Raw genomic sequence first — 288358 nt, 5'->3', positions numbered from 1 at the left:
CTGGGATTAAAGGCGTGTGCCACCATGGCCCAGCTCAGGCATTTTTTAAGAAAACAGTTTTTCACTCTGTAGACCAGGTTGGCCTAGAATGCACAGAGTTCTTCCTGCCTCTCTCTGCCCTGTTTCTGAGATCAAAGATGTGTGCCATCACACCTGACTCTACTCCTTTATTCCCAACCTCTTTAGTGCCATTTGTGGGCAAGTTGATTCCAGAGACACAAGTGTCATGGAATATTATTTTAAGATGTGTTACATTGGTTTATTGCTGCGGGAGCTCCTTCCGCTCCTTCAGCCAATAGCCGCTGAGATACCGTGGTTGTTTAAAAAAAAAAAAAAAAAAAAAAGAGGGAGAGACCACGCCCCAATGGTCTGGTATCTCAGCAGCTATTGGCTGGAGGAGGGAAAGGAGCTCCTGCAGCAGTTTATGCTGTGGAATACTTGTTTTAACGATGCAAAGATGTGTTACATTCTTTTAAGTTGCATTGGTTTAACTCTTGAAGCTATGTAGCTTTGCCCGATGGTTTAATAAAGAGCTGCACAGCCAATTGGAGCGCAAGAGAAATAGAGGAGGGGCTGGCAGGCAGAGAGGATAAACAGAAGGAGAAAAAGAGGAATAAGGAAGAAAGAGAGATCAAGGAGCAAGAAAAGAAGGGACCAACCACCCAGCTACACAACCAGCAATGAAGGAAGAAAGAAAAGATATACAGAAATAGAGAAAGGTAAAAGCTTAGAAGCAAAAGATAAATGGGATAATTTAAATTAAGAAAAGTTGGCTAGAAACAAGCCAGGCTAAGGCTGGGCATGTTTTAAGTAAGAACAAGTCTCTCGTATGATCTGTGTGTGATTTATTTGGAAGCTGAATGGTGGCCCCGTCAAAAGAGAAAAAAAGAAAAAGAAAGCAAAGCAAGAAAAGAAAGACAGCCACCACCAACACACAAGTGGACCTCCGTTACAAGCTGAATAACAGAATTCTAGTATCCCCTGATTTCCTGCACTAGTAGCACGAGACGTGCTATTACTTAGCTTGAGAAATGAAAAATTCCATATGCCTGATTCAGACAATCAGTTTGAGAGATGGGCACTAAATCTGGAGCCTCCACCATGAAAATGAACGCCCCCAGTCATTCCCAAGACAGATACAGTCAACAGCCCCTCCCACAGCCCTTTGCAGCCCAGCATGTGAACCCACAACAACAGAGAGGAGCACAATTTTTCAGCTTTTCCACAAAATTATGTTCTGCTTCCAAATGTATCTTGGTGGCATAACTGCTAAGTCGCGCTGCAAGGAAAAACGCACGAGTGGTATTGAGGTTTGGTTTTCATCCATTCTGGAAATGTAGGAAGGAGGGGCATAGATGGGACTCGGTGGAATCGCTTTTATATGACTGGCAAGAGCTGATGCTGAAGCAAAGCCAGAGTCTGTGGCACTTTTAAGAGCAGGGCATTGTCCCCGTCAACACACCCTGCTGCCACATAGGTGGAAAATTAAATGCTTGGGATAAATATCCATCATCATCATCACCATCATCATCCTCATGGCCTAGTGATAATTGCCTTAATAATGAGACTGTATATGGGATTTCATAGCTCAGTACGCACTTCTCACAACTAGCAATCTTTGCACCTGTTAGATTCAGTTATTAGGACACAGTAGTCTGAGCCTAGGGGTGGTGTGCAGCATGGTTCTAAGCCAGGGTTCCAGGGCCCCTGCTCCTCTTGTGGATCCTGGCTTAAAGACCTCCCTTTCTGGGTGGGCGTAATACAACACACCTGCTTCCTGTGTGCTGACTTCCTAAACCATGATCCTCCTCTCTTTTGTCTATCCCAGGGGCTGCAGTCTGAGGGCAATGGGTTGGCATACGTGTGCTTGTGAATGCATGTCTGTACGAGCATGTGTTCCCACGTGTTTATTTGTGTGATGTATGTGTGTGTGTGTGTGTGTGTGTGTGTGTGCCTGTGTAAAATGAAGCCCAGGAGTGGGCTCTGATGTTATTTCCTTTCTTTTAATTTTTAATTGATATATGATATTTGTACTTATTTAAGGAGTAAAGTATTATAATTCAATACATGTATTCAGTGTGTGCTCATCCAGTCTGGGCAATCAGCCCTTTTGGATCTTTCAACTTTCTGCCGTCGTTATATGGAAATATGGAAATTGCTGTTTTAGACTGCAGTTGCCCTACTGTACTTTTTAGCCTTACAATAACATTCCCTCTCCCGCTATATTTTGGTGCCTGGTATCCTCGTCCTTGCTCTCCCTTCTCCTACTCTTCGTTAGCCCTAATGACCTCCATCCTAACATCAATTTCAGGATGGTCAAACCCTCAGAAGGTGCTGCTCAGGCTGCCCCAGGTAGTGCTTAGAGGGTTCAAAATATACAACATTCAAGATTCACTCAATAGAAACAAAAGGAAGCTTGCACAGTTTACCATCTTTTCCACACGAATTTGACTATTACAGTCCATGAGGTGCCAGCCAAGCAACAAGGCTGCACTCCTCTGAGGCAACTCAGACAGAAACCTTACATGAAGCACCTGTGACTTCGTGGAGCCGCTATAAGTTGACGCTGTAATCACAAAGTCTGTGACTCCAGCGGGAACCAGCCCATGGGGTCTGAACGCAGCCTCTCCTCCACTGCAGTTGCTTAAAGAACTTGTGAAGAACTTGTGGTTACTCCCCACACACACACAGGTTTGTAGTATACACACTGGGTCAAGGAGAAGCTAGCATAGAGTCCCAGTGACCTCGACCTTGGGAAGCCAGAAGACTCAGCTCCTGGGCACTCTGACCATTTCTTTCCAAAATGCAACTCAGATTCCCAAGTGTTACAGATACCTGCCATAGGTTCCGTGAGATTCTCTAACCAGACACTTTTCTTCCAGCTGTGCCCTTGACCTCACTCTTTCCCGTAGATTGGCAGGCTAGACTTCTGGGGAATGTGAAAGTTAAATTGCAGGTTCCTCTCACCCTGGACAGAAGTGAGGGTGTACAGCGTTATGATTCACAGTCCAAAGGCAGAGTTTCCCAAGTGCCCACGGGAAACTCTGAGTCTGGATGACAGCCACCATGTGGCCAAATTCAGCTGGACATTAGCGGGAGTCACACAGAGACAGCGCACAGTGGGAATATTTGGAAAGGCAGCATCTGAACCAATCACACACTGACCCTTTCTCTGGTCACTGTTTTCTAAATGCAGAGTAATAACGGTTTCCATAGCATTTCTATATATAGTGTTAAGTGTTAGACTTTATCTAGGAATGGTTAAAGGCATATAGATATAAACACACAGTTCACACATAAAGATTTCTTCATTTACAATGTAGGCCTGAGAGCATCCTAAGCTTGTTGTTCCCAAGTTCCTGGACCACTTGAAGATACTGAGAAATAGCTATAGCCCTGTAGTGTGGAATATTATTCCTTCTTAGGGAAGGAAGGACATGGCAGGGCCCTTCTGTACCCTCCACATTCAGCAGGCTGAGACAGGAGCATCCTAAGTTCAAGACCACCCTTATCTACACAGTGAGATAGACCATATCTAAAAAGACAAACTCTGATGGTTATTCTTGGTTGTCAACTAATGTTAACTAAAACCCAGTGGCTGGGTGGGCCTGTGAGGGATTTTTTTCTTCATTAAATCATTTGAAATAAGAAGGCCAATGTTAACTCTGGATCTTTTGAGATGGAAAGATAAACCTTCAATATGAGTCACATCTTCTGCTGGAAGCCTGTATACAGGACATGGAAATAGGAAGTTTGTTCTTTTTACCTGATTGTTCTTGCTGTCTCTGGCAGGTGCATCCTGTCACTGGGATTAGAGCCGACTTCTTTGAGAGTCTGAGGTTTACTGGAGACCAGTTAAGGCAGCCTCATGGACAGAACAACTACTGAGTTCTCGTACTTTCTGTCGGTAGACAGTCATTTTTGGATCAGCTGGACCACACCCTGCCAACTATTCTGTTCCTCTAGCCTAGCTGAAACAGAAACAAACAAACACAAAATACTGAACAAAAAGTTATACCCTTGTGAGGTGAGGTATAGCATGGTAGCAAGACTCAACTTCCCGGTTCTGAAGGCTTAATCAGACCTGGCCTGAATACTTGTGGAGTCCCCACTTGAGAAGGAATTCCCTGCACAGCCCAGACCAGCCCCATCCTGTGTTGACCAAGCTGGCCTGCAGACAGTGCCATACTGCAGGCCTCTCCACCTCGAGGCCTGTGGAGCTAGTCGTTTCTCTCCTGCTCCATCACTGTTTTCTCAATGTCCGGATATCATCTTAACTGTTGTCAAACGGATGGCGGTGAAAAGGGAGTGAATTGAACATACGGTGAACCCCAAATCTCAGGGCCTTCGTCCTCTGCACGGGGGAGGCACCAAGGTCTAATTCTGTTTAGAGCTGTCTCTGGATGTTATCACACTGCTCCCAGAGGAGCGTCTCTCAGCCCCAGTAGCTCTGTGCAGTAGCGGCTCTGATACCCTAATCTTCTGAAGGAAACCCTCACCTCTCCTAGTGAGTGCACCCACCAAGTGGTGCATGGTTCAAACACCCTCCAAGCAGTACACGGTTCAAACAGGAAGCCAGGCCCCTATTGTCTACTTTGTCTCAAAGTAACCGAGGAGAGAGCAGCTCTTGGGGAGCCTCATCCTGGGAACTGAGAGGGAAGATGGCACTGGGAGACCTTGATAGCACCGGATATACAGATCCACGGCAGCGCGGCTCCTCCAGGCCCCGCCCTCACCCTTCATGACCACGCCCACGCTGGAGCTCATTCTTTTTTTTTCCAGTTTATTTATTTTTTATTAAAAATTGCCATCTCCTCCCCTCCTCCTCCCCCTTCCCTCCCCTCCCCTCCACCCACACCCCCACTCCCTCCCTCTTGAGGCCAAACAGCCATCAGGGTTCTCTACACTATGTTGAGTCCAAGGTCCTCCCAACTCCCCCCAGGTCCAGGAAGGTGACCAACCAAACTGACAAGGCTCACACAGAGCCCGTCCATGTCGTAGAGACCAAGCCCATCGCCATTGTCCTTGGCTCCTCGGTCAGCCTCCACCATCAGCCACCCTCAGAGAGTCCGATTTGGTCGCATGTTCCATCAGTCCCATTCCAAGTGGACTTGGTGGTCTCCCATTAGTTCTGTCCTGCCGTCTCAGTGGGTGAACGCATCCCTCATGGTTCTGACTTTCTTTCTCATGATCTCTCTCCATCTGCTCCTCATCAGAACTTTGGGAGCTCAGTCCGGTGCTCCAATGTGGGGCTCTGTCTCTATCTCCATCCATCGCCAGGTGAAGGTTAAGGCTCACAGTGAGCCCGTCCATGCTGTAGAGTTCACATTCATTGCCGTTGTCCTTGGTTTCTCAGTCCTCCTCCACCGTCAGCCACATTTAGAGAGCCCGGTTTGGTCCCCTGTTCCATCAGTTCCATTCCAACTGGACTTGGTGGTCTCCCGTTAGATCTGTCCCACCATCTCAATGGGTAAACGCACTCCTCACGGTCCTGACTTCCTTGCTCATGATCTCCCTCCTTTTGCTCCTCATCGGGACCTTGGGAGCTCAGTCTGGTGCTCCTATGTGGGGCTCTGTCATTTTCTCCATCCAATGCCAGGTGAAGGTTCTATGATGATATGCAAGATATTCATGAGTATGGCAATAGGATCTGGACATTTCTGGCACCCTCTCCTCAGCTGCCCAAGGACCTAGCTGGGGGCGTCTTCCAGGACACCTGGGAACCCCTCTAGAGTCAAGCCTCTGCCAACCCTAGAATGGCTCCCTTAAGTAAGATATATAATTCCTTGTTCCCATATCATTCTTATAGGATATTAGTAGTCTTCTAGTCCCAAGGTCTCCCAGAGACAGCTGAGAAGTGTGCGCTGCTTCCTTAGTGCACTGACAGGAAGGTCGCACAGGGGAGCCCAGAAATGAAATAGGCTGTGTTCATAATAATTCCTATGATAGCGGCTCTGGTTACATGTAAAATTTTAATGATGTCTCTGACTTTCAACATGAAAATATTTGGGAGTAAATACAACAAAAATAAGGAGGCTTGGGATTTTGAAGAAGAGTAGTGCAATACACACACACACACACACACACACACATAAACACACAAATATTGCCCATAACACTCTGCCCTTACCCAAAGAGGGAAAAAGCCTGAATATCAAAACAGCCTGCCACAGAAGGAAAGCGTCAAGTGTGGAATGCGAGATGACTTCTGGGCAGGAAACAGGGTCCCAGCCCTCAGGTGCCCACTTCCTTCTAAGATGAGGCCCTTGAGGCTCCAGAGAAGGGGCAAGGAGAGTTCTCCCCCCCCCTCTCTCCCCCTCTCTCTCTCCCCCCCTCCCCCAGTAGTTACTTTAGAGGCTTGTGGAAGCCTTGCGTACCCTCCCCAGTGCTCTGTGGATGCGCATGCGCACAGACACAGACGCGCACAAGCTTCTAGCAAAAACCACCGCTATTCAGGGGCTGTGACGTTCTGCAGTTGTGTCTGAAAAAACAAAACAAAACAAACGACAACCCAGCAGAGCTCTGGTCTTCCTACTGCCCGGCTCTCAGGCCCTTCCAGGTGAGGACATTGCTGCCGTCATTCAAGCGCAAACCGTTCCCTTACAGAGCCAGTTAGCTCAAACCCCTCTAGGACAACCCTTCTCAACGCTCCCCAATGACAACCGTGGAAACCACGAGTGACCCAAGGACATCCGTGAATCCAGCTGTGTATCTGGATCCTAAAGATGCAGTGGTCTTTCCGATGCTACTGATGGCAACGTAGGGTTTTTTTGGGGGGGGGGGGGGCTGCTATTGTTTCACTCAAATTAAACAGGTGTACCCTAGTACCACAAATATTCTTGTATTTCCCATCTACAGGGATCAGATGTCGTGAATATAACAACTCACTTGTGATAGAGCCACTAGCAAAAAGTGGCTTGGGCTTAGGATGTGCAGAGGGAAAAACAACAGAGACTGTTTGACAAGGGTCATTCTTGCTAGGACAGGGGTTTAAAGCAAGAAGCTAGAACATCAGGCAAGTGTTTCAGGTTTTACAGCAAGTATGTATCCTGTGTGTATAAACGCGTGCCTGTGTGCGCACCTGTGCCTGTGTGTGAGTGGGCATTCCCAGGCATGTGTCTGACTGTGCCTGTGAGTATGCATGTGCACTGTGTGAGTGTGTAGAGCTTTGTATGTGTGAAAGTGTGCCTAGGTGTGAATATGCATGTGGGGGGGTATTCATGGATATGTGAATGTATGTGTGTGCGTACATGTATGTGTGTGAGCATACATGTGTGTGAGAGGATGCACACAGGTGGACATAATGTGTGAGTACATGCATGTTCGTGGGTACTCTCAAGAGGTGGAAAGCAGGACCCCCCCCACACACACACTTTGGGAAGCAATCTATCCAGTAGAGACCACCTAGGTTGATCTTGCAATATCTTTAATTTTAAAACACAAATAAAAAAGAAAGGAAACACTATTAACCTAATGATGTTTTGTGGTATTTTACATCTTATTAATCTGGAGATTTGCAGACATCTAGGGAATCGTCAGTGAGAAAGAAGGGCATCTAGGAACGAGAACACTGCTGTGCTGACTGGAAGGTCCTCTCGAACTGGGCAGTTGAGACCCCTGCTGAATGCTGCTGACCGTGAGGACCGGGCTACTGCAGACCTTAGAACCCATTATTCTGGCTTTTCTATAGCCAAGTCATTTCAAACAGAAATTTATGACCGCAAATCAAAATGAAGGATGACAGACCAAGACCCCTTGGGAAATTAAAACTCTTTAGAAAGACAAAGGCTGAACACTTTATTGTTGAATTCTAAGTGTTCTTAACCTCCAGGTAAACTTGTCATAATATCCTCAATCTCCATAAAACTCAGTGTTTGCCACTGAAATACATTGCCAGTAAACTCATCTGAGTAAATACATCTATCCTGATTCTGCCATTATTATAAAAACCACAAGGGTGGTGTGGGAGGTCATTCTGTCTATGTCTTGCTTTTATTGGTTAATGAATAAAGGAGCTGCTTTGGGCCTGTTGATAGGGCAGAACTTAGCTAGGCTGGGAAGACTAAGCTGATTGCTGGGAGAAAGAAGGGCAGAGTCAGAGAGACACCATGGAGCTGCCGCCAGAGACAGAGGCTGGAATTTTAGCCAGTAAGTCACAGTCATGTGGCTATACACAACTTAATAGAAATGGATTCAATTAATATGTAAGAGTTAGCCAAAAAGAAGCTAGAGCTAATGGGCCAAGCAGTAATTTAAATAATACCGTTTCTGTGCAATCATTTTGGGTATAAGCTAGCCAGGCAACCAGGAACCAACAAGCGACTCCCTTCTCCAACATAAGGGGGGATCAGAAGATGGTGGGCTTTGTTTTGTTTTGTTTGTTTGTGCATTATTGATTGAAGTCCAACCCTGTCTAACGATATATTGTATTTTTAAATTTCTATATGCTGGTTCCACCATCTCAATATCGGTTTCACACACACACACACACACACACACACACACACACACACACACACTCCACACGCACTTCAAATGTGTGCCAAAGCATGCTGTCTTAGACCCGAGAGTGAAGCAAAGGTCTCCAGCATGGCTTCTCACTGTCTCACCGGACACTGAACAATTTTTCCTGGAGATTGTCAAGTTGTTTATTTTTATGATAACAAAACTGTTCATGGGAAAGGCACAGGTATCAAGGGAAACATTGCCACGAGGCAAATGAATTACACATTTAGGATGCCAGTGGCCTTCTGCAGGAGCTGTGACAACTGACTGGCCTCCTACAGGTGCCCGGAGCTAGGGTATATCTCTCCTATCTCTTCTAGATGCAGCGACTCAGAGAACACTCTTTTGGCAGAGAGTGTGTTGTTGTAAGAACTATACGATTCCAACAGAAGGTAGGGATGCCCAGCTATAGTCTCAGCAGTCAAGAGGATCATGAGTTCAGAGCTATCCTAAACTATATAATAACCAGAGTCTGTAGCAAAATGAAAATAAAGGAATTCATTAAAATAATCTGTGTCTACTCTACCAGCTCTTCTATGTGACATTTAATTCATTTCTACATTCACATAAGAACTCTTTCAGAACAAAAGACTGGAGTTCAGGGATCAGGAAATTCTCACAGGCTGAGTGCCCCGGAAGTATTCAGACCACTCCCATGAGGTCCTCTGTCCTCTCTCTAGATGATTCTGAGGCTGCGGTGCCAACGTGTTGTCTCCCATACCCACAATGCCCTGAGAGTCTGCGAAAGCCGGCTGAACTCCAGTCTGCCCCCACCTCTTCCTTCTAAAACGGCTCAAGTTTTTGATGGCAGACCATTCTATTTAGACAGCCCTTGTTCGTGGCTTTTCCTTCCTTGCTACAAATACAAAATTAGAAGCCAGGTATGGCAAGACATGCCTGTGATCACAACACTCAGGAAACAGACACAGTGGGATTTCGAAGCCAAGCCAGCCTAGGCTACGAAACAAATCCCAAGTCAACTGAGCTATGCAGCCTGATGGAGATGCTGGAGGTATTCACTGTGAGAATCCTCCCAACACAGTCAGGACAAGTGTCTTGGGCCTGCTGCAATCTTGGTGGTAGCTACTAAGGGCTGGTTTCAGCTTAGAGAGACATGCTTTCCTCTTTGACTATGATGCATCTCAGGCAACGTGGTAAAATGGAGCTAAACAGTTTTTTTCGTTAAAGAAAATCACACTTCTATTTAAGGCTTAGAAAGGAAATCTGGATAAAAAGGAAGACAGTGTCCAATTGAGCCACTTTTAATTGTAGTTATACAATGAAATACAATTGTATTTACGACAACCCCCACCCCAAGAGATGGCATCAGAAAGCTTTCTGGCATCAGTGCTGTGGACTCTGATCACCACTAGATGGAGCCATTGCCTACAGTATGCATCCAACCTCTGCACGTTTTGCCTTGGGGAGGGGCAAAGAAAAAAATCTGTTTGCTTTAACAGATAAAGTCCTGTGCTCAACATTAATAAGGTCACGAATGCGTCTGAGCTATGTCCTTCTCCTGGGATCCATAGATGCTTTAGGCTGTCTGGAGGTGTGCCCTCCTTAGGCAGTGGTAACAGCTCCATGGGGAACCCCGTAAGTGACAGACACTTTGCCATCTTTAAACAAGGCGGCAAGTTGAGGCATCTTCTGCCCCAAGTAACAACACTGGCTGCATTTCCTGCAGGGAGCTTTATCTGGAGTAAAATTAGGACCTGGGGAGCCACTGAACAAGACTTGTCAGGAAGGGATGAGGGCTGAGGGACAGAGAGAACATCACCTAGGACACGTCACAGCAAGAGCAACCAAGATGCAAGTCGGTGTAGGTGTCTGGCTACCCTGTTCTCAAAGGTGCCTATCGCTATACAAGGACTCAGGGAAATACTGGTTTTACAGCTTTACTTGTGGGTACAGCAGATTGAGCCCATGGCCTTGTATATGCCAAGCCTATATACTCCACCGCTCTACCACTGGACTGTCACCCCCAGTCCCAGCAGCTGCGGTTTTAAAGAGAATCTCAGAACGCTTGAAGTATCGACCTGATTACCAAGCCACATGGGTTAGCTCTTCCCTAGCCATGTGCGAGGGTGAGAACAGAGGTGAAGAAGGCTACCTTCTCTGAGTTCTAGAACACTGCAGTTCTAGGACTGATAAATCAACAGAGACAGCCCCAGGCAGGACCGGGGAGCCCTGGGATAGGTGTAGCATGGGTCCACATCTGTTTTCAAGCACTAGGATTTGCCACCACTGGACAACGAGAAGTCTGGTACTTCATATATAGGAAAACCCTGCTGTATGCAGGGACAACTCCCCCTTTCAGACCAAAAAACAAGAGGGTTCTGTATATAACAGACCTTGAACACGCTCCTCTCAGGGGAGCAAGGCATGCTTCAGTTTGGCAGCCCTTGTGGGAAAAGCACAGTCGTTCCCTTCAGGAGAGCACAGACGGAGAGGCAGCTGAGGGGCCTCCTTCTCCTCCTCCGCAGCGTCCAGGCACCACTGTGATCGAATGGGCAAGGCGAGTGTTATTTTAAGGACTAAAATTTCCCAGAACCCTGAAACACTCCAAGAACGTTCAAAGAAAGATATTTTTGTCCTTAGATGGTTAGGCTAATATTTAACCCTTCTTCTCAAACCGCCTGATTGATTCCAAAGATAAGCTCTTCTCCAGGTACCCAAGGGAACCAAGCTTCATTCAGGGGGCAAAGCTTTTGCCTTCTAGTGAGAAGCAACGGCAGTGCCAAGGTGAGTGGAGCCCCGAGGGACGGCGAGGACCACGTGTTTGCAGAGGTCCCAAGTCACCACCAGTGTGAGATGAGAACCCTCCTTCATTCACTTTTCTCTTTGTCCCTAGATTCCCAGGCCACTAAGGAAGTTTAGCCTGAGTTCCAGAGAGCAAGACATCACCTTCCTGTAGGTCAAATCCAAACTATGATTTAAAAAGGCAAAAGAGAATTCAATCACTTTTCTTTTAAAAATAACTGTACACTTTTTCTATTGCCTAATGCAAATTTGCTTAATTATAGAAGATTTTTAATATTTTAAAGTATTTATAAATGCAGAGCAACATTTTGTCTTCCATTCTAGACTGGGGTTGCCCTAACTGGAGACTGCCCGTCCTTCTGGAGTGACCTGCGTTGTCTCCCACCCGGTTCTCCTGTGTGAATGGTCATCGTGCACACACAACATGGTAGAGAGAGGCGGGTGCCCACGTGTAGATCTTAGGACTCACAGAAGCTGAAGGAAAAGGGCTGGAAAAAGAGATTCTCAGCACGGGATATCTGGGACACAACAGGGTGGCCATATATACACAAGACAGACACAAAGTCAAAACTCTCACAGTAGACAAGAGTTTACCTCATAAAAGTCATTCCACCAAAGTAACTAACTATACCCATGCCTGGTGTCAAAGAAAGTAAACATACAAGGTGACCGTGGAGAGAAGAAAGTGATATAGCCTAACACCAATAGTAAGAGGCTTCAGTGCCCAATTCTCAATAATGGACAGAGTGTCCAGACAGAAAGTCAATAACTGGAGACCTGCTTCATGTTATAAACAAAACGGATCTAACAGACCTGGCTAGAATATCCAATCCAACAGCAGGATGCCCATCCCTCCCGAGTGCAGACAGCCCTGTCACCAAGCAGATCAAACGCCAGGCTGAAGAAACTAGTCATCAAATCCAACAAACAAAAATAAAGTCATATCAAATTCTTCCTCTAGTTAAAATAAACAACTCTAGAAAGTAACACTGAAAGAAAATGGAACAATGAACAAACAAACAGGACACGAGCAGCCCACCTTTGAAAACCCACCAGGTCAAAGAAGAAATCAAGACAGAAATTAGAAAGCCTCTTGAAATAAATAAAAATAAAATGTAGCATATTCTACAGGTTCAGCAAAAGCAGCCTTGGGGGGGGGGGGAGTTTGAGGTAAGAAATATCTGAGTTCAAAACAATCTAAGGCCAAAAACTGCTGTACCGCCCGTGCAGCCTGGATGCCTAGACTGGCAGGGGTGGGTGGCAGGGTTGGGGAGTGGTGCCAGGATTGAGACACTGAGACTTCTTTTCAGATGGAAGAATAGCAACCTTTATTTTTTCCTGAGCTAAAGCCTTTTATACCTCTACTGCTTCTGTGGAAAACCACTGGCCAGAAAGAACACAAACATCCTTGTCAATTACAGATCACAAGGAAGTTCCGCTGTCAATCAGGGGAAGTGAGGGCAGCTAGATCACAACAAAAAACCTAACTTCATACCTCAGAGAAATGAAGAAAAAGGAGGAGGAGCAAAAGGAAGAGGAGGAAGGGAAAGGAGGAGGGAGAGGAAAGGGAAAGAGAAGGGGGAGGGGAAGAAAGAGGAAAATGCCTAGCTCAGTAGACAGAAGGGAGGAAATAGAAGAACAAAAATAAATGTAATAAAGAACAAAAAAAATTTACTTCAGGATTAGCAAAGTGTACCAACTTTTATTTTTAACTTAAAATTAATCAGCATACAAATTTTTAGATTATTTTAGGTTATATAACAGCATCTGTGAACAGTGTGTTTTAGTGCACCCCCTTCTCCTTCCTCCTTCTTAGCCAGCTGTAACCCTGGTTGCCCCCGGAGTCTCCCCAAACCTCCTTTTCTTTTGTTCCCCTACAGCCACACATTTCACCAGAAGGCTTCAGAGGAGGAAACTCTAAAGGTGTGCGTAGTTACCAATATGGCTGCCATGATTTAAAAATTCCTGGCGATTCAAGGCTTTCCTCCAAAAGTTAGGTCCTGTTACCACAGCCCAGGATGGACACAGAGGACTGCCAGACAGGATTTCTGCATGCTCTTATCAGCCACGGAGAAAAGGTCAACGAAGCTGCAGAAAACAAAGAGCACAGGAGACTTTACCAGGACAGGGTTCCTTTATGGCAGATTTGGTGATGCCACCAGGTCTCTGGCTTCTATCTTTTATGCTTCTGTCCATGTTTTTCTCCAAGCCATCAGTTCAGATGGCAAAGGCAGCGGATGCCTTTGGCAACAGCCTCAGTCCTCATTCCATGTGCATCACACCACACTTCAGTCACTCCGGATGGGTTTCTGACCTCTCTGGACACCCACCCTGGTTAGGTTGCAGCAAAATGTAAAGTGTGCGAGGAGGGCTGGGGGTGACCTTCTGAGTCAGTTTTGCTGGATTTGGGGATCACACCTTCAGTTTGTTTAGCAAAACCAAACTCTTAACATTTGACCCACTTCCAACATGTCGTGAAAAGCCCCAAAGAAACATAGGCTGTAGCTGTGCTCAGAAGGAACCTAACAGCAAGCTGACCATAGCTACGTACCAAAGAATCTGGAAAGAACTGCGTGTATAGGACGTGATGCTCCTGTCTCTAAAACAGACAAGCTCCAGGTGGCATGGCACAGACTGGCACTCTTGATACAGCCCGTGCCCCGAAACCGGGAAACACAGAGGAGTAACAAAGAGGTGAAGAGGCAGGCCAGGCTAGTCAGGACACCTTCTGGCATACTTTATGACAATCAGGGAGCCAGACATAACAGAAGAGTCAGTCAGGAAGAGGGCAAGATGGGGAAAGATGTGGGAACACATGACTATCAGGAAGCAGGGGCCACTAGCAGAGTTTGAGTATTGAGAGTTCGTTTTCCCAGTGAGCATGCCCATTTCTGCTGCTGATGTTCAACAGGCATCAAAAGTCAGGTGTTGGTAGTTCAGCCCCTGCAGCCTCCAAAGAAAGAGCTCACTAGAGTGCTTAACACACACAGTTGTAAACAAAGCTACTTATCCTGTTATACTTTTGAATTAAAAATACGTTGTCACTTTTTTTTTTAATAGAAAATAAAGCGAAAGAACACGAAAAGACTGTAAGTGAAGGAACCAAGTGGGCATTTCTCCAAAGAAGACGTCTAAACGGCTACTAGGTTTATGAAAAGGTATTCGGGCATCCCTGGAAACTGGGGAAATGTGGATCAAAACCAGGAGAAGATAAGATGGCCGATACCAGAACAAAGAGGAAGAAACAAGAGTCGGTGCAGATATGGAGAAGATGAGGCCGACACCGTTTGCAGGGATGCACACTAGTCCCTAGGAGAAATGTCAAAGCTCCTCAATGAAATTGAAAACCTCACAACTTATGTGGTCCAGCTGCCTTCTGGCAGGTATACAGAAGCGAAACCAGCCTGTTAATTGCAACACTGTTCACAATAGTGCACAATAGTGAAGACATGTTACAATCCCTGGATCAGTAAAGAAACAGTAAGTGTATGAAAGATTGCTCTAATTGAGGGAAGGGGCTTCTTCCATTTGTGAGAACACTGTGAATGGCAAAAGCTTTGTGCTAAATAAAATAAGCCCAGCACCAAAAAGAAATGTTCCACCGTGCCACGCTTGTGGCAGGCAGGTGTTTATTTCTGTGCAGATTCTGGGTTCCAGCTGCTTTTGGACGAGCGTGTCTTTCGGAAAATCTAGCCCATGCAGCGTTCAGCACAGGCAGGATCTCAGCGCAGTCCCTGTAGCCATGCCAACCACAGCAATGAGACAGATGCTCTCTCTGTCACTGGGTGTGAGGCAGGGCACTCTGTAAATTGTGTTTGTCACATCTTGTAAAGGGCATCAGTAAGTCCGTGTACACAGCAGACATCCAAGGCTCTCAGAGCAGGCATCCTCTTGCCTGGGGAAAGAAGATGGAAGCGAGCCACACCGTGTGCGGGCATGGCCCTTGTGCATTGTAAATGTCAGTAAATTTCAGGAGGAAATAATTGAAGAGAACCTGATGGCCAGCTTCACTACCGTGGGAGAGTTCTCAGAAAAAACAATTGCCGCCAGTAGATAACACTGGGCATTCAGCGTCAGGACAGACGACCCTGAGAGTCCATGCAGTCCACGAGTGGAACACCCCTGCCTCCGAAGGCAGACGTTCCGAAGGAACAGTGGCCAGGAAAGGTCATCAGCTTAACCATCAGCAGCATTGCATCCCGTTTCTCTTGATCGGATGAACGGAGTAAGCCGCTGCTTCCCTGAACCAGGCAGCAGACTCTTCATCCAATCAGAGAGAAACAGCTTCCCTCCTGGGAACGTTTAGATAGCCACTTTAACGCCTGGCATACTAGCTCCTAACGTTTTTCTACAAACACCACAGACTCCCAAACCCAAACCTAATCACAAAAGAACAGTACAAACTTCTCATCAACACACAAACTCCAGAGTGTTAGGGCATGGAGAGAAGGCACCAGGAACGCGGAACTGTGGCAGCCTCAGGTTCCCAACACCACACTGGTGGGTAAGAACGGCCGCTCTCACAACACGACGTCATGGTTCATTTTTCTCCCACTTTTAGAAAATATTAAGGATGGAAAGTAATTTTAAAAATATCCGAACATTAATGGAGATGCTGCAATTAATCCTGTGCCCAGCTAGGAAGCAGCGCCATCGTGAGGCTCCTCAAAATTGTATTCTTCTATGTCTGTAGCATTCAGTTGGCATGTCAAAGGTAAACCAAGAACAAAGGCCAAAGGAGAATCCAGGGGTTGGAGTTGGTTTGTTTCTTCTTTCTTGTTGTTAGCATCTCAGGGAGTGAAGCAAACAGGAATATAATCTCCAGCCCAGGTATTGACCTTGATAGATATAACAGCTTTCTTTTCATGAGTACTTTCATGAGTAAAAGGTCCTGACAGCACTCACCATCGAGAAAAAAAAATCACTTTTCTCTACGCAAAAAAAGCTTAGACATAGAATCTGACCTTAAAGGGTTAGCGTCTGTATGACTGCTGAAGCTTTTTGCCAAAGTGCTCTCCCAAAATGTGATCCTTTCATGCTGGGCAGCCCCATAGGAAGAATACAAAACCATCACGTCATCTTTCAAACAGTCTCTGCCAATCCCGTTGTGTCTTTTCTCCCTCTCTTCCTCATTCACATTTCTTTTATTGAGGAAGTAAGCGTTGTTTGTATTTATTAGATCTATTTTGGGCCAGGGAGGTGGTTCAGCAGGTCAAGTGACCCTACTGACAACCCAAGTTCGATTCCCAGGACTCGCCTGATAGAAGGAGAAAACAACTCCAACTCCTCGTGGCCCCTGCTGTGCTTTGGTGTGTGCAGACCACACACTAAATGAGCAAATATAAGAACACTGAAGAGATTATGTCTCACCTTTTCTGTATTTTCTTCATTTTATCATCATTATTATAAGCATTCGGCATTATCTCGGTGCTTTTTATGACGTTTTAAATGACATGCTGCATTCCCCCACCCTACTCCTAACTTCCCCACCAAGTGAGGAACCCACTTAGAAGATGGTTGAGGTCCTGGCGTCATATTTGATGACTAAGTAGGCGGGGACCTCTACTGCCAGATCCCAGAGAGCAGAAGGACAGAACTTCGGGGCTCAGTGCTGACTGAGGAGGCAAGCTCGTCATAAGTAGGTCACTGTTGTAAAGGCAAATCAAAGGAAACAAGGTGGGGTGATCTTCCCTGAAATGAGGAGGCTTCTCAAAGGTCAGTGTGGCCCAGAACCACCAGACACTTCTTAAAACAGCACCCAGATCTCATCTCTGAGTTTCAAAGCAGGTGGAGGAGAGCTGACCGCTGGTTTGGTAGTTCCCACCCAAGACATCGGAGTTTCTCATTCGTACTTCTCGGGCGCCTTCCAATGAGCTCTGTGGGGGCAGCTATATGGTGCCTGCTCTGTAGCAGTTTCTTGCTTATCCTAGGCACGCACTGTATCACTAAGCTATACCTGAGGCTAAGATGGCTTTGAGTCTACGAATGTTCTAGATTCCTTGTGTTCCTGCCAAAGGCTCCAGAGAGACAACCATAGCAATGTCTTTTCAAATGCAGTCCTTCAAGGGAAGACTGAACATGGAGAAGCTGCCTTACTGTGCTGATATTGTTGGCCCTCTCTCTAAGAGCCAGCTGGGGTCATGGTAATGGGTGTATTGGTGCCTTTTACCAAGACCCACCCTACAAGCAAACTATCAAGAGACCAATGAGCCAAAGTCTTGGATTGCAAGGAGTTTCTTTCCTTTCTTCCTCTGAATTCATCAGTAGAGGTGTTATTAGGCAGAAAGCTTTCTCCAGTCTGCAGGGGTGTGAGAGTTGGTGAGGCAGATTCTTCATGGTACACCTACTCTGATGTGAACATCTGAGGTGTTTCCTTTCAGCTCTGACATATCACTTACCAAAAAACCAGGCCATGGAGTGATAGCCATGAAATCTTTATTCCAACCTCATGTTCATCACTTGTGTATGGTTTGATACACTTTATTTATTTATTGTTAATACAGAGCAAAAATTGAGCTGGGATTGTAGTGCATGGCAGAGTTCTTACCTAGCAGCATGAGACACAGAAGAGAACAACAATAAGAGTAAAAGAAAGAATAAAGTAAAATATTGCCTCGAGTATAAGACAAATGAAGCTTTGGTCATATTACCCTTTTAAATTGTATTCTTTTTCTAAAAATAAAGTTCTTGGGTGGATGGATGACTCAGAGGGTAAAGGCAGCTTCGTCCAAGACTGATTCCCTGGGTTTCAGCCCCGAGACTCATATGGTAGATGCAGAAAACCTAATTCTGCAAGTTTCCCGCTGACCTCCCCAAGAGCACTATGTGCCTGTGTCCAGATACATGCACACACACAAACCAATAAATAAAATTCAATGGAAACACGTACTGAATTATTCCTTAAGCCACACCCTGGAGTTCAAGGTGTGCTTGTCTGCCACATAGAAACAGTGTAGCATATCTTTCCCTAGACTTCCTTCCTATCCAAGGACATGAGCACGGATGCAAACAGAAGCAGTTTATCAGGGTAAATAACGTGGTATTGAACGTTATCCTGCCAAAATGGCTGATAGAATGATGTCTCATTAACATTATTTTAATTTTTAACTGTTGTAGGGAGTCTTTGTTGATGCTATTATTTTTTTTAAAGATTCTCAGCCAGGTATGATGCTATGTGCCTGTAATCTCAGGATTCAGGGGGTTGAGGCAGGAGAATTGCCATGAGTTTGAAGGAAGGCTGGCCTACATCACTAGACCTTGTCTAAATCAAACAAGCGAAACGTTCTATGGTTCTGTAATTTCAAAACTTTTCAAAATGTGTGTCAATAAAAATTGTGTCTACTCTTTCTCCAACAGGAAAAAACTGAGATGCTGGAGACAGTTTGACTTTTAGGTCAATGTGGCAGACATTTTCCATAGATTGAGTTGTCTAACTCTGTAACATCAAAGCCTTTGCCAGCAGACTGTAAGCTGTGATAATGTGTGTTATCAATGAAAAGTCTCACAGTAGCATAAACTTGCAGCTGCTTCAAGAGCTGAATTGGGAGTACTTAAACCCAGGGAGAAGTACTTAAACCCAGGGAGGCGTACTTAAACCCAGAGAGACCGACCTGGACCTCATAGTGAGGACCCTATCTCAAAAAATAAATGTGGGTGAGGATTAATCCCAACCCAGTATAAAAGGTAGTTTATAATCACACACTAATAAAAGGTTTTTTTTCCGTTTATTTAGAAACAGTGTCTCATTACATAGCTCAGGTCCCTTGAAACTTATAGTCCAGCCTCAACCTCCCCAGTCCTGGGATTTTATGGGTTCACGACCACACCCAGTTCTTAGAAAAGCTACTTTTGATATCAATGATTCGGTTTTTGTCAATTCTTGTATAGCCTGAGGTAGAAAAAGAAACAGGAATAGTAACTAGGGGAAAGCCTGCCTCTGTGCAAGAGTTTTCTGCTCGGTGGAGACACAAAAACACCCTGGTAGATTCACAGGAGCACCCTGGTAGATGCTCAGTGGAGACCCAAGAGAAGCATGGAAGGCACTCCTTTCTATCTCGCTCTTGATCTGGGTCACAAGTCGGGAAGCTGTAGAAGACTGACAGGAAAAGCATCCTGTCAGTGGCCTTGGGCTCCCTAGTTTGCTGGAGGGACTCTGCTGACTTCCTCCTGGTGGCCAAAAAGGCTGGACAGGCTCCATTTCCTTGTTTCTATGGATTTTTCTGATGCACCCAGGCATTTGTCCTCAGACTCTCCTGTGTCTGGTGGCAGTAGTTTATCGGTTCTTCCACTGATGAGCTAAGCGACAGAGTTAGCATATGCTCACTTTGCAACCGTATGAGAATCGTGACTTTGCCTTTTTCCTTAAATTTTGTTTTCAATATTATTCACGGTGAAATTTCTTTCTCTCATTCCTCTCGGAAATTAAAAAAGTAAATGACTGGGGCTAGAGAGATGGCTCAGAGGTTAAGAGCATTGCCTGCTCTTCCAAAGGTCCTGAGTTCAATTCCCAGTAACCACATGGTGGCTCACAACCATCTGTAATGGGGTGCCCTCTTTTGGCCTGCAGGCATACACACAGACAGAATATTATATACATAATAAATAAATACTTTTTTAAAAAAGTAAATGACTTAAGTGACAAACTCCATGGTGGTCCAATTTTTTCTTCTAAGTAAATTGAATCAAGCCAGAGAGGAGACAGTTTGTCAGGATCGATGCTTCATGATTTGGGTTACAAACACTCAAACACCCAAAGGCCTGAATACGGCTATGCTGGCTAGAATAACCCATTCCCCTTAAGCTGTTGAGCTCTCACTTTGAGAACAGCCCATTGACACAGTAAGTGCTGAACTGTCAATACTTTTCTAACAATGGTTCCAAAGTGAAACAATTGTTATGCATTTTGTGGCAGAAGTCTATGATGACTGGTAATCAATAAAGTACATAAGCAGATACCTATTATATTAGGGGAAAGTGTGTGGGACAGGGAAATAGAGTTAAACACATGAGGGGAAAAAAGTCTTCCGATTTACACCTGTGTAAATTTTTGTGTAGCTTTTTCTCTTTTGTTTCGTATGGCTGTTCTTGAGAGTGCTGGCGCATTTTCAATGGCTGCTTTATTACTGTTAGAGCATGAAAGGGCTTGCAAGACAGCAAAGAGGACTAATGGCTAAGGGGTTTGTTTTGGCTTCATTGTTTGATTAAAAGTGACACATTGCTTTTACTCCCAGCACCAGGGAGGCAGAGGCAGGCCTGGGTCTCTGTGAGTACAAGGCCAGCTTGGTCTACAAGAGCTGGTTCCAGGGCAAGCTCCAACACTACAGAGAAGCCCTGTCTCTAAAAACAAAAGAAAATAAAAACAGAAAGGTGACATGAAGCCCTCAGTTCCATCTCTAGTGTCAATAAATAAAAATGAGATGAAAATGATCAAAATGTTTGTGTGTGTGTGTATTGTATATGTTTAATGTCAATACTAATAATGCGACAAAAACATGGCCTTATCAAACGCAAAAACAAGACACAGCAGACAGATGGAAGACATCCTTGCAACCTGCAAACAGATGAGTGGTCCCCAGAGAACCCTGAAAAGTGTGTGTGAAACAGGTCAAAGGCTGCACCCCTCCCCGGACCACCGGTCTGTAATTTGTGTGCAGATGTTGTGTCGAAAAGGGGAATGTTTCTGCATAACTCCATTTCATTACCTTGCTTCTCTGTGCAATTACTTTTCCTTTCTTGGTGTTTAGTTCATCCTTCCTTATGCAGTGATGTTGCATGCAGTGCGTAAGCTCCCTGACAACTTATTTCAAGTATCAGTACCCTGAAGTCTCCCACTCCTCTGTTTCCTAGAAATACCAGCACATGCTGTTACCACCCGCGAACAGCACTCTTAACCAGGATGCAAACCTTTCCACTCCCACTCTCTGTATTAATCAGATTCTTGAGTCTGTGACAGCAAACCTGGGGCAATTCACTTCTGAAGAGTAAAGGCTTACGGACATCACGGTCTGGGAGCTCCACTCTGATACAGGTAGACCCCATTGTTTCCAACGTTGAGCTGCGGCACGGAAGCACCAGGCAGGAAGCAGAGGGTCTCATAATCCCTCCAAAGACACACCCACAAGGTCCTAAGAACCACTCATTATGCTTCTCCCTTTAATAATGACATTGCAATATACTACCAAGAGACCAAACCTTAAAGGGGGATATTTGCCATGCAAACTGCGGCACCTCTTGCAAATATTTTAAAGTCCACGTTTAACACGTCTATCACACACTGAATTAGCTGCAATAGACTTTCCTGCATATGTTTTTGTATGCACTATTAAGTTTGGGGGTTTAATTTTGGCGAGTATTTTTTCTTTCCTTTCTTCAAATAAGATGTCACTCTAAACTCTTGAACCTCCTGCTTCAGCTCCCCCCAAGGGTTCAAATTACTGGCCTGAATCATCATATCTGGCTTTAATTTAGTTCTGTTGTAGAAAACCTGATAGTGTGTGGTGGCATGTGTCTATATTCCCAGAATTTCAGAGGTTAAGGCAGGAAGTCAAAATCAAAAAGAATCAAGAAGGAAGGAAGAAAAGAAGGAAGGAAGGAAGGATAGAAGGAAAGAAGAAAAGAAAGAAGGAAGGAACAAAGGAAGGAAAGCAAATGAACAAAATATATAAAAACCTAATTTTTAAAAATAAATTTATTTAGTTATTTATGTATTTTACCTCCCAGCCATGGTTTTCCCTCCCTCCTCTCCTCTAAGTCCCTCCTCACCTCTGTTCCCACTGCTGCTCCACACTTCCTCTGTTTCTGTTTAGAAAGAAATAGGTCTCCCATGTGAAACTAAACATCTCCCCATGTGGGAAGGCTGAGCAAGGTGACCCAGTGTGAGGAGTAGGGTACCAGAAGACAATAAAAGAGTTGGAGACAGTCCCTGTTCCCACTAGTAGGAGTCACACAAACGGACCAAGCTCCCTAGTTGTAAATATACATGCACAGAGCCGAGTGCCTAGGTCAGTCCCATGAAGGGCCTGGTTGTTGATTTAGTCTCTTTGAGTCCCTTTGAACCCAGGTTAGTTCATTCTGTGAGTTTTGTTGTGATGTCCTTGACCCTTCTGGCTCCTACAATCCTTCTTTCCCCTTCTTCTACAGGAGTCCCCGAACTTTGCCTAACGTTTGGCTGTGGGTCTGCATCTGTTTCCATCAGCGGCTGGGTGAAGCCTCTCTGATGACAATTGAGCTAGGCACAAAAATGATCAAAGGAGATGTGTGTCTCCGCCATTGCTAGGCTAGGAGCCTTAGCTGTTGGGTTCCTTGTAGATTCCTGGGAGATTACCTTGTGCCAGGTTTTCAACTGACCCCAAAATATGACTCTTTTCTAGTAGTCTCTTACAGTACTCTTCTGCTCCATCCCCCAAGCCCAACCCGATTGCTCATGTTCCCGTCCCCACCTGACCTCAGTTCACTCAAATAATCTCTTCTATTCCCCCATCCCAGAGAGATCACCCCGTGAACCCTCCTTGTTACCTAGTCTTTCTGAATTTGTAGAGTGTAGCATAGTTAGCATTTATTTTGAAGCTAGCATACACCTAATCATGTTTGTCTTTCTTGGTCTGGCTTACCTCACTCAGGATGATTTTTCCTAGTTCCATCCATTTGCCTTCTGGTGTCCTTGTTTTTAACAGATGAGTAATATTCCATTGTGTAAAACGGACCACATTTTCTTAATTCATTCTTCATTTGAGGGACACCTAGGTTGTTTCTGGGCTCTGTCTATTACAATAAAGCTGCTTTGATCATAGCTGAGCATTGTCTTTCTTTGTGGTATGACTGAGCATCCTTTGGGTATTTGTCCAAGAGTGGTGTATTTGGGTGTTGTGGTAGATTGATTCCCAGTTGTCTGAGAAACTGCCACACTGACTTCCAAGGTGGCTGTACGAGCTAGCGCTCTCGTCAGCAATGGAGGAGCGTTCCCCTTTCTCCATAGCTATTCTGAAAGGTTTAAGATGAAATCTCAGAGTCCTTTTGATTTATATTTCCCTGATGACTAAGGATGTTGGGAAATTCTTAAGAAACTGTTCAATTACATTGAATATATAGACAGGTTTTGGAAAAAAAATATTATGTTAATCCATGTACATGGGAAATCTTTCCCTCTTCTGATATCTTCAATTTCTTTCTTTAAAGACTTAAAATTCTTGTCATACAGGTCTTTCATGTGCTTAGTTTGGGTTACACCAAGATATTTTATATTATTTAATACTATTGTATAGAGTGTTGGCTCCCTGATTTCTTTCTAAGTCCATTTATCATTTGTATGTATGAGGGCTACTGACTTTTTTTTAAGTTAATCTTGTGTCCAACTGCTTGACTAAAGAAGTAGAAGTTCCCTGGTAGAGGGTTTGGTGTGGCTTATATATACTATCTTATCATCTGAGAATAATGATACTTTGACTTCTTCTTTTCCAATTTGTATCCCTATGATTTCCTATTGTTGTGGTAATGCTCTTGCTAGAGCTTCAAGTACTATATTGAATAGGCATAGATTTAGAGAGAGTGGACAGCCTTCTCTTGTTCCTGATTTTAGTGGAATCCCTTTGAGTTTCTCTCCATTTAATTTGATGTTGACTATGGGCTTGTTGTAAATTGCCTTTACTACGGTTAGCTATGTTTCTTGTATCCCTGATCTCTCCAAGATTTTTAGCGTGAAGGGGTGCTGGATTTTGTCAAAGGCTTCTTCAGTATCTAATGAGATGATCATGTGGGTTTTTTTCTTTCAGTTTGAAACCTAAATTTTCAATCCTCTTATACATGTCTCTAAATCTTAAATGATTTTGCCCCAATACTAGTAACACTCCATTTATTAAAACGATATAATGCAGTGTAGCTTTTGACAAACAATTTAAAATCCTACAGAAATGCAGATTTTAGAAATATGTCCTCACATACACTGAATGCCACTGAGGCTTTTTCTGCATTATGTATCCAGAGAAGAACAATCTGTCTCGGTAGCATGGAACAGAGCTCGAGTTTTTGTTTGTTTTTACGTGTTAGGATGGATAAAAAGTTTACATAAATAAACAGGGTGTGTGGGATTCATTGCAAGTATTATTCTTCTGGCCATGTGCTGGCCTGCCCTGGAGCCACACTGCAAGGATGAAGAGCTATCTCGAATGATGTGATCTTGCCTTCCATACTGACCCCCAGTATATAGGGAACTAAGCCACAGAACACATGCCTGCACCCACAGCCAGGCTCTCAGTTACCAGCTTTCTCAACATTTTACTCTTACTATGAGCTTTCTTTTGCCTCCTGAGGCACGGAAGCCTTTTGCTCTGAACAGATGCACCCTTGCTTTGGTTAAGGAAAGTGTTCTGGGGGTGGGGGAGGGTGAGGATGGGAGGGGAATGACTGAGTCTCACCAGAGCCTACCTTGGTCTAAGGCAAGGAGGACCTAGAACAGAGTTCCCTTAAAACTGCCTGGGGCCAGCTACTACAGATGGCTTCCCAGCTGAAATCCAGAACACCCTATGAGGTGTCCACCTTCTGAGGCCTCAGCGTCAGGAACCCTGAGAGGTTTCTGGATTTATTTGTTGGCCTCAAAGCCCAATACTGAGAAATGTGGTACAGGGATCTGGAGATTGTGTCAATCTTGTGGGGTCCCAGAGAAGGGATGCAGAATCTGTTCCATGGTGCCAGAACTGCACAGACCAGTGCATGCCTCATGCCTGTCTTGGTAAGAAGCCCTCCTACTGTCAAGAATGGCTCTATCAAGAAAAGATAATGCCATTAGGGGAAGCCACTTTGTCCACGTTCTGGCAGGCCAGGGTCCAGTTCTTTAATTAGAGCCACAGCCTACAGCCCAGAGGTCCCAAGGACAGCTGAGCAGAACAAAGAGTGTGTCATGCTTCACAGAGCTCCTGCCCATGGAACGGTGCCAGCACTGAGTGCAAGTTAGAGGAGGGTGGTATTCTCTGCGGATGCAAAGACAGCCAGGCTGGAAGTAAGACCTCGCTTGGTATGTCACTTCCTTTGTGCCACCTTTCTCCATCGAAGCTGGCACCCTGGCCTCTGTGCTGACAATGCCTATGTGACATAGAACTCACGGGATATGCAGGTGGAATCAGCTGCCCTGGTCCAGCCCTTGGGACCAGTCTCCATGCAGGTCTCTCTGAACCTTATCCTGAAGAGAGTCATTTTGTCCAAGACTGTAGCAGAGGCTTGTGTGTAGCACAGGGGTGAACCGCTTGCTGAACATGCCTGAGACTTTTGATCCAATCTCCAATTCCAAAGGGCAAAAAGGAGAAACGAATGAAGGCAGGAGGGAAAGAAGAGAAGGAGGGAGGGAGGGAGAGAAGGAGGGAGGGAGGGAGAGAAGGAGGGAGGGAGGGAGGGAGGAAGCAAGGAAGGAAGGAAGGAAGGAAGGAAGGAAGGAAGGGCCAGCCTTCAACAATGTTAAAGTGGTCACAGCTTCTACTAGCTCATCCTCATTTCTATCTATTTTTGCTCTGCAGTCCAGGCTAGTGCTGAAGCTGCTGTTCTCTAGCCAAGCACTGGAATTCTAAGCATGTCCACCACCACCACAATCAACTTTCCTGATCCTCCTTAAGATGGCTGCTTGAGGCACATTCAGGTTACCCAATGAGTTGTGTGTCCAGCTCTAACATGAGGATGGGGCCCTGTCTCCCCACCTTTGGGGGAAGGCAGAAGCCTAGCTTCAGAAAGCTCCAGTTAGCAAAGGCAACTGTCCATGGGCCACTGGTCACTTCCCTGGCTTTGCTGAGCCTCTGCTCGCCTCTTTTCTTCTTCCCATTCTCCCTGATAACAATTATTACTTCTTCCTGTATCAGTTCAGGCCAGGCTCCTTTTCCATTGCAGTAGTTACTATTGACTAAATTCTGCCCTGGACACTTGGCATTCTTTTATCAGTGGTGTTCTGGATTCTAGAGACACCTGCTTATCTCCTTCAGTAAGATTATCAGTGGCTGCAGTCTGGTCTGCTGTCTGAGACAAGCAAACAGCCAATTTTCTCTGTTTGGAGTGTTCTCCTGTGTGTGGTCTCCTCTGACAGCCCCTGACCTATTACAGAGAGCAGAGGGGCTCACATCCCAGGTGTGCCCAAGTCTCTGAATAAGCCATAGATCAGTCTTCTCCCCCTGGTTCAGTCTCCTCTCCATGTGACTTTAGACATATTCTCCATAAATATTCGATTTTTACCTGTTTTCTCTGAACATGTAGACATAGTTTTACATGGTCACGCCATTCCTTTTACCCTTTTCTTCATGTCTAGGGTTTTTACTAAGATTGTATACTTTTCTTCTAACAATACCTGTGAGTACCTGTTGACCCTGCCCTCAACCTTGATTTTGCTTCTCACACAAGATAGCCACAGTTCACTCTGCTCAGAGCCCAAGCTCTGTGAGACCAGCTAGGAATATCTGGAGAGTGTACCCAATATGCTCAGGGAGACTTTTGAAACAGAGAAATCAACACCATTGTATAGACCATATGGCTCTTCAATACGATTATGGCTGCCCTCTTCCCAAGTGAGCAAGATGTCTGGTGATACACGGTGTCTCTTAAAGACATGCCTGATTCAGTCTGGTCACATGGGATAGTCTCCCTTGTGATGGATTAGAAGTAAATGGGTTAGGAATCTACTGTATTTGCAAAGCTCTGGTATGCCACCACATAAAACCTAGGCAGGGTGACATCCCAAGCCCTCACATGTTTGGCCTACACTCAAAAGAAAGAAACTATTTAGAACATGAATGCTAAGAATGGGGACGTTGGAACTGTTGGAGACTGTGGACCCACAGATTCAAAACAGCAGGTTATTCATGACATAGGACAACAACAGGATATCTAAGAGATGCCCTAGTGAGGGCCTATTGTAGGTGCCATAGCAGAAACCAAAGGCTTCGACCTTGGGCCAGACCAAGGCCTCATGGTAATGAATACTTACAAGCAAAGATGAAATCTAAAGGGTAAACTGTGTGTGTGTCTCCAGAGGCCACACTACAGCTTCCACAGGTGGCTTCGTAGGGAGGAGGAGGAGGAGGCGGAGGAGGAGGAGGAGGAGGAGGAGGAGGAGGCGGAGGAGGAGGAGGCGGGAGGAGGAGGAGAGCGTAAGATAAAGACGCCGACTAACGAAGCGAAGCCATAAGAAGAAGCCTCATTCTAATATCAGCTCCTCCTCCTCCTTTCTCTTTCTCTTTCTTTCTTTCTTTCTTCTTTCTTTCTTTCTTTGGTTTGGTTTTTGGTTTGATTTTTCTTTTAAACTTGGTTTTGCTTTGGTGGGGAGGATGCAAGGGCAGAGGGTGGAGGCAGAGAGACAGAGAGCTAAGTGGGAATGGACTTCCTGCTGTAAAAATCCACACAGATCAATAAAAGTAAAAAAGAAAAAAATGGGGACTTTGAACAGTAACTTAGAATTCTCTCCACCACGATTCCCATGATTTTGTTTCACCTGAGCCAAATCTGATACAAGAAGGTCATGTTCTATATCAGACCTACGGAAGAATGAGCTTGGCTCTCACTTCTAAGCAAGGACAACCAACAATGTGTTCAGCACTATGGGATAACAGGGCTGTGCTGCCAACATGACTAATTAGGGACAGAGAGAAGCAAGTCAGACTCTTCCCCTACCCAGTGTAATCTCACTGTCAGACTAACCTCTGGCCCACTGGAAGCTTTATGTTGTCTGGGTATACATGGCTTGCTAGTGAGGTCTTGAGCTTGTCCAGACAGATGAGCAGTTTGCTCAATACCTCACCACCAACCATGTCACATGGATGCTCCCACACGTTCAGCTCTGCAGTGGCTAAATGCTAGGCTCCCAGCAACTGGGGTAAAAGGAAGAGCTTGCGAAACAAAGGAGACAATGAGTTACCGCTGTCATCCTGGATCACAGAGAATAGAAGAGAAAACTGAACAAGGGTTAGGGGCTAGTATGAGGCCCAGTGGTAAGCCACTTCCTTAGCATGCACAAGGCCAAAACTCAGCACCACACAGTCTTGAGTCCTAACTTTCACTATTAATAAGAACCTGTAAGTGTAATTCTATGAGTGGCTGAATAGTCTTACTTGATGCATCCCTGCTAACATCAGCATGGCATGCAACTTTATTCTGCTTTTATTAGTAAGGTGATATACGCATACCACTCCTAAGGGCCTACAATAGAAAATCAAACTTCTTTACTACCAGTTGTGAAAGTCATTGGCTGACTACAGATTCTGGTATTCTGTAGTTTCCATTTTATAGAGTAAGGGTATCGATGCTGTTGTTTGCTTTTTAAATAAAATATTTTCATACGATATATTTGCATCATATTTTCCACTTCCCCAATTCCTCCCAGATCCCCCATCTCCAAACCCACATAACTTTGCTGTTTTCTCCCTTTGAAAACAACAAACAAAAAAAAAACCAAATGAAACAATACAATACAATAAACACACTCACAAAGCACCAAAGTAAAAATCAAAATAAACAAGCAAGAGACCAATTGCATTGAATCCGCAGATTGCTTCTGGTAGGATGGCCATTTTTACTATATTACTCCTACTGATCCATGAGCGTGGAAATCTGATTTCTGGCATCTTCTCCAATTTCTTCTTTCAATGTCTTAAATATTTTATTATTAAAGTCTTTCAGTTGTGTGGGCAGAGTTATCCTAAGCTACTCTTTGTGGGGTGAAACTATCGTGGAAGGTATTGGTCGCCTGATTTCTTTCTCAGCCCATTTGCCAGTTTTATGTAGCTAGGCTATTGAATTTTTTCCGGTTAACTTTGTATTCAGCTACAAAAGTGTTTATCATCTGTGGAAGTTTCCTGATGGGTTTTTGGTGTGGGAAGTTTTTCTGTATATGTGTGACTTTTATTGGTTAACAAATAAAGAAACTCCTTGGCCTGTATTAGGGCAGAACAGAGCTAGGGAGGGAAAACTAAACTGAATGCTGTGAGAAAGAAGGCAGAGTCAGCAAAAAGTCATGTAGCCACCACCAGAGACAAACACCTTGTAGCCACTAGCGGGGAAAGACACAAGCTGTCAGCCAGAATCTTACTGGTAGGCCAGGAGCCTTGTGGTAAAATATAAAATAATGGAAATGGGTTAATTCTGGATGTAAGATCTTGCTAGGAATACACTATAGTAATTGGCCTAGCAGTGATTTAATTAATACAGTTTTGGAGTGGTTATTTTGGGAGGCTGAGCAGCCAGGAACAAACAAGCAGCCTCCTACTACAGGTTGTTAGACCTTTTATGTATAAAGCCACATAATCTGCAAATAATGATACTTTGACTTCTTCCTTGCCTATTAGTATCCCTTTGATTTCCTTCAGTTGTCTTATTGTACTAGCAAAGGCTTTTTGTGAACAACATTGTCAGATTCCTGATTCTGGTGGAAAAACTTTGAGTTTTTCCTCCCCATAAGCTGACATTAGATATAGGTTTGGAGTAAATTGATTTTATTATGCTGAATGTGTCCCTAATCTCTCCAGACTTTTATCTTGATGTGGTGTTGTTGTCTTTTTTTTTCATCTAATGAAAACGTCATGTGGTCTGTGTCATTTAGTGTACTTTTATGTAGAACCATCTCAGCATCTCTCAGATGAAGCATCGTTGGTCATGGTACATGATATTTTCTGTGTTCTATTTTGTTTGCAAGTAATTTTTTTCAAATGTTTGCGTGTCTGTTCAAAATGGATATTAGTCTATAATTTTTTGATGGGTCTTTGTGTGCCTCTGGTATCAGGGTAATTGTGGTCTTGTAAAAGAAACTAGCAAATGTTCCTTCAGTTTCTATTTTGTGGGATAATTTGAGAAATATTGACATTAATTCTTCTTCGAAGGTCTGGTCGAATTCTGCACTGAATCCATCTGTCCCTGGGAGAGAGAGTTATAATTACAACTTCTTTCACTAGGGGCTATAGGTCTATGTAAATTGCTTATTTGATCTTGATTTAACTTTGGTAGATTGTATGTATCAATGCATTTATTTCTTTCAGCCTTTATCGTTTAGTGGAGTGCAGATTTCTTTGAGACAGGGTTTCTCTGTAGCCTTGGTTTCTTTGTAGCTTTGGATGTGCTGTGTATTCATTGTACCCCACAAGTTTGGGTGAGCTGTGTTTTCATTGTATCCACAGGTTTGGGTGAGCTCTGTTTTCTTTGTACCCACAGGTTTGGGTGAGCTCTGTTTTCATTGTATACACAAGTTTGGGTGAGCTCTGTTTTAATTGTATCCACAGGTTTGGGTGAGCTGTGTTTCCATAGTATGCACAGGTTTGGGTATGCTGTGTTTTCATTGGACCCACAGGTTTGGGTGTGCTGTGTTTTCATTGGACCCACAGGTTTGGGTGGGCTGGGTTTTCATTGGACCCACAGGTTTGGGTGGGCTGGGTTTTCATTGGACCCACAGGTTTGGGTGGGCTGGGTTTTCATTGGACCCACAGGTTTGGGTGTGCTGGGTTTTCATTGGACCCACAGGTTTGGGTGTGCTGGGTTTTCATTGGACCCACAGGTTTGGGTGTGCTGGGTTTTCATTGGACCCACAGGTTTGGGTGTGCTGGGTTTTCATTGGACCCACAGGTTTGGGTGTGCTGGGTTTTCATTGGACCCACAGGTTTGGGTGGGCTGGGTTTTCATTGGACCCACAGGTTTGGGTGGGCTGGGTTTTCATTGGACCCACAGGTTTGGGTGGGCTGGGTTTTCATTGGACCCACAGGTTTGGGTGGGCTGGGTTTTCATTGGACCCACAGGTTTGGGTGGGCTGGGTTTTCATTTTCACTCATCTCTGAAAAGCTTTGAATTTCCTTCTCAATTTCTGTCTTGACCTATTCTTTCATTCAGAAGTGATTCGTTCAATTTTCATCAGTCTGTGTGCTTCCTGTTGTTGATACCTAGCTGTAATAGGTGGCTGACAGAGATGTCATCCCTGAGGGTCGCTGGTAGAAATTGTTTCTGGAGATTGGCAGCAGAAAAGGGATGGCTAAAATGTTGAAGGACGTTGGGAAAAAGTCAAGCTGGGTTCTCCTGTGCTGCCGGGTCTGAACTGTCAACTTGAAACAACCTGGAGCTGCCTGGGAGTCAGTCTCCTTGAATGATTGCCTGCATCAGATTGGCTGTTAGCAGGCCTGTGAGAGGCTTCTCTTAATTGGGCTCCCTGAGGTGAGAAGACCTAGTCGGAATTTGGGTGGCACTGTCTCCCAAGCAGGGCCTGACTGGTGCGAATGCGGGAGAAGTGTAAATAAATATGTGAAATAACCAGCCACCCTGCATCTCTGCCTTCACGACTCCCCTGCTCCAGTGGATGAACTGTTACCCGGGATTGTGAGCTGACTATGACCTTTCTCCCACAAGTTTCTTTTTGCTAGCGTACTTCACCACAGCAACAGAAATGAAATCCAAACACCACCAGTTTCATCTTCCAGATTTGTAGCTTGATACTCAGCTACTTCCGACTTCTTATCTTGCCTTCACTTCAGCAAATATTCCATTGGCCCTGTTTCTTCAAAACACATTCAAGTCCTCTGAGGCTTCTGTCACCTCTGTCCCTTTGTCATTTTTAGAGCTTGTGTGTATAATAAACACACTCAATAGCCATACCCAATTAAGTTTGCTAGGACTGTCTTCTTGATTCTTCTTCCTGGGCCAGTGTGTGCATCTTGACCTTTCCAAGATGTCTGTAGTTTTGTCCACTTGCTGGGCTTTGCTCTGCAGGGAGGAATACAGGGGTCAAGGACAAGCAAGAGTTGAATAAGTTGTTGCTCCCTGGCAAGGCACCACACACGGCAGTAATAGAGCACACCAAAGAGGGAGGTGCGCTGTTGGTGCCTTGTTCCCAATAGTGAACTTTGCCCTCACTGAGAGCTCCTGCAAAATGGGTATTAAAGTTTCAGCAGAGAACCTGATGGAAGTTTTTTCTGTAGGCAAAGAACAGACAAGTACTCAACACATTCAGTGTGCTCATCTGAGTTGTCACCAGATCTCCCGCTGTGACTGCTCTCTGCACATCTTCAGCTTGTTTCCTGTGTCTTCCAAGGGAGAATTCTTCCTACCTTTTGAAAGTCAGATACCACACCCATCCACCTGCATTGTGTCTCTCAAGATTTCCTCTCTTCCCTGGTCCACTCATGGTGCCATGCCCATGTCCCAGTCTTGAAGGCTGACATATTTTCTGTCATTTGAAAGCAAAGAAGAACAAGTCTTATTGCGGCAGCTGCCACCACCACTACTTTGCATACCCCATCTATACCCACTGAGATTGGAGTTTGGGTGTTGAGACTTTAATAGTGGGATGCTGTGCCACCCTAGAAACGTGGGCCACAGCCCGCTGTTTCTCAGAATGGCCATGACGTATGCTAAGACGCACATCTAGATACCGGGATTCAGGATGCTTAGAATGAAGCCTGGGACTTTAACCACAGCGTGTGGATATAGATCACATGACCCCAGTATTCAATGGCTGGGCCGCTTGCTCTGGAGCCAATTGCTTAGGACAGACTGACCCTCTTCCTTCACCTCTTGGCTGTGTGGCACCAAGAAATTCTCCCTGTTGTCAAGCAGTAGAAAGAGAATGAGATGGTTTCTCTCACTTTGGTCTGAAGCGATCATTGTGGGTAAAATGTGGAAAAGAGTATGCCATGGTGGAAGAAGGAAACAGGTGCCAGCTATTGAATTGCCTCTCACGTGACTGCCAGTGCACTAGGTTCTCTCTGCTTGTATGGTTTTTCTGAGATGGTTAAAAGGGAGCCACTCAGGTCACACAGTACATGTGGTGCCCTCTCCATGATACCTTTTTTATTAATACTATTTATTTTTCAATTGTTTTTTATTAAGCTATATATTTTTCTCCACTATCCTCTCTTTCCCCCCTCTTCTTATTTATTTGTTTGTTTGTTTGTTTGTTTGTTTATTGTTTTTATTGAGCTATATATTTTTCTCCACTCTCCTCTCTCCCTCTCCCCTCCCCTTCTACCCTCTCCCATGGTCTCCATGCTTTCAATTTAATCAGGAGATCTTGTCTTTTTCTACTTCTCATGTAGATTAGATACACGTATGTTTCTCTTAGGGTCCTCTCTGCTGTCTAGGTCCTTTGGGATTGTGAACTGTAGGCTGGTTTTTCTTTGCTTTATGTCTAAAAGCCACTTATGAGTGAGTACATTTTATATTTGTCTTTCTGGGTCTGGGTTACCTCACTCAATATGATGTTTTCTAGATCCATCAATTTGCCTACAAATGTCAAGATGTCATTATTTTTTCTGCTTGTAGTACTCCATTGTGTAAATGTACCACATTTTCCTTATCCATTCTTCAGCTGAGGGACATTTAGGTTGTTTCCAGCTTCTGGCCATGACAAACAATGCTGCCATGAACATAGTTGAGCACATGTCCTTGTGGTATGATTGAGCATTCCTTGGGTATATACCCAAATGTGGTATTGCTAGGTCTTGAGGTAGATTGTTTCCTAATTTTCTGGGAAATTGCCACTCTGACATCCAAAGGGGCTGTGCCAGCTTGCACTCCCACAAGCAATGCAAGAGTGTTCCCTTTTCCCCATATCTTCTCCAGCATAAGTTGTCATCAGTGTTTTTGATCTTGGCCATTTTGACAGGTGTAAGATGGAATCTCAGAGTTGTTTTGATTTGCATTTCTCTGATGACTAAGGATGTTGAACATTTCCTTAAGTGTCTTTCAGCCATTTTAGATTCCTCTGTTGAGAGTTCTCTATTTAGGTCTGGACCCCATTTTTTATTGGATTATTTGTTCTTTAGATGGCCAATTTCTTTGTATATTTTGAAAATCAGTCCTCTGATGTGGGGTGGGTGAAGAACTTTTCCCATTTTGTAGGCTGCCGTTTTGTGAGATAGTGGAGTCAGGAGAACATTCTTTATTCATAATTGGGCTGGCTCTTTGCCACTTGAATTCGCCTGGGGACTTTGTGGGTGTTTTGACTCCTGAACTACAATGCTTGCTGCAGGCGGAGTCTCTACCACTTACTCTCATGAACAGGTTGTGAAGTCTAAACCATTACTAGGAAAGCCAAATATCAAATTTAGAATTGTGTTCCCCCCAACCCCAAAAAGAATTAGAGAAAGGTGACGATTAAGTTGTGTGCCTTGCTGGTGGCCATGACAGAGGAGCAGCAGATGACAACTGACTTCAGAGGACCCGCCAACCAGGAGGAAACCCTGATGCTATAATCTTGTGTGGGTAGGCCCTGAGAGCCTGGATCTCAGGATGTTTCCTGCTACTGCTGTGTCTTTGTGTGTTTGCTGCGGCTATTTTTCTGCAGTATCTGGAATGGTGTGAAGAGATCCCCACCGCCCTTATGGTCATCCCTCGGAAATACTGCATACTACTGGGAATTTTTTTTTCTGTGGCTTCTTATGAAGATGATTTCCTCCTAAGCTGTACTGTTTAACTGAAGCAATGATTGTATACATAGTGTTAGTTTAAATAGGATTGTGATGATTGAGGGTATTTAATAAATATTGCAAGAAATTATGATAGGTTACTTTGGTGGGAAAATTACCATAGGTAAAGGTAGGATAAAATATTAAAAAATAAAATAAAAACATGAGGTGTCACACAGCTAGACCACAGGAGTTTCTATTGAGGAGCCAAATAGACTGTGGCTTAGGTTAATGATTAAGAAGTACAATTGAGTCCCAGTAGCCCAGCTAGCTTAAATTCCTTTAATCTTAATGTTCGGAGATGTGTTCACCGGTTTCAGAGTGCGTCATAGGTGAAGCAAAGCTTTGAAAATAACAAGGTTAGACTAAGATGCTTTTGTCAAATAGTTTTGCGGTGAGAAAACCCAAGAAGACAATCTAAAGTTTTAGAACAAAGCACAGCTGAGTGAAGGACTCGTTAAGGTCAGGGATCAAAACCAAAGCAGCCCGATTGTTATTAGCTGACATGACTTTTCTCACTAGCATGCGATGAAGATTAGTTCCTTGTACCCATTTCTGCTCTCGGCTTTCAGATACAAAAAACTGTTGATGAGCGGCTATGCCCCCTGGGGATTTAAAATAGAGCTGACTGGTTCTTTTTTATATGTGAAAGTTTAGACTTGTGATTCTCCTAAGATTTCTTGTAAGAATACCTTTTGAGATAAATAATGAGATAATTGGTCTTTTCTTTGTAATCATAAAATGCAGGCTGCCAGCGAAAGAACTGAGAAAAATACCTCTCTTGCCTACACTCTGTTAATCTCTAACAAGTTGTTTAGATATGAACGTATGTGGGCTCTTGGGACAGCTTGTTTTTCACCAGTAAAATATAAAATGTTTGATCATGTAAGGAATATGAAAAATGCTGTCTTTTTACTTGTATTAATTGTAATCACTCACTTGAAAAATAGAATGCAACAGCAATGTAATTTTTATACTGCCTGAAAGATATTTAAGCTGTAAGGGGAAAAAAAAAACCAAAGTTACTTAGAAGAAAAATATCAAGAATGACAGAAGGAAACAGCCAGGAAAGATGTAGAGGAAAATAAAAAAACAGAAGATGATCGGGAGCGTGTGTGTCTTTTCCCTTACCCCCTCAGATAAAAGCCTTAGTTCAGGGCTCCAGGGATCTGTTGGAAACTGGTCCTCACAATGGTGGTAATGTCTCAACGACTGCCTGCTTGTACTCAATGGCGGTGTGGTTGGAGTTCCTTAACCCACTCACATCTCTGTGTGTTCTCTTTTCAGTGATCCCCCTCACGCTGACGAGCTAGAGAAACCTCGCGACAGTTCAGTATGGCATAATTCTTGTTAAATATTTGTTGGTAGGGAGCGGTAGTAGGTACTTTCTATTTTCTATGAGAAAAAAATTATAAAAGCCACAGTTTCTACAATTACACCTGGAGATTATGCCTTCCCACAGGCAGAGGTAGAAAACAATTCCAGAAGGTTCAAAGGAACCTCTGATTTATGCAACAACTACACCCATGAGAACAGAGATGACAGCACAGAGCAGAAGCGTTAGCCAAAATGAGCAACATATTGTTACCCTCTTTGAAAAGACAGGCACTCTCGGTGAGGGGCAAAGCAGGTGATTAGGAAGAAGTCGCACGTGACTCAGACCCAACACGCGTGTGGATGGCTCCAGAAGAAAACTGATTTGAAATACTCGGAGGGGGTGGGGCAGAGGTCATCTTGATAAGTTTCAAAGGAAAAGAACGACCTTGCTTGAAATAGTTGGTGCTCGGCACTTCAAAAGAAACAGGGGGTGGGGCGTTAAAATGTGCCCTTTGTTTTTTGATCCTGCCATAGATCTGGAAGATGAAAACCTCACCATAACAAAGTGGACGTCCACTCTGGGTAACCCGATCCCATCAAAGAAAGAAGAGGGCAGGAAAGGATTGGTGCTGACCAAGAACAACCTGATTCTGAGAACCCAGGAACGCATTTCCTCCCGGCACGACCATGAAAGGCATAACGATAAAAATAATAATTACATGAGACGATGTGTTCCCAGTCCATGTTTGCTGTTATCTCGGTCCACATTTTAATGTAATTCCAATAAAAAATTTAGTTTCCCATTTCTCTTTTTAGTGCCTCAAGACCTCCTCCTACCCGTGTGTTCGCACAGAGTATACAAGGCCTCTCTGGCTGTCCATATTGAGGGCAGAGCCAGGGCTGGTCAGAGTTCAGTGACATTTGTCGTGAGCAGTGCCGTCTGGGCTGGGCTTTTGTTTTCCGTTTACAGGCTAAGGTGGTTGAACTTGTGTAGCCCACAGGATACTCTGCTCCTCCTGTGCACGGGTCAGATTGCAGCTCTCACCTGGCGGTGAGGTCAGCAAAACTTCGCATCTGAAAAGGTCGCGTGGCATCGGCATTTTTCTAAAAGAATTTCTCCCCCGCAGAGTTCTCTTCCTCTGTCCACATCATCAGCTATTGATTTGAAACGGACTTCCTCCTGCTTCTGGGCCGTTCACTTTCCCACATGCTGGCCTCAGCCTAAAGTGGCTACTCACCCACACGCCCTTGGCATTGCTCCCAAGAACTTGCCTGTCGTGTTTATCAGATGGAATAACACTCCTTTGAACTAGATATCTCAACACTACAACCAAGAAGGATTCGTTTAATGTTTTTAATAATTGAAATTCAATAGAATCCATCATATCAACAAATTAAGAAAAAAAAATACCTGATGATAACAATAGTGCCAGAAGAGGCAAAATCCTGTAGCCTTTCCCGATGAAAGCTCCCAATGCCCTCAGAGAGGGGGAATCACCGCAGCCATTGGAGAATGTCTGCTGACTGTGTGCAGCTCTTGCCATGCTCAGTAAGAGGCCCTTTCCTCAGAGATCAGGACAGAGGCAGGTACGGTCTAATCAGTCCTTCACATCTCAGGCCGGAAGTCCTAGCCAACACAATGAGACAATAAATGGAATGAGAAGATGTATCCATTGGTAAGGGAACAAAGTATCCATTGGTAAGGGAACAAAGCTTTGCATATGACGTGACTGGCTGCAGTAAAATCTGAGAGAACTGGCAGGCATCCTCAGAGAGGGCAGCAGAGATGGCAGCCCCTGATCACTGAAGGGATCGAGGTTTTAGAAAACAAGTAACCAAGAACTCCCTTTTGTGATCACCCTCATTGCTTTGTAGTACTTGGATTAACAAGCCTCTTCTCTTTGCTCTCTAATATTGTAGGTTCATCTTCCTGTTTCCCTCAGCAGCTCGTTAGCCAGGCTGCAGAAGCCAGGGCAAGCCTGAGAGTCGGAAGGTGAAGGAGCAGATGGCTCTGTTCCCCCAGCAGTGCATCAGCCAGCAGAGACCCCAGGCAGCACTCGTGGGACAGCGCTAACCTGGGCAGCAGTTACTGCTAAAGCAATGATTGACTGTGAAATTCAGTAAAAAAAAAAATATGTACAGGTATTTCTCAACTAACGCTAGGACTTTGGCCTGATAAAACTATTATAAATTGAAAATACTTGAAGTCAAAAATGTACATAAGGGGACAGGGATATAACTGTTGAAGAACTCTTGTCTACCACTTGTGAGGAGCTGAGTTGATCCCCAGCAACACACACTCAGGCACACGTGAACACACTCAGGCACGTGCAAGCACGTGCGAATGCGCACGCGCACACACACACACACACACACACACACACACACACACACCTAGCACGCAACACACTCAGCCTGCCAAACATCCTGGCTCAGATAAGTAAGCGCTACACAGTGGTAGCTGTTCCTAGGGTTGCCTGGTGACCACAGACACCCAGCATCTCGAGAAAGGATCAGCTCTCGCATCATATGCCTGTGAAGCCATCAAAATTCAAGGCTTGAGGCATGGTTTCTATGGAATGCCTTGCCATGAAACCAAAATATCACCAGTTGAACCATCATCCATCAAAACATGTACTTTTATGATCGATAAGTAGAAAAATCTGAAGATTGAGTCCAATAAAATCTCATAGCTTGGAGCATTGTATTTTCTTCTAGGAGGATGAAGAAATAAGGACAATTTTTTTCTTTAGCTGTGCAGAGGTGAAAACTGGATCCTGTAGGCAGGCTACTTTGAGAGATTTCAAGTATAAAGGATGCTGTTATCCTAAAAGAACCTTTTACAACAAAATTTCTTTTCTTTCCTGCCGCTATTTTTGGAAAGTACTTTTTGATACAGGGTCTTTCTATATAACCCTGGCTGACCTCAAACTTGAGACAATCCTCCTGCCTCCAATCCTTGAGTGTTGGGCGGAGAAATCAAGCATCTCACAAATCCTGGAAAAATCTCCGTTTTGGCTCGCTGTGGTAAAGCATCAATTCCGATTCGCTGACTCAGCATCTTTGTAAAGACATCTGGGTCCATCAAGGTACTCCACTCACAGATGTGCCAAGTCTTCCTCCAGGGACTAGCATGGTGAATACTTCATACAACTTGATATTAATTTTTCCACAACCTGTCAGATCTAGTCCGGGTGCCATAGTCATAGTCCTGGCTTCATGTGGCTACTTGTTCCAGAGCAGAAGCCTACCTCTGGTCTCCACAGGGTTCCATATCCCTGGTGGACCTAGTTCTGACACCTCCTCTGGGACCACAGCCAACCCCTAGGATTCCGACAGGACATACTCTACCTTCAACTGCCCACAGGCCTCATCCCTGCACTAGATACCCGGAATTCCCACACCTTTCTCCAGGTTCTGGCCTGCATCCATCCTGTACTACATCCTAATTGGACTGACACTGACTGCACTACAGCCAAGCTCTGGCACTCCACCGGGACCTGCCCTACCCGCAACTACTCAGAGGTCTCTTCTGGGTCACCCCGACTCAATATCTTTGTAAAGAAATTCAGCTGGGGTGACCTCCCCACGTCCTCCTCCGTGCCTTTCTACAACGTACCTGGTTTAAGCTGGGTCCCAGAGCCAGTGGCCTAGCCTAGACTGGTCTTCTCGCCAGGGAGCTCTAAGCTTGGGCCAGGATCCCTTGGACCTATCCCCCAGATAGCAGGACTTTCACATATCATCCCCCACCTTTCCTCTCAGACCTACACTCCCGACACAGAACAGGAAGAACATCCTGTACACCAGCCCAGTCCCCTCTATCCACCTGACTTCATCCCACCCAAGCTATTTCCAAGCTCTATACCCGGCCTTCCCCCACATATTCTCTTCTTCCCTGACCTGCTGCATCTACATACTTAGCACGAACAAAGGCAGTCCACAAGCACAAGTCTCATTCTAGAAATAACAGGAATATGAAATATCAAAGCAGTCTCTTCTCTCCAAATCTACCAGTACTATGGAGATGCTCACCAATGAGAATTAGATGGACTCCAGGACAGAGAATTAAAAGAAAATTAGAACCGTCGTCGAAGAATTTAAAGAAGACACAAGGAAACAGCTAAGTAAATTCTAGGAGGAAGAGGTGAGGAAGAATAAATCTGAGAGGTGCTCAAGAAAACACAAAGACAAAACTGTTGGAAATGATACAGATGACCCAAGACTTGAGAATGGAATTGAATGAGTAGATAGATAGAATGTTAAAGTGAACTTGAGATGAAAAGAAGATTGGATTGAAAGACCCAATATCCTAACAAGAAAACTCAAAGGAAAGTCATACAAGTAGAATGAATAAAGCAAAAACTGGAGCATCAGTTCTCAAAGATAAAATAGAGGATCTAGATCAAATAAGAAAGGAGTATGGAAAAAACAGGAAAGAAATACATAGGAAATGTGGGAAACCATAAAGAAACAAATCTTTCAAATTGCAGAAAAAGATGGCAGAGAAGAACTCTAAGTCAGTCTGGCATAGACTAGATCTTCAACAAGATCCCCTAACTAGGAAAGACATACCTTCAGGGACACAAGAAACACAGAACACCAAATAAACAAGACTAGAAAAGAAAATCCCCGAGGCATATAGTAGCTAAAGCACCAAGTATACATAACAAAGAAAGTGTATTGAAAGCTGCAAGAGAAAAAAACATAAGCCACATATAAAAAAACATAATAAATAACATAAATAACAGCTGAATTCTCAGGGGAGTCTTGAAAAGCCAGAAAAGTCTGGAGCAATTCATTCTAAGTCCAGAAGACTATGACAGCCCACCCAAAGTAATATATCCAGTAAACTATCTGCCACAAACAAAGGCAAAAAAAGTTTTCCATGATATAAACGCTTTAAAAATAATATACAACACATCAAACTTAAGGACAACATAGGAAGCATTATTCTAAGCTGAAGAGAAGAATGAGCTTAGCAAAGAGACTTGAGAAAGAACTACGAAGACATAAATACCACTGAGAACACAACAACACAATGACCCAAACTAACACATGCATTTCAAATAATAATTTTATAATACCTCAATTCTTTAATAAAAAAGACACAGACTAACTGAATGAATCATAAGAAACAAAATCCATCTATCTATTGTCTACAAGAAAGTCATCTTAGTTTTAAAGGTAGGCAGCACCTTATAGTAAAAGGATGAATGAAAATACTCCAATCACAAGGGACCAGGAGGCAAGGAAGCAAACAGTCATCATTATCTTAACATTTGATAAAATAGACTTTAAACTAACACTAATCAGAAAAGATAAAGAGGGATACTTCATTCTAACCAAGGAAACAGTTAGCCAAGATGACACTAATATCTTAAACATATATGTACTGAACACAGAATAACATCAACCCATTAATAATTGTAGGTGATTTTAATACCCTACTTATTATAATAGACAAGTCATCTGGACAAAAATAAGCAGAATTTATATCAATACCAGAACTAATTGACATCATAAATCAAATGGACTTAATAGATGTGTACCACAGAATGCACATTCTACTCAGGCCACATGGAAGCTCTTCTGAAATGAACCACACCTTGGGACACAAAGCAAATCATTGCAAATTCAAAAGGATTGCAATCACTCTTTGTATCTTATCTGACTATAATGCAATGAAAGTGAAAACTGACACCAAAAAAACCCTTATAAACATGCGTTTGCATGGATACCAAACAACTCATTACAAAATGATGAATGTATCAAAGTAGAGATCAAAAAAGAAGTAGAAATCTTCCTGGAATTAAATGAAAATGAAAACCCAACACAGCAAAAGCTGTGGGACACATTGCAAGCAGTCCTATGAGGGAAAATTGTAGTTCTAGGTGCCTGCATTAAAAAAAAAATCAAAAACAGTACAAATACATGGCTTAATAATGCTACTCAAAAAGTTGGAAAACAAGGACAATCCAAATACAAACCCAGTTAATGTCAAGAAATAATAAAAATCAGACTAACATCAATGAAGTAGAAACAAAGAAAGCCAGACAAAGAATCAAGAAATCTAAGTGCTGATTCTTCAAGAAAATAAACAAAATTGACAGATCCTCAAACCAAAAATAGGATGGTTTCTCATCGACAGTAGATAGATAGATTTTGTTTTTTTGATCCATTCAGTCTGTCTGTGTCATTTTATTAGAGAATTGAGGCCATTCTCAAATAATTATTTGACTTATTACTGAAATGTGTGTTATTTTGGGCCATAGTGTTGTTGATATTTAGTGTTGTTGTTTTGTATCCTCAGTGGTGTTTATGCCTTCAGGATTCTTTCTGCAGTCTCTTTGAGACATGTCCTCAACTAAGCAAAAGAAAGAGAGAACCCCAATGAACGTAAGCAGAAATCAACAGGGAAACATCACAACAGGCTTCAAGTAAATTCAGAATACTATCTGGGAATTTTCTAAAATCTGGACTTCATTAAGCTAGAAAAACTAAAAGAACTGGATGATTTTGTAGGTTCAGTGAAAACATCAAAATTTTGCTAAGAAGAAATCAACAACCTAAACAGAATCAAAACAAATGATGTTATTGAAACAGTACTAAAAAGCCTTCCAGTTAAAAAGACAAAGGTACTAAGTTCAGAAGCAGGTGTAGTCACAGCAGAATTTCATCATGTGTATTCAAAGATCTACAGCCAGTCCATGCTATACTACTCAAAGCAATAGAAACAGAAGAAATACGCCCAAACTCCTGGTCTGAGTCAATATCATTTTAATACTGAAACCAGATAAAGACAGCAACAACCAAGGGAAAAGAACAGATCAATAACCCTCATGAATATATACTCAAAATGAATATAGAATACAGACAGACATAAAAAAGATTATACACTATGACCAAGTTTGCTTTATCACTAAAATGCAGGGATGGTGCATCATATGTGAGTCAATACATGTAATAAACAATATAGATGGACTTAAAAGACAAAAACCACACAGTCATCTCAACAGATGCAGGAAACACTTATGAAAAAATCCAACATGACTTCATGATAAAAGTCCAGAGAATGTAAGGCTAGAGGGAACATACCTCAACACAATATTAGGCAAGAAAACCACAGCCAGCATCATCCTAAATGGAGAAAAGCTTGAAGCAATCCCACTAAACTCAGGAACGAGACAAGGATGTCCACTATCCCCACTCCTTCTCAACACTGTCCTTGAAGTGCTAACCAGCAAGAGATGAAAATCAAAGGGATACAAGTAGGAAAGAAGTCAAGTTATTCGTTCCCATTCGTAGATGTCAAGACAGTGTTCATTAAAGAGCTCTAAAATTCTACCAGAAAGCTTTATAAGTGATGAAAAATTCAACAGTGTGTCAGCATGCAGAATCAACTTGCGTAAATCATTATTTTTTTCTATACACCACTAACTTTCAGAGAAGGAGACCGTAAAATGTCCCCATTCACCATAGACTAGAAGAAAATGTCATTTATTTATTTTTGGTTCTTTTGAGGCTGAGTTTCTCTGTGTAGCTTGGGAGCCTGGCCTGGAACTTGCTCTGTAGACCAGGTTGACCTCAAACTCATGGAGATCCACCTGCCTTTGCCTCCCGAGTGCTGGGATTAAAGGCATGTACTACCACCGCCTGGCTCAAAGAAAATTTTGAATTCTAGTAATAAACCTAAAGAAGGAAGTGAAGGACTACTGCAATATAAGGCAAACTTCTGAAGAAAGTGATAAAGTAAGCCACTAAAAGGATCGTCTAACTAATGGTGTGAGGTGACCATTCTGCAGAGCGCTGTATGCAGGTGTCATGCAGTCTTGATCAAAATCACCAGCTCATTCTCTGTAGAAATAGAAAAACTTATCCTACATTTTATGGGACCACAAAATACTCTGGATAACCAAACCATACCGAGCCAAAAGAACAGTGCTGGAGGGTTGCTATGCCAGATTTTGGGATTTGAAGATGTATTACAGGCCTGTCTTTTGGTAGCTCATGGTTTCTCCCCTGTGCCATGAGCTTCTATAACAGTGCTCTTCTGCTTGGCTTTCTGCTGGGCTCTTACCACTAGCAAAGGAGCCAGTGAAGCATCAAGTTAGACCGACATCTGCTTTCTGTACCTATGGAATCTGGAGACCTGATTCCATACATAGAGAACGAGACCTGCGTACCCAAACTGGTCATACTATTCAGTGAGAAAGACTCTGGAGAAGATAACCAGTGGACCAGAGCGAAGTCTCAGCCGTTACGAGCGCAGAGCCCTTCCAGTAGGACCACAGTGTGGTTCCAAGCAATCACATGATGGTTAACAACCTCTGTGGCTTCCATTCTAGGGTATTCTATGCCTTCTTTCTGACCTCCATACATAGTGTACAGACATACATGCAAGCAACATACCCATAAAACATAAATAAATCTCAAAAAAATCAAAGAAGAAAAGTACGCTGGAATACTCATTCCTAGACATCAACATTTTTATGAGGGCCTCAAGAGATAGCTTAGTGGTTCAGAGTGCTTGCTGTTCAACCACAGGTGCCAGAGTTAGGATCCTAACACCAAATGATGGGGGGGGGGGGTTTACAGCTCACTCTAGTGTCAGCTCCGAGGCAGGCAGACACAGGATCACCACAACTCTTCTGTCTGGCTTTCATAAGCAGCATGATTAAATTCAAAGAGAGCCCTTGCCTCAAATGAATAGGCTTGAGGGTTAGAGAAGGACACATGACACCTTCCTATGAGCCCCAGGAGAATGTACATGTGCACATATGCAAACGTACACATGCACACACACATACCCCCCCACACAGAGGCAGACACGCACACACAAAAACAAATCTTTTAAAATATATTAAAAAAACAAACTGTTTTTTCTTAATCAAAACAATATGGCATTTGAGCTAGGTGTGGTAGGCACCTCCAAAATCCTAGTACGTGAGAGGTTAATGGAAAAAAAATAAAGTTTTAGATTTGTCTATGCTATAGCAGAAATTCTACCTCAATAAAACAATAATGGAAAATGGGATGCTAACAACAAAAAGGCCTGCGGACCAGTGACACATAAGATCATACTCTGAAATATAACTAAGTACATGTGTGTGATGGAGATGTATCCTTAAATCAGGGAGTAAAAGAAAAGCTTCTTGAGTAGATATTGGCATAGGCAGGAATTTATAAGAAAACTGAATGTATACCTCAGCTATATGGAGAAAATGTTTTCCCCATAGCTGTTGGGGTTGCTCAGAACATGCTGCAGATGGCTAAAATAGTAATGGACCCCTGCTATGCAAACAGCACACGTGCACAGAGCCAAGCCCACCCATTCATATGTGTGAAATTATCTCTAGATACTTTATGATATCCACCATGGTATGAATCTCGTGAGAGTGGTTCTTGCACCTCGTCAGTTAGGAAATGTCAGGGAAAGTCCACACATACTCGGCGCTGAGGAAATGGCTCACACGTATTTTCAACCTGTGATTGATTGGATCTACAGAGATAAAAATTGGCTGATAACCGAGAACTGTGTGCTATGACTATTATGAAATTTTAAACACAAAAGATTGAAAGAAAATAGCTCACTTCTAAGGGAAAATAATTAAATTTCCTTATCTTCCAACATAAGAAAAAATCCTTAAATTTGAATGGAATTCACCCTATCTAAGTATGACTCAAAATTAGAAATTAGAAGCACTAAAAGAAAATACTAACAATAGAAAAATGATTTATGTATGTATATATATATGTATATATACATATATATATACATACACATATACATATATATATATATATATATATATATATATATATATATATATATATATATCCACAGGGGAAAATACAGACATAGTTTTTAATTCTACGAAAAGATTGATCCATCTCACATATATGGAAGAAACATGAATCAATACAATACTGAGACAGCATTACACATCTGCCCAATGACAAAAGTAAAAATTATTGATGAGAAGCCCCACTAAGCCAAGCAGACACTCTCAGGACTGGCACAAACAACCATGTGACAATACCGAGCAAAACCACACTGTTTACTCATGATCCTAAAATCGCACTTCCAAGAATCTAGCATAAAGATATACTTGCAAAAAAATGAAAATATGTAGGTGGGGTGTTTATTCAGTGCAGCAAAAGACTAAAAATAACTCACATGTAAACCTGCAGGAAACGGGTGAAACGAACCGTGTGCACCCTGAACCGGTGAGAGCCAAGCCCAAGGGGATCTGGAAGTAGTTGCTATCCTCCTGAATATTTATTTAAAAAGTCTTGTAATAAAATGCTAAGTACTACATGTACTTCCTCCCCAGGGAGATCAACCCTAGGGAAAGTTAGGTTCTTCCTCATTAGCAGGAAGATTTGACAGTTGCCTGAGCCCCTCGCCAGCTTGGGACAGCCTTCTGTTTAGAAACTGTTTCTAAGTCTGAAAGTCATTGCGGTAAGACTTCTGCCTGGCCACTTTACAGAGAAATATTTTGTTGCCATCACAATGTTTTCCCGATTTTCAAATGCCTGGTTCTGGCCGCCCGCCCTTTAGACTTAGGTTGGCTGCATCTGCCAGAGCTGGTGTGGTCCCTGGCTGCCCGTAGCTACTGCAGAGAAATGCCTGTGCTCTAATTTAAGTTATCATCTCTCTTCTCGGGATTGCAAAACCGCAAGGTCGTTTGTTTGTTTGTATTTCCCCTGCTGCCCTGGACTCCTAGCTAGCACTGCTTGGGGGGAAGTTAAGGCTTTCCAAAAGCTGTTAGGTTTCTTTCTTTCGCTCCAACATAACTCCATTCCCCAGCACTGGAGAGAAATCATAAAAATAAATGAATGAAAGCGTGTATTCACGGTGTTATTCATGTGTGTGTATACGTTGACTGTGGTGCATTCATAAAACGGAATGTCATTCATTTCTAAAAGCAGCGAGATGTGAGATCATGAAAAAACATGGGAGAGACCCAAATGTATGTCAAGGAACAGAATAAGTCAGTGTACCGCACATAATTTCAACAACATGGCATTCTAGAAAAGCTAAAGCTGTGGGGACCAGAAAAAAAAACAGGGGACGGGATGTGGCTTAGTCACAGAGCACTTGTCCTCCATCATATGAGGTCCTGGTCTCTATTCCCAAGACCAGAAAAAAAAAAATAGAAAAAATCAGAGAGGAGAGAAAGAAAGAAGGAAGTTGGAAAGGGAGGGAGGGAAAAATCTCGGTGGCTGCCATGGGTGGATGGAAAGGGGGTGGATTGGAGGATCAGATGGTCTAGGTAGAGAAAGGCGCTGTTTGCTCCTCTAAGGACAGGTCCTCCCCATCGTGGGCTGCACATCAAGAGTAAAACCTAAGCACACAGACGGGGAGTGACAAGAGAATGTGACAACAGAGGCTCATTAGCGCTGACAATTAACCCTGATGGGGCGGGTGAGGCACACGGAGGTTACACAGGTTAGCCCTGTTTGGGCTGGTGAGACACACCGAGGTTATATAGGTTACATAGGTTACACATGTTAACCCTGATGGGGCAGGTGAGGCACACAGAGGTTACACAGGTTAGCCCTGATGGGGCAGGTGAGGCACACGGAGGTTACACAGGTTAGCCCTGATGGGGCAGGTGAGGCACACAGAGGTTACACAGGTTAGCCCTGATGGGGCAGGTGAGGCACACGGAGGTTACATAGGTTAACCCTGAAGGGCTAGGGGTGAAGCACACAGAAGGTACATAGGTTACATAGGTTACACATGACAACCCTAACGGGGTGGGTGCGGCACACAGAGGTTACATAGGTTACATAGGTTACACAGGTTAGCCCTGATGGGGCGGGTGAGGCACACGGAGGTTACATAGGTTAACCCTGAAGGGCTAGGTGTGAAGCACACAGAAGGTACATAGGTTACATAGGTTACACATGACAACCCTAATGGGGTGGGGGCGGCACACAGAGGTTACATAGGTTACATAGGTTACACGCTGATGGGGTGGTTGCAGCACACAGAGGTTGAACAGGGACACTGCTCCCTCCTTTCAATTCTGCTGCAAACAAAAACTTGCCCTAAAAAAATTGCTTTTGAAAAAGATTGTACTGATAAATAATACTAGGGAAATTGAAAGGGAGGTTGAGTTACATAAAAATTGTATTTTATTTTATCAGCTCACAATCTCTAGTTTCTAAGACTTCCTTGGCTTGTAGCGTAGTACACCATAATTAATAATAAACGTTTTGTTCTAGACCAGCACCTCCCCATTGTGCTTCTCTGTGCCTCCTCAACCCTGGTCCAAGGGATCAAACCCAGAGCCTTTCATAGGTAGCCAAGTATTGTACCAGGCACCGTGTCTCCAGGCTTCACTTTACACTGTTTCCTTCTCAAACTCAAGAGAAGCAAAATGTGGCAGAACTTCCAAAGTTTCGGGAATTTCCCTTTTTCAGAAGTAAAATTGGATAAAGTCTACACTTATCCACACTAAAGATATAAAATCGGCCTCTCACAACATCATAAAACCTGCCTTCTTCCTACCCCACTCTTGGTTCTATAGGACTGGGGCAGCAGGCTTCCTCGTTGACCCCTTTTCTGCCTTTTCCATTTATCCGAGTTTCCCAGAGGGTGTCTGACTCCAGGGATCAAGCTTCAGGTGAAGCTCGTGCACCATCCTCTATAGAGCACAAATCTCCACGAGCTTGGAAAATCTAGAAGAAATAAAAGAATTTTGCTACGTGAATATAACATGAGGTAATTGGACGAAGATTAAGTAAATAATTTAAACATATTTATAATCAGCAACAAGATTAAAACAGTAATTAAAAAGTCTCCCACAATAAAAGCCCAGGACCAGGTGGATTCACTGCAGATTTTACTAGCACTTCAGAGAAGCACTAACACCAGTATTCAAATCATTCCACAAAATAGATAAGGAAGAGAGAAAGGCTTCTAGCTGGGTGCTTGTAACCCCGCTTGGAGGGTCAGCTATTCAGGGTCCTCTGAAGGGGCGCTAACCTGAAAGAACATGGGCTGGAGAGAGAAATGGAGACCAAGCAAGATTCTATTGTCAAGGTCTCATTTATTAGGGTGATGGTTACAGCTTATATAACCCTTGAATGAGGAACTCGGATTGGGGTGGGGGATAGGGGGTAGCAAAGGTCACCAGCGAGCAAACCTGGTGTTCCATGTGCAAGCAGAAACATTCTTTTTGTGGTTCCCTTAACAAACAGTTCTCAAGATAGTTAGGATGTGAGGCAGGTTCCATTAACAAACAGTTCTCAAGATAGGATGTGGGGCTCTCTGCAAACATCCTTAGAACAATGGTCCCTGCTATCATCTTTAGGACAATGGTTCCTGCTATCATCTTTTAGGACTATGGTCCCTAACAGGTGCTGGTGGCACACACCTTTAATCCCAGCACTCCAGAGGAAGAGGCAGGAGGATCTCTGTGAGTTAAAGGCCTGCGTGGTCTACAGAGTGCATTTCAAGATAGGTTCCAAAGCTCAGTGGAGAAACTCTGTCTCGAAAAACCAGATAGACAGAGAAGTGGGGGGGGGGGGAGTTCTAAACTACTTTTATAAAATCAGTATTACTCTGACAGCAAAACCAGATAAAAATCACAAATAAAGTGAATTACAAACTTATCTGCTAGATGAACACAGACGCAAAAAGTTTCAATAAAATGCAAACCTAGCTCAAGATTATATCAAAGATATCGTTCATCATAACCAAGTTAGTTTCATTCAAAAATGTGGAAATGATGCAACATATGTAATTCAACACATAAATGGACTCAAAGACAGAAATTACATCATTATCTAAATATACACAGAGAAAGCCTTTGACAAAAGTTCCTCATCCCTTCATAGAGACACCAGGGACAGAGGAAGCGTACCTCAACATAATGAAGGCTATATAAGACAAAGCTACACCCAGTGTCGTGGTAGAAGAAAAGCTCAAAACATCCCTCCCCCCAAAAAGGAACAAGATGAAGATATCCACTGTCTCTACTCATAGTCAAAAAGTATCTGAAGTCCTAGCCTGAGGAAAAAGACAAAAGAAGAAAATAAAAGGCATACTAACAGGAAAAGCAGTTGAAGAGTCCCTCTGGGTACATTATATCTAGCCTATCTATAAAAGACATTAAGGATTCCAACAGAAAATTGTTCAAGTTCATAAATTCTTTTAGCAAAATGGCAAAGAACAAAATGAGCACAGAAAACTCAGTAGGTTTTCGATGCACCTATTACAACCAGACTGAAAAATGAGAGAAACAGTTCAATCCAGAATAGCAAACAAGGGAATAAAGTATTTGGGAATAGGAGCTGGAGAGCTGGCTCAGAGGCTGCTCTTCCAGAGGCCGTGAGTTCAATTCCCAGCAACCACATGGTGACTCAGAACCATCTGTAGTGGGATCAGATGCCCTCTTCTGGCATAAAGGTGGACTTGCAGATAGAGCACTCATAAAACAAATAAATCTCAAAAATAAATCTGGGGATAAACTTGCCCAAAGAAATGAATGATTTTTTTCCAACAGAAACTTTATGGCATTGGAGAAAGAAACAAAGGAAGACTCTAGAGGATAGAGAGGCCACCCATATGCAGGGATCAGGAGAATTAATCTAAATTCTCAAGGCAGACCCTGACAAAATTTCAAGACCATTATTCACTGGCATAGAAACAGACAATCTCAAATGTGTATGGACACACAAAGGCCCAAAGATAGCCCAATCAATGCTTAACAAAAATAATACTGTGTGAGGTGTCACTGTATCTGATTTCAAAATGTATGGCAGAAATAGTAATAAAAGTAGCATGATAGTGGCACACACACACACACACACACACACACACAAACACACAAGATACATAGATCAATGGAATCTAATTTAGGGGACCTAGATGTAAGTCCACACTCCTACAGCCACCTGATATTTGGCAAAGATGTTGAAAATATACATTAAAAATGATTTTGGAAAGGAAACCTGGGTTTCAACACACAGAAAAAATAAAAGAATATCTTTATCTCTCAACCAACACAAAACTCAGCTGTAGATGAATCAAGTATTTAAGATATTACCCTATACCATGAATCTTCTAGAGAAAAAGAAGGAGTGTTCTTCACTGTCTAAGCACCTTCTGAAGAAGGCTATGGGAGTGCAGGAAATAAGGCCAACAACCTTATTTGTTTCATGATAAGCAGGGTTTCATGAAACTAAAACACTTCCTGCACAACAGAGGAGAACATCAGTCAAGAGAGGAAGATGGGAGAAATCGTTACCAGTTATCCACGTCACAGAGGATTGGTGTTCAGAGAATACAGAGAACTAAAATCATGAAATGTTAAGGAAACAAACATCCACTCTTCAAAGGTACTGTAGATATAGCTTTGACATGATAAATATGGTGACCATAAGCAACTTGGGGAGGAGGAAAGGGTTAACTTCAGCTTAGAGGTTTGAATCTGCCATCAAGGGAAGGAATTCAAGGCAGGTCCTTGAAGTAGGAACTGAAATAGAGACCACAGAGAAACAGAGAATTTTTGTTTACTGGTGTGTCCCTCATGGCTTGTTCTTTTATACAACACAAGACGACCTGTCCAGAGGGAGCATCACCCACAGTGTGCCGGGTATTCTGATTTCTATCATTAATCAAGCAAATATGTCCACACAGTCATACTCATAGACAGCCCGATAGAAGCAATCCCTCCTTTGGAATTCCTTCTTTCCAAATGACTCTGGCTTGTGTCAGGTTGACAAAAACAAACAACAACAAAAACTTAACCAACACAAGACTTGAACAGACAATTCTCAAAAGAAGAAATACAAACACAAAAGAAAAAAGAGAGGTGTTCAACATCCGCAGGATTCCAAGGAAACACAGACTGAAACTCCTTTAAGTTTCCATCTCACCCTAGCCAGAGTGACCATGACCAGGGACACAAGTGACAACAAATTGGTATATAAATGTGGAGAATGGAGAACCAGGAACCAATATACCGTACTGTTGGTGGAAGTGTAAGCAAGTGAAGCCACTTTAGATATCAGTCTGGAGATTTTGTAAAGCAGTAGAACAAGCACACCTAGGAACAGAATTATCATTTGACCCAGCTCCAGCACTCCCTGGGTACATGCCCGGTAGATTCTGAATCCTACTGAAGAGATCCTTATGACCCAGCTCTAGAGCTCCCTGGGCACATGCCTGGCAGATTCTGTATCCTACTGAAGAGATCCTTACGACCCTACTGAAGAGATCCTTATGACCCAGCTCTAGCACTCCCTGGGCACATGCCTGGCAGATTCTGAATCCTACTGCAGAGATGCTTACACAGCCACAGTTACTGCTGCTACTGCTGTTCTGTTCATAAATGCTAAGAAATGGAATCAACCTAGATGGCCATTAGCTGATAAAGAGGTAAGAAAATGTGTTACAACACACCTTAGAAGTTTTTTTGGCTGGAACATAATGTGATGAATAAAGAAACTGCCTTGGACTGTTGATAGGGCAGAACTTAGGTAGGTGGGGAGGACTGGACTGAATGCTGAGAGGAAGAAGGGCAGAGTAGAGAGATGCCATGGATCTGCCACTAGAGACAGACATGCTGAAACTTTGCTGGTAGGCCACAACCTTGTGGTAATACACAGACTAATGGAGATGGGTTAAATTAAGATTTAGATCCCATCAAAATTCTTCACAGATCTTGAGAGGACAATAATCAACTTTATATGGAAGAACAAGAAACCCAGGATAGCCAAAACAATCTTATACAATAAAGGAACTTCTGGAGGCATTACCATCCCTGACTTCAAACTCTATTACAGAGCTACAGTATTGAAAACAGCTTGGTATTGGCATAAAAATAGAGAAGTCGAATAGAAGACCCAGATCTTAACCCACAAACCTATGAAGACCTGATTTTTGATAAAGGAGCTAAAAGCACACAATGGAAGAAAGAAAGCATCTTCAACAAATGGTGCTGGCATAACTGGATGTCAACCTGTAGAAGAATGAAAGTAGATCCGTGTCTATCACCATGCACAAAACTCAAGTCCAAATAGATTAAAGACCTCAATATCAATCTGAACACACTGAACCTGTTAGAGGAGAAAGTGGGAAGTACTCTACAACATTTGGGCACAGGAGACCACTTCCTACGTATAGCCCCAGCAGCACAGACATTAAGGGCAAAATTGAATAAATGGGACCTCCTGAAGCTGAGCAGCTTCTGTAAAGCAAAGGACACTGTCACTAAGACAAAAAGGCAGCCTACTGACTGGGAAAAGATCTTCACCAACCCCGCAACAGACAAAGGTCTGATCTCCAAAATATATAAGGAACTCAAGAGACTAGACTTTAAAATGCTAATGAACCCAATTAAAAAATGGGGCACTGAACTGAACAGAGAATTCTCAACAGAAGAATTTCGAATGGCCAAAAGACACTTAAGGGCATGCTCAACCTCCTTAGCAATCAGGGAAATGCAAATCAAAACAACGTTGAGATACCATCTTACACCTGTCAGAATGGCTAAAATCAAAAACACCAATGATAGCCTTTGCTGGAGAGGATGTGGAGTAAGGGGTACACTCATCCATTGCTGGTGGGAATGCAAACTTGTGCAACCGCTTTGGAAAGCAGTGTGGAGGTTTCTCAGGAAATTTGGGATCAACCTACCCCAGGACCCAGCAATCCCACTCTTGGGAATTTACCCAAGAGATGCCCAATCATATTACAAAAGCATTTGTTCAACTATGTTTATAGCAGCATTATTTGTAATAGCCAGAACCTGGAAACAACCTAGATGCCCTTCAGTGGAAGAATGGATGAAGAAAGTGTGGAATATATACATATTAGAGTACTACTCGGCGGTAAAAAACAATGACATCTTGAATTTTGCATGCAAATGGATGGAAATAGAAAACACCATCCTGAGTGAGGTAACCCAGGCCCAAAAAGATGAACATGGGATGTACTCACTCATAATTGGTTTCTAGCCATAAATAAAGGACATTGAGCCTATAATTCGTAAAAAAAAAAAAAAAAATCCTAGAGAAGCTAAATAAGAAGGTGAACCCAAAGAAAAACATATAGTTATCCTCCTGGATACTGGAAGTAGACAAGATTGCCGGACAAAAAAATGGGAACATGGGGGTGGGGTGGGATGGGGGGAGGGGGGAATGGGGAGAGAAAAGTGTGAAGTGGAGGATGGGAAGAGCTTGGGGGAATAGGATGGTTGGGGTATAGGAAGGTGGATATGGGAATAAGGAATTATATATCTTAGTTAAGGGAGCCATTCTAGGGTTGGCAGAGACTTGACTCTAGAGGGGTTTCCAGGTGTCCAGGAAGACGCCCCCAGCTAGGTCCTTGGGCAGCTGAGGAGAGGGTGCCAGAAATGTCCAGATCCTATTGCCATACTCATGAATATCTTGCATATCACTATAGAACCTTCACCTGGCATTGGATGGAGAAAATGACGGAGCCCCACGTTGGAGCGCTGGGCTGAGCTCTCAGGGTCCTGATGGGGAGCAAAAGGAGGGAGATCGTGAGCAAGGAAGTCGGGACCGTGAGGAGTGCGTTTACCCATTGAGACGGTGGGACAGAGCTGACGGGAGACCACCAGGTCCAGTTGGAATGGGACCATATACTCGGTAACAAAACAAACCTCAACAAATACAAAAAAAAAAAAATGGAATAACCCAATGTACCTTATTAGACTACCATAGTTTAAAACTAGATGTAAACAGCAATACTAATTCCAGAAAACTCACAAACACATAGAAATTAAACAATGCTCACATGAATCATCAATGGGTCAAGGAAGAAATAAAGGGAGAAATTAAAGACTTCCTAAAATTCAATGAAAATGACCACACAACATCCCCAAATCTATAAGACACAATGAAAGTTGTGTTAAGAGGAAAGTTTATAGCACTAAATGCCTACATAAAGAAGCTGGAAAAATCCCACACTAGTGAATTAATGGAACACTTGAAAACTTTAGAACAAAAAGAAGCAAACTCACCTAAGAGAACTAGATGGCAGGAAACAATCAAATTGAGAGCTGAAATCAACAAAATAGAAACAAAGAAAACAATACAAAGAATCAATGAGACAAAGAGTTGTTTCTTTGAGAATCAACAAAAGAGACAAACCTTTATCCAAACTAATCAAAAGGCAGAGAGAGAATATTCAAATTAACAAAATCATAAATAGAAAGGAGGACAGAACAACAGACATGGAGGAAATACAGAGAATCATCAGGTCATATTTTGAAAATTGGAAAACTTAAAGGAAACGGACAACTTTCTGGATAAATATCACTTACCAAAATTAAATCAAGACCAGATAAGCAAATTAAACAGACCTATAACTGCTGAAAAAATAGAAACAGTCATCAAAAGTCTCCCATCCAAAAGAAGCCCAGGACCAGATGGTTTCAGCTCAGAATTCTATAAGACTTTCAAAGAAGAACTAATACCAATACTCCCCAAATTATTCCACACAATAAAAACAGAAGGAACAATGCCAAGCTCTCTTAATGAGGCTACAATTACCCTGATACCCAAACTACAGAAAGACATTATTAAGAAACAGAACTACTGACCAGTCTCACTCATGAACATTGATGCATATGTATGAGGGAAGAGTAGAACAGATGTGATATAAATGAAAAAGAGCAGAAATCTTGGTGTCAAAGGTCTAAGCAGAGATGGGATGAAAGGTGGGGATAAAGACAGAATAGGCAAAGATTTGACTAAAACTAAAGGTGGACGAAAAAGCCAATGCAGATCCACAAGGTAGACACTTATTACAAAATCATCTCTCTCTTGGAAAAGTAGTTAAAATGAGGGTACCTTGCGTGGGTTGACAGTGGACAGTGATGAAAATCTCAGTGCCAGACTTGCTGTCACAGATGCTACAAAGATCTCTGAAACAATATAAGGTATTGATTGGCATTGCTTCTGATTGCATCCCTTAACTAAAGTTAGATGGGTGGATAGTAAACACGTTGTTTGACTATGCAAAGAGCAGCTTACTCCATGCCCTGATACAGACACGCCTCAAGCACTATATGGGCACACTCTAAGCACTGATACAGATACACAGTAGTACATTTTGAATGTACGTTACTTAACTATTTCCTTTGAAAGACTGAGAAAACAATTCCATGAATTTTCCTGTGTATTCCCATCACCCTGCGCACCAATGTGTATGTATGCTTGTGGTTGCACTGTTTAATAAAAAAAATTATCTATCTTTTTATTGTGTTTATTGAGTTATATATTTTTCTCCACACCCTTTCCTTCCTCTCCCCTCCCCTTCTACTCTGTCATGATCTCCATGTTCCCAGTTTAAATCTTGTCTTTTTCTACTTTCCATGTAGATTAGAAGCATGCATGTCTCTCTTTGGGTCTTCTTTGTTGTCTAGGTTCTACAGTTGTGAACTGTAGGCTGGTTTTCTTTGCTTTATGTCTAAAAGCCACTTACGAGTGAGTACATAATGTAGAAAGATAATTTAAATTATTCGTTGCTTTATATGGAAATTGTCATAATAGTCTGGGGAGCTAAATTTATTGATATCCATGACTGATCTCGCTGCTCAGGAGGCTGAGGCAAGGTGATTGGTATTTCATAGGCAGTCTACACATTTTAATGATACTGCACAAAATAAAATATAAAATTCTGGCATTATTGCTCAGTGTTGAGAACTAACCTCCCTAGCATGCACATAGCCCTGGATTCAAGCCTCAACACCATAAAAAAGTAAAAGTTATACACTGAGGAATGAAGGAGGAAAAGGAAGAAGGGAGGAAGGAAAGAAATGTTATTTATAAGGCAAACAAAAACAGTGTAATGGTCTAAAATTTAAAATTATCAGGGAGAAGTAATACCAAATGGTAATTAACTGGGAAACTGGACTCATCTACATTAGGAAGCTACAAGTATAGACTAGAAGAAAATCAGGATGAAAACCTAGTTAATGGCAATTTTAAACTGTCCGTAACTTGCGGAGGTAGCATGACCCTGCCATCTTCATTCCTCATGAGGGTCACTTCAGTCCAGAAACTAGAGGCCTGCCTGGGCAACAAACTGAGACTCTGCCTCAAAATGAAAAACAAAAAGCATCTATAAATCTCTCACGGAGCATGTAGAAAGACGTATACTAGAGTGTTTACTCAACGGCAGAGCTGATGCGGGAGAACAACAGGCAACCTGTCACTCAGAACAGCCTGGCTTCCATCTCCAGCCTCCCTCTGAGAGGTGGAGAAAGTACAGCCATCCGAGAAAATATCCACAGTAATAAAAACGACAAGCTAAGCTCACAAGGTACAATATTACCACTAAGAAATTAGCAGATACCTCGTGATAAACATCGCTGCTTCAGGAGGCTTCCCGGAATATCCCAGTGGCCTTTTCTCTACATCACAGATACTTCTACAAACCAGATCTGGTACACAATCTTGATATTAGGCAAGACTGTGTAGGAAGGAAAAGGCCTGGCCCAGAGGAGGGAGCATGGGGAACTGGGCTAGTAATACTGACCTTTCTCCTTAAGGGCTTGGTATTTCTCCTTAGTACAGATCTTATGTCTGCCCCTCTGGACTTTCTGCATCCCTCTGTGCCCTTCTGTGCTCACTCCATGCCCTCCACATCTCCCCCCATGACCTCTGTATTTACTCCTTCTTGTCCTCTGTGTCCCTCCATATTATTTCTCTATGTCTCTTCTAACCCTCAGAATGTTTGTCCTTGCAGCCAGTGATGTACCGAAACTGTTTGTTCAAGTCAATGGAGCCAGTAACTATCACATACAGCCTTTCCAACCCTTCTCCCCTTTCCACCCCCAGCAAGCACTGACTTACCAGCTCAGGAGAACGGAAACAGAGCTGGGGGCTTTGCACCTCAAAAGGCCTTTCTTTTTCTCCTGCTAACTATAACTGGAACCCAGGGTTTGATGCATGAGATGTACTAGTTTTATTACCATTAGGTTTTAAAACTAACTGTTGACACTTCATGGCAGAGAAAGGCAGATGAGCAAGACTGCTGGGAAATTCATTAAGAAAAACCATTCCTCCCACTCCACCCAAGGCTGGACAAACATGCCAAATGACAGGAATATAGGAAAGAGGAGGAGGGAAAACGGCAGTGCTAGACACGGAGAGGCGCGCTGAGAGGCCTGCCAAGGAGGGAAAGGGGAAAGCAACTCCCATAAGCCCTCCTTATCACACAATGTCTGCTCTACTTCCTCCTACATAAATTCCAGCCCCCTCATTTTATTCTGTTCTAGAGACTGAAATGTCTCAAGCCTGGTGTGACGGTGTGTATGTGTCATTCCCACACTTGGGAGGTAGCAGCAGGAGGATCAAGAATTCAAGGCCAGCCTTAGGTACATAGAAAATTTGTGGTCAGCTTGGATTAACCAAAAATTAACCAAATTCATCAAAGAAAATCAGAGAAAAAGTATATATACATATATATGTGTGTGTGTATGTATATGTAGATATTGTGTGTGTGTGTGTGTGTGTGTGTGTGTGTGTGTGTGTGTGTAGAGGGTGAGGAGACAGAGGTTTGGAGTATCTCTCTGTGTTGCCCAGATTGGCCCAATAATCTGGACTCAGGCAATCCTTCTGTTTCTGCCTCTGCCATCTGAGTCATAGGATAGACCAAGACTCCCACTGCATCTCCTTTTGATTCAGTTTTCTGTTGCATCTGTTTAATCCAGTATTTTTCACGACTGCAACCTGTTTTCCTAAGTCCTCCATATTTTTGTTTTCTAAGTCTGTACATACACATTCTAACACGCCCGCCCCGCCCCAGTTCACTGCCCCAGTTCCAGTGTCACGCCTGCCTCCCATGCTCACGCGCAGACACTCTGGGACTTAGAAAGCACGGCACCTGGCCTGCTCAAAAGGATTTTAGATCCAAACGGGCTGCAGGAGCTGTCAAGACCCCACGTCCAAAAATCGCTGTGGACAACCATGCCTTTGAAGATGAACAGCTCTTGCAGAGTACCCAAAGGGAAGGCGCAGAGGAAGACTGCTTTGTTCAGGAGCGGGAGGAGAGCCCCAACAATATGAGGAGTAGGTGCCAGGAGGCAGTGGGCTCCTTGCACGAGAAAGAGACAGGGCGTGGGGTCAGGGAGATGTCGGCTTGGGCAGTGGGTTTAGTTTATAGACCCCAGGAAAGGTTACCGAGAGTTCAGGAGGACTTTGAACAGTGGAGGAACTCTGTCAAAATCACATATTCCGAAGGTTCACCCTCTGGGCTGAGAACACAGTTCATTGGCAGAGCATTAGCCTAGCAGGTCTGAATTCTGCCACTGTAGTAAATTAAAATCAAATGTCACGAGTAATAAATAAGTCACCCTTGCTCCTGTGGAGAAAACAGGACATGGTGAGAACGTATAAGGGGGGGCACGGAAAGCAGAAACAGGAGAACTGTTTTAAAGTCTCAGGAAAACCCAGGCGTGGTGGCCCACCTCGACCATCTTTTTTTTTTTTTAGGTTTATTTATTTATTATGTATACAACATTCTGCCTTGATGTATGCCCCGCACGCCAGAGGAGAGCACCAGATCTCAGTACAGATGGTTGTGAGCCACCATGTGGTTTCTGGGAATTGAACTCAGGACCTCTGGAAGAGAAGCCAGTGCTCTTAACCTCTGAGCCATCTCTCCAGCCCCCACCTCAACCATCTTAACACTCAGGAGGCTGAGACAGGAGGATAGTCAGGAGTTCAAGGCAAGCCTGAACCACATAGTGAGTTCCAGGTCAGCCTGAGGGTTATGAGACCTTGTCAAAACGCAAACACACGCTGCAGAAGGAAGGCTGTGGCTGTGTGGGCTGGGGTGAAAGCAGTGTTTTAGGAGCCTGCCCTCCTGGTTAGGCTGAAAGAGGAGGTGAGCAGCCGGTCTTCGGCTTCTCTGAACTTGTCTCTGTTTCATTTCCTCTCGTTTTTCTTTTCTTCTGCCTTTTCCTTTTGTTGTTGTTGTTAGCTTAATAGATTACAGTGAGGATTTGAACTAATTTTTATGTATTTAGTTCAACTTATTATCCAAGAGGGTTTATGTCTTCTTCATATAAAAGGGCCTCTTCTAAATGTAACGTATTTAGAATTTGCAAGAAGGTGAGCTGGCTGACGCTCATGGGAGAGGAGTCTTTTCCCGCATCTCAGGGCTCACTGCAGCAGGCAAGCATTTAAGAGGTCTTACAGCTGCATCTCTAAGAGATATGCAGGAGCGGATCGTGTACAGGCGTGGCATACACCTTGCCACCTGAAAGGCTAGATCCAGATCCTGTAACAAAATGAATGAACTTTCTCAAAAGGTCTAGATGGCAATTTGGAGAGACACCCACTGGCATGTCTGAACAACTAGAGAGCAGGTGTGAATTACCACAGGCTATGTGACAGAGAATAGGTGGCGTCAGGGAGAACACTGGGCACAGTCAAAATTTTAAAACTAGCTACCAGTAAAAGTTGAGGATGCAGTCTAGTCTTTTGCAGACCCAGGACTGAAGAGAAATAAAACACCACTTACAAAAGGAAATATATATTTTTTAAAGTCCACAAAAAGTTGATTTAGTTCAGAACTGACTCTGGGATCAGTTCCTGAGAAGACTCACAGGCCCCAGAGTGGTAATGTTTCCAGACCTGCAGACAAAAGGATCAGCCAGTGCGTGAACCATTGCAACAGCAACGAAGTACAGAGAAGCCATGTGTCATGGCCAGTGTCTCCCAGCGAGGGGTTCATAGAGAGGCCTGCTGCCCTTTCTCCTCCTGGTATGGCTGTGTCAAATGCAATGCCTTTTAGAGCTGGACCAGGCGGCTAGAGAGGCAGGTAGAGCTTACCTGCTGAGCCAACTTATATGAGGTGCAGTGGGTGGCAGAGAAAGGGCAGGGGGTGGAGCAAGAGGGAGCAAGTGGACTTTTTTAGCGGCATTTGGTTTCTCTGGGTGTTCATTTAATGAACCTAGAATGAGCCAGCCATTTCCATGTAGTCTGTAATTAAAAGAAACAATAACATGTCATCTCAGAGAGACCTGTGTAAGTTTACTTCATTAAGTCAATTAGACCAGCTCCTCCCTGAGAAGGCCCCATGAAGAGACTTCCGTGGATGTGAGAGATGTGAAATCTGCTAAGGAAATATTAAGTAGACTGATGAAAAGAGAGTCTTCAAAGTAGACTTTCTTATTCCCCCTCCATCCCTGCTGGCTTTGAGCTCCCCCCTCACTCACCCCGTCACAAAAGCCTCCGTGGTAGAAAGGAAAGCAAAGGACAAGAGGATGGGCCAAGAGAGCACCTGCGATTCCATCTTAGTAGACAAAACTTGCCCGTGACAATTAGAATGCATGAATGTTCACCACGCCCATAGTCAGTGTCTTGGTCCTCATATTAGGTCTCTGCTCCTCGCCATCGTCTCTCAGAATGACATCATCCAACTTATTCCTGATGTGTGAGGCATTTAGAAATTTTCAGGACAGTAATCACGTAAAGAATGGGCCGTTCAGGATTACCCTACCTAAACACCTGCAAGCAACAGAGCATGACCACACCCAGGAACACCCTCCGTCCGCTCACACCTCCTTCCAGCGGTTATCGTGCCACACAGAGAAAAAACTATAGCACCGACTCTGTTCAGCGAGAGTGTTTCCTGATCTCACAAATCAGCACCGTGTCCACGCCACAGGCAGCCACTGCTCTTTTCCTGACCTTGAACTGCAACAAAGCAGAATCAAACGTCCTGAATGTTTCCCCCTGGGTTGCACTCCACAAAACCTTCTGAGATGTGCCCATGTTTATGAGCATATATTTTAAAACCGCGAAATAGTCTACACATAGAGATAAGCATACACACACACACACACACACACACACACACACACACACACACACGGTGTTGGTTGAAGTGTGAGACCAGAGAAAAACACGGACTTCCCTTGATACATTTGTTTTCCCCACTCAGTGGCTGAGAAAATGCTCTGGTTTCTGGCTTCCAGGCACAATGTTAAAAGCTGCCATGAAGCCAGGTGGTGGCGGCGCACACCTTAGTACCAGCACTTGGGAGGCAGAGGCAGGTGGATCTCTGTGAGTTCTAGGCCAGCCTGATCTACAGAGCGAGTTTCAAGATAGTAGGGCTACTCAGGGAAACCCTGTCTCCAGAACAAATAAAAAATCAAACAACAAAAACCAGCCGCAATAAACAAGTCTTTGCTTGTTTGTTTTACTTTGTGAGATAGAGTCTTCCTCTGTAGCCCAGGGTTGCCCGGAATTCCCTGTGCAGCATGGGTTAGCCTCAAGCTCATGACTATCATCCTCTCTCAGTGTCCACAGTGCTGGGATTATAGACATATAGCCCAGTGCTTTACAACAAGCCCCCCCGCCTTTTTTTTTGATTTTTCGAGACAGGGTTTCTCTGTGGCTTTGGAGCCTGTCCTGGAACTAGCTCTTGTAGACCAGGGTGGCCTCGAACTCACAGAGATCCACCTGCCTCTGCCTCCCGAGTGCTGGGATTAAAGGCGTGCGCCACCAAGGCCCAGCTACAACAAGCCCTTTTGTATATATGTGTTTTGCACTTCTCTGTGCTTAATATCTAAGGCTAGACATGGGAACCATCTACAGAATTCAACCGAAACACTGCAAACTACTATTTCCATTTTCATGCTCTCCACACCATCCCCGCTCCACACCCTCCAGCACTTGGCATCCTTTCTTCTTCCAGCCCTTTTTGTACCTGCACATTTGTATCTAAACCTAGAGAACCTTGATTTTTATTTTTAATTTAGGATCTTTACTTGAGAGGTTGAGATTGGAGTGTGACTTGAGTTCAAAGCCTGCCCGAGCACTGTAGGGGCGCCCTGTCCCAGTTGAGAAGCACAATTAGTGTCTTTTATTGATGAAGCTACTTGCACCTCTTGGTGCACTTGGGATGTAGTGTTTCTCACTGTAAATTCCAGGCAAGACTGGGCTAGAATAAGACACTCTCTCTCAAAAAGCAAAGCAAACGAGCCCGTTTGGTAAGCCGCTTTGTGTGCAGCTGCTCCATCTGTCTACTTTGCCACACACAGCTCATATATGCCGTTGGTACTATTTACAAACCTGGTGGTTACGGTAACAACTGTAATTCCACTTAACCTCTGCTCTTTGTTCTTTCTCTTATATTCCGAGCTATGTAGTAAATTGGCATACAGTTGCTTAAGCCTACCATTTCATTTCGGTAACAGCACAAAATAAAATGTTGGACTCTCCAATGGTTTTTACCCATGGTATTTGGTGGGCTTCACCGTCCTTCGATCTGGGGTTCCATCTCCACTCATTTCCCTTGCTGTGGAGAATGTCAGCTTCTTTACGAGCTCAGGTAGCTGCTGGTGACTGTCCTCTTCATCTTCAGACCTCTGTGACGCACGGTTTCTGCAAATGTCTCAGGCTGCTCTTAAACACTTGGAACCTGTTGCCTCTGCTTCCCAAGTCCTGAGATTTTAGGCTTGTGCCCCCAAGTCTGACTGCCTTTCATGTATCTTACAACATCTCTGCTTCATCATTTACATTGGTTTTTATTTATGTATGATATTATTCTTGTTCTTACCACGACAATGACGACGATGATGATAATAATGATGACGATGATAAGACAAGGAATTCAGGCTGGCATTGCACGACACAGCTGAGGATGACCTTGAACTCTTGATCTTTCTGCTTCCAACTCCCAAGAGACGGGATTAAAAGTGAGTGCTACTGCTAGCTTGTCTTCATTTTTGAGAGGTATTTTTTTAATGGCTATAGATTTATTTATTGATTTTTTTTTTAAAAAATGACCTTTCAAGATGTTGGGTGCACGGGGGAGGGGAGATCACGAAAAGATGGGGACAGACCACCAAAGTCTAATAAACCAGAAGTAAACTTTATTTCAGGGGGGAAAATAATAAAATGAACTAAGTCTCCCCGGGGCACAAAAAGCTTATCAGCTAGCTGAGACCACAGCCAGAGATGGATTTGTAGGGCAGTGGCAAAGGCCAGCTTTTGAACCCTCCCTTTTTATAGTAAGAAGCAACAAGCATTCAGCAATAAAAAAGGAATTTTTACAATTTTGAGGTGAAACTTAGACACAAATTGCCCTTCTTTGTAATTTCCATTAACAGTGTTTTTCAGTTAAACTAGTGTTTGTATTTAGCCCATTGTTTTCCCATTGATGGTGTTTACCAAGGCTCTGCACCTCCCCTGACACTGCCAGTTTCACGTCCATCCCATCATTTAAAAGTTACCTCAGCTCACATCAATTTCTGGTCATGAGGGGGCGAGGGGGTGTGATCCCTAAAAGTGAATCCTCAGTTTGCAGAGGGATGCTTCAACCTTGTAAACAGAGTAGCCCCTTGTAAAGTGGAGTAACCCACTGTTAATAGCTAATCATTAAGCTGCTCCCATTCTCCTAGGCTTATAGCTTTATATATTTTTTTTTATTTCTACATTCTTATTTCTGGAAACTACATTTTATGTTCTTATTCTTGGACTGTTTGGATAGGATTTCTCTGTGCAGTCCTGGCTGTCCTGTAATTCACTCCTGTAGAGCAGGCTAGCCCCAAACTCAGTGATCTGCCTGGCTCTGTCTCCCAAGTGCTGGGGTTAAAGGTGCCACCACCACCACCCAGTAATGGACATTATTTGGTGGATATTTCTATCATCACTTGAAATATATCACTCTTTTGTCTTCTAGAATCCTCCCCCGCTTTTTCTCTAGCCTTTGCCTCTATTCAGTGGGTTTGTTTTCCTGCCTGCTTTCTAGGTTTTGTTTGCTTCCTCACTTTTGACTTTCAGCAGTTAGACTTCAATGAGTCTATTTGTGTTTTCCTTTATCCTTCCTGCCCAGAATTTTCTGAGCTTCTCGAGAGTTTAGGGAAGCTTATCTTTCTACCATGTGTTCCTCCTTCTGCTCTAAGACATGTGCTTGCGTGCCCCAGCTCACTCTCCCCGCCACACACACACACACACACACACACACACACACACACACACACACACACACGAGTACGTGCAATGCTGTCTTGCAAATGCTCTTCTCTCCGCTATTCAGATAGAATAATTTATGTACATACACATGTGCGTATGCAATGCATACATTGTTTTGACTTGCTTGTTTTCTGTTTTTCTGATGGGACCAGAACCGAGGACTTCCACACCTGCAAGAAAGTGTTTTCCCACTCACTTATCTACCCAGTCCAGATAATCTGTATCCATCTCTTTGCTGATACTTTGTCAACATTTTTGATCCACTGGTCAACCCACCCAAGTAACATCTTCACTTGCTGCATGGTTATTTGCAGCTTTAAATTCTCCATTTGGATTTTCTCATCATTCTTGTTTTCTTACAGATACACTTTCTTTAAAAATTTATTAACACCCCAATTATTTTACATTTTAATATACGTATAGTAGTTGCTGTCCTTTCATTAAAAACTTGGCTCATATCTGTTGACGATTTTCCCCTTCTCTTTTCTTCTTCTTTCTCCTTCTCCCCCTCCTACTGTTGCTGTTTCTTCATGTCTTTCTTCTCCTCCTCCTCCCTGCTCTTTCTCTCCCCATTCTACTACCATACATTGCTACAGAGGTTGGGTTCTATTGTTTTTGTCTTGTTTGGTTATGTCTTAACAACTGCTTACCAGGCTTCACGGTGTCCTCTCACACTTTCCTTGACATTTATATGCAGGAACATCGTTTCCCCTTCTTTGAGACCTGTGTTTTAATCTGCAGACAGTTAACAAACTGAGACTGGGATTGACTTGCTTCAGACTAAGTGGACTACAGTATTGTGGGTCTAAAGTAGCCCCTCCTCTAACTGAGCTAGCTATGCTCTTTGTCCATCACTTTCCTGGGATCTTTTTAGATGATTCAGGATGCTCCTCTTGAAATTAAAAACTGAAATGGGGTGGGCAGAAGGTACCACACCTGTAGCACTCAGAACAGTCCAAAGTCCCTAGAGTTTGTATTTTACATAGCAGCTTCATAGCGCCAGGTCTTGCACAATGTCCACCTACATGTACCTGCTGCCTTTGTCACCAAAGACTTAGGTAGATGCTATGCAGAAGCCTGGAGTGCCTTTCCTGTGGTTCCAGCTGCTTAAATAACCCGGAACTTCCAGCAGAGTTTCCCTTAGAAGCAAGCATGCTCCTCCAGCTATACTAGAAACAGCCCTTAGGGTGGCTAACAGAGGCAATCTGTCCTTGCTCCATTCATCCCTCCTTCGCCCAGTGTCTGAAGATAATTCCTGAATATCTTTGCCCTTGTTCACAGTTCTCTGTGACAATGAGATTGGCTAGTCTGAAGAGAAGGCTATCTCTGTCCTCACTGGAAAGACTTTCCTCCTCTAATACATTCTAAACAGCAGATATTCTATCTGTTTTGCATATCAAACAACTCATTGCTTATCCAAACACTACTTTGTAAGATAAAATCGGATTGAAGGGAGGAGCTGCTGGCCCCAGGCTCTTGTATAAGGTGATCACGTGCTCTACCTATGAGCTGCCCTCAGCGTTTGTTCCTTCTTCCTCCCTACTCTTCTCCTCCTACAGTCTTGATCACAGTGAGCATTTACCCAACAAAGCATTTAATGAACCGGTTGCTTCCTCTTAGCTAAGTTTGTGTCCCTGAAGCTTGTAAGTGGACATCCTCATTCTCAGTGCCTGAGTGAGACCTTATTTGGAAGCAGGTGCCTTGAAAATGAACTTGGGTTACTTTTGCTGTGATGACACACCATCACCAAAACCAGCATGGGGAGGAAAGGGGTTGTTTCAGCTTACAACTCCATTCCCGATGGAGGTAAGGACGGGCACTCTAGGCAAGATGGGAAGGCAAGAATGGAAGCATAAGCCATGGATAAGTGCTGTTCACCAGCTCACTCCTCAGGGCTTTCCCAGTCTGCTTTATTATACAGTCAGGACCACCTGCCCAGGGGTGGCATGACCCACCTTGGGATGGTTTCACCCACATATGCCATTAATCAAGAAACTGCCCCTCGCGCTTTCCCACAGGCCAATCTAGTAGAAGCATTTTCTCAGCTGAGATTCTGTCTTCCAAAATGACTCTACCTTGTGTCAAGTTGACACACACACACACACACACACACACACATACACATACACATACACACACACAACAAAACTGGCCTGCACACCAGTGAAATCCTGAATAGAAAGAATAATGTGGTGAGGGGTCATCATATCATATTTCAGGCTGTTCTGCAAAGCAATTCTAAGCTGGCACAAAAGCAGATTAATATATCAATAGGGCAGAACAGAGGAGGACCTGCATATAAATTTATAAAGTAACAGCCACCTACTCCTCAGTAAATGGTACCAAGAAAACTGGATATGCACATGTAGAAGGATGAAACTAGATCCTTATCTTCTGCTGTGTTAAAAAAAAATCAGCCATACCTTGCCAAGCAAGATGGACCCCCTGGTACAAGTCTGTTATGGTGGTAACTAGCTATTCTCTGATTGGATGTTTGCTACACAGGAGGGATTCAAGTCTGGTACTTGAATTTCATAATTAAATGTCATAGTTGTTATGGTTTTGGTCCCTGTCCCTTTAAGAGACAAGCCATGCCCACTCCCTCCCCCTTCCGCTGAGACAGGCTGATCTTCAGCTTCTGGCCTGAGCTTGCGCTCTTTTCCATCTTCCTCTCAGAGAGGCAGCTTCGCTTCTGCCTCTTTCCCCGCTTCTCTGCTCCCCCCCCTCTTTCCCCTTCTTCTCCCTTCCCCCTTCATAACCCCCCTGAATAAATATTCAACCTCACTCTGTAAGTCATGTCTACCCATTTCTCTGTCTTCTGCCCGCCGGCCCGCCATGTGTCTCCCTGCCTGGGACCAGCCACTGCTCGGGGACAGGCAGCCATCTCTACCTGGGACTGGCTGCTCGCAGGGCCCACTGTCTGCTGCCACATGGCCTGCTACCACCATTTGGGACTTCATAGCATTTGCTGCTTGCCTACAGCTGCCGCCTGGGACTCCGTAGCATATGCAAAAATTAAAAAAAAAAAACCAACTCTGAATGGATCAAAAACCATAATGTAAGACCAGAAACTAAAACTGAGAGAGGAAACACTTTAAGAGATAAGCATAGGCAAGGGCTTCTATACAGGCCTCCTCATGTTTGAGAAATAAGGTTAACAATAGACAAACTTCTATCTCATGAAGTTAAAAAGCCTCTGTGTAGCAAAAGAATCAGTATCAAGTGAAGAGACGGTGTTCAGAATGGGTAAAACAGTCTTACTAGCTGTACATCTCACATGGAGGTTCTAGAAGTCATTGGTTGTCAGGGGACCCTACAAGTGTCACACTGGCAGGAAAGCATTCCAGTGATGTGAGGAATGAAGCTGAAGCACCATTAATAAAAAGTCAGAGAGGGAAATCGGGGCTCAACCTGAACCCCAAAAGCAAAACAGCCAGCCACTGGCTCCTACCTCAGCCACAGTCTGAAAGTAGTGATCGGAATGAGACTGAGACTGGGTGCTGTTTCCTCCCGCCTTAAAATCTTCTCTAGGGCTGGGACTGAAGGCGTGCAGCACCTGGTTTCTATGGCAACTAGTGTGGCTGCTGGGATTAAAGGTGCATGTTATCGCTGCCTGGTCTAGAGGGCTAGAAAGTGTGGTTGTTTTACTTTTCTGATCCTCAGGCAAGTTTTATTTGTTAAAATACATGTGAAATGCCACAACAGGAACTCAAGTCAGCACCAATTTTTCAGGCTCTGTGTCAAAACTTCTAGAGTCTGACCTCAGAGTTTATGCTTCTTACACATTCAGGCAGAATAAAACTTCAGGCAAAGGCTTCCGCGTGACAATCAACACAACACAGCTTTCGGCAGAGCTACATAGAAAGTCCTCAGCAAAGTAGCAAAGCACTTGTGACCTTTACAATAAGCATGACTTCTACTGACAGATAAACAATGCTCAGGGCAAGGCCCGAGGAGGAAGGATTTATAATAACCATAAGGATAGATTCTATTGATGGAGGATACAGAAATACATTGGATCTCTTTCAGAAGCAAGGATGCTAGTCCCTGAGAGAGTAAGATCAGGATTAGGACCTAAACAATGCTGAGGATGTTGAGGGATTCAGGAAGGCTGGCTTCATAGGAGAGCAAAAAGATCACCAGGCTGTTAGGCAACATCCATTTCTGCCTTCCAGGTGACCAGGAGTCAGTAATTTCCCTTCTTTGAAGAAAATAGGCCTGCGTCCCTCAATTCCTCCCATGTTTTCTGTGAGCTGTGCCTTCTACAATTTTAAAATCTAAACAAGAAATCAAACAACCTAAGAAGTGTGTTAATGAAACGAGCAGAAATTTCTCAAGAGAAGAAATATAAGTGGCCTATTAACATATGAACAATTTTCAACCCAACTAGCCATCAGAGAAATAGAAATCAAAACTGTATCATAATTCCTTCTCACCCCAGTCAGAATAACAGCCATTAAGTGAAAAATGTAACTAATACTGGCAAGAATGTGCAAAAAAGGGAAGCTTTACTCACTTGTGGGAATGTAAACTAGTCCAGTCACCATGGAAACCAGTATGGAGTCTTTTCAAGGAACTATAGGTAGATCTACCATACAATGAAGCTATACATCTCCTGAGTATCTTCCTCAAAGTCTTCAAGTCAAGATTGGAGAGATTATGTGTAGGTCAGAATTTACTAAAGAGAGATTATGTGTAGATCAGTATTTACTAAAGAGAGATTATGTGTAGATCAGTATTTACTAATGAGAGATTACGTGTAGATCAGTATTTACTAAAGAGAGATTATGTGTAGATCAGTATTTACTAATGAACAATTACATGTAGATCAGTATTTACTAAAGAGAGATTATGTGCAGATCAGTATTTACTAAAGAGAGATTACGTGTAGATCAGTATTTACTAAAGAGAGATTACTTGTAGATCAGTATTTACTAAAGAGAGATTACTTGTAGATCAGTATTTACTCTTGAGAGATTATGTGTAGATCAGTATTTACTAAAGAGAGATTACGTGTAAATCAATATTTACTTATCTTCTGAATATACTACTTATCATGTGAACAATATATATTAGAAATCATTAGTTATGAAGTCTAGCAATGATGTATACATATATAACAATCAGAAGATTAATATTATTAACATTAGTAAGTTTAATGATTACTGAAAAGTCAGATGTATCATTACACTTAAATATATTCACCTATTTATATAACTTCAATATAAATATTAGTTAAATGTAGCTTTAACAAAATTTGTAAAATATAAATATCTTTAAGTAATAACTAATGAAATCTATCAGCTTAATTCAGTTGGTGCCATCCACCCATATGCTTGTGTTTCGTGAATTTGTCCTGTAACAGCACCCCATTCTTACAATTAAATACAGAACAGCTCTATCACAAGGATTCTCTGAGGTAAGCATCCATGTATAACCACAGACGGTCTTATTCTTCCCATCTCCATAGACACAGGCAATCAGCACCTTACTCTCTCCCTTATTGTTTGTTGCTTTAAGAACGTTGTATTAACGAGCTCACACAACATGCAGCCTATAGAGATGGCCTTTCTTTGCTCAGCAGCCTTCGCTTGAGACCCATCCAGGCTGGGTGCATCAGAAGCTTGCTTTTACAGCAGGCTAGTTAATTCCAAGGTGTGAATGCACCAGGATTTGCTGTCCATTAACCTGTTGGAGGGATCGAATCTGTTTCTAGTTCCTGGCTCCCATGAATAGAGCTCTTATGCTCTGTGTACATTAGTTTTAATTTATCTAGGATAAGTGCCCAAGAGTGTGGTGGTTCTATTCTATAGTAAGCTCACTTTAGTTTACGAGAAATGATCACATATAAATAGCAGTATTTTTCTTAGTATTGCTGGTAATAACTGCAATCTCTAAAAAAGTTATGCCCTGCATGTAGACTTTTGAGAAATTATGTTTTCATCTGATATTGGGTTTCAAGATTCTTTTATGTTGTTGCTCATAGACCTAGTTAGTTGAATTGTGTAAGCTTTTTTTCATTTTGAGAATACATTAACCAGATCATTTTATGAATAAAATGTACTATTTATAAATGTTTTATTCACATGTAAAGTTCCTTTGTCTATCGTCTTAGGAATGAGAATATTGAGTTTTGAGGATTTAGTTTCCAAACTGTGTCACATACTAGCCAGGTAGTTCTACCACCAGCAACAGGAATGTTTAAGAGTCCTTCTAATCCATATCCCCTCAAGCGTTCAGTATCAATGAGGTTCTTAGTTTTTGCCAATGCTCTAGAACATGACTTTCCTATTTCTAAATAAAGGTTGCTCGTTTATCCTTATTGTTCTTTGTCTGCAGAGCTTTGCTTTGCTGGATCCCTGGTCTGTGACTGAAGCATCATCAGCTCAGGCTCCAGTGTCACGGGCTGGTTCCCTTCAGTCCCTTCTCAGAGCCTGACCTGTTTGACTGCTTTTGTTTCTCTGGGGATTTTGGAAGATTTTTCACGCAATTTGTTTGAGACCCTATTCTTTTTCTTTTTTCCTTTCTTTTCTCCTTCCTCTTCTTTCCTTCCTTTCATCCTTCCTTCCTTCCCTCCTTCCTTCTTTTCTTTTTTCTTTTTTTTTTTTTTTTTTGGCTTACTTTGGATGTTTAAAGAAAGGGTCTCACACAGCTTAAGTCCTGAACTTGCTACAACTTGCTACTTAGCCCAGGCTGGCCTTGAGCTCCTGCTTTTTCTGTGTCCAGTTAGTGCAGGAATTACAGGCAGGTACCACCATGCCTTCTCCTGCCCTCCAACTTGAAATCCTCCTGCCACTCCCTCTGAAGTGCAGAGATTGTGGGTGTGCAAGTGCTGTTCTTCTCAGGAACCGTTCGGGAGGAACAGCAGTTGAAGGATGAGCTTCTAGAACTGTTTTGGGAATTTCTGCCTCCACTCCCTAATCTATCAGAGGTGAAGATACTAAGGCAGCAGTTCTTAAATTGTGGGTCTCAGATCCTTTTGGGGCATCGAGTCACCCATTCACAGGGCTTACCTAAGACCCCTAGAAAACACAGATAATTTGTTTTATTATCCACAACTAACAAAATTACAGTAATGAAGTAGCAATGAAAATAATTATATGGTTGGGGGGGTCACCACAGCATGAAGAACTGTATTAAAGGGTCATAGCATTAGGACTCCATCGCCAACAATACAACAAGCATTGCTAGCTCATGGCATGAACTGCTTGCAGAGACAGAAAAACCATCTGTCCCGATACCAGCTACTTATAAGAGGTAAGGAACTTAGCAATAATTTCTACTGTTCCTCATTTGCTCCTCTTCTTGTCAGTGCAGTGGTTAGACTGTGGTGTGGGTTCATGCTCCTTTCCGGTACAGAGCAGAAATGACTAAAGCTAGCAGCTCATGACTATCACCCAAGAAGTCTTTAAGAAGCATGGTGCTAGAACCCGCAGGCCCATGCAGCTACTTGCTCTAGCAGTGAGCAACAGTAGAAGCTCATTGGATAACTCAGGTATAAAGCTAGTTTGGAGAGAAACTACCTGCCAATCTCCAGTTTTGGACACTGGCCATGCCTCGTCAGGACACTGCCGCTCAGTGGCCTCATTTTTTCCCCAACTGCCCCAGAATAGCACAGGCCTACTTTCTCAAAATTTGAACTTTCTCAAGGGGCCACTGGAAAAAAACCAAAACAACAACAGCAACAAACCCTGTGATTATAAAAAGGGCTTTGCTAACTTAACTCTATAATACAGAGTCATCTTTCCATATCTGTGGAGTACTAGTTTTAGGATTCGTCCCCAGTCTTCCACCCCTATGCAGATACCAAAGACATGGATGTTCAAGTCCCTTGTATTGAAAATTGTGTAATCGTTACTTACAATCTACACACACTCCACATCCTAAATCATCCTTAGGTTTTTCTACTACCTAATATAGATGAAATGCTGTATGAATGAACTGTACTGTTTAGAGAAAAATAGCAAAGCATATACCTGTACATGTTTAATGCAAATGTACTTTCCCCCAAATATTTTCTAGCTGTGATTGGTTGAATCCTTGAATGAAAAATCTGTTGATAGGGACAGCTGGTATAACTTCCAAACCAAATCATAATTTATTGCCTTTCCTGCTCTTAGAACGAATCCTATATGCATTAAAAGAAAACATTAGGTCCTCTCATCCCATGCTTCTGTCTAGGGGAATCCACGGCTTCTGTGTAACCGGAGCAAATACAGGGATGACCCCTGTCCTTTACAGAGGGCAGTGACGCCCTGCATGCTGACAACTCTGCCCTCTCCCACTCTTACTTGCCCAGGGACTGGCAAACCCTCCTCCTTGCCCTTGCCCTTCCTGTCCACTTCTGTTCCTGTGGCCTTGCCCTGTGGGAATGTGACAACCAGCCCTAACCCGATGGCACTGTGTGACTGTCTGCTCTATCTCAGTCATTCAAGTCACTTCCCCCAGAGGACTCAAACCTGTGCAACAGTTTATACACAACTCCTGATGGCTAAAGGAACCTAATACTTATCTCCCTTAAGGGCCATTGACCTTTACCCTCAAATGCCCTTGAGATCCTAGGACCCTGCAGGTGAGGTTAAGAATAGGATAGTGGCGATCTTGGTGTGGGGGGTATTTAGCCAGGAGGGTTTTTTTTGTTTTTTGTTTTTTTGTTTTTTTGTTTTTTTTTTGTAAACTTCCTTATTGTGATGGAATTGCAATGAGAGAAACAGCTGAGGGAGCAAAACAGATTTTGTCCTGCTGTGGATTCCATCAAGAATTGTAATGCAGACCTTGGATATCAACTTGTACAAACCCTCCCTTTAGCCTGATTTCTGCACAGCCTATTTGGTTCTAAGGATGCTGTCCTGCTGGCAGTAAAAATGAATTCACCTCATCTAAATTTGAATTGGGTCTAAGTCTTTGGTTTTTTTTTTTTTTTTTCCAGTGGATCCGGATGCCATGACAGCCCCAATAGCCTCATCGGCAGAAGTCAGCTCCACTTGCAGTTCTTTCCTTTATAGCCTAGTAGTAAATCCTCCGGCTCTAAGAAGCCCCCTTTCCCTCTACGTCACCACCTGCAGAAGCCACTGTCCACTCTGCGCAGTGCAGTGGCTTCTTACACCTGCTGCCTTCCTTGCTACTACTCTGGCCCTCAATCACACAGCAAACAGGGAAAATTTGAAACCCTGAGTCCAATTATACGATTCCTCGGAGCTCAACACCTGCACAAGAGTTCCCTTTGCTTTCACTGTAAAAGTCAAAATTCTCACTGGGATTAGTATGTCTACCTAATCTCATGTTTCTGCTCTCTCACTTAGCTCCAGATGTGCAGGTCTCTATGCTGAACCCAACCCTTGTGACCCTCTAATCTTGATGTCTGCATGGCTCAGTCTCAGGCCTATATTCAGGGCCATCAGCAAGCCTCCTGATTTCCACTTACAGAGGGAGGAGCTGTACATTCACCTGGCCCGTGCTCTGTGCCCCAGCATGTCCGCGTGTTCTTTGCAGCGTCACTACACAGGGAAACACTGGATATACGTTTCTGGAGATCTCACTGACTCCAGAACAGGCTGGGGGCGGGTAAGGACAGTGGTTTTCTGAATGATTGACAGGCTGAGCCCTACTTGTTTAGAACTTAATTCCAGAGCTGTCCTGCTTTGGGGCCTTTAGAGGAGTGAGTCTGCCCTGCTCTTGACCCCCTCTCTCACCTCTCCCACACCCCTAAAGGGTTCCACCTATGACTCTTGGGAGGTTCTCAGGATTTCTTGTGGGTTGTTTTCTTTTCTAGGATGTCAGTGACACAAGAATGTTTGTTGACTTTGACAGTTTTTCGTTTCGTTCCTGCTGCCTACAACAATGCCAGGGCACAATGCCAGTGGTGAAAAGAGGCTTGCTGAACGAGATGGTTCCAGTGATCTGCCCAGGACCCAGCAACCTAGTGTCATTAAAAGTTCAGTCATATCCAGCCCATATCAAGCCCAGCACAGCGCTGGCCAGGATATATCACAGCCTTACCCATGTCTAGACAGGCTAGACTGTAAGAATTAGTCTAGTGGGCAACATCTAAACTCAAAAGTCTTACAAAACCTAGGTTTGTGGTGTGTGTGTGTGTGTGTGTGTGTGTGTGTGTGTGTGTAGAACTTCTGAGAGACGAGATGAGGTAAGCCCAACTGGAACTACTGAACTTGGATCTGTGAAGAACTTGTGAGAGATGATTCCAGACTGGTGGGGCAGTGTGACTCACAGAATCTTGGAACATTCACATGGAATGTAGACAGGAGAGACACTGTCTGTTCCAAAAAGAATAGAGACCTCTTACCCTGGGGTGGGCAGGGACCTGAAGGGACAGAGTTAAACTAGCTAGTGTCAATTCTTCTAGAGCCTCAAAGGACCTTTGCCTGAGGAGGTGGCATTTGACTTTTTAAGCAGCAGGGAGATTCCTAGGAGCTCCAGGGTAAGCACAGGGAATGGGAATGAAAGACTCAAGTAACTAACTACTTTGACAGTGTGAACTGAGGGTAGCAAGAATATTGGGAGGTGGTAGGGGCTTCGGGGCAGTCCTGGGATACCTGCAAAGACATGAAACAGCCAAGAAATAGAGGGAACTGGCCAGGCCTTGCAACACCACTGGGTTGGATGATAGAGTTGAAAACCAAGTCATACGTATTAAGGACTGGAAACCAGCTAAAGGTGTCTGCTCATTTGCTGCTAATCCTTAGCTTCGGGTGCTACTGGCCCACTCTCAAAGCTCTTTTTGGGAAATGGAGACACTTTAGCCCAATGTTTTTCTGAACCTTCAAAGTTGATTCTCTTACTGGGGGTGGGTGGGGCTACTTGATAGATGGCAGGGATTTTTTTAGGGGAGGGACCTGTTGCTTTATTTTCCTTATGCTGGGTTCTCGTGAATACGGTGGGATGCAGCAAGGATGGGACCCTCTCCTACAACTTGGGAAAATGGAAATCAGGACGCACAAAGTGGGGATCATCCAAAAAGAGGGATAGGAGACAAATGATTTGAGGAAAGCCAGGACAGGGAACGGTCAGCAGACACTCAGAGGATGAACACAGGGCCAGCAAGAGCTGAGGTAGATGACAGGATGACAATGCAGGGAGAGAAAGGAGGGGAGAGCCAGTCACGGGAAGAGGGGAAGAGGTTAAGAGCCACACAGAGTGCCCCAAAGTTGCTTTTCGTTTAGCTCCCCAGTCATGCCCCACACCAGACTACAATTATTTCCCAACTCTGTGTCTGCAAAGAGTCACATAGAGTGCGAGCTATGACCCCTTACTTCACCATAGGGTACTCCCCAGCTCCTTCTAAAGTCGTCTCCTATCTCCCAATATTCCCATAGACAAACTCCTGTCTCCCATCAAGAGGAAAGGAGGCCTCTGCTCCCATTCTCTCAGCTGTCTATCAGCCTCCTTCACTGCCCAGTTTCTTTTTAGATCAGAACACACACCTCAGAGCTGCCCTAGGGGATCTCAGTCCTTGTCCACCAAGCAGGGAAGCAAAGACTCAAATGTCTTTCTTAAAATGTACATAACGTTATAATCTTTCTTTCTATGAAGAACTAAGAAAACGACCCTTATTTGGGGAATAAAGAAAACTGATGGTGTTTCTAGAAAAAGAAAGTGTCTGATTCACAAAAAAAATTATATCTGAAAGTAGTTAGCGGGCAGGACATCAGGGAAGGGAATTTTGTAAAGGGGCAGGGACAGTGACTTTATGGAGAGTTCTTAGGCGCCAAGGGTCTCCTCAAAATAGCTTTTGAAAACTGGAAATTTGGTGTGCCTGGGACTCTGGAGTTTAACTCCAAGTCCCAGACTCCAGGAGGTGCCTAGCCCAGCTCTCCAGACACTATTTCCTGGTCCAGAATCAAGTCTGCCTACTCCAGGCAGAGAGCACGAGCTAGGTTGGGATGGGGCATCCTGCCTCTCAATCCCGAAGTCTCCCTGTCTTCTCAGTCGCAGAGTGCGTTGGCAAAACTTTGGGGGCTGAAGTGATACTTCTTCAGGGAAACGAAAGTAAAGCGCTCTAAAGTTTCCAGCGCGGGCTCTTTTTGTTTCCCGCTATCCGCCCAATCTGAATCTGGGCGCTGAGCGAGGGCGGGGCGCAGGAGCCACCTCGGCGGAAACCGCCCCAGGCCGCCAGGGTGGCGGGAGGGAACTGCGAGGGGCAGAGTGCCGGCCCGCCCGCCAGCCTGCGCTCTCCCGCCCAGCAGGGACTGCAGACCTCGAAGCCCGGACGGGCCGCGCGGGCTGGGCGGGGCGCGGCAAGCTGAACGAGGTCTCTGTGCGTTCCGCAGGAGGGGAGCCGGCATCGCCGCGCCTGGGCGGCGGGCGATGACCACCTAGGAGGCTGGCGCGAGCTGCAGACTAGCCGGGCGCGGTGACACGCGGCCATGGAGCCGGACCCCGCGGCGTCGGCCGAGGAGCACGCACCCCCAGGACGGCGGCGGAGGCGTCCTCGAAGAAGGCGCTGGGAGGGCAGGACGCGCACGGTGCGCTCCAACCTGCTGCCGCCCCTGGGCACCGAGGACTCAGCGGCCGGAGTCCCCAAGGGGGAGCGTTTGCTGATCCGTGGCTGCACCCAGCACCTGGTCGACAATCGCCTCAAGACCACCAAGTACACACTGTTGTCCTTCTTGCCCAAGAACCTCTTCGAGCAGTTCCACCGCCTGGCCAACGTGTACTTCGTCTTCATCGCTCTGCTCAACTTTGTACCAGCGGTGAACGCCTTCCAGCCGGGCCTGGCACTGGCTCCTGTTCTGTTCATACTGGCGGTCACAGCCATTAAGGACCTGTGGGAGGACTATAGCCGTCACCGTTCGGACCACGAAATCAACAACCTGGACTGCCTTGTTTACAGCAGGTGAGCCTCTCTTGTCCACGTGGGGTCGAGCTCCTCTGGGAAGTTTGTGCAGGGTGCCATGTGCACGAGGCCAGGGTGGCCCAAGGAGCAGCCCGGGCCCTGTGAAGTCATTTAACCTCAAAGGTGCCTCGATGCCCTAGACGCAGGGGGCCACACGGGGTCCCCTGTCCCAAACTGGCACCTACCCCTTAGCTTCTAAGCCAGAACAAACCCGTGGTTGGCATCTGGCAGCACCTGGGCAGCCTCATCCCCAATTGCTTCTACCTTATGCCTAGATGTGATCACCTGAAGTCCATTTAACACACAGGGATATACAATTTCGGCTTAAATAAGAGCTGTCTTGGGATGAAACGTTCTGATACACCTGGCATAGATCAGATTGAAGGTCCGGGATCACAAACAACAATCTGTCCACTTATGTGAACTGTGATTCGGCCACAGGCTGAGTACCTCTTATTAGTCTCTTGGCTATCTCTCCTGGCCTCCTGCTCCCCTACCTCCTCTCTCCTTTTCCTTTCTTGTCTGTCTCCTCCCCTTTTCCCCAGTGCTTTTGAGATAGCTCTCTGTGTAGCCCAGACTGTTCCTGAGCTGGCAATGATCTTCTTACCTCAGTGTTGGGCTTATAGTCCCGAGTGACCACACTGGCCAGTTTTCTTTCTCTGTGTAGTCCTGGCTGTCCTGGAACTCATTTTGTAGACCAGGCTGGCCTCTAACTCGGAGAGTCCCCTGCCTCTGCCTCCTGAGTGCTGGGCTTAAAGGCATGTGCTACCACCACCACCAGTCTCCAACTGGTTTTCTTAATAAGAATTTTGTTTCCAGATGGAAAGAAGCCTTGAGGGACAGAGTTGCTTCCAGGTTGGTGACAGGGAGTTACCTTCTAGTGAAAGTCTCCTACCCTTCTGTTCTCACACCCTAAGGCTGGGATGTCAGCCAGGGTTTCCTGTGCACAGTACCCCTTTATCCCTGCCTGGACATCCACATAGAGGTAGGGTCGTCTTGGAGCTCTCTACCCAGTAACTGAGGAAAGTGATGGCGTAGCCTTTAAAGCTCAGTTCAACATTTCTCTCTGGCTCACCTTGCTGGACATGGCCTTTGCTGGACACTGGTTGACGTTCTTCATGTCCAGCTTCCACCAGGCCTGAAGGCACCCCAAGAAGCCCCTGAGTTTCCATTGCAAACTGTGCCGCACACACGTGGGTGCTGTTCTTGAGTCCTGGGATAGCTTTTACAAGCCAGGGAATCTCTTTCTTTATACTTGAGTTTTGATTTTTGTTTTTGAAAAGATACTTGCTGTGTTGCCTAGGCCAACTTGAATCTTTTCACTGCCTGGGCAGTGTTGAAGTTCAGAGAAGCTCAGTCCCTTGCAGCTACTGCAGAGGGAGTGGTGCTGGGGCTCCAACAGGTTTCCCGTTGTCCTATGCTTATGCTTTTTAAACTTCCAGTAAGAAGCACTGGGGAGTTTGTTAAAGTATCAGATTCAAATGTGTTACACTCCACAGGTCTTGGAAGAGACCCAGGAATGAGTACGAAATAGCAAAAAAGTGATATAGCAAAAAAGTAATTTTTTTAAAGACAGGATTTCTCTGTAGCTTTGGAGCCTGCCCTGGAACTCACTCTGTAGACCAGGCTGATCTCACAGTGATCTGCCTGCCTCTGCCTTCCAAGTGCTAGGATTAAAGGCATGCACCACCACCACCACCAGGAAAAGAAGGTGATTCTTATGTGATGGCCCACATTTGAGTAGCATCCCCTTGCTTGCCCTGGAAAGATGCTCATTGGAGAGCCATCAGACATGGTGATATGGATGGCAAGGGCTGTGGAATTTCCTGAGTCCTGCTCACCACTCCTTAGCAAGAGAATGAGGAATCTTTTATACAAAAGCCCGCAGTGTCTCCAGCTCCTGTCGGTCATGTATCTGTCTTTGCACACTTTAAGTTGGGGCTCTAGCTGGTCTCTGAGTCTGTGTACATGGAGTTCCCATTTCCACCCAGCCGAACTCTCTGGTAGCTTCCTTTGCAGAAATGCTTAAGTTTTAGGAAATAGTTTAATTCTAGTTGACAAAGTGCTGCCTGTTTGTGATTTGGCCCTTGAGCGCAGCCCCGTCCAATGGATAAAATCTGAGGCAGGAATCTGGCACCGCGAAACTATATCCACCTAAATTTAGGTTCTCAGTTTGTTGCTAAGAGTCCAGCACAGCCTCCAGAGAGGGCTATGATGTTCACCGCCCTCCCTACTAAATCTAAGTTAAAATCTTGAATGGTTTCCCTTGGAGCGAATAGCCCTGCCACCATGGAAGGCCCCTGGATAGTTAGTGGACTTGCGAAGATGATGGTTGTACACAGGGTCTCACCTCAGGTATCTCACCTCCCTCTCTGACCTCATCATCATCCCAGTGCAGAAGTTGCCATCATTTATTTTAAATCAATTCCCAACTGTGAGAAGGGCACTTAACCTAATGTCCCACTTCTCTTCCTTGTTAAGGGAGGGCAGGTTAAATTCTTCCATTCCCAGAAGCCTGAGATTTATGTTATCAGGCCCTTGGGGTAAAAGGAGGTAGAAGCTGGGTTCCATTCCTGAGAGGAGGCCTGAAGCTGGGCTCCTGGGCCTTGGTTTGTTTGCAGAGTGACTACCAGGAGACACCCCTTAGAGAAGACAGGTTAGAGCCTGGGGCTACCTTGTGACCATAAGGGTGCAGGAAGAATTTATGCTGCAGGTGAGGAATGGGGAATGAATTATAAGGCATCTGGGGTGAGGATGGATATGAGCTTTGACCCATGGGTCACTGCACTGGGGGAGCCAGGAAGAACCTGTCGGGTCAGTCCCTTATAAGCACAACAAACCACAGGCCACCATGAAATGTGGAGGTCTGGCCTGTCTTGCTCCTGTTCCAGGTGCCTTCACTTCAGATACAGTGTGAAGGAGGTTTTTATTCAATCAGAGTAGCTTTGTTTGTTTGAGGTGGGTGGTCTCAGCCTGGTGCCTAGGCTCATGATTCCTGGGCTCAAGTATTCCCTCTGCCTCAGTCACCAAGTAGCTGGGACTATAGTAGAGAGCCAATATGTTGTTCAAAGCATGAGAACCCTTAGCAAGGACCCTGTCCTCAAAGGTGGATTGATGGCATGTGACTCTGTATATGTTTTTGTGTGTGTGTGTTCCCCAGTGACAGGCTTTTGAGTGCCTGCCTTGATCTGAGGATCCTCTGTGGCACTTGTTGTCCAGTTCAGTTCCAGAAACTTTGCATCTCTCTTCCTAGGCATCTTCCTAGGCAAAGCATCCTAAGGAGCTGTCATCAGCCTCTGTTCTTGTTCTGAATGCATCCTATCCTCCAGTGGTTTGCAGACTCTATTTAGGAGGTTCTCCTGAGCCATACCAGTAGGCTGGAGAAATATCTGTCTCTAGGCCAGGGGTTGATTGTCCTAAGCTGGCTAGCACCACTATTATGTTGGGATGGCAATCTACAGTAGGAAGTGTTCTGATGTGGGATTCCCCTCTTTATGCTGTGAATATGTTTTATTACCATTGGTTCATAAAGAAGCTGCTTTGGCCTATGGCAAAGAATATAGTAAGGGATATATGATATAAGATATATATATATATATATAAGAATATAAATATATATATAGTAACCGATATAAGTGACAATAATATGTGATTAGTGGTCACAGTCAATCTCTTTCTTAAGAAGAAGGGGGAGGGTAATATGATATAATAATGAATACTTTACATTGATATGGACTTTGGTTTGTTGGTACAAATTTAAGGTCAATTTTGTTATATGTATATTTCTACTCTTGTGTAAGTTATTATGCTTATACAGCTCATTTAAAATGTGATGTATTCTTTAAAATTCTGGATTAATAGTCATTTATAATAGTCAAACTGTAGTCATGTGAGGTTTTCTAGATGTAGTCATGTGAGGTTTTCTAGATGTACAGAGATATATTTCAGATGGATAGGTATTCTTCAAACCTTTCAAAGATCTACAGAATACATTTAAAATGTTTTAAGAACATAGACTTTTCTCAACAGTGAAACAGTGAAACATCCTCTGGCAGCACCAGTTACTTCAGAGAGGTTAATTCTCTTAAGAATTAACTCGTTATGCAATCTGCCTTTAACGTGACAAGGCTAGACATTTGGGCAAGAAACTGCTCTTGCCTGTCCTGCTTGATGGCATACTGGGCATACAAGACCCACAGAAAAATGACTGGATTTTCCAAAAGAAGATAAGACAGTCCTTCAGGGTTCTTGCTTCATGAAAGTGTCTGCCAGACATTCTGCAGGACACAGAAGAAAGTGACTGACAAACTGCTAGTCTAGGCAAAATAGTCTTTCAAATTTCCTGCTTCATGGAAATGCCTGCCAGATACTATGGGTCTATAGGCTGAAGATGGATGCCCCAATGTTACAGAAGAATTTTGGGTGACTGTCTAGCAGCAAGATGTCTCTGTCATTTCTAGAGTTTCGGAAGTTGCTTACAATACACTTTCTGTTTACTTAGGTAATATTATGTCCTTCTGGGGTCTTTGATGGAGTTGAAGACAGATAGTTATAGTTTTCCTTAGTTATGAGTAAAGACATTAGATATGAAACTTTAGACTCACAAATATAAAATAGATAATAGAATATTATCTTTAACTTTGCCAGATACAAATAGACTAAATATCATAAGAAGAGATGATGTGGGATTCCCCTCTTGTATGCAGTGAATATGTTTTATTATCATTGGTTAATAAAGAAGCTGCTTTGGCCTATGGCAGGGCAGAATAGAGCCAGCAGGCCATCTAAGCAGAGATAGAGAAGGAAAGAAGGCAAAGTCAGGCAGATACTATGTAGCCACCCAAGAAGAGGCAACAACCCACAAGCTTCGTGGTAAAATATAAAATAATAGAAATGTGTTAATTTAAGATGTAAGAGTTAGTTAATAAAAAGCCTGAGCTAACAAGCCAAACAGTGTTGTAATTAATATAGTTTCTGTGTGACTATTCAGGTCTGGGCACCTGGGAATAAAAGAGCAGTCTCCATTTACAGTGTACAGCAGGAATTATGTGGGTACCAATAACCATGCATACAGTGGTCCCTTATGTAAAGTATGGAGTTATTTAAAACCTTCACACATTGTCCTGGATACTTTAAGTCAACCGTAGGTGACTTGATACCTAATATATTGGAAACACTGGGTAAAGAGTTATTCTTTTGTATTGTTTAGGCAACAAGGACTAGAAAGGGATCCATGGACATATTTTTAATTCAATGTTGGTTGAGGTCTTGGGTATAGAATCTGTAGGTGTTAATTTAAAAAGAGGCAATTGAGTTCGAGGCCAGCCTGGTCTACAAGAGCTAGCTCCAGGACAGGCTCTAGAAACTATAGGGAAACCCTGTCTCGAAAAACAAAAAAAAAGAAAAAAAAAACAAAAACAAAAAAAAGAGGCAATTGAAGAGAGAGACCAAAGTCAGAAAGGAAGAGAGGCTTTCTCTGACCTTCAGTAGGACCATGTTTATTTGTAGAGAAGGGGCATCTTATCACCCATGTGTGCAGATGGCCAAAATGCCTAAAGGGGAAGATGAGAGGTGGTCCCTTATTGGGCAGAAATCTTGGAAGGGTAGTCCTTCAGCAGGGAACTGTCATTCCTATGAGAGCATATAAGCATGCAGGACAGGAGTGTTATAGCTGTTTTCTGATGGGAGGGTCTTTGTTGGAGTGGGCAGTTCTGGATCCATTGAATAGGTTGTCCTCTGGTCATGCAGTTGTGGGAGAGTCTTGACTTGATCCGCTGGACGGATCAGTGATTGCTGTCCTACACTCCTGGTGAGGCTTGGGAAATAATTATTAGAGGATTATAAGTGGGTGATTTGCTTACAGAGTAAAACAGAAATTTCCCAGGAAGACTGAGGAATAGGGAGGAACAGAGGTGGGAGAAGGGTGGGCATAGAGTTGATTCAGGGTGACAGTGACTATTCTCATATCAGGATTGTTGCACCAAAACAAGCTAACTGAAGTAGCAGGGAGCTACAGAGCACCAGAAAGGGGAACAGGAATAAATAGAGGACTAATTTAAAGAACTGTATCTGGCCCAGAGTAATAAGGATGAAGGTCTCTTTTAGGCAGAGTTTCTCCAGAGCATCTAAAAGATCTTTTTGCAGATGTATCTGGAATAAATGGAGCTGTTTTAGGGTGAGAACATTGGAAAATTTTGTCTGAGTGTAGGCTCAAGCTCAGTCAGTAAAATATTTAAAAGGCAGGGTGAAAACTAGGTATGAGGATATGAAGGAGGAAAGCGAGTCAGAGTGGTAGGGATCCAGAGGAATTTTTTCTAGTCTCTCTATCTCTAGGCCCCGTTTCAAGTACGTTAGAATTTGTTGGCCTGGAAGCAGTATTGTTTGAGGAGGACATAGATCCCATCCTTGGCAGCAGTCAGATCTAGTCCTTTTTGAATTTGCAGTGTTGAAGGCAACAGTCCAGGAGTCGAGCTGGTCCTGAAAGATGTTAAGCTGGTCTGAGCTGATGAGGCAAATTGATGCAAAGGAGGCTTCAGTCGAATCTCTTTAGTAACAGTGTCCATATTGACAAGAAGAGGGATGAGTTGGATGGACCATGCCTCATCAGGCCCCTTTAGAGATCATCCAAATTGCTTTTAGGGATTTGAGGGCTTCGATCTCTTGGGAACTACTTCAAGGCTATCAGACAGGCAATGAGGGAGCAGCAGTTAGAGTGCCTCAGAAGAGGATCCCCTCACAGGATAGGACTTAATAGTTGTCATAGAGATAGAGCATAAGTCAGGAGAAAATAAGTGTCCTCATCATTGTGGGGGAATATTCAGAGACAAAGATACATGAGGAAAAGATATACATCAAAATTACCATGAGTTAAATTCAGTTCTACAACTGGCTGGACCTACCTGCTTGCTTACATCAGACATCTGCATAAGGAACAAGCACCTGGAAGCTTTGTAAAAGAAGTCAGATAAAGTCAGCATCCAAGCAATGAATCTGAGCAGAAAAAGTATCTAAGTGGTATTTCTTGCTGAGCAGAAAGTATCTAAGTGGTATTCCTTGCTTTCACATATGATGAACAAACATCAGATATTTGCTTTAAATATTTACAAATATTAACAATGCCAGCTATTACTTAATACTTAAAACATTTTGATAAGCTATTTTTTTTAAAAAAATTTGGGACTGTTACCTTAAATAACCATGTCTAATATCTGAAAACATGACAGTACATATGCTGCTAACGTCAAATTGTTATACCTGTATCCCAAGGTTATATGGCAAAAACATTTTATGTCAGACTATGTAGTGACAATTTAATTCTAAGTTGTATCCCCCAAAAGAATTGATTTTCAATTTCCAGTGTAAAAATATACTCTGATAGATAGTGACTGTCTTTCTCGTCTCTTTGCTAGAACACTCTAGAACATCCCAAGTTACTACCCAAGTCAGCAACTGCCATGTCAAGAGTCAGATTTATTTTATGTTTTCTAAAATTAACCCTACTAACAGAACCTTTTAAAAATCTCTACATTCCCATCCCATACTCTCAGCCAACAGATGAAAGATGAAAGTAGTCCGTCATATCAAATCAGTAATAAATAATTTATAGTCTAGACTGAATTAACAAACAAGGAAGGCTAAAGCCAACTCTTTGCTCCTTTTGCCCATGGACAAATTCCTAGGTCCCCACGTACTGACAGCAGTAAGCTTATTTCTTACTTTCATTCTTTTAAAAAAATAGACATAATTTGTAAAGCACAAGTAACAAAATTAAGTGGGCTTTAACAAGTATTGGCTTTTGAAATTTTTTTTTTTTAGAAAACATCTAAAAGGATCACGGTCAAAGCCTGTGCACTCCTTGAATCATTTATTACTCTACAGATAAAAGCAATTCTCAGAGACATTGCTTGAATATTCTGGATACGTTTTCCAAACTGTGATTGTGATATCCAAGTGTCTGGTATCCTCCTCTAATGCAGGAACAAGGATGGCTACGGTGTAGTCCTTGAGATTAGCTTCCTCTAAGAGGAAGAACCGAATACCAGGGTCAAGGGCATTACAAGTTGAACTGTCACTCAGGTCCCATACCAGTCAGGTGGTAGCTTAGGTACAAGGTTTTCCTGTTCACAGCAGCCTCATGTGCTGGGTTTGGGAGGCATTGAGGGCAGGGAAATTGCTGTTTGCCTCCCTGTAGTTTGAGCCATTTAGGATGGGGGATTCTGAAGTCCTTCATTGGACAAGAGAATCCATTCTCCTGCCATGTGAGAAGTGAGGAGTAATTCATCTTTACATAAGGAGGAGGTTTTTCCTGTCTGGCCTAGACGGCTGGAGCAGACCTTCTGGCAGGTCCTATTTCCCTTGCATCCTTGTCCTGTGATGAGGCTATCAAGCAGTGTGTTTTGGTGGGATGCGACTCCATCCAAGATAACTTGTGCTGCACCTAAAGGAACTGCATGAACTTGGGGGTGTCCTGCCATGCAAGTGTATTGTAAATTTAACCCATTTACTCAAGCATTTATTTCTTTATAACCAATTTTTAAAATGTATCAGATTTTGAATTTCAAATATTGTTTTACACTAAGGAACTTCAACTTGACATTAAACTTGTTTTGACTGACTTGTTTCAGGCTTGACTTTGACCACATATACAGAATACTATATGATCGGTGATAACAGAAGAATAAAAATTGGGAATAAAAATTAGTCTCTCTCTCCAAGCTCATCTATCTTCCCAGAGGTAGTTTCTTGCTGAAGGACTACACTTCCCAGATTCCCTTGTGATTACCGAAGTCATTTCTGGTCCCATATAAGGGACCACCTCTCGTCTTTCCCCTCATTGTGAATGAACATAGTCCTATCTAAGGTGGGACCAAACCTCTCTTTCTTTCTTACTTCCATCTCTCTACAGCTGCCCGTTTAAATCAGTCTACCAGCGTTCTCATCCCTTCATCTGTGGGCACTGTAGGAGGCAGCCATGATAAGCTAGGCACCAGGTATTGATAGGCTCACTTGGGGCAGCCATGCCTGAAATCGAGTAGATGGGCTCCCCCGCACGTGGAATCCTGGTGCTTGGGCCCCACCTCTCCCTTGTACCCTACCTAATATCACATTCCTTCATCATTCCTTCATTCTACCCGTTATCTTGTTTTTCCTGCTACAGGGGAATAAATCAAGTCTCACACATTCTAAAGGTTTGTTTGACAACTAAGATACACTTGTGTTTGACTTTGTCTTCGATCTGCTGCATGGTGTATTGACATACACTTCGTCCTGACTCTTCTGGGCTCCGTGTGTGGATCTGATGGGATGTCTTCCTATCATTAATTGGGAAAACAGTCTGGAATTCTATCTAGTTGTCTGTCTGTCTGTCTGTCTGTCTGCCCTTCTGTCCGTCCATCCATCCACCCACCCCAGAATTACCCTCTTCCATTTCCTTTATTCTCTGCTGCTCCAGGGAGCCAGGGTTACCTCTGACCTGTGCACCCCAAGCTTCATGGTTTGCTGATTCAGGAGAATTGAGACAGGGAACCTTTCCTAACCAAAACCTCCAAATGTTTTTCTTTTCTTCCATGATGCCCCATATTGTGCCCTCCTGTTCCTCTTCTCCCTTTGTGTGTCTTCCTTTTCTTTTCCTGATGAGCCTGCCTCTTCCTCTTCAGAGCTTTGAATCCCTGGGCCACAGTCCCCACCTCCCATCCCCCACCCCCACCCCCAAGGATACCTGCCATAATTTACCTTTTAAAAAGGAGACAATAGGGTGTAGTTTGGGGGTTTTTTGACTGGGAGGAAGTAGCTTTGTTTTGATGGGCCTCAGTAAAGCCTAGATCCTCCAGCCTTTCTTTTTATGGTAATTAACTCCTAAGGGGTGGCAAAACTGTTTACAACTCTAGTGTAACCCAGGGAAATAGGGTTAGAAGGGAACCAAGGACTGCGGATCCAAAGCCTCTGAGGCCAGAGTTGTTTTGTCTGTGTTCTCACCTACCCATTCGGTTCTCAGAAACAGGGTCTCCCGGTGTGGTGCTGTGTGGTCTCACAAATGTAACCCTCCTACCTCAGCTATGTAGCACCATCCTCTTAGTTTTTGTTTTTGGGTTTTTTTTTTTGTTTTGTTTTTTTTTTTTTTTTTTTTTTTTTTTTTTTTTTTTTTGGTTTTTCGAGACAGAGTTTCTCTGTGGCTTTGGAGCCAGTCCTGGAACTAGCTCTTGTAGACCAGGCTGGCCTCGAACTCACAGAGATCCGTCTCCCTCTGCCTCCCGAGTGCTGGGATTAAAGGCATGCGCCACCACCGCCCGGCTTCCTCTTAGTTTTTGAAGCAACTCTCAGTTATCAAGACATTTCATCTGTAAATGCTTTTTTTTTAAAGTTGCAATAAATGAAACTACAAATACCATTGTATCAGTAAAATTGTTACTAAGTTCTTCCAGTTATTAAATTGCCCAGTCTGAGTTAGAATGTCCACAGGTCATACAAATGGTTTCATTTTTCTCTTTGTATGTTTGAATCTGATCCACATAAAGTCTACTGATTGCTATTAGCTGGAAAATTTTGAAGTCTCTTCCAATATGTAGATTTCTCTTGTAACCCCTCCACGATTCATTTCTCTTGTTTTGGCCTCAGAGTTTCTTTTCAGCAGTTGGGCTATCTGTGGCTTGCACACCGCTGCTGACTCCTGCTGTTTCTTAGCGTGTTGCTACCGAAACAGTTATGAAGTGACAGGGTTGTTCTGGACACTTCCGTAGACCTGTGTCAGGTCCAGGCTTACACTCGTTCAGGCATAACCACATTCATAGGTGCTGTCCCCACTTCCTTTAGAGATGAGTGTCATTTCCTTGCTGCTGTGTGACAGGGCAAGGCTCCGGTCCATCCTGCTCCTCCTGAGTTGCTGGAGGGTGGCAATGGTGGTGATGTCATTCTGCTTCCTGGGAGTCCTGACTTTTAACTGTGCAGCTCAAATAGAAAAAAGAGAGAGAGAGAGAGAAGGGCTTGGTGTGTGTCTCTGTTCTCTCCCAATGAGCAGCAATTTGTTTGCTGAAGTTTATTAACTTTACATTGAAATAATTTTAGATTCACAGGCAAGTTATAAAAAAAGTGTAGAGTTCTTGTATACCCTCCTATTACTCCTCCCCCTCCTCCAACCTCCCTGTGTGGTGCTGAGTATTGAACCCAGAGTTTACCACTGAGCTTCTTCCTTAAGCCCCTTGGTCCACGTGTCCACTTTGAGCTAATGCTAATTAGCTCCATTTCTCTGGCTTCACTGCAAAGGCCCAAATGGAAGCTAACGTCTGTACAAAGCTATGCATTTGTATTTTTTCTTCCTGATGTTGGGTGCTCCTCCAGAAAGCTGGCTTTCCAGCTTCAAAAACATTAATAAGCTACATTTTTTTTGTTTTGCATCTCAAACAGTCTTTCTGCGAATGCATTCAGGCACTTGGGTCATGCATCCTCTGCTGTGATGCGTTGCTAACTTGTGCTATTGGCAGCGCTTGCTTCTCTGGGTTCCCTGTGCTTTTTTACGTCACATCTACAGATAGCCTACTTCTTCATTCCAAATGTCTCTTACATTTCTTGTTTCATGAGCTTGGCCAGAAGTTCGGGACAATGTTGTGTAAGAAATGGCAGAAATGGCTTCTCCTTGTCTTATTTATGATCCTCCAGGTAATATTGTGTTTCACCATTAAGTATGGTGTGTGTGTGTGTGTGTGTGTGTGTGTGTGTGTGTGTGTGAGTATTCTGCTGGGTACCGGATTTGGCCTTGCATGCGTTAGGCAGGTGCTATATCAGAGTTAGATCTCTAGCTCTGTTTTTTATAAATTCTATACATGTATAAAAATAAACATACACATGCACAAACACTCACTTGGAGGATTAAGCTTAAGGCCTTTTGTACACAAAGCATGTGCTCCAATATTGAGCTACACTTCCAGGCCGCAAAATTCAGTATTCATAGGTGGAACATAAGGGAACTTCTGCAACATGGTAAATAGTATGTGTAACCCCCCCCACACACACATACATACACACATTCACACACACACACATTCATACTTTCACACACACACACAGCTTTGGAGTGGGGGTGGTGGATGTGGGATTTTCTGTATCTATTGAGAAGATCATGCAGGCTTGTCATTGAATCAGTATGATTTTCAGGTCAAATTGCAAAATTATTTGCCTACAAATGATCATGTACATTAATACATTAATACACTATTGTTCTCCAAGTGCCCAACATGTGTAACAGTTAGACAGCCCAATGCTCTGCCCATCTGCATTAAAAAAAGTTCATTTCATGAAATCCATGAAGAAAGATCCCCGTCACTTAACACCGCGCTCTAGCCCTGGTCCATGCCCTCAAGTTCTGAGGCTTGGTGAGCTGCCTGTAATTTTTCAGTTGAGGGTGCACCTGAACCTTCCAGCTGACTCTGCTTTTGCCTAGTGTGTATTTCATGGTGTGAGCCTCTTGGAGAATTCACACTTTGGCAAGATAGAACGTAGACTCCCGTGCGTTCTCTTTATCCACAGGGACAAGGCTCTAATGTCTCAGTCTTCTCTAGCATGACACATCAAGAATGAAAAGGCCAACTTGAGCCATCCGGAACCACAACATTTGATGTTTTTGCTTGCAAGTCTGGGCACAGCAGCTTCCACCTCTGGTTGTCCATCTCAAACCACAGGCCAGACACACACTAGAGTCTCTATGTAGATCTTAGCAGCAACCAAAAGAGACTATGGGTGTACTGGTGCCTCTGCCCCAGCCCTGCTTTTCTGCCTAGTGGCCTTTCCAAACCTGATATCCTAGGGAGATGTCACCTCCCTCAGCACATGGAGAATTTTAAAACTGCTAATTCAGTCTTTTCTCACCTCAATCGTATTTTGTATTTTTCGAGTTACTTGAGGTATTTCACGCAAAGTCGTCTAGAGGTTTGTTCATTGCGTCTAACTTACTGTGCAGAGTTCTTCCTATTTCTTTTTTCATTAGTTTGATAAAGATGTATCTTCTCTTACTAGTTTTAAGTTTGTTTCTTCAAAAAAATCGTAGACTGTAAAATAGTGGTTTCATATGTTTTCTAAACAGATACAACTATGTACTTTGTTCTTATTTGTTCCCTGCGTCATGTGCTCTCTCCTGTCCTTTTGCTGGTCTCTCTCTGTTCCCCAATAGCCCCTGCTCTCATGTCATGTATGTTCCATAACCCTCTTGTTCCCCATCACCATCCCCTGCAGATCTATCTTTTCCAGGGCTCCAGTTCCATTCTCCTTTATAGCTAAATATTACAATTGACATTTTCTTTATCCATTCATCTATTGGTGAGCATCCGGGCTCCCATATTTTATTTTATTTTTTAATAGAGCAGCAATACATGTAGTGTGAAGCGGCGGCGGGGCTGTGTCCCAGCACCCGCCGGCCGCCGGCTAGCTTTACACCCGAAATAATTACACGGAAACTGTATTCTTTTAAAACACTGCCTGGCCCATAGTTTCAGCCTCTTATTGGCTAATTCTCACATCTTCCTTTAACCCATATTTAGTAGTCTGGGTAGCACCACGAGGTGTGGCTTACCAGGAGAGATCTTAACCTGCGTCCATCTCGGAGAGGAGCAGCATGGAGACTCACCACCCGACTGCCTCAAGCGTCTCTCCAACTCTACTTCCTTATTCCCACAATTCTGTTCTGTCTACTCCACCTACCTAATTTTCTGTTCTTAAAGGGCCAAGGCAGTTTTCTTTATTAATTAACCAATGAAAGAAACATAGACAGATAACTCTCCTCCATCAAATACACATGGATGTGCAGGTCTCTGTTTGCTGACTTAGGATCCTTTGGATATATATCTAAGACCGGGTGGTTGCATTATGCAGGAACTCTATTTGCAGCCCTGGGTGGGCCCAGCATGCTGGTATCCAGAGAGGCTGCGCAGCTAACATCCCCCAGCGTAGCTCAGCAGCAGTTGATGTCACTTGCTGATGACAGCCATTCTGACCACGGTGAGATGGACTTCCCAGAGCACCTTCCATTTGTGTCTCCCTGGCTACTAAAGACATGGAGTGCATTTCAAATATTTCTTGATTATTTGTATTTCTTTCTCCACAATATGACTATTCAGTTCATTAGTACTTTCCCGACTAGAGGATTCGGGAGACGACAGGTTATGAGTACTTAATTTTTTGAATTCTTTATAGATTTTTAGTATGTATTAGTCTCTTACTGTCTTCTGTGGGAAAACACCATAATAAAAGCAGCTTAAGAGAATGTTTTTTTTTTATTTGAGCAATAAGGGGCTGTCATGGCGGGGTAGAAGCATGGCAGCAAGCTGAAGGCATGGTGGCCGGAACTGAAAACTGGAACATCCCATCTTTCACTGTAAGAATGAAGCGAAGATAGCCAACTAGAAGTGGGGTGAGACTATCAACTCTCAAAGTCCACCTCTTGCGATGTACTTTCTCCCCGGATGTGTTTTGGGTTTATTTTATTGAATGAGATTTTCATCCAAGCATATAATGTGTTTAAATCAAATCCAGCTCCATGTCCTCTCCTCCTACTCCTCCCCTGTTCCCTACTGTTACCCTCTCTGGGTCCTCTTCTTTCTCCCAGCATTTCATTTAGTTTTTTCCGCTTAGCTCTGTTCCCCTATAGCTCTGCTATAGGCCCAAAGCAGTTTCTTTATTAACCAATGATATTCACATTATACAGAGTGGAATCCCACATCACCCAGGAGACATTTCCCTGAAGGAAACTGATTCTGCCTCTCCACACTTGCCAGCAGCTCCTCATCTAAGGGTGTGACTCCTTGCCTCCATCCATGCTGGTATCTTGTCTTAATCATGTATGTGTGTTGCCACGGCCATTGTCAGTTAGTTTGCACAATTGCCCTGTGATGTCTGGAAAATAGTTTTTCCACACAGTCATCCCCTCCCTCTCAGCGAGATGACGACTAAGCCCTGACAGAAGGAGTAAGAGATACACACCTTTCATTTACTGCTGAGCACTCTGCAATCTCCTTCTCTCTGTGTCTTGACCATTTGGGGCTTCTGTGTGAATTGCCACCTACTGTGAAAAGTAGCTACTCTGATGACTGTTGAGAGACACACTAATAGATTGGTGTAGCGAGCCAATAGCAGGTCTGTTTAGTACCATGTCTGTCTTTACCAGAGGGATAGCAGTGGGTCCTTTCTTAAGCTCTATGATATGCCTGGCCTCAGATTCCTGGCCCCATTAGTAGTGGCAGGCATACGTTACACCTTGTGGAATGGACCTTAAATCCAGCCATAAAGTTGTTGGGCAGTCTCCTAATATCCCTGCGAGCGTGGGGTACCCGGATGGCCATCATTACACTTACAGGTAGGTAAGTGAGCGTGACCCCTCCTAACACCATGAGAGCTAGCCAGGAGGCATGACGCTTCCAGTTCAGTACCAGCCTGATTTCTCCACATGCTATGGCTTGAAGGTGTGGTATTTTCCTGGTAGAGTCTTACCATCAAGTTCTCCAGGGTAATCAAGATCAGGAGCACTAGCCTGTAGTTTAGGGGAGCAGTCTATTGGATCCCACTGACCAACAACTCCAAAAGAAATAGCTCATTCCTGGCATTCGACTCTTTATTTTCTAGCCCACGGTGTCTCAGAGAGTCCCCCACCCCTCCAACTTCATTTAAACCCTGTTTAAACGTGTTCCTCTCTCTCTCTCTCTCTCTCTCTCTCTTTCTCTCTCTCTCTCTCTCTCTCCCTCTCCCTCTCCCTCCCTCCCACTCTCCTTCCCCCCCTCCCTGCCCCTCTGTAAATATATATTAGGAAGCTTCTTATAGTAATAGGTTTTCCAAAAGACTTCAGTGTTACTTCTCTGGCCCCATCTTTCCTCTACCCTGCCCTCCCATCTTGCATCCTACTCAATCCCCCTCTGCTATTTCCTGTTGCCAAGCTGTCTTCTATCAACCTTCTCTAAAAGCGGCCTACCTGCAGGTGGATCCGTGAGTTAAACCCAGGGCTTTGTATATGGTAGGCCAGAGTGCTGCTACTTAGCTATACGCCTTCCCCACACTGTAGATATTCTTGGAACGGATATTCGTGAGCCAATAGAAAACATTGGACTTGACCTCAGAGTTCTTTTGGTATCACCTCCAATCCTTTCCTGTGATCCTTATTTCAGGCTTATTCTTACGTATTTCCTACTTCATGACTGGATAAATAGATGTCCCTGTTATTTCTAATGCAGTTCTTCTGTGGCTGAAGCTCCCGTGGCCAAACTTGATCCTGTCATTCATTATGGGGACCATCACAGAAGAGATTCTGTCTTTCCTTCTGAGAGTGGTCAGGTGTCCTAGAGGGGCAACACTCTCTGGACAGTATTTAGTTCTCACGGTGACTTCCATAGTTCCTGGAACTTGATGCTCATTGGCCGAGACTGCTGAGTGTGATGTTCTTGTTCTTCTTGTGACGGTGCCCTCCCCAAGACCATTCAGGCAGATGTTGGAAAGCATTTTTAGAAGAGTATTCTGGAGACAAGGCTTGCCCACACATCTGGATTCCTTGGCTAGGGGAGCTTGAGATGGTGGGAGCTGCAGGTTCTTGCCCTTCACAGTTTATTGGCCAGTTTCTTCCTGCTGAGTTCTGGGAACAGGGGAGCTGAGAAGGCTTATTTGTCTATTTGTCTAAGACCTCCTTGCTATATATAGCAGAGTGAAATAACTTACAGGAAAAAATGTAGATGCTATTTTTATTTCCACATTTTTAGAATGCCCTTAGTCTTCAGTGTTAACTTGTTTTGCATCTTGCTGAAGTACAGTTCGTATATATTGCCCTGTGTACACTCTCTGGTCATTCTTCCCCTGGAGATATTAGGTGTCGGAATACTCTGCAGGCCAGATTGGTTTCACATGGTAATGAGGAGGTATTTTACTTACATTAAGTTAGCCTGTGATAATTAGAATCTCTATGAAGCAGAACCCTTGCCTCAGGTAGGTGCTGAGCAACTGCTGCTGAATACAGTCACTCTCCTTGTATAAACCTGGGAGCGTTACAGCCTGGTAATCTCAGTGCAGATAGAAGCCCGTCAGTGCACTGTGAGGAATAAGGGCTCGAACATGGAAAGGGTAGAGAAGATCACCTGACAGGCAGGTGGACGTTTGAAGAGGTCAGTGTTTCTCTTCAGAGCCATACAGGAATCTCCTTACTACCAAGACCTTTATGTCACGGCGTGACCAGTCTTCAGCTCTGCCACATGATCTAGATGTTCTTCTAGCTGTTCATCTAGATGGTCAAGATATTTAATGAGAGCGAAGACCAAGCTCTCATTAGCTTCTGTAGTTTTATCATGAGTCCAATACAGAGTGTGGATAGCACATGGTGCCGGGATGACCTGGGGGACTGCACACACTCCCAGGATGACCTGGGGGAGCGTACACACTCCCAGGATGACCTTGGGGACTGCACACAACCCCAGGATGACTTTGAAGACTGCACACACTCCCAGGATGACTTTGAAGACTGCACACACTCCCAGGATGACTTTGAAGACTGCACACACTCCCAGGATGGCCTTGGGGATTACACACACTCCCAGGATGGCTTTGGGGCCTGCACACAATTCCAGGATGACCTTGGGGACTGCACACAATGCCAGGATGACCTTGGGGACTGCACACACTGCCAGGATGACCTTGGGGACTGCACACAATGCCAGGATGACCTTGGGGACTGCACACAATGCCAGGATGACCTTGGGGACTGCACACACTGCCAAGATGACCTTGGGGACTGCACACAACCCCAGGATGACTTTGAAAACTGCACACAATCCCAGGATGGTCGTGGGGACTGCACACAAAATTTTTCTTTTTTTTTCTCTCTCTCTTTCTCTGTCTCTCACTCTTTGTCCGTTTGTCTGTCTGTCTCTCTGGTTTTTTGAGACATGCTATTTCTGCTTTTTTTTGAGACAGGGTTTCTCTGTGTAACAGTCCTAGCTATCCTGGAACTAGCTCTTGTAAACCAGGATGGCCTTGCACTCACAGAGATCTACCTGCCTCTGCCTCCCAAACGCTGGGATTAAAGGCATGACCACCACCATCAGGCACAAAATTTTTCAAAAAAGTAAAATTAAAGCATTGTTTGGATTAGCAAGTTTAACAGTGTTGTGTATAAGGTAACTTACTTAGTAAATATAGCTTTGTTTTTGTTTTGAGACAATCTCACTTTTGTAGTCCCAGAGAACCCAGAACTCACTATGTACTACAGGCTGTCCTGGAGCTCACAGTAATCTGTCTTCCTTAGCCTAATTGCTTTTGTTTTAAAACCATATGATTTTAATTTTCTGACCCACTTAACGATGCCTTTGAGATGGTCTTTTTAAACATTTATTTATTTGTGTGTGTGTGAGAGAGGGGGGGGGGGGGGGGGGGGGGAGAGAGAGAGAGAGAGAGAGAGAGAGAGAGAGAGAGAGAGAGAGAGAGAGAGAGAGAGAGAGAAAGAGCTTGCCTGTTGGTTTCCTCCTCTTTTCCATGTGGAATCTGGCAAGGACTTCAGGCCATCAGACTCAGTGGCTGCTGCCTGTATCAACTGAGTCACCTTCTGGCTCTGAAAAATATTTTTTTTTGCCTAAGAAGAATTATAAAAATCAAAACCCTAAAAGTCTCTGGCTTCTCAGAGGAGTATAAATCAGGGACAGTTGTGCAGCGAGGGAGCTTCCTCACAAAGATGCCATGGGAGGCCTCATGGAAGACGTGTGTACTCTGTGGACCAGCAGGCTTTTCCATAGTGAGGGGATGCCAACAGCTCAGAGACTGGCCTTATTTGAACTTCAGCGTCAGGCTTGAAGCATGCGTGTGCACTGTAGGGCTTTCCTAGAAAGTCCTTGGGGTAACAACAGGTTTGGAAGGGTGAGCTGAGTGCCCAGACCCCACAGGGAAACTCTCCAGCCCTCTTTTTCTTCCCTAAGCAGTAATCCTGGGGTGGGGATGGGGACTGCCACCTAGAAAGGAATTCAGCACCAGAGGGGTTAATAAAATGGCAGGAACCCAAAGTGTCACATAGGAATGGAGTCACCTGTAAGGTTTTAAACGTAACATTGTTTTGCCTTTTATTGAGACAAGGTCTCACTGTGTAGACTTGGCTGTCCTGGAAGCCTCCTCACTACTGTCTGTCTGGAACAGGGTCTCACTACGCTGCCCTGGCTGGCCTCTAAGAGCTGGGTTTACAGGTGTGTGTGTGTGTGTGTGTGTGTGTGTGTGTGTGTGACTAAGCCCAGCTGTTACTATTTGCTTGTTTTTCTCCTTGTACAGGGAGCTAAATCCAGGACCTGGTATATACCAAGCAAGTGCTCTCACAGCCAAGCTACATGCCTGTTCTGACTTCACTCTTGGGCATTTTGTATTTGTGCTTCTAATGATTGTTATTAGGAACAGCACCATTCAAGAGTCATACTTTGGTTCCTGGTAGGAGTCTGTGTCGCATTTTGACCAGAGGGACTTTGGTGGCAAGCATGAGAGGTGAGCGTGTCTATTGTATCCCGACTCTACCGCACATGCCTCTCCTGGGACTGCCTACATCAGGCAAGCTGGCCTGCTGGCCCAGTGAGTCACAGTGACTCAGGAGGGTGGAAGACATAAGCTTTCTGGTCTGCTTCAGCCCAGATACCAGCGCTTGTTCTGCAGTCCAGCTCTCCAAACTCCTACGTACGTGGAAGAGCAGTTTGGAGACTCTGCGGACCCTTGCCAAGTCAGAAGGTGTGGCTACACCCTTCTCTGGACTTTTCTCTCCAAGGCTTGGTCAAAGATTGCACCAGACACTGCTAGAATCTTTTCCTGTTAAAAAAAGTCAATGTCGTTTTACTAACAAAATCCCAGACCTATACCTCAGTCACCTACAACACACAGTCGCTCACAGCATCTCCTGAGTCAGGGAACTGAAAACAATCTGACAGAGACAGAACAGGAAGAAAGTGCTGCCCCCAGGGGCTGCCCTGGGATGTACCCTAAACAAACTTGGTATTTTACTCAGAGGGAAAATTTTCTCCAAATGACTTATGTAGGTCATAGACAGGAAACACTTCAGGATGTGAGTTTGGGCAAGGATCTTTTGGTAATGGCTCCCAAAGCAAGGCAACAATAGTAAAAATGGACAGACAGGGTTGTATTAAATTCAAAAGCTTCTATACATAAAATTAAATGGTGAGCATAGTGGAAAGGCCATACATAGAACCGTCTTTAAGATTATATATGTGGCATTTATTTGGTAAACAATAGTGCTTTTATTAAACTGATTTTATTGTATATATCTTGTCTCTCAGATCTGTTTTGTAGAAACATAAGTTATAACATTTTGTATTATAATGGTTATTCTCATTATTTTATTTACTTTTTTTCCATGATAGGTATGTGTGAGGTCTTTCTTGGTTTGTATTTCTCCTTGTGACTTTCACTGAACAATTTCACATAGAATTTGTTTAATGGGGGGGTTACTTGGGATTGAACTCAGGTTCTCAAATGTGTGGTAGGCAAACACTTTGCCTAGCGCTATAATCTATTTCCTTCCCTTCCTCTCTCCATTCCTTCCTTTCCTCCACTCATTTGTCCCTCCCTCCTTCCTTCTCTCCTTCCCCCTATCCTTCCCTTCTTTCTCCTTTCCTTGCTTTCCCCCTCCCTTGTCAATTATTGCTTTTGCATAGACAATCTGATTCATGGTTGGGATTTGATGACTTTGGTTTGTAGTGTGTGTGTGTGTGTGTGTGTGTGTGTGCGCGCGCGCGTGCGCGCGCGCGCGCATGTGTGCTCGCAGTGGAAGGCTATCAGGTTCTTCCAGTATAGTCTGTATGTAGTTGGTGGTTTGTGTTTAGCATATATCACCTCTACAGTGTGCAGTTGGAGTTATGTGCTCAGGGCCAAGAAGTTGCTCTTGGACAGGCTGTGGCTGGTGTGTACTGGGCCCTGTCAAGTGGGTGTTTCCTTACATGGAAGGAGAAAACCCAGTCTGTTTTCACACCCACCACTCCCACTGCCAGCCTCACTGCCCCCCTCCCTTTCAGCTTCTTTTCCTGATGATTTTTCAGGGAAGTGTCTGGTAGCACCCAGTAGCAAATGCTTCCCAATGTGCCAAGGGTCTTGGAGAAGGGAGCTCCGAGTAGAAGCTCGTGTCTGTACTACCCTGCTCCTGCCCACAGTGACATCTTAAATCTGCTCCTTTGTAGCAGTCCGGCCTTAGCCACCAGTGCTGTGACACCTCGGACATAGCTGGCTTTGACAGGACTGCCCCTCCCAGGGCTCGCTAGTTACTCGAGAGCAAATCGCTCTTCTGAAAACATGCTTGAGCGATGCAAACATAGGATCTGAGTTCATCCCTGGTCACCTTCACCAGGTTCTCTTCATCACCCCAGGTCAGGCACTGCAAAATTAGATACGGGCCATATGCCTGGAGCCTGCTGGCATGCAGGCCATCCCTAAACCCATTTGTTGGGTCTTGCGTGTCTGTTTACAGGGAAGTGATGACAGTGTACCTCCCCTCTCTGACCGCCGTGGCATGGGGTTGGGGGCCTCCTCCTCTTCAGAGACACTCTGAGTTAAAAATGGTCTAATCATATGGGTGATTGATTGATTGATTGATTGATTTCGCAGTACTGGAACTCAAATCCAGAGGCTTTCTTATGTTAGTCAAGTAAGTGCTTGGCCACCAGATTGTGTTGAGAGCCCTGCCTGTGTTCTCAGTGGTAGCCCCTGTGTGGATTCACCACACTTGAAACATAAGAGAGTGTATGTATGAAAGATGAATCTGGGCTGGAGAGATGACTCAACAAATAAAGCACTTGACCAGCAAATGTGAGGGCTGGAGTTCAAATCCTCAGAACTCTGTAAAAGACAGATGCCTGTAATCGCAGGATGTCAGAAGGGGAGACAGAGAGTCTCTGGATCAAGGTGGCTAGATGCTCAAACTGTGAGCCCTGAATTAAGTGAGAAACTCTCCTTCAACGTATAAGGACCAATTGACCCTTTGAAGTCTCAACCCTGGTTCTTTACACACTCAAACATGCATGCACGCCCACTATACATGCTTGCAGATACACAGAAGCAATAAAAACAACAACCTAAAGACCTCTCTGGAGTTCCTTGCTCTTAGATCATTTTTTTCCTTTGAAAGTTTTACTTGTGTGTGTGTGTGTGTGTGTGTGTGTGCGCGCGCGCATGTGTATGTGGACTTCACTGTGCTGTGGTGCATGTTTCAGGGTCACAGGTGGAAGAGCCTTCCTTACTGTTGTCAGCTCAGCCACAATGAGGTCTGAAGGCAAAGTGCTCGCTCTGGGGGAGGAGCTTCCTCCTCATTAAAGCCCTCCAGGAGAAACCTACCCTCTCAGACCCTCCTGCCTAGAGGCCTGTCCAGTAGTTAATTCCTGAGCCAATCAGATTGATAGCCAAGATTAAGCACCACACCCTCGCAGCCTACCACCCATACTATGCACATGCAGGACTTGCCATTGTCACCAAGAGTCTGAGTTCTTTGAGCATGGTCTTTACTGTGTTTTCCTTGAAAAATTATTTCACTACAGAAAATACTTAAACAGCATTTGCTGCTTTGTTATTTTTAGCGGACAGATGTTCACATTGCTAGGTGACCATGACCACTCACCATCTCCACAGCATTTTCCAACTCAAATCCTGTACCCGTGAAATGCTGGCAGCTCATTCCCACCTCCCCACCTGAGCTTCCTTCTACTTTATGTCTTTGTGAATATTGAAATACCTTGTGTAGGCGAAATCATACAGCATCTGTGTTATTGTTACTGGCTTATTTCATTTAGAATAATGTCTATATTGTATATGTGTTAGCATTTGCTTCTTTAAGACCAAATAGTGTTTCGCATTAGGGATATACCGCATTGTCTTGTTTACTTAGCTTTGAGCTGAGCCAAGTTGCTACGGTTTGAAGCTGTTGTTATCAGTGATGCTATGCACATGGATACACAAACACCTCCTTGATTCATCTGCGCTTTTCACACCAGGTATGAGTAGAGGCTTCTGCAAGAATAAGCTATAATTCTCTTTCCATTGGTGACTCTCAAGTTATATCTCAAAGGGTGTGAAGAAACCCTTTCTCCTTCTGTCTTCTGTTTTTGATACAAGAGCATGTCACACACACACACATACACACATATACACAAACATACACACACACATACACACACACACACACACAAGAGCCTTAGCACTAGGCCAAGGTACTCTTTGCTCCCAAATGCCTGTAGGACGGATGATCACACTCAGAGGGAACAATGATGCTCAATGTCCCAGCTTAAGGACCCTTTTTCTGTGTAGGTTCTACTGAATGAATGAACAGAGAAGAGGGAGTCTGGGGGTGAGGGATTTTGAAGGAATGAAGCAGCTGTACAGCTAGGAGTCTGGGAGGATCACAGGCTTTAAGAATGTGCTTTTCCTGGGATACAGGATGCGCATGGCAAATCAGTGCCCAGAGAGACTTACCTGCCTGATGTCATGAGAACATCCCTCTGTCTGTACAGAGCTAATGCCCAGCCAGCCTCTTACTGCTTACTGTAAATACTTCATTTTTTTAAGATTTATTTTTAAGTGTGTGTGTGTGTGTGTGTGTGTGTGTGTATGCGCGTGCACATGAGTGCTAGTGTCCACAGAGGTTGGGCGTATAGGATACCCCTGGAGCTGGGAACAGCAGGTGAGTGTGTGCCACCCTTAGGCCCAAGGTGGACTCTGATGTCTTCTTTTCTCATGCTCCACCCTACTTTCTGAGACAGAGTCAGTTGTTAAACCTAGAGCACCCTGATTGGCTGGCCAGCAATCCCTAAGGATCCGCCAGTGTGGTGGTTTGAATGAGAATGGTCCCCTGTCATACCAAACGTATGGATGCTTGGTCCTCTGTTGATGAACTGTTTGGGAATGACTCGGAGCTATGGCCTTCTTGAAGTCACTGGAGGAGGGGTTTGAACTTTCAAAAACCCATGCCTTGCCATTCTCAATGAGCTCTCTCTGCCTTGTGCTTGTGTCTCAAGATGTAATCTCTCAGCTACTGTCTACTGCAGTGTTCTTCACTGTGACGGTCATGGACTCTAACCCTCAAAAACGCTAAGGCCCAAATAAGCTCATTCTACTGTAACTTACAGTTGCCTCGGTCATAGTAGTTGATCACGCCAATAGAAGAGTAACTAAAACAGCCAATATCCTGCCCTGCCATGCTGAGGTGACAGATACATACCTCCACGGTTACATGGGTGCTGCGGATCTGAGCTCATGTGCTCTCTCAGGAAGTGCTGAGCCGTTTCTCCAGGCTGGTCCTCTGTTTTCCTCCTATCTCGGGATGTTAACTTCCGTGGAGCTGCAGACCTTGGAAGCCTCCACACACCCCAGTGTAGGCTGGCGTGATGATACTTGGAATGCAAGTGACCCGCCCCAGACTGTGGTAGATGGCCAAGGGCTGGACCTGTTACTGCTGTTGGTTCACCACAGAAAAACAGTGAAAATAGAGACTTCTGGTGCTAGAACAAGATGGTATTAATTCACTTTGACCCACCCCTCCCTATAAATACAACAACTTGACCTTGGAAGAAATTCAGGAGTCTACAATAAAAGGTCAAGAAGGGTCAGGGGAGCTGTAGGACCCGAGAACAACCCTCTTGGCTTCTCTTCTAACTCCAGCTGTATCCAACCAGAATCACTTGCTTGTATAGACGAAAGCTACCACAGCACAACTTACAAAAGGGTCCAGTGGAGGCCCCATGGAGAGCCAGGGCCCTTTGTGTTGCCTCCCAGGGCACCAGCTGGGAGAGTGACACCCTTGACCTTCCTTGTCTCAGCCTTGATTTCTTCAGGGAACTCTCTCAGGTCTTGACTGCTTTCAGATTGCATTCTTTGTTTTGCTAATGTTGAGTTTTGAGTCATTGTTGCTATTTGCCTGTGTTTTACTGATTTTAAAGCTTTAAACTCCATTTTTAGTGTGTGTGAATGAGCGTGCATGCTTCTGCATACTCTACAGAGTTCAAAGGAGAACTTGTTGATTCTTATGGGTTCCAGGGATTAAAGTCAGCTTCCAGGGAACTCCACTGCCCTGTGAGCCATCCCTCAGACTCTGGTGGGCTGCATTCCTGTTGCCCAGCTCCTGGCCACCTGGCTAGCTTATGCCCCGAAATAACAACCCTCCAAAATGTATTCTTTTAAACACTGCTTGGCCCATTAGCTCTAGCCTCTTACTGCCTAAGTCTCACATCTTGATTAACCCATTTCCATTAACGTGTGTAGCACCACGAGGTGGTGGCTTACTGGGAAGATTCTAACCTGTGTCCATCTCAGAGAGGAGAGCTATGGCGTCTGCCTCATTGCCTTCTTCCCAGCATTCTGTTCTGTCTACTCCACCCACCTAAGTTCTGACCTATCAGGCCAAGCAGTTTCTTTATTAATTAACCAATGAAAGCAACATATAGAAGACATCACTCTGGTATGTTACCTTTATGAGCAAGTCAAATCATTAGTCTCAGTAAATGTGCTAATGTACACACTCAGCACAGCTTCTTCTACGTTCAGCACAGCTTCTTCCTGTGTTAAGTCAGGAATACCGCAGCCCTCTTCTTTTGATGCCAGAGTTATAACTGCTAATAAGGAAGGCAATACGAACCACTGCAGGTGCCAGGGAAACACATCACACACTTACTGGGAGACCCAGAACTCATAGAGAAATACTGTTGTGTTATGGCACGTTCTGAAAATGCAGAACTCATGGGTAGAGGTGGATGGGCCCTGCACATAGGGCAGCAGGGTGAGGAAGTTCTCCCTGCGGGATGTTTTGGAAGCAACTCTCTGATCACTGATGGTGAGAAAGCCTGCTTTAGTTGGGGCAATAGCACTCTTTAGTATTCTGTCTTTTTCTTGTTTATTCAGGGAAACAGTTTATATGCCACACATTATCAAGATCCACAATTTTTAGAGAGGTGCCTTTTCCCCAAACCCCCAAGGGCCTTTATGGCATCGGGACTTTCATGATATAGGACATCAAATTTACAACCATAACACTGTGAACTTGCCAGATCTTGGAAGCCAAGCAGGGTTGGGCCTGAATAGTCCTTGGATGAGAGGAATTCAAAACTTTCTGAAGTTGAGTAATAACACTTAGTCGTTCAATTAATTAAAAAAAAAATCTATCCTGGACCGGAGATGAAAAGAATAGCTGGAGAGCTAAGCCAAGCCCTGAGGTGGTAACTAGACATAGTACAGCCCGGTGGAGAAAGGCCTTGTGGGATTTCAAACTATTGTGTGGTTAGGAGGTCATACAACTGTGACTTTTAGGGTGTGACCGTGTCACTATCACTTGGCAGTGATAGTCCAGCACCTGTCCTCCATTCACCTGAAGGAAAGGGATGGCTAGGCAGATGGCTAATGTTCCAGTGTCTTGTTCTTGTGTTTGTAGGCAGGGAACCTAGGGCATGAGCAGTGGATCACCAAGCCTCTCAGATTCTATTTGAGAGGAATGTGTACTTTGATTTTTGAGTGTGTTTGTTGAGAATTGTAAAAAGTCCAACTGTAGTTGAATAGCCTTAGTCCAAAACCCCCAAAGCATAACCGCTTTGCCCTTGAGATGCTGGCGAAGCAGGAGGCTAGACTCAACCCTGAGCTCAAGCGCTTTGCCTTTCAACCACACGAGTGCTGTGACCTCAAGCATGGGCTGTGGATAAAGTTGTTGAAAATGCCAGGAGTAGAAAATCCAACTGAACTCAATTGATAGCCCATGGGCAAAGTGAAGGTGCGCTAAATTATTGAATAAAATTACCTTCAGGCAGTATGTTTTAGGGGAATTATGCATGCATTTGCATTTCAGACTTGGGTGCTTTGCTGGTTACTTTGGGCTATCAACTTGACAACCAGATCTACCTCAATTGAAGAGATATCTCAACCTGAATGGTCTGTTGCCATGCCCATGGCAGGCTGATGTGGGAGGGCCTGGCTCACCATTGGTAGCACCATCCTTGGATGTGTAAGAAAGCTAGCGGAGGGACTGGAGAGATGGCTCAGAGTTTGAGAGCACTGAATGCTCTTCCATAGGACCCTGGTTCAATTCCCAGCTCCCACATGGCAGCTCATGACTGCCTGTTATTCTGGTTCTAGTGCATCTTCTGCATTCTTCTGAAGCATATGCTGCACAGACATCCATGTAGGTACAATACCCATACGCATAAAGTAAAATAAATAAATAGATTGAAAATAGAAAGAAAGAAAGCCGAGCACGCGCTAGTAGGCAAACCAGGAGGCAACTTTCTCCATGGTTTCTGTCTCACTTCCTGCCCTGACATTCCTCAGTGGCAAACTGACATGGAATTTAAACTAAATGAACCCTTCTCTCCCCATGTTGCTTTGGATCAGAATATGTATCACACACAGCAAGAAACAGTAAACCAGGGAGGGTGGCTTTCTCAATATATAGCACAACAGTATGACTGTGCACATAAATATCCCCAAACCAGAAGCATTTAAATGAGCATCCCTTCTGGTTCCAAGCATTTTGGTAATGGATATTCTGCCCGAATCACAGCTTTTGGTAGGTGAATCAGATCCGGGCAGTGCCCATGTCTCCTCAAGCAAACCTGTGTGTCTGCTTCTGCCAAGTGAGGTGGACTCCTGGCAGCTCTAAGTGAGCACAGGAGGTCTGCCCTCTTACACGTACAGATCATAGCAATGCCTGTCTCTGTGCCTTTGAGAGCCTCTCCTTGGCTTTCCCTTCCTGTGCTTACCTATCGCAGGTTCTCAGTATGCTTTTCCCATTTCCCCGGACCTCTTTTCTGCTGTTTCCTGTATATCTGAGTTTGGTTGGTTGTTAAGAATTCTGTGTAAGAATGATATTATATGGTATTTGTCTTTCTGTGTCTGGCTTGATTCACGGGCTCCTATTTTGTAGCAAATGTAAGGATTTCTCTCTTTGTTGGGAATAGATACATGTCTCTAGGATAATACATGATGTTTTGACGTAACGTCTTCCATCATTTTAAAGGCTGAGTAGTAGTTCAGTATGCATAGAAACCACACTTTCTTTATTCGCCAATTGTTGGACACTTAGGTTCATTTCATATTTTGGCTACCGTGGATGGGGCTGTGTTCAAATGGGAGGAGAACAAGGCATCCAAGCCTAAGCATTTAATGGGCAACACGTGGGATTATAGTCAGTATGGCAGTACTATTGTGTGTATACTGGAAATTTGTTAAAAAGATTTGTGCTCAGGACCTGGGATTGCAGGTATCTACCATGGTACCTGATGTATTATAACAATAATATTTAAGAAAAGAGAATAAGGTTCCATATCCTTTGCTACATGGGCTTAAAGGCGAGCCCCTGGCTTCTGTCATTGAGAGTTTTAGAGTCCGAGAGGGTGGCAAACGCATACACTGATGGCCAGATAGGTGGACCCTGGTCTCCTGTGATTCTAAGGATGCAGCATTATCTTTGTCCCAGGGTTTCTGAGTGAACAGCACTCATGAACAAGGGCTTGGAAAGTTCTAGGACAGTCCTGCCATTGGGTTGGCATTATGCCCATATCTGCTCAGTAGAAAGGCATAGATAAGACTTTGTGAGAACAGGATGCAAGTAATTTTGGCTACTCTGCTGAGGAAGATGGCCTGGAGAAGGTGGGGTCTGTGCTGGGCCTTGGAGAAATTTCGGTGCCTGCATAGTTAGGCAGATCATGGTTGCAGTACATCTGTATGTGATGGCCTGACTTCTGGGTGCCCACATGGGTGCCTTGAATGTGCTGATTTTTATGCTGGTCCTGTTATTTCTGTGATCAGGAGCTTTTTATTTGCCAACTCAAACCAAAATGTACAAAATGGTCCAACCGACCAATCAAAAGGAAGTTCAAAAGGGAAGAGAATTGACAAAGAGACAAGGAAAGATAGACCAGGAATAGTCCAGGAAATAGAAAGGGGTGTTAAATTGGAATATAGTTGCTCCCGCCTATTTGCTAGCCCATGTTCCAAGGCTCACAGCTGATGCGTGGAATACAGGTAATCCACAGCTCTGTGTGTCCTGCGATTCTCCTATATACACGCAGTGATAATAAGCTTTCACCGTTTCATGGAATGGAATGTGCTACACAGCTTCTCTTTGCATGTCCGAATTGCCAGCATTGCCTCTTGCTTGAGGACTATTATCATTAAGAGCTTTCAAGAGGACTCGAGCACTCTGATGTCACAAGCAGTTGACTGAACCAACTGCTAAGTGACTAACATGTCGGTCACCTCTGTAGAACGGACATGTGGAGGGACGCAGTTGTTAGATACCGTCTTTTTACTCATGCAGTTCGAAATTTGGGGATTATTCCTATTAATATTTTGGGTTACAGTTGATGGGTAATAAGACAGCTGCTGATAAGGTTTCATTCTGCATGCCCTTGCTAAAGCTTACCTGGCCTCTTGACTGCCGCTATCCTATGAGATGAATTAATACTTTATTGTGACTTATTTTCACACTTCCTCAATGCTGAAGATATTGAGCACCCCATGTATTTACTGGCCACTGCCCACTTGTATACTTTGGAGGAATACTTATTCACTTTCCTCTTTTAATTGAATTACTTAGGTATTTATTTATCTATTTATTTAGGTTTATTTCAGTAAATATAAATCCCAGTTTAGATATAACTTGAAAAATACTTTCCTGGACTGGTGGTACAGTTCAATTGGTAGAGTGTTAGCCTAACATGCTGCTAGCCTGGGTTCAATCCCCAGCACAGGCATAGCGGCACAGGCTTGTAATCCAGTTGTTGGGAAGTAGAATCAGGAACATCGAAAGTCTAGATGCCTTTTGGTTACATAGCAAGTCTAAGTCAGCTAAGACCAAATCTCAGAAAAAGAAAGGAAAAAGCAAAACTTTCATATTGCATGAACTGTCTCTTTTGCTCCCATGACAGAGTCTCTTGAATTTGCTGTGTAGCCTAGCTGCCCAGTTTCAGCCTCCAGAGTGCTGGGATTACAGACACATGCCATCATGTCTGGCAGATAGTGTGCAATTTCAAATGTTTTCTTGAGCTGATTTTTCAGTGAATGAAGATGATGTGTAGCTTGATGTTTTGAGGTAGGTATTCATTGTGGGATAGCTAATTATCACACAAAGGATAACTTTCTTTTTTTGCATTGAAATTGCAAAAAAACACTAGATTTTAAGTGTTTGCTCTACCCTGAAATAACCTGAATTAGCCAGTCAACAACATATTATATATTTCTTAGCTTCAAGAGAAACAAATGTTTGGCAGATGTGGTGTGTAGTCAAATGAGTGATTCTGTCCAATCAGTTTCTAGTATTCTGCTTTCCTGGCTGGTTGCTAAGCGATATCCCTGCAGCATCTCAGTGAGGTCCCATCTTTTGCTTATTTGCCCTCCTCCCTTAGGCACATGGACAATGTCACCTGTGAAGTATGTGCAGCTTCAATCTTTGTAATACTGTGCCCCAGCAATGTGTGGCCCAGGGCTTCTGCTGGAGTGAGGCCTGTGGTCTGGGCTGGGAAGAGTAGCACTCAGATTCCCACCTATGAAAAATGGAAATCTTAGGGTTGCCTTACCGCAGCAACAGAGGCTGCCTCTCAGTTCTGGAGCCTGCAAGTCTGCCAGTCATTATTGGAAGAACCAGGTTCCCAGAAAGCTTGCGGAAGAAAACTTGCGTGTTTATTGGTGTCTTTGACTTGTGGATGTGTCACTATAGTTTCTATTTCTCTCACACATGGCTGTTTTCTTCCTGTGGAAATCCCTGTGTCTGTGTTATCTTCTTGTTGGATTAGGGCTAGCATCTGATGAACATCAGTTACTGAGGTACCATACATAAACTGTATAACACAGTCACTGTGTGTACTGGTGGTCGGAGGGGTTTGGAAATAACCAAAGATAGTCCTTTATAATAAATCAGTTTTAATAAAAGGAGAAAATAAGGGAACTTACAGAGCCAAGGGTCCAGCGAAGCTGAGGGTAACGCGGGGGGCAAAAAACAGGGGCTCCTTCCAGGCCCCGGTCCTTTTTAAAGGACCTTACTCCCCTGGGGCAGCCACGCCCCTGAACGCAGGGATTGGGCCAGCTGCCCCAACAACTGTGGACTCTCAGTGACACCTGAAAAGCTCTTTACAGTTGGTCTTTTCTTTCTTATCCTTCCTTCCTGCCCTCCATCCCTCCCTCCCTTTGTCTTCCAATGTTCCCCTTTGGTAGCAAATAATGAATTATTAATGACAGGTGTTTGGAGGGTTATTAGGAAATACGTGGCATTGCTATTTTCTATACATACATATCCAGGATTTTGTGAGTGCAGACTATTCTGGACCCAACCATTGGCACATTCTTCAAGTTCCAGACACTCAGAAGTGCTGTATTCATTCAGTAGAATCTATAAAGACCATCCTTGATTCAAGTATTTTGAGGGTCTTACATAGCATGCGTGAGTCTCTTAAACTTGATAGAATCTTTTCCTGTCTGCACACAGTATGTTGTTTTGGATTGTCCTGATGTGGCCCCACCCCGTTAGAAACTGTTCTCCCTGAATATATTTATTGAGTAGATTAACTGTTCATGGATGAGGCCAGCATTTTTCGGGGCAAGTATAAACACAAAGAACCCCTTCCAGTTATAGTAATTGTCCAAAAATGTACGACTGCAACGCGGAGAACCTTGTAAGGGAGGAGTCCCCCAAAGTCCTGAATTCCCCAAACCACACGCAGCTTTGGAATTAGAGAGGGCGTGAGCAGATGGCCCAGATGGCCAGACACAGTGGAGGGGCTGCTGGACCAGGCCCAGCTCTGCAGACGGTGTGTGGGGGAGGGCTGTGGGTGGTAGGAGGGAGTGGGTGGTAGGTGTTTGGCTTGCATTTCATTGCAGATTCCTTCCACATCCCAAATATAATTGTGGTTTCGAATAGTGAAGTACAGTCTGGCTCATCTCTAGGCTGCATCCTGGAAGGCACTGAGAGCTTCCCCGGAGCACCGTGATCTCGGCTAATTGCTTCTCTCGTTTCATTGACAGCTCTACAAAGTGAATGTTCTTGTATTTGCAGTATCGATTCCCATGGCAGTTACATTCTGGAGGTCTCATTAGGTAACATACATACTTAAAACTCCTCGTGTCTTTTAAAGGATGCGATGGCAGAAATGAAATGATAGCAAACCATGCTAAGGCGCACTTCCTTTGTGGCACAGGGCAGATGTAGGAAAATGTTCATAAGGTTAGAGCTTGGACGAAAGGCTCCCGAATCAAATGAGAGACGAAAGGGAGGGAGCCTGTAGGCTGTTTCTATGAGATGATGTGAGAGGAAGAACAGAAGCATCCTCTAGTCCACTCCTTAGCGATTGTGGTCACAGTGAGAGGAACATGAGAATGCGAACAAGAATTCTTTGAAAAAAAAAAAAGCTGTCTGCAAAGGCTGCTTGATTAGAAGTCCACTGATGTGGAGAGGTTGGGATATTGCAGGTTCAGCAGCAAATGACAGCTCATCGTGAGCTGTTCTTAGCCCCCCAAAAGCCGTTCTTTCCTTACATACATGTTGGAACTAACCTTCTTTGACCAAGAAATAAAAATTTTTTATAATACATAATCAGATCCCTAGTGTCTTGCCAAAGGGCAAGGGATGCTGTCAGATACCACCTGAGGGTTTTTCTCTGCTTTGCTATAACTTACCCACCTAATATACCCACAAAAGTATTTAAAATGTGTCTTGGTTTATGACTGTCTTTGTTCTATAAAACTCGTTTCTATAAAAACTTCATTAAACTGCTTCCGTGCTGGAAGATGGAAGGTGGGGTGGCCCAAGTCTGTGTTCCCTGGTTATAGGTCATTCATATTTTGCCATAGAACAAGCTAACTTTTATTACTTCTGAGGTGACAGTTGGGTTTTTATATAGATTAGGGAGGTCCTGCAGGGCAGTTCGTAGAGGAATCCCAAGGGCCAGTTCTGAAATCTCTGAAGATTTCCAACTCAGCATCTTCAGTTCTCTTTAGAATTATGGATCACTGTTACCCAAGCCAGGTTCTGACCCTGGAAAATGCTATAGCACTAGGCCACCCTCTAGTTTGCCGTGTCATTCTGGAGGGCTTGGGATCCCTAAAGAGACAGCAAAAACTTTTTGTGAGCACTTTGTAGGACAACCATGTGTACTCTGAGGCACAGGAGAAGCGGGCGAAGGGGCTCAGGCTGCACAAACCCTTGCTGAGGTCCCCTGTGTCTGTCTGCCTCAAGCCTCATGCCTCTGCTGACCCAGCTGTGCTTATGGATGTCCCCAGACTTGCCCAAGCAGCCTTTCGCCTTCCACTTTCCTGGACTCCGCTACCGCTGTCTCGTTCCTAACCATGATAAGACCTCTCTTGTTGGCCTCCAGTCTATTCTCACTGCTTGTACCTCCACTCTAGAGGCCAACACAAGCTACCCTTCAGCCAGAGTGAGGGCTGGAAAGAGAAAACGCGCCCCAGTACTCCTGGGAAGTTGCCAGGGCTTCCTCACCTCCCTGGAATATGACCCAAGCTTCTGTTTGGTTCACGGGACCCTGGACCTGACTGCTTGCTGCCTGGCTCCTCGCCGTCCATTCCATCACACCGTGTCCTCTTTACTGCGCATGCTACGCCAAGACCAGCTCCATTTTAGAACCCTTTGTGGCTATTCTTGCCGGAACCTTCCGCCAGCTCTTGCTTGACTCCCACTCTGCTCTTCTATGCATCCCAATGTCTTGTCCTCAGAGGGACCTTCCTTTCTTACATAATCTCTGCTTTACTCTGTTTTATTTATCTTTATAGCACATACCACTACCCTGCCCTTTTACAGATTTGTGCACTTGGCTGGTTCCCAGACCTCTCTCAGTGTAAGAATGTAAACTCACAAGAGCAAGAACTTTGTTTTGTGTGTGGATGCATGCCTGGTTGCTATAGTAGAGAAACACCTGCCATGTAAAAGATGGTGTGTGTGTGTGCGTGTGTGTATGTATGTGTGTATTGAAAAACTAATACATCTAATAATTTAAAAAATTATGTATACAAGGTATATGCGTGTGTGTGCATGTGCCTGTGTGTACGTGTGTGTCCGTGTGTGTGTGTGCGTGTGCGTGTGCGTGTGTGTGTGTGTGTGTGTATGCTGTATCGTTTGGGTGAAGAGCAGAGGATAACTTAGTAAGGAGTTACTTCTCCCGTTTAACCATTTGGGTCCTAGGCATCCAACTCAGGTCATGAGGCTTAGTTGCAGGTGCCTTTACCCCACTGGGCCACCTTGCTGGCCTCAAACTGATTTTTTGTTTGGTTTCCTGTTCCCACTGATCTGTCTGAGGACACTGAAAGAGGTGTCATCCTCCGCAGTGGCCTTGCTCTATTGTCCTGACGACCTGCGAACCACTATCTTTCTTTCCCATCAGCAGACCTGAACAAATGTCATAGGTTTTCTCCTGTGGAAAGACACAGTTCACTGTTTTCTCTTGCAGTACAACAAGCAGAGCTAGGAAGATGAGAACACACTAGCCTCCCACTCCCCTTTCCCGTGTCTGTTTCCTTCAGGCAGATTGGAGTTGTTGTGCCCACTGCTCCATCCCCTTTCACAGGGATCACCAGAATCCTCTGTGTTGATTATAGCTTTGCAGTTGAGGTTGCTTGCTATAACCAGCCACAGAAAGATCCGCTTTTGTGGTCACTTATTTTTTTGAGATAGAGCCAGGACACGTAGCTGGAGTTGGCCATGAATTCACAATCATCCTGCTTCAGCCCTTTAAGTACTGGGATCATAGACATGCTATCACATCCCACAAGACTTTTGTTTTGGTTAAGCGATTCCATTACTAATCTATCTCTGGAAAGTAATTTTTAATGTATTTGAATATTTAAGTAGCCAAATAGGTGATTTTCAAAGCAGCAAAAACAAATGCCATGGTGTCTTCATTTGTGGGGATGTCTTCTCATTATTGAATTACATTTAAACAGTTTTTAATTACAAGGAAATTCTTACAATGGCATATGATAATACAAGTGATATTAAATACAGGATATTAATTTCTCCAGAGACCGCCTTTTGACTGCCCTCTGTTAGTTCTGCAGTGTCACGGTTTGCGTTCATCTTACAGAGTCCAAATTTCTTTTGTGGGTTCCTCTTCGAGTCCTTGGTTATTTAATAATGCCCATATATTTGTGCTTTCCTCGAAGTTGCTATTGCTGTGGCTGTCTTTTACAAATCCATTCCGATAAAGAAGGCCGCGGTGGCTTTAATGCTATAGCGCGGCTGCAGTGTTGTGTGTGCTTTGTGGAAGACGCGAATCCACAGCTGTTGGGAGGAGGGGCCTACAGCTGCATCAGGCTGCATCAGGCTGCATCAGGCTGGTTGGTTTACCGTATCGCTCATCCTGTTTCCTTGTTGAGTTCCTGCCAATTGATTTTTTTTTTTTTAAATGAAAGTGGGGGCATGAAAACTTCCATTGTTGTTGAATTTTCATTTGTTTCAGGTTTTCGAGGCTCCTCGGTGCATTTGGTTTGTAATTACTATGACCTCCCAATAGAGTGGCTCCTTTGTATTACAGAGTGTCCTTTGTCTCCACTACCAGTTTTCATTCTCAGATAGACAACTTGGGGCATGTTGTCTGTTTCTTCAACCATTTGCCTTCAATTTGTTTGGCTCTGAATGCCTTCTGTCTTCTACACTGAGCATACAGATGTATGGTGTTTACAAACAACCCGGTCTCTGCTTGTTAGCAGCGTTTGACCCATTTATACCAAATGTGTGAGTTAAAAATGTGGAATTGCAAGTGCATGGCCATTGAAGATTTTGGCTTCCATTGTGCCATTTCTGCTCATCTATTTGTTTCCCTGCCTTATTTTGCTAAATACGTTTCCCAGAATACAATTTCATCCCCTTGTTAGCTCTCTGCTTTTTGAGTAATTTTCTTAGTGATGACTTTGAGGATTATAACTAACATCTTAGTTTGTAGCAATCTGTTTCAGATGAATGCTGCTTAGATTGCAGTTATACGAAAGGCTTTGCTCTTGGAAGCTCTGTGTGCCAGCCCCTCGATTTGCCTGTGGTATCATACACGTGACGTCTTGACACCTCTAAGGCGACTTCTCCATATTGCTTTGTGAAATCGCTAAGAGGTACATTTCTAGTCCTCTATTTATGTAGCAAACGGTTCCTGGTGGCCAGCAGCTCTTCATGTTCAAGTTCCTGTCCTGTAAGCTTCTGTGTTATTCAAAGAACCCCTTCTGTACTGCTTGAAGCAAAGACTACCAGTGGCTATTTCTCAATTTTTCTTCCTTTATACTTCAACAGTTGTATCTGGATATAGACTTAGTGTCTGGTAGTTTTACTTTTAGTGCTTTGAAAATGTCACTCCATTCCCCTTTGCCTCCCATTATTTCTGGCCACAAATTGGCTGTTAAGCTTATTGGTGCCCCTTGGAGAGGAAGGCAGATTTTTCATACTTTTTGTCAGATTCTATTTCTGAAAGAGAAAGGCACTGAGGCCATGGCCCATCGAGCTGGGATGCACATAAATTTAGATGTTTTATTTCCTCTTAAGTTGTCCACTGAGCTATGAGAATTTCATGTTTTCAATCACTCAGATCTATGTTCCTCCTCGGACTCCAACTGTTTCATGCTTCTGCACGCATGATGCTACCACATGTGTTTCCAGGGGTCTGGGGATGGGTCTGGGGACAAGTGGCTCTCTCTCTGTAGCCTCAGCTGATGGCCGTGACTGTGTCCTGGCTCTTCCCATGAGGAATCTGCCTAGAGTCCCTCAGTTTCTCATTCCAGTGCCTTTCAACTCCAAAATCTCCACTTGCTTCCTTTCTGTGTTTCTCTCTCCTCGCTGATACAGTCTGTTTCAGGAGATGTGACCACCTTGCTGCTTTTTAGCTCCTTAGCCTTTGAGTTCTTTAGATGTCATTGTTTTGCCGAGTAAGTTCAGCTCTGAGCTCCCAGACTGCTTTTCCTGTGAATTACATTTTATTGTTTATTTTTATTTCTTATTAATGTTTTCTTTTTTTCCTTTTATGGAGTGACAGATTGGGAGGAAGAGACAGGGTCCCATTATATAGCTCAACCTAGTAGTAAAACCAGGTTTCTCAACCTTTAGAATTCTGGGAATTACAACAATAGGCTACAATACCTGGTTTCATGATTTTTCTTTATTGAAAATACCATTTAGGGTTAGTCAGTATGATGAATATGTTTAATGCCAGCATCCTTGAAAGCAGAGGCAAGTGGATCTCTGTGAGCTTAAGGCTAACCTAGTTTACATAGTAAGTTCGAAGATACTCAGTATTTCCCCCCAATAAACAAATAAAGAAACGAAGAAAGAACATTTATATAAAACAATATACAGATTTTGGATACAGATTCTGCAACTACAACTCTTTCCTTTCCTTGGGGTTTGTTGATGCTCTGCCATCCAGCCTATTGACTATCGGAATAAGCTGTAAGTTCTATGTTTTCCCCCTCTTGATACACAGGCACTTGAGTTAGCACCATGCTCAGACCTCCTAAAGACAAACAAGAAAAAGCTGTTAAGGGATAAGAAAGGAGGACAGCTGAGCAAGGTACTTGCTCTAATGAGCCTTTCCCTTTGAAAGCAGGAAGGGCTGACTTTGGAGTGTGTGTCCAGACACAAATCGATTTGCTTTGCAAGGCTTTGGTTTATAGGTACGTGCCAACAAAGCGCAGCCCTTGTTTTCATATGTGAACTTTCTCTGGAATGCATCTTTGCCTTTTCCTTCCTTCCTTCCAGAGAGAGAGAGAGAGAGAGAGAGAGAGAGACAGAGAGAGAGAGAGAGAGAGAGAGAGAGAGGTGCAGTAGAAAAGACTCAAGCTCCTTACAGAAAAAAGGGTTAATCCCTCTATAGAATGAAGTAAGTTAGTGTTTTAAACCACTTTTAAAACACTATTTCTGTGGGGCTTTTTTTTCCTTGCCAATACAGGGTCTTGTTGTGGGGCCCAGGCTGGCTTCAGATCCTCTGTATATCGCCTGAATTTGTGCTCATCCTGCCTCCTCCCTGCCTCGGCCTTTGAGAATGGGAATTACAGATGTGAAGCAGCTTTCCCACTGTTTGTTCTGTATGGTAATGAATGAGAAATGTGTTAGCCTAATTTGCATATGGTTGCATTCAAGAATGAATTCGTCAGAACATTTTTGATATGGAAATGTTTTGTTTTCCTTATGGAAATTAAGATCAACAGAAGCTGAATTAATTTGAGTAATGTTTTCTGTGCTCTGCATATATTATTTTTTTTGAAAGCATGTGTGTGGAAACAAGTTGGTTTAGCAACATAAATTTTAGCGCTTGAGCTACAATATGGTAGATTTCGAATAATGCCTAGTTAGAGACCTCCATCCCACAGAAAGATGCCAGTTTATGGGGGCATGGGAGGGATCAAACTTTCTGTCTTCAATTGTGTGAACTTAAGCAGGCAACTTTACCTTCTGACCTTTCTCTCTTTTATTAGATTGATATAGTACAACTCTTGTGGAAAAACAGGAGTCAGGACTTGGGGAGATAACTCAGTCATGAAAAGCACTTGCTATGGGCTGGAGAGGTGGCTCAGAGGTTCAGAGCACTGAACCAGAGGTCCCGAAGTTCAATTCCCGGGAACCACATGGTGGCTCACACTGTCTTTAATGAGATTTGCTGCTCTCTCTTGGCGAGCAGACATACACGCAAGCAGAACACTGTGTACATAACAAATAACTCTTTTAAAAAAAATGCACTTACTACTGTCTCAAAGGACAAGCCTTTGGTTCCTGGCACCATGTACCCTTGTGGAGTAGTTCCTTAGTGTGTGTAACTCCAGCTCCGGGGGACTGACATGCCCTCTTCTGGTCTCTCAGGGACCTGCACATACACTTACGTACCCACAGGCACATACACACATAAATAAAAAATGAATCTGAATTTTCAAAAAAAAAAATCCATGGGAATTAAATGAAGTCATGTATGTGATTATCCTTCATAAACTGCCAGAGCTTAAAAATTACTCCTTACCGTTATTACTGATACTTTATGTATGTAAAGAAGACACAAAGGAAACTATACCATCTTCCTTTTTAAATTCCACTTGTATTAATAGTGATATTAATGAGGTTCATGCATGCACACATCCTGCCCACCCCTGTCTAATTTCTAGCAATCCACCCGTGATCTTTCTTTTAGTCTCGCCGTAGGAGTGAGAGCAGGTGCTGCTTGTTGCTTTGTCTCTGGCTTGTTTCACTGAGCCCAATGTCCTCGTCCTGTCCGCTGTGCGGTAGGTAGGTAACCGGCTTTCATTCCTTATGGCTGAGTGGAATTCCACTGTGCGTCCGTAAGCTACACTTTCCTCATCCCTCCATCTGCCCACGGGCAGCTTGGGTAATTCTCTTTCTTGGCTCTTGTGAATAGAATGGCAGTGAACATGGGAAGACAGGTGTCTCTTTGATATGCAGATTCCATTTCTTTTGGACATATGCCCAGAAGTGGGATTGCGGGATCATATGGTAAATCTATTTTGAGTCATTTTATTTTATAGGGGGGTAGGTGGGAGCTTTCATACTGTGTTTCATTGTGCCTACGCTAATTTACATTCTAAACAACAGTATATAGGAAATCCTTCTCACCTTCTCCCCAGCACTTATTTATTTTCATGTAAGTACTTATTGATTTTGATAATAGCCCTTCTGACTGGAATCGGATGGCAGCTCTTTCTGGTTTGGTTTGCATTTACCACGTGGCTAATGATATTGAACGTTTTCTCGTCTTGGTTGACTCTTTGTACTTTAGGAAAATTCAGGTCACTTGCCTATGTTTTTGGTTAGATTCCTTGTTTTGTTAAATTCTTGGAGTGCCTTAAAATTTCTCAAGGGATATTAGGCCTTTGTCAAGTGGGAGTTGGCAGGACCCTGCCCGTCCTGTGGGGGTCTTTTCAGTCTCTCCCCCTCTGGGCTGTGCAGAAGAATTTCAGTTTGATGGAATCTCATTTTCAGTTTCTTACTGTTGTCTCTTGTGCTCCAAGACCCTACCTGGAAAACAGGAGCGTGCACTGAGCTATGGAGTTGTTTTACTCTACTTTGCATTTCGGTCTTTGAAGATAGACGTTTATAAAATATACATTACTGACTACTATGAACTCAAAATCAATACAGGATTTTTAAACTCAGGCCCAAGTTTTGAGGTTTCAGAGTTTCCATGTTAATATGTTAAAAAAAATATATCCGTAAATAGCTGGTTAACATCTTTAAGTTTGCATACTGCAGACGTATCAAGAATTCCCATGGAGGCTCAATAGTTCATAACTTCATGGATGTAGAATTTGTGACCATAGATGGGAAGCTAAGTGCGAGGAAAGAATCTCATAGGAACTTAATTTGTTTTTATTTTAACTCGAAGTAGCAATTCAGCTAGGTTAGCATTGATGTACCGCAGGCAGACATGTATTTAGCCTGTAATCCCAGGGGCTGGGAGCTGTGGGGCAGCCTAGGCTAGAGTGAGATGCTCTCAAAGCTAACAGAACAAATACAATGTCTTCAGTTGGAACTTAAAATAAACCATATAAAGCTTAAAGGGTGCCTGTGCAAGGCAGCAAGAGCCAAAGAGAAAAAGTGGCAGTGAGAGCAGGAGAGAAGGCTGTGATTTGCACTAGGTGGGAGGCCGACCTGGGATTGTTTCCAGGGCTGCTGAGCCTTAAAGCCTGGCTTCCTCCAGAAACTGCAATATTGTATACCTCTGCTAGCCTTACTGTGTGGTAGACAAAGGAGCATCATGTCCTGTGATCTTCCTGGCACTCCGATCTTAGGTCAGCCAGGACAGGACAGAACGCAGGACGTGTAAATAAAACTCACATGGTCTCCCACAGTTAGAATCCGGGTGAAAATTGCAATGTATTACTGCAATCAATCCAGGTTGTTATTGATGGTCACTTGTTTGGGCAGCAGTTCCCGGTTGAAGACTTAGCACCACACAGTATGAATTATATTGTATGATTATTCCATGAAATAATTCCTGCCACTGACTCCACCCCAGTTTTGGTGTGTATGTACTTTATATCCTTCTCAGTTCACTATGAGTATATTTCCTGAGTCATAAAATACTCTTCAGAAATGTGATTTTTTTTTCTCGAGACAGGGTTACTTTGTATAACGTTGACTTACCTGGAACTTGTTCTGTTGACCAGGTTGGCCTTGAATTCAGAGATCTGCCTGCCTTTGCCTCTCCAGTGCTAAGATGGAAGGTAGGTACCACCACGTCCAGGTAGAAATGTAATATATTTTTTAAAAAGACTACGAAGTTTCTGTTTACAAGACTTTCACAATGACTTCAACTACTGGCTAAGTGTGGTCATGGTGGCCATATCCTGAAGACAAATCTGTGTTTGTATGCATGCATGTGTGTGTGTGTTCATTCATGTATATGTGTGTGTATATGTACCAATGTGGGTATGTTTATATGTGCATGTGTATGTGCCTGTACATCTGAGTGTGTGTGTTTGCACACGTGCGCGTACTATAACACACGTGGAAGCATGTGGCACAAGTACAAAGACAGCTTTCCTGAAGCCAGTCCTCTTCTGCCTTTTTGAAATAGGGTCTTGTTTTTGCTGCTGCCTTGCATCCTACAAGCTTCTAACTTTGTTCATCTTTTTCTGACTCTTTCTATAGTAGTGCTGGGATTACAGGTACATGTTAGTGCACCCAGATTTTTATGTGTGTTCTGGGGGTCAAGCCTGGTTTGTCAGACTTGCATGTCTAGTGCCGGGCCATCTCCCTGGCCCCCAAATCTTAGTGATTTCTTGTTTGGTCCAAGCAAAGCTTCCCCCCTTCAGAATGAGATGTCTGAGTGTTGAAATGTCTAGTAGGCCTCTCTAGCTCAGGGCGTCTCACTAGTCCCTAAATCAAGGCTTTGCCTCCAAAACAAACAAGGTATTGTCTTTTATCTGGCTGGGTCTCTAGTCAGGGGGCATGCGCACTGTTCCTTTAAGGTTATTAGCTATATTTTTAAAATTTTTCTTTTAAAAACAACTGTTTCTTTGTCCTCTTAAAAATATTTATGAATTACCATTATGGAAAGTGGTAATAATCAAACCCAGAGCCTTGTGCATGCTGCACTCTCCACTAAGCTATGCCTCCAGTTCTGGGCTTTAAAACAGGTTTTTTTTTTTTTTATTGTTGCTGTTTTTTAATGTGCAAGTGGTGTGTGGACACAGTACATCCAAGTTTCCCACTTCATCATTACCACCACTAAGTATATTTTTGACACCTAAATATGAAAACTTGCTTCTGCTCAAGGCTTATATTCTTTTCGTTTTTTTTTTTTTTTGTGCCTAGAAAAACAAAACCTTGAACTCGTCTTTGAAACCTTTGGAGATCCTGTTCTAGTTTGCCTTCTGTTGCTGTGATCAAAACCCTCTAACCAAAGACAACTTAGCAGAGGAAAGGGCTTATCTGGCTCACCCTTTCAAGAACTCTGGCTCTCATTAGCTTCTGCTCTGCTTTCTTGAGGGCTCAGGACCTCCTGCCTAGGGGTAGTACTGCCTCTGACATCCTCCTTACTAAGGGGCATGAGGAACTTCTATGCTCCTGCCATGTAGACTTACTCACCATAACAGACTGAAGTCTTCCTGAAACCATGAGCCCAACTGAGCTATTCTTCCTTTCAAATATTTGGGATTTGATTACAATAACATACCAGTAAAAAACACAATGCACATCATTCGTGCGTATCTCTGGGCTTAGAAGCATGTATCTCTCAGGTATTTTTAAATAGAAATTCAGTTAACTAGAGCAATAAAGTTAATTTCTAGTGGGAGAGCAAAGCCAATATGGCTTTGTGTGAGCGGTCTGCAGAAATGCACTGCCCGAGGAGAAGGTCCGTTCACAGGCATTGCCGTAGTCCAAGAAGCCTTGAGATTTGGGGGCACATTCAGTCTTAACAAGAGTCTTAATTCAGAGACAAGCAGTCTGACCATAGGGAAGCTTAAACACTGTGTAGAGGTGGTTAAACTCACTGTGCTCTTAAATCTGGTGGTGGCTGGTGTCCTGCAGCTGGGAAGCGAGCAAACAGGCAGTTCAGGGAGAGGAAATGTAGGAACTTGTGTGCATCGGGGCGGCTTTGTCTGTTTTCCCCTGCCAGTTGCTGCAATCAGGACTTAGATACTTGTGTAGCATAAAGCAGGCTAAGTGAAATTTCATTTCCAAACATTGCTTAGTGGTATTTTCCCCCCTCTCCATTCAGATTTCTAGCATATTCTTGGAGCAATCTTCCTAATAGCGGAATTCGATTTTCCAGTTTATTTGAATTGATTATGAATTAATTTGTGAGACAGGCCCTCCCATAACACCGGGCTGGCCTCTGGCTTACTGTAGTCAATGATGTCCTTGAAATCTTGACAGTGTGTGGTGTGCTCTGACTTCCCCAGTGCTGGGCCTGTAGGTATATACTATGCCTGGCTTTTACTTTTATTACGGATTGGTGTACATACACTTGTGTTAGCAACTAATGCTTCATTAAACATGTACATTGTGTGATGTTGACTTAGGGGCCAGTTGTATACAGATTTGCATGGTTAAAGAAAAGAGTAGAGGAAAAATTCAGGCAGTGGATTGGATAGATGAAGTAAACTAAATTTTAGCTAGATTTTTTCTTTATAAATCAAGTTCTATTACCAAATTCTAAGCCAGGGCCACATATGTTAAGTAGTCCGAAACATGAACAGCAGGAGGGATTCAACCTCCATAATCTTACCAGGCTTTTGGGGTTCACTTGCTCCCATGAGAAGTCTTCAAGTGAGGCAATCTTAGATCTAGATCTGTGGACTTTGAATATAGGACATGGCCCAGAAGTCACTGAGAGTTCTGAGTTCTCTTTAAGTGGTAGAGGACCTTCCAGACACATAAGTTTTAGGTTTGATTATCAGCACAGCAGAAATAATCAAAAGAATTAATATAGTTTAAAAAAGCAAGACCCTCACGGTTGTCTTATCTGCTAATTTCTTGTGAGACCCTTTGTACTGTTTCGAATTTGCAACCTTTTGATATACCACGGAACTAGAAAAGCATCTGTGACCATGGTTACTCTTAACTTTTTCAAAATGTTCTACTGGTAGACTTACAACATTTTGGAAAACTCTTAATTTTTTGCTGTTTAAAAAAAATACACAGGATTTAATTCTCTGTTTGTGCTATGCCATGCATAATGAAATTTGAATTTTTGCTTTCTGTGCAATTCATTTTATTCTCTAGGAAACATCAGAGGGGAAAATCAAAGCCTTTGGCTTTATCTAGGGTCATAGAGTGGCATGAGGTTTATTTCACTCATAATTATCATTGCTTTGCAAATTCTCACCAACTACAAATATTTTAAACCTAAAATTTAAATAACATTGCTAGTAAAGACACAAGTAGATGTTGCTTGAGTTCATTTTTCTGGTTTTCCTCTAAATTAATTTTTAAAGGCAGTCCAGGTCCTCTGCCTCAAACTTATTTTTTTACAGCATCATTTCCCCCCTTTTCTGCAAACTTTCCCACAATAAATAATTCTAAATGAAGTCTTGGATTCTCCACCTGGAATTGAAAAGGTAAAGTTTCCATATGTCGACGCCAGTTGGAACTAATACAAGTTAAAACAAAAAGGTATTATTCCATTTAATGCAGAAATATATCAGCCTAAGCCCACCAGCCAGTTCCTAATTCCCTTTCAGTGCCTAGGAAATGAAAGACGTTTGCTATTTAACACGTCTGACAATTTTGATTTTCTTGGGAAAAGACATTTTTCATACATGCATACGCTTTGCTCACTTAAAATAAACTCAGCAATGTTCCTCTTTTATTTTTTTCCTTTTATCAAAATACATCCTCGCTTGCTTTTAGCATGCATTCCTATAATAACCAGTAGAAATAATCCAATGCTTTGGGCATGATCTTTGTCTTTGATGAAGCTGATATATTTAAATCCAAGTCCCTGGGGCATGGCAGACAAACACTTCACAACTGAGACACACCCTCCATCCAAAATGTTCCCTCTTACTCCCTGGTCACTTTTGTCATGGAAAGTTTTGAACTGGTGAGAGGTTCTGCGGGGAAATAAGAACTCAGGAGGGGGGTGTGACCTTGAGAGTCCAGCTGGCGACACAGGAGCCCTGGCTTCTTGTTGGAGGCACTGTGTGTTTGAAAACGCCAGTTCACCCTGGGAGATGGGTCTACGTAGTTGCAGTCATGACTGAGTTTTCCAACAAGTTAGACATCTGGATTTGGAGATTGTCACCAGCATCTTTTTGATAACCATTTTTAGATGATTTTTTTTCACTTGTTGGCAGCTTGTCATTGAGCTCCAGAGCCCATGGAATAGACCTTCCGTGGGGTCCTGGGAGTGCTAGGCTTAGAACCTTGGACTAGCTAGCGCTACCTTCACCCCGTGCGGAATGAGAAGGTTGTGTACATATGCAAAGAGAAATGAGCCTGGAACGTGGATATGCCCTGCCTGGGGTCAAAACTCTTGCACACAATCACCTGATCTGAGGCTGGAAGTCATAGGAATCATTTAGGGCACTGCTAGTCTCCTTTTGTCAGTACCCTAAAACTAACTGGACTCTGTCGTGAGCGTCTACCTCTGACCTTGATGTCTGTGCTGGAAAATTGGGTTTTGTGGCATTAAACCTCCCCGTTCCCTGTGGCTTAGGTAAGAGACTGCTGAAGGGTAAAGAGAATGGAGGAGCATTCGGTCCAGTTAAGCAGAAGTAAACCGTCTGGAACTCAATTGTAGCATCGTTTTCTTTAAAAGGACATTTTGGTCCCTGGAGAGAACTTCCTTACAAACTCATTGTTTGCAAACCAGATGGACATTTCCAGTTTCAAAGGCACATTGTGTACATGCAAAAGAAATACAAATATTTGTGCGTATTGTCATCTGTCTTCAGTACTGGTCCCAGACTCCGTCAAACTTCATCGTCCCGTGTGAAACGGCGGGCTCCATTTTTATCTCCTCAGCTGGAAAACTCAAGGGGAATTTTTTTTCACCTTGCCGTAGACGCAAAGGTTCCCAGCCTAGAAAGAACAGGGCCAAAGGCAGTGTGCACTAGCCTGTTTGAAGTAACTGGCTCCTGTCAAGCCAGCTTTACAACTTGGAAATCCCCAGGGAGCGCAAGGAAATAGATACTTCACAGAGTCCCACTTACCCCAGATAGTGTTGGTGAAGGACTAGTGGGTTTGAATCCATGTCCCACGGTGCTGATCATCGGCCATTGTCAGGGAAACCAGGTGGATGACACCATCTCCAGTCTGGTACCCTCTGTTCCCTGGCACCTGCAGATTCTCTTGAGACCTTTTAATCCTGCTTTTCCTTCTTGCAGGTTTGTCATGTTCATTTTGATAAGTCTAGAAATGTCTTTGTCTCTCTTTTTTTTTAAAAAATACATTTTTCTTGGGTGGAGAGTTATAGAATTGATCGTTTTCTTTCACTAACTTTTTTCCAGTCTGTTTTTTTTTACTTCACTGTTTGTCATGAGGGTTGATCCTTCCCTTTATCTCTCTCCTTCCTTGTACATCGTTCTTTTCTTGTTTGTTTACAATTCAATTTTCGGCAGTGTTGTGAGCCTGGGTCTAGTCCCCGCCCCGCTACTTGAGATCATTGAACATTCTGAATTTATGGCTGTAGGCTTTTCATCTTATTTGAAAAATCTGAAAAATGATTCAGCCCAACACTGGTTTCTATTTCCAGCTGCACCAGCCCCACTGCTACTGACAGTATCTGTTTCAGTCTGTTTCCTGTGCAATCTCACGGGGCATCTTCCGGTTTAGGAAACTCTCTCTTTCTTCCAGTTTTTATAATCTGCTCGTCTCATCCATCTTTCCAGTTCTCAGATCTACACCTTTGGTTTCCCTCCATGGTCCCTGCTTGAATCCTCCCACGGACTTTTTGAACATGTGGACAAGCCAGCCTTTTTGTTGGTCATTTTTACCCTCTGCGCCATTCCCTCGTGTGATTCTTATTCTTCATAGCGTGTCCATTTTCCTGCTTCTTTGTACGACTGCTATTTGTTGTTGTTGTTGTTGTTGTTGTTGTTGTTGTTGTTTTGGTTAGAGTCTCTCATGGTGGGTTATACCTCACAAATTGTGGCCATGTATGTTCCTATACAGTTTGCTGAGTGGCTTCAGGTAAGATCGGGTACATTCAGGGTGGTGTGGCTGTAGACTCCCAAGTGTGTTCGGATCAGTTCATTTACTCAGCGGGGTTCTATGGAGGTCTCCTTTCCACCTATCCTAGATGGGATCCAAGTATCCCTTTCTCCAGGGTTTCTGTATCCCCACTATTGAGATAATAGCCACTGGATCACCTGCTAACTTGGGAACCAAGAAGTTTTCCTCCCCTGGCTGGTGAGAACTAGGGATGTTTTTGAGGTGCTTAACTCAGGCTTCTCTCTCTGACTGTGGCTGTTCCTCTTTCTTCCCTCATCTTTCTTCATAAAGATATGGCCAAAACCCTGGCAGGACCCTCTGAAGACTTCCAGATGTACTTTCTGCAGCTCCATCCTGCAAACTCTTGACTTCCTTGCTCTCTCTGGACCAGAAGCTCTGTGGTTTCCACATTGAGGACTGGGGTACTGCCGGGCTCCTTGTCTTCTGCCATGGCTTGCAGACTGTCGGCAATGAAACGGGCCCAACCTAGCTCTGCCCTTGCTCTTACCATAGGATCCTAGTCTATGCTTCTATAGTTTCCTACATGTCACTTGTTCAATGGGGGTAGGGAGAGCCCATGTTTTAATATGGCATCTTAGTCATAGGCAGAGCTGTGGTCACTGCTGAAAATAATAAAAAAAATATGCTGAGTTGGGGATGTTGTTCACTTTTTAGAGTTCTGGGCAGCATGCATGAACCCCTAGCTGTAATCCCTACCTTGAATCAAACCAGCATTGGTGGCACATACCAGCAATCTCATCACTCCGCAGTCCAAGTAGGAGGATCAGAAGTTCAAGGTCATCCTCAGCTAGTAATGAGTTGGAGGAGATCCTGTCATAAAAAAAAAAAACCAAAGAAGTATGCTTTGTTTTTCCTAGAAAAAAATAAATCCAGTTCAGAGGCTAATAATGTGTTTGGCTGCCAAGAGAAAATGATACTAAGTAGTGTGTTCCTCTGTGTGGAGAGAAAAATAAAGACAAGCCCCAAAGTAAAATAAATAAATGAATGGACAAATCTTGCTTTAATTTAAAGTGGAACAAAATGAGTACCTTTTCCCTCTGTACTTGAATCAGGTTGATTGTAGATAAGTTAGGACTTCGATATCATCAGCCAAACATTCATACAGGCTCAGGAACAAACGTAAAGTGTTCCAGGGAGAAATTTGTGGGTGTGCTCAGAGTGCCCTGGCTAGTTTCCCTCGCGGTGAATGAAAAGAGAAATGTATTTATTTTTACAGGAATATTTCCTTAGAGTGTGCAGTAGCAGAACACAGCTCTGCTCAGTACAAAGCCGAAGCAAACAGTTGTGTTCCGGGTACAGAGCGTGATATCAAACGACAGAAGTTCTCTGTGGCAGGCGAGAAGCTGAGTGCCGGTTCCTGTTTCCTGCTTTGTTGTTTTGGGTGTGATTGATGCCACGGTCTTCGCCCGAGACGACTCAGAACCTAAGAAAGCAGTTAAAAAAAGAAAAGACACTAGCATGGGAGATAGTTTTGGTTTTACCTCCTAGCTTTCAGCTGTGTAGAGAATCAAGCCCAGGCCATAGCTTCCAGCTTTGTGCTTAGGAAATATCCACTGAGCCTTATAATTGAGTTGTTATAATATTAATGTACATATATATATTAAACATTTCTACTGATGATTTGATTATTTCGTAGGGTGTGTTTTGATCAGATTGATCCCCAACTCCTCCCCACTTTTCCTTCCTAACACACACTCTATGTACCCCTCAATTTCACATCCTATCTTTTAAAAGAGAAAATTAACATACCATTGATTTCAGTTTTTGCTGTCCATATATATACTTATGGATGTGGGACCAGCCACTGAGATTGATAAACAAACAAACAAATAAACTGACTTTCCTTCCCCTAAAGGCCATCAAATGTCCACAACTTCTCACTTAGGGGCTGGAACTCATGGGACCACGTTTCATTTCATGATAGAGTATTGGCTGGCTTGATCTTATGAAGGTCTTGTGCAGGTAAACCACAGCTACTATAAATTAAGTGCAATGGTCTTGTCATATCCAGAAGACAATTTTTTTCATTCTGGTCCTCCCCAGCCTCTTGCCTTTGCAATGTTTCTGCCCCCCTCTTTTAAGGCATTGAGGGTGCAGAGTGTGATACCCCCTCTTTGGTCTTTAAGGCATTGAGATGAGGGTGTGGTACCCCCTCTTTTGTCTTTAAGGCATTGAGGGTGCAGAGTGTGATACCCCCTCTTTGGTCTTTAAGGCATTGAGATGAGGGTGTAATACAGATACATCATCATTTGTTACTGTGTCCTTTGCTGACTCTTACACTTTTTACTTGATCAGTAATATGCTTCTGGGCTAACCACAGTGAACTGCATCAATAAACTTCTCTGATGAAGTCTCAGACCTGCACTAATCTATGAATAGAGAGAGAGGAATTTAGGGGACAGTTTAATACTAGGCCCATTGAGCTAAATACTAGTAGTGGGTTCATCCCTGGACCTGTGAGCACCAAAATGATGTGTTATTGGCCAGATTTGCAGTACCAGGTATGTGTTCCCCTCCTGTAGAGTAGGCTTTAAATTCAATAAGGAAGTGGTTTATTACTCCAATAACATTTGTTCCACTATTATATCATAGACACAGGGTGTCATGCTAGTGATCTTTAGAATTCTCAGAGTTCACAGATGGGGAAGACTGTGGGTGATCCCCCACCCTCCCAACACAGTCAGCACACCACCATCCTGAGTATGTTTTGATCCATTTCAGAGGGGAACAAATGCTGAGTGAGGCTATGAGATTAAGTGCTGAGGGAGACTCTAGCACCCCATGTGAGGCTGTGTATCCACCAGGGCAGTAGCACTCAGCCTGCCTACAGCTTCCAGTAGCAAGCCTACATTTCCTCTGGCACTGGTGCATTTTGAGCTATCTCAGTCCTTATATCACAGAGAGTAGGCCAGGTCCAGTCAGGCAGGACAGGTAGGGTATGGAAGCCCTGGGAAGTCAAATGGGTTAGATTGTTCTGTGCATGTTGGGATGTCAGGTTAAGCACCACATGTCCTGATGGCATCTCCCCATGATCTCACAAGAAGTGCTTTTCATTTCCTTTCAAGTTTTCACATCACATTCGACCTATGGTCCTGCCACGAATGCTTTAAAAATAGCACAAGTTCCAGGCCAGCCAGGGCTACATAGTGAGACTGTCTCTAAGTAAAGAAATAAGTAAAAATAGTAGCATGTGCACCATCTCCAAGGGATGCTGATTTTCTGCTGGGCCCAAGAGAGCCAGTGTGTTATGCCAGCGGAGTCACTGAAGTGTGGAGTCTCCATACTGGCGGGTACTGGAGGTCTCCCAGCATGCCTCACGATGCTCATTGATGTCTTTGGTTCTTCTTCACCTGATGATTTCTCTCTTAGTTCCGTCTTCTCCTTTTTTCTTCCAGCTGTGCCTTTTGCTTTGAGGAATTCTTTACTTTTGGTGGCACATTTCAGTCTGTGAGCAAGGTTTGCTCTTCTCTCAGAGGTCCCCTTATGTTTCACAGGCGGTGGTAATTTTCAGGATGTCTCTCTCTCCCTAGGAGAGAGTGTTCTGGACTTGGACAGAGTAGCCTCCCACGCCTACTTCCCTATGGCTTATGTTCAGCAAATTCCTATTGCTGGAAAGGTAACTTACATGTATTGATGAGCTTTAATAAATCCCATAACACAAAGTCTTGCTATGGCATCCTCCAAGCAGGCTGGCAGATCGTGAGCTTTGCGTGATGGAATGCTTCCAGATCTGCATGAGAAAGGTACAGCTCAGGGCTCCGTGGATAAACGTACTTGCTGCTATAGCTGATGAACAGGATTTGGTCCCTGGGACATGGTGGAAGGAGAGAATTCACTCCTGAAATTTGTGCTCTGACCTCCATCTGCACTCTGTAGCACATCCATGCCCTTCTCCCCATATCAATAAATAAAATGTAATAAAAACATTTTTTAAAGGCATAGCTTACTGGGCTTGTGATTGTGGCCCAAGTGACAGAGTACTTGCCAGGCCACACAAGGTTCCCTCCCCAGCCCTGCCATGAATAAATAAATAAATACATGCAACTTAGTTACAGCACAGCTGGCTGAATTTAGGACTCAGTAAGATCATGATCGTGCCCCTTGTATGGTGAGGCTTGGGTAGCAGGGAGGATGCAGGATGCCTTCCGCTTAGCTTTCTTGGAATTAACTGTTTTCTGACATTCTTACCTCCCTGATGGTCACCGCTGGACTTCCAGAGATTCAGAATCAGGTCATGCCTGGCCTTGTTCATGTGCTCTGAACTGCTTAATCCGTGTACTATGTGCTACAAACACAGTCGATTGATTTTGTGGGTACTATAGGCAGCTATGATGAAAACCCTGCTGGACATACGATCTGAGTTTGGTTTGGCCACTGTTCCCTTTAGCTGTCTTCCATCAATGTGTATTGTTAGCATTTGCAGACTACCCAGTGTACTCAGGACCCTATAGGCTTCACTATGCTTAGAAAAACAAGGACACAAGAATTATAATCTGGCAGATGATAATGGTTGGAAGTAAAGAACTTCCTTTGGGTGGTTTGTTTCTATTTAGCTTATCATGGCTGGTTCCTACAGAATATATATTCTTATTTTCCTCAGGAATGCATTTCCTTTTAAAACCGAAGAAGAAACCCCCAAGAAGTGTCAAAGATTAACTGAAGAAAGCCATGTACTTCGCCAGAAAGTTGTTGTGAGCTTTAAGAAGGAATATGTGGGAAATTTATACAAAAATCAAGGCTTTTCATTTTTGTTTATGCATTTAAAATCAAGTTCTTTTAGAGTAATACAAAAATTATATTTGTGTTTTAAATGCTTCCTTTTCTATATTTTTGTTTTAACATATATATATTAAAAGCCTCGGTATTAATTTTTCAGATAGTTTGCTGGCCATGGCCTGGATGCAGCTGTATTCTCTAGCGTGGGTGAGTCACAGCTTCCCATGGTTGAGGTGGGGGAGTCCACTTCCCCTTGGGTGAGGGAGAGCCTTGATCTTATCATGGGGTGGCTGTACTGCAGAGGCGAACCTGAGAAGAAAGGCCACAGGTACGAGGGCCACCTGTTTGTCTTCTGTATCTCATCGGTCCTCTACTTGGGGACTTTTGGGCAGGAAGCCTCTTCAGTTAGGTGGTGTCTTTCCAGATGAGATGATTGCGGATGGAATGTGCCCCGGACGCCCCTCCTGGCCTGCCTTCCTTGCTGGGAAGCCTGCTCATAGGCATAAGCTATGCATACGGAATGTGAAGGACTTTGGAGCTTTCCCCGGAAGAAAACGAAAATATAGAAAAGGAAGCATTTAAAACACAAATATAATTTTTGTATTACTCTAAATGGACTTGACTTTAAATGCACAAACAAAAATGAAAAGCCTTGATTTTTGTATAAATTTCCTACATACTCCTTCTTAAAGCTCACAACAACTTTCTGGCGAAGTACATGGCTTTCTTCAGTTAATCTTTGACACTTCTTGGGAGTTTCTTCTTGGGTTTTAAAAGGAAATGCATTCCTGAGGAAAATAAGAATGAAAAGCACGGTTTGCTTGCCCACCCACACACGTGCTGTCTTTGGCCCTAGACATGTGCTGTCTTCTCTGCCCGTCTCTCCAGCTCCTCTCCAGCTGGTGACTTTTGGGCCCTTCGTCACCCTACGCTTGGCTAACTTTTTCCAGTCTCTCCCCTTCCCCACCAACCCAGCATTGCCACATGTGGAAGCATCTGCAGAGCAGCAGGACACTGCAGCCATTAAGTGTCCTCTTCCCATGGTGGCCTTTCTGAAGCTTGGACCTCACAGTCTCTGTTAGGGTTCTACTGCCCACTCAAGAGCTTCATGTCTTCTGTTATTTTGGGGCCCTTTTCAAAGCCTGAGAAATTCTGTTGTGAGTGAGTACTGAGGTCAAGCTTAACCTTCAACATTCCAGAAGCTTCTTTGAATTTCTGCCAAAGTTACACAATGTCTGTCATATACTGGAGTAAAGGTTCAGGCTGATCGCCTAGGAGGTGAAAATGGTGATGTAGTAACACATGGCTCAAGAGCCAGTGCTCTCTCACGGGAACTCTTTTCATACCTGGGAACTAAGTTCAACTGCGAATGTGCTGAAGCAATCCTTTCTCTACTTTTAACCCACCTGCCACTCCAGTGTGTCCCATGACCTGACCCTGACAGAAACAAATGCCATGCTGGCAATGAGCCTCAGGACTGGGCAGTTCTTTTGCTATGCAGGGAGGCTTCATGCTGCTCTCATTTGCTTAATGAAGACCCTGGTTATCCCGCACAGGGACAGAGTTAAGTCAGTCTTAATCCTCAGTCTACTGTTGTGTTTAGGTGATGGTGAGAGGGTATACTTAGTTCTACACAGTCCTTTCCTTTAAACATTTCATAATGTTCCTCGTGGACCAGTGTCCTGTGCACGCTTTGTAACAAATAGGCTTCGTAATTGGGGAAATGGCTTCAGCAAATAGGAGCTGGGCCAGCCATCATTGCTTCTAGTTCCCAGACCTCCAGCTAGAGAGATTGTGAAGATTATAAGTTTGCTCTCCTTATGTCCTTTACTTTCTAATTTTTTTTTCCTGGACTAGGTTCAGCTTTGCAGTCCAGGTGGCCCTGGAACTTGCCATGTAGATCACACTGGTCTTAAGCTCAAGACCCGCCTTCCTCAGTTCCCGAATGCTTGGATTATAGATGTCGGCTACATTCTGAATGCATCCTCTCTTCTCTCTCTTTTTCTAAGTGTTTGGATGGGAGACAGGGGGAAGAGTTCAGTGATCTCCAGGTTTAAATGCATCTGAGATAGAAAATTGTCTGGCCCTCCTTTGTAAAACATGAAGTCACCATTTCTCTTTTAAGAAAGCTGTTCCTTAGTTTCTGCAGGGTTTCCCTCAAGGACTCTGATCCCAACCCCCTCACACCGAAACTCACAGATGCTGAAGTTGCTTCTGTGTATATGAAATCATTCCCAGGAGACATATAACAATAGCTAAAGGCAATATGGAGTAACCCCAGGTAAACACTTTGTTCTGAGAAAATACACTAACACAATGTCTTCCAGTAGGCACCAGGCATGTCTGCTTGTGTGCATGGTATAGATTTACCTAAATTCTGCTAATGATTCATTTTAGGCACAATAGTGGCCCCCTCAAGATGTGCACATCCAGGCCCTCAGCTGCTGTGAATATCTTGGTTTGGGTGGCAGAGAGAAGGAAGGTGTTAATGTGTTAGCTATCCATAGCAAGATTGTTTGGATGTCCTGGTAAGGCCAGTGTAGTCAGTCACAGTGGTCCTCACAGCACAGAAGACAAAAACAGGGAGATACTAGCTCAAAGAGAGATCATGGGGTGCACATTAGGGAACAGGGGTGTCCTTCAGAAGAGGGGAGAGACACAGAAACTCTGCCTGAGCATCCGGAACCCTGTGTGCCTCTTGCATTCACATATCTGTTGGGATTATGGCCTATAGAACTGCAGGCAGGTCATTTGAATAGTTTGGCTGCTAAGTTTGTGGGCATCCGGTATGACCGCAAGGAAGGCGAGTGGTAAATATTGACAAGTTTCTCCGGGGATTCAAGCAACGACTCAAGGGTGTGCAGCCCAGCAGCGCTCTCCCTGTAGCATGGGGCAGCCTCAGGAGTGCCGGAAGATGGGGTTTGCCGTTTTCAGAGTGTACTTTGCAGTTTCTGTATTGCTGTCCAAGAAGTAAAGTATCCAGATGGAGAGGTCCCAAACAATTCTGGCCTGAGCAACATTTTGCTAACTTAATACAGGAAAGTAGTTTTTCCGAGCCTTCCATGTGAACAACAGTGGTTTTGTGTTTTCGGTTGAGCCTTGTGGACCATATGACCTAGTCATGTGGAGCTCATGTCCTCTTTGTCTGTAAGAGTGCTGATGAGACCTTTGGCTTTGGAGTACAGGAAGTGTCCAGCCTTCTGCCCTTTGCTAGCAACCAGCTACTTAATAACCAGGATTGATTTTTGTGCCATCCATTAGGTAAACAAAGTGGGGTTTAGCATAAGTAGGTATTGGGGCCTTTTACCTCTAAGCTATAACTCCTCTTGTGCCTAATTGTGTAGACTGAACAGACCAGGCTAGTTAAAGATGCAGGGACCTCAGAGAACTGCAGAGAACAGAAAGGTGTTCCCCCAAAGCAGTTGCTCCCCACCAGATTAGACAAGTACCACCACGGTCAATTTAGGCCTGATAAATGGAAGCACAGCTGTTGACATTCCTGCTTGGGAACTGAACAGGAGTGGGCCTGTGCAGAGGGGGTCTGTGTATCTTGGAGGCTCACAAACTTTCGCATGCCACACAACATATACCCAGCCATGTTATCTGTGGTGCAGACCCTGAACTGTCCTCATTACCTGATCTACATTTGAGTGTCCTTAATCCAAGACATAGTGGGCTGTGCGTCTCACGTCATCTCATGCCAGGATTTAACCCGGAGAAATACTTCCATGTTCTGTGACTCTGGTTTCTGCTTTGCAGTCGGCTGGCGTACTTGGGACATGGGTCGCTGTTGACTGAATGCCTTGCTCCTTAGAAGCATATATTAAATATCATAATGCACTGGGCATAGTATGTGTGCGGATTGACACATACTTTTATGTAGACCCTGCATACAGCCTTGTCTCCTGGGGGCACCTAACTGTTCTCTCTTTTAAGGTTAGTTGTTTAAATTGGGCCAAGTTTCCTTCTACCCTTAGCAGACTCTCCAAATCCAAAGTCACTATTAGTAGATCTCCCCAGGGTAGCAGCAGCAGTAGCTCACTCTCCTTTTGCTTATTCAAGTGTTTCAGGAACACTCTGATTTGTTAGCACTCCTTCCCATGACCTTAGGTTCCACTGTCATCCAATGGGTGAGTGTATATGTGTGTGTGAGCTCATGTATGTGTGCATGTGTATGTGAGTGTATGTATGTGTGTAGACTCGCACACACTGTTGGTGGTGATGTAGATTAGTTCTAGAGAACAGCATAGCTGTGCCTCAATGGCTTACAATGGTGCCCTCTCTGGTGTAACATGTTACAAAACTGGAATAATGCAGGGAGGAAGAATAGCATGTCCTAAGTGGGAGAATGACACACCTGTTCAAGGATGTACAAATATTATGTCTCATCTCAGCTTAAACAACAAATTAGGATAAAATAAGATAATAAAATTGAATTATCCTTTGACCCAGTCATCCCACTTTGGGGTGTACGTTCGAAACATGGAAGTCAGTGTATGCAAGAGACCCCTGCACCACCCTGTGCCTTAGGGCACCAAGAACCAAGGCATGGCACCAGTCAACTGCACATGAGTGGGTGAAGAAAATGTGCTGGACGTGCATGATGTAATAACTACTTTAAAAAGGTCCCGTTCTTTGCTGCATCAAGCAAGGGTGGACCCAGAGGAGGATGCACCTGTGTGAAACAAGTAAAGCATGGAGAGACATCCCCTACTCACACTGTCTCACATGCATGGAGAGACATCCCCCTGCTCACACTGTCTCACATGCATGGAGAGACATCCCCCTGCTCACACTGTCTCACATGCATGGAGAGACATCCCCCAGCTCACACTGTCTCACATGCATGGAGAGACATCCCAATGCTCACACTGTCTCACATGCATGGAGAGACATCCCAATGCTCACACTGTCTCACATGCATGGAGAGACATCCCAATGCTCACACTGTCTCACATGCATGGAGAGACATCCCCCAGCTCACACTGTCTCACATGCATGGAGAGACATCCCCCTGCTCACACTGTCTCACATGCATGGAGAGACATCCCCCTGCTCACACTGTCTCACATGCATGGAGAGACATCCCCCTGCTCACACTGTCTCACATGCATGTGGAAGCCCAAACAGTGGCACTCAGAGCAGCCGAGAGCCGTGTGAAGGCGAGCGGAAGCTGAGGGCTCAGGGAGAGATGGTGGACAAAACTGTTAGGGAGAAAGACCCTTTGTTACCATCAAGGTGACGGATATGTTAATTCGCTCGATCCTCCCATTCATTCCACATGGCACACATATATCACAGCATTGCATATTCCATAATTAATATAACACATTGGAGAAGTGGAGAGAGAGAAAGAGAGAGAGAGAGAGAGAGAGAGAGAGAGAGAGAGAGAGAGAGAGAGAGAGAGAGAGAGAGAGAGAGAGAGACAGAGACAGAGAGAGAGAGAGAGAGAGAGAGAGAGCGCTGAAGAAAGGAAGAGCATGGGCATGAAGTTCTCAGAGGTCTGAATAAGCAGAGAAAGAGCTAAAAAGTTTGGGAAGTTTACTGGCGCCAAAGGCTCCATAGAAGCTGCAGTGATGATCTGTTCTGTAAAAATCCAGTCTTTTCTCTGTCAGGGTTGCTTTTGCATACATTAATTTCTTTTTCTATTACAAATTTTCACTCGGTGATGTAATTGTTGCACTTTTGAGTGATGGTTACTTTTTTTCCCTTTCCCTGTGATGACCTTATTTGCCCTACCTGAACCCCCCCAGAAAGGTCAATATCTTACTGACAAGATTCTTTTTTTGTAAAAAAAAAAAAAAAAAAACAAAAAACTCTACAAAGTATTAGAGGTGTTGTATTTTAGTAAGTGTCCTGATGTGAAGATTTCTTAGTGCAAATCTTTATGGAAATATCCCATTAACCCGTATAATTGAATAGAATACCTTGTCAGGTAAACTTGTAAAACCGGCTGGTTTCTGAGCAGCAGGCTGAGCATCCCTCCCCAAGCATGAAGAACTGTTGCTGATCATTCTGCGGTTGACTTGTGTGTTGGGAGGGGGTCTGAAACTGAGGAATTAGGGCTCAGGACTTGGAGTGTGTTTATGAATCCGCCCTTCCAGGTGGTCTGGATCAAACCTGCTCACACTGCTGCTGCTGAGCCCTGGCTTTTATTTCCTTATAGAGTGCGTTGATGTCACTTAGTGGAGAGTTTTGTTCTGTGCTTGCTCTACACAAAAGTTCTCTAAACTTTTGTGGTTAGTCTCAAGTTGCTGGCTACCTGAGACTTGCTCAGCCATCCGTCTGTAAAGGATAGATGCATTTTTTTTTTTCTGGAGAAGTTGGGTGAATGCCAGGCACCCTGCTGGTCCAAATGTAACTTCCAGGTGGGATTATTCTTTCTGGTTTGTAGATCTAAGTGAGCAAGTCATATCTGAGAGAGGGGATTCGGCAAGCTGTCAGGATGTCCTGGGGGCTGCACTGTGCCCCCAGACTGCTGAATGTGTTCTCTGGTCATAGGAACCTGGACACTGTTGAGCCAGATTGCAATCTAGTACTTTGCAAGCACAAGAAAGGCTCCTTTATCTGTGGGTGATTTGAAGCTCCCCTTTGTTTTGGCATGCCCTGGCTATTCTGTCTGCAGACTGTCCAGACTGGCTGCGGAAAGCCATCTGATACCCCCACACTCCCATACATTTGATACTCAAGTGTCTTCCCGTGACATGCCACTCATATGGGCCTTTTTTCTATAACAGATGACCTAGACAGCTCTCTTGGAGAGGTCTCCCAAGACCCTCCAGACTGCTGGCCAGAGGTCAAAGAGTGCTGTCAGTGCCTGCTGCCCCCTTTCCACAGGAGGACACGGGCTTGATCTGGGTGTGGCCCTTAGTGGGACTCAAGCCCTGAAGCAGGAAGGACACATTGTTCCAGGTACTTCCAGAGAACAGTTGGCCCCACGGAGACTGGGATTTTTATCGGCATTGGGGTTCAGTTCTTCTACTAGGCAGGACTGTTGTGGCCAAGAGTACCCACTGTGGGTGGCACAGAAAGGTTTGCCATCAGCTTATGTGTTCTCAGTGACAAGGAGAGGAGACAGCCAGCTGGGGGCCTTGCCTTGCCTTGATAAGAGTCTAGCTTCCTAAATTTGTGGCCCAATAGTCTCTGTAAGGGGTCGTGTCTTTACAAAGGCCAGGCACACCACAGCCAAGTGTCATACTTACTCCGCATAGGAGCCTGTTGTGGCAGAGGGTGATCTTTCTGTACAGCACACTTTCGGGTTGATAGAAGGCACTGGAGAGTGTGACATAGACGCCATCGCCCAGGGTGAAATCTGGGGCTTGGGTACAGAAGGGTATCTTTAGGCCCCTGTTTCCCACCAGCAGATGTTAGCTACCTGTTCCGGGTGCCAAGTACTTGTGGGCGTCATGCCTTGGTAGAGCCTAAGGTCTGACTTCCAGTCATCCAGTGCTGTAGAGTCAAGTCAGGTACCAGACCAGACTGAAGACTTCTTAAGTCTGCAAGAGAATCTTTATAATTGCAATTTAAAATAAAAACAACAGCACAAACTTGCAAAGCGGGAGACAAGCCAAAGAGGTACTTGAGTTGAGGATTAACAGAATCTTTGAAAGGTGTGTGGGCAGGTGTGTGTGGGAGAGGGTTCAGAGCCTGGAACTCCAACAGGGCTGCTTAGGGCTCCTTCTCTAGGCCTGACCTAGTGGTACAAGGAGTATTTTGTGAATACTTTTTATGAAAGCAACAAAACAAACACCCCACAATATTTTATAATACAGAAGAACCTACAGAACATCTGTGAGGCCATCCAGCTATAGACAAACACTGCTTATCTAGACTGGCTGGAAAATCATTCTCTGAAATTATTTGAACTCAGATGTCTGTTGCTCCTGCTCTCTTCAGTCACAAATTGTACCTCTGCCTAGCCAGCCCATCCAGAGGAAGCAGGTAGATTTGGGTTAGAGCATACTGTCCAGGATGCACACCTGTCCAGGACGCTTGTGGTTGTAGCCGCCAATGCCCTCTGACTATGAGGGTCACTTCTGGATGGACCCCTTAGTATAGGCCATGTTCACCAGTACCCATGGGGTAGCTCCTTCCTGGTGACTCATCTGCAGGGCATTGGGGTGTATATAAAAGCATCCGGTCCCTCTGGGGGAGCCTTCCAGATTCCAGGCATAGTGGGGTGCACACACAGACAGAGTCCCGGCTAGGTCTATGACTCACAACTGAGAGACAGATGCTGAGCCCATGTGGATGAGCTCTGAAGCGCCGCTGTCACGGGCCCAGTTCTCCCCAGTGCATATTATCACCGGAGCTCTGGAATGAATGATTAGCATGATAGCTGAAGAAATGCTTCCAGCTGAAAATTCTAGCGGCCGTACCTATTCCAGCACATTTTGGGAACACAGCTCTGGGGCAGTAAGATTGGATAGTAACAGCACTAAAACTGGGTTTAGAAATCTAGCCCGGTGGCCATTCATGGTGATTGGGACAGCTAGAAACCCCAGAACATCAAAGCAATTCCTGCTCCTGTGTACAAGCATTCAGCGCTATGTCACTGGGGAGGATGGAGAGGGGAAGCTGTCTGCACAGCACGTCTGCAGTGAAGGCCAGAGGTCACCATGATTATGTTTCCAAGCAGATGGTGAGCAACCAAGTAAAGGCTGGGCACGGGTCTCTAGCCTAGGAAGGTGTGAGTATGTGCTGCATTCTACACAGGGGACACTTGTAGCTAGTAAGAGCACATTACAGATTTCCAAAGAGCTGACAGCGGGGGCTTTGAACACATTCACCATAAAGAAATGATTGCTTTTGAGGCTATGGATATGCTCTCTTCTTCCAATTTGATCATTATCAAATGTATACACAAATCACAGTATTTATTATATTGTGCCTCCTAGAACGAAGCCGTATTATAAGTTGGTCAATGAATAAAATAATAAACGGAGCTGAAGGTGACTGGCGAGGACGTAGCCCTCTGTGGCAGTGTGATAGTCAGTTGACCACAGCATTGTCCCGGGAGTCCCAGGCACCAGGCACAGCTCTGCTATGTAGGTCCCAGCCACCATGCATGGCTCTGTTATGTAGGTCCCATGTGTTTTGACATGGTAGGAGGCCCCTCTCTGAGTCATTCCCTCAGAAGAACCCAGGAGAAGACATAGCTTGCCTTTCTGTTTTGGAGACAGCGTTGTGCTATGTAGCCCAAATTGGCTTTGAACTCACCGTCCTTCAGCCTCGTCTTGTCAGTGCTATGATGGGTGGGTACCGCCACACCTGGCTTGTCTTTGCGGTCCTGAGCGGTGACCTAAGACACCAAACCATTACCACTTCTCTCCCAATTACTTTCTCCAAGGAGGGGAAACGTAGCTTTGTGAAGTTAAAGGCAAGAAGCCCAGCTTAGTTCTATGCATTTCTCAGCATTCTCTCGAGTCAGATAACCTAAAATTCGAAGATGGGAGTTAATTTATCTGGGGCCTCTCGATGACTCCTCGCTGGGTGTGGTATTTGCCTCCTTGGACTCTCAGTGTCTTCCTCTTTGGAAGGACAACACTTCTCATGAGGAGGAAGTAGGAACCATAAATCTGCAGTAGCCATCTTGGGGTTCCCTGCTCATGGCCTCCAATTTTAGAAGACGGCCACCAGCGGAGAGGGAAGCAAAGCTTCTTATGCGGTCCAGTACCATTGTTTATTCTCCACATGTAATTGATGGGCTCCACTTCTCTGGATGGCTCTCACTTCTCTTCCTTTACTGACGGAAGCTGGGAGGTGACCTCAAGCTTACATCACAAGGTGTCTTGTCACCCCACACGTGGCATCAGCAGGAATTGCATCCTAGTAGCATGTTTCAATCCACATACAACAGCCCTTCTCCTCCAGGGCCTGCCTCCACCGTGATGTGCTCTGTTTATTTACGACCCCAGAGTGATCATGATGGTGTAGCCTACCATGATTTAAGGCCCTCGCATGAAATATATTACCAGGAGATACTGCTGTGGTGGTATTTTTAGAAAGCCTTCTTGTTAAAAGAGATTGCATTTATGATGTCTAATTCTGCACCATGGTGAGAAGGTAGCACTAGGGCGGTGTTGCTTGGGGTGGGTCGGAAGGGGTGTGTTCAGTGAGGGACAGCAGCAAGCCTCAGAAAGCACCCTGTCGCTGATCCTCGCTGCTCCCCTCTGTGTGTGAGAAGGCCCATTTCCCTCGGTCAGTCTTCTCATAAGGCAGAGGAGAGGGAGGGCCCTTGTTGTCATGAAGTCCTGGATGTAAAGTTGTAATTTGGAGGGAGCAGGATCTCCGGGGAGATTGTGGTGTGGACTAACCATTCTCCCCTGCCACTGCACACCTGGGGTGACGTGTGTCTTGGCTTCTCGGACAGACATTGCCTTCATGCAGATCGCTGGGCAGCACCCGTCAGATTTATTGATTGTAGACACTTGGAGCACAAACGCACATGGGGGAGCCCTGGTTTCACTCTTGGGAAGTAGAGCCTTCAGAGGTTAGGGGACCGTCACTAGGACAGGTCCCATGAAGGGTGCTGTCCCACTCTGTCCCTGTGCTGACTCCCCTGCTTCTCTGCCGCGAAAACCCAGAGGAAGCTCTAGCTGTCTCTGCTTGGGAAGCCACTTCATCTTGCTCTGGGAAAGAACCTGGCATCTGTGGGTTAGAAAGCCCACAGAGCCCGGGCATGATAAGCAAGCAAGAATAGTAACTGTTGACACACGGCTACTGGCAGCCTCAGGAGAGTGTGATGTCAGATAATCATACTCACGCTAGCTGAGCCCAATCTCCTAGAATATTACAGAAATGCAGAGACTCTTAGAAGGGAAATGGCGAAAGTGCTTCTGACAGAAAGGAACAAAAACAGCACTGAGGAATAAACACAGCACTTGCAGTGCTGGGCCTACGGAAGGGGAGGAAGAGGCCTCCAGTCAGCTGAGTCCTGGATTAATGGGTGGTGTTGATATGGGCATAGTCATGTCCGTCCAGGACTTGAGAGCCTCAGACCCATGAAGAAAAGGGCAACACTTTCTCCCTGGGGTTCAGGCTAGAGGGCAATGGCCAAGCCTTCCCATCTGGTCCAAGTGTGGATGCTGTGGCGCATGCAGAAGTCCTGCATCCCTTCCTCCTCCTGCAATGTTTATGGCCTGCTCCTACTGAGACTACTTCTACTGAGACTAGCTAACCCTGCCTCCTGATCCAGCTGTGTGAGATAGCCCTGCCTTCTTATTTCTCTGTAAGAATCCTGCCTCCTTGATCTACCTGTATGTAATAACCCTGCTTCCTTATGTTTCTGTGTGCAATAACGCTACCTCCCTGTTCTGTTGTGTGCAATAACCCCGTCTCCCTTGTTCAATTCTCTATAACAAACATGCCAAGCTTCCACAGTGCCATGGTTTCTCAAGTAAAGAACATAGCCCATCCAATTCCAACTTTTCTCTTTCTGGGTCCCTTTGCTCTCTCACTGACTATGGAAGTGGTGTAAGCACCCAGCAGATTCCTAGGAAGAAAACTGTGTATGTTTTCTTACAGCATTATATTGTGGGATTTCTTTCCGGATGCTGTGAATTTGTGTTGCTTTCATTGGTTGATAAATAAAACTGCTTTGGCCTATGGCAAGTAAAGATTGAGCCAGGCAGAAAACCCAAGCAGAGATGGGTACAGTCTAGGAGAGGTCAGCCAGCTGCCAAGAAAGCAAGACAAATAGAGAAAATGAGGTAACGCCATGGCCACGTGGCAATACATAGATCAATAGAGATGGGTTAATTAAAGTTGTAAAAGCTAATTAGTAAAAGCCTGAGACATTGATCAAACATTTATAAGTAATATTTAGCCTCTGAGTGGTTATTTGGGAACTAGCGGGTGGGAGAGAAACCTCTCATTCCAGTATTAGGGATTGAGCCCAGGAGTTTGTGCATGCTGAGGGAATTATAACCCCACTTTATTCAGAAACATGCCACCCAGAGAGGGGGAAACCTCATTCAGTTGGCAGAAAAGTTCTTCCCAATTTTCAGATATCTTGTTGGGACAAACAAGTGTGGTGTTGACATAAACAAAAAGAAAACAGAAGCTACTAAAGCATCATAGAGATGGCCACAAAATTCTATACAGAGGGAAGGGGCATTTCTGTTTCACTAGGGGTAAAAATGGCTTCATCACTAGTGTTAAAAGGACTGGTTGGCCAGGAAAAATGCGTAGGGCACGGTTGTGGTTTGAGTGTGAAATATCCTTCATAGCTTCGTGTGTTTGAACACCTCAGCTGATAGCGCCATCTTTGGAACCTTTACTGGGTGGAGCCTCACTGGAGAAAGTGGTCTATTGTGGGGCAGGCCTGGAAGCTCATAGCTCAGCTCCTCTTTCTGTCTTCCATCCTTCTGTACCTAGACTGTGGACACAGTGTGTCCCACCACCTCACGCATCTCACGCTCCAGCTGACTCCTTTCCCTGCCATCATGACCACACCACTTTACAAACCAAGAATCAAAATAGAGAAAAAAATCCTCTTCCTTTAGTTGTTTCTCATCGGGTGTTTGGTCAAAACCAGAGGAAGAGTAATGCTCTCCTTGTTCACGTTGTGGCATGAAAATAATATGCATGAGATGGTTTAGACATTTTCTTGTGCTTAAGGAAAATGCTCTGGACTCCCCTTGCAAGAAAGGAAACAAGGAAACTAGAAAACACCATGAACAGTCCACTGGCACCAGATGACATCTGTCCAGAGACATCAGGCATGTTTAATGGTTTGCAGATAGAAGACCATGTGTCATACCATGAGGGCAGATTGCAAGAGAAGTGTGTAGGGTGTGCAGGGAGGGAGGCGGGGAAGAGATCATCACTTGATAGAAAATTATTCACGAGGGAAAACACAAAGAAAGGTTTCTAGTGTATGTGTAAGTGTTCCCACAGGGTAGCTGGCCAGAAAGAAAAGTAAAGAGGATGTATGCAGATGAACTCATGGTTCATGGTGTAGATTGGGCATCCAAGCGAGGTCCTGGCCCAGTCCCTGTGGACCCTAAGGAACGAGCGTGTTTCGAGAATTTCTCACTTCCTGATGAACAACCACATTGTGTTTAAAAGCTCACGGAGATTGCAGGCAGTCTTGATTTAGGTATCACTTCACTCTCCTGGGTTAGACTGTTTCCAAGGAAACAGTCATTTATCCTATTTATCCTGGGTGTTGAGTGTCACCTTGGAGTGCATGACTGTGTTCTTTAAGCAGTTCAGTCTGCCCTCTTCTTGGACTTGGAAACTTGGCCTCCTAGCCTACTTCCCAAGAAGCTAAGGGCTCTCATGTCTGCTCCACCTCTGAGACCTTGCATAGAGCTTTCTCGCTTCACTCTGGAGTATCCAGCCCTTCTTATTATTTTGTTTTGTTTTGTTCTTTGAGTTATGGTCTTGCCCTGTAGCCTAAGCGGGGCTCAGACTCAATAGCCTCCTGCATACATCTCTCCATTGACTGTAGACATGTGCTTCTTTGCTCAGTTTTCCTATTCATCTTGGTGTGTTGCTTTTATAGCACATACATTAGAAAATAATTTAGGAATGTGGTTTTCTTCCCTATTTTTATTTACTTATTTTTAATTAGCATGTACAAGTTTTACCTATTCATTGGGTAGCATCTAATGTTTAGATAATCAATATATCATGTTCAGAGGGAGTATATAGTTCTTCTCATCCACGTATCACTTCTTTGTGGTGGGAAGTCCAGTCCGTTCTCCTAGCATTTTTGAACTATGTGTCGCCGTCATCCAGAGTCAAGCAGTAGAAGAATCCATTTCTCTTGTGTAATTGTAGCATATCCCATATCTACTCAACTCTCCCTCCTCCAGTCTCTCAACAGCTTGTGTCTGCCACTCTCCTCTCTGCCTCTCTGAGCTCCCCGACCTTTCTCAACTGGTGGCGTCCATTTTTGCTTCCTCCTCTCTCTCTCTGTGAGGTCAGCTTTTAAAGATTCCGCATGAGATCAGAAAAGTGCATTTCACGCTGATAGTTTAAACGGTGGTATTTTTAGTACCTTTGGAAGGCTCTGTTCAGAGGAGCCATGGCAAGCGCCGTCTTTGACTGTGTCTGATTCTGTGTTGGATTCTGAATCAGTTAAACACACATGAGGCTGAAGGAACAGATGTTTGATGTGTGGTAGAAGGAAGATCCATCCTGGGTGTTACACAACACATTTGGCTCAGGTTTTTGCCATGGCTCTTGCCCATCCCATTTCAGTGCTGGGTTCTCACCTGTGTGATTTTTTTAAGATATGTTGCTCCTGTAAATGTCTACGTAATGATTTATTTTCCAGAGTGCTGGTGTTGGGGGCTTCAATGCAAGACCTCTCAACCCAGGCTAATTCTGATGCCCAGGGGACATTTGGCAATTTCCACAGTTGGCTTCTGTAACGAGAGGGGAGGGTGCTGGTGTCTTTTAAATGCATGGGTGCTGCTCGGTGTCCTATGATATGCTGTCAACTGCTATCAGGCCTTCAGCTACTGGGGGGGGGGGCTGTCAAGGCAGAAACATGACAAGTTCAAAGCTAGCCAGGGTAATTTAGTGAAAAGTAGAAAGAAAGGCTGTCTCTCAGCAGTGGAGTACCAGTTTAGGATGCGTGAGGCCTGAGCTCAATGTATCCAGTACTGGGAGTCAGTGGACATGGGGTGGCAGGGAAGGCAGAACTAACTACCTGGCTCAGAATGTCAGCAGTGCTGAAGCTGTGGCACCCTTTAAAGCTGTTTCCTCTTATTCTGGGCTTCCGATTTCCCTGTTCGCCGAAGAATGAGAGCTTATAGCATTTAAGTAATTTTCATAATGTCAATTTCTGCTTCTTCCTGGCTCTTTCTTTTTATCACTGCTTCTTTGTTTCTCTGTTTTCCTCTCTTTAAAAAAAAAAGCATGCCCATATAATACACTTATTTGCCCATCATCTGAAGGTAAATCCCATGACAGGATTTCTTACTCTAAATGCTGGAGCCCCTTTTACTACTTACTCTGTAAAGGAAGAGATCACAGACAAGGCTGAAATAGAGCAAAGGCAGTTTTATCGGGCAGCAGATGAAGGTTGTAATTTGGGAGCCCAATCACAAGGGGACCAAACCAGCATCCACTTAGAGATTGTGGAGATGGGCTTCATCAGGGTCAGCAGGTGGACCCGGATGCTGCTGAATGGTCGTAACTTCTGTGGATCTATGAGAGTTCAGCATCCAGGATGAACTGAACTTGGCAGCTGTTCTCCCATCCTGCACTGGGTCATCAGACTCTGGAAGGTTGTTCTCTGTGATGTGAATTCCATTTCCGACATGTCTGATGGTAGGCTCTCTCTCCTGTCAGTAAATTCCTATGATCCAACAATGGCTTTTTGCGAGTATTTACCCCGTCACAGTTCTGAAAGCATTTGGATTTTATCTTTTTGAATTTTTATTTTTTTGTCTCAAAGACTTGTTCTGTTTGCTTAAGAAGGCCTATGCATCACCCTCTCAGTGAGCCAAAGGACCAATCTGTTTCAGGGTGCTTGGGAGGCCTCGGGGGCTGGTTTGCATGGTGGATTCAGTTCTGTGGGCTTTTCCTTTTCTTAGGTGCATCTTCTGTGGGTCTTATAGATTCTCCCCTCCCTTCTTTAACCTGTACATTTGCATGGGCATGATGCACTTTGCAGGATATAAAATGCATCTGTCTGCTTATCAAACAGGACACGTTCAGGCCTGCTTGGCCAACTGCATTTTTGTTGGTTTAACAAATGTATCTGCTTCAATTGTTATTAAATGTGCAACTTCACCCTGGATGTCTTAGTGGAAAATACAAGATACAGAGATCAGAAGTCCATGTAATGTCTCTAAAAGACCCCTGATTTTACATGGTCTGTGATGAAATAGTTAAAGGAAAGATACTAGCCATGTAGTCATATGTCTGTGATTATGTTGACATTGTACGTGTGTGCTTTATGCCATTGAAATCTGTGAGCAACTCTAGTCTTTTTCACAAACAATTTGCTATCTAGCTTTTGTTTTAATTCCATACCACAAGTCAAATGTAAGCTGGAACTCGTGGCTCATTTGTGGTGTTTCTGACTTTATTAGTTAAAATGAAATGCTTTCTTTAAAGGCAATATTGGGGAGAAATCACCCACCAAGCAGCCTGGAAGGGGAAGTCCAGCATGACGGCGGCCCTACTTAATTTCACAGTGCCAGGAGAGGGAAAAGTGTGCAGGACAGAAGTGAAGAGCTGTGTGGAGAGTCTGGTGTGAAGGGACAGCCTTTCTGGATGACTGAACTAGCTCCGACTCATACAGATCGGGAAGCTGAGGCATTCGGAGCCCAGGGCCTGCTCGGAATGGGTCAGCAGGTCAGATGCGAATGTGTACGCACCTGTGCGTTGTGACCTTAAGTGAAAGATGGGCCAGATGGCATCATTAGCAATAGTTGATCACTCCCAAGTCAGAGGCTTCGTAGGTTTATAAATATATAAACCAGCAGAAGGACCGTGTGAGAATATCTCCCGCACAGAACACAAACCCGTATCTGTGGCTTCATCCTGCAATGAGACGAGATTTGTCTTAGGAGGGAGCCTTGCTCCGAGCTGCCACTCAGCCTAAACACAGGAGAAAGGAGAGCTTTCCAACACTTCCAGCTCAGTAAAAATATAGCCACAGCTCCGATGGTTCTGGACATGTGTGGTCCGGGAATCTCAGCTAATCTCTCAGTCTGCTCTGGCCTCGATAGTACATCTGTGCCAGTTTAGAGCACGAAGTGTCTTTGGACCTTGGATGAAGCCCCTCTGGTTGTGTACAAATGTGTAGGCATTTTGACAAATGGCCTAGAGGGTGCTGTTGTGTGTCTCTCAAACACGGCAGTGTTTGCTCCAGCTGCCTTGGTTTCTTCAGCAGGCATGACAAACGTGTCTTCTCAGACCACGCCAGTCTCTGGCTGCACAAGTGTAGCATTTTCCAGTCTCTTGAGATGTTCTTTCTTCAGGCCACCAGATCAGATGAACTTTCAAGGTCAAACCTCCTTTGCCCTCGTGAATTCCATGCAAGCATGGAGATTTTCCTTGGACTCCTTGGTCTCTTTAGGATCCACGTCTTTATGAGAAAGTGGAAATTTATGGGTAGGACCAAGAGCGGGTTTCCTAAGATGCAGACTGGAGAGTACACTGTATGGCGGCTCCCACATCATAGGCAGGGAGCTGTGTTCACTTTTTGGTTGTAATTCTTGCTAGTACTAAGATGATAGAGTCTCAGTTCTGGGATAAACTACAATATACACCATCTAGACTAGCTGCTGTTGGCTATAAAGCACAAATAAAACACTGATCACTGGAGTAGCCATAGCCCTCACATAGAGGGCTGTTTCTGAAGAATAGTTGTGCCTTTCGGGAGACTAAACAGTCTGATGCGTTTGAGTGCTGAGTAAGTCTCTGGGGCGGAGGAATGCATGCCAGGAATGTTTGCAGAGATGACCCTTTGTGTCCATGGGCGAGCCGCTGGGAATTACAGTTTCCAAAAGCAAGAGGATGTGGCAATTCCACGCACACGTTCCAGGACTTGTTTCCCGTCTGTGTTCTCTCAGCACTGTTTCTGGGCAGAATGCACTGCACTAGAGTCTCTTGCTTTCAGTGTCCACGGAGCATGGGTGGGTGCCATAGAACCCTAGGCTCACCTTCCAAATGTGGGCTTATTCTTCACCCTTTGGACTTCATTTGATGGTGCAATGCCTCCTAGCTGTCCACAGCCCTGGCCTCAGTGTGAACCTGCCTTTGGCCTTTCATCGCTATAGTCCGGGGCTGTCTGTCCTCTTAAGACTCCCTAACCCTGTGCTCAAGGCTCACCTCTGCCAGCCACACTACAGGAGGGTCATCCCACATCAGTTAAAAGTCTCTAGAAATGCCCCACAGATGTCCAACGGTGTGTCTCCTAGGTAACTCGAAGCCCAGTCATGTTGGCAGTGGAGATGAACCGTCTCTCTCTTTTTCTTAGAGTTTCTTATTTTTGTTCTTATTTTTCTTAACTTTTCCTTAGAATTTTATACATGAATACAACATTTACTTCATCTCCACCCCTCCCTTTCTCCAACTCCTCCTGTGCCCCCTCAAATTCATGACCTCCTCTTCATTATTGTTACATATATACACGCACACACACACAAAACCCCAAAGCAAACAAGAAAACCCAAGGACTACACTATTACCCAAACCCCTGCTGAGCCTTCTAGGGTTGCTCCTCTTCACAGGTACATACGGATGGCCACTTGAGACTGAGTAGCCTATCAGAGAGCTGACCACCGAAGAAACTGGGTGATTCTTTCTCTTTCAGCTGTCACCGATTGCCTATAGCCTTTTATCTACAGATGGCGCCTTGTACGACTTCCTCCGACTTCACTGGCACGTCCGCTGGTATAGCCATTATGCTGGTCTTGTTTAGGAGTCCATATAGTTGAGCTGCAATGGTGCAATTTCCTTGTAGCGTCTAGAAGGCCTCCGGTTTACAGTCTCCCACCTTCCCTTCTCCAGTATCCCCTGAGCCTTATGTATAAGGATCGCCTTGCAGATCTATCATTTGGGGCCAACCACCGCACAGTTACTTCCTCTCTGCTATTTGATGAGTTGTGAGTCTCTGTGATGGTCCCCATTTGTTGAGAGAAAAAGCTTCTTTGAATAGGAGTGATTTATCCCTGGGTATAAGGACAAGTATTTAGAATAGTCAGAAATGATATCAGTCTAGAAAAGTATCAGTAGGTTATTCTCTAGTATCCATGGCCTCTCCAGCCACTGCCAGTGGATGAGTCTCAAGAATCACATCCATTATCTTTCCTTAAGTGCTTTCTGAAACTCTTCTTGGGTTGGTGGTCTTACGTTAGGTTACGTTAATCTTGATCTGAGAATTCAGCTAAGGGAGGAGCTGGTTATCATCCTCTGGAGTGATCATGATTTATGGTGAGTGACCATATGCCAGCTCACACTCCAAGGGTGTGCACTGTCAAGGCCTTTGACTTGGGTGCCATTTTACCCTCTGGTGGACCACACTCCTGTTTCGTGAGGTAGATCTTTCTCAGGCATAGATATTGTAAAACTAAGTGCTCGGGACATTTCTATTTACTGCTTTGTTTATATAGACTATGGGGCTGCCAGGGAGAGAGAAGAGGGGAGAAGAAAGAGAAAAAACACAGAAGGAAGAGAAGGGAAGGGGGGAGAAGGAGAGCTAGAGGGCCTTTGGTGTAGGAATTAGAGATGACGTGTTTTTTTATGACTTGTTGTAAATGTCACACATATAAGCTCCTGAACACTACATAAACATGATCTCACACTCTCTACATCCTGAAGGGATTAGCTGGAGCCTCTTCTTTGAGTTTTGCCAGGCAGAAAGTATGAGCTCTCCTTACATAGAAAGTTCCAGGGCTTCTGCATTTAGGAGAAGATATTTTTGTCCACCTCTCCCCATTGAGTAGGTCTGGGCCGGAATTCCAATGATCCCACAAAAACTTACAAGGAAATTTAATTCTCATTGTAAGCGACTAAGGGGTTGGATCCTGAATTCTCCCACAGATTAAGGAAATATTGGGCTATGTCAAGACCATCTCTTTCACAAGTACAAGTTTGGCTCTAGTCCTTGAATCTCTTTCCCCTGATAGCCTGTGCTGCTTTGTATGTCTGTAAATTCCTACATTGCCCATTGGACTAGAATCTCCTACTTTCCACAGCTATGAGCTGGATAAACTTTTGTGGTTTATTTATCGTCCAGTCTATGGTATTCACTCACTGCAACAACAACAACAACAAAAAACTGATTAAGACAGTCGAAAGTATTCGAATATCATGCTGACTGGTGTGTGAGAGCTGTACCCTCAGGCCCTGACCATGTGACCCCTTCTTTGTCCTTGTATGCATTCTCGTCATTGGTATTAGACATGGATTCACAATACTGATACGTCTAGGCCCGCCTCCCATTGGAAGCTGTCCTAAAGGTCAGCTTATAATACAAAGATTGGTAACCTGGCTCCCATGAGTATGGCTGACTCCAACCCATCCACAGAAGCCATTGCATGGTCCTGTGTACCACTGTCACTTTGGAATCTGCTGCCACAAAGGGGTAGCAACTGTCTTTAAAAAAAATTCAATGTGCTATATTCTTTTTTCTTAAAAAAAAAAAAAAAACCCAAAACCTTGTCACTTCTAAAATTGCTAAGAGCTTGTCTGCTATGTTGCGGACTATGGTTGCTGCAAACCCTCTTGAGTTATTTAATTTTCTTCTGTTATCCTTTGTGTGTTAGGATCAAACCCAGGGCCTCATGCGACAGCAGAGGGTTAGAAAGCATAACCCAGGCCTCTCAGGTGGCCCTGGTTCCTGGAAAGAATAGCGTTCTCTGGGTAGACTAGATTAAAGACATCTGTAGAGATGGAGTACCATGACCCCTGGGATGTTTGCTGAGGAGGAAAATGGTTGAGCACTGAGCACAAAAATGTGAGGAATGTGAGGCAGACCTAAGTAGGTCACCTGGCCAAAGCTTCAAGAAGAGTGCTTCTGTCCTAAGTGCATCAATGGATTTATTTCTGCCTTCTCTATAGCGCTTTCCCGGAGCCCTGGTATGGAACTGTAGAGCACAATCAGGCAGATAAATCACACAGGGTGTTGCCCCACCCAGCCTGCTTCTTCTGCTCACCCTTTTCCAGCAATTCAGCCTGTGAGCTTTTCAAGATTCAAGATTCTCGAGGAAGGGAGTCACGGAATGACTAACCGTGGGGATGCTTTCCCACACAGGCATCATCAGGCCATCTTGTTCTTGTGGGACCCTCATAGTCACCCACACATCATTACATAGACTTGACTGCTCACTCCCCGTGGTATCTTGAAGCAGTCAAGAGAGTAGGAACCATGGGTGTGTGAGGCTGCTGCCAAAGGAACCAGCTTTAGAGTAGACATTATTTATAACCAGATGTGTGCGTTAAGATGATCACAGAGACGTTGGGGGGTTAGCCCAGCAGTAAAGCAGCTGTGGGGTTGGTTCTCCATCATGAGGGAAAGGACATAGAAGCACAGAAGATGTGGTGGAGAAAATATACAGGCCAGTGACATTATTACTTACCATCCCATGCATGGTTGTCTCTTGTGTGCTAAATGCAGCTTGCAGCAGAGCAGCTTTGTTTGTGGCAGCATCACCGCAGACCTGAAGTTATGCATCACACCATGGCGCTGCAGTAGCTATATGACATTACGTGATGGTGTGCATTTAGCTCACTGTTGCAGTGGTCTGGCATTGAGCTGACCTTGTTGAAATACTTATGTGCTGTATTAACCTATGTGGGCTGCCACGAGCTCAGTAGGCATATATCCTTGATCTGTCAATGGCCATTTAACCATATTGTCTTGTATGGACATCTTTGCTTCCTCTTTTCTTGCTATAATGACACAACTCAGGCACAAATAGCATCTCACCACACCCCCGTCACTCAGTTCCCTCTAGATAGAAACACCTTATCTCCAAATGTAATCTGAGGTAGTACAGGTTAGGGCTTCAACATAAAAATTTGGTGGAACACAATTCAGCCTATAATATTAAGAAAGAATGAGCCAGGCGCTGGTGGCGCAATACCAGGGAGGCAGAGATAGGCAGATCTCATGAGTTCGAGGCCAGCCTGGTCTACAGATCAAGTTCCAAGACAGGCTCCAAAGTTACAGAGAAACTCTGACTTTAAACTGCGCTCCCCCAAAAGAAAGACTGACAAACATGTAGATCTACATATATTATTTTTCCTCTAAGTGGGAGTTAGGCTTAAGTGTGCAGACATCTGTCATGAAAAGAATACAGCTTGCATTAGATGAGGGATCCCTGGCTATGGCATCAATAGTATGCACTATTTGTTTACTAATTATTTCCAGTGTTGGGTTTCTCAGAGTCTGTCCAAGACAAGAATTCCTGTGCCTGCAGGGCTTTTTCCTGAGTCTTTATTCTCCTAGGCATCCCGAAGAGGGGCTGCTGCTCTTGCTGACAGCATGTCCTGTGGCTCCTTCATGGTACCCTTGTTATATAGCTCTGTTGGGGAATCTCCTTCAGGATGCACATGGCCCTCTCTGTTACCGCTCTAAGTAAAAGGTGACCTCTAATGGGGAGGCGAAGCTAAGCTTTCTGAGTTTTGATACTATGTACAAACCCACGAAAGAGTGTGCCACCGAGCTTCTCTGTCTTCTGTCATCGCTGTCCTGGAATGGATCTCGAGACCACCCCATCTGGAGGTCCCACTGGATTTAAGCCTTACCCTTGGACGCGATGACATCCACTGCCATTTTCTGCGGTGGAAAATGTCTTTCAAAAGGACTGGCTCTTTAAATTTCTTTGTACTTTCTGTAGAAACTCGGAAATGGTGTTGATGAAGAAGAAAAACTAAAAATGCTTCTAATCATATAAACTCAGGGTCTGGCCTTCGGAGAAAGAATTGTAAATGTACTTAACATAGTTAATCTGTTTGCTAACAAGGTCGTATTTTCTCCACGTTTGGAAGCAATCAGGCTGGTAATTAACAAGGAAGATAGGTGATAGAGGAACACCTCCGTGCCATCTCTCAGAGCTACCCACCTCTGGGGGCTGGGAGGGGGATCTTGGAGTTAGCAGCATGCCAAATAGCTTCCTGGGCTAAACAGAATAGGTCTACATGATCATTACAGGGGACCTAGAGGGAAGCACATTTTCCTGTGTGGGGTGTGTGGTCAACTATGTGGGCTTGATTGCCACAGCCCCTACTCTCTAGCGGTCGTGCCTCTCTTGTAGTGCTTATATTCAAGGATAGAAGCTGCATTTACACCTTATTTTATTATGGCCTGTGCTGTGCTTTGTACATATTTGGTTTGGTGGAGTTTGAATTGGTAAAACACACGGAAATAGAGGCTTACAATGGAGGCGGAGTAGGGGGTGGTGGTGTGGCCCTTCAGTTCCAGCTGCTTGGGTTTCTGAAGGAAGTCCCTGGACTCCAGAGGTTGGGGGCCAGCCTGGGAAACACAGCCTCGTTTTCAAGAGGCAGAGACCCAGGCAGACAGACAGACAGATGAGAGGACAGAGAAAGGGAAAGGAAGCAGGGAAGAAGCCGAAGCTGGCACTGGTGGCAGATGGCAGCCTATGAAGTTGGTGGGGCTTTCCTCCAGTCCCGTGTGGAAGCTAAGACAGCTGAAAGTCTTCACAGCCAGCTCTCCACACGCTACGCTTACCACCGAATGGCCAAAACCACCTTCAAGACAGTGTTAACAGCAACCTTTGTGTTGGATCAGTGGGCTGATTTTTCCAGTGGTCATGTGAATGACCTAGCCAGCAGGTTCTGAAGGCTGCTGAGGTTGGGGATTATAGCTTGTCTCATGGGCTTCATCTTGATTAGGTGAGGGAGGGTGGATCTGGCCTCACAGCCATTTTGCAGACCCAGCAGTGGTGTGTGGCACAGTGACATGGTTGCTTAGCGATCATTTCCCGGCCCTGTGGGAGTTCTAGTGCCAGCTCGTCTCAACACCCCGTGTCTTGCTGGACAGCTGCAGTGCAATTCTGGCTCCCCCAGGTTTACAATTTTTAAATCGTCTTCTTTTTATTTCAGGTGAATAAATATAAAGGTTACGGTTACATTTAAGTTACTCTTTTAAAATAAAAAAATGTGGCACACACCCAAACTTGCCATTGAAACTATTTTAAGTATACAGTTTGGTACCCTTAGTGTTACTGTACAGTTCCAACACCATCAATCTTTCCAAAACTTTACCACCACCAAGTCGGAACTGTATCCATGGAGATTTTTGTTGTTTGTTGTTTTGCTTTTCCTCCTCCAGCCTTTGTTAACTATCTTTTCCTCTGTACATGTCTGCTAGGTCCCTCATGGGTGGAGGCATCGCAGAGTCTGTGTGTGAATCTTCTCTTACAACTAGACCTTCAGGCTTGTCCTGTGTTCTAGCATTCTTCCTCAAGTGCTGAGGAATATTCCACCATGTGTGTACTGTGTTTGCCTGCCTGTCCATCAGTGGGAGGAGGGATCGATTCCATATCGTGGCTGACGTCATACCTAATGGACATAGATGATTTGAATTCTTGCTTTCTGTTCTTTGGTCTGGGAGTGGTCATCTTAACTATGCTTCAAGCGGTGAAGCCTTTGGCATTTATGGTACCCACAGTGTTGAGTGCCACACCATTATCTAACTCCTGAACATTTTGTCAGCCTAGAAACAGCGCCCCTGGCTTATTAAGCAGTCAGTTTTCGTCTCCCTATCTTCCAGTCACATTAGCCTTGAATCCATTTTCTGTCCCCATGGTTCCGTCTATTCTGGCCATTTCAGATAAAGATATATATGAATGACATATATAGCCTTAATTATGTTTTTGAAGATAACTTTTTATTGTGAAAAAGCAGAAATGAAACTTTGAATCGGTCCTTAAATACTCATAGCCAAATTCAGCGTGGTTGGATCTGGCCAAGCGTGTTAATCCAAATCTCTCACCAGGGAAGAGAAGAAGTACGTGAATCGATACTGGAAAGAAATCCGAGTGGGCGACTTCGTCCACCTTCGCTGCAACGAGATCATACCTGCGGACATTCTGCTGCTGTCATCCAGTGACCCTGATGGGCTGTGCCACATCGAGACTGCTAACCTGGACGGAGAGACCAACCTGAAGCGGCGGCAAGTGGTCCGTGGCTTCTCTGAGCTGGTAAGTGACCCGGAGTCCCACCGGGATCTGTCTCCCCTGCAAGCCTCCGTCACTGTGCTGGGCCAGTTTTCCTAGTAGACAGAAACTGAGCGACTGGCAGCCTCTTCATGTCTAAGCCCATGGTCAGCCCGCTCCCCCCGGGCATGGGACTCGTTCTGACTGTGATATCTACTGGACACTTAATGAGTTTCTCCGAATGGTATTTAGTCTTTGAAGAATTCTGAGTGAACATTCTGAAACAGTCAGCATTTCCTGAGTCATTGTGCTAGGTCACCAAATAGCAGCACAGCAGAGTCACAGCCTGTTCCCGTGTAGGTTGGGAACATTATCTCCTCCAGCGACTTTCCCAGTTCAGCCTCAGGGCTTCCAAAGTTGAGTTCTCCCTCAGTTGTGTGAAGCAACAACTAAGAGTGGGGTTGAATGAAGAGTAAGAAGGGAGGTTTTACCCACAAATCGGCCAGGAAATGCACAGTCCCCAAGGGGCTTTACCACGAGTGTTCTTAAGAAAACGGTTCCCTTTCTAAGTCTGCGTTGCGATGTTCAGTGCTATCAGCAGGTGAAATACCGAGACATCAGGAAGTCCCTAGACATCAGGAAATATCTGAGAGGAAGTGGGGGAACCTCCTCCTGACCCCTACTACTCTCCCCTGCATTGCTTGTCTGAGTCACTCCTTCAGGTCTGGCCATTGCATGCACTGAGAATGCTATGCAAAGTGACCCCAAAAAAGTGAGTCCCTGCATTTGAGGGAGGCTGTCCTTGCGGATTTCTCCTGTCACCTCGGCTCATCCTACCCACTTCCTGACAGAGTTCCTTGGTAGAATCAGGGCCCATGGGACTGGCTTTAGCAATTGATCGTGTGTGGATCTACATGAAAGTATTGCAGGCATTGCAGGTGACAGGATTCCTTGGTTGGGGTCTCTGGGGAGCCAGGAGCCCTGCCTCCTGCTCTTGCCTTGCCATGCGATTGCCTTCACTCACCTCTTTACAACTGCAGAAGGCCATAAAGGGAGCTTAATGCTGGGACTTGCGGCACGAAGTTTTGAGACCACTGCCTCCATGGACTCCACTTTATTACAAGCCTTCCCCTTACTGTCCTGCTCTTTCTTGTTTCTATCAGAATTTCCTCATTTATCTTTGACTAGAAGAAAAACAAACAAACCAAAAAACCAAAAAGCAGCACTCCCCTCCACACGATTTTCTACCAAATATCTTTTGTGGGACCATAGACTTAAAACTTAAAAACCACTTTTATGTTGTGATGCATGCTTATTTTCCGAGCTGTTCTAGAAACTGAGGCAGAAAATAAAAAGCTCAAAGCCTGGGTATGCTATGTGGAAAGACAATGTTAAAAACAAAAGAAGACAGGAAAACTTAATATATATGTATAAACATATAATATATAAACATAAATATACATGTATAAAGTATACATATATATATATACACACATATATTTACATATATGTACATTTGTTAGTTTAAATGGAGTATTCTCATCCTGGACCAGAAAAGCAAGAGATTGTTTGTTAGGGGCTCCATGCAATTTCTGGCCTCGCCTGATGATTATGCTTTCCTGAATTCGGTAGTTGTGTTGGTCGACATGCAGAGCAGGGTCTTAAGTAAGTCTTGGCAGCAAGTCAGCCTTATATTCAGGTTTCCCCACCTGGCCCACTGTGTCCCCAGAACAAGTAGGTAGGTGTGTGTGTGTGTGTGTGTGTGTGTGTGTGTGTGTGTGTGATGGGGGAGGGAATTAATACTGCAGCATTGATAGCTGCAAGGGACCCAAGTCCCCTTCCAGTTCTCACGGTCTCATCAGGAGGCAGGAAGGGGTGGGATGAGACCCAAAGACCAGCATTGAAGTACCGCAGTGTGTAGAGGTTGAGGCAGACCTCAGTGAGCTGCGTGAGTATCTGAGGTTGAGAGAAATGTAATAATATGCAGAACTGGGGTAGAGTGCCCGTGTGTGGCACGGTGGGAGGGATCATCACAGGACTGACTCCTTAGCTGACTCCCAAGAATTGATTCATTTTATATGGTTTACTCCTTAACATCTGAACTCACCTAACCTTCCTTATATCTCAAAAGCAACTGTGATGTTTCATAGCTCCATCATGCTTTGTGTTGTAGGGAAGCTGGGGCCACTTGTTCTGGCCGCCCAGGTAGTTTATACCCGAAATAACCACACCAAATTGTATTAAGTTACTGCCTGGCCCATTTGTTCTAACTTCTTATTGGCTAATTCTTACATATTTGTTTAACCCATCTCCATTATTGTGTATCACCACGTGACAGTGGCTTACCGGCATGAGTCTAACCAGAGTCTGTCTCAGAGAGGAGAGCTGTGGCGTCTGCCTCACTGCCTTCTTCCTCGCAGAATTCTGTTCTATCTACTCTGCCTATCTAAGCTGCTGTCCTATCAAAAGGCCAAGACAGTCTCTTTATTTAACCAATGAAAGTGACATATACAAAGAAGACCCTCCTACACCAGCTTTGTATAAATAAGTCAGGTGTTTAAGATTCTTAATGATGCTTAAGATTCAAAGATGGTGTGATGGCTGATCTTGTTACCATGATGGGATTTAGAATCACTATGGCAACAAATCTCTGGGGAAATCTGTGAGGGGTTATGTGGTTCATCAATGTGGGGGACCCACCTTAACTGTGAACAATCCATCCCATGGCCTGGGATTCTGGACTGAATGGAAAGGGGAAAGCCAATGGACTACAGGCATCCATCATGCTGCACTTCCTGACTTTGGGTACCGCATGACCAGCTGCCTCACGTGTGTGCTGTCATGAGTGCCATGAAGAAGTGCTATGTAAGCCCTCGGACGGCTTTCTGTCAGATGTCATGTCACAGCTGGGAAACTAACAATTGCAAGTGTTTGTTCTCTATCACTTTCTAGGGCAGTAGCTCTCAACGTGTGATGTAGGAGTGTTTCTATCTATCTGTTGTTTCATTGGTTAATTAATAAAGAAACTGCTCGGCCTGATAGGTCAGAACATAGGTGGGTGGAGTAGACAGAACAGAATGCTGGGAAGAAGGCAGTGAGGCATATGCCTCAGTCAGACGCCATGGAGCCAGCCGCCAGGTTAGACATGCTGAATCTTTCCCGGTAAGCTACCACCTCGTGGTGCTACACACATTATTAGAAATGGGTTAATCAAGATGTGAGAATCAGCCAGTAAGAGGCTAGAGCTAATGGGCCAAGCAGTGTTTAAATGAATACAGTTTCCGTGTAATTATTCTGGTGCGGAGCTACCCATGCGGGAGCCAGGCGGGATGAAAAGGAGACCTGCTCGCCGCATCACTACAAACATGTGGCTTAGGACCCCTGGGCAAATATTGATCTCCAAAAATAGTTAGAGTTCATCACAGTAGTAAAATTACAGTGATGAAGTAGCAACAAAAATAGTTTTATGTTTGGGGGGATCATCACAATATGAGGAACTGTATTAAGGGGTTGCAGCATTAGGAAGGTTGGGAGACCTGAGGAAGCAAAGAGAATTGAATCATAATTTAGTGAAATTGGGTCAGATTAACAACTAATAACTTTGACTCTATAGTAGCAGGTTCTTTGACAACAAAATTTTTCAAGTTGTATTCATATTTTGATTCTCATACTGATGTATTTTTTCACTTTTAGAATTATTTCTTAGATATCATAATTCTGAAATTTCATATTTATTTTCCATATGGAAAGTAAAGAGCCACAAATCTATGGCTTTTAAATGCCTAAAAACTGACAAACCAAACCTGCCATGGCGGCATTACAATGTAAATTCTCATTTAAGTGGGCTCCGCTCCCCACCCTGATTAAGTGTTAGAAAGACAAGAGTGGACCGTGGTCTGCATCCTGATTTATGTAAGATTTAGAGCAATGTTTTGCCAGTTTGGTAGATGGTCAATTGGAAGGAATAGAGTGCAGGAAAACTTAAATTAGAAGGGCTTTTTATACTTGTATTTCTTTAAGAATAACACATGACGGGGGCTGACTATGTCACGAGAGTCCAGTCAGGAGATAAATCATACATGATCACGTCAGAGAACGTCCATCAAGAGGGTGCCCCGCTCATAGGGCAGAGGTTCTGTCTTGGAGCTACACCTCCATCACGGATGTGAACTAATGTAAGATTAGGCAGTATAGTCTAAGGGGTAGACACCACCTTCTGCAGGGGGATTGCCATAGTTAGGGGAGGGGGACTACTGAGGAGCTGTAATATTGGACTTGGCTGGAAGTCTACCACCGAGGGTCATCGAGAATTGCTAGGCTTGGAAATTTGCCAGGTACCAGGGTTGCCCCAATCATTGGCCACTGGAGATGCTGTGGTCTATGTATTGCTCAGGTAGACAGCCCTAGCAGCTGTAGTGGGCCCCAATCAAGATACATAGATGCCTTCTAGACAGTTGCCCCAAGGAGCCCAAGCTTTTGAGGAGGAGAGGCCAGGTGAGGTTCTAGGGGGAAGCAGCCTAGCCTGAGACAAAGCCTGCAATGGTTTTGCTTTTCGTTACTCTGAAACTCTGAATCATGGGAAAAGTGTGGTTAAGTTCTGGAGAAATTTGGAGTGGGCTGAATAGTGAGCACACACAGACACACACAGACACACACACCTCTCTCTCTCTCTCTCTCTCTCTCTCTCTCTCTCACACACACACACACACACACACACACATCACACTCCTCCACCTTCCATCAGCGCCCTCTACTGACGAGACAGAAGGTAGCACCTCTCCTACACATTCCCATACATTTTGGATAAAGTTTTTGGAGACAGTAAAAGAGAGAGTGGCTCATGCTCTGTCAGGCCTAGTCATTTAAGGAAACAGGACAAACCCATGGCCAGGCTGATGCTCTTGTTGGGGCCTGAGGTTGGAAAGTGCCAATCCTCAACTGTCAAGGGATGCTTCCAGAAAGAGGGGCTTGAACCTAATCTGAAGGCAAGGATGAAGGCTGGGATACTTACTCTCTGATACAGTCACACAGATCTATACACTCCCTGAGTTGTGGAAATGTGTTTATATAATAAGGAGTATTAGATAAAACTGTGCATGGTTGAGGAGCTATAGACAGGCAGGAGGTGATGGACAAAACCCACCCAGACCTGACGTAAAAATGAGGATCCATCATGGGGGGACGGTTCCACCATCAAGCCTTTGTCAAATGGAACTTGTGGTCTTTGACTTAAAAAGAAAAGATTTGGTTTGCAACTTGAAGTTGGAAGGAAGGAGTCCCAGGACTAAACATTACATTCAGAATTGTGAGCCACATTTGTTCTGCTCTCTTAGGTGCCAAACCTTGATATGTCATTGCAATTGAAGTGCAGTAAGCAGTATTTTAAAAAAAAATATATATACTTTCAACAATGGATCCTATGAAATAATTATTATCTCATTGTGCTTTACCAGTGTGAAATGGATAAGGCAAATGTGGTTGTTCTGCCTCCCGTCTTCCAGACTGCCAGTTCAGGTAGAGCTGGAGCAAAGGGTTCTGTCAGATCTGTCAGGGAGGGGTCAAAAGCATCTTGGTTTCATCTATGTTCACACATAGACATTCACACAGACCTGCAGGTCTGGCCTGAAGCTGTGCCTGTTCCACCACGGTCCAGGGAAGAAGGCCTACCTCCCCTGTAACATTTGCACGGCCAGCTCTGCAGAATCAGGCATTGACTAAACATCTCAACGGATAGACAACACTCCCCTTTGCAAATTTTGATGGATTCAACAGATGTTGATTGAGCATCTTTTAGGCCTCAAAGCCGCATTCAGCAGTTTCTTCTCCTGGTGCTCATATATCAGCTCTGTAAATAAGTGACCCGGGGGGGGGGGGGGGAGAGATTGAAGCGGTAAGAGGCAGGTCTAAACAAGACAGCAGAAGTAGTCATGAAATTCTAGGTGGGCACTGGAGTTTCAGCTGATGGTGGAGGAGAAGGGCTGGCCAGCCTTCCCCAGGGCAGGCTAGAGGCTGGGGCTGTGAGGGAGAAGACCCCCTCCATATCTGGTTTCTCTGTCACTTGATTTACTGAAGGAATGTGCTCTGATGGTTTTTCTTGAGTGGACCTGTCCCTGTTGATACTTAGCGTCTACTCACAAATGGGTGTGAGGGCGTATGTTTTGTGTGTATGTGTGTGTGTATACACAAGAACGTGTGTACATAAGGTTGTTCAAATATGAGTGCATAGCACAATTAATACCTTGCTTCATTGACAGACAGTTTTGAATTATTTTGTATTTTGTTTCCGTTACCTTTTTTGGAGACAAGATCCTGCCGTGTAGCTCAGGTGGATCCATCCTGTGATTTTTCCTGCTTTGGCTTCTCGCAGTGCTGGCTCGTATCAGCACACCTGCCATGTATTACTTTTAAATTCACAGAATTTAACTTCCATAATGTTCTGCACTGATAACATTGTGTTCTAGCAGTGGGGGACTTCTCGGACAACGTTCAGAGGAACGGTGCCCTGCAGTCTTGTCTTTGACAGGGCAGTGAGTACATACATGCTTTAGGTCACTGTGTCCAGATTGTCCATCCACTACAGAGTGGACGGAGGAACACGCTGTTCCTTGTTGAGGGTTCTAGCCTGGTGTTATTTGTCATCCAGTGGTTTTGTGAACAGTGTACCCAAAAGGCTGAAACTTCCCCGTGTCCACAGAGCATAGCAGAGAGAAGCTCACTGCTTTTTTTTTGGTTAAGCTGTTCTGTTTCTGAGTTCGAAAAGCCTCCCTCCAAGTTTGGCCACATGATCCTGTTTAGTTTGCATGCGGCCCCCAAAAGGAAGGCTTTGTTTCAGTCTTCACTTTGTTGACAGTGCATCCTGGAGTCTCGCCCTTCCATAGGAAGGGGAGATGGTGGCAGTGCATCCTAGAGTCTCGCCCTTCCATAGGTAGGGGAGATGGTGGCAGTGCATCCTGGAGTCTCGCCCTTCCATAGGAAGGGGAGATGGTGGCAGTGCATCCTGGAGTCTCGCCCTTCCATAGGTAGGGGAGATGGTGGCAGTGCATCCTGGAGTCTCGCCCTTCCATAGGTAGGGGAGATGGTGACAGTGAGATGCAGGGACGTCTTTCCTGGTGATGGGGGTGTAAACGAGCCCTGACAAGCTATGAAACAGACTTCAGAAAACACTGGTACCTACTGTAGTGTGGATGGGACCACCCGTGATTTCTGAGATCAGAACTGGATTGAGTAGTGAGAATTTGATAAATTCAGAGCCTTTCTCTTTATTTATGCTAATGGGTGACTTAAGACCCCCCCTTGAGAGTCTTAACTATGCTGAGACTTGGGACAAAACCAGACTTCTCTAGCCTGGCAGTTCCAGGAAAGCAACCTTCAGTCGCTCAGTTTCCATGTCAGAATGCCCTATGCCGAGGAGTGTGGGCTTCACTGACTGTGATGAGAAATGCCCTCCCCCGGGTTCCAAAGATCTGTGACTGAGGGACACCAAGGCAAAGGTCCTTTGGCCAGAAACTTGCCCAGAGCCATTTAAAGATATTCTGTCTGGATCTCTGTCTCTCTCTTGTCCCTCCCTTCCTCCTTCCTCCGTCTTCTCCCTCCTCCTTTGCTAATGGGTAATTAGCATGTATGAAGCCCTGAGATCAACAGTCAGTAGCCCAATGAGCCTCCCACCCCAAAGATTCGGCTAAGCAAAAATGTCTAATTTAAACTTTGTCTCCGAGTTTAAAGAACACATAATTCTGATTCACCTAGACTTTCATCAGTGGCACCTGCCATGGGCTGAAAGTAAGTCTTTTATTTGTGTGGGAAGAAGGGCTAACTTAGGTCAACTTCAAAGGCTTACAGATCTAGGTTTGTTTTGGACAAAACCTCAAATAGTTGGTTGGTTTGCTCATCCGGCCTTTATCAAGCATGAGAAGCCTTGGCCACCAGGCAGGAAATTCTCCAGGACAGACGCTGAAGTCTGTCTTTGCCTTGGCTCAGGGAGACCCTGTGGACTGCGGACTATTGTCATTTCATGTGGAAAGCTGGAAAGGGGTTATTCAGGGTCAGATTCTGAGGTTAAAATCAGACTGTCTGTCCCAGGAGGTCCCCCACTTTGGGGGAGGGGAGAATCTGGAGTTCAAAGTCATCCTCAGCTACATAGTGAATATGAGGCTAGCCTGGGCTCCTTTCCTTTCATTGAAAGAAGTGTTAGAGACAACCAACGAATGAAACAAACTGCTTCTTTTCATGATTAGTCTGGGAGGCGTGAGCCCATGGCCTTGTGGTTCAGCAGATGTGATGGGAACGCACACTGAGCAAAATCCTTCACCTGTGGCCTTTAAGGAAAGAGGGACAGGAAGGGATTGGTAGTCTTACTGTTTCCCAATGACCTAGCTCCTTCCCAGTGGCCCAGAGTCTTCAAGATTCTATCCGGTGCCAGTGGCACAAGGCAGGAGACCAAGCTGGTAACACTTAGGGGATGCTGACAGTCTCCACTTGGCATCTTCCTGGAAAGTGGCAGGATCCCTTAACTCTCTAGCAGTGCCCACTGTACCTCCTTCACCCACTGTGTGTTGCATCCTTTGCCAAGGGTTCACTGACAGTTTTTCCTTATATTGAAAATAGGTTTTCATTGTAAGAAAATAGATTTTGGGGCATTCTGCCCAAGACGAGGAGAGGGGATTGTGGGAGCCAGAGGAGTCAAAAACACAGAAAAAATTCACAGAGTCGACTAGTCTTGGCTCAAGGGGGCTCACAGACAGCCTGGGAAGCCTACATGGGGCTGAACTAGGCTCTCTGCATGTAAGTTGCAGTTGTATGGCGTGGGACTCCTGGCGGTGGAGAGAGGGGCTGCTTCCTACTCTTTTGCTGACTTTTACTCCTTGTGCTTGGTTGCCTTGTCCAGCCATGATGCATGCTGAGGAGCTTAGTCTTGCTGCTGCTTGGTATGTCATGCTTTGCTGATACTCATGGGAAACCTGCCTTTTCCTAAGCAGAAGCACAAGAGGAGAGGATTGGGGCTGGCAAGGGGTGTTGGAGGAGGACTAAAAAGAGAGGAGGGAGTGAAGCTGTGGCTGGGATGGAAAACAAACAACCAATAAATAAAATACGATATTATGAAAAAGAAGATAGAAAACTGATTTTCCTTCCCTCCCCCCAGACCCATGCCCTTTCTGTCTCTCGGTAGAAAAAAAGCAGGAATCTAAAGAACAATAATGAAATACATGCCTCCCCTCTAGTTCCTTACTCTATACCTAGTCTCTGTGCTCATATGGATTGAAGTTTACTTAATAATGGCTCAACAGCTAACAACCACATGTGAGAGAACACATTGCATATTTGTTTTTCTGGGTCTGGGTTTCCTCACTCAGGATTTTTTTCTATATACATCCATTTACCCATGAACTTCTTTATTTCATTTTTAACAGCTAGAGTGATGTTCCCTTGTGTACTATACCACATTTGTAAGAGGAGAGGGCCTGCTTGTTTGTTCCAGCCGCCTGGCTAGCTTAGCCCTGAAATAACCACACAGAAATTGTATTAATTAGAACACTGCTTGGCCTATTAGCTCTAAATTCTTATCGGCCAACTCTTATATTAATTTAACCCATTTCTATTAATCTGTATATCACCATGTGACAGTAGCTTACTGGGAAAGATTCAGCATGTCTGACTCTGGCAGCTCCATGGCAACTCTCTCCCCTATTCCCCCTTTCTTCCTCCCAGCATTCAGTTCTGTCTTCCCCGCCTACCTAAGTTCTGCCCTATCAACTAGGCTAAGGCAGTTACTTTATTCATTAACCAATGAAAGCAACACAAAGACAGAAGGACCTCCTACACTACCACATTGCCTTTATCATTCATCTATTGATGGACACCTTATTTGCTTCCGATTTTGGGCTATTATTAATAGAGCCACAATAAACATGGTTGTGCAAGGGCCTTTGTAATAAGATGGAGGTTGCTTCGGGTATATATCAGCAGTGGATAAGGATTTCCCTTACTCCAAATTCTTGCCAGCATAACTTACATTTGTTTTATTGATCTTGGTCGTTCTGACTAGTGTAAGATGAATCTCACACTAGTTTTGATAGGATTTTCCTAATGATTAAAGATGTTGAACATTTCTTTAAGTGCTTCTCAGGTAATTTGCCTTTCTTCTTTGGAGAACTCTGTTTAGATCTGTAAACCATTCTTAAATTTGGTTGTTTTTCCCATTCTGTAGCCTGCACCTTTGTCTGAATGATGGTGTGTTTTGCTGTGAAGAAGCTTTTCCATTTCACGGACCCATGAATTGTTGATCTTAGTGCCCGTGCTATTGGTATTCTGTTCAGGAAGTCTTTTCATGGGCCGATGAGTTCAAGGCTGTTCTCCACTTTCTCTTCTGTCGGGTTCAGTGTGCCTGGCCTTATGTTGAGGTCTTTGATCCATTTGGAGTTGAGTTTAGTGATAATATTGCATCTATTTGGATTATTCTACATGCAAGCATTCAGTTTCATCTAATTTGACCAGAACTATTTGTTGAAAATACTGTTGTTTTTTTCAGTATGTATTTCTGACTTCTTCATTAAAAAAAAGGGTGTCCATAGGTGTGTGGAACTATGTCTGGGCCTTCAATTCAATTCCATTGATCAGTGTATCTTTTTATGTCAGTACCATGCTGGTTTTATCAGTATAGCTCTGGAGTAGAATTTGAGGTCAGAGATGGTGACGCCTCCAGCAGCTCTAAGAAAGGATTTGTCTTCTTGTCCTGCAAGGGCACAGTTTTGCTGGGGTTTTACTCTGGTGAAAACAAGGCTGTGCTTTCTGGAATGTATCAGGCATTTCAAAACTGTAACTCTATGGAACCTTCATGGTGCTGACCCTTCTAACGTAGACTAGGCACACAAAAACTCATCCCATTGTTTACAGAAGACACTCCGAGGAACAGAGGAGAAGGGCAGCTTGGGTCTAGCCTGGAGAAAAAGATGTCCAGTGTGACAGTGGTGATATAACCTGGGCTCACACCCCAGATTCCAGACCACAGGGTCCATCTCTGCTCGTTTTCGGCTTCAGTCTGGAGGAGTCTGGGAGTAGAGACTCCTGCCGGCATGTGTCAGCTGCAAGCTCTAAGATCTATCGCAGCTGGAGTCATGGGTGGAGTGGCTGAAATCTCCTACCCACATCTATCTACTCAGGCTACTAAAGCCAACAATGACACATTCTAGAACTTAAACCTTAGCTGTTTTTTCACAGCTTTGGAGACCAGAAGTCAGGGGTCAAGATCCATCCTTGGTAGGACTGACTCCTTCTGAGGTTCTCTTTTCTGCTTGTGGGTAGCCACTTCCTCCCTGTGTCTTCATGGGTCTTTTTGTCTGTGACCTCATCTCCTCTCTTTATAAGGACAACAGTCACAGTATGTCTGGGCCCACTCTAATACTTCCTTTAAACTCATTCAGTTCTTCAAAGCATTGTTCCATATCATGGTTGTCAGTTCTCCCTAGGCCTCTGGAAGGGGCGGAGCTCCACTGTCACAGTGCGTTTGCAGAGAGAACTTGAGTCTGCGAATGTAGACACTGTGCACTGTTGGGGTGGTCAATTTCACAAACTCTCGGAGCTCATTCCAACGTGCTGTGCTCTCCAGGGAGGACAATTTTTCTTGATGAATTTCTGGCTGGAAATTTCAGTAACAGTAGAGGAGAACCTTGGCATTGAAAGAGATGGCTGCAGTCTCCCAGAAAGTTCATTGGCAGTGTGTGGTGCTTAGTTCCAAATCTATGAATGACAGGACATAAGAATGAACTGGAATTTTACTGTGTGTGTGTGTGTGTGTATATATATATATATATATATATATATATATATATACATAATATTATACATACACTTATACATACACCTATACATACATTATACATACATTTATACATGTACATACATGTGTGTCAAATGTATAAATAAAGTTATAAGTAACCAGAACAGAGATTCTATTTCATCAAATATTTTCTGTAGAAATAGTGAAAGAAAGCCGTTCAAACTCTGGCTAAAAATCTACTTTTGATCGAAGAATTTTCTTGAAGGAGGACTAATTTCCATTGGAGGAGGTGTCTTGTGTTTTCCTAGTTGGTGTTTGTTTTACATTACAGAAAGAGCCAGGCCTTGGCTTGCTTCGTTCCACAGTTAATGAAAAAATAGCAAACGAAAAATCTGCTGAGCGTCAGTAGAATCCTGACCTGGCGCTGGAGGTAGGCAAGGTGCTGCTGGGCTCAAGGGGTGGGTACATCTGTGCCGTAGGACCCTGCCCCACGCCCCCATTAAAAGCCTGTGTTTATAAGTCCACATTTGTGAAATAAATTAGGAAGTGTGATAATTGTTTTCAACAAAGGGAACGATTTTCCTCTGCTTGTACCATTCCCCCGGTGTGCACTGTTAACTGTGGCATGGGCAGCTGGGAAGGGTTTAGTGATGACACTGGGCTGTCCTTGACAGACAGCATCCTTTAACAAACTAGTCCCTTCACAACCAAGCTAGCTCCTGCATCTGGAGTCCCACTTGAGCCTCTATGCTCAGGGTCACCTTGCCTGTAAGAGTGGCCACTCTTTGCCGTAGGTACACACCAGCTACGGCTAGTGAGATCAGAGCCTGTCTACCCCAGGAAGCTCCTTGACTCCATGTAGGAACCCCTCTAGTTCATTGTAAGTCAACAGGAACTGACCTTCGATGCACGAGTTTGAGGCGGTTTATGCCCTAAGTTCTAAAGGGTCCATGCTTGAGTCTGTTTGTGTTTGCTCCGTTGTCTTACAAGGCAGGGGCTGGATTTACAGCAGTCAAGTGGTACTTATAGTCACATAGCGAACCCAGGCATGGTCACATTGTGAGCTCTGAGACTTCAAGGACTCTCACCACGTGTGCCTTCTGCTCTCTAGCTGTGTTATTTCTTTATACATATTTATGTGCTGTCGCTGGTCTGTCCTGCACTTTGAACACACAGAGCCTGGCCTGGCTCCTCGGTCGCTGTCTCAAGAGTGGGCACATCATGCCATCCAGTCTCTGTCTCTGCAATCAGCCCATGCTTTCCAGCAGCTGCTGCCAGAATGTCACGCTTGAATAATAGCTTTGACCTTGGATCTCTGGCTCAAGAGCTCTGGTGGACAGAGTTCCCCGATGAGATAGAGGAATGGCTCTCTAGCCCGGGACAGGTGGTAGGTGATTGGATTACTATGCACAAATTGGACTGCCATAAGCTGCGGAGCAGAACACTAAGGGAACTGTGCATGCCAGGAATCCAGGAAGAGCAAAGTGTCTACGCATATCCATATCTTCGTCCACAAACACGCACACATGGGGCTCACTTCGGGGCCACAGATGTGAGGGGGTGTTTCCAATAATTTAGAATATTGGCAAGACCCTCAGTAGATTATTTCTAGAACACTTTCTATGATCAATGCAGTGTGACTCGGTGCCTCACTAACTGGCGGCTCTGGACCCCAACCTGGCTGTGCTCGCAGTGGTTTGGCAGAAGCAGTGTGAGCCTTCTTTTGCAGACTGGAGCTTCAGGGTTGCAGAAGAGTGAGGCCTGATTCCAGGAGTCTGGTTCCCTGATGGATGTAGGGAACAGGCCTTCCGTTGGGATACATAGTTATCAGTTAAACAGGGTTACCCCATGGGGCAGGAGCCATTAGAGGAACCCCCTGAGGTTGAAGAGGGTTAGATAGTTGAGGTACCCCATGTGGCCTGTTCACAGCACACTACATATTCAGGAGAGGTAGATAAGGTATCAGTTGGGCAGGCCAGGATGGTAAGTAGCTCCCTCTCAGCCAAGAGAGCACCTGGGCCCCACAGTGAGCAACGTTATACACTGGATCTCCTAGGATTATATTGTGCTGTGTCACCCGTAGAGTTGTGGCCATGGTGTGGACGACAGCCCCTGCTGTGTTTCACTTCCCACCTTTCTCCAGCCTGAGGAGTGGACAGAGCAGAGGACGTGGTAGCTAGGAGAAGCATCTGGAAGCAGGCCAGAGTATCCACATGCAGCTCCATGAGGCATCTCTACTCTCTCAGATTCATGGAATGCTTTGGAGTGTCCAGCCCTGACATTGAAACCGGAAAAACAGAAAGCAAAGGCCAAACCCTGTTTGGCTGGAGGTAAGAAACCTGAGCTGGTAGGCAGAACTGATTCAGACCAAAGCCTGCTGATGTTGCTGAGACCCGAACAGTAGAAACAAAAGGCCTGGAGGCTCCTGGCTACCCTTACACCACAGGGTTTCCTTCCGGACTCAGCCAATGTCTGTGCCTTCGGTGATTAGCACTGGACACTCAACTCGCCTTTTGAGAGCTGTCAGAAGAGAACCACGTGTTCTTAGGATGGAGGAGCTGGGCCGGTGGACTGGAGCCACTGCAGCCCCAGCCTTTAGGGTGTTCATGTAAAGCTACATCTTCTGTGGCCCCTGGCTGCCTGACTTTCTGAAGGAAGGTCTTCACAGAGCTTAAGGGGGAGCCTGGCCGAGTGGCTCTTGAAGACAGGTGCGCTGGTATGGCCGTCAGAGTAAAGCGTGGGATTTGTCTCCCTGCACCGGCTACGATCTGATCTAGAAAAGTTATTTGATCTCTCCGGGCCTCTGTTTTAATACCTGAAAAATGGGGGTGTCATGTTTTGTCACCCACCCTTAACACGGCACCTGTCATGAAGAGGCTCTTTTACAAGGTAGCTGCCCCACTGACAGCTTCAAGGACAGTGAATATGCACTTGCAGGTGAAGGGACAGAAGTAAAGAAGAACCTGTGTGGAACAGGTGCTGGGACACAGGGATTCAGTTCCAGAAGCAAATGTAGAATCCCCAAAGTCTCTGTATCGGGCGAGACCTAACCAGGGCTGTGGGTCCTTGCTCACTAGGCCTTTGGAGCAGGAGATGGGTGAATCACACTGGTCCCTTGTTGCTTAGGAATGGGAGTATCTTAACTCTCATGCGTAGGGCAGGACAGGATCTTTGCAGTGAGGGTCGTGTTGATAGAGGTGGATTCCACCTGGACATAAAGGTCCATGTTTATTGCTGTGTTTACTAGACACTAGAGAGATATCAACCTGCCGGTCCTCCTTGACTTCCTGCTCTTCCCATAATTCACTAAGACACTTTTGTTGAAAAAGAAAGAAAAACCACACACCTAAACCATCTTTTACAAAAGCGTGCTTTTTTTTGAAAAGCTTTGTATGAATAAGCTTTGAAAGCTGTCTTTCTATACAAGGGTCTTTAGGGGTGATTTATTTGTCTTGCTTATTAATTGATCCACGTAGAAAGAGTTCGTTGCTGTATAACGGTATTCTATGAAGTCAAAGGAATCTGTTTGCTGGGGTGAATCATCTTTTGGCTGAGAATGCAGAATCAGTTTTGGCTGCATTGCTGTGTCCTCATCACTAGCTGGGAACCAACATTCCATCTCATTTCCTTCGAGAGGACCGGCACACATGGCACCAGCGTTTGACTTGGGCATTCACTCAAGTGTACTCATGCGCTGAACCCTCACATGTACATGATTGCTGTCCAGTCATGTTTTCTTGGAGACACTGGGAGAAGTTCAAAGGAGGGGAGTGGTTCTGAAACCCCAGCTGACGGTTCTGGTAGGAGGACCGTTCTGCCAGATGTCTTTCGAGGGCCACCGTGTTCCCAGCTGTGCTCCCACAGTGGACCCCAAACAGAGCAGGCGTGTAGAAGGGTGGGGTGGTGCACTGACGAGGAGGAGGGGAGCCAGGCAGCAAGCCTAGCGGGTAAGGCTGAAGCCTGGCTGCACCGTGGCTCTGAGATTGCAGCCAACTCACTTCTCATTCCCCAGATTCAGGACTTTTGTTATGAATGGACAAGGCCTCCTGAGTCCCCTCTGGCCTCCTCCATTCTGTGGTAGACTTTCTGAGCAAAGGCAGACCTTGCGGTGGATGGTGTGAGGGAGGAAGAAGCAGAGTGAGCGTGTGACTGCGCCCCACGCGCCACAACCTTCCAACCTCCCTCCCTCCCTCCCTGACCACTGTGTGCTCGCCACCTGCCTCTAATTTTGCCCTTAGCAGCCTGGCAGGTGCGGGCTTGTGAACAGCTCTATTTTACAAATGCAGACAACACATGCGACTCTACGGTCCGCTTGTGAGGGAGACACAGCCAATGCTCATTTGCTCATAGCAGCGTCCTACGTCAAGCTTCCTCGGGGAAGGAGAAACTCAGACTCCAGAAGGTGAAGGTTTCAGTTGAACCCAGCCCTCATCGTGACAATATAATGAATGCATCCTGTCCTTATGCAGCAAGGCACTAGAATTAATTCTTTGGAATGGGGGACGATCCTCGTTTCTTTCCCTATGGCTGTGATAAAACACTCTGGCCAAGGAAATGTCAGGGAGAAATTTATTCAACTCACAGTTCTGAGTCTGTGCATCACGACAGGGTGCTCACACTAGGTCCCTAGTCCGCAGAAACCAATGCATGCATGCATACCAGTGCTCCATTCATATTCCCCATTCCCTAATCACCCTGGATCTCCAGCCTAGGGAATGGCGCATTCACAGTGAAGCAAGTCTTCAGACCTCAGATCATCAATGAATCCCGCACAGCCATGGTCAGAGCCCCATCTCTGTCTAGTGAACAGTTTATCTTGACAGAGCTTCCTGCGTCTGGGTGGAGCTCTTGGTGCCACTGCAGTGTTGTGGCCCTGAGCTCTTACACTCAGGGTAGGGATTGGATTTTGCCAGCTTGGTCACCTCTTCAGGTCCTCTCTCAGTGAAGGAAGGCCCAGGTATCTCTCTCCCTGGAGCTTCCCCTGAGTCCTAGTTAGCTCCACTCACTCCTGTTCTGCTTTATATATGCTCCACGTGGGCTGGGTCTTCCAGTAGAACCTTGTCTTTCCTGTCTCTCTTCCTCTGGGCTCTCCCTAGCTTCATCTTGTGAGTACTCACCCCACAGAAGGACTTCAGCTAGTCTTTTGGAGTTCCTGCTTTCAATACCTTTTGGGTTACTAGGAGTAAAACAGCTACGTCATGTGTGAGTCTATGTTCAGCCTTTGACAATTGCCTGTTTACTCTTATCTGTGATGCCCCAGAAGCTCCATTCCCCTCTTCCTACAGACACTGACTTTACTCTTGTGGGAGCTGTTCTCACAGATGAGAGATTTAACTGGTGATTTCTGTTCTCCCAATGCTGGGTGCAGCCAATTGAGTTTTGCCTCCTTGCTCTTCCTAATTCTTTACTCTTGGTTTGTTTATTTTTTTTTTTTTGAACTTACAGCTATCCTCCTGCCTCTTGAGGGATTAAAGGTATGGGACACCCAATTGGTTTTGTTCCCACTGACATGGTTTGGTTGTTTTTTTGTCGGTTCTTACCAGACCTGTGACTACAGTCTTCTGTCTATATGCCCAGATATTGTCCTGAACAATTCTCTTCATTCTGATGACAGCATCGCTTCCTCCACAGACCAATGTTCTTTGCATTCACCAAGTCCTTTTGCCCATTTGTTGATTGTGCATTTTGTGTTACATTTAGAGACTATTGTAACATACTTCAGGAATAGTGACAAATATGCTACTAATAGTTCTGTGGTTTTAACGCATATGTAGATCACCGATCCACATCGAATTGTTGTTTATGTGTGTGTGATGTGGAGCTCCAAGTACAGTACATTGTTTGCTTCTGTGTGTAGTCTATGTGTGTGTGTCCATGCTGACGTGTGTGCCTGTGTGCACTAGAGGTAGACCCTGAGCATCTCCCTAAATCACTCTCTGTTTTACCTATTCAGACAAGGTCATCTACCCAATTCCTTGATTTCTTTCCTTTGAGACAGGGTTTCAGTGTGAAGCACTGGCCTGGAACTCACTGCATATCTGGAAGGCCTTGAATTTATAGTGATCTATGCCTCTGCCTCCTGAACACTAGGCAAATATTCTTTCACGTGTAGAAACTCAGTTGACCTTGCAGAATTTTGTTGAGCTCTCTTTTCCCCATTCACAGACTCAATACCGGTCTCAAAGATCATCTGACTGTGATGTTTGCAAGGAGGTCTTGCTTGGTTTGGTTTGCTGGGTTATAGTCTGGCCTTGGGGCAATGCCACAGTGCTTTTATTACTGTGGTTCTTTGGAGTGAATTTTGAAGTCAACTTCTCTCTTCTCTCTGTCTGTCATCCCTGCAATTCTGCATCAATGTGAGGATTGGCCTTTTCACTTCCGGGAAAACAGAAAACGAAATTCCTGTGACATCATGACAGGCTGTGCTGTATCTGGAGAGGTATTTGAGTAGTGCCTCAGTTACTTTTTCTGTTGTGGGGGAAAAATGCCCAAACAGAAGCAACTTAAGGGAGTGGGGGTGTATTTTGGTTTATGGTCAATAGGTCACTCTGTTATGGCAGGGAAGTTCTGGCAGCAGGAACTTCTGGCAACTGGTCACATGGCACCCATCGTCAGAAAACAGACAATGGTGGATGCCAGTGTCCAGCATGCTTGCTCTTTTTTATTCTTCTCCCTTGAGATTGGGTCTTTTTCTGTAACTCTGGCTGTTCTGGAACTCATTCTGCAGACCAGGCTGGCCTCAAACTCACAGAGATTTGCCTACTGCTTCCTCCTGAGTGCTGGGATTAAAGGCATGAGCCTCTACCTGGCTCTGGCTTCTGTTTTATCAGTCCAGGCATCTAGCCTTTGGAACAGTGCTGCCAAAAGCTCCAGTGTGTCTTCTCACCTCCATTATTTAGTCTAGATGATGTCTTACTGGCTTGTCTAGAGGCGCTTCCCTATAGATCATCACAGGGAGTAAAGGCACTGTCACAGTCTTAAGTCATGCCACCCAGAAAAGCAGGCTGTGTTTCCTTTACATGTGACTTCTGTCCTTTCCTCCACTGAGGTTTATTGCCTTCAGTATTCAACCACTTCACTCCCTTGAGTCAATTTATTCTCTTTTCAATGCTATTTTAAATCGGATACCTTGTCTCCATTTCCTTTCTAGATTATTTATTTCTGGTGCATAGACAACTCTGAATAGCCTAGCTGAGCGCGTTTAAAGGCAGCTTCTTCAGGAAAAGCATCTTCTGTCAGGAGCGGGGAATCTTGAAACTTAAAGCACGGGTGTCTGCTAGTAGGGTTAGTGGCAGGAGGCAAGCTGACCCTAGAGATGACAAATGTCAGACAAAAGTGTAGATGCTTCCCAACTTTTGATGGGGTTATGTTCTAATAGACATGCTGTAAGTTAAACATATCTTAAGTCTAAACTACATAATACACCTAACCCACAGGACATCATGGCTTACCCTGGCCAATCCCAAATGTGCTCAGAATCTCACATTATCTCGTGATTGAGCAAAGCCATCTGAGGCTTATTTTTAAATAAATCATTGAGTGTGTCAACACGGAAGATTGTTCTGAAAGTGAAGATCAGAACAGCTGTGAGGGTATGTTGTTCCATGTTAAAGCTGAAAATCGGAAGCGGAACTTTCAAAGGGAAACCGAGCTTTGTACCGTGACATTGAGATTGGATTGGCCTGCTGGTGAATATTTTTACAAGATAACAAGCCGTTTGTTCTTCTTCCGAAAACAGATAGCAGGAGTTGGAGTTGAACTGTATCCTTCAATTTCTACATTTTCTGCTTCAGCTGAGATGGTCAGTATTTCTCTCCCATGTCAATGAAGCAATACTGATTCAGCTCTTGCTAAATCGACACTGAACTCCTGGAATTGGTCTCTTTCCTAGCTTAATATATAATGGATATTATAGTAGTATGCATATAATATATATGGAAATAGATAGAAATAATATATCTCAAATATATTCAAGCTGGGTTCAGTGTGTCCACATTAAGGAATTATTTTCAATAGTTAGAAATACATATGTGGTGGTTTGAAAGAAAATGGCCCCCAAAGGAAGTGGCACTATTAGGAGGTGTGGCCTTGCTGGAATAGGTGTGGTCTTGTTGGAGGAAGTGTGTCACTGTGGAGGTGGGCTTTAAGGTCTCATATGCTGAAGCCATGTCCAGTGAGACTGACCACTTCCTTTTGCCTGCACAAGCTGTAGAATTCTCAGCTACCCCTCCAGCACAGTGTCTGCCTGTACCATGATGAGGGATAGCCCGAACCTCTCAACTGTAGGCAAACCACCACAAGTACATGTTTTCTTTTAGAGTAGTTGTTGTGGTTATGGTGTCTCCTCACAGCACCAAAAACCCTAAGACCACATGTTACTTTCTATGGAGAGGGTGCAAGCAGGTGTCAGCTTTACGAAAGTCTTGGTTCTTTTTGGAAGGAGGGCGGTTCCTCCTCCACATTCCTTGGTGACTTTGCTGATGAAACCATCTGAGTCAGAGCTGGTTTTAGTGGACTGGTTTACACGGCCCTTTGCTTTCCTTTGTGTGTAACACTGAGGGTGTATGATTTTTTTTTACTTTATGTAAATCTAGAACTTTATCGTACTAACAAACTGAAGCTGTTGCCATTTTAGATACAAACTGTGTGTTAAACATGGAAATGTCTTTCGATTCTAAATAGTGTCTGATATTGGTGCAGATACACTGACTTTCTCTCCGTTACCCTGTGTCAGTTATCTCTCTCTCTCTCTCTCTCTCTCTCTCTCTCTCATCCATCCACCTACCTACCTACCTACCTACCTACCTACCTATGCCTTTCAACTTGTTTTCTGGTATCTGTATGCTTTTGCTGGATTTTTTTAAAAATATATTATTGGGTTTTTAAAACAAATTTCAGTCTGACAATCTTTGCATGTCCATGAAAGTATCTTAATTTGACTATTTTAAAACGTATTAATGATATATTGTTTAAGATTAAGACATGATTTCTATTTGCAGGGTGCCCTCACCAGGCCAGAAGAGGGCATCAGACCCTCTGGTACTATTGATGCATGCCATCTGCCAAGGAGGTGCTGGGAGCTGAGCTTGGGTCCCCTAAAAGAGCAGCAGCAAGTGCTCTCAACTGCTGAGCCACCTCTGCAATCACTTATCACTGCTAGGTTTTTGGTTTGTTTGTTTCTTCGTTTGTTTTGTATGTGGAGTAAAGTGTGCACCATTTGTTTGTCCTGCCTGATCTATTTTCCCCTCTTTGGCCCGAACGCTTTATCATTGTTCCTTCAGGTGTTCTGCTGCTGCCATTTTTGTGCTGACGCTGCAGATTACTGTGCTCATCCTTGGCCGTCTTCATTTGGATTTATTTTTTGTGCTTTCCCAGACAGTGCAAGAATGCTCTACTTCCTTCTATCTTTCCCTTCTCTCTGAGCATAGATATTCATTCACTGTGATCTTATCTGCCTGGAAGCCTTCAAGGCAACATGACCAGTCTACTCAAGATGACACCCTAGTGGCCCACAGTTACCATTTGTTGTTGGGTTGATTTTCAGTGTCTTAGCTCTCCAATGAAGATGGATTTTCCTTCTCTTTGAACACCTTTATTTTGTACTTTTAGTCTTGACCCTCAGTAGCAATTTTTCTGAAGTCTGTTGTATTTTTATGTATTACTGTTACTATCATTATGTGTGAAAGAGATAAGGAGGCATGTGTCATAGCACGTGTGTAGTGTGTCATAGCATTTGTGTAGTATGTCATAGCATGAGTGTAGTATGTCACAGCACATGTGTAGAGATCAGAGGATGACTTATTGGATCCGTCTTTTCCACCTTCCACATTTATGTTGGCTCCAGAGTTGGAACTCAGGTTTCCAGGGTTTTGCTGCAAGTGCCTTTGCCCTCCAAGCTATCTCCCCAGCCTTGTCTCCTTATCTGGTTGTCTGGTTTATTTTCTTTAGTTTTCAGGATTTTGTTGTTTTATGACTAGTTCAAGACAGACTCAAAATGCTGTTCCTGGTTTTGACGGCATCTCCCTTCGTAAACCCTGTGTCCTGGTAGCACAGTCACGAGGCTCAAACCTGAGCAGCCCTCAGCCTTCCGGCGTCACATGCCTGGGAGTAGTTTCTGTCCATTTATCTTGATTTAAGGCTGAATCTTCCGCGCTGTATGATCATCCTCCACTTAAGGCACTCACTTGCACATGTGCGATTTTTTTTCCACTCCCCAGCTTCCTTACACATGAATTTCTCTGATGAGGTTTATTGTTCATGACTTTTATATTTCCCAAATCTAATGAATGCTTCCTAAGTTTTAAATTGGAATTTGGGGACTCTCAAACAGCGTGGCCCCACTTTCGCTGCTGGCACTTCCAAAGTTTCATTTTTATCCTTGGCTGCATGAACATAGCAAAGTTTATTTCAAAGTGTCGTGCTCCTGTTTTTATCCCAGCTTTCACTGACTGTGTGTGTGTGTGTGTGTGTGTGTGTGTGCGCTCTTAACTGTAATTATTCCTCTGAGCTGTTCTTGGAAGCTTGATTTCTATAATAATTTGAGGACTTTGATAATACACGTACATGTGTACATATGTGTGCATGTTTATGTATTTACAGAGAGAGGGGACTCGGCTCTTTCTGGGTGCTCTATGTAGAATTATGCTAATCCGATTTCAGGTTTGAGGTTTTTCTGGTCTCCCAGTTGACTCTTATTTGTGTAGCAATTTGCACTAAATTAACTCAGTATTCTGAGGGACCTGGGATACAGTCTTCGTGCTGAGAATCTTCCGTTCAGATCTCCCTTCTCTGGGCTGTAGTTCCTTATGACCTCACCAAAAACATGGCTGTTCATGGGGGCCTTCTCTTTATAGATTTAGGCAGAATAGGGGTTCTCAGAGATGTCCACATCCCAATCCTCTGAACCTTTTAATATTCTGTGTTAATGGCAGGGAAAGTTGAGCTTGAAAATGAGATTAAATGGTTAGTCAACTTCTTCCAAGATGCAGAGATAGTCCTAGATTGTCCCCATGACACCACATAAGAAAAGTTCAGTCTTCTCAGTATTGATTTTGAAGCTGGATGGAGGCCAGAAGTCAGGGATGCTGGCTTCTTGAAGCTGGGCAAATGTGGAACGGATTATCTACCAGAACCTCCATTGCCTTAGAGCCCATACCTTCTCTTCAGCTTGAAGAACAGCAGGGTGCTAGGTTTGTGTTGTTTTCTGGGGCTCAGTCTGTGGCTGTTTGTTACATTGACAGCAGAAGTGAGCGTGGCCCCCAGGCTATAGCAAGTGTTCCACTAGTCTTACTCAGGTTTTTATCCTCTACTTTCAGAAGTTGGAAACCACTAAGGAAAAGGGGCCCTGGGAAGCCCAGACCTCAGATCTCTTGATCTCTGCCTTTTGAGGGTCCTGGCTTGATGCTTCGTCACCTTTTGTTAAAGTTGGTCTTTGGGATGTGTGACTTTAGTGATCTGTCCCAGCGTGCTCTTGTGTGGAGCTGAGCCTCTGGTCTGCATTGCCTAGGCCTGCGGGGCTAATCTGTCTTTTGAATCTGAGGGAGGAGCTGTCTGGTTGTGGCTGAGAATGTCACATTCCAGCTGCCATTTAGTCTTGCAATCATTCTCCAGGTTATAATAAGAATGCCTTAGCTGACCTTCTCTTTGTGTCCCTCATGCTAATTTTCCTCGGAAACTATGCAAGAAAAAATGTCTTCCTATTGCTTTCTTAAAAGTAAACCCGAGGCCTCCGTTGCTTTCTACCCCAAGGTACCTGCCATTCTGTCCCTGTGCTGGAAATCTTACTTTCAATTCACTTCTTCTCTGGGGTACAGTTCTTCATGGTCTTATAAAAAAGAAAACTAAACCAAAACCATGAGTGTTTATCAGGCCCCTCCCAGCAGGACAGCCTTTCCTCTCACCAGGCAGTGTGCTCAGGGGTCTCCGAGACACTCAGCTCAGGGCGCTCAGCCTGACTTTGCTCATGTCCTCCCTCCCACTGTTAGCTATGGAAAGGGCACAAAGCAGTCGATGGTGGTGAGGCAGACACCGGAGTGGAGCCTGGACTTGTGCCCTGGCTGCGTGATTAACTCAGCGGCGCCGCTGCAGCACACGTTCTGTGGGGCACCATGCTGGAATAAGTCCAGGCTCTTTCAAGTCAGCTCCCTTAGAGAACAGCCCTCATTTCAGTGCTGTGTGAAGCAGCGTTCATTACTTGCTATCTAAATGCACAATCAGCCTTCCATGTACTTAAACACGTTTGATAAGAGGCCATGCGGGGTTCGGCCAAAGACCGGTCCACTAAAGCAGCATGAATTATTTGTGGTCAAGAGGAAAAGAAAGGCTTTGATTTTGAGAATCCAGGCTCGAGCACAGCACTCGGAGCCTTTTGAGTTCTGCTACTATCTAAATGAAGCAGACAGGGGGCCAGCGAACAAAGGATGAAAAGCTGGGGGGAGCTGGGAGGAAAAGGCCCTTACACACTCGGAACAGAAAGCTGGCTTTCTGCTCTCAGAGAAATGTCTCTTTAGTCTCTAATGCTTGGGTGTATGACAAGAAGATTTGCAGTCGGAAGAGAGATGTGCAATAGCCCAGAATGCCTTCCCCAAGACCTGTCAGGAGTGTTGTGCTTCGTGGAAGCCATCTATGGTACAGACATGTGTGAAGTTGTTCCTGAAGAAAGACCATGGGTGTCCTGAGCTGTTCTCATAGTCTCTGCTCTGTTGCCCTGGAAACAGTGATGTCAGGAAATGGTGAGAAACACACAGAACTGTCACATACCGGGTTACCTGCCAGCTTTGTGAGACTGCCCTGCCAGCCTACTTATATGTGACCGTGTTCAAGGATGTTAAATAGCACAATCCCCCCAAAACTGTTGCTGTACCTTGAATTTAAATGGGACCTGTTCAATAGTTGCATCTGGGCATAAGCTGTTAGTGTAAGCACTAAATCTACGAAGCTGATTGGAAAATGATCACTGACTTTCTTCCTTATATGTTTGAAGTAGTGTACCCCCAGAAAGATATATACCATTTGAACATGTATTTACTTAACAAATGGGGTTGAATCTCCATTGCATGCCAGAGGTACCACAGTAGACTGGACAGACGACTTCCTTAGCAAGTTGAAGACTTCATAGACTTGTCAAAACAATGCTGGCAGGGAAGTTCCCTTCCTCATCTGTATTGGAGCTCCAGCCTCCTGTGAATTCCCACAGCACTGCCAAGCTTGTGTGGGACACAGATTGGATTCCAAGTGCAGAACTAGAGTGGGGTAATTATTCCATCAATTTGGGTTAAAATGCTCGCCTAAATTAGTTCCGTACTTTTCACACACTGTCAAGAGATACAGAACGAGATTAGAGGCTGTGGAGAAATCATCTTAACATTTTTGTGAGATGAAACATGCTTGGTCTTATAAAAGGAGAGACTGGTATTTGGAACGCTGGGGAAGAGCTCATAGCCTCTTAGGCAGTCATACCTTCCCCAGAGCCAGGCAAAGGCGGTTTACTGTTTGGGGGTTCTATCCCTGACCCCCACATGAGTCCACAATAAAGCTTTGGAATAATGTGGAAGTGTATGGCACATGAGCTCTTTCTAGAATAAGCAATGTCTGCACACTACACTCTCTGCTGGCCCACAGGGTACAGAGTTCCTTTTCTCAGGGGACCTGTGGTCTAGTGAAGGAGACACGGGTCTTCTCAGCCTTTTCCAGTGGAGCAGGAGGCCTACGGGCTATAGGATGCTATCGTAGGCTTCTGAAAAGAAAACAGCCTAAGTGTCAGGGAAGGGAGGACTAAGAAAATGCCACAAGGAGACAAGGACAGCAGGGCTATCCCTATCTCTGAGACAGGAGTGAGGACCTGGAAGGTGGTCAGAACATTGCCACTGTGTTGGAATGTAGTTTGGTTTCTATAAGATAGCAGAAAAATACTTCTGTAATCAGGCTAGCCTGGCCCTACCAATCCTGTGGCCAGTGGTAAGGCCTAATAATGCAGGAAGCCAGGCAGAGGCCTTGTACCAAGAGTGAACATCTGGGAGACTGATGTCCAGAGGTGGCATTAAGACTGGTGGTAGAAGCTTCTCAGTTTCAGGGGGTCCCATTTATTAATTGTTTCTCTCAGTGTCTGTGCTGCTAGGGTTATATTTAGGAAGTGGTCTCATGTGCTAATGTGTTCAAGTGTACTCTGAGATATTTTATGCTATTGTGGCTATTCTGAGGGTGTTGTTTCTCTGATTTCTTCCCCAGCCCTTTTATCATCTGTGTACAGGAGGGCTACTGATTTTTTTTGAGTTAATCTTGTATCCTGCTATATTACGGTAGGTGTTTATGAGTTGTAGAAGTTCCTTGATAGAATTTTTGGGGTCACATATGTAAACTATCATATCATCAACAAATAGTGAGAGTTTGACTTCTTTTCTGGTTTCTATACCCTTGATCTTCTTTTGTTGTCTTATTGCTCTAGTTAGAACCTCAAGTACTATATTGAATAGATATGGAGAGAGTGGACAACCTTGTCTTGTTCCTGATTTCAGTGGAATCACTTTGTGTGTCTCTCCATTTAGTTTGATGTTGGCTCTTTGCTTGCTGTATATTGCCTTTATTATATTTAAGTATCTTCCTTGTATCCCTGTTTCCAAGACCTTTATCATGAAGGTATATTGTATTTTGTCGAAGACTTCTTCAGTATCTAATGAGATGATCATGTGGGTTTTTTCAAGTTTGTTTATATGATGGATGACACACTTTCGTATGTCGAACCATCCCTGCATCTCTGGGATGAAGCTGACTTGATCACGGTGGATGATTTTTCTGATGCGTTCTTGGACTTGGTTTGCCAGTATTTTATTGAGTATTTTTGCATAATGTTCATGAGTAAAGTTGGCTGTGATACTCTTTCTTAGTAATGTCTTTATGTGGTTTGGGTATCAAGGTAATTGTAGACTCATAAAAAGAGTTAGCAATCTTTCTTTTGTTTCTAGTATTTGAAGTTTTGATTCAGGGTGGGAAAGGTGGCTCAGCAATCAATAGCACCTGCTGTTCAATCCCCCATTCCTACACTTAGACTCAAAGTTGTCAGTTCCTCAGTATTGTAATCCCTCTCCAGGCATCCTCAGCTACCTCACACCCATATGGAACATAGATAAATACAGGCGGATTAGCCATATACATTAAAAGTCTAAAAACACAATCATAATTATTACAATATCTAGGTGAGCCATGAAAGTGCTAATGTATAGTTAGAGATGTTGGCAATTTAGGAATTCCTTGTCAAAGCACTTGAATAAAATTACATAATGTTAAAAAAAACCCCTTGGTGGTAGAGGAAGAACCTGAAGTTGCTTTCGGCCTCGAAGAATGGTGTTAAATGACACAAAGGGCGTTTTCAGGATAGGGCCCAGATGCAGCAGATAGAAGGGTTTTCCCTTCTGCCAGCCAAATGTGGTGCTGCTCGCAACACGTCCTTTCCGCAGGCCCCTCAGGGCCAATGTCATGAAAAGACCATGGCAGGAGGTTTCGCTCTCTATTCTATGGAATTAGAAAGGAGTCCTAACAGGCATCACAGCCGCAGAAGCCCATAATGTGCACCTATGTGGTCCGCCTCACTCATCAGCTGACACCATAGACTGGCCCTGCTTCCCTCGTCAGCTGACACCATAGACTGGCCCCGCCTCCCTTGTCAGCTGACATCATAGACTGGCCCCGCCTCCCTCGTCAGCTGACACCATAGACTGGCCCCGCCTCCCTTGTCAGCTGATACCATAGATTGGCCCCACCTCCCTCAGCAGGTGACATCATAGACTGGCCCCGCCTCTCTCATCAGCTGACACCATAGACTTGCCCATCACACTTCCATGAACTGGAAATGTCCTTTCAGGTGTCACTGATACTGTTGTGAGATGCAGAAAATCCCCTTTGCTTTCATGGAATAATTGGGAGAAATTTGATTAAGGCAAGTGTGAAATGCCTTCTTACTTTGGTGTCAGTGGGAATTGGTTCCACGGTTCCCCAGCCATATCCGGAGGTTAAAAAAAAATCTGCAGGCAGTCATGTCCCTTGTGAGAAATAGGACACATTTATACAGTATATGTAAAGGATATGATGTGTAGTATATACACAGTATATATTACTGAATACTTTAAATCATCTCTAGGTAACTTATAAGGTTTAATAAAGTATGAGCATTATATAAATGGTTATGCTTTATTGGTTAGGAGACAGTGGTAGAAAAGGACTGTCCAGGTGTAGTTTTTTCTGTTTATTTTCAGTTCTGTCTTGGCTGTAGTTGGTTGACTTTGTGTGAATGAAGCCTGAGATAAACACCCACTCCCCCAACACATTCCAGCCATTTCCACTGCAGGCCTGGTAACTGATTCACATCTGTGAGTGGTGGAATTCATTCAACTAATTCCTGCAGTAATGCCCTCAATGGTTTGCCCCCTTGTGTGGTCAACAGGAGCCAAGGTGTTGGCATAGACATCTGATCTACCTGGAGGGAGGTGGGGGCAGTAAAAGGGGGCACCCTGCTTTGGGGCTTTGGGTGTCCCTGAGAATCACCTACTTTGGTGACTTGTCTCCTAAGGCTGATGGAGTTTCGAAATAGCATGATGGAGAAGTGTCTATATGTTACTTTCATTGATTAATAAAGAAACTGCCTTGGCCCTTTAAGAGGACAGAAAATTAGGTAGGCGGAGTAGACAGAACAGAATTGTGGGAGAAAGGAAGCAGAGTTGGGGAGATGCTTCAGGCAGTCGCCATAGTTAGTCAGCATGCTTCTCCTCTCCGAGATGGACGCAGGTTAAGATCTTTCCTGGTAAGCTACCACCTCGTGGTGCTACACACATTACTAAATATGGGTTAATTAACCAATAAGAGGCTGAAACTAACGGGCCAGGCAGTGTTTAAAAGAATACAGTTTCGGTGTAATTATTTTGGGTAAATCTAGCTGGGTGGCGGGACACAGCCCCGCCGGTCCTTCTACACTAGCAGAATTGCAAGTTTAAGAGAAGGTCTGCTGGGCTCTAGCAGAATTGCAAGTTTAAGCTGCTGGGCTCTCAGCTGCATCACCAGGCTGCCTCTTCCTTTCCAACCGATAAGGTCACCTGTGTTCTCTCACGCACTGAAACCTCAGAGCTAGCTGAAGAGCAACAGGCACCTGGAGCATCAGACAGCCAGTGAGGTACATAGTATCTATGCAGTAGGGGAGCTCTCCCTGTATCAGCTGCATTTAATCCCAGAATATTGGCAACTTGCAGCCAAACTGCGGAAGACTGCAGCTTCAATGCAAGGCTAGCCTGCACAGGTGAGCATCACTCTTATAGATGGCACTGCTTCTGTGGTAGTGAGCCTCCATCACAAGCAGCATTCCTCTTTTAGGGAAGTCTCATAGAATCTACTGCACAGCTTCTGCTGTATTGGGTGTAGCATGGTCTCATGTTATAGCAGCATTGATGTTCAATGAGTGTCCATCTTTGGCAAAGCTGGGTGTCTCATAAGCCAAGGCAGATTCAGGTACTGCAAGTACCATGTGAATTTTGTCATCACACTTAAGGACCACAAATTCTAAGTAGTGTACAAAACTGAGGGGACTGGAGGGGAAGCTTAGATGTTTAGAGCATTCACTGCTCTTGTTGAAGACCCAAGTCCAGCTCCCCAAACCCACATGAGGCTGTAACTCTGGCTTTAAGGGCTCTGAAGCCCTCTTCTGGCATGAGAGGGTACTTGTACTCCTAAGTATAACACCCACCTAGAGACATGTAATTAAAAATGAAATATACTTAAAAAATCTCAGCTAGCAGAGTTATGCAAGAGTGCAGCACATAGCACAACACATGACATTTGTGTTATCAAATGCGTGTTAATGGGGGGTAATTATGTGACCCTACTGGAAAATGATGGAACTTTCAAAATTAATTTTTCCTGGCAGTAAGTGTGGCTTAGAACAGAGCATGTGCTTAGCATAATCAAGGCTTTGGGCTCAGTTTCTAGAAGAAAATTGAAAGCAAACAAAACTAATTAAAAACAAAAAGCAAAAAGGGTAGATCCAGGCAGAAATATCTACGTAGTCACATGTGCAGGCTGGATAGGCACCTAGGGTCTCTCAGAGGCTGGGCAGGTGTGCTAGGGTCTCCCAGAGGCTTGGCAGGTGTGCTAGGGTCTCCCAGAGGCTGGGCAGTTGCGCTAGGGTCTCCCAGAGGCTGGGCAGGTGTGTTAGGGTCTCTCAGAGGCTGGGCAGGTGGACTAGGGTCTCCCAGAAGCTAGGCAGGTGAGCTAGGGTCTCCTAGAGGCTGGGCAGATGTGCTAGGGTCTCCCAGAGGCTGGGCACATGCGCGAGGGTCTCCCAGAAGCTAGGCAGGTGAGCTAGGGTCTCCCAGAGGCTGGGCAGGTGTGCTAGGGTCTCCCAGAGGCTGGGGAGGTGCGCTAGGATCTCCCAGAAGCTAGGCAGGTGAGCTAGGGTCTCCCAGAGGCTAGGGAGGTGCACTAGGGTCTCCCAGAGGCTGGGCATGTGCACTAGGGTCTCCCAGAAGCTAGGCAGGTGCGCTAGGGTCTCCCAGAGGCTGGGCAGGTACCCTAGGGTCTCCCAGAGGCTGGGCTGGTGTACCAAATTCTCACAGAGGCTGCTGGGCAGATGCTCTTCCACTGAGCTCAATCTAAGGCTGAAAGAGATTTTAAATGAGAAACTGGAAGTGGCCTTGGTGTTGTTTGGTGGGGCTGCCTTGGACTAAGGATTGAAACCACAGATACTTATTTCCTCATGGTTCTTGAAAATAGAAGTCTGCATTGAAGGTGTCAGCAATTTGCTGTCTCTCATGATCTCTCCGTTGGTCATCTTCTCCCTGTAGACTCATGGTTATTCTTCCCACCCTCACCCCATGCGCCTATATTGTATCTGCTTCTGATTAAAAGGACACCAGCCTTGCTGGGCTAGCCCTGTGCTCATAGCCTCTCTTTAGCTTAGTTCTCTAAAGGTTCTGTCTCTAAACACAAGCACATCCTGTATTCCTGGAGGTTCTGGCCCCAACAGCTGCATTCTGTGCACGAGAGTACAGTTCAGTCTGGAACGCACTCTGAAGATTCCTCCAGTTCTAAAAGTCTTCCCCAGTTCCGAATAAAGTCAGGTGTCCGTGCCCAGGGCATGCATGTTTCCCAAGGCACACCGCTGGGGCAGAACATCACAGATGCAGTGATGAGGCCCCAGGGATGGAACACCCCACTGTTTCCAAGCTGTGCATATTACATTTTTCTTAGTGAGAAGGAATGATAAACAGAGATGGTATATTTTAAGACACACCTGCCTTGTTTGCCAAAAATCCTCCTGGCGTTTTTCAGAGGCCACTCCCTTCATGGCCGTCTCATATACTGTGTCTGCCGCTGTTTGCTATGGAAAAAGCAGTCCCCTGGCTTCGACATCATGCATACTGCTTTAAATAAACACTGGACGCTGAAGCAGAGCCCTACTCTGCAAATGGAATGCAAGGCTATTTCCGTCAGGGACAGAGACTAATGATGACTCCAAGAAAAGCCTCTGTAAATGGCATTCTGTGGACTGAAGGGCAGAGCTCAGTGACACAACGCCGTGTAGCACAAGCAAGGTCAGAGGTTCAAGCCCCAGCACTGCAAAATGAATAAAAGGAATTATTGAGTGTTTCAAAATCAGCTATTGCACCGTGGCTAGCATTGCCAGTGAGTTGTCCTACATGTACACAGGACACACTGGGAAACTGTAAGTGTGAGCCATGACTTCTGAGTAGTCGCATCTATGGCTGTATTTGTGTACACAGAACCAAGAGCGTCACGGTGGTATTGGGAGGATTGCAGAGGTCAATGTGTGAAGGATGTGACTTCAGACTGTTAACCAGGGGTGAGCCCACCACCTCAGTTACAGCTGGAAAAGTCACGAGCAAATAGAATGAATGATAATGACAGGAGGGACAACAGGTGCTCTCACAGCTGCAGCCCGAGGGAGAGAGCAGGCGAGGGTTGGGTGAGATTGGGTCTCGAACAAATATGAACGGCCGGGACGGATGCCAGTAGTATCTGTATGTTTCCATGGTGTTTCAGCCTGTTTTTCCAGTGATTGATATATGAGAGCCAAGAGAGCTCGGCGGTTTATTGTTTTGTGACACTTGACAGAGATAATCCAATGAACATGACCAGGAGGCTGGTTTTAAAAAAAAAAAAGAAAAGAAAAGAAAAAAGAAATTCCTCGGTTTCACTGGGGTCTTTAAGGCTTGCTTACTCCATTTTTCTCCTTTATTGTCTTGTCCCTTCCTTTCCTTCTGACCTCTTTAGAGGAGCTAGTCGCCATTGGCATCCATCTAGACGACACCTCTTTTACAGTGAACTGTCATTTCTTTTTGAGCAGAATCACAATGAAATTGCTGAACTATTGGCTCACACTTGGCTATTTAAATTCTTTCAGCAAAGGTCAATGAAGAATCTTTAAAGAACTTCAAGGAAATGAGATTTTAGCATAAATTCCTATTTTCAAAGAGGAATTGCTTTTTAAAAATTGCTATACAAAAGGCTGCAGAGAAACCCTGTCTCGAAAAACCAAAAAAAAAAAAAAAAAATTGCTATGGAGACTTAGAAAGGAGCTGATATGCATCAAGAAAACCCCACTTCATCCCTTTTCCTTAGCTGGTGCCTCCTTTGCTAGTACATCAATCTCTAATTTTGCATTAGAACTAACTAATTATTTCATCTTACTAACCAGTACAAGTCTGCTAGTTGCTGTTCATAGGTAAAACAATTAGTTATTTTCATTATAAAAATGAGACAGCATGCATTAAGTCCTGAGACTTCTGTATAATATATGACATTCTGCAGAGGCTCAGCCAGAATCTATGATGGTTCCCCTACCATGAGTGTGAGACAGATAACAGGAGCCTTTGATCAGAATGACCAGAGCCTAGGTTTCTCTAATGCAGCAGTTCTCAACCTGTGGATCATTATCCCTTGGGGGTCAAAAGGCCCTTTCACAGGGATCACTTAAAACCATTGGACAACACAGATATTAACATTAAGATTCATAACAATAGCAAGACTGCAATTATGAAGTAGCAGCAAAAATAGTTTTATGGTTGGGGCAACAGCACAACATGAGGAACTGTCTTAAAGGGTCCCAGTATTAGAAAGGTTTTTTAGAACCACTGCTCTAATGTGTGTGCACTATTTCAGGTCTAGAACCACTGATCTAATGTGTGTGCTCTTATTTCATGTCATAAACCACTGCTCTAATGTGTGCACGCTATTATTTCATGTCTAGAACCACTGGTCTAAAGTGTGTGTGCCATTATTTCAGGTCTCAGAATTCAACCCTTTGATGTTCACGGGCGTGATCGAGTGTGAGAAGCCAAACAACAACCTGAGTAGGTTTCGTGGCTGCATGTGAGTATCATGCATCTCTTAGAGTTTTCTCAGTTTCCTTTTAGTAAACCATATGTGCACACAGAAACACAGACTCACGACATGCTTTTGGATATCCTTTGCCACATACACAACTTTTGGCTGACCTTGGAACTAGTTTCTAAGATCCTGTCAGCATTATTATTAAGGAGTGCCTGGCTTTCCCTCTGAGAGGCTGAGGAACATGACAAGGGACAAGAGGGCTTATGACCGTTTTACATGGCTTCAAAGCAAGGGAAGTCAGAGGGCGGAGGCCAGGCAGGAAGAGCTGGGATAGGAATGCATTCCTCCTGGTTCATTCTGCCACTGAATGCTTTATTGAGTAGCTGCTGCATGCTGGTCCTAGCCAGCACACTGACTATAAAACAGTAACAGTGACTGCCTTTATGTTTGTTTCTTACAATTGGGATAAAAGAGACTGGTGTGTACAATATCTCAGTCACCTTCTTTGCTCCTAAGCAAAAGACCAAAGGTGGCAATATGACCTACGAGTGGCCGTGTGTCGTGATACTTGGCGAAGCTGGGTCATGGGTACATGGAGCCCAGGAGCTTACTCTACCATTTGGTCTGCTCTTACGTTTGTTTGGAAATTTTCCTAATAATAGCAACACTGCTAGTGTGGGGGGAAAAGAGTGGGTGAGAGCAGCATGGGCACGGAATTGCAGAACTGCACGGCAGGGCTGTTAGCAATGGACTCTTGGAGAACAAAGCAGGTAATAAGGATCTAAGGACCCCGGGCTCAGGCTACCGTGGCATGCATGCCGCTGTGAGAGTAGAACTCACAGACTTAGCTCCCTGAGCATCCATGTCATGGCATTGTCCACTGCAGAGCACTCTTCCCTGACTTGCTGGTAGTATCCAGCTGTAAGCCTGTGCCCAACCCAGGCACACAGGGACATTGGGGTGTAGTACCCAGAGCTTCACAGGAAAAAGTGAAGTGCATTTGGGACCTGGAGCTGAAGCAGCTCCTTGCCGGACTTGTCCTGAAGTTCAGAATTTAGATGTCATTAGATTACTCCCTTAAGGCACCAACAAGGTCAAGATCCTAAAGGGACATGTTAATGCTTAACTACCACATACCCAGTCTGCTGTGGGGTTTCTGGTCTTTGTTGACTTTGACCCATCTTCTTCTGGCCTGCTTAACCAGCTCCCAGGAATTCACACATGCAGTACCATCCCAGGCCCTCTAGGAATCCCCAGGTGAAGTCAGTTGCAGAGAGCAGGTGCCAGCTGGATTAGGAGTCTTGACATTCAATAATGGTTAAAGGAGGTGAAGACACTCTCTAGGGAATATGTCCTATGGGCTTTCTTCCCATAGGGTAATTGCATGTTACCAACTCAATAAAAAAATGAATAGAAAGTGAAATTTTTCCCGAAGGCTTTGCCCTAGCCCTGGGCTCTGTTCCCTTTGCCTCCTCCTGAGTCCTGGAGGAGGCTCCGAGTGACACAAGCTCAAGCGTACATATAACTCCTCATATACTCATTGCCTGCTGTAGGGTTCAGTCCATGCTAAAGAGTATGGAGTCTTTCATCAGCCACTTTCATCCTTTCCCCGAGGACCTTCAGGGAATGAACTACCTTTGGAGTCCTCACAGCTGTGAAGCTGGCCGGTCTGCAGGTCACACGTTCTAGATGACCTTGGGTCACTGGTGTAGCAGGCATAACCTTGGGACAGCCCTCAGGCCCTTGTAGAAAGCACATTTAATGCAAGAAGGTTTTCAGAATGGTGAGCGCCTGCTGAATATTGACCACTGTCATTCTGGCAACTGTGTTGACCATCACCACTACAGGGAATACAGAGCAACAGGAGAGACAACCAGGAGATGGGAGATGGTCGCTAGGAGGGAGATTAGTTCACAAAGCGACTGGAACTGTCTGTATTGCATGTATCGGAAAGAACAAAAGCTGACAGTTTTGAAGGTTGAAAGTATACATGGTTCACAGAACCCCAGCAGTGTGTCTCCATGGTAGATGGGTTCTTATGGCACAAAGTGGGCCCCTCCCCCAGTGCTCACTTTGGCTGGTTCTTTGGGGGCGGGTTGTAGGCAGCAGCATCCTAGAACCGTCCTGCAAGTCTGAGACACCACAGGAGTGAGAAGCTCTACCCCAGCCAGTCAGGCAGAAACTGCTCTTGGGAATAGCAGAAAGGGGGGCATGGATGCAGGTAAGCCGGTATCACCAGGGTACCTGGGTTGAGGGGTGTATCTTCTACAGGAGCAGACCTGATTGTGCTGGATCCCTTTCCCAGAGAAGGGAGGCCTGAGCCTACCCTGGTCCTAATACTTGTGTCGCGGCTAGCTCATGAAGTACATCAGCTATGGGACCTGTTCCTTAGTTTGGGAATCAGGTACTCCTATTATCTTTCCAGGATGGCCTCCCGTTCAGCTCCTATGAGAATGAAGCTATTATCCAGGGAGCCATGGGTTACCTCCAATCCCACTGCCATGCGTGCCTACAGATTTTGCTCTGTTATGGACCAGCTAATCCAAACCTGGATCTATTGTCATTATTATGAAGAAGACATATAACCCAGGGTTTTAGCTTCCCACCCCTTGGCAGTAGAAACATTATCCTGCATTCATGAACTCTGGCCAATTCTGTAGGTAGCATGATTGCTCCTTCAGCCCTAGATTGACTTGAGAAGAGAAAGAACCTGTGTAAAGTATCTTATGATTTAGACGCCATTGTATAGGGAGGGTGGTATTTGCCTCAGTGGGCGATTCCACTGATAGGAAATACAGGGCTGTCTATAGAGACAGAATGGGAATCAGAAGTTATCCGGGCTTGGGGAAAGCAGTATCGCCTAGGGAGGATAATGACTGGCCATGGTCCAGGGTTTCTCTGTGGGTAGAAGAAACCTTTCTGAATTAGTTGCTGGTGATTTCACAGCTCTGAATATATAAATACTAAACTTTATAGTTTAAATGGGTGGCTACTGCAATACATGACATACTTTGCAGCTTGACCATTAGGGACTTCGTAATTCAAGTGCACTGTGTTCTTTAAATCAGTCCCTACTGCTCAGCCCTAATGAGATCCTCAGAAGCTGGAGACACCAGCAATTCTCTTCCACTGTCAGCTGACTCTGAAGTTTCCTCACCAGTGTAGGGCTAAACCTTGCCCTTCAATATGAGCAGAGAGAAAGCTGGCTCGGGTTGCCTCTGTTCAGCTAGCTAACTTCATCGCATGTGTTTATTTTTTTATTTTATTTGTGTATATGTGTGTGTCTGGGGATTGTGCCCACAGAGCCCAGATCCCTTGGAGCTGGAATTACAGGCAGTTTCGAGCAGCTTTGACTTGTGTGCTGGGGAACCAAGTCAGGTTCTCTAGAAAAGCAGTAAGCAGGCTTAGCCACTGAACCAAACCTCCTCGGCCCCATGTGGGATGATCTTGGAAACCGTAATCCAGTTGAGTATTTACATTTGCCCATAAAAGTAAAGACACGGCATGTCTGTTTGGTTGTCTGATATAAAATTCATTTCAAATTGTAAAGCCAGTTGCCTGCTTCCCTGTTCAGACTGTCCTGTGTCTGCGTCTTTAAGTGCCTTGATGTTGAATGCATTTATAATTGACATATTTGCCTGTGTTGTTGCTTTTTAAAATTATAATACAGAGTTTTTGTTGGTGTGTGTGTGTGTGTGTGTGTGCGCGCGCGCCTTGAGCAGTTTCTTTGCCTCAAGCCTATCTCTCCCCTGTAAGTGGAACTTAACTACTATGCTCTTTCAGTTGCCATTCTTGTCCCCACGTAAGCATCCACAGAGCCATCCTACCTGTATGTCGTAGAGCTGGTTACAGCCTCACAGCTCCCGCGTGGCTGCTGGATGCCTGTGGGAAATACAGCCTGCTTACTGGTGTAGCCACCTTATTCCCATGGATGGCCAGCGCAGGGACTGTCATCACCTCATATCTTAGTTACTGTTCTATTGCTGTAGGAGAAACCATGACCAAAGCAACTTAAATCGTTTAACTGGGGCTCTTAGAAGGTTGTCCATTTCCATCATGGTGGGGAGCGTGGTGGCAGGCAGGCGCTGCAGCTGTGGTCAATAGCTTACATCCGCATCCTCAGGCGGGAAGGCAGAAAGAGAGTGGGACCACACAGTTTCTCCAACCAGGTCACACCTCCTAAGCCTTCCTGAACAGTCCGCCGACTGGGGATTGAGCCTATCAGAGCCTATGTTCTCTTTCAAACCACCACACTCCCATGAGCTAGAACAGCAGAAACATTGTTAACAGCTGAACTGTTTCTGTTCCTTCTCCTCTCCCGGCTAGTGTTCAGATTTGTGTGAAACGTGTCCAAGAGCTTCAGTGGCAATAAACAAACTTTAAAGCGAACTATAATCATGTCAACTAGACTCCGCAATGTTTGCGGTGCTTTCCTTGACCATAATAGACATCATTATCCCTTCAGAAAATGGAACACTGGCACGAAGCAGTTTGGTAATTTTCACACGTATTCAAATTAGATGAGCAAAAACCCGACCAATGTTTTATATCAAAGAGAAGTCTGCCCGAGGTTCAGCTTTCCAGACATTATCCATTATCTCTCATTTTACCCATCTTGCCTGTGCCAGCCAGCGTGCTTGTAGGCGCGGATGGAGTTCTCAGACTTATGGAAATAAGAGGACAGTTATCTGCACAGGGATGGAGGGGCCTAGGAACCTGTAGGGCATAGCATAGATACTGGATCAAAAGCAGTTGTGTTGCCACCACAACAAAGCCATGGACCAGAGAGTAGTAATGACCCCTAGGTGGAATTCTATACGGTCAAGGGACAGAGTCAATCAGTGCTCCCTGACCAAGGAGGTGCAGGAAGTTGACTCCCTGTCCTCTGTTGCTTCCATCAACATCTGGCATCCTTCCCAACTCCCACCCAATAGACTGTTGGGGCAGCAGTCAGCATTTACTAAGTTCTGAGGGGGACAACAGGGTACACAATGTAATAAGACATGAGGATCCTGGCTTGGGGGCCTAGAAGAGAAGATGTCCATGAAGGCTGTACAACTGAGCCCACACTATAAAAGAGGACTCCTCTGTGCCAAAACCAGCACAAGGGGAAAGGGCATTTCCGTTGTGTGGCTGCCCAGAAGGGAAAGCCTTCAAAGGAAGCACACAGCCTGCAAAGTTTATTCCCAGTGGAGCACAGTGCTCATGCGTCCACAGGTGTGTGCCTGTCCCGAGAAGTGAACGACAAAGCCAGCAAGACGGGGCTGCAGGCTCCTGCAGAGAACTTTGTAAAACCTGACTCTGGGCAGTACTTTAGACATGGTGAAAAAAGTGCTTTGGGTTAAAGAATTTAAACTATTTTGTAATAAATTATAACATGGAGGTCTGATCACTGAGCTGTTACAAAAGCAAGACAATAGTCCAGATCACACATTGGTAGACAGGTCGGTATAGAGTTGTAGCAGGCCAGAGCAGATTGAGGGCCCTGGTGTCTGAGTGCTGCAGATTAGCTTCCCCGGGGAGGGAGTTGACTTGTAGACTATGCAAGCTGATGCCCCTTACACTGCAGGGTTTGGTGCATTAAAGCCTTGTTCCCCCCGCCCCCCGTGTCTGTGCTACTGAATGGCTTTCCACCCCTATGCCTGGGCCTTGTCAGCATGGATGTGGTCGCCAGCGCTCACCTTTCTCATACAACGCAGATGAGCGCCCCACCAGCAAACGAGTTAGAGTTCGAGCTGGAGAGAAAAAGGCTGAATCAGACATTTATCTGCTGAGCACTGCGGCTTCTCGCGATCACTAGATCACATCAGTCAGTTCTTCATAAAGTTTTCATTTAGAGGGGCACATTTAGACGAGTCACAAAGCCTGGGGACTTGCACTAGACCATTCCATCCGAGGAGCCTAGATTAAATGGGAAAGGATGGGCTTGATTGCCAAGGACAGAGTACTACAGAAGGGCAGACTTGAAGACAGGTTTATCTGCTCAGTCTGCAGCCTGGGAGGCTGAGGCCAAAGTGCCAGTGGGTTGATATCTTTCAATCTTCCACTGTTTGGCTTGTGGTTGGCCAGCTTGTCCCTGTGTCTTCCTGTCGCCATCCGTGTGTGTGTGTGTGTGTGTGTGTGTGTGTGTGTGTGTGATTGGGTTGGAGACTGTCCTAATGACCTCATTTAACCTAATTACTTCCTTAAAGACCCTGTCATATCTTGAGGTCCTGGAGATTGAGACTTCCACACATGGATTCGCGGGACAACATAGTCGGGCCTGTAATCAAGAAGTGGGTGCTGATGGCAGCTTTGTGTGCTCTCCTCTTGAGCATCTCTGGAACTGAGTCTCACGTCTGTGTCTGTTCTACTGTTGATGAAAGCACCCAGCCTCTGGAGTTCAGGGCAGCCTACCAGCTACTGAGGGCTGGACCCACTGGGAGATGCTCTTCTCCCTCTAATATGAGTCCTGTTCTCATGGGAGTGTGTCTGGGCTGCCACATCTGCTGCCTGTTCCTGTAGCCATGGACCCTATATAGGCTGGCTCAACCTCTGGTGATAAGCTTTCTTTCCAGTTGGTTTGATTTGAAAGCATAGTGTAGGAGTCATGCGAACTGCTCAGATTTTATGTTGTACTTTCCTAGCATTTTGAAGACCTGGATTTAATCCAATGTACAACACACACACACATAGACACACACACACACACATGTACACACACACACACACACAGAGAGAGAGAGAGAGAGAGAGAGAGAGAGAGAGAGAGAGAGGAGAGAGAGAGAGACCTTAGATCCTCAGTATCTTGGAAGTTATTCATAGAACTCTTCTCCGTGAATACCAAAACTCAGATATTCAAATCCCTTATATAAAATGGCATACCATGCTGTTTGCATATAAACTATACATATCCTGCGGTAAACTCTAAATAATGTGACTTATAAAAACAGTACAGGGTAAATAATTATGCATTATATTTTACAGGAGATAACAAGAAAAAAAATCTACCTGTTCACTACAGACAGTTGCTCACCCCTAGTGTCCCCCACCTTGAATCTGAAATACTGTTCTTTCTGCTGAGTTCATCTTGTTCCTAGAAATTATGACTGGGGCAGTTATTCTTCATGGCTACACAGAGAAGTCTTTTTCCATGTTCAGCTGTGCCTAGAGATACATTCACAGGAGAGATACAGCATGGGAGTTCCCTCCCCGGGGCAGTAGTGGGGCAGGGCTTTGTATGTAGCTGCCCATACAGAGACTGAGGCTTAGCTTCAGTCTGAGGCCTCTGTCTTGGGTTTGCTGGTGTGAGCCATTGGCACAGGGCTGACTGGAGCCCATACAGAGACTAAGGCTTAGTTTCAGTCTGGGGCCTCTGTCTTGGGTTTGCTGGTGTGATCCATCGATCAGCACAGGGCTGACTGGATGGTCCCTTGAGTGTCCCTTTCTACATGCGCTGAAGAAAAGCTTGCACTGGGGTGATTTATATTAATTGCAACAACTTTAAATGCAGCAAGCATTTTAGCTTGATTTTGTCTAGTTTATCTTCTTCAGTGGATAAGGTATTGATTTCTGCAGCTCATGTGTCTGTGTCCTTGTAAGAGCTGGCAGGAAGGAAAGACTCAGAGGTTTGAGCTGCCAAGCAGAGACATTTGGGATGAGGGTGGAGAGAAGGATGCCTGTGGTGGGTATAAAACAGTGGCAGGTGGCAGTATATTGGGCTTCTGGTTCTATCCCAGCCTAGTACTAGTGCAAACTCCGTTAGCCAACACTGGTCGTTGGGCCAGGAGGACAAGTTTTATAGTAAATAACTTAAACTTGGACGGTCCTTCTGGATCTATCCAGCACTGAAACAGTTTGTACCATGTGTGTGTTTAAACACACCTCAGATTGAATATGTTAATATCTTAGTAACTTTATACAAACAGAAGCAAAATGTTACCAAAATCAGGGTTGAAAAGGTGGCTCAGTGGATTAGAGAACTTGGAAATGTGAGAACCCGAGTTCCAATCTCCAGGACTCATGTAAAATCGGGTGTGGCCACACACACCTGTGACGCTAGCGCCAGAGGAGAAGGCTGAGAACAGAAACAGGATAGCTGCATCTGCTGGCCGCACAACCTGGCTGGAGAAATGATAAGTGTTAGCTAGGTTCTGGGACAGACGCTGTCTCAAGGAAATAAGACTGGATGCTTGATGTGCTCCTCTGGTCTCCATGTGGGTAACTATGTACACATGTTGGCATCCATGCATATACCACATGCACAGACAAATACAACGTTGCCAAAATTAATGGCATCCTTTCTCAAGACCTGTGAATTCTGTGATAACACAAGGCACTGCATGGTGTTAGCATTTCTGGCAGAGTAGACGTGTGAGCCACCATCCAAAAAGACTGTCCTTGTCAGCTTACCAGGTCTGCCCCGTGACTACCAAGTTGGTCCCCTCTGTCATCAATCCCCAGTTAATCCTGTGCAAAGCAGATAAAAGCAGCATTGGAGCTGCTTCTGTGCCCAGTTGCTAATTGAGAAGCTTCCTCTCAGCTGTTTGTGGAGACCCACAAGGACAAGCACCCTTGCTGGGAGACTTCTGTACCCTCCCCTGTCCAGCAGCCAAGCTTCCTTGGGTCTGTCTGGAAATACCTGTGCAGCCATGTGACATGCCATGGTCCGTGTTCCTCCACAGCATCCACAGCAATGGGGAGAAGGCTGGGCTGCATAAAGAAAACTTGCTGCTTCGAGGCTGCACCATCAGGAACACAGAGGCAGTGGTTGGCATTGTCATCTATGCAGGTAGGCACGGGCTAAGCCTTAGACCACACACGGCCACACTGTGCTGTATGCTGCTCAACATTTCTTTCTATTACTCTCTGATCCCAAGGTTTGTGAGTACCCATTGTAGAAAATTGTGAAATTTATGCAAACAGAAAAGTGTAAAAGCAAGGATTATTCTAATAGTACCTCAACCCAATAGAGTTTTTGGTGTTTGTACTTTCCCCCCCCCCCCCCTTCCTTTTTTTGGCTTTTGGTTTGTTTGGGTTTTTTTTTTTTTTTTTTTGCATTTTCACATATTTCTTTCCATTCATGTCACAGTTGTGATAATGGTCCATTCATTGTGCATCCTACTTTGAGCAAGGTTCCTAGAGAGCGGCAATCCGGCATAACTGCTTTGTGGGATCCAGTCATTGTCCCCTGTGCTCAGGAGACAGTTACTCCATATCCCTCCATCCTCCTCTCTAGGACATGAAACCAAAGCCCTGCTGAACAATAGCGGGCCCCGCTACAAGCGCAGCAAGCTCGAGAGACAAATGAACTGCGATGTCCTCTGGTGTGTTCTCCTCCTCGTCTGTATGTCTCTATTCTCAGCGGTTGGTAAGTCTCCGAAGATGAGGCCCCCATGAAGTAGACTGCTGGACAGCCTGCAGGCCAGTTTGGGGGCGGGGATTATCCTGACTCCACTAGACCCAGCACCTGAGAGGTCAAATGCATCATTTTCACTGATGCGGATCCCAGGAGTGTCTGCATCAACATCAGCGTGGCCACACCGAGGCGGATGGACTCTGAAGAGTAAGGTTCCTTTCTGAGTTGATTACTGCTTGGATGGGAGGATGACTCCATCCTAGCCATACATAGTAATGTACCCAGCGAAGAGTTGGCAAGAGTGACGAACCAAGAAACAGAAACAGGAGAGGTACACACGTGCCAATGTGGCTGTGTAGAAACAGAAAACGACCATTTGTGTCCTAAGGGTGGGGGTCATTTATATAAGCTTTGCAGGAATGTGTTTTTTGAGGCTCCCGCCCTTGACTTCCCACCTTGTTCCTGGTCAACTGTCAGCATAGAGCAGACAGGTATAATATGGTTTTGAAGCAAGGGCTCGGGTAATTGAAGACAGAGCCATGGAGAACACCAAACTTTTTGTAGCCAGATAGGTGTGGGACTCAGATTAGGAAGAAACATGCATAACCCTTGACTTCTCAGAATCTGTAACATGACAAAGTTCAATTTCCAAGAAGAGACCTCGTGGACACTGTTGAGTTTCTACTGCTTTTTCACCAAGCGGCTCAGGACTCTGTGTTTTTGCGGCACCCTGATGGTGAAATCTTTCTCCCAGCATATAGACAGTTTCTATAGCGTGACCAGTGGTGACAGTTCGCATCATCAACAGGAAACCGTGGGGTGTGGTTGGTGGGTTCTTGCTATGTTGTTCAGGGTGGCCTACAATGTTGGATCCTCCTGTTGTAGCTTTAAATTACATGATTACAGGTACATAGTACCACACACAATTTAAGAAACTCTCAATTTGAGCCACGCGCCATGTGCCCATGGGTCCAAGAATACTATGTGTGGTGTTTTCTTCTATGGCAAAGAAAGCTGGTCAACCAAATATGCCATGTTGAGTGACAATCTTAAATTTGTCTTAATTTTCCCCAAGCAGCATTCTCTCTTTCCTGTCTGATGAATGATACCTCTCTTTGAATGTGCACAGGGCATGGATTATGGGTACGGCGTTACCAAGAGAAGAAAGCGTTGTTTGATATTCCTGAGTCTGACGGCAGCTCTCTGTCCCCAGCCACGGCCGCCCTTTACTCCTTTTTGACAATGATAATTGTTCTGCAGGTAACAGTATTCAGTGCTGTGTGGTAATTACTTTATTTTCCCCAATGGAACTCAAAAGCCCTGTGAAGAATTTCCTATAAACTCATCTTGAAGAATCACAAATACTTGTTGCCTTTTATTCTCTATTTGTAAGTTGTTTCTTTGCAGACTTTCAGGTTGATGCCCTCCTTTGCTTTTCTTAAAATGCTTCATGAGAGTTGAGTTTTTGCCAATGTTTCCTTGGTTTTTATTATTAAGATTATGATTATTATTATTGTTGGTGGTGGTGGTGGTGGTAGTAGTAGTAGTCTATGATTGAAGAAAGGCCTCATACATGCTAGGCAAGTGTCTAACCATTAAACTATATGCCCTTAGTTCTTTATCATTTTAAAAATGAAATTTTATCAGGGAGTAATCTTAAAATTTACAGGAAAATTTCAGACTCTAATGAAGAACACCCACTTGTGCCCCTCACCTAATTTCTCAGACTCAAGTGTGTTTTACTGGTGTATAGTACTCTGAAGCACAATTAATAGAAACCCCGAGAGAGAAATTGGGGTTCAACCTGAAGATTCAAAAAGCCAAGCAGCCACCCACTGTCTCTTACCTCAACCTCAGTCCGAAAATGGCGATCCTGCCTCCAAGAATCTCAGAATGAGACTGAGACTTGAGAGTTGTCTCCTCCCGTCTTATATTCCTCTCTAGTACTAGGATTAAAGGCGTGCACCACTACTGCCTGGTTTCCATGGCAAGCTAGTGTGGCTGCTGGGATTAACGGTGTGTGTCATTGCTGCCCGGTCTGTAAGGCTGGCCAGTGGGGCTTTTTACTTTTCTGATCCTCAGGCAAGTTTATTTATTAAAATGCAAGTGAGATGTCACTACAGTACTCTCCCCAAAAGTAGGAAACCACGCTGAATGCTTTGCTGTGAGCCAGACCCCAAGCTAGGTCATTCCCAGTGTCTCTGCAGATGAGCCTCTCTCCCAGAATTCATTGTGATGACGCTTTCTGCATCAGTCTTGGTTTTCAGTAGCAGCAGCATGCATTGACACACCTCCCTGCCTGTAACTGAGAGGCAGCACCCAGAGAGGCATGTTAAAGAGGAAGGACAGCCCCAGAGCTCTAAGGGGCAGTGAAGATCACCACTAACCCCTCTGAGAACAGCATGACCAGAGGATCTATTCAGCCTCATCTAAGATATCCCTGCCTCTTACCGCCAGTGGCTTTCTACAGTGGGAAAACAGTCCCATTTGACAAAATAGTCCTTTTTCGTAAATGCAAATTTTGTTCTAGCCTTGTGTTAGGATAATAGTTTCTGTCTTATTAGCATAATTAATTTACCAGGAGGAAAACCCAGTTAGTCAGAATATGATATTCTGGGCTCGTAAATATTAGTTCGATGCTGTGAGGTTACCAATAAACACTCAGTTCCAGAAGGCTGGACTTGAAACCATAACCGGGCATTTTTTTCTCCAGCCATCTTCCCTTTGCTCTTTATTGCACAAGATCACAAAAATTGTCCTGCCTCTGAAACAACTGTCTTTATTCCACGGCTGCCCCCTGGACCGTGGACACATCCTTGGGTGATAGACAGCTCCTGCTATCTATCAGTGAGCTATCGGTCAGTGAGCTGACCAGGGCCCAGGGGAAGCCTGAGGGAGAGCTGCTATACTCGGAGGTGACTTTGCTCATGAGGACTCTGACTGTGCCTGTTCTCTTCTCTTCTCTCTTTCCTTTCCTAGCCCCTCTCAAGCACAAGTTAGTCTCCAGGCCATCGTTATCCTTCCAGACACAGGAGTGGATTTCCGCTCTGCAATTGCACCTGCCTAGGCTATTCTAGTTTAAACTCTTTGCCAGTACTCTAATCCTTTTCCAATAGTGGCTTTAAGGCAACCTAACTAAGCTCTTAAAGGTACAGTACAGTTCCTGCTTCCTTGGTCATTTGTCATTTAACTCCACTGCTTTCACTCCACTGCTCCCCGGTTCTCATAGTCGTCCGTTCTGTGTGTCTTTGTCTTGTAGGTACTGATCCCGATCTCCTTGTACGTTTCGATTGAAATCGTCAAGGTGTGCCAAGTATACTTCATTAACCAAGATATAGAACTATATGACGAGGAGACAGACTCCCAGATGCAATGCCGAGCTCTGAACATCACGGAAGACTTAGGGCAGATACAGTACATCTTCTCAGACAAAACTGGCACTTTAACTGAGAACAAGATGGTCTTCCGAAGATGCACCGTGTCTGGCATCGAATATGCTCATGATGCCAATGGTGAGTGCAGGGACAGAGGCCTCCAGGGTGGCCCGGATGAGAATACTGCTTTCTCCAAAACTGCATGGTCAGGAGGCAGGAGAAACTGTTCATAGGCTATCGTACATGCAGGTTTTCAAGGAAGGATAAATCCTTGGCGATCACTTGGGATGCCGGTGCTATTTATAGAGTGAGCTGACATTGCCCTGCTTGATGCCGTGTCTGGAATGATACGCATCTGTTCTGGCTCATTTTCTGTCTTGCGAGCGCAGCAGCCGGGCAGAGCATCCTTGAAGTGCTAGTTTCTACACTGGCTTTACTTTGTCCCAGGGAGGGACAGAGAGGTTTTTCTGTTGTCACTCATCTATCTTCCTGCTATCGCCTAAAAAAAAAAAATTCTCAGATGGGCACTGTGTACTTTACACTGCATTCTTGGCCTTGGAACACAATGTCCATTGGAGACTGAGAGAAATGAGTCTCTCTGCTTCTGGTTACTCGGGCAGCCCCGCCTCCTGCCTCTCCTTTCCTTATCCTTTGCTGCCTCCTTCCTTGCTAAAGGAAGGCTCAGGAAAAGCTTCCTAAGCCCCTTGCCAGGAGGAGATACAATGAAGGTGCCTTCAGAACAGCCATATTTCTCGATAACAGCCACTTTCAAGCCCCCTTGCTTTGCAAACAGAATTCCCTTCTTTTCGATGGAAACTACAAAGAAACACACACTGGCAAGGAGATGGGGGGTAAAATGGAGGAGTCAGTGGGTAGCCAAAGATGTCGCTACTGAGCTGTCTCTCTAGCACCTAAGAATTATCTTGATGGCCACTGTCTTCTTCTGTATAGTGTTATTATACCAGAAGGCCCAGGTATCTACCAGCTGTTTAACATTTTTATTTGCACCCCACATAAACAGCTGGTGCTATTTTCTGTCTTTATCCCTCTACTCTGATTACTTTCCTGACCCCACTCCCCTGTCTGTACCTTACGCTCTAACCCTTCTGCTTCCTGTCCCCTTCCCAACTGCTCAGCTTTGTGACTGGAGTATGATCCCAGGCATTGTGTTTGCAGCAACCTGTGGAGCTGGGCCTCAGTTTCAGATGGGTCAGAGCAGGTTTGAGATCCCCCACATGGCAGAGCCTTGAATCAGTGCTGATTCTTTTTCTTGGTGAGGTGGTACTTTTATTAATTAGGTTCATGTGCATGGATAGCACATTTTATGTGGGTATCAAAATAAAACATTTGTACCCTGTAGATATGTATAGTTATGATTTGTCAATCAAAGATAATATTAATAGCACAATAAACAAAATAAAGTTGAGATCTGAGTCTCCATGGGGCAGAATCATAGATTTAATAGAAGTCAACTGCTAAGATAAGGCTAAAGGGTTCTGTCACCTCTAAAGGACACACTAAAGCATTTGAGGGATGAAACAGTCTTCATGTATCTTCATGATACAATGTGCAGAAGTGCCAACACTGGATAAATATTATCTTCAGTTGGTCCAGCCCATGGGTTGACCCTAACTATGAATACAAATCTGAACCACGGCTCATATGCCAGAACCATCCACAGAGACTATGAGCATATTCTTCTCTCGTTCATGCTCGGATAACCGACAGCTAGCTGGCAAGTCAGAACCAGCCTCAGCCCACAGTACGGCAGCAGTAGTAGCTGCTGCCTGGCTCCACAGCTTCAGGTTGTCCCTCTCCAAGTCGGAACCAAGTCAATACACAATGCCAGAACGTGGCAAAATCACATGCCCAGGCATTGCTCCTCCCTGCTGCCCAGCCAGCGTGCTGGGACTTACATCATCGGTAAACAGGTGGGCTGCTTGGCACCCTGCTATGGAGACGTGCCTGATGACGGTGGGCAGGCATTTCTTCCCTTTCCCTCTTCCTCTCGTCACTGAAGGAAGGCTGATGATTAACAGAACTGAATTGCTCACATGGCTGACTAATACCACGGGTACCCACTTCCTTGGGCATCTTTCAGAGGTGCCCTGATATTAGGCTACCCTAATGCTTCTACCAAGTGTGCTGCTGGCACTTGGAATTCTGGTTAAATGCTTGGTTTGGAGGAGTAATTCTGAATAGGTTCGTTATTGCTCACCCATGACTCAGAGAGTCATCCCAACCTGGCAAACCTGGGAAGATTTGTTCAGAGCCACTGGCAAGAAAGAGTGGCACGAGCTCTTCTTCATACCATTTTCCAAGCACCTGTGTGGATGTGGGGGTCCTCCTTGGCAGTGGCTCCCAAAGACTCAAGCTCAGGATCATAGTCAAGATCCTCTTGGACAGAGCCTCCCTGGCTGGGTCCAGTCCTGGTTACACGCAGCCAGCTGGTGCAATCTCAAGAGTGCCACCCTTGCTCATCTTAAGTATTCTACCATTGACCGGTACATGGAGACAGCTCCCTCGCCCTCATGGCCAAACACCAGGCACCTACAGTGGTGCCTACCCTCCATTTCACATGAATAATGCCTCATTGTCTTGAGGGCCCCAGTGAGGCAGGCCACCCCAGGGCAGGGAATCTCTCAAGAACTCTGTTGTGTTGTTAGGCCTGCACACTGCCCTGCCTTTTAGTAGACCAAACCCTATCTAAGCTGGAGAGAGAGGGAAGGTCAGTTGGGAGTTCAAGTCTGGTTTAGTAAGGCAGTGTAGCTACTGTGCTGTACTTGACAGGATCCTAGCTTTGGAATCCCTTGGACCTTGGGTGCCACCTTCATCTCCTTTCTCCTGTGTTGTGTAACCTTAATAAGTTCCTTAAATTCTCTGACATGAGACTTGGTCTTCTTACCTGTGAAAGAGTCTGTCATTAAATATGATAATAAAGCCAAAATGTTCTGCTGCTTTCGGGTTTGTTCACTGAGTAAGCTCATGGAGGACGCAAATAAGTTGGGATGTTGTAGTAACTTTCCCAAGCCCTTGTCAGTGAAACACTAGGTACAGCCTTGCCATCAGAGAGTGTGGATGGGGTGTCCCGTGGGACAGACAGTCATAGACCCTAAAACATGCTGATTTGACTATGCCTGCCCCCATGATGTCTTCCATTGTGCCCCTGTCCCCATAGCCCAGCGACTGGCCAGGTACCAAGAGGTGGACTCAGAAGAGGAGGACGTGGTGCCCAAGCTGGGCCCATCCTCCCACCGTGGCAGCACTGGAAGCCACCAGAGCATTCGTGTCACTCTCAAGAACCAGAGTATCAAATGCCACAGGCGCTCGGGCAGTCGGGCTGAGGCCAAGAGAGTCAGCATGCTGTCGAAGCACACTGCCTTCAGCAGCCCCATGGTGAGTGCAGGCGGCGTGGGGCTCTCCTGCCGGGGGAGGAGGGGTGCCCATCATTCTACTCTCTTCCCACTCTCATTTTCTCTGATAATCAAAATTCTCTCTTTTTAATCACACAAATAAGCCCACGCTTGGCTGTACTCCACAAACAGAAGCAGTCTGGCCAATTCCTCTCTCTACCATTGTATCTTTCCTGAAACACTTCTTGTGCCTCTGTGCCACGGTGTCTGCTGCTGGGTGGTTGCCAGGCGAGCCACCTAAAGAGGTGACAAAGAGGAAGCCTAGTCAAATGAAGGGAACAAAACACCGGAACAAGATGACATGTGTGAAAAGGCAGAGCCAATTACCTGCCCCATAAAGTTTTAATTAGATGAGCGCAAAGCAAATTTCTCTCTTGTCGGTGGCTAATGTGTTTATGGACCACTGCCATTAGGCCGAGAAATTTCTAGATGTAACAGGTCCTGAAGAGCTCCTTTGACTTCTGCAATGTTTGAAGAACAGAGAGGAAATCCTTTGTGCTCACTTTGAATTGTCTCATTCTTTCGAGACTTTTTTGACGAGTACAGAAGCTACCATGTAAGTCCAGGTATCTAGAATTGTGGATGTTAATCATTAGGTTCAGACCTGTGATGTTCTGGGAGGCAAGAGAAGGACCGCATTGGAGCATATTTTCCTGCCAGCATCCTGCAAATCTGTAACGAGTACATGAATATTCAAGTTTTCTGACCTAGCAATTTAGTCACTCAGTCAACAATTACTATAACAAGTTTACCAGTATGCTATTTATACCAGCAGGATGGTGGGAGTTAAATAGCCAGTAGCAAAGGGTACGCAGATAATTATAGTACATTCATCTACTTTGACGATGGTTTTTATAATATGTTCTCATATAATCTGTGGAAAAGTTCATATGATGGGCTTTGAGAGAAAACTGTTACTTTACAGTTATTTTTCCTATAAGCTATACTGATTATGTAAAATATTTTAATTATTTGAATGTAACGAGATGGTATCTCAAGGAAATGTAGAGACATGATTTTCAAAATGTAGATATTATTTTATAGGGCAATGAAATACAGACTGCTCAGGTTTTGAGTTTCTCTAGGCTGAGAGTATATTTTACTTTCATCTCCTAAGAAGCATAGTCACATATATCAATTTATATCACTACGTAAGTATGTTATACAATTGAAGTTACATATAAAGCACAGCTGTAAAGTATATGTCCATAGTGTGATGAAATTCTGTCCATACCTTATACAAATTCAAGTCTGCTTAAACAGTTAAGTACCGGAACACTTGGCAGGTTACCAGGTCCAACTCACCATGTACTCTATTTTTTTCCTAGGAGAAAGACATTACGCCTGACCCCAAGCTGCTGGAGAAAGTGAGCGAGTGTGACAGGTACCTGGCCACTGTCAGGCACCAGGAGCACCCTCTGGCCCACCTCTCACCTGAGCTCTCTGATGTCTTTGACTTCTTCATTGCACTGACCATCTGCAATACAGTGGTGGTCACGTCTCCGGATCAGCCACGGCAAAAGGCAAGCTCCGCCCTATCCCTGAGACCCCCACAGTGTCCTTGACACTCTCTGAGGCCTGCACGGCCTGCACGGAGACTCGTAGTCAGCTTGTTTCCCTGTCCTGCAGGAAGCTGCTCAAGGGTGGTGCCTCAGGCTGAAGGGGATGCTAGAGGGGCAAAGCGGCCATGAGACCGCAGTAGGTGGGAGGACAGCTTGCCAGATACCTTTTGGGCCTAGCATAGAAGAGGTGTACCCAGAGGCCAGTGAGGACCTAGCCTCAGGGGTGGACATGTGACTTGGAGGAACCCCACCTGCTCTGGCACTTCAGAACCTCTTGACCTTGGGCAGCATCAGAAGGATTGTTACCCAAAGTGACTTACCCAGAGAGCCTCAGGCTTCCAGAATCATCTAAGAGGGATGATAAAGATGTTTGGGGTACAGATTCTGGGATAAGATTTGTGAACTTTCAATCCTTACTTGAAGCTTTAGATAGGTTATTTTCATAACTGTGCTTGGGTATGTCATCTGGGCCATGGAGCTGAGGTGAGGATATATGGGAAGGTCTCAGAGTCAAATTTTGATATACAAAAGATATAAGGTGATAGTAATTAATACATTCATCATCGTCCCACAAGGTGAAGAGTGATTCAGTCAGAGGTTATTTAAGGTTGTGGAAACAGCAGTACCCAAATTGGCTTTGCTTTGATCCAGCATTAAGGGTCTTTTGGAGAGAGGAGGGTCGTATGAAAAGGTCTTCTGTGTGCCATAAGTGTTCCTCTAAGAATTGTGGTCATGGGTCAGGCTGCTTAATGAATGCCCGTGAGCCTGACTGTTCATATCAGGAAAGAAATGGATGGAAATGCTGTTCGGGGCTGAGTGTGTGCTCCAGACCTTCCCTCCACCAGCCTCCACTAATGAAACGCCTGTGGGGTGAGCAAGGTGGACCAATGCTTCTATTGGAGCAGTATATCAGAAAGCTATGCTCTTCTTTCTCACTACTTCAGTCCGGTGAGGTCCCAAAGGTCCTGGAAGGTCCCAAGTGGGCAGTTCTGTGCAGTTCAGACCACAAGTGTGTACTGTCAGCTCCGAGCAGAAGCTGCTTCCTACTGTGGTGCAAGCTTCCTAAGCATCCCTTACCTGGCTTTGGGAACTTTTATCTCAGAGCATTAAAGTCTTCTGCCATGTACATCCCTGGAGGGCTGAGCGTTTCCTAGGTTACCCTCTGCCTAAGAGAGAAAAGCCATATAGCAGATGTTAAATAAGCAAGAGACTGCAAGGTAACTGTGGCGTGTTTTGAAAGTCACATACGCTGTCAGGTCCATGGAGGGTACAGAATATTTAATCATCCACCTTTGGATTGCAAATGAACATGTTTCTAGATACATTTCTGTTCCTGCATCTGGGGTGGAGGGGCAGGAAATGCCACTGTCAGGAATATTTGGAGCCACTGTGTGCTGCATGGTGATGCCTATTTCCCATTCAGATATATAGTATATGTAGTCATTCTAGTGGACATGGAGTGTGGGCCTATCCCCCATCAGACATACAGTATATGTAGTCATTCTAAAGGACATGGAGTATGGGCCTATCCCCCATCAGACATACAGTATATGTAGTCATTCTAAAGGACATGGAGTATGGGCCTATCCCCCATCAGACATACAGTATATGTAGTCATTCTAAAGGACATGGAGTATGGGCCTATCCCCCATCAGACATACAGTATATGTAGTCATTCTAAAGGACATGGAGTGTGGGCCTATCCCCCATCAGACATTCAGTATATGTAGTCATTCTAAAGGACATGGAGTATGGTTCCATGGAAGACAGTAGGCTTAACATGCGTGAGGTCCTGGACTCAGTCCCCAGAACCAAAAGAATCAAATAAAAATAGAAATACTCTAGGATCAAAGGAAAAATGTTGTCATAATATAGGCCTGTGTCTCACTTTTCCTAGTGCCTAGTCTAGCTGGAAATTTCTGTGGTAATTCACAGCTTTGGTCCCCAAGGATCGGTGATAAAGTTTTAAGAATCCTTACAGTTCAGTTTTGCTTTGTTTCAACTTTTGCTTCCCCTCCCCCGCCCCATCTTGGGTTTTTTTTTGTGTGTATTTTTTTTTACTATAGTCTTTCTTTGAGAATTCTTACATGTATTTTTACTACATTAACTCCTTCCTCAAACCCATTCCAGATCCACTCCACTTCCCTAATCTCTCAGTTTTTGTGTGCCTTTTCCCTACCCCATTAAAAAAATTGACCCAGTATAATTTGTGCTACCCATATACTCATGGAGGTATGGCCACCGCTGGAAGCTGGTCAACTTAGCACGGGCCGCACCTTTCAAAAAGACTTTTCCTTGCCTCTCTGGAAAGATATCGGTTGCTAACAGCTTCTGACCTAGAAGTGGGACTTCATGCCCCTCCCTCCATGCTGGATTTGGTCTGCCTGGAGGTCAGACATAATTCAGCTTTCTGTTGTTTCAAAATTTGCTCTTAAAGTGTGGTTCCCTTGCTCTGCCGTTAGTCTTGGGAACCTTTAACAATATTCTGTGTATGGCTCCTTTCTCTTGTCTTAGTGATGATTGTTAAAACTTTTTAGTGATTTGGATCATGAATCAGTCTATTAATCTGCTAAGAAAGATTCTTTTGTGTTTAGACATGTGACTTGTATATAAACACACACACACACATATACACACACACATTCTTTGGGGTTTAGATATCTGACTTGTATATTTTTTATGGACACAAGTCCAAAGAATAGTCTCTTAAGTAGCCAAGACTGAATTTGTGATTCTCCTGGCTCGGTCTCCTGAATACTGGGATTATAGGTTTGATGCACCATGCTAGTCAAGTGGCTTTTTAATTGGGGTGTGGGTGGAGGAAATCGGCCCAATTTTTTGTCAGGTATCAGTGAGCCACTTGCTCCTCTGAGGCGCTTATGAAGAGTGCGGGGTACTGTGATTTTTCTCTTCTGACTTTGGACTCCTTCTCCCGCAGGTGAGAGTGAGGTCGGAGCTGAAGTCCCCAGTGAAGACGATTGAAGATTTCCTTCGGAGGTTCACACCCAGTCGCCTGGCTTCCGGTTGTAGCAGTATCGGGAACCTGACCACCAGTAAGTCCAGCCACAAATCTGGATCTGGTTTCCTTCCCAGCCTGTCCCAGGACAGCATGATCCTCAGGCTGGAGGAGAAGCGAGGGCAAGTGGCACCGGCCATTGCCAGCAATGGCTATAGCAGCCAGGCAGCTCAGGCAGAAGGCTGGACCCCAGACTGCAATTCAGAGAAGTTCCCTGGGGAGCAGACGAGTCAGCAGGAACAGGAGTTGCGCTATGAGGCTGAGAGCCCAGATGAGGCTGCTCTGGTGTATGCAGCCCGAGCCTACAGCTGCACGCTGGTGGACCGACGCCACGACCAGGTGTCCGTGGAGCTGCCCTACCTGGGCAGGCTCACCTTTGAGCTGCTGCACACGCTTGGCTTCGACTCCATCCGCAAGAGGATGTCAGTGGTGATCCGACACCCGCTGACTGACGAGATCATTGTCTACACCAAGGGGGCTGATTCGGTGATTATGGATCTTTTGCTGCCGTGCTCCTCAGGTAACCTGCCTCTTCCTCTCCCATGGCACCCCAGCGCCAGAGAGGGCATTTTGAGAAATCCCATCCAGTCGAGTAAAGGAATTTTCATGAATCGCTTCTGGAGATCCAGAGATCTGGAGATCCCAGGGCTCCAAGTGCCAGGGTTTTATACTGCTGTGAATTTCCGGGGCTTTTGCACCTTGACCCAGCCCTCTTTTGCCCTCTAGCATAGTAGGGTTGGAGATCACTTGGGAAGCATCACACTTTAAATATGAACAATGAAGCCTGAGACCTGTTAGATGAGAAGTTCTGGAAGTTTTCTTCCTGCTGTCGAACTGAGGCAGCTTTGAGGTCTACTCAGGGTCTTCAGCCAGTTTCCAAGGCTGTGTGAGAGAAGGCTGTGGTCACAAGAAGTGGACCTAACAGCCCTTTTCCTCTGCTCTCAATGGGTCAAGCAGCCTCTTGTCAATCTCTCTTCATTCCCTCTAAGTTAAAATGTGGTTTAAATACCACAGTGCAATTAACCATCAAAAGAGATTGTAACTCTATCCAGATAGAAATGCTCCCTACCTTCAGCAGGAAAGCAAAGGCCACGTTGTAAAGCAGACTGGGTTTTTCCTCTGTCAGCACTGCCAGGGAGAATTAAGGAATGAGATCACCTCTGAGTCAGGAAGGTGGAGGCTCATTGCCGCTTGGGGTCCAAGGGGTCCAGCCCAGGCTCAGCTGCTTTACCCATGGAGTCTTCCTGATTTTCACGTCCTGGAATCGGCTGGAGTGCCACCTGCTGTGAGACTCTGTTGACAGAGTTCAAGTGTTTACTTCTTTTGCTAATACTCTGCTAAGGGGAAGCCCTTGTAGAAATGTAGCAGTCTCTCCCGCTCTGGAAAAAAGTTGTTACTTTTTCTTCTCAGCCTTGCTCAATCCCCCTTAGGGAACAGCCCCGGAAGGTTCTTCTGTTCTCCTCAGTTCTACTCAGCGCCCCCAAAGAGAGCATCTCAGTAAGGTTTTACAGCTCAGTCCACTAAGGGACATCCCAGCCAGGTTCTTCTCTTCGGGGCTGGTGAATGAAGATCCTCACTCTCTTGAGAAAGGGGTTTATTTGGGAAGGAGGAGTCCAGGAGAGTGGCTGCCTCTGCCAGGGAGGGGTAAACAGCAGCCTCCAAGTGAACAGGCGGAGAGGTTTATATAGGACTTCTCAGGGGCAGAGTTTTCCCAGGGAGAAGAGTGACTGGTTAGTTTTCCTTTCTCAGGGTTGGTTAGTGTAGTTGATCAGGGGCACAGATGGCTCTGATTTCATGGCCAAACTGTGTTTCATTCACTGGTCCTTTTTAGCCTTTTGACTCTTATCTTAGGAGCAGGGCATACTTCTTTCACTGGCTCTGATTCTAGGGACAAAGTGTGTTTCTTGGGCACTGGTTTCAGAGTCAGGACATGTTTCTTTGGTCCTGGGTTCAGGGCTAAGGGTATGTCTTTCCCTGGCTCAGGTCTCAGATCCAGGGTGTGTGTCTTTCACTGGCTCTGGGTTCTCAGAGTCAGGGTGCTCAGTGATTGGTTGGTTTCCTGCTCCACTTGGCCTTTTTACCGTATATCATGTCAAAAGGAAAGGCACTGTACGGAGAAAGGCATATGGTGGGAGTGGGAGGGAGATTAGAGAGGCAAGGCACATTAATTGAGATACACTTTATAGGCATGAACTTATCAGAGAATAAACTAACTCACTGGCACGTGGGTAGGGCAAAGGTCAGCCAAAGCAGCCTGTTCTATCCTAGATGGAGGACAGTGAGCCCTGCCAAAGGAAATATATTTCATGGATGAGGCCACAGCCGTGCCACATGTATGCTCTCTGCCTGCATGTGCATATTTTAATATGTTTAAGAGCATCTCAACTGTATAGACAAACCATTAAAAAAACAGATCACTAATTCTTGCAACCACACACGTTAGCCAACTTTCCATGACTCCAACAAAACACTTGACAAGTCCATTCTGTAAAGAGAAGGGTTATTATTTCAGCTCAGACTTTAGAGGTTACAGTACAGTTGGTTGACCTTATCCCTCTTAGCATTGTGATGAGTGAAGGCGTAAGTCACAAACAATCCCACACCAGTTTGGAATTATGATTAATAGAATGGTTATTTATTTAAAGGGGAAAAAACTTACAGATCACCGTCCCAGCCAACAGCCCTCTGCACAATCAGGAAGGGAGCCTAGTCGCTGGAAGCAGAGCCAGAAGCCAGAGAGCGAGTGGAGGGAAGTGGCCGCCGCGTTTTTTTTTAAAAAAAAGAGAGACCACGCCCCAATGGGCTGGTATCTCAGCGGCTATTGGCTGAAGGAGCGGAAGGAGCTCCTGCAACAGATGAGGGTGTCATTGTAGGCTAACCTAGTGAAACAAACCTCTGCTCTCATGACTAGGAAGCAAATTGGAAGGGAGTACAGTCCAGGGCCGGCTGGTCTTTTTGATAGCATATTCCTGGTGATCTAATGACCTTCCGTCAAGGTTCAGTCTGCGGACAACATCTACCCTCTTCCAAAATAGTGAGACCAAGCCTTTAACTTAAGGCCCTTTGGAGCATTCAAGTTGCGTTACCATTGGTCCACTTCAAGAAGACATTTAATGCCCACCCATACTAAGGCTGTCTTAGAAATAGATGTCATTGAATAAACTGGACACTGTGGACTGCTTGCTGCTGTGTCCCTCTTTTTCTCCTAATATGCCACAAAAGAAGAAGCATTATGGGGAGGGGGGGTGCGGGCACTGTCAGGACATTCACTAGAGGGTAAAGAAGGAACAGGCAGAGGACCAGAGATGGTGGCTGCTTAGTGTGCTTGAGGATTTTCTTGTCTAGCATTTGCAAGGCAGGAGAGTATTTAGCCTTTACAAGACCTATTCAGAACCAACTTTAAGGTCAAGTTGGGGGACCTAACCTCTCCTTTGGGAAGACTTACAGCCCCTTCTGCTCAGTCATGCAGCTCTAACACAGGGCAGGGTGCACCCACATGCCTTGTTCCACTTTGCTACCTACCATGGGCCTCAGGAAGAAGCTGCCATCTCCAGTTAGCTGCAGATATTAAGAGCAGAGCTCAAACCGCTTACATCCTTGAAGGCCCAGGAAATGACAATTATATCTCAGATTCTCAAGCGCCGCATAGCTAGTAGGGCAAATAAAAATAATTTGCTTGTGTGCATTTCCACTTTCCTCTGGGAAACATTGTAGTTGGTTTGTGTAGGAAGGGTGTGTAAGTGTAGTGGGTAGTTACGACTGAGGCACTGAGGGCACCGGGAATAGCAGCCCTAGCATAGCGCTGGGGTCTCTGTGAACTCACCCATCTGGATATGTGCCAGGAACATGCATTTATTGTCCAGCTTTTAGTTTGAAAAAGTGAGGCAGGTGTGGAGAGGAGCAGACGTGTGACAGATGGCTAGCTTTCATCAGAAAGCAACACTCAGTGGCCAGGCCATTCTGTCTGTGCACGGATGGTGATATCAGGAAGGTGCACAGGACTCTGAGCTGGATGTAACCCACCCACCTTCCTCAAAGAGCTTCCCATACTTCACCGAAAGCGTCATGAACTAGCTGAATGGTAGTGACTATGACAGGGTAGGAGGAGCCATGTGCCAGTGTCAGCACACTGTTGCAAGGAACCCTTGTTTGTCCCGGCTACCCAGAACCGAAATAATCACACAGAAACTCTATTGATTAAATCACTGCTTGGCCCATGAGATCTAGCTTCTCATTGGAAAACTTTTACATCTTAATTTAACCCATTTTTATTACTCCATATATCACAACAAGGTCATGGCCTACAAGCAAAGTTTCAGCACATCTATCTCCGGCATCTACCTCCAGAGGCAGATCCATGGCATCCCCTGACTCCACCCTTCTTTCTCCCAGCATTCAGTCCAGTCTTCCTCACCTACCTAAGTTCTGCCCTATCAACAGGCCAAGGCAGTTTCTTTATTCATTAATGGTAATCACAGCACACAGAGGGGACTTCCACATCACCTCCCCTTTTTTGTTTAAATAAAAAGAAAGGCTTTAACTTTAACATAGTAAAATTGCATATAACAAAACAGGTATCAAGCAAGAATTACAGTTACAATATTATATCTACTTTATCTTTTATTATAACTAAGAAAAACTATAATAATAACTATAAATTCTTCAACTCCATCAAAGACTCCAGAAGGATATAATACTACCTAATTAAATAGAAAGTACACTGTAAGTAACTTCCAAAACTCTAGAATTGACGAGACATCTCACTGCCTGGACAGTCACCCAAAGTTGTTCTTCTGTAGCCATCTTCAGCCTACAGGCCCATAGTGTCCAGCAGATTTTTCCATGAAGCAGGAAATTTCAAAGACAGTTCTGTCTATATTAGTACTTTCTCAGTCACTTTCTTCTGTGTCCTGCAGAATATCTGGCAGACTTTTTCATGAAGCAGGAACCCTGAAGGATGGTCTCACCTGTAGGCAAGTTCAGCAGTCATTTCTCTGTAGGTCCTGCATGTCCAGTTAAGCAGTCCAGGCAAGAGCAGTTTCTTGTCCAAATGGCTTTCAAAATCCATAAAGAACCTCTTCAATGCCCATCTTCTTCTTGAAGTAGCTTTGTCCTGCCAGTAGCAGATGTGTCTTATTGTCATAAAATGCCTTAAGTTTTTAAACATTTTAAATGCCATATTCTGAAGGTCTCTGAAAGATTTGAAGAAATTCTATCTAACTGAAATATATCTCTGTACAGCTAGAAAATCTAACTAACATGACTATAAGCTTGACTATTATAGATGACTATTAACTTATATTTCTTAATTATACATTGCATTTTTAAATGAGCTACACAATCACAATACCTTAATCAAGAGCAAAAATATATATACATATAACAAAATTGATCTTAAACTTGTATCAATAAAGCAAGATCCATACCAATGCAAAGTGTTCATCTCTATAGCATATCCCCCTTTAAATGTAAAAAAATATTTATAAACAATATTTGGGAATATGGGCATAGTTATTTGTCTCCAAACTGCTTCCTGCTGTTTATTGGGTAAAGTAATTTTTTGAGGGGTGTTCAAGGCAACCTTTCAGGAGGTCTTGTTCCATGAAACCACACCAGTCTGGAAGCAATCCACAGGTTCTCATCTTCTGTGAAAAACAAAAGAACCTCTTTTCCAAAGCAACATATTCTTAGACCCCAAAAAAACAAGTGGTTCCTTGCAACAGCACACTGCCAAGATTTTGTCTTGCCTGCCATGGTGGGCAGTTGTGTAGTGTTGGTACAGAGTACCCAGTCCTCGCAGACTTCTCTGTTCAAATGGGCTTCCTAGCCCTGTTACCCTGGATGAGTCATTCACTTTCGGTATGTCAATGCCTACCTCCCAGGAAACCGTGGACACACTGGCTAAATGCCTCGTATGACCTGGACTGGAAACATAAGCAGGACCCCTCACCCATTCCTCTGTCTGCGCTCTTCAAAATTCCTTTTTCTGTGGTTTGGTGGAGTCGTAGCTTTGTGTGGTTTAAGTTGTAACCTTCAGTCTGCTCTGCTCTTGCCCTGAGATCAAGGATAGGGTCCAGAAGCAGGGACTCACATACTGCTACCCCATACATGAGTAAATGTTTTCCTGGTTCCCCTTTCCCCATCAGTGAGTAGAGAATCACCTTTCCCATTCCCTGTCTTAATAAAATCAAAGTCCTTATTAGGAAATTGTAATTTCCAAAGTATCAAAGAAATAATGCTCAGAGCTTTGAGAAAACACACACTGAGATCAAGAAGAGAATCTGCACGCCCCTTGGGAGCCTCTTAAGTGTTGTGAGCCTCAGCAGCATTTCCTAGTGTCTGGCCGGTTGCAGCTCTCTCAGTCCTGCTGTCTGGAAGTTGGTGAACATGTGCACCATCTTTGCAGACTGTGGCAGGAGCTGTCATTCTGGCACTCTGCCTCTCCAGGGCCCTGGTGCAGTCTCCGCATCCTTCTGAGTGGAGCTCTTCTCAGCAAATGACAGCTTTGCTTCCGTGACCGAGGGCACAAGTTTTCCATTATCTAGGGAGCTGAACACCAGACACAGAAGTCCTCCCGTTAGGAGGCAGGTAGCAAAGGACAGGGATTGCTGTAGAGTGTCAATAAGAAGAGGCTTTTGCATGACCTCACATGCACTGAGAACGTACTTTAGCCTGAGTCATTGCCCTCCTGGCCCTGGTCCCAGATATGGCCAGAATAATGGGTGATGCACACTCATTTCACAGTGCGGTCTCCTTAGACTCCCCAGACCCTTGGTGATGGGCATTGTGGAGCTTGAATTTTCCCAGCATCTTATATCTTCACCAGACCACCGACCAATCAATCCCAGCATTCCTAGAAACAGGTCCTCTGAGCCCCCGCACTATGTCTCTTCTCTCTCTGCTCTGCCATGATGCTCTGTAGGTATCTCTCACAGGAAGCTGCTGGGCAGTGTAGAAAAGGTTTCTCCAAAGTGGCACAGTCTTGTGTACACGTGTCTGAGGTGGGGGCAGTCCAGTGAGCAGTTTTTGCTTGATAGGGTAGGTGCTCTTCTCTACCAGGTCCTGTGCAGATAGTCCTTCTACACCTCAGTGTCCCCCCAGAAGTGGATGCCTATGGCCAGCCCTATCTCCATCTATTCCAAATCTTGAATGACCTAGCCTACTGAAGTTCAAGGAGTCAGTTTGTGGAGCAGTGTGTGTTTGTTTTTCAACAACTGTCGTGGATCAGAGTCACTGAACCACTTGCCCCTCCTGCTGATCCAGCCACACCCTCCTCTGCAGAGACAATGAAAGAGCCTGGTGCTTTGTATTTTAACTTCAAAGCTAAAACAGTGACCAGAGGCCCAGGAAGCTTTCAAGAGTGATGACATACCAGTATAAGGCAGTCAAAGTTAAGATGTCTTTGAACTTGTCTTTTGATGAATTTAAGCGCTAAAATAATCCAGGACAACTCTTTGTGTTCATTACTGACTGCAAGAAGCCCCTCTAAGTAACTGGCCTGCGAGACATTTCAGAGCCTTAAGGGTACTGTTTGACTATTTATGTTCTGCTTCATACCTGAGAATGAGATTTTTTACCTCAATGTCAGCCTCCTGCATGCTTTGTCAACCTCATGAATTGCTGGCCAGGTCCAGCTTGTCGTGAATAGGACACAAGCCTCCCCGAGTCCCAATGTCTCATGACTCAGGATTGCCAGAGTTAGAAAATAGAACAGAATGTTCAGTTACACATAAATTTCTAATATAGGGAGTGTGTGTGTGTGTGTGTGTATGTATGTATGTGTGTACATAAAATATGTGTGTGTGTGCTTAGTAAAAGTATGACTTATATACCATTTGGAATTCTTTCATCAATAGTGGGGGATGTTGTGAGAAGAGAAATGAGTTAGAGTCAATGAATCTTTCGTCTATAAGTTAGCATACACATCTATTAAGCAGATTGAACTAAAACATGCCAAGTCACTTTTGATGAAGTTTTCTTCTCCTGTGCTTCTGAAACAAGGGATTTTAGAAACAACCCCAAACTTGTGTTTTGATGAGCTACTTTATTAAAGTAACAGCTGGCTGACTTTGAGTTCCAGGACATCTACACACCACTTACAATCAATATGACAATTAGACCCTCCTTGGGGAACTCAGCCAGGCCACTCTTACTGGTTCTTGTACTTGTACTCTGACCTAGATGACGCCAGAGGAAGGCACCAGAAAAAGATCCGGAGTAAAACACAGAATTACCTCAACCTCTACGCCGTGGAAGGCCTGCGCACGTTGTGCATTGCCAAGAGGGTGAGTGGGGGGGAGGGGCTTCAGGAGGGCACACACGGCAACGGTCCTTCCCGTGCACAGCACCCAGTACAGCACTCAACAGTGTGTCTCCACAGGTTTTGAGCAAAGAAGAGTATGCTTGCTGGTTGCAGAGCCACATAGAAGCAGAAGCGTCTGTGGAAGGCCGTGAGGAGCTCCTCTTCCAGTCTGCGGTTCGCCTGGAGACAAACTTGTGCCTGCTGGGTAATTAGCTCCTGCTTCCTATGGTATGGAGCAGTGCTGTGTGTGGCAGTCCTGGACTCAGTAGTGACACAGCTGCTTCTCTTGCTCTGGACTGTGCTGAACTTGTCTGTGGAGCCACCTGGCTTGCAGCTAGCTTGTCCCCAGGTTGGAAGGAACACTTTCTGCAGGCTCTTTCCATGGGGCTCATATGTGCCAGGCACTCAAGGTTCACTGTGTTCTTGCTGCCTGTAAACCTCCCTTTCCAGCAGTGATAGCTACCAGGATCAAGCCTTTTGACAATAGGCAGCTAGAAAGATTTCACCCCCCTGGCAATCTGCATGAGCATTCATGGAAATGCTGAGTTTTGCATCTTATAAATATTTCCAATTCATTTGGGATGAAATGAAAATTTCTTGTCTTTCCTTCTTTGTCCCTATTTGCATCTAGTAAAATCTAATTAATTACTGGGAAGACATTAAGGTACTTATTACTTTGGTACCTATTTTAATATTTAATTTTTCAATATTTAAGCATTTCTTATTAACATGGTGAATGCATTCAGCTGAGTGTCCCATGTCTGTGTCTGTGGTGTGTGCTCACCGAGGAGCTAGCAGTGTAATGTCCACCTCATTTTGTGAAATGTTAGTCAGATTCCACTGGACTTGCATAAGGCTCTGGAATTTATCTTTTCTTATTTAAGAAAGGATGTATTCCCTTGTTCTTTTATTCTGGGCAGAGGAATCAGGAAATCTATACTTCTGTATATACGTATCTCTTATAATAGTTGCTGTTAATATTTAATAGCATGATGTGCTCTAGACAGAATACGACCACATACTTTGTCCATAGTATCTGATTGACCTGTCGTACACAGAACGCCACGGGACTTAGAACCCAGAGACTTTGTGAATGCTATCTCTAGATGATTAAACAAAGCCCCCCCAAACTGTTTCTGCCTATTTTAAGCCATTAATTTGATTACTGAATTGGAACCGCTATCATTACAAGACCCCTGACTTCAGAAAGGAAACAGCAGCCAGACAAGATGGTGCATGCCTGTAATTCCAGGATGCGGGAGGGACAGGCTATAGGATATGAGTTTGAGATCAGTCAGGTCTACACGGGGCGGCGAGGGAGAGGGGGTGAGGCAGTGTCAAAAAATAAAAAAACCCAATAAGCTTAAAACCCCAGAAAGGCTTCTCTGGAATGTTCTGTATTGATGGCTAGAAAGATAGGAGGGAGGTGCTGAGCTGACTCTTCTGGACCAACATGTTTGATCCCAGGCGCTCTTCCCCCATGGCTGAGATAGTGAGTGCTGAAGTGGGATTTCTCCTGGACAGTGCTAACTTCCCAGATGGAGTGGTTTGCTTCCTAGAACACTCTCATGGTTGGTGTCAGGCCCACCCTAAAGCACAGCAGATGGTATCTCCTCCCTTCCCAAGTCACGAAAGCACAGCTGTGAGTTGCTCCACTGTCCCTTCCCTGCTGTCTCTCTCAGTCCTGGCTTGGTTCTCAAGTCCAGGTTCTGCCACTTGCTCACCGTGGAAGCTTGGAAAAGTCACTTAATCTTTGCATCCTTGTTTTCTTATCTGCTGGCGGGGGGAGGCAGCTGCATGAGTGGAAGGAAAAGATGGCATGAAGCACTAACTGTGGCTTCGCATGGGCTCTTGTACTCACCCACACAAGCAGACGAATCTGATGGGATAGAGTTCACACCTGAGATGGCCTGACTCGTCCTTTTTCTACAAATTGCCTCTAGAAGAGGGCCATCTGCCACTTCCCAGTCTTGGTGCCATGTCTCTGCTGACCTACCCTATGTTAGAGCAGCCCTTGTTGACCTTAGTCTCACCCTGAAGGTGAGATCAACTCACCTTTTGATCTTTTGCATGAATTTATGGCAACAGGTCAAATCCAGCAGTCATTAACCACTTTCCACCTCCCAGCACCCAGAAAGTTTTTGTTTTAAGTGATGGAGCCTCAGCTTGAAAAAGAGTCACCCGGAATAACTTCACCAAAGGGCAAGGAGTCGAGGAAGGTTCGCGACTCCTCACTGAGCAAGCAGCTTATATCCTTAACGTTCTAAGCCGAGTTCCTTTCTAAACCTTTTTATTTATGTGATTATGTTATACATAAGGGAACCGCAAATAACATTTTAGCAGTAAGAGCTAACTTCATACTGAGCTCTTAAACTGCTTTTTCTGGCCAGAAACAAAATTCAGCTGTAGCATCCTGCTCCCTTTCCCCAGAATTCTTGCTGGTTCCGCTAAATGTCATCTGCAACCATTCATTCTCTTCCCCTTCCATCAAAAGCCACCTGACATCTAGGTATTGTAATGTGGGTATGTGGTAGAGTTCAGAACTGAACCTGTGTTTCCATGCATCGTGGTACTCAGGACCCGCCCTTCATGGCTTCATTTATACATAATCACCTCTTTAAGGCCTCACCTCCTAACACTGCCCCATTGAAAGTCAGGGTTTCCATCTGTTCATCCAAAAGCATTGTTGGCGGCGGTTGCAGCACAGACATGCAGCCCACTAGCTGTGGCCCAGCACAGGGAACTCCAAGTAGGGATGGCAAGAAGCCTCTGCCAGGGCTGGAGCCCAGCAAGTCACAGGATACAGCTCATTCCTCAAGATAGGAAGGCAGAAACCGTCTTATCAGAGTATACTCAGATGAGAAAGGAAGGCAGACATGGGCACATTTCAGCACAGAATACAGGTTGATTATCCTTCACCCCAAATTCCTAGGGTAGTAAGTGTTTTCATTTTGAGTGTTTGCTTTCTTGTGCATGCACAGTGACAAATCTAGGGGCCATGACCTTGCATTTTTAGACCTTACACCTTATGCATAGCCTGGAGGCATTTTCGGACCCTTGAGACCCTTGTGTTTGACAGTGATCCATCACAAGAGAGCATGGTAGATATAAAAGTTTGGGATTCTGGAGCGTTTCGGATTTCACCTTTTTCTGGCCAGAGATGTTCAACCTGTCACTTTTTTAATAAAGTCAGTAAGAGGAACTTGCCTCTTCAGTTTTTATGTTGGTAGATAAGGCATTTGTGATGATGTTGCCTAAAAAAAATGAGACTTTCTCCACCATTCGTTTGGCTAACAAATGGTTGACATGGTTAAGCACAAATGTTGAATTTCATGGGTGAAAATTTTCTGGGGGATAGGTAACTGTCAGTAACTACTAAGACCTTTCTTTTCATCCCTTGGGCATATGGTAATTTCCTCCCTCCATAGTCTCTGTTTTCAGATTATATGAAAGTTAGCTGCTTGTTAGTCAGAAAGATCTTAAAGTACTGTATGCTTTCTGAGTGTACATAATAATGTTTGGTGACCTGCACTCACTCCTCCTACATAGATTCTTGACTGAGTCATGGCAGCAGCTGTGATAAGTGTCCTACACAGTCCTGAAATGATGACTCATTTTAATTTGCTTTCAGAGGAACTTTTTGCCATTTTGTGTCACCTGGTGAGTGAGCCCCAAAAAGTCTTAGGTATTTGGCATTGCCACATCTATCTTTGGTATGTTTGGTACACGGCATTTATAGCCCCAGGAACTGTGAAGAGGTCATACATTGTGAAATGTCATACATTTAACCAGGTGCCACTGGGATAGAAGACCGCCTGCAGGACGGCGTTCCTGAAACCATCGCTAAATTACGTCAGGCTGGCCTGCAGATATGGGTTCTCACGGGTGACAAACAAGAAACAGCCATTAACATTGCCTATGCCTGCAAGCTGCTGGACCATGATGAGGAAGTCATCACACTGAATGCTGATTCTCAGGTATGCAGCTTCCAGAGAGGCTGTGCCTTGTCCCAAGATGGCCGCATGTCCTCTAGGCTCCCAAGATAGAGCTCTGTAGGAAGGCCACGAGGCTTCCACCTCTAGTGGCCACAGTGAGGAGGATGCTTGCCCTGCATCCCTCTGAGCATATGTCCTATTTCGGAGACTTGGGATGTTCTTATCATTGTCTTGAGAGATGTGGACTTTTCTGGGATTTTTGAAAATATTGCATATTTTGAGATTATAATAGCATATCTTTTCTTTCTTCTTTTTCCTTCCTCCAACCCCTCTTGTTTGCCCCCTCCTTGCTGTCTTTCAAATTTATGGCCTCTTTTTTTCACATTTGTTGTTACATCCATGTTTCTCCCATTCTCACTCAGCATTACTCAGTTGTTAGTAGTCAACTTTTAGGATGAGGCCTTCTGGGCTTTCCCCCATCTGTGTTAACTTGCCTTTTGCCATCCTTTTGAGCTCATGTTTAGGCAGTCCTGTTGATAAAACTTTGTGATTCTGATACAAGCTTCTGCTATTTCTAGGAGAAACAATCTCACAGCAAGCTCCCTGTTCCTCTGGCTCTTATGATTGGTTTGCCCCCTTTTCCCTATGATCCCCAAGCCTTAGGTTCCAGAGTTGTATTTTAAAAAAAAATGTATCCGTCGAGACTGGGTTCACAGCTCTGCATTTTGATTAGCTGCGTTTATACCTAATGGTCTCTGGCTGTGGCGAAGAGAAGTTCCCCTGATGAAGGGTGAAGACTACACTTACCAGGCTAGACCCTGGAAAAGGATGTCTTCTGGGTGGAGAGACTGGGTCTGGGATTTCTTAATACCAAAGGAATGTACATCTGGGTTTTATTAGTGCTCGTCTTCCTTTTTCATATCACGGATTTTTATTTTCATGAGGTCTTACATGTCTAGGATGTGGAGCCAAGGCAGCGATCTCCTTAGCACGAACTCCTCTGGTTTCATCAGCTGCCTCTGGGTACTTCTTTTGTCTACTCATATTGATTTGGTTAAATCCTCAAGACTGCAAGGGGTGTCTACTCCTGGCACCTCCCCGATCTAGGATCTGGTTCCTCCCATGAGCTCCCCTTGAAATCTCTTCAAGTTATCCACAAGGTTTTGGGTGATGCCCAAGACTCCCTTTGTGTAGATCCCCTCCTCTGCCTTCCTTAGGAGCTCAAGGCCATGAAGGCCTCTTTGGGTAATCGTGATTCCTTCTACGTTCCACACCCAGGACATCGGCTACCCAGACCTTGGGACCCTGCCCCTGAGACCCAGGTCTTCTCCTTGCTGTCTTGATGTTGGTGGGACTTCAGTGACCCTCCCTCTCTTATTTATGACATTGGTGTTTTGTGTCTGTTCTTAGATTACTTTTGAGCCAGTCTATCAATTATACCGATTCTTCAAAACCAAGGTTTGGGCTGCCTTGATTCATTTTCTCTGTTGGGTTATTTTCACTTTTATTGATGATGGTCTGGGTTGTCGTCTTCTCCTCCCCCTCTTCCTTCTTCTCCTTCTTCTCTTCTTTCTTCTCCTCCTCCAACTTGCTTTTATTTCTATTCTCAAACATTTTTCGTTTCTAATATATGCAAAATATCTGCACCTCACAGTTTTGAAATTTTAGTTACATAGAGCTCAAGATATTTTTATAAGCATTTCCTATATTTGCTTTCAGGTCTGTGGATTATATCAAAATGCTTTGTTTTATTTCCAAATATTGGGAGGTTGTCTTTTGACTTGTTACTGATTCCTGGTTTGATTCCATTTTGATTAAATAATATTTTCTGGTTAAATAATATTTTAACTTATCCAACTTATTAGCTTTTCAATAACCAAAGGAATATTGATACCACAGTTGGATCAGCTGCTCTTTTATCCAAAGTATCTTTCAGTTGATAAACGGGATGGTTCAGATTTGTGTCTTCAGGGTCAGGAGACAGGACTTCCTCCTGAATTCCCTTGACTCATTACATCCCTTGTGTCAGAAGGGGTTGTGTTAGGGGTGGTCCACTGGCAACAAATCCTGTCTTTTTCCTCAGGAAACATCTTAACTATGGTTCGTCCTGGAACCATGTCTTCACTGAGGGTGGAAGACTGAGATGGCAAGTATTTTCTTTCAGCTCCCTAAGCATAGTCCACTTGCATCCAGACACGTGGTTTCTCAGTGCAGTCCCTGAGCCCCTGCTGACTAACAACCAATGATTGCTTCTGGGTGGGCTGCTGTTGGGATAGTTTTTTTTTTTTTGCCATTTGTCTTAAGTAGTTTGATCATGGTGTGTTTGTGTTTCAAGCTCACTGAATCACTGAATTTTTATCTGTTATTGTCTTTTTACTTTGAAATCTGAATAGTGCTGATTTTGGAAAAGAAACTCCATATATAGAATGGTTTCAATTTGCAGAAACATTTGGAAAAGTCTTTGGAGCACTCCCATATTATACCTAGTTCCTCTCAATTAGCATGTTAGGTGCGCATAGAGCATTTGTTATACCCACCAATATCAACACACGCTCTAACCGAAGCTCTTTCTGTATTAGATTGTCTTACCTGGCACTTGCCATCCCGTTCTAGGATTTCACATGGCATCTGTTGGTCAAAGCTCACTTGAGCATTCCTGGCTTTGAGAGTCTCCCAGACTATCTTTGTCCTTCACGTCCTTGGTTTTTTGAAGAAGGCTGATGAAATTTCTTCTAGACTGATGTGATCTTGAAATCCACCCAATGTTGCAATTAGAACTAGAATGAAGCCAGGAATTTTGTGTGGAGGGCATGAGGTATCATCACGTTGTGGCACTGTGGAGTCATGCCATCCTGTGGCTGAGGACCTGGTGTTTGCCACTTCTGTCCGTCTTGCAAGGAATACAGCCTTCCGTCCCAATCTTCTCTATACTGAACTCTTTGGAAATAAGTCCCACTTAAGGAGTGCGGTGCTACTGTCCACCTTCTGGAGGACGAAGATGCTACGTAAAGTATTTAGGGTTGCATTCACATCTCTCTGTACTCTTCCTGTGCACTGGTACAGTCTTTCTCTTAACTGTTTTGCTACTGATTTCCAGAATGCTAATGCTTGGCCGTAGCTTTCCTATGATGGCTGCTTTAATGTCCCTGTTAGATTATTCCGGTGTCAAATCAAAGTCACCTTCTGCTCATGTATGTTTCCCAGGAGCTGAGATTTCCTGGTTCCTCAGACTCTGTGAGTCTTTGTCATCTGCATTATGGTTAGTATGTCATGACTCTCTCGATTTTTTTTAATTCTTTGGAGTATGGAGTTCTGGAAGCAGGATATTTATCTACCACATTGGATTTGGAGTTGAGGCTCTGCTCAGCCTCTGAATGTGTGGTTTGCTCAGCCTTCATCTGCTTCCCTTGTTGGCTTTGAATGTATATATTGCTCTTTGGAGGTCAGTTTGGAGCAGGGGCGGTGGCTGAACCAGAGTGTCATTCTCAAGGGTTGCTGTGCCCTTGGGATTATGCCTGTGTGTGCACATCATATAGTGAACCCACAAATTTGTAAATACCATCCGAGAGCCAGCTAAAGTCTCTCTCTTTGACCATCTTTCTAGTACTTTCAGTTTCCCAAGAGTTCCCTTTTCTGTCCTTTGGTAAAAAGGCCAAAGTGTATGTTACTCCTGTCTACTTCCTGTTTTCCTCCAACTCCTTCTGCATGTGAGCCCAGGACTGGCAGGACAGAGAAGAAAGGCAGTCTTTACATTGCCCTCTTGACAGCACAGTGCCTGAGACAAGAGGCAGGTGCCACTTCCTCCGAATCTTTATCCCTAGATGGCCCTCTTTGCTGCCAGCATACAAACCCCTTGTGATGGGGGACTAGGAGAAACCAGGAAAACAAAACAAAACAAAAAAGCAGAGATTCCCTGAATCTTGTCTGAGCATTCAGCATGCCCTCCCTCCCTCCTACAGCCAGAGTCTGGGGTGTCATCCAGAGTTCCAGGTCTCTGGCATCCACTTTTAATTCTTTGAGACCTTGGGCCATGCCAGCGGCTTCCGGGGTAAAAATGGAATAACTGTCACCTGTCGGTGTCCTTATGATAATCTCCTTTCCCTATCCGAATGCTCCTGTTTTCCTTCCAGTTTCATGGTTAGCTGCTCTGTGCACCTGGCCAGATACAACATCTGCATTTGGGGAGAGGTTGGAGGAGGTAAGCCTGCTTCTTCTCACCAAGGACTAGCCACGTCAGTATTTTGTAATAGGATCAGGTACCCCCTGGGGTTTCTACACCCACTTCTTAAGTCTTCCCCAGCTACCAGCATGTCCTCCAGCAAAGGTGTCTATCCACAGTCACAATGCAATTCCCATCTGTGACTGGCAGTGCTCATGTCCAGGGGCTTGCCCATCCTTCCCCGGCTTCCTAGGGACACTGACCATCTCTTCTCAGATTCAGTAGTTTCCTGGATGTAACAGATTTGAGTGGCCACAGCTGAAGGTCTACAGGGTAGTGCAAGGAACTAGGCTCTAGGCCAGGGCGTGGTCTGTATCAAGAGGACGGGAGCCTTTTACACTTCTCCATCAGTCTTTGTTCTCACAAATGAGCTCCCTCTTTGGTCTCCAGCTCCTGCCTCAGAAGTCTGTTACTATCCAGGGTGGCCTTCTCTCCACTACTCACATCCAGTTTGGGACGGGCATGGATAATGAAGAGCCACAGTCAGTAACTGAATTTTTTTTCCCAAGTGGAAATGGAAAATTTAGAGAGAACACTAAAGATTATAGTTCTTTATGGGCTTATCCTGCAAAGGCTTTGAAAGAGATTTGTGTCCCAGCATTGATGGACCAGTAGGAGACAGCAAGGTTTAGGTAAAGGTCCCAGAGAATGGTGCAGACACACAGGTTGAGCCTTCAGCCTGACCGTCTGAGGTTGCGCAGTAATGCAGCCACACCTATGAGGGTGAGCATCCTCCGTTTCAACTTCAACACAGCTGCATGGGTGATAAAGTACAATCTAGTGGAAGCTAACTTCTTTCTCTCCTGTGGAGAAAGGCATCCCCTCTAGTTGAACTTCCTTTTCTGGAGGTCTAGAGAGCCATTCACGACAGCCAAGTGCCCTAGAAGGACATCAGCTTGGAGTGTTGAGGCAGATAACCAGGGTCGGTAACGTCACTGAAATACATTGCTTGTCAATTTCAGGAAGCCTGCGCAGCCCTTCTGGACCAATACCTCCAGTATGTGCAGTCCAGAATCTCCCAAAGCACCCCCGAGCATACCGAAATGAACGTGAGCGTGGGGTTCTCTTTCAACCCAGCCTGCACATCCGCCAGCTCCAGCCCCAGCCCAAGCCTTGTGATTGATGGCAGAAGTCTGGCCTACGCCCTTGAAAAAAGTCTAGAGGACAAATTTCTCTTCCTGGCCAAGCAGTGCCGCTCTGTCCTCTGCTGCCGGTCAACGCCTTTGCAGAAGAGCATGGTGATAAAGCTGGTGAGAAGCAAGCTCAAGGCCATGACCCTGGCCATAGGCAAGTATCGAGGCCTGTTCCTTCAGCTTTCTTCTTCAACTAAACCCTCTCCATGTGACCTGAATTTCTGATCCTCTGCCATCTAACACTGTGAAACAAGCGAAGCCTCAGTCACCTGTTTCCACTTACAATGATATACCCACTATGAGCAAGTAGAGAATTCCAGACATAAAGCATCTATCAATAAGCCACAAGATATGGCAGCAGATATAGGTACTATTATAAGATCAGTAACTGCTAATTTAAGAAGAAAGGCTGGAGGGTAGGCCAAGGCCTGGGAGACAAAACTTAGACACCCACCTGCCTCACACAGTCCAGCCACATTGATGGTCTTCTAGTAACACATGTTAACTTAGCAGAGGCTCTTTCCAAGGGCTTGAGGGCTTTGGGTTGTCACATGCCTCCTCGGTCCAAGGCTTTATGATGATCGGGGGACCCAGACTGAGTTTGACCCAATAAAAGAGAGTGAAATCACAGACCTGGGGCATCCAGTGAATGAGAAGGTTGAGACAAGAAGATTGCAAGTTTAAGGTCAGCCTTAGGGATACAGAGTAAGATTAAGGTCATCACAACAAACTCAGTGAGATTCTGCCCTGTCTCAAAATAAAAAGTAAAAACAGGGCTGGGGAGATGGGTCAGTGGCAGAATATTTGTGTAGCATTTATAAACCCTAGGTTTGATTTCCAGTACTGGGGCAAAGAAGAAATAAAAGGGACAACCTATAGCGACAATGTGAGACCTGGGTAGGATAGTCTGCACACCCTTAGACATATGGAGACCCATAGCATCCATGAGGGACAGTGCACGGTTGGGCGAGGACACAAGCCTAGGAGACATGAACAGAGTGTTCACCCTGATGCCCTTGGCCCACGCTGAGGGAAGACGGCATCTCCTCCAGGGAGGGAGACGCTAATCTGAGTTTTGTGTGTCTACATCTGTTATTTTTACAGTGTGGCATGTCTGCTATACCTTCGGCTGTTCTGAACCTAATTCCAAACAGGGCTACGATTGTCTCCAATTCTAATGGCTGTGTTTGTGTTTTGACAACCCAAAGATGTCAAGGTCTCTGGCTTTTTGTTTTCACATTAATCAGTCCACAGCCCGATGGTACAATAGACATTTTCTGTTTGTGCCTCAGAGACCCAAAAAATCACATATTGGTTTATTTACTGAGGTAATCAGTGTGCATAAATGCTGAACAGAAGAGAACATGTTTGATTCAGTAAGAAAATTGCTAAGGTGACTGTGAATTGGAGAGGTCCTGAGGCCCAGTTGGAGGAGCTGAGTCGCTACAATAGCAAAGAAAATGAATGTGCCATCACATTAAAGGCCTTTTCTATGCGAATCCTGATAGTATAGTCCCCACTGAATAAGACGGTGGCTCGGTGGCAGTTCATTTCTGGGACAGCCTGATATGGCCGGCAGTTCCACGTTGTACTGTGCCTGATTCCAATTGGTCACCTCAGTTCCCTCTACTGCCCTTTTTCTGATCTTTCTCACAGAACTCAGCCCAGCAGGGACCCAAGAGGCTCAATGTGTCCGTGTGAGTCTCTGCATCTTAAAAATCAATGATTCTTGCTGCCTGTGTTGTTTTTAGGTGATGGAGCAAACGATGTCAGCATGATCCAGGTGGCAGATGTAGGCGTGGGGATCTCAGGCCAGGAGGGCATGCAGGTAAAAGACCAGCTGGACTGTCACGTATTGGCTTCTTCTCCGGTCATAGCACACATTGTCCCAGCCTGTCTCTGGGCTCTAACGAAGCTGAAGCGTTTGCCTCCAGTATGGGCCAGTGCTCACCTTCTGCTAAGCAAGTAGTAGTAAAAGCTGAGGCAGAATGTCATTCTGTTAACAAAGCCACGTGCCACAAACGCCTCAGCCTGTGTCAACAGAAGTATATTTGGGGACACTCTGACTTCAAGAGGCAAGGTGAGCTATTGCCTCCCCTTTCTCATGCCAGGAGGTCTTTCTGTTTGCTGTTGCTCAACGGTAGCTATGCTCTGTAACAGCTGCCTAGTGACACTGTTGGAAGATGGAGTGTAGCCACCCTGACTCCCGTGCAGGTTCTGTCTGGGCTTTTCATTTGTCTTTGTGTCAGCTCTGAATTTTCCAGAAATTGAAAACACTAGTTAATTTAAATATACTGCTTCTGGATATAGCACTATAACTTACAACACTTGAGCAAGCTTGAGTCATATATTTTTTTTTAAACTTTGGTAAAGCCTGTAGGGAAGAATTTATTAGTGGATTTTTTTAAAATCATAATGTTAATCACCATTTATGCACTGGTTGGATCACTCAGAGACTATTTATGGAACACTCGCTGTATGCTAGGCTGTGCAAAGAAGATTCATTTTCTGGCTTGATATCAAACAGCAGTCGGATGGTAGGGTCCCTGCTGGAAGCATAGTACAGTTGCCCCTCAGTATCTAGGGAAAACTGCTTCCGCACCAGAATCCACCAGTCTCCCACGTCAACTGGTGTATTTGCATGAATCCTACACACACCCATCAGTATCTTTATATAACCACCAGATGATTTCTTCCCAATGCAACACAAACACTATGTAAATAGTAGTAACGTGTTGTTTAGAGAGAACAATTTCTACATTTTCAGTATATTTTTACTGACTATCCGACATCCACCGTTGTTTGAGTCTGCAGATTCTGTTCCCACGGATACATGCCTAATGGAACATCCATTTCTGAACCAAATGCTTTCTGGGCTTTTAGACTCTTCAGTCATTTACCCCATGATTCATTCTTTAGAAAATCAATGAGACTCCGCTATTGCCTGGACAGACTTAGAAGCAGACTCCATTAGACATAGTCACTGTCCTTATCGGGGTTCGCTTAGGAGGTCACTCAAAGGCGGCAGTCATAGAAAGGAACACAGGACACCACTCAGGAGTGGGGTGCTTACCTAGCACACACAGGGCTCTGGGTTAGATGCCAAGAGCTGAAAAACAAAGAGATTAGTAGGCCATCGTGTAGACTTTCGGGCTGTCTTTGGAAACATCTCCAAATGCTGACAATTACTGAAGAAGCTCACCTGTCTCTCCAGGCTAATGTCTTCCCTACCCACCCAAATCCAGTGCAGGCGCAGGGCCTGTTCCTATGGAGAGTTCCTATGCTGCTTCCCCAGCTGTCCCGTTAGAGACAGGGTGGTGGAAGCTGTTCACTCTGTACTCTCCTCTGCCAGAGCTTAACTCCAGGGACTGTCCCACTATATGACGGAGCAGAGGAGTCCATGGAGGCTGAGTTTCTGAAGCACCGAAGTTCTGCCGTCCCTTCCAGCTCCTGGCTTGAAGTGGCTGCCCAACAGTGTCTGGGCTGGTGACCTCCTACCTATTCTGACATATCCATGGGGACTCAGGCCAGATTCCTCACTTCCGTGCTTCAGAAGAAGACATCAGGATAGTATTCTCTCACTCACTGGAATAACATACAAGCTCAGGAGCATCAGAACAGGTCTGACCACCTTGCATAATACATCCTCCCTTGCATGTAGCTTGACGTCCATACAAAAATAGCCAGACACATCCTACCGAGAAATTTGCTTGCTCAGCGCCGCCTGCCCTTTGGTCCCAGCTGTTTCCATCACTGCTCACATGACTCTGGTCACAAGTCTTATGGATGGGACACTGAGTCCCTGCCTCAAGGGTGAGAGCAGTGATAGCAGCTAAGTCCCCCCCCCCCACCTCCAGGTTCTCACCATCAAGGTCTGTCACACAGAAGACCAGTGGTTTCTTGGTCAGGCTTCTTTGCATATGGGATTGACAAGCACTGTGCTAGTTAGCGTTTCCTTAAGGGAAGTAGAGAAAACTGGCCACTCTGAGAAATCTCCCATGGTGGTGTTGTGGGGCATTGTGAAAAGACAGAGAAAAGTCAAATACAAACTCCCTGTCAATTTCATGAGTGAAAAGTGATGAAGCCCGCAAGAGGGGAAGGGAGGGGCCGAGAGTAGGCCCGCCCACACGCAGCTGCCATTTATACGCCTAGGTTCAATGTCTGGATGCCAGCAGAGGAGAGGACAGTATGTGGGAACAAAGTTTGTGAGGGCCAGACATGTAAAGATGGTTTTTCTTGTCGTTCCTTAAGAACCACGGTGTCACGACGGTTTAATCTGGAAGTGCAGTCTAAGATGCAACTCCCAGAATGTCTGGATGTCCCTCTGATAAGCATCAGTGGGTCATCTTTAGCTCGTCTCTACTGAGCTGAGTACGGTATAGAAATAAGTGCCACTGGGGATGGAAGAAAGGTGGGGGAAAGTCTGTGCATCTCTATGTTTTGGGGCTTGATAGGTAACAATACTGGAAGAGGAAACTTGAAGTCTTTTTAGACTTACTAATCATATATCTAATGTTTGAGGCCTTGAATGGTTCTAGAAAGTGGTATCCCTGAGCAACCGTGCTTCTCAAGTGGGTTCCTTTTCAGTTGAAGGAGTTAACGAGACACAGGCCCACACTTAGCACCGTGTTTGAAGCTGGGCTTCCCCCCCCCCCCCAGGCTGGCTTTGCCTTGCCTTTGTTCTACATTAGCAGTGATGAGAATTATTTTCCTTTTCAAGGCTGTGATGGCCAGCGACTTTGCGGTGCCGAGGTTCCGATACCTGGAGAGACTCTTACTTGTCCATGGACACTGGTGCTACTCCAGACTGGCCAACATGGTGCTATATTTCTTCTACAAGAACACAGTAGGTATTTGGCACGGGTCTTTGAAGTTTTCAGGTAAAAGGCTCACAATAGCTACTTTTGCTCTGTACCAATGACTGTGGACTCACAGTTGAGAAAGAAAGATCTAGAAGGCTTCTGTGACAACCCTACCCCCATTTTCACCCCCAAAAGGCTTGTAGGGTGGAATCCTGCATAAGGTCAACAGCCCACAGAGTCTCATGTCTACCCCATCCTTTTGGGTTTGCATGAATGTCCTGTGATCATAACCTGGCCTTGCACCCTATAATATCTGAAAAATAACTCACGGGAAATAAAAACAGCTGCATCTTGAAGATGAAAGATCTGATAACAACAGGCAATGCAAGAAAGTTCATATAGACTTTATAAAGTAGTACAATGACAAGGGTGGCAAGGGATCAAGTCAATATTTGCTAAACTGTGTTGCTATCTGACATCTGCTTCTGTTCTTTAGTTCTCAGTCTGTATCCTTGTGTTTCTTAGGAGCGTTCCACTGGTGTGTCCACAGTGGGAGACTGATTTCTCTGTGGTAGGCAAGGAACGCTAAAGGAGAAGTATGTTCAGTAGCCTTGCGAACAGAAAATCACTTGATCTTGCCATATAGTTCAGATATTGAATGATGTCTATCAGAGTAAAAAGGAGGGAGGGGCTTCCATACTCTCCTGGGCTCAGGGAAGATACACTCTCTTCTAGCTAAGCTTAATTGGTAGCTCCATTTAAGTGAAGATGCCTAGGCCAGATGTGCTGTGAACATCTGTATCTCTTCAGGAGCTTTGAATACAGAGCCGGCCCTTCCTGATCTCTCCCACATGGGCCTCATGTTTAGCTTAGTATTTTTGTACTCCATGGGTCTGCAGAACAGCCCACAGGGTCATCACAGAACACTGACTCATTTCTAAGATTTCTAGACACTCTCCTGAGGGGCCATTGGTTTGGGCTCTGCCTCTGGCAGCTTGAGGCGGAGGGAACCGACAAGCAGACAAACTAGCCTCCTGGGATAAATGACCTTCTAAGCTTGTTCCATAAATCTTACTGCAACTGCAATGTCAAGAATATCCTGTGCTCTACTGGAAAAGAATAAAATAAATTCAAATTTTCTTCAGTCCATATGAAACCTTCATGCTAACTCTAAGTTGATGTCAGTACAGCTCTTTCTTGTCTTCTTAATGGTTCCTTCTGGAGGCTGACATATACCTTCCCATTCCTAACCTCTCCACCACCTTGCTTGCCTGATTTTTATAATGTCTCCTAGCAAACAAATACAGATGTTCTCAACCAATCAGAACATGGCTAATTGAGCAGATTTGGAAATCAATTCTGATTGACCTCCACCTGGTACCACATCCAAAACCATTGTTCTGTTTCTGCCCTTGGGAGGGCTTTCTCCTTTCTTTATGACCCAGTATTGGATTGCCAACATGGTGAGGCCTCAGATATCTAGAACCTAGAGGCTCCCAGCTTCCCTCCCCAGGAGTGAATGACCCCTTTGGAGTAGGCTGGACTGGAATGCAGCCTCATTTCCTTTGGTCCTTCGTAGTGGTGTCTTCAGCATAGTTGCTCCTCTACTTAGAGTAGGGTTACATGGTCTTGTAACAGCCCATCACAGGTTGAAAATATCACAAGTGAAAAATACATGTAGTACACTTAGGTTAATTACTATCTTCGCTTTGCGCACAGCCCACTGGAGCACGGCTGCCTTGTGACCAGCTAGCTGGGAGCTTCGGCCCAAAGCCACCGTCCAGCATTCCCTAAGAGAATAAAGCCCAGGCAAAGATCCAAATCGAAATTCATAGTTTAGCAGAACGCATATTGATTGCTTTCACAATATCATCCTAAGCTTGAAAAATCCCCATTGAGGCATCATAAGTTGAGGATCCTGTCTGTTTGACTTCTTTGGGGTACAATTATATTTTAATTTCCCAAAACAGAACTATGAATTAAGCTCGCCGATCTCTGTTCATGTCTGTCGAATTGAGAGGGTAGCAAGAGCAATATGCTCCAAGCTTCCTAACACTGGAGAGGCTTAAGAGTCTGAAGTGGCAGCCTGAGGTGAGGCTAGCCTCCCCCTGCCTGCAAGCTAAGCCTGTTCTTGTTAGAGAACACAGGGAGGGGAAAGAGCCGCCCGCCTGGTTTTCTTCATGGAAGATGCAGGGCTTTGTTAAAAGCATTCGTCCACGTGAGCAGTTCAAGGGTAATCACTCCTCACAGGAGAGTCATTAATTTGAAGAATAAATTGGCCTTTCCAATAAAGAGCAGAGAAGAACAGTTTCTATGGTAACAGAGGTTTGGGAATAAAGCTCTTCAGCACGATGAGGGGGGCTCTCAATTATCTAAGTATTTTCTTCCTGCTCCCTGTGACTCCATTTGCTCTCCTATGACTCAGAAGGCTGAGCCCACGATGGTGGGTGAGCAAGAGTGAGCCGTGGGAGGAAGGCAGGGGAGAAAATCAATGAAAAGCCTGAGTCTGTCAGTGGCTGATGTGGAAGGGGAACATTGCCTATTAGGAAACTTAAGTCATAGATTAAACCAATGCCTGGGGGATTTAGTCATAGCTTCCACCCACACGAACTAGCATTTTTTTTTTCCTGATCTTTAGAATCCATTTTCAGGGCAAGAAAACAAAGCTCAGAGAGGTAAAGGCAAAAGCCAGAGGCATAAAGCAACTCATTCAAGAGCCATAGAGAGCTATAGCTCCGGAACCCAGACCTGTTCCTCACTGTGTTCAGTGGGACATTCACCCACTGTACGGCATGGCCTTTGGAGACTGGCCCCCAGGACCTTAGGCCAAGATTCATCTGTGTTTGAACAAGTTAAATGGCTTCCCCATGCTATGACCACTTTCACATCTCCAGCCTCAGTTTTCTGTAAATGTTAAGAACACCTCGAGCTTGGGCCTCAAGGAAGGAAACGAGGACATTTAGCTAGGGAGAGTATGCCTCTGATAATAGCCACCATATTCCAGGAGTCTCATGAAGTCTTTAATTCCCCACACTCTCCCTCCCTGGGCAGCTCTCACTGGTATGGCTGTAGATGGGGACACCGAGGTAGGGAGGATACTATGCCAAATTACCATAAGTGTGAAAATACATTGTGTGCTTGTCAGTTTTGTGTTTCTCTGGGGAAATAACTGAAATAAATCAGTTATAAGGGGAAAGTTTTTGTGTGGGGTTTGGTTTTTGGTTTTGGTTGGTTGGTTGGTTGGGTTTTTTAGTGCATGGTGTTGGATGTTGCACCCATAAACACTTGGCCCTGTTTCCTTTGGGTCTATGGTGAGGCAGTTCACAATGGTTGGGGAAAATTGCTTGCCTCAAGGCTCTCAGAGAGGCAAAGAGACTGGGTTACCAATGTGTTCTGTTTAAGGAAATGCCCTCACTGACCTCGTGTCCTCTGAGTAGCCGCCACCTCTTCCAGCTTCTATTGCCTCCCAGTAGCTCCATAAGCTGGGAACTAAGCTTTAACTCAGGGATTTCTGGGAGACATTCACAATCTAAACCTCAGGGCTTGGACTGCCATACTCTCTAGGGAAACGCACTCCAGCTGCTGATACTCTCAGCTGGTGGAAGGGCAAAGACGTCCTAGCTAACTCCCAGCCCTGCAGAGTAGGTTGTTGAAGCTTTCTGCTGCTCCATTCTTGCCTTTGTTCTTGTACTCATGGGTTTCTTCCTCTTTGGAAGTTGTTGACAATTGTCCACTGTTCCTTTTCAAAGGTAAGGTGGAGATGGGAGGACCATAAATTCAAGGTTATCTTGGGCTACATAGTTAAACCTCATCCCCCAACTCCTCTTTCCCAAAGAAAAGAAAGAGAGAAAGAAAGAAAAGGAGGGGACATGGGCATACAGATATATTCTAGGGTGGGTGTTTGGGAAGACAGAACAATGGAAGGCTCCAGGGAAGAAGCCACAGGTCCTCTTAAAATGTAAGCCATTCTAAGCCCCAGTCACACCTTAGTTCTTTCACATTGACCATCTCCAGCTCTTCCGCTCCAGGAAGTCCAGATTCTTACTGCTGGTCTCTTGAGAGCAGGAGACTGCAGCAGAAAAGGATTGTGAGCAGACCACCACCAAGGCTGGAGGTTAGGGCTGTCTTTTAGAAGAAATCACGGCCTGGCCACCTAATCAAGAAAAGTCTCTGCAGAGATCCTGAGTCCTTCAGATGAGTCTTTGCTGAACTGCAAAACAATTACCTGTCCTTCCGCCTAGCAAAACAATCACATGTCCTTCCCCTAGCAAAACAATCACCTGTCCTTCTTCCCCGCAAAGTAATCATCTGACCTTCTGCCCGCAAAACAATCACCTGTCCTTCCGCCCCCTCCTTCTGTTGCAGATGTTTGTGGGCCTCTTATTTTGGTTCCAGTTCTTCTGCGGCTTCTCCGCCTCTGCCATGATTGACCAGTGGTATCTGATATTCTTTAATCTGCTCTTCTCATCGCTTCCCCAGCTTGTGACTGGGGTGCTGGATAGAGACGTTCCCGCTGACATGTTGCTGAGAGAGCCACAGCTTTACAAGAGTGGCCAGAACATGGAGGTAAGCTCGCGGGTGTCTCTGCCTCTGTCTCTTGGCCTCCAGCCCCTTTACACCTTCCAGAAAGTGAAATTTCCCCCAAATCCCTACTAATAGACACTCTAAAAAACTGTTGAAACTGTAGGCTGGATGCTGTATTTCAGACTCTGTAATACATTGTGTTAGCTTTGTATTTGCTATCATAAAATACCCAAGACGATTAACTTAGAAGAGGAAAAGATTCTTCTGCATACATGGTTATGGCAGTTGCAGTCTAGGATTAGGAAATTCCATTTGGGCTTCTGGTGGCAGGGCAGTGCCTGGTTGTCATGGCAACGGTAAGAAACATATCCTGGAGCAAGCTGCTTATGTCAGAAACCGGGAAGCAAAGAGGAAGCAAGCAGGACCACAGCATCACCTCAGCCACACGGCCCCAGTGACTTAAGGACCTCATACTAAGCTCCACTTCCTGAAGTTCTCATAACCTCCCTCAGGGCCATGCTGAGAACCCTCATCAATACATGAGCCTTTGGGGAACATTCTAGATAAAAACTTTTGTGTTCAGGAAGTATGTTGAATGAAAATCTTTTCTCCCTCAGCTATTTGCAGGTCCCCAACAAAAGATCACATCACATCTGACTTGGTCATAGGTGATAATATTTTTTCTAAAACCAGCAAAAGCAAAGGAAAACAAAGTGTCACTTACTTTCAGCATGGATTAAAACAACAGACTCAAAGGGAAACCACTGAGTGAGCAGACGGATGTAAATGTATGTTTATATGAGCAGTACACATGTTTGCAAACCGATGGCCAGCTGTCCCACCCAGCCTTTACAGTAAACTATGCATGCTCCTCTTTGGCCAGCTTAGTTTTTACGTGTGCAGAAAGAATGCGGCATCCTGCCTCTTCTGCACTAGCTCTAACTCAGAATGTATTTGCTTCAACTTACCCTCCTATTGCTACCCTGCTGACACTGAGTTTCCAAAGGTGCAGGCTTCACAGCTTAGAAGATAGTTCATTAGGAAACAGTGGGTGTTCTGGTCAGTACCTGTGTTCTCAACAGGGTTCTCATCTTAGCTGGCATACTGTCCTTAGCCAGCTGTGAGATAAGATGCTGTAAGCTTGTCATGTAGAGGGAGGTAACCAATGAGAATGTCACCAACATTTCCCTTAAGTGGTAAGTGGAAATGCACTTCCTGAATCCTGTGTGTATCCTGCAAGACAAACACAGCCTCTGCCAACTACGTGAGGACTTACTAGGGTGCTGCTGAGGGGATGATGGGGTTCTGGTTGCTTCTTTAAATACAGATTTTTATCATCCAGGTACTAGAGCTTCCATTTATCTGTATCAGGCCATTTTTGCTATGAGTGTAGATTGTCATAGTGTGCTTGGCATTGATATGCGAAGATACCTAAGTCAGTGTTTTAGATACTTCTGTATCGTTGCAACAAAACACCGTGACCAAGGAAGCTTATAAGAGAGTTTATTGGGGACTTAAAGTTTCAGAGGTGAGTGAGTGCACAGCCACCATTGTGGCAGGCAGGCAGGTATACCTCCTTCATGGCCACACCTCCCAATCCTTCCCAAATAGTTCCACCAACCAGTAACAAAGCATTCACATATATGAACCTATTGAGGACCATTCCCTTTCAAACCACTATAGCCAGGCTATTTATAGAAAAGGAGTTTTCCGGAGGTCCAAGGTTGAAGGGCTATATCTGGTGGTGATTTCGATGTTGATGGAGTGTGAAAACATGGCACAGCCTGGCAGTCATGAGGATGTGTCTCTTCTAGGCTCCTTCACATAAGTTAGTCGCGGGGGCTTCTATAGTTTATCTTAACTGTCTCCCAAAGACCCAACAAGTTTCTGCTCTCTCAGTATTTTGCAGTGAGGATTAAGAATTAGTAGATCAACTCTTGGGGACACACTAAAACCATATCAAAACCAGAGTAATAATTTCTTTGTTTAACATCATGAGGGGATGGAGAGATGGCTTGGTGGCTAAGAGCACTTGCTACTCTGGGCAGTGCATAAGCATCCTGTACATATGCAGGCAAAACACTCATTCATATATATATATGTGTGTGTGTGTGTGTGTGTGTGTGTGTGTGTGTGTGTGTGTGTGTGTGTGTGTATGTGTGTGTGTGTCTGTGTGTGTCTGTGTGTGTGTGTGTACTATGACATATATAAGTCTAAAAATCTACTAAGAAATATCCATCATCTAACTTAAGGCTCATTGGTAAGAGTTCATCTAAAGTGCTTACCATAAAAACCTTTTCAGAGTGGAAGACTAGAAAGCCCAGATCAGGGAGCTTAGACTGTGGTGGGGGGGGGGGGCGCTCAGGGGCCAAGCCCAAGATTTCAGCTCTTCTTTTGTGAAGCATAGTAGCATAGTAATCAGTGTCCCCCGCCCCCGCCCTGGGAATTTCATGCCTACTGACTCCTGACTGTGTTGACATCATTTCTACCCTTTGTTTTCCTCCCCCAACTCTTTCTATCCTTCCCCTGGACTCTCTCTCAAACTCATGACCTGAAACAGGACATTTTCCTCCAGCGCTTTAGGTATCACCTGCTCAAGAAGATGTAGCCAGCTTTCTTGTCAGACTGTCTTTCAATTGCTAGCCCCCAGAGAATGACACAGAGACTTATTATTAATTATGAGAACTTGGCCTTTAGCTTAGGTGTGTTTCCAGCTCACTCTTTTAATTTAATTAACCCATATTTTTTAATCTATGTTCTGCCACAAGGCTCAGTTACCCCTTCTCAGTATGGCACTTCCAACTTGCACTGAGACTGCTGATGAAATACAAGCGCCTAGATTCCTCCTCCTCCTCCTCCTCCTCCTCTCTCTCTCTCTCTCTCTCTCTCTCTCTCTCTCTCCAAAAATCCCACCTATCCTCTCTTGCTTAGCTATTGGCCATTCAGCTCTTTAGTAAACCAATCAGAAGGTGCCTTGGCAAAGACAGCTCTTCACAGTGTACAAAAAGATTATCCCACAACAAGAAGGCCCTGGAGGGGACAAGCCCTTCTCTGTCTGTAATCCTCCTTGTTTCTGTGTCCCAGGAGTACCGTCCACAAGCATTCTGGTTAAACATGGTGGATGCCGCCTTCCAGAGCCTGGTGTGTTTCTTCATTCCATACCTGGTAAGCGGGAACCCGGCACAGGTTTTCCCCCCAGCTGCCTCTAGGCACCTACAGACACCCAGCACTTGCCATTCTGCTTGTCTTTCAGACATACTATGACTCGGATGTGGATGTGTTTACCTGGGGAACCCCTGTCACAACAATAGCACTGTTCACCTTCCTTCTGCACCTGGGTATTGAAACCAAAACTTGGGTAAGAGCCACGGGCCAGGTCGTGCTCCCAAAGGGACCCGTATTGTGGGTGACACACTTTCCAGCAGATGGTTTCTACATACAGGAAGCTGCAAAGCTACCCTAGCTGTGTAATAAGAAGGCAAATGACACCTACCACTTTCCTGGGGAAAGGGACAACCCACTACCCACCTTCCTGAGCAGATCTTCATCTACCCGTCTTCTTGTTGCCTTCACCACCTTGCCCCTGCCTTGCTCTGTCCTCTTGCCCTCACGGTCCTGTCCCAGGCTGCTCTACTAAGACCAACCAGTCCCTGATAACAAGGGTCTTCACAAAGACCCGGAAAGCGGGCACACCCCTAACCATTCCCGATACGTTCATGCTGCTGTCACGGTCGCCACTCTTAAAGTGAAGTAAAAGCCCTTTCCCTCTGGTTTTTTTCAGACCTGGCTCAACTGGTTAGCCTGTGGCTTCAGTATCTTTCTGTTTTTTTCCGTGGCTCTGATTTACAACACTTCCTGTGCCATCTGCTACCCTCCGTCTAACCCTTACTGGACCATGCAGACGTTACTGGGTGACCCTCTGTTTTACTTGACTTCTCTCATCACGCCCGTGGCTGCACTGCTGCCCAGGTGAGTATCCGTTGGTGTTCCCAACTGACAGCGGGTACAGCGCACACCCCTGGCCCTTGCTGTCTTTGGGCCTGGGTGAGCCTCTTGAAGCTCAGCCACAGACCAGTTTTGAATCTGATTCTTCCTCGTGTGTTCTTTCTAGATTGTTTTTCAAAGCGCTCCAGGGGAGCCTCTTCCCCACCCATCTCCAGCTGGCACGCCAGTCATCCAATAGTTCTTCCAACAAATTCCGTGCTCCCAAAGAGACTTCTGCTCAGGGACAGCCGCCTGGAGACTCACAAACTGAGCTTTCAGAAAGGAAGACCCTAGGACCTTTTGAGTCCCTGCCCAAGGATTGTACCTCTCAAGCTTCCCAGCTTGCTCAGCAGCTGGGCTGCTCCCCAGAAGCCAGCGGGGAGCCCAGCGCAGTGGATGCAAACATGCCATTAAGAGAGAGCACCTTGTTAGGACTTGGCAGGCAGGCTTCCAGGTCATCTGTGCCTGGGGAGGCTGTTTCAGAAGAGCGTCCTGGGGGCTCCAGGAGGAAGGCCACCAGTGCCAGCCAGACGGCCCCCTTGTCGCCACTCTTGAACCTGCCCAGCTTTGGCTCGCTCAACTGGATTTCCTCCCTGTCGCTGTCCAGTGGGCTGGGAAGCGTCTTGCAATTGTTCACAAGTAGTTTACAGACGAACAAGCAGGATGGTGAATTCCTGTCGAGTCCCCCGCAGCCAGCTCAGGACCTGCACAGCTTACAGGGAAAAGCCACGGGCTCCTTGTAGCCTCGCCTCCAAAGGGTCACAGCTGATTGTGGTGACAAAAAAAAAAAAATCCTTGAAATGACCTTTATATTATGCAACAGATGTTAATGTTATTTATGTTTATTTGCACAGAAGAGTTATAGGAAGATGTATTTTTAAGATGTTTCCAAGACAAATATAGGAAACCAGAGGTACCAAAAGAGAAAGTTTATTTTTTGAAGTTCTAAGTAGAGTTATACTGAAGAAAAATAAGAACATTTGTCTCTACCTGTCTATCCGTACATAAACGCTAAAAAAGAGTGGCCCCTTGAAATGTGTCTAAATTCATTTCTTCATCTCATTTTGTAAGAAAAAGCCATATGCTTTGTGTCTTCGGCACACATGGCCCTCGCTCTCTGCAAGCAGGAATACATGTGCAACTGGGACAGCAATCCCTGGGGTGACGGTGGTGGGCGTGGACCCCAGGACAAGGAAGGAGGAAGAAAAACAGAGGGGAGGGAGAATGTGTGACCTTTGAGACAGATTCCTCTATTGACTTCCAATGTTACCAACAACGAATGGAACGGGAAAGCTCAAGAAACATTCGTGTGACATTCCTGCCAACACTCAGTGCTGTGCAGGCATTTCAGCAAGTTCATGTCATAGATAGGTACGACGGCTCCAGTGTCATGTGTATTTCTTGCTAAAATCACCACAAGCAATAAACAACCCCCGCTTTGCAAAGAGCGTGTCTCGTTGCCACTTTTGTGTGACGATGCTGTGTGTGGCCTATATGAGTGTGCTTCCAACACCGTGTGGTCACTTCTTTATGCAAGACACTGAAGAAAGTGATATTGCAGCCAGGGCCGCAGAGTGATCTGTTACCCTTGGCTCCTTGCACCAGGCCATGGGCAACAACTGGACTCCTCCAACCAAAACCTGAGATATTCTTGGTAATTCCCTGCAGGCTTTTGTCTGGTGAGCTGTCATGTCTCCTCATCAAAAAAAAGGGGGGGGGGAGGGAAATGATTAAAACTCTTAATGGCAAGCTCTTCGGTTTCAACTCCTCTTCTATGTAGTGGCCACCTTGTCTCACACTTGGCTTTGGAGTAAGTGCGGTGTGTCTCGGCCTCCTCCAGTGGGTATCTGTCACATCCCACTGCAATGCAGAGGAGCACAGGATAAAGATTTGGGGGAGAACTGGCCATGGAATACAGTTCCTGTGAAGTATCGGAATGTATCTCATTCCTCGGCATAGAAGCGGAGGTTAGTCATTAACTTGAGCGACGATCCATGCTGCCCCTTAGGTGAGACTCACAGACCTTGGCTGTGAAACATAACCTTGTATTTACTTTTATTCATCAAAACTCTGTAGAAGCTGTCATTATTATTACCAAGTTAGCCAGTACAGCTTAGGGAGGGGTCAGCATCTTGAGAATCCACAGGTAAAAACGCCCAGTAGAATGGGATGTTTCCAAGAGAGTAACACACTATATTACAGGCAGTGGAGTTCTTCCCACATGGACCCATGCCATGCTAGATACCAGAGGAAGAGAGCTGCAGCAAACATGTAAAGGCAAAGCAGAAGCAAAAGACATTCCGGAGTCTGCAATCCCAGCCTTGCCTAAAGAGATTGCCCGTTAGAGGATTTCCTTCTGCTGGGCTGACACTCGGAACTTCAACCGCAACTCACTGCTCCTCTGGAATGGCCCACAGAAGCGGGTGCTTTGGTGGGATATGTTCAGGGTACAAGGACTCTAGCTTGGATGAGTTAACACTGTAATCCAAAGGGGCTGTCAAGACCACATTGTTTTCTTGCCCTGTAAGCAGCCCCCATTGTGATGATGTATCAAGAGGGCTCTTGCCAGACACAGAACCCTTAACACCGGACTTCAGCACCCAAAACTGCAAAGGACACAGTTCTGTTCTTTATAGACGAGCCAGACTCAGGCATTCAGTTCTTGAAATGTAAAACAAACCAAGGGATAGTGTTTGTCCCCTTCTGTCTTCCCTTAGTTTGGGATTCAGTCTCGTAAGGCTACCTTCCGTCAGCTAAGACTAAAGTCACGCATCCAAAGGAGAGACTCCCATTCACATTCTAAGCAGTTCTAGTATCAATAACCTCCCATATAAAAGGTTGCTCAGCAGTTCCTAAACCAGTTCCCTATAAACTGTGTGAGCAATATCCTTTCTACAGTGCTGTGACCCTAGACACTGCTGGACTTGCCCTGATTTCGGGATGGTGAGAGGATGAAGAAGTTACACGCATATGCACACACACACACACGCGCGCGCGTGCACACACACACACACACACACACACACAGACAGAGAGAGACGCTGGGCCAAGTGGGCTAGGCTTTCTAGTAGAGAAGTATCACCACTCGGAAGTGCAGTATGTTCCTTATATAGAGCTGAACAGAGAGGCAGTATCACTACATACAGAGAAACAAGGAGACAGGGTGCAGGGTGTACAGCCAGATGAAGGAGCCGGGTTTAGGTAATCTTAGTAGGGAGCGGTTAGCATGCCGTAAACATCCAGGGAGCGGGAAGCTACAGTGGACATTTTTGTCATACACTATCAATATGCAAAACGGCAGGGGCTTGACATTTCTGTATTCATGTCCACAATGCACATTTACTCGGGACTTTGTTCACTCTGGGCTTCCCTTGTCCCCCACACTAGGGCTCCCTGATGGAGCTGGGAAGGATTGCTGGGTGTTGTGAGATTTGGGGGGCGGGGGGCTGAAGTGAGTGGGAGATAGCTTTAACACTGGCAATGCAGGATCAAAGGCAACAACTGTCCTGTGTTCCTGTCGTATCTGCCCCCCATACCTGGTGCCACTTTCTTTTCTGCTCTTGGCGAGCCACACATCTGAAGAGCATTAAGTTGGTAAGGTGTGTTGCTGGAAAAAGACCACAAGAACATATGCATATATATCTGAGTATCTGCGACTTCAAATTGACCCAGGGTCCAGACACTCTGCACTCACGGCCTTGCTTCTTTCCAGGGAAAATCTTCCTCTGAAGATAGGGTTTCCTGGCAAGTAGAAGGATCTGGCAATACGCTTCAGAGACTTGCCTAGCAAAGCCATGTTAGGGAAATACTGCAAAGGGTGTGCCAGTTGCCTGCTTATGGGATGAAGATGACCCATGGCATTTACCTGCAGTCTATTCTAGCCAACTGCCTTTATCTCAAAGCACCACAGCATGGGGTAAATAAAGGTCATGATCTTTTCCAAAAGGTGGCACTTGACAGACATTGCCAAATCCTGATAAAACGTCAAAGTTTTCAGTATTTGAAAACAGTGACTAGCTGAAGGCGAGATACTAAAATTACCATTATTCATACCTGACTGGGTGAGATTGTTGGAAATTCAAGTGAGCCAATGAGAGGCTTTCAGTAATTTAAGGGGGAAGTATATCAGCTCACTACAGGAGCATGCCTGTTCTTGAGGACTTGCCTTGCTTTGGATATCAGAGTAACTGAACAAGCTAATGACCGCTGCACAGTATGGCAAATTGAAAGCAATGAATTCGAACTCTCAGAAAGCAGGTACTAAGTCATGTTCCCTCTTATGCCTGGCACTGCACAGAATCTAACATCTTGAAGGCATTCAGCAAATACTGGGTGAGTAGGAGAATCAGCTTATTAATAAAAATTAAAGATATTCTAATTAAAATTGTAGTCAAGAACAATTACTTGTGATAACTCATTGCTTGGTTTAATAGTGTCCAGATTTTCTGGCTGATGCAATGTATGAATTTCTAAATGAAGGATTACTGGACTGACATAAACTTGATAAACATTGCCCATATATGATATGATTGTATACCCGGGAAATCCCACAAGAACTCTCACAATTAAAATGCTCTCGGATTAATGAGAGGAAGAAGCGTGAGGTCTCACTGGAAAGCAAACAAATCAGTCTCATCAGGAAGATGTATCCAGTGAAGGATAGAAAGGTCTCACTTGCCATCACACTGAGACTAAGAAAAACTAAGATACTGAAGATAGAACAGTCTCTGTGAACATAGACGGTTTTCAATTTCTTTATTTGGGAGGTTCTGAAATGAGCAACGTGGTTCAAGAATGAACGAAAACACTAAAGAAATTCTGTCAAAGAAGTCATGGACTTCTTTCTATCTAATGTATACAATGAAGTGTTAGCCAGTCCTAGAATTAAACACAAACCCAGCTAAGATCAGTAAGGGATAGTGGACAGCTAGATGGGAAGATGCTTTATGGCATTCTGATACTTCAAATAATGTACAACTGTTCAAGAAAGAGACATGAACAGAAGAAACACGAAATGCCACTTTACAATCAGAATTTAACTTACGCTTAAAGGTTGAAGATTAGAGAGTGTTTATAAAATCTCATATATAACACATAGTCATATGTTTATCACTTGTAATCACATGTGATGTAGAAAATCACATATGTTCATATGTGATATAGAAATAAATTACGCATGTCTTCATATACAGTTCCAATAAGGTATACTTGATTTTTTTTAATTTAAAGCTACAGTATAGGTAGAGGAACTTGAAATTAAATATTATCAAATATCTTGTTGGTTTTTTTTTTTTTTTTTTTTTTTTTGTTTTTCGAGACAGGGTTTCTCTGTGGCTTTGGAGCCTGTCCTGGAACTAGCTCTTGTAGACCAGGCTGGTCTCTAACTCACAGAGATCCGCCTGCCTCTGCCTCCCGAGTGCTGGGATTAAAGGCGTGCGCCACCACCGCCCGGCTATTATCAAATATCTTAAGGGGATCCCTTAGCGCTTGGATAAATTCCTGGGTCTTGCCTGTGTTGTGGCTCTTAGCCCCGCCTTCTTTCCCTCGGCCCTGTGGACTGGACCTTTCATTGCTTCTAACTCAACACCTCTGTCTCACCTGCTCGTGGTGGATCTGTCAGTCCTGTTTAGTATCACCATGTAGGCTATTTGAAGCCTCTAGCATTCCTTTCCTGCAGACCCTCTGTCTCTCCACTGTCAGGAAGCAGGAGAAACTAGGATGAGGACACGGCCCTGCCCTGGTCCTGGAATACTGTCACCAATCAATCCAGGGGCAGCTTATTTGCTGATGAAATCTAACAAGGATGGCTATGAACTGAAAATGGCAGTAAAACTTCCAAAGGCAAAAGCTAATTGCCTAAAAATATTTCAGTATTAGTGTATTAAGTGAGAATTAAAACTGGAAGGCCTAACCTATTGGAGAAAAATATATACTGTGCAAATGACCACTATGAAGAACAACTATCAAGTCAGCATTTGCCAAAAGACTGGATGGATTGAATGTTCATAGCCTAGTAAGAGAGAACACCCTATCTGGGAAGGAGCTTGAACCCACCCCTTCTCTTTGGCCCAATAAATCCACTTTGTGGAACTAATTTTTTTACATATATACATATGTGTATAAAGTGCATATGTGTGTGTGCATGTTCACACATGAATAATTTGTATACGCAGTTGCACAGACAGTTGTGAAAGTATGTATTAGCATCAAGGTTGACATGGTATGTTGCTATTATTTTCCACTGTATAGATTGAGGCAGAATCTCTTGCTGAACCTTGAACTTGAATTTGGGATTGTCTAGCTATCCAGCTTATTTTGGGGATCCCGCATCTCCACCTGCTGCGTGGACAGCCGGAGCCTACACTCCTGCATGGCTTAGAAGTGAGCTCTGAGGATCTGAACTCTAATCCTTGTGCTGGCACCATGAGTGCTTTACAGGATGAGCCATCTTCCCACCCAGCTTTGGGACTGCAACCTGAAGAAAATATCCAGTTATGTTCATTTAAGATATCCCTGATAATTAGGGGGACAAACTTGGAAACCTTTGGATGGCCAGTGAAATTATTTCAGGAACTATCAGTGATACCATAGATCCAAACATGGAGTCTGATGTAGGTGAATCTTCTATCTATCTGTTGCTTTCATTGGTTAATTAATAAAGAAAACTGCTTGGCCTGATAGGTCAGAACATAGGTAGGTGGGGAAGACAGAACATAATGCTGAGAGGAAGAAGGCAGTGAGACAGTCGCCATGAAGCCAGCCACCAGGTCAGACATGCTGAATCTTTTCCAGTAAGCCACCACCTTGTGGTTGCTACACTGATTATTAGAAATGGGTTAAGCAAGATTTGAGAGTTAGACAGTAAGAGGCTAGAGCTAATGGGCCAGGCAGTGTTTAAATGAATATAATTTGTGTGTTGATTTCAGGGTATACGCTAGTCAGGCGACCAGGAGCCGGGCAACAAGAAAAGGCCCACAGCTCCTTCTACAGGAGTCTGCTGAGAGGGTGCCGTGAAAGGTCAGCTGCCGTGAAAGGTCAGCTGCCGGCCGTGGAGACCTAATGCTGCATGACTAATGCCCGGGACAAAGCTGCCACTGGCTCCCCATGACTTAGTTTATAAATCAAGAAGCAGATGACTGTACATTGGAGTCATGCTGCAGTGGGTGTATGACCCTTAAAACCTCGGTGTGAGGCTGTGTGGCATATGGCCCTTAGAATCCAAGAACGAGACCGTTAGAGCTGGTGGGGTGGGTAACAATTCAATCCTGGGTGTACGTGTGTATGTATGTATGGTTTTACAAACGCAGGCTCACACAGAGCCATCTAGTAAAATTCAATGGGAGAGAAAACAACAACAAAATGAAACAAAAACCATGAATGTGGAAGAGAAGGGATGGGGGCAGACTAAAAGAGCATGGGATTGCAGTAATCAGAATATACTTGATACATGGATATTGTCAGAGAATAAATTCAATACATTTAATTTTTAAAAATCTGGGTATGGTGTTGCATGTGTATGATCCCAGCTATTCAAGACACTGAAGCGGGAGAATTTTAAGTTGAGGCCAACCTGAGCTACATAGAAACACCCCATCTTTGAAAAAAAGAGGGGAATAAGAGAAAAATACGTTGAGACTACTCAAGAATGAATACTCTTTATTTGACATGTCATGGAATATAGTAGGTTTCCATCTCCAAAGCATAGAGTTGTATAGCCTCATCATTGGAAACAGCACAGTGTTCCCACAAAATAGATATGAGTGCCACAAAGTGGATCTATGTTCACTTCAGGATCCAAAATGGTAATTCAAAACTGTCAACTCTTCTTGTGAACCCCCTTTCCATTTGAAAACTCAGTCCAAGTCAACAATGTAAAATGTCACCTTATTTCATTATTCTAGCACAGAACTTCCTAGATGGAAAAACAAAGAACAGTGAAAAGATGAGGGTCTGGGTGTAAAGGATACGACAGGAGAGGGTTTGCCTTGGATTCATGATACCCTGGATTCCAGCCCAACACCACACATCTTAATAAAAGTTGAGCTTCCATTATAGATCATGTGCCAAGCAGACCCAGCCCTTGCTGCTCAGGTTGATCTCCCAACACACTTCACACCCCATTGGGAATCTACCTAGGCATACCAAGGCCTTGCTCTCTTCCTCCGTTCTGAACAGCACAGAAATCCTGGTAGGAAAGACTGAGCTTTTTGTCATGGCGTGATCATGTTTCTCCACCCAATCTTGCTTCTTTCCCATGCGCTCTCCGGTTGTTCCAAGGGTATTCCAGTAAATGTACTACACCTGAACCTGTCTCCATCAACGTCCTGAGGTTCTTTCCTAACCCAATGCTGAATCAAGAAATCGTTTCTCAGGGGGAAAAAAAGGCAAGGTATGGCTCCTTATTGTTAAGTATCACTACACACATATAAGAATAGTTCTATGAAATATAGTTAAGCCTGTGTAATGATTGACATTTGTATTCTTGGTACTCAGCAGACTGAGGCAGGAGAATCCCAACCTTAAGTCTAGATCAATGGTTCTCAACCTTCCAAATGATGCAACTCTTTATATAGTTTCTCAGGTTATGGTGATCCCCTGTCATAAAATTACTTTCATTGCTACTTCATAATTGTCATTTTGCTACTGTTATGAATCATAATATAAATAAATACCCATGTTTTCTGATTGTCGGTGAGACGGTCGTTCAACACAAAGGGGTTGTGACATGACCCATCGGTTGAGAACCATTGGTCTAGATGCAATTAAAGCAATACACATGCTTGAAACTGTGATATGAACCTTATTGTGCGGCTGGAGAGATTTTTTCAGCGGCTAAGAGCACTGTCTGCTCTTGCAGAGTACCTGGGCTTAATTTCCAGCTCCACATGTCAGCGCAGCTCACAACTCTCTGTAATTCCATAGCCAGGGGATCTGGGGCTCTCTTCTGATCTTCATGGGCACCAGACATGCACATAGTTCATGTACATATGCGGAGGCAAAACATTCCTATCATAAAATATGTAAAGTAAAATAAAGTCTGATTGTGCCACATCTGTTCATCCTATTTGAGATCTCTCAGGATGATTTTGTGTTGAAACGGGTTCCCAATATTCTGAATATATTCAGTAAAAAGCAAACCAACCTTCTTTTCATGGTTTTTGAAAGCAGACAGCACTTGAGTGATGAGTCCCCTGTTGTCAAAGGCTGCAGCACTCTATCATCACAGATCACACCTGCCTGAGACCCTAAGCCTCCAAATTGTCTCAGCTCCATGCTCTGACCTGCCTCTGCTCAGGGTGCTCTCTATCCCTCATGCCCAGCACTGCAGTCTGATTTTCATGCTGAGCTGTGTCCTTTCCTTCCTTGTACTGGACCGTTCTTGTCAACCTCCCCAGGCTATTAGCTCTTCTTAGAATAGAGCTTGAATTCTTCAGAGTAGAGTAATTCCCCATGACATGTGTTTAATAATGGTCTAGGGATCATTGCTAATTCAAGTGAGCTGGGCTGTCCACACCAATGCCTTTCTCCTCCTGCCTTAGGTGTGTTCCATTTCCTAGCATGCAGTCTTGTCGTCCCTGTGTTGGAGGTGAAGGCAAGCGATGGTTTAAATTCTGACTGCCTCCAAAAAGCAGCTCCAAAGGTGGGGCTCCTTTGAGGGAAGGGGGCCTAGTGGGAGGATCTTAGATCATTGGGACATTCCCCAGAAGGAGAGTGTAGGAATACAGGCTCTACTGTCTTTTGCTTCCTGTTTCATGAAGGGAGTTCCACCATGTGCTCTGCAGGATGGCATTCCAGCACCCCCACCAGGGACTCAAGCAATGGGTTCTCCAATCTAAGCTCTCACTTGCACTTTCCCAAGCAGGTTCAGCTTTCTGTCATTACCTCTGTAGACATCAGGTTCCAGGCTTGCCAGCAGATCTTTAAGAGGTTTCCAGGCTTCTGTTTTAGACTTGGATCACCTCACTGGTCCCTTCATGCCAAGGTTTCTAATGTTTTAGACTGAACCACAGATAGTCTTAGTAAGTTTTTATCCCTGTGACTGTCAACCAGGCTAATAAACCCCCCTGCTATAAATATATGTATTCTACATAGTCTGGTTTCATATTGAAACATCCTTAGCACCATGATTACATTTTCCTAAGTAAAAATCAGGCTTTAGCAGTCACCTAATAATGATAGAATATTTGGAATGGGACTTAAAGACAAAATTGTGGATGTAGAGTCAACTGAAAATTAAAATTAATTATTGTGCAAAGGGGTATAGCTTTAAAAAGTAAACTAAAATCTAAAAATCATTTGACTTAGATAATTTTGCTTATAACGAATGACTGACTGGAAAGGAAGAAGTCAAGGACAGGTGGACAGAAAAGAAATAACAGGCGTGGGGGGCTTGCCTGTAATATCAGATCTCAGGAAACTGAGACAGGACCATAATTTTGAGGACATCCTGGGATACATGGTGAGACTCTATCTTGAAAAGAAAACAAAATGAGAGGAGGGGAAGGGAAAGAATAGAAAGTTTTTTAAACCGATTAAGTCAACAATTACATTGAAATTAAGTGGATGAGAAGTTTTAATAGAAATAATTTCCAAATGAATTTTTAAAAGACAAATGTATACACCCAAGAATGTAGGCATAAGTTTCTGTCCCATCCAGTCCTACAAGCCATTCAGTCCCAAAGAAACACCTGGAGGCTTATATCAATTATAAACTCAAATGTAGCATGACTAATAAAAACTCAGAGACAGATATTGGGGTTCAACCTGAAGATCAGAAAAACAAGACAACCAGCCACTGGCTCTTACCAGTCTGAAACTCCGATCCTGCCTTAAGATGTGACCATGCTGAGAGCTGTCTCCTCCTGTCTTATATTCCTCTCTAGTGCTTGGATTAAAGGCATGCACCACTATGCCCGGCTTCTATGGCGAACTAGTGTGGCTACTGGAATTAAGGTGTGTGCCACCACTGACTGGACTGTATGTCTGACCAGTGTATTTGTTTTACTCTCTGATCTTCAGGCAAGCTTTATTAAAATACAAATGAAATATCACTACATTTTTCTTTTTTTAATGACAATGAGACATGTCTGCACCTGGCAGAACAAATCTACTTGAGAGAAGATAATGGGCATCAAAGAAACTCTACACAGAGTTTGCTTTCTTTGTGGCAAAAGTAAGTCACTGGGGGAAAAAAAGTGCCCTTTCCTCAAATGCAGACAGTATGCTGTCGTAACATGATAGGCAGGACACAAAAGAGAGTGACTGCCAAACCTTGCCCAGACAAGGCCAGGCAGCCTTTCAAATAACCCTGATTCATAGAAAAGTCTGGCACATATTTGAGGCCTATAGGCTGAAGATGGGCACCACAACATTGCAGAGGAACTTTGGATGATTATACAGGCAGTTTGATGTTTCTGTCATTTCTCATAATTTTTGGAAGTCGCTTGCTTTGCACTTCCTGTTTACTCAGTTAATATTATTTCTTTTCTGGGACTCTGAAGAAGTTGAAGACTAGACATTTATCATTTTCCTTGTTTACCAGACACAGAAAGCAAGTTATGATAGAAAGTAAATTAGGTATAAGACATTGGACTTACCAAGATAGGGTAGATATGGAATATTACATCTGAATTTATCAAATGCAAATGGACTAGACATTGCTAATGTATTTATTGCCAGTATATATTGTATATAGTCATTGTACTTATTGTATATAGTTTTTCTTATATTAGTCATAGCCTTCTTTTTTTACTTTAGACAAAAAAGGAGAAATGCAGTAACATTTCATTTGTATTTTAATAAAGCTTGCCTGATCATCAGAGAGTAAAACAGCTACACCGGTCAGCCTTACAGACCAGGCAGTGGTAACACACACCTTTTATCCCAGTAGCTGCACTAGTTGCCATAGAAATCGGGCAATGGTGCACGCCTTTAGTCCCAGCACTAGAGAGAAATATAAGACAGCTCTCAGACTGTCTCCTTCTGAGAATTTCTGAGGGCAGGATTGCCATTTTGGACTGAGATAGAGGTAAGGGCCAGTGGCTGGCTGTTTTGCTTTTCTGACCTTCAGGTTGGACCCCAATATCTCTCTCTGGGTTTTTATTAATTTTGCTACACATGAAGAATAAAGGTACAGGTAAGTAAAGCATTGGAAACTGATTTGAAAGCTGTGCTGTAGGAAAAATGACATTAGTGCTGGAGAAAGTAGACTTGACAACAGAAAGGTATCTTACATGGTAAAGGGGTCAGTCTCTCAGGGGTACGTAATAGTCCTGGATGGCACATCCCTGGTAGCAGAGCTTCCTTTATGAAGTACGTGAAACTAGAACATACAGACGAAAGAAACAGAATCACAAACAGAGGCAGATCCTATCTCAGCAATTCACAGACCAGGTAGAAAGTGAGGAGAGGAAACACAGGATTTGGAGGACAAACATCGGGCTTCTGCGCTCAACACTGGAAAATATAGACCCTACTTGAAGTGCTTGTGGCATAGCATGGGCATAGCTACAGCCAGAGAGTTGCTAGCCTTTGGGAGCAAGATCAGGTGGTCCAATCAGGCCAGGGGAGGTAGACTGGGTAGCGTGCAGAGAGAAGCAGGGAAAGAACCTCCAGAGAGGAGCCATCACAGAGATCTAGGGTCTCTGGTGCTCACTGGTTAGGAGGTGACCTGCTCTGCACTCATGACTACATGAAGGGATCTGTAGGCTCCCTGGGCTCAGAGTCTGAGCAGCCTGTCACACAGCATTCCTACCCCACCCAGTACTGTCTCACGGTTTCACCTTTGGCCTGCTTTTCTTATCTCTACTAAATAATGTCCTTAATGCATGCCCATTCCTTGACTGACAGGTATACTAACGCATGCCCATTCCCTGACAGGTATACACACGTCTTCAGCATGCACCCAGCATTGCAGCAAAGTACACCTGGAGGAGATATGTCACACCCAAGGGCCTGTGCATTTGTGAATCAGGACTTGGCACCACCAGCTTGGATTCCTTTTGACTGGGATGAATTGCTCGCCTGCAATGGAGTGAGTAGATTGTAAGGAAGACAGTCGCCCCTGCTAGCCTTCTGCCGGCCCACCATCTGGTCTTATTCAGAAGGGAGATCTCTGGGGAGGTCCCTCTGCTCTGCATGATGTGGAACTCTCTGGTGCACGGACATTACTTACACCTGTCTTAGACCACTGCAGAGACTCTGCCTGCCACCGTTCCTTTCCGTGTCAATGTAGCTAGGTCTAACATGTCAGCCTTCTGTTTTTCAGTAAATGAATCCCTTCTTGTGTTTGTACTTAAGGACATAAAAACTCTTGGGAACAATGTGAACTTGCTTTAGATCCGGTTCGGGGTCAGTGTTTGGGATAATGAAGTGGCAAGTGTTTGCAGCACCATAACACCGCTGTTGCTTTTTCTGGCCTCTGTCGGCAGAAGCATAGCTGCCTGTCCTCACTGGACATTTGGCGGGATGGCTCAGACACCAGATGGAATGGATAAAACCCTCCTCAACCAAACCCAGTCCCAACACTATACAGCATGCCTCCAGGGTTGCCAAAGAAACCAGTGAATTACCTGAGCTGTGTGCTCACGGCCACCTGCAGTGTATCCTGTGAGTGCAGTCACAGTTTCCATCCGAGGCAAATTTTAGACTCGTTTAGGTTTGCTTTGCAACGAGGATTCTCAGTTCCGTTCGTTTCCCGAATTGAAGTGCTTTCTGGCTCTCATCCTTTTTCACCCTTTGTGGTCCAGGTAGAGGAGAAGGGAGCGGCTCTGTTTAACAGCTACACTCTTAATGTCATCTTTTAACACGGCCATCTTCTCAAATACTGCAGGAATTAGTGCTTTGTTTTTTTTTATTTTTTGTTTTTCATTTTTTTTTTTTTTGACCACAGGAATTAACATTTCTAGGCTGACCACAGGAATTAACATTTCTAGGCTAATGGTTTGATTTAGAAGGAGCTATCTTTTAGTTTTACATACTTTATATTTCTGCTTTTCTACGCTAAAGGACGTAAAAATGATCAGGCAACATTCACTAGTCTGGCTTCTCTATACTATAGCTATACCCAGTAAACAGCCCTCAACTGCTCAGAGATCTGGGGAATATGGCATTTAAATGCTTAATTGTTCAAAAGAAACTTTTCATAACGAATAGAGACAGGTTGGCTCCTAGCAGCAATACTCTAATTCCTCCAAAGAAGAGAGAAGACAAATGGGCACAGAACAACGTCCATCTGCAATTCGCTTCAACTGCCAAACACTGACCACTGGGCCAAACTGCCTTTCAACTAAACTGAAGATCACCAGTCAGTGGAAAGAATTGCTCGAATCAACAACCTAGCTGCTCAGGTCCAGGTAGGCTTGTCTTCCTACAGATTTCTTAGCCCACAGGATCTTTTGGAGCCTGGCAGGCCCTATGCTAAACAGCCAAAGGCAAATATGACCCTCAGAAACCATGGAGGACCCTGAGGAGTAGCTCTTGGTGCCAACCAAGTAAGTTTTCTGTCATTTTTTAATCAATAACTCAAGTAAAATTTTATCATTTTCAAAGATCTCTGATGCAGTTTGACAGCTGAGAGGTTTTGTCAGTTTAAAAGGACAAGCTCACCAAACAAATTTCAGCAAATTACAAGTACAAGTTATTAAGATGTATACCTACAAGTTATAAAGGTGTGAGGACAAATACAAGTTATCAAATTTCTCCCTCATGCTGCCTTTCATAGTCTTAAAAATACTTTCATTATGCAAAAATATCTGTCACAATCATTCTAATATAAATATGATGCTGTCTGTGTTTCTATGTCTAATATAAATATGTCTGTGCTGTCCATAACTTATTTTTTCACAAACCCAAAGAATTCTTGTGAGTTCCAGGGAGCACATTGAAGGATCCACCTTAAACAGGTCAGATACACCCCTCTCAATTCCCTGGTCCTAAAAATTTTTTTTTTTGTTAACTTAACCTTGTCCTCTGTTCTGCCAATACTTTAAACAGGTGTAAGAGAGACCAGAAATCTCCATACCGCAAACACTGGACAGGAGCAAAGAGACCAGCTATGCCAGAATATGACCAGCACCCTGCCTTCTCAGGTTCCCTCCAACAAGATGATGCCCACAAATAAGCAGGAATCAGTCTTGGGAATCTGCTGCCCCAATTCCTTTAACCTGTTGTGCCTAACCTCTGCCTTTTTATTATTAAAAAAAAAAAAAGATGGGAATGTAATGGTCTTTCCTGTCCCTTTAAGAGAAAAGCCTCACCCACTCCCTCCTCCATCCACCACTGAGGCAGGCAGATCTTCCTGCCGGCAGCCAGAGTCCTTTTCCTTTTCTCTCTCAAAGAGACAGCTTCTGTCTCTCCCTTCTCCTCACTTCTCCCCCGTTTCTCTCTCTCTCTCTCTCTCTCTCTCTCTCTCTCTCTCTCTCTCTCTCTCTCTCTCTCTCTCTCTTCTTCTTCTTCTTCTTCTTCTTCTTCTTCTTCTTCTTCTTCTTCTTCTTCTTCTTCTTCTTCCTTCTCCCCTTCCCTTCCCTAACCCACTAAATAAATATCCAAATTCACTCTGCATGGCATGCCTATCTGTCTCAGACTCTCACCCACCAGGTGGCTTCCTGTCTTGGACCCAGTTGCCTTCATGGCCTGCTGTGGTCTCGGGACCCACTGCCTACTGCCTGCCGCCGCTCAGGGACCTACGGCATGGTCTCATGGCCCGCTGCCCACCGCCGCTACTCAAGGACCTGCAGTATTTTCACTTAAACCATTACAAGGGGACTTTGGATAAATTTTTAAAACTTCAAAAGTGACAGAGTATACACCATAAGAAACCTTCTTTTATAGAAATGGCTCTTAAAGGCACAATTTAGTAATGTGTGCTTAGAAAAGCCAGCACACAAGGAAGTTGGTAGAATTTATGTAGTTATTTATTGGTTTGTTTGTTTGTGTATGTATAAATAGATCACAAGAATATATCTGTTCAGGGCTGTGGGATGACATTGTTATTTAATGTCAAAGATGAAAATGAATTATGGCAATCATGAAAACCACCCTGAATTAACCATGAAGAATATGGTCCCCTCTGCGGGAAAAGGGGAGGGGTAAGAGGAAGACAGCCAACAAGTGAAAAATGAATGAACTGAGCCACGAGGAGGTAATGGTTAGAGAGGACATAAAGCCTGCACATGGGTCCAAGGTCTGGCCTGGGAATGTGTCTAGGGAGGCTAGTTAAACTGCTTGGGGGCAGCTCTCCCAGAGTCTGCAGGCTGGAAGAATGTCATTTTTTTTCTGAGAGAAAGCGGGGGCTAAAAATAGTGGGACATTTCTCTGTGAAGTTCAAGCCTGATGTGTTTCCCACTCCTGTGAGCCATAACGCGGGACAGAGATTTATGGCCACCTGGGTTCTAATGGGTTATTTTGAGCTTCCGAGGCAGGGCAGACACATTTGTTGCCGTGCTAATTTTATAGGGAAATAAATTCTCAGACCATCTGCCAGTGAAACGTGTTTTGCGTGAGTTTCACCATGAATGAGAAGGGGGAAGACCTGCAGGCTGGCTTCCCAGCACACACAGCTTTCGTACAGGCAGTGGGGTGCTCAGGGAGAGCCCAGCTCTGCCACACATTGTCACAGGACCTTCTCTGGGGAAAATTATAAACAAGACCAAGCTAGATAGGTCTTCCTGGGTATCTGCTGGTTCCAGATTCCTCTCTTGTGAAATGGCCAATGAGGTGCAGAATATGGCAGCCAGAAAGGCCAGAATCACCCACAGAAGTATCTTCATTGAACACACCACGCTCTCTCCATTTCTGAACAACACTGGCGTCCCCTCAGATCTCAGTTCACGCACAGGGGACTCAGCAGCTGGAGGATACCTACAGCCTTCTAAGTAGGGGTGAACGTTACTCCACAGTGAGTAGAGATGTGAGGCCCCAACTGTGTTCTGAAGGGCTTGCTCTGTCCTCTGGGACTAGAGCGAGCGAAGAGCTTGCATGACATGGCTGGCCATCTTCAGCAAAGATGCGGTAGTCAGAAATCTCACAAACAGTGAAACACTGAGATGTCTTTTCTTCGCCTTTGAAGAAGGGAGGTAGATGAAAATGTTTCTCTCTGGTGTGAGATACAGTTTCCACTGAAATTTTCAGCCCTTTTTCAGGAGCCTGGCTGGGATGCCTCTCAACTCCATGAGCTTTAGCAATCCGGAAGTTATCAACACTGGAAGGTCCTGAGGGAGACCGGCCTGACCATTATTGTTATCAAATTCCGCTTGATGATTTTGCAGGAAGAAGAGGTTGCCTATTTCCGGGACAACCATTCCCTTTAGGCTGAAGAGAAGAAGGTGATGATAAGATTGGTATCCATCTCCTGGCCTAAGGCACTGTCACAGCTGCTGACCTAGTGTACCTGGCCTTGAGGCATCTCCTACCGTGATATGCTAGGTGCCTTGGAGGGAAAGGAAGGCTTGCACTATGCTTCCTCTGGATTGCTGGATAATGGGTAAAACCTGTCTTGTGCCACAGGCCCAAATATTCTCCCTAACTTGGGGCCATCGTAGCCACTGTGACCACCTACACCTAAAAGACGGGAACCCTAGCTCTGTATTCCAGGCCTTAAGCTTGTGTTTACAAGTGAGGCCCAATAAAAGAAAGAACACAGATGATCTATATAGAGACCTCAGGTGTCTATGCTATGATAATAGCTGAGTCACGCAAGTCAGACAGCTGAGCTAAACAGCACACCCTCCATTATTATTCAGAATAATAATTATTCATAATGTCCCTGGTCTACTGTTTTTTATTAACATAATTTTTATTGATAGTTTTGAATTTCCTATCATGCACCCAATCCTGTTCCTTTCCTACTCTCTGAATACGCTGCTCAACTCTGTAGCATCCACCCACAAAAGAAAATTTAAAAATATTAATTCAAAACAAAACAAAACAAAAAACCCACTTTGCTCCTCCATTCTTCCCTTCTCCCCATTGCCTATTTGTCTTGGTGGCACTGGAAGCTGCAATGTGTCACACAGTGTACCCATCTGTCCATTTAGCCTTACTTACAAATGTTCTTTTACATGAGTTGTTGGCCTGGTTCACCGTCTCTGTCTTCTGGTATACCATCCATACTGAACCCCCACCAAAACTCCTCTCAGATATCCTGCTGTTGCCTGCAGTCATGGAGATCATGCAGCTATGGTTCTGAAGGACCAGTCCCACAAACTGCATAGCAGATTATAGATGGGGTAGACGTTGGGGTTGGCCAGTTTAAAGCCCTGAAGGAGGCTCTGGGAGGTAGTTGATTTGGTCATGCTTAGTTGCTGGGACAGCCCCGCCCCAGGTAAGGGATGAATCCAGCTCGTTATACACCCATGCCATCCATGGTTCTATGGTGAAGGCAAAGAGGGGCTCACTCCTAGATGCCTTTTCATTTCATTATATCAGCCACACAACAGGGCTGACACTTCCGGGCTCAGGCAGAAATGCCTAACAGCCCCAGGGACTCTTAAAGGAAACCCCACCCCACCCCATGACCCACGTGCAGCATGGTTTCATCATCTATGTATGACGCAGCTGTATGAGCCCTTGCACGCATGCCTGAGCTCTATCATCTGCATATTACGTAACCATGCCATCTCCCTGTGCATATGTGTTAGGCAGCCCTTAAAAGCTGGAGGCACTATCTTCAATTCTCTCTCTCTCTCTCTCTCTCTCTCTCTCTCTCTCTCTCTCCCTCCCTCCCTCCCTCCCCACACTGATCTTCACCGGGCCTGTACACGCCCCCCTCTAATAAACTCCTAAGCAGGTTTGTTGCTTGTTCTGTGTTTCCTTCTCACTTGCACCAGGTAATTTGACCCCTTGTTTTTTTTTTTTTGTTGTTGCTGTTTTTTGTTTTGTTTTTGCTGAGGTTGACACACATTGCTTTGTTGTTTATACGGAAATCGAATATTACAAGGTAACATTCCTCTGAGTGAACAAAGGGACTGGAGTTTTGACTACACCTAGAAATACAGCTGCCTAGCTATCCCAGCAGTATCTGTGCTCTCAAGCGCTGTCTGCTGGGGGACCTGTATTCACAAAGCAGAATGTCTTGGGGCCTCTGGGGAAGACTCCCCGTCCCCAAAACCTTCCTCTGATAAATGTTCCCAAGGGATGTCTTATGATTCTCACAAGCACATTGCAGACTTTGTGGACAGGCGATCTAGTTAAGAGAGCACCCAAACATTTGGCGTTGTCTGGTGCACAGATTAAAATAAGGCAAAGAATCTGGGCTGCTTTGATTTCTTCATTGCTGTGCTCAGAGCCCCTGGAACACCATTCTCGACACTGGATGAAAAATCGTGCCTCTGCCCGCCATGAAGTGTGAGGCTCTGAGCTATTTTTGGCTTGGTTTTCTCAGAGGGCTGGCCACGTGGGGCTGCTGTCGGCAGCTTCCCTGCTGGTATGTGCTGAGCCCCTCCTCCCTCCTCCATTACTTCCCTCCTAGCTTCCCTACCTGTGTTCTGGCTAAGAAACCAACAGAGTAGAAGATCCCAGCCTCAGGAACCAGAGAGCTCTCCTTAAATAAGGATACCATTTCTGAGATAATGTCCACACGTTTTCTTGAATATACCTTCAAAGTACAAATCCAACATTCATTTCAATTGCCATTTAAAAAAGTCCGTATACTCTCAGCTCACTGATCAGAGCAGAGCAGAGCAGAGCAGAGCAGAGCAGAGCAGAGCAAACCCAGGCTGTGCATGGAGGGCCCCAGGGATGAGGAGCATGCAGACCTCTAGTCTGTTTTTCCCAACTGCCCCCAGCTATAGTTTGAATTGGAAATGTCCCCAAAAGGCTCGTGGGTTTGAACACTTGGGCTGCTAATGGTGGTGCTGTTTGGGGAGGTTGTGGAGCCTTTAGGAGGTGGAGTCAAGGTGGAAAACGTGGATGGTGAGTACTGGTTGCATCCCTGCTGATTCTGGTCCAAACTCTAGTTCCTAATCTGCTGAAGGAGTCCCAGCAACACTCTCCTGCCACTTTGAACTCTACCGTGTCGTCCCTGACACAGGATGGATGCTGCTACCTCGAAAACCATGTCTTTCTTCTTGTCGGGCACTGTTGGCCATAGAAACAAGAAAAAACATAGTATATCACCCCAGCACACAAACACACACACACACACACTCACACACACACACACACACACACACACACACACACACACACACACACAAACACACACACACACACACACACACACACACACACACACACACCACTGGCATGGGGAGCTTAACTTATGCCTTTAACTAAATGATATAAAATGGAGAAGAGAGTGATGTGGTCCTCTTGAGTCGCAGGCACAAGCTTTGTGTGTGAGGCGGTGTGGTTATTCCCTTAGGTGAGAATGTGGTATTGTCGTGCTAACTGCACGGCTCGGTATGACGAACTTATGTCTGTCTGCGTCTCAGCCGCGCTTCCTCCGCGGTCTAATTACTGCCCACTGGAAGCACTCACCTCTCTTCCTGGTTGCCCGGATGGACTGCCCTTGTCCCTCACAGTAGCTGGCAGAGAATGGGCAAACTTCACCCATTTTTGTAAACGGGTCGCGCTCACGGCTGTTGAGTCTTAAGGATGTGCTCGGCTCACTCGGTCAGTCTGTAATTTGAACCTAAGCAGGCTGGGCTCTGAGTCTTCACCACCATACAGTGCTGGAGATCCTCATGCGTTTCCGTCCGCCAGTTGCAAGTATTAATTTTATTTGAACGTAGACATATGAAGTATATGTGAAAAAGAAATTTAGAATAAATACACTATTTCTCATGGGACTCACATAACTTCTTTTCAATTCTTCTTACTTTTTTTTGAGATTATGATATAATTCCATCATTTCTCTGTTTAAATCATTTCATTTCCTCCCTCCAGGCAAGGTGCTTGATCAACTCCTGGCTGTTTTGGCCAAGCTTACTATGGTACTGACACACAGGACATGTCCCAAGCTTAGTGTTTCATCTATGTTATGCAGATTTGGGTGGGGGTCACACTAGAAATGAGCTGGAAGGACCTGGAATGGGCAGAGGAAGTAAGGTGAGCTGATCCGAATAGGCGCACCTATGGCATTGGGAGAAGGTTTCTAGCTTGAGCTAAACAAAGATACAGTAAAGGGTGTGGAGGGGCAGCAGGGGAGAGAGATTTTCTTGCAGGTCTCCAGAAACTACACACAGAGATCTCTCCAGAGCTGTAGACCTCTCTATGGCGTAGGCACAGTGCAGGTGGCAGAGTTTTTATGGAATAATTTCTTGAAATTTTTCTAGAATAATTGTCCTATGCCGCTGCGTGTATTCTATCAGCTGAGAAGCAGGACAGAGTTGACTTTTTTCCTTTCTCCAAATGTCCTGTCTAAATATCCCTCAGTCGGCTTAGTCTCCAGCCTTCCTCTCATTTTCATACAGCTTTGCCTGGCGCTCGCCACAGCTACTAAGACAGCTCCTGGCTCTAGATAGGGAGGCCTGTGGGACCTCAGGAAAGCAAACACCTTCAGAAATTCCCAGAGGTCTTGTAAGATTGCACGTCCTCGATTGATAAGGCTCCAGGGCCTTCTGCCTCGCTGTTCAAGTCAGGCCTGTGAAACTTGGGGCTCTGGTTCTCTGGGATAGAGCAGGGCCCTACAGCCTCTGGCTGAATCCAAGGGACATGCCAGAACCAATGTCAGGGTCACTTGAGGGAAGCGGCCAGGCCCGTGCCTCCAGGGGGGATGCACGGCTGGAGTTTATCCTGCGATGCTCATTCCGTCCCAGACTCCCTCTGTTCTTAAAGTTGTAATTATCTTTATCCTCATCATCAGTTGCCGTGTTTGGATGTGTCGGGAGTGAAGCATGCATGTCCCTGCATGCACGTGGAGGTCAAAGGACGACGGTGGAGTCTGTTCCTATCTCCAACCTTGACAGGGGTTCTGGGGATTGAACTCGGGTCCCCAGACTTGCACAGTTTGGGATTTTACTCACTGGCTTCTCTCGCTGTTCCTCAGATTCATGTTTCTAAGTGCGTGAAATAAAATACATCACACGACACTGGAAAGCAATAATGTTGTGACAGTAAAATTGTTTCTTAAAGACAAATAAAATTGCCACGCGGCAGTAAATGTGCCCCACTAAAAAGCTAAATAATATAGCTCCTGGTTGATTAACTGTTACAATTTTGTACACATAATATTTCACGATAATTACAACAACTATAATATGATCGGCCATGACTGACTGCCCGTGGGGGTCCCAGACAAAGTGTCCGATGACCAGTCACATTTAAATTTCAAAGGGACCATGAATAATTTTGGTGTTAGTTAATCTCAAATATTATGGGACATGCTTAGAGCAAAGCGCTACTCATTTTTATGAAATTCAGATGTAAGCAGGCATGCTCTGAATCCATCAGTATTGTTAATATCCCAGTAGCTTAATATCCACTTCTATAATGAAGGAAAACTAAATATTCGTTAGAGATTAGTGAGGGGTGACGTATTTACCCAAGTTGATGAACACTTCTTCCCCATGCTGGTCAGAAAATGTGTAGATGAAGGTTCTGAGCTCACGGGGCACTTATCTTTTCTTCTTCTTTTTTAGGTGTAGAAGACATTTCATGGGCTTAAAACCCTATTTACCTACTAGGTATGCCTCAGGTGGGTCTTGTTAGTATTCTAGGCTGCTGAGATCCACTGGATCCCTGACCAAGGTGATCAGCCCAATCTTCTCATCCTAGCTGGAAGTCGCAGAAAGAATCCTTCCCTGTCATCTCGGTCTGTCTCATTTGTGTCACCAAACACACTCGATAAAGCTGAGACTCTTCCTGCCAGGTTGTAAGCCCCATGAAGATGGGGATCAGGCCATCCTGTTCACTATTGTATGACGGCTAACATCTTCTGTGCAGGAATGTTTGCTAACTGGTGAAGGGGCACATAAGGCAACAAAAATCACACTCCACGTTTATTCCTGGCTGTGACTGTGCACCTCATTTTGTGGGTAAACCTGCCCAGAGAAATCAAACAGAACGTTTGCAAATCATGGTGAGAAATTAATTTTATGAATTGGAAACTTCAGAGCCATGGCAAGCTTCTTGGGAAGGACAGATGTGTTCTTAGTGTTAATTCTAGAAGGAATATTTTGGGCATTTTAGTAGAGCAAGTGGGAACAAGGAATATAGCACGATGACTCTTAAGTCTCGCTGCCTGTTAAAATCTGTCTCAAGCTCCTTTCCATGTGCAAAAAAAAAATGTCTTACAGATTTATTTTCTCGTGGATCTTCTTAAAAATCCTATTAAAATCGAAAGAATTTCCCACAGTGCTTCATGTAACATCCTCCCTTCATCTGGAAGACAAGAAGTCTAGACCCTAGGACGAGACCTGAAGTTCCAGTCTCGCTGGGATGGAGACAGCTGAGCTAGGAGATGTCTTACTTTCCCAGCAGTTATTGGCCAGACTTCCTTTTCATTTCTTCAAGCGCTCAATGAACAGAATAACTTCAAGTAATAGAATATTTATCTGAGCCTCATACAAAAGGAATGCGGATGACTGAACTTGGCAAGGAATTAGCTCTTGGTAGGCATCCAAGCTCCCTATTGAATGGAAAGTGAGCATGACATCTGGATGTGGTCACATCTGCAGCCTATGGCTAGTGTGAAACCACTCTCCCATTACATTGGAAGCAAACAAGTCACACATCTGAATCCTACTTTCTCTCCTCCCCTACTGCCTCTGACTCTGATCTAATCCAAGCCTGGCTGAAATACTATTGACTCAGCCTCAAAATGTGACCAGATTCTACTGCTTTTCCCGGTACTCCTTCATTGCCTGTCCTAGGACTGCTCACAATGGGCATGCCAGTTCTCCTTGACCCTCCATAGAGGGCAGTCTACTTGCGTTAGGAAACTGCTTCTATGCAGATGCTAGCTCGGTCTTACAGTCTTTGGGTTCTTCCTTCTGTACTTCACAGGATCCCCTACACACTCATTCATCATTCCATCTGTCTGACACTGATCAACTTTAGAGAGGCAATCCTTCAACAAACTCTGTAATTGACTTACAAGCAGGTTCATTGGTTCTTGGTTTAATCATGTGACAGACAGACAGAAATCTGTGTACTGTTCACTTTGGCATCCTCGGTGCTAAAAGCACTACCTGGATCACCCAGGAATCTCATAAGCATCTTGAAATTAACGTTTTAATAAAACGTTAAAAGGATGAAAGGCAGCCAGCCAGACTCATTCATATTGTTTCAGGTTATTTCACAGAGGGAAAATAGCAAACTAGCTGCGGAGCAGCCAAGTAGAAGATGACTGTTCAGAGCATAGACACCCTCTTGCTTTCTCTCTCTCACACATGCAAAAATGCCTCTAGGTTTCTGGAAAAGTTACTATATAGGGAGAAGTTGACAAGTTAGAGGAAGTCTGTGCTATAATGGCCCTCTGTTTTTATAGGAGTCTCAACCCCATAGTTAGGCTGTTTCCGTGAGCCCTTCCTGTGTGGTGTGGCCTGGGGACACGAGTTTCTGGGAAGTGACTGAATGCTTCTTAGAAAATGGTTCATAAAGTGTAAGGCTCAGTATCTATCCAAGGCCAGCTCAAAGTCAATGATTTGGTGAAGGCAGAAATCCTTTCTCATGTGAGTGGGCTACATCTTAATTGAGATCCCATTTGGGGTGGAAAGACAATGACGAAATGTAGTGAGGAGCTGCGGGCTGCGTTCCCGCCCTGCTCCTGGCCGCCTGACTAGCTTAGCCCCAGAAATAACATCACACAAATTGTATTCTTTTAAACACTGCCTGGCTCATTATTTTCATCCTCTTACTCACATCTTGACTAACCCATATCTAATAATCTGTGTAACACCACGAATGGTGTCTTACCGGGAAAGATTCAGCACCTCTAACCTAGTGGCCGGCTTCATCGCATCTCTCTTCCTGAGGAAAGGCATGGCAGTCTGTCCCAGAGAGGAGAGGCGGGGCAATTGTCTGAGCCATCTACCTCACTTCCTTTTTCCTGTTCTGTCTACTCCACCTATCTAAATCTTGCCCTATCAAAAAGCCAAGGCAGTTTCTTTATTAGCCAATGAGAATCCTCCATCATTTCCCCTTTTTCTGTTTAAACAAAAAAGAAAGGCTTTAACTTTAACATAGTAAAATTATATATAACAAGTTATCAAGTAAGAATTACAGTTACAATATTTATATCCATTTTATCTTTTATCATAACAAAGGAAAACTATAACTATCTATCTATTCTTCAACTCCATCAAAGACTCCAGAAGAACACAATATTACCTAGGTGAACAAGAAGTAAGCTACTTTCAAAACTCTAGAAATGACAGAGACACTTTACTGCCTGGACAGTCAACCAAAGTTCTTTTGTACTGTTGGGGTATCCATCTTCGGCCTACAGGCCCATTGTCTCCAGCAGACTTTTCCATGAAGCAGGAAATTTCAAAGGCAGTTCAGTCAGTATCTCCTGGGAGCCGGGCAGCAGGAAGCCGGCCCGCAGCTCCACACTACAGAATGGCGCCCACGTGGATGACTGGATCCACAGAAAGCTTGAGAAAGCTTGAGAAAGCTTGGGAAAGAATAGAGTAAAGCATGTTTTCTCAGTAGCAGCAATTTCTCAGGTTTGGCTTTGCTTGCTAGAGCAAGCGCTCTCATCTAAGAGAGGCTTCCTGACTCAGCTTTAGCTGCAAAACCCTGCAGCCCTTTTAAGAGGTCCTGCCACGAAATACTTAAACGGTTTTGATGAAAAGCTTTTCAGTTTTCAGCTGTAGCAGGAAAAAAGTTGTGCTGTTTTAAAATGTCGGCTTTCTGGGCTATCCTGCCAGGGCAAAATCTGACTCAGGCAGGCAGTCCGACAGAGTGTGGTCTGTGAGCAGATTGCTGCACCTTGCTTGCTGGCAGGGACCTTGAAATGCCATAGAGTTGTGATAACCATGGCTACAGCCGGTACCTCTGCCATGAGACTGGAAGCTAAGGAATGGGCTGGATCCAGCTGTCAAAGCCACGGCTTTAATTCTACTTATATTGCTTGATACTCTAGAAACTTTTTCATTAGCATCCCAGAGTCCTGGGGCTTCAGGCATATGCTGCTTCTCCTGCTGTATTTATGCTGCTGCTGTTGTTGTTGTTACGTCCAGAAACTCTGTAATCTTTGAAGGACCTGAAATGAAGCAGGCAGGAGTGAGATTATGAGGCACGTGATGAAGATATTGGGCCAGAGAGAATCCTTTGGATACTCTTACATTCTCATCTTGTGGGTCTTCTCTCAGACAGGAACTTTCTGTGTAGCCTATCATACCTCCAAAATTAAAGACTCATGTGATTAGAAAAAGAGAGAGATATTTAGTAAAAGAAAGATTCAAAGTCGAAGAAAATGTCCAAATGGTTTACAATGTGTTGAAAATATATGCAGGCTAAAGGTTAAAGTTCTTAAAAGTAAAAAAGAAAAAAAGAAGTAGCTAGGGTGTGGTGGTACACACCTTTAAACCCAACACTTGGGAGGCAAGGTAAATTGACCTCTGAGACTTCAAGGGACAGAGGTAGATTGACCTCTGTGACTTTAAGATGTGGTAGCACACACCTTTAATCCCAATGCCTGGGAGGCAGAGACAGACAGATCTCTGTGAGCTCAAGGTGTGGTAGCAAACACCTTTAATCCCAGCACTTGGGAAACAAAGGCAAGTGGATCACTGAGAGTTCAAGGACAGCCTGGTCTGCAGAGTTATTCCAGGTCAAAGATATACAGAGAACTTGTCAAAAAATAAAAAATAAAAGTAAAAATAAATAAAATAAAGGTTAAAATAAAGCCATATAAAGAGGGAAAATACACAGAGAATCGTGATACTGTATACTATTATGCTCTCTTTGAATTGTCTGAATGCTGAGGAAGAAGCAACAGCTGCTAAAAGATATTTGTTTATAAATGCTACTAAACTAATCCAAGAAAGATATCTTGAAAATACCTTGACTTCAGAATTTGGATCTAAGGATATGATACTTTGGAAAAGAGATTCTTCTTTTATTTTTACAGAAAATGAGACCTGTTGGATTGCTTCTATCCCAATATGGTATGATAGACCACACCCTCCTGAAAGGTTGCTGTGAACACCCTCAAAAAATTACTTCATCCAACTGATGACTGAGATGAACCTGGCACACAGGTTACACCATGAAAGATCTGATTAACAGCGTCCCCATTCAGCAGGAAGCAGTTTGGAGAGAAATAACTGCGCCCATATTCCCAAATATTGTTTATAAATGTTCTTTTACATTTAAAGGGGGATGTGATATGGAGATGAATAATTTGCATTGGTATGGATTTTAAGGTCAATTTTGTTATATGAATATGTATTTTTGATACTGATTAAGGTATTGTGATTGTGTAGTTCATTTTAAAAATGTAATGTATAATTAAGAAATATAGGTTGTTAATGGATAATCATCGATAATAGTCAAGCGTGTAGCCATGTTAGTTAGATTTTCTAGATATATAGAGATATATTTCAGTTAGATAGACATTCTTCATATCTTTCAAAGACTGCAAAATATGGCATTAAATGTCTTAATAACTTAGGACTTTTCATGACAATGAGACACATCTGCTCCTGGCAGCACAAGCTACTTCAAGAGGAAGATGGGCATCGAAGAGGCTACTTATTGATAGTCATTTGGGCAAGAAACTGCTCTTGCCAGGACTGATGCATAGACAAAGAACCCGCAGAGAGAGGAGTGCTGAACTTGCCTAAAGGTGAGATGTCTTTCGGGGTTCCTGATTCATGAAAGAGTCTGCGAGACATTCTGCAGGACACAGCAGATACTGACTGAACTGCCTTTGAAATTTCCTGCTTCATGGAAAAGTCGGCTGGATACTATGGGCCTATAGGCTGAAGATGGATGCCCCAACAGTACAAAAGAACTTTGGTTGACTGTCCAGGCAGCAAAGTGTCTCTGTCATTTCTAGAGTTTTGAAAGTAGCTACTTCTTGTTCACCTAGGTAATATTGTGTTCTTCTGGAGTCTTTGATGGAGTTGAAGAATAGATAGATAGTTATAGTTTTCCTTTGTTATGATAAAAGATAAAATGGAGCCGGGTGGTGGTGGCGCACGCCTTTAATCCCAGCACTCGGGAGGCAGAGGCAGGTGGATCTCTGTGAGTTCGAGGCCAGCCTGGTCTACAAGAGCTAGTTCCAGGACAGGCTCTAAAAAAGCTGCAGAGAAACCCTGTCTTGAAAAAACCAAAAAAAGGAAAAAGAAAAAAAAAGATAAAATGGATATAAATATTGTAACTGTAATTCTTACTTGATAACTTGTTATATATAATTTTACTATGTTAAAGTTAAAGCCTTTCTTTTTTGTTTAAACAGAAAAGGGGGAAATGATGGAGGATTCTCATTGGCTAATAAAGAAACTGCCTTGGCTTTTTGATAGGGCAAGATTTAGATAGGTGGAGTAGACAGAACAGGAAAAAGGAAGTGAGGTAGATGGCTCAGACAATTGCCCCGCCTCTCCTCTCTGGGACAGACTGCCATGCCTTTCCTCAGGAAGAGAGATGCGATGAAGCCGGCCACTAGGTTAGAGGTGCTGAATCTTTCCCGGTAAGACACCATTCGTGGTGTTACACAGATTATTAGATATGGGTTAGTCAAGATGTGAGTAAGAGGATGAAAATAATGGGCCAGGCAGTGTTTAAAAGAATACAGTTTTCGTGTAATTATTTCGGGTAAAGCTAGCCGGTGGTTGGGAGCCGGGCCACAGGAAGCCGGCCCGCAGCTCCACACTACAGAATGGGCAGGACACATCAATACAACGAAATGCCTACAGAGAAAGAGTTTGACCACCAACACCCCGGAAAATACAAAGATCCATTTTGGAAACTTGTTCTTATGCAAGAGGTTTGCTGAAGATGAGCTGCCAGGCAGTTTCCTGTTTGTTCAAGGATCATTTCTGGGGCCTTGAACCTGATGTAGGATAGCTAAAGATTTGCTGATGGAATTAAATGTCCCAGCATGAACACAGAAATGTCTCTGTTAACATGAAGAACAGCTCTCAAGTAGGCAGTTACAAAAAACTTTGTGCCACTTTGGGATCTACAGGGAAAAGGGCCCTTGTCTGCAGGTGGCAGAGGGGTGTGTTTTTCAGATTTGAGGCATCAGGACACACTTCACCCCGAGACGTGCCACTGGCAGAGCCAAAGAGTGATCCACGAAGCAGGGTCTGTTCTTTTCTGCTCTTATGAGTTCTCTCACAGGAAGGTGTGGCATCTTGGTGGGCAGAAAGGAAATTGACAAACCGGAATCCTCAGGCACTTTGTGAAATGTCAGAGGATCATTTTGTCTTAGTTTTCCTTCCTGTTGCTATGATCAAATACCCTGACCACAATGGCTTAAAGGAGAAATGATTTGCTCGGCTCACACCTTCAGCTCAAAACCCATGTCGTGAGAAAGTCAAAGCTGCAGAGGCTCACAATAGCTTGTCACGTTACACCTGCAGTCAAGAGCAGAGAATGGTGATTCACACATGAATTCTTGCCCTTGCCCTAATTTCTCGACTCTTGTACAGGTAAATATCCCCCCATCTGTGGCTTTATACTGTGATTAAAGAAATAAAGATAACCGCTTCCCTGCCCCCGTCACAGACATGCCCACAGGTCAACTTTATTTAGACAGCTCCCCATGGAGACTTTCCTCCTAGTAGACTTTAAACTGTGTCAAGTTGACAACTGAAACCAACTGTCATAAAATCATGTTCTCTGTGTCTCACCAGGAAAGCGAACATACTAAGTGAACAATTTTCCATAAAGCTGAAAAAAATAGAAGTTTTTTTTCAACCCCACCCCACATTTACAATTTTATGTGTCCTGTCCCTTTATCCTTGCATGAGACATCACACTTAACCATGTCCCCTATCTCGTGTTGTCTCCTCACTATGAAGGAGCCACATCAGTTCACTGTGTTATGAGGCTGCCCCAATTCCAGCACTGAGACTATCGCTGTACCCTGTAGCTTCAGGACACACCGTGTCATAGTGGAGTGAGATGGTTGACTCCTGCCTGACCTTCCAAAGCTACACAGCACTAGTAAGTCTGTTTCTCCAGCTCCCCATTCCCCTGTCCTATTGCAGGACCTGGTAAACTTTGCTTGCTGACAGCTGAGCTGCTGTTGAGAGACCTGGAGTCATCTGGTCACACATCTGGAAAGTAGAGGGAATGTCACTGTTAGATTGGTCTATTCAAAAGGCAAGCAAGGTGTTCCAAGCTGGACAGAGATGGAGTAGGCTTGGTGGGGAGCAGGTTTAAGGCACAGGTTGAAATGGTCAGGCTGAGGAAGGTAAGAGCAGTTCTTCAAAGGCTCTGACATAGTTTCTCAGACAGATCAAAAGGACAAGATCAGCATGTTTTTCACTCAAGGAAAACCAAACCACTTCACATGGGTGACCACATATGCACTGAGGGTAATCGCGTATGGAGCCTGTGTTTATGAGCAAAAGGTCAGCAAGGCATTTGACAGGGAACTTTGAAGAAAAGGAACAAATCATATAGCCTTTCCTGGGAACCTATGAAAAACACACGTTTTATACCTGAGAGTACACACTCTTACCAAAAGCTAGCAGCCACAAATAAGAGAAAGCGTGGGATGTTTGTTTTTTTATAGCTGAATAATGCTTCATTGTGGAAGCATTTCCATTATCCATTCATAAGTTGATGGGTATCTAGGCTGTTTCCATCTCGTGGCTATTGGGAATAGAGCAGCAATGACCATGGAGGAGCAGTTATCAATAGACAAAGAGTCCATGAGTGGTATGGTTGAGTCATGTGGTAGATCTATACTTCTTTAACTTTTTGAGAAAAACCCACAGTGATTCAAGCATCTGGTAGTTTATTCTTTCACTCATGAAAATAAAAATAAAATATTGAACAAAAAAAATCAAACATCAAAATCTAATTGGACTTAGTAAAGTCATCTGACAGTGTCTATCGAATCTAGGGCTCATCTCTTAGCAGAGTGATGTGGGAGTCCCCTCTGTGTGTTGCCTGTATTGGTCAATGAATAAAGAAACTGCCTTGGCCTTATAGGGCAGAACTTAGGTAGGTGGAAAAGACAGAACTGAATTCTGGGAGGAAGAAAGCAGAGTCAGAGAGACACCATGGAGCCACCACCAGAGCCAGACATGCTAAATCTTTGCTGGTAAGCCATTGCCACATGGAGATATATAGATTAATAGAAATTGGTTAAATTAAGATGTAAGAGTTAGCCAATAAGAAGTTAGACCTAATGGGCCAAGCAGTGATTTAATTAATACAGTTTCTGTGTGTTTATTTCAGGTGTAAGCTAGCCGGGGGGCTGGGAAGAACAAGCGGCCCCTCCCTACTACAGCGGAGTTCACAAATCAGAGCCTATTTGGGTCTTTACCATGGGTTATTTGGGTCATAAAATGACAGAGTACCCAGTCTGTAGCTGAAGAGGGCAACTCTACCTGTACACATGGTCCTGAACTCACTTGAGGGGCTTGGAATTCCTCCATTCTCAGTGGAAACACACCTTATTACCATAACAGTCTACTTCTTCTGCTTCCCACAGCCAGTGTTCAGGCCCCTTGGATCCACTTCTCCTGATGATTTGTGGGAAAGGTCCTCCAGTAACCACTACACCCCCAACCCCTGCTTCCTAGGGCTCTCTGAAGTGCATTCCTGGCTACTTGTACTTCTCAGTGGCATTTTTCTTTTGTTCTTGGTATGGGTTCACTCTCTTCCTCTGAACATCAAACGTTCTTCATCACCCCAATTCATTACTCTAATATAATATACTGGGGTTCAGGAGAGAGCCAAGCTAAAGGCTGTTATTTAATCCACTAAGTAAAACGATTTATTTTTCACTTTCGTACGGCTCTTGTAGACATGGCCTTTGCAAAAGAAATCTGTTCACCTGGCCCTTTCTCCATCTTATCTCTGATACCCCAATTCTTTCTCTCTCCTTTATATCTAATCTCTCTCTTTAATGATGTTTTCTTTTTCATACTATCAGCATACTTATTTTCATCTCTAATTCCTCTTCATAAAGTAATAATTTTCTTCAAGTTCTTCTTACCTCTTTCTTGTCATTAAATTTAACTTCTCTGATCTTTCTTCTGAGATAGACCTTTCATTTACGTGGAGGCCCACAGATGGAGCCTGTGCCACCTTGACCAAAGGTCAGAGAGTGTGAGCTTATATTTGTTCTTTCAAAGTTGTTGAGAACAGGTGTGGGTACAAATAAGAGATTCTGACCTAGGGTGTGGTTAATTATTAGTATCCTGAGTATAAAGGTGAATCCATTCCACCTTGCTATTCCTGCTCTTTCAAAGGAGATTGGCAGGAGGTTCCAGGGAGTAGCTGCCTGCAGGATACTTGGTCTATTCCTTATATCATGTTAATGAAGTCTTTTGCCTCCTCCCATCCCTTTTGGGGTAAAGTATATAAACATGTGGAAAATAAATGCAGGTGGTTCAGTATTTATAAATGGTTTCCCAGTCACACAGACCTGAATAATTACACAAAACTATATTAATTACTACACTGTTTGGCTGATGACTAAGGGATATTTCTAGCTAGCTCTTACATCGTAAATTAACCCATTTCTATTAATCTGTGTATGGCTATGAGGCTGAGACTTACCAATAAGCTTCTGGTGTCTTTCTCCTTTGGCAGGTACATGGCATCTCTAACTCTGCCTTCTTTCTCCCTGCATTCAGATTAGTTTTCTTGCCTACCTATATTGTGCCTTGCTATAGGCCGAAGCAGCTTCTTTCTTAACCAATGGTAATAAAATATATTTATAGCCAACAGAGGGGAATCCCACATGAAGTATTCACTGAGCTTCCCTCTTGCTGCTGTTCTGTGTTTCTGTTTTTTATTTCTCTCATATCTGTGTTCCTTTTGCTTAATAATTCTAATCCACATGCTCCTACCCTGGAACATGTGAATTTTGTCAGGGTTGGGCCATGGCAGTTTACAGAGATGAGCAACACATTCTCCAAGCCCTGCAACATTAAGAGTTAACAACAAGAAAGATTATAGCAGGTGCCTATCATGCTTACAGGACCTCAAGAGAAAGGCATTGTGTTGCTTCTGAGAGGATAAAAGTGCAGTTCCATACAACCAGCCCCAGTCTTCTGAGTTATTTGATTTTTTTAGGGACCTTAGGAAAATCCAGGATTCATGAGTTTAAATCAGGGAGAACTCAGGACTACCCGATATGAATCAGAATCAGGATTTTATTAAAAGCAGAAAGAAAGGCGCTCAGGGCAAAAATGCATACCCAAGAGTATATGTGTGTTCTTTTCAAAGAACTACAGTTCATTAAAAGACTCCATTATATGGTTATTAGTGTTAACTCTGATGAAGATTTATAATGAGAAAGAGCAAGATGAGCAAATAAAAATTCAAAATGTACAGAATGAGAAAAGGGGCACCCAGAAGTGGAATAAAGCTAAATCCTTTGTTCATGGAGATAAATGGATTAAGACATGGAATAAAGGGAGTGATTACCTCAGGGCAAGATCCCACCCAGCTAAGTTTCCAACTTGTGAAAAGGAATTTTTAAAAAAGCTTAGAGCCTGCCTTTAATCTCAGCACTCTGGAGGCAGAGGCTGGCAGATTTCTAAGTTCAAGGCCAGGTTGGTCTGTAGAGCAAGTTACTTTATACTTCTGAATTGAGGAGGTAGATTTATTGTATACAGCTGAAGAAGACAAGTTTAGCTAATCTCAGTAGGAGGGCTTTTAGGAAAATAGTCTCGGGCTTGAAATACCTAGAACAAGGAAGCTGTAGTCAATACTTTCTACAGACAATGCCAACATTCACTTGGAGGGGGGCATGAAAAGGCTTTGCCTTGGAGAAGGTGTTGCCATTCCAAGGGTCTGTAATATTGAGGTCCTTGATGTGTCTATACTCAACATCAAACAATCCACATTCCCTAAAGACATCATGCATGTCCCACGTATTATTTCAGATGTGTTGTTTTAGCATAAAACTAGTATACCACCAGAGTCTAAAAGCTTTCTCTAGGCTTGTTCCTGGGACAGAAATCGGCTGGGAAGTGGAACAAACATGGAACTTTATTTGAAGTCTGAGTATCCAGACTGATTCCAGAATCCCAGTTCTTGTCTAGTAGTACACAGATTCTGGAAACATCACCCATATGACTTTCCAGATTTTCAAAAACACTTGATGCCCTCCAGTAATGTTAAAGTAAGAACCTGACAGATATCTATTAAGAAAAACAAAAAATGACCTATGCAATCCTTCATACAGAGCTTGTCCCTTCTGGTGATGGAGGGATGCCCAGTTACAGTCACAACCATCAACAGCAAGAATATGTATGTGTAGAGGGGATCCTTTAACATCCTGACCCAAGTCAGTATCTCCCCTGTCTCCTGTCTTTCCCCAGCTCAAAAGGGGCTGGTGTTGAGAAACTCCTGCTTATTTTTTTGTTTAGCCCCAAATGAACATGCCATAAAACATTGCGAAGCACAGGTGACCCTCTCAGCTAGCAGCGCTGTCTATTTGCATGCCTGTATGCAGCCTATTTCCTGCCTGCTTGCTCACCGATGCCTCCTCCGCTTTGAGTGTCAGACTCAAGCTCAAGAAGTGTGTGCATTACTTCAGGATAGCAAACCGCATCCTCTGCCTTCCCCAAGTGAGACACTACTGTGATTAGGGACCGAGTCCTGTCTTTACCAAGTGAGACACTACTGTGATCAGGGACCACATCCTCTACCTTCACCAAGTGAGACACTACTGTGATTAGGGACCGTGTCCCAACACTACTTTGATTAGGGACTATCTTCCCAGTTTAGAAGCTTTTGGTAATGAGTTCTGTCCTTAACGTGAAATTTCTAAATATTTTTACTTTCCTTATTCTGGGATTTTAAACCAAAAAGAAAAAAAGCAGAGCACGGAGTGGTATTGTTTGGGGAATAAAGCTTCAGGATGTGTTCTCTTCCAACTATTCTGAACCAGAAAAGCTCAATCATTTTTTAAAAGCCGAGATAAATCCACTACAGCCTGATAATCTATTTATAAGGGCTCCATGCTTGCTTGTCTTCTTCTATTATTACAAATCATCTTTCGTCCAAGCCTGTATAATACCAAGAGCTGCTCACCTGCCCATACTTAGTTCTGGATACTGTGCCTCTGTGGGAGGGGACTTTGTGAAAAGAAAGCTCAGTTGGGCTGATTCAGCTGTGACATGGGGTGCAGGATTAAATGGAACTGAAGACAGAGGGTTGATGATATCATCTCACCAAGCTGTCCTTTGATCCAAGGAAAGAAGGTTAGAGGTCCTCCTATCATCTATCCCCAGTGTCTGCCCTGGTGAGCAGGACTTGCTCATCGTCGTTGTTTTCATTCTCCCCTCTGCGTTCACTGGTTTTGGATTAAGTTCAAGTTACCAATAATGCATTGGTGTAGCCTTAAGAAAAGATCTAAAAGAAGTTCCCCTTGGAATCGTTTAAGAGCGAATCAAGATTTGAACTCTCTACTTCATTCTCCCCATGTCTTCCATTCCCTGTCTGTCTGTTGTATGAGCCTGAATCTGTGCCTGCCTGAAGGCTGCGATATGAATTTGTTTGTTCCTGTGTCTCAGTGTGTCTATCCCTATGTGTGTCTGTCTGTCTTCTGTCCATAATAACTGTCCAAAACTGAGTGAAGTTTTTTTTTTTTTTCTGAACAGTATAGAAAGCATCAAACAAGGAAGGAATGGACCACTTTATAGAAAGCTTCAACAGTTTTGCAGGAGATTAAGTCACTGGCTGGCTTCAACTGGTCCAGATAACATACCCCATTGTTTATCAACCAATATCCACAAATGGATACTTTCAGCCTTTGTGCTAGGTTTTAGGATGTTGCTTTCAATTTCTGTGTTTGCTGCTTTTTAATACACATGTATTACCTGGGTCAGGGGCATGGAAGAGTAAATAACTTCAAGATTGTAGGATTGTAGCTGTGCATTTACTTAGGTTGTAAAAGTTGATTATTTGGGTATTTCAAGTCAAGTAGTGTTGACTGTTTCTTGTTCTCTTCAGGCAAGTTAAACAAACAGGCTGGACACATAGTAGAACAGCAGTCTTGAGTCTCAGGCGACCTCAAGTTGGATTATTCATTTTGGCGGTAAGGAGTTGCAAAAGTTCCAGTCTCTTCAAAAGTAAGAGATCTTGCCGGGCGGTGGTGACGCACGCCTTTAATCCCAGCACTCGGGAGGCAGAGGCAGGCGGATCTCTGTGAGTTCGAGGCCAGCCTGGTCTACAAGAGCTAGGTCCAGGACAGGCTCTAAAAAAAAAGCTGCAGAGAAACCCTGTCTTGAAAAACAAAAAAAAAAAAAAAAAAAAAGTAAGAGATCTTTTCAGAATATTGCATGACCACACACTCCTCCTTCCCTTCTTCACTCGTCTGTGCTTCCAGACTGATGGTCACAGGGGAGTAGAGCCTTAGCTTCCCCTTGCAGTTGGGTCAAGGATGCTTGATCAGGGTGCCTCCATCACAGATTTCGGCTCCTTCCTTGTCTACGCCTCCCTTCTCATTCCTCCCCTTTCTCAGAATCCTAATTTTCTTCTGATGTCTCACAGAAAAGATTATATTAAATTTTAGCATATCCTTTCTGACATGAGTAATAACATTTGCTATCATTCTCATAAAAAAATTAGTGACTGTGAGGTGCGCTGGGTTTCTTATTGACAATTCTTTGCAGGGGGAGCCTCGAGCCACGAGAAGACAAAATGCTGACAGCTAACCAGAGAGAATGTCACTGACTTCACTCTTCCTTCTTAGGCTCTGCGAAGGCAGTCCCAAGGTAATCTCCAATTAGTTATCACACCATGCCATCTGCAGATGGAAGGAAGGGAAACGACTCAGGACATCTGCCATTACTGTTAACATAAAGCTGCTTCTCCCTGCTGTGCCAGTAGCTTTCGCTGTTATGTGTGCTTTCTCAATAGACAGATACCTGAAGGACAACCCTCAGCAAACAGCCATGAGCTCTGCGAAAGGGCTGCGTGCTGTATAGCATCATGCCCTAAAACACAGTGTGTGTTCTGTTGCAGCTGCTGGGAAGAGTTTGAGGGGCAGCAAACTTTGCCAAAGTGGAGTTTCCGTTTGTGATAACATTATTGGTTAATTGGTTTCCCGGAAGAGCAGATTCAAATTGGAAAGCAATTGATGCAAAGTAAAGGTGGCTAGATAGAGGACTGGCCACTTTGGGGAAAATGCTATTTGCAGGAATGAAGGACTCCTCTCTGAGGGAACATTGATGTTAGACAGTGGGGTACTAACAAAGGGAAAGTTGCTAAAATGAATGTGTTACCAAGCACGTGCACATTTGTGTGTGTGTGTGTGTGTTTGCTGGGGCGTAGCCACTCTCCAGGCTCTTGAAGCTTTGTCAAGGGGACTGCTATGAACATAAGCAGAAGGCTTGTGATGATTATTTATCACAAAAATCAATGAACAGAGACAGGACCTATATATATCTTAAAGGTGTTCTTTCTTTAGGAAGCCAGTGGTCTGAGAAGGTAGCAGATTAGCATCCTCAAAAACTATTGCCTTGCATCTCATCTTTAGCCAACAGGTTTTATAGGCACCAGGCCGTAGGAGAAAACAAATACATGGATGGATTCTCATGCTTAGTCTTTTCCCTCTAGACAGGTGATCAGCCGCATTTCTGAGACTTGTGATGTTCCAGCCTCTCTCCTTATCATCCTAGCACTCACCTGTTGTTCTCTGGGCTTTGGCACTTCTCAAAATGCTTAGTCTAGTTAGACTGTGCTGCTCTTATCAACCTTGCACTTCTCCAGAGGCATACGGACTGGGACAGAGTTGGTTACGACGAGGCTGCCGTGTAATCAAGAAGCGTCCTCATTCAATAGGGTCACCCTCTTATAGAAAAGACCATGCAAAGGGCAGTGACTTACACAAACATAAAATACCTGACTATGGATTAGAATACCATTGGGAACCACGGATGCACAGAGAGAAGCTAGAAGAAAGATGTGGGAGGAAATCGGCCATCTGGAATCCAGGAGGAGAAGCTTAGGAAAAAACAAAAAGCAGCTTGTCAGGCACCTTGATCCTCAACTTTTTAAAGCTTTCTGTTACACAGCTGGAAAGGGCCAAGAGTAGGTTCCCGTGCCTGGAAGTGAGTGTTCCACAAGGATGGCAGCCGGCTCTTGGTATGGCCTCTGACTCCAGCAGTGGAGTCTGGAAAACACACATGGCCTCTGACTCCAGCCTTATCATCCTGGAGACAGGTTTGACCTCGGGCTTCACTTAGACCCTCCCAGGTTTCTCTGATTCTCTAGTGTTAAAGGAATTAACTGACATGAAGACAGTTACAGAAAGAGTCCATTTTTTTTAGGGTTTACCTTGGAAACTACCATCTGTTTACTTATTTATTTAGCACACAAATGGCAGCCCCTCTTAGGATTTAAATTACTGCATGAAAAGATGGAGGCACCGGGGCTTTACTGAGAGACATGAAGGCAAAATTACTCTTCTTTTTATTTTTTAAAAAAAGTGAATTTTATTCTTGACTCTAGGTAGAGACCTGACATTTTAAGTTACATGAAACACTATATCCTATAGCTATTTTAAAAGATACTTTACTTGGGCTTCCTTTATTACCCGGTGAGGAATTTAACCCTCAGGAATGTTGGTCTACCTGAAGACGTGTTAAAGAGAGGAGAGGACTAATTAGGTTTTTAATGAGATGATAATGACAACAATAGAACAATATGGGGGTGATAGCTCGGATGTTAAGAGCACTTGGCGTTTTCCAGAGGGCTAGGTTTGGTTCTCAGCACTCATATGGAAGCTCATGATTTTCTGTAACTCCAGGATGCGGATGTTCTCTTCTAGCCTCTGAGAACACCAGGTGTGTGTGTGTGTGTGTGTGTGTGTGTGTGTGTGTGTGTGTATGTGTGTGTATTCATAAATACTGGCAAACCCTCACATGCATAAAAGTAAATAAATCTTTAAGACAACATATTTCTAAAATGTTTTGTGTTGGTTGGGACATCTCTTGGAAAAATACAATATTAACCCTGAAATTAGCATTACCTATTTCATGCTGAAGTTGAACATTTACTCAAAATTATGTCACTCCCACGAATCAGACAGAGCATAGAGCTGCCTGTCAAGGTATTTTTGTGGGATTTGTTAATGTTGTGTTTCTAGTTACTATAATTAAATCTGTTGATTTCCAGTAGTTCAGACAAAGAAGCCATAATCATTCCCAAAGCACAGGTGGGTAAGGTCTAGCTAGTAACTCTCCCCACCTTTAAATTTTTGATACTCAAAGTAGCTAGACAGAGAATGGTATTCGCTGTGAAATAAAATGAAAACTTCAGACATGTGTCCTCTTCTGAAAGCGCTGACGCAGGCATGTGTGTTGACCACATCGAAATGAGCCTCATTGAAACTGTGACCCAACCCATCCTGGAAGGCTCCTAGGAATTTTTGTTAGACCCCATGACTCTCCATCGCCTTTCTTTTTCTTCTGCAGTTTTGTGACCATAAATAAGTTCCTGTGCCCAACGACCCACAGGGTCCATATGGTGTTTTCCATGCTTAAGAATGTCTCCTCTAGAAATAAGCTTGATCTGAGAATGCACCACTTTTGTGTCTCCTCTGTCCAGGCAAAGGAAGGAAAGCAGGAAGAAATAAGAAGGCAGCACTGTGGGTTCATTGCAAACCAGAACCTTTCAAATCTCTTTATCTCCCAGTGCTCTATGAGGCTTTTCCTTGAAGTTTACTTACCCAAGCAGGAAGGCAGCCCTAACTGTGAGTCTGCAACACTCCCCTCAACTACTCTGCTGCTACTTTGGTGGCTCCCAAATTACCATCCTCTCTGTGACTGCACTTTCAGAATTGTGAGCCCTTTGTGCTTGAAGAGGGGATCCCTTCCTGATATAGATCACAACAGTAAGGCTGTGAAAGTGATCCAGTGGATCCCAGGGAGGTATACAGAGCTGCTGCAAGATCACCCACTATCTTACACTGAGTGACAGGGTAGGCAAACAAACCAGCATTTTATGGTGAAACTGACTCTGGCATGTCCATGCAAATAGGTGTGTACACACCTCTGTACGTAGCAACCCTGAGTCATGTTAAGCATTAAGTAGAAGACAATCCCACCTTCTTATCCCACACGCAGCAGCACAGTCTCTCCAGCTGCCATCTTTGGGAGACGATTGCTGAATGGCTTCTTTTTCCTCTGTGATCTCAATGGCAGACTGGTCCCCAGGCCCTTTGTTATGCTTTTTGAGTTCCCTCCAGTGGGTTAAGGCACTCCTGCCAAGTCCTCAGGCCTCACTAGTTTTTCTTTCTCTACCCAGTGCCAGCAAGCAGCCTTTTAATTCTCAATGCGGGGTTCACACCAAGTGTGAATTGCTAGGATCTTGTAATACTTTGTCTCTGGAGGCAGCTTCAAGTACCACCTGGGCGTAAAAGAAAGAAGCTGCTCAGGGCACGGAGTGTGAACAGACACTACCATCCCCAGCACCAAGGACTCATGGGAATTGTGCTCATTGGTGACCACACTTCACTGTGCCTTGTGCCTGCACTAGCTCGATGCAGGCTCGGCTCCTGGTTGAGTCCCTGCAAATGCGCATCATCCCCAAACCACAATGTAAACTATGTCCGGTCACTGCTCACTTCCACTTTTCTTCTGTCTCTCCGCTTCTCCTAGGGTTGCCGCTTTCCCACTTTGATGACCTGTTGTTGTTCCCTCTCTATTCCTTCTTCACAAGCCTTGCTCAGCTTTAGGTCTTAGTTGTGGCTACCCTGCCCCATCAATTACATAGAATTCCTAGTCCGTTTAAGAGGTGCTCAGCACAGGTTTCCAGCCAGCGGAGGACAAGGGCACCAAGTGCTCTGTGACTGGTTGAAGATCTTCCCTCACCACCAAGCAGTGTTCATTATCAAGACTCATCCTTAGCCAGGACTCAGGCAGCATGGCCACAATAAAGCCGTTTTCTGAGACTGTGAGCATCCCTGGATCTTCTCCTGGTATAGCCATAGGAAGCTAATTTCATTGGCATCACTCGCTGCCTGGTGATGCCCATTATCCCCACGTGTACATGGAAGCATCACCTATGGATTAGGAGAGGATTTGTCCCTCCACTTTTGCTGCCCAGGACAAGAGATTTGCATTGCAAACCATACTCCTTCAAGGTAACCTCAATCTAATTCTACTCTGAGCTTCACACCGAGATGGAGAGGAGGTGGGACATTCACACATATCTGCTTGTATTAAGTGCTTATCAAATTCTCTCTCTTTTTTTTTTTTTTTGGTTTTTCAAGACAGGGTTTCTCTGCAGCTTTTTTTTTTTTTTTTTAGAGCCTGTCCTGGAACTAGCTCTTGTAGACCAGGCTGGCCTCGAACTCACAGAGATCCGCCTGCCTCTGCCTCCCAAGTGCTGGGATTAAAGGCGTGCGCCACCACTGCCCGGCTGCTCAAATTCTCTTTACCCACAGTAAATCCAAAGCCCTATGACTTAAGGTTAATCTTCAGTCACAAAGCATGGGCAATGACCCAGCTAAGGCTCAATGTCATCCATTTCTGCTTCCAAACTCCTCCATGTTAAGCTGCACCCATTTCTTGCCCAGGGCCCATCCATCAGGGACAGTAGATATATGATTAAGAAAGATTTATCCAGGACTCATTGCCAAGTCTTAAAGCAGAATAGGAGGGGGCATTTGAAGAATGAAGAGCTTCGGGCTAGGTTTAATTCCTGGGTACCAATTATTGCTGGATTGACAGGACCGGGAGGAAACCAATCTGCCCTAACAGCTTTCTGGAGTGTCTGCTGGTGGTTGCTTTAGGAATTCCTTCAGCCAGTAGCCTTTAAGTTACCCTCCCACTTGGGCGTGGCTTCTTATACTATTTATGCCCATGTAAAGCATGCATACGGCCTCTTTTCTGGCTGAGAGATTTGGTTGCTATTCTCTGTTCCAGCAGAGGATTGTGACTTGTGAGTCTACCCCTAAATAAATAACCCTCTATTATTCTCAATTGTGAGCTAGTGTGGGATTTCTTCAGCTGATAGGAGAGGGCTGGTTTTCTTGAGCAAGCACCTCCAATGGCTCAGATAACCTGAAGCCAGCTACAGATTCTCGTGGCCCAAGTGTGAACATTTCTCCCTCATATAGGTAAGAAAGTGCTGGTAAGAAAGAATCTACCAGAGCTGAGAGTACATGTTTGCGTGAGGAAATCATCGTGGCCTGAGGTCTGGGACAGAGAAGTCAGATGCTATCAAGACTGAGATACTTACATTCCAAGCTGGGGTCTACGCTGATGGATTTATGGCTTAGGCAGCTTAACCAGGCTTCTAGACAGACGTCCTCAAGGGTGAGACTTGGCTTGAGCACCAGGCAGGCAGTGAAGTCTGGGAGGTTCTCCCTTAGACTGGGTCCCTCAGAATAGTGTCCTCAAGGTCGGTCCATATTGTAGTACGCATCAGAATTCTGTTCCTCTTTAAAGATAAATAATAGAGCCTTATGTATACAGAGGCCATTCTTATTAGCCATTTTTTCCCCTGTAGACAGATACTTGGATTACGTCTACCTTTGATCTATTGTGAACAATGTTAAGAAGAATGTGGGTGTGCACCTAACTCTTTGGGGTCCTCATTTCAATTCTTTTGTGTAGATACTCAGAATCGGCATTATTGGAGAACAGAGCAATTCTGTTTCTGTCTAAGGTCCTTTCATCCTGTCTCAAACAGTGGTTGTTTGTTTTTTTTTGTTTGTTTGTTTTGTTTTTTTTTTTTTTTTTAATGCTATAAGGTCCCAGGCGGCAGCTGTAGGCAGGCAGCAGACTCTGGGAGCAGCCAGTCCCAAGGCAGAAACGACTGTGGGTCCCTGCAAGATCTCCAGGGGCCATGTGAGCAGGCGGGGAGCGGGTCGTGGCAGGTCCCAAGCGGGTCGTCCAAGATCCCCTGGTGGTTCACGATCTGTGGCTCATCCTGGGCGAGCTGGTCCCGCCATGTGGCGAGCGTGGAGAGACAGCTCGCTGCTGGTTTGGGAGAGCCACCCAAGTGGGCAGGTGTGGACTTGCGGCGGGTAAAGGCACATAGACACAGTAGGCAGACACAGAACTGGACATTTATTACTTAGAGGAGAGAGAGACAGAGAGAGAGGGAGGGGGAAGAGGAGGGGGGAAGAAGAGAGAGAGAGAGAGAGAGAGAGAGAGAGAGAGAGAGAGAGAGAGAGAGGAGAGAGAGAGAGAGAGAGAGAGAGAGAGAGAGAGAGAGAGAGAGAGAGAGAGAGAGAGAGAGAGAGAGAGAGAGACGTATGTGCACGCCAAGAAAAGGGACTGGAAGAGAGCGATCCAAGATGGCGGCGAGAGGTCACGAGTCACCGGGAGTGGGCGTAGCTTGCCCCTTAAAGGGCCAAAAGAATTAACAGTGGTCATATCTCTTTATATTCTTTTTTTTTCGGTTTTATATTCTTATTGACATTATACTGGGCTCTGATCTGACCAAATCTGCACAAATATTTCATATTTTACGGAGTCCATTAATAATGCACATTTAAAATATATCTAAATTAGTGGAAGGACAGAAATGCTCATTTTAAGGTCAAAGACTTTAGACAGTTTGGTTGTGAGATGACATGCAATCCTTTGCTTACTCCAGCTGTAAATATTCTTGCCCATATGTTTATAGATTGGACTTTGGTACACTCCACGAGATGGAACTCATACCTGATACTGCTTGGGTGACCAAAAGAAGAACAATGAGATACGGACTAGTCCAGACACCTAGGGCAAAACCAAACACTATTGGCATTAACAACAAAAAGAAAAGTAGTGATCAAATGACCCTAATGATATTCTGTTATATTCCTAAATCAGTGCCTTATTCAGCCATGATGTGAGAACCTTCCTCCTGTGGCAGATGGGAACAATTAAAGAGACCACAGCCAGACATTACATACAGAGAAAGACACTGAAACGCACAGCTCTAAATGTGATGTCTCTGTCAGCTCTCTCTTCTCAGATCTCAGGGAATCCCTTGGAAAAGAAGGCAGAAGGAGTGTAAGATCCAGAGGAAACAGAGGGGACTAGAAGAAGTCCCTCTAAACCAACTGAACAAAGTTAACGTGAACTCAAAGACAGAAGCAGCAGCAAGTGCAGGGCCTGCCTAGGACTGGACCAGGTGCTCTGCTTAGGTATTCTAGTTTCACATTTTCAGCTCAGTGTTTTTCTGAGACTCCAGAAGGTATGGACAAGGGGGTCTCTGATTCTAGTGCCTTCCTTTGGGCTCTTTTCCTTCTGTTGGTTTGCCTTGCCTGACTTTTGATGTGATAGCTTTGTTTTATCTTAGTATACTTCTTTTTGTTAAAAAAAATGTATGGTGTGTTTAATAAAGCTCTTCATCCCCAATATGCATTGGACACAACCACCCACTTTCCAGAGTCAGCGAGCCTCTAAGTCCTTTCTGTTCATCACACTGGCCTTCCAGATGGAGCAGAGAAACACTTCATCCTCCGTGCGTCATGGAATTGGCTGTGGACCCCCTGATGAACCACTTCTCATTACTGATGTCCATCTCTGTGGCTGCCCAAGTCCCCACGTGCACATATAAACTCCCTTCTAAGCAAGAAGGTTTCCAAGGTCTCGCAGGCAAGCTGGTGAAGGCGAGAGCATGAGCTAAGAATAAACATCCCAAGTGGGATGAGGAGCTTAGAGAATGTGCAGAGCACAGTTTCAGCTGTCCCACATGGTTACTGGGTCTTGTCTGTGCTTTGGGGGATAATTTTCAAATCAAGCTAAAGAGGTTCAGGGAACTGTTTGGAACAGAGTGCCAGCTGCAGTGGCATCTCATTCCCTCTCAAGACGGTCCTTCTGACTATTCTAAAATCTTCTCATTTCGTAAGGGAGAGCAGCTGATATACCCTGCAGAGTCTTGGTCATAGGCTGGGGTAGACAGGAGTAGGGCAAGAAACTAGGTTAGGAAAATTCTTCCAAAAGCTAGGAGAAGGAAACTATAAAAGCATGCAGGAAGGCCATGATATCTAAGTAAAGCACAGAATCATGTATATGCACAAAAGCAGAGTGAAGCCCAAGGCCTGCGATGTGAAGTGAGCATGTTCAATGGAACAAGGGTAACAGGGGCCAGGGTGAGGGAAAGCCTGCAGGAGAAGAGACAGAGATTACTGAACAGTAGACAAGGGATTCTGTAAATATACTTAACTGCAAGGGCAGTGTGTGTGTGTGTGTGTGTGTGTGTGTGTGCACACCTGTGTGTTATGTTTGTGTATACATGTGTGTGTACATATGAGTGTAGATGTGAATAGATACATATGAGCCCATGATCTTGTATATAAGTATGAATGTCCACTTGAGAATATGTGTGTTTGAGTGTGTGGGGGTATGTGCACGGGAATGTGTGTCAGTATGTGTCTCATTCAGTGTACAAATGTACCTGTGGAGGAGGGATGTATAAAGTATGCAACAGAGTGTGGAGGTTGGCCTGAGTTCGAGAGCAAGTTTGTGGGTTGGTGTCATTTCAGCATAATTTAAGATAGTTCATAGTCTCACCCACCTGGGACACCTATGAACGACAACAGTGGCCATCATGGTCAGATATCCACAAAAATGCAAGTGGCATTCATATGTTAGTGCTAACTGACAGCTATCTAACTTGACTTAAGTCCTACTCATTGGTATGGAAATCATGCCTGATATTAGAACCTTAGCTAACTTCCTTGGGCTAATGAGGTCATGGATCTTAAAAAAAGAGTCCACTACTGTCACTTTGCTTGACCAGCAAAATTCCTAACCACATTCTAAATCTCATCCTTTACCCACAGATAAAAATATCATCTGTCACCATAGACAGATACCATCTGCCTCTCTACATGAAGGGCAACTACCACAAAAGACTACAATGGAATACAGCACAGAGCTAAGGATTGTGGGGAGCTTATCCCCAGCAAATTGCCTGTAACATAGTTCCTACATACATCTATGGCTCAGGGAACATTGTGGAAAAGGGGCAGAAAAATGGTTAGAGCCAGAATAACAGGATGCCTTGGTGAAACAGTCTCTTATAGAAATGGCTGCATAAACAAGGGGGAAACAACGGGAATATAAATAGGCACTGTAATATGGACGGGGAACGTCTCAAGTGGTCCCACTGCTAGAGAAAGAGCTAGAGGCATCTAATGACTGCCGAGAGAGTAAGAATTAGCTTTTCCCAGTGATAAGCCCCCTAATTGATTAACCAATTAAAAATGGCCATTCCTGAAACAATATACACACATACAACAAAACCAAATTCATTAGGTTGTATTTATATATTTGTGTAGGTGTGTGTGTGTGTGTTTGTATCACAATAATAATAAAAAAAGAGGCCATCAATTTGAGAATGAGAGCCTATGGAATAAATTAGAGGGAGGCAACTTAGAAAGGGCTGGAGGAAGGAAAGAGAATGCAGAGTGTTATAATTATAATCAAATATATAATATATATAATATATTGTGATTGTTTGAATAAGAGTGACCCCATATACTCATACGTTTGAATGCTTGGTCCATTTTGAAGAGGTGTGTCCTTGTTGAAGTAGGTGTGGCCTTGTAGGAAGAAGTGTGGAGAAAATGTGTCTCTGTCAGAGCAGGCTTTGAGGTCCCATATGTTCAAGCTATGCCCAATGTGGCACACAGTCTCCTTCTACTGCCTGTGGATGAAGATGTAGAACTCTCAGCTCCTTTTCCAACGACAAATCTGCCTGTATGCCACCATGTTTCCTGCCATGACAATAATGCACTACACCTTCGAAGCCGTAAGTCAGCCCCAACTAAATGGTTTCCTTTATAAGAGTTGTTGTCGTCTTGGTGCCTCTTCACAGCAAGAGAACCCCAACTAAAACACACACACACACACACACACACACACACACACACACACACACACACAAATACACACATTATTGTGTCAACCTAAAAAAGAGAAACACTCCATCTTTGAGTAGGTAGTTGAGTAGGTAAGCTACCTACTCAACGTTTGATTGTTTACAGTTCTATAATGTTTACAGTTTTCCATGCCTCCTTATTAAAATAAGAAACTGTGTTTGCCAATATGACATTTTTATGTTTATGAGTTCCTTTGCTCATATTATTCATTTTTATTTCAGCATAGAGAGCATATGTTAGATCTAGTTAATACTGGGTGAGTATTTAAACATGAATATTTGTCAGTATGATTAAGTGTGTGCAGGTTATCCTTTTCTAGTTAGGACTATAATAGCTTAGGTCACTGGATTTAATGAATTAAGGGATACCACAAGCTATTCCAAGTATGTATTCCTTAATTTAAAAACATAAATATTGTAGAAGCTTACATTCATTATGAGTTTATTTTCTTTTTCTTTATCCTTTTCTCATACAATACAGTCCAACTGCAGCCTTCCCTCTGTTCCCTCCTCCCAGTCTTCCATCCACAAGTCCACTGTTCCTCCATTTCCCTTCAGGAAAGAGCAGGACTCTCAGTGATATCAGCCGGACATGGCATAACATGATGCAATAATACTAGGCATAAACTCTCATATCAAGACTAGAGAAGGCAGCTAGTGGGAGGAAAAGGGTCCCATGAGCAGGCAAAAGAGTCAAAGACACCCTCACTCCCATTGTTAGGAGCCCAACAAAAGCCACAAGCTAAAGAACCACAACATGTATGCAGGGGGCCTAGTGCAGACCCATGCAGGCTTCTTGATTATGGCTTGAGTCTCTGTGAATGCCTACGAGCTCTACTTAGTTGATTCTATGGGTATATTCTCCTGGTGTCCTCGAGCCCTCTGGCTTCTATAATCCTTCCTCTCCCTCTTCTGTGGAGTTCCCCAAGCTCTACCTAGTGTTTGGCTGTGGATCTCTGGATCTGCTCCCAGGAGCTGCTGAAGGAATCCTCTCCAATGACAATTGTGAGTATGGCAGAGTATCATTAGGAATCAGCGCTATCTCATTCTTTCTGATTCCCACCCAGAAAGGATCCTAACATCCCAGTATTCAAACTGATTCATATATATAGTCTCTTTTCACACTGGATCAGGGCTGATTGGTGTGACCTTTAAAGTATGGCAGAAGTGATGGATTGTATAACACCTGGGACTAGTCCACAAAATGTATGGTGGAACACACCTCTGCCTGCATCCCTGGCTCTGGTGAAGCTAACTGTTGTGTAGGGAAGACATTTAAAGGTGGCTATAGAATAATACCTGCATGCATGATACATGGGTACAATTGTGTCACAAAGGTTTTGAGAGCAACCAATCATTCTTAGTAAATTTAAGGTTCACTCCATGACATGGAATCCATCGACTAGATAGCCATGGACCAAGGGGAAAATCAAATATTATTCAGCTAAAGGAATATAGCAATAAACTCCTAATAGCATTGCACTATATTAATAATCAGCAACTCACTTGGCCACCATCAGAAAAGCTTCCTCTTGTAGTAGATGGAAGCTAACTGAGAGAACCAGAGATAAATAGTGCACAGAAAGTGAGTGATTTTGGAATACTCATTCCTACACCAGATGGCTTCATCAAATCCTTCCCCAGGGCTCACAGAGCTATGAGGAAGAGGAGCTAGAAAGGTCATAAGAGCCGGAAGGAATGGGTGACAAGCAGGACAGTGTCTTCCAGACACAACTGGAGTGATGCATATGTAGCATGCATAGAGCCTGTACAGGTTCAGGACAGATGGGTTCCTAGTGCTGAGATGAGGAGTGGATACAACTACCCATCTGTAACCAAGAAGCTATCTACAACTGACATCTTCCAGCAAAGGAAAACTTAGTTTTCTGCAGTGCAGTCTCACTGGGTATATTGACCACACTTAAGAGCAGATCCCATGCCCATAAGGACATAGAAAGGCACAATTGTACAGATACCAAAAGCACAACAAAGCACCAAATAGGTATGACCAGTCAAGAAAACCCTCATGGCTTATCATAGTTAAAATGTTAAGTGTACAGAACTTCAGTGTATAGTATTGAAATATGCAAAAGAAAACACACTCACATACAAATGAAAACCCAACAGAATAACAGTTGATTTCACAAATGGAAACTTTTAAAGCCAAGAGAGCCAAAAGCAGTGAATTCAAAGTCCTAAAAGACCACAGTGGACAACTTAGATTTATAAATGAAGCAAAAACTATTTGACACCATTAAAGGATAAAGAGAAACTTCCTATGATATAAGCAGTCTAATATTCTTTTTATAACCAACAGAACAAATCTAAAGAAAATACAAGAAGCAATATTTTGGGCTGAAGAGAAAAAAAATGAGCATAGCCAAGAGACTATAGAAGAAAAACAAATGAAGCTCTGATTACTAAACAAAAAAATAACTCTACACAAAAAAATCAAAAATCAACAACACAATGGC

General features: G+C 44.6%; 1 protein-coding gene and 1 long non-coding RNA gene across 2 annotated transcripts; both read left to right on the top strand.

Moving 5' to 3' along the window:
• The first annotated feature begins 34298 nt into the window (after positions 1–34298).
• LOC119802453 lies at positions 34299–36787 on the top strand. The gene is made up of 2 exons (XR_005283437.1): positions 34299–34460; positions 36519–36787. It is a non-coding gene; the product is annotated as an uncharacterized LOC119802453 (long non-coding RNA).
• Positions 36788–77347: 40560 nt separating this feature from the next.
• Positions 77348–240238, top strand: Atp10a (ATPase phospholipid transporting 10A (putative)). The gene is made up of 21 exons (XM_038313958.1): positions 77348–77817; positions 154095–154299; positions 187311–187396; positions 196021–196127; positions 196575–196706; positions 197824–197954; positions 199954–200206; positions 203247–203464; positions 204810–205004; positions 207982–208579; positions 216241–216344; positions 216440–216566; positions 220154–220338; positions 225478–225802; positions 227400–227476; positions 230369–230494; positions 234816–235016; positions 238059–238139; positions 238228–238332; positions 238756–238943; positions 239086–240238. The coding sequence occupies exons 1-21, from the start codon at positions 77348–77350 to the stop codon at positions 239699–239701; spliced, it is 4530 nt and encodes a 1509-aa protein (XP_038169886.1). The 3' UTR covers positions 239702–240238.
• The last annotated feature ends 48120 nt before the right edge of the window (positions 240239–288358 follow it).

The sequence above is a fragment of the Arvicola amphibius genome, chromosome 12 (assembly GCF_903992535.2).
Source record: "Arvicola amphibius chromosome 12, mArvAmp1.2, whole genome shotgun sequence".
In the NCBI taxonomy this organism is placed as follows: Eukaryota; Metazoa; Chordata; class Mammalia; order Rodentia; family Cricetidae; genus Arvicola; species Arvicola amphibius.
Note: the sequence above shows the minus strand (reverse complement) of the source record. Positions and strands in the feature narration are given on the sequence as shown.

Coding starts and splice junctions, on each gene's coding strand:
- Atp10a (XM_038313958.1), top strand. CDS start 77,348: ATGGAGCCGGACCCCGCGGCGTCGGCCGAGGAGCACGCACCCCCAGGA. Junction 200,207..203,246: donor ATATGCTCATGATGCCAATG/GTGAGTGCAGGG, acceptor CTGTCCCCATAG/CCCAGCGACTGGCCAGGTAC. Junction 238,140..238,227: donor GTTTCTTCATTCCATACCTG/GTAAGCGGGAAC, acceptor CTTGTCTTTCAG/ACATACTATGACTCGGATGT.